This window comes from Aedes albopictus, chromosome 3 (assembly GCF_035046485.1).
Source record: "Aedes albopictus strain Foshan chromosome 3, AalbF5, whole genome shotgun sequence".
NCBI lineage: Eukaryota > Metazoa > Arthropoda > Insecta > Diptera > Culicidae > Aedes > Aedes albopictus.
Window position 1 is genome coordinate 299713125 of NC_085138.1, and position 232229 is coordinate 299945353.

The 232229-nt window shown below is 40.4% G+C and overlaps 5 protein-coding genes and 2 long non-coding RNA genes across 17 annotated transcripts; 2 read left to right on the top strand and 5 right to left on the bottom strand.

The window, feature by feature from the left end:
* The first annotated feature begins 908 nt into the window (after positions 1 to 908).
* On the top strand, positions 909 to 116036 carry LOC109418595 (E3 ubiquitin-protein ligase RBBP6). 9 transcript variants are annotated; one of them, XM_062842241.1, is made up of 13 exons: positions 909 to 1066; positions 10262 to 10457; positions 10536 to 10794; positions 31222 to 31333; positions 31402 to 31777; positions 31843 to 32082; positions 32454 to 33156; positions 33217 to 33633; positions 33689 to 33799; positions 33877 to 33987; positions 60689 to 61024; positions 105096 to 106713; positions 114587 to 116036. In XM_062842241.1, exons 2-13 carry the CDS (start codon positions 10292 to 10294, stop codon positions 115757 to 115759), a joined length of 5622 nt encoding a protein of 1873 aa, XP_062698225.1. In that variant the 5' UTR covers positions 909 to 1066; positions 10262 to 10291; the 3' UTR covers positions 115760 to 116036. The 9 variants fall into 9 exon arrangements, with proteins under 9 accessions (XP_062698225.1, XP_062698229.1, XP_062698230.1 ...); XM_062842245.1 differs by having other exon boundaries at positions 60692 to 61024; XM_062842246.1 differs by having other exon boundaries at positions 33701 to 33799.
* A 123-nt stretch (positions 116037 to 116159) lies between these two features.
* On the bottom strand, positions 116160 to 153059 carry LOC109410096 (TBC1 domain family member 16). Its single transcript, XM_019683631.3, has 7 exons — positions 152483 to 153059; positions 128953 to 129994; positions 128191 to 128889; positions 127983 to 128127; positions 121158 to 121264; positions 120910 to 121091; positions 116160 to 120843 (listed from the first exon to the last, which is right to left on the bottom strand). The coding sequence occupies exons 2-7, from the start codon at positions 129978 to 129980 to the stop codon at positions 120644 to 120646; spliced, it is 2361 nt and encodes a 786-aa protein (XP_019539176.3). The 5' UTR covers positions 129981 to 129994; positions 152483 to 153059; the 3' UTR covers positions 116160 to 120643.
* A 9939-nt stretch (positions 153060 to 162998) lies between these two features.
* On the bottom strand, positions 162999 to 164020 carry LOC109410112 (uncharacterized). Its single transcript, XR_002130125.3, has 2 exons — positions 163352 to 164020; positions 162999 to 163273 (listed from the first exon to the last, which is right to left on the bottom strand). It is a non-coding gene; the product is annotated as an uncharacterized LOC109410112 (long non-coding RNA).
* A 10164-nt stretch (positions 164021 to 174184) lies between these two features.
* Positions 174185 to 176751, bottom strand: LOC109418615 (borealin). Of its 2 annotated transcripts, none has more exons than XM_019692821.3 (6): positions 176436 to 176751; positions 175593 to 175726; positions 175408 to 175519; positions 174975 to 175191; positions 174591 to 174761; positions 174185 to 174532 (listed from the first exon to the last, which is right to left on the bottom strand). In XM_019692821.3, exons 1-6 carry the CDS (start codon positions 176533 to 176535, stop codon positions 174352 to 174354), a joined length of 915 nt encoding a protein of 304 aa, XP_019548366.2. In that variant the 5' UTR covers positions 176536 to 176751; the 3' UTR covers positions 174185 to 174351. The 2 variants fall into 2 exon arrangements, with proteins under 2 accessions (XP_019548366.2, XP_019548365.2); XM_019692820.3 differs by having other exon boundaries at positions 174975 to 175203; positions 176436 to 176749.
* A 3242-nt stretch (positions 176752 to 179993) lies between these two features.
* Positions 179994 to 180785, bottom strand: LOC115270248 (uncharacterized). The gene is made up of 2 exons (XR_003899112.2): positions 180480 to 180785; positions 179994 to 180420 (listed from the first exon to the last, which is right to left on the bottom strand). It is a non-coding gene; the product is annotated as an uncharacterized LOC115270248 (long non-coding RNA).
* A 6684-nt stretch (positions 180786 to 187469) lies between these two features.
* Positions 187470 to 199076, top strand: LOC115257908 (zinc finger protein 91-like). Its single transcript, XM_062842250.1, has 4 exons — positions 187470 to 189144; positions 196317 to 197695; positions 197807 to 197886; positions 198028 to 199076. The coding sequence occupies exons 1-4, from the start codon at positions 187965 to 187967 to the stop codon at positions 198434 to 198436; spliced, it is 3048 nt and encodes a 1015-aa protein (XP_062698234.1). The 5' UTR covers positions 187470 to 187964; the 3' UTR covers positions 198437 to 199076.
* Positions 199077 to 203737: 4661 nt separating this feature from the next.
* LOC109410100 (borealin) lies at positions 203738 to 223994 on the bottom strand. Of its 2 annotated transcripts, none has more exons than XM_062842252.1 (4): positions 223836 to 223994; positions 223585 to 223758; positions 223232 to 223516; positions 203738 to 204465 (listed from the first exon to the last, which is right to left on the bottom strand). In XM_062842252.1, exons 2-4 carry the CDS (start codon positions 223685 to 223687, stop codon positions 203867 to 203869), a joined length of 987 nt encoding a protein of 328 aa, XP_062698236.1. In that variant the 5' UTR covers positions 223688 to 223758; positions 223836 to 223994; the 3' UTR covers positions 203738 to 203866. The 2 variants fall into 2 exon arrangements, with proteins under 2 accessions (XP_062698236.1, XP_062698235.1); XM_062842251.1 differs by having other exon boundaries at positions 203738 to 204477.
* Positions 223995 to 232229: the final 8235 nt, after the last annotated feature.

Here is a 232229-nt window from a genome sequence, read left to right on the forward strand (position 1 = left end):
GGATATACGTTTTGCATCACGCATACGTAATAGGTAGTTTGACAAATTAAATTTCCCATGGAAAAAAATAAATTGAAAATTTGAATGAATGCGATTTGATGCATCAGCCCGAATTTTATACTGCCACACAACACAGGAAAACCGCTGAGCACTAGGCTGAGCACTAAAATGTGTAAGCCCTACTCATAAGTGCATAATTTCCAGACCACACAAAAATGTGTTACAGTTACACATTCTCAAAAACAGCTCGTACACTCGTCTAGATGCGAAATGTCGATATTTTTTTTGTTTTCCAAGGTCACTAGTAAACCTAGCTGGATTGCTGTACAAAAATTTTTGCGCATTCAACGATTTTGCGAACTAGGAGCTGATTTTGTGAATGTGCAAGGGTTACACATTTTTGGTGTAGTCTGGAAATTATGCACTTTAGTGTTGAGCGGCGTTAGCATGAATCAATTTGAAACTTATTGCTTCAGAAATAAATTCAGAATTAAAAGAATTAACTAAGTTTGAAACCTTGAAAATATATGCAGAATTTTACTGCCTTTTTTATTATAGACACTATAGATTTCATAGACTCGCGGAGACATGGTTGAGCAATACGATTTTAGTGTGTTTTACCTTGAATTTAGAGTGTACCAAGCAAATATGACGTCACGCAATTCATTGTTGCTATTGAAATCGTGACGTCATGCTCGTTTGGCTACACGAACTGACAGTTCGTTTGGCTACAGTTGTCTACGTCTCCGCGAGTCTATGGAATCTATAGTGTCTATATTTTTTATCAGTATCCGGATGGAAGGGATAGGAATCTGATTCTGTTTTGTTGTTATGAAAAATCCGAAAAATCCCTACCATCGGCAACACTGCCACGCCAAAACGTCAGTCCCCCGCCAGCGCGTTGCCGTCTGCCTCTGTCATCATCAACCATCATCGTTTTTCGTAAAAGAAACGCGAAAGTGAAAAGATTGCGGTCGGTTTCGGGTCGTGAAAAATGCATCCCAAAAGTGCATAAAAGTCGCGTAATTCCGTTCGAAAAGTAGTTCTTTCCGTTGCCCGTATGCAAGTGAGTAATGGGGAAGTGAAGTTGGGTGGTTTACGTTGGGATTACGCCAGAAAAATGCATTTCAAAAGTGGTGGGGCCAAGCCTATGATGCGTCGTGAGAAGTGAAAATTTTCGTCTGCTTCAAACATGGAGGATGTCGACCCGATACGGTTTCCGAATGCGAATGTATTTTTTTTTGTGCAAATCGATCGAGTTAAAAGTGGTTGAATGCGAGTGATCAAATCGAAATCTGTGATTCTTGTAGCGTTTAACGAATTGATACCGATTTCAACAAAATTGAAAAGTGAATGGTGGTGCATTTAATCCCGTTTATCGAATTATGTGAAAGGGGGCTTCGATGAAGACGTGAAACATAACCTCAATATGCAGATAATCATCATTGTAATTGTAATTGAATTTATTAATCATACGTGAACCATCTTGTACATTTATCGGGTCAAGGAAACTCATTGGCTGTGATCATCCTTGAGATGACGAAAATCTTTGTTTTCTGTGTGTCTGACTCGCATACAAAATAATTGCTTGTGGTAGAAAATATACTGCTTTACATTGATTGAGCTACTGGAGCAATAAATTATTGAACAATTACAGGGTTTATGGAAGGCTAGGTGAGTATTATCTTTATATTCTTCTGACAGTTTGCGATTGGTAATATCCTTGACAGACACACGATTTTTGATTCACAAAACCATCTTATCCTTTCAAATTCCATCTGTTATAAACGTTTTGGTTTATTTCTTTACTTATTGCGCGATATTCATAGTTTTTCTAACAAAATCATTGGTATCAGTAGGTTGACTCACTTTATTGTTATTGTTATTGGAGAAATATCTTTCCATTCCTTCAATATTGCTGACTATTAAATAGAACTTCAGAACCTCTTGAGTAAATTTTTATACCAGTTTCTTTTATCCCATATAGTTCAGCTAATCACTGAGAAGCAAGCCAAGTTGCAGTTGCCAGTAGAACTTTGTAAGGATTTTTTTCTTGTAAATGAATTTTGAAGTGGAATCTTTGGTAAACTTTCTAATGGGATGAATAGTGCATTTGCTGGATATCTAGTGCATTAATTGTACCGGCCTTTGGTATTACAAGGGAAAATGAAGCGTGGATCTCTAAATGAATTAGCATATTTATAGAAACCTAGCTGTCCCGGCATACTTTGTCTTGCCCGGTTGTGGTAGTTTGATAACTGTTGAGGTCATTGCAGATTGGTTTATTGGTTTATTGTTTTGTTGTCTAGATTGGTTTTATTGCGATCGGGTTAATTTCTTCCCAACTCATAAAAAAATCAGTAATTTCACAATTTTCCTGATTTTTCTTAACTTTTACTACTTATAAACACAGTCACCATAAATACAAATGATAAACAGATAAGAATAACGAGACTTCACACGCTATGTCCAAAAGGAAGTATTATGAAAAGTGAATGTACCTCAAAATTAATTCGCTAGAACCATATATTTGGACCTCTAGATTCAGAAGATGTGTGGTTAAAAATCATCCATCTTGGGTTTTTTTCCCATACATTTTTATATGGGACGAAATTAACCTTAAAATGACTTTTTTCGATATTTGTATGGGAAAATAGGAAAAAAAAAATCAAAAATGTCAAAAAACCCAAGATGAAATATTTTAAACCGCACAGATTCTGAAACAACAGGTCCAAAGCTACGATCCTAGGAAATAACATTTGAGGTACTTTCGATTTTCAAAATACTTCCCTTTGGACATAGCGTGCTTCAACAGGATGTTTTGAATTCGATTTTGCTATAATATACGAGTTAAATTTTAAAATAAAACGTTTACTAGCACAAAACTTTCTTGTCAAAGTTAGCTTTCCCAACCCACTGACAGGCATTGTTGTCAACATGTCTTTTGTTAGAACGGCCCCAAAATATGCTGATCAAACGAAATTGGACCCCTAATGTCTCTACTGTCACTCCATGCTATAGGTATAGGCGTGTCAATGGCGTGGCTTTCAGTGGCGTCTCGTAACCTCACTTTTTACCTGTTCAACGACCCTAAAACTTGCAATTGCGGAGGATTTAGGATCAGAATCAAATTGCAAATGGACGGAAACGGCTATTCTCGTCATTTTCTACAAATTATAAGCCAATTTGTTGAGAAAATTCAAGAATTTACATTCGTTGAACAGGTACATTTGGGGTTAGGGAATCGCCACTGCTATTGATACATTACATATTGATCTTACATCCCAAAGATCTTCATCATGGAAGCTTTTGAAGAAGCTTGACCTCTACCAAATATAATAAACTAGCTGTCCTTCTTCTTTTTTCTGGCCAACTAGCACCGTTCGGCGCCAGTTGTGTTTTACGTCGGCTGGGTCTAGGAGCTAAGCCTTAAATTCCGACGCCCCAGGGAGACACCTGAGGACCCTACATATCGAACCCATCAACACATGGGCCGGGACCTACGGCTTTACTTCCTATCCGAGGGAAGACGTGATCACGGATTTTATGTCTCAGAAAATCCCATCGGCGTCGACGGGAATTGAACCCCGACCGACTGGGGTGAGAGGCAACCACGCTTACCACTACACCACCGACGCCGACAACTAGCTGTCCCGGCAAACTTTGTCTTGCCAAGCTGTGGTGGTTTGACAACTGTTGAAGGCATAACGTCACCGCACTCTAGATTGGTTTCAATTCGATGGTGCTGATTTCCTTCCCAGCTCATAAAAAACAGCATTTTGTCTACTTTCTTACATTTTTAGTTCACTTTCCTAACTTTTCTTACATATAAACACAGCCACCATGAATACGAATCTAACTATGCAAGATTCATTCTGATCGGTTCAGCCGTTCGTGACTTTTGTTGCCTCAAAGGGAAGTCAAACTCATTTTTATATATATAGATATTAAGTATTTAAACATCTTTGCCTCTACGGTCTGTGAAGACTTGATGGAACTCTGATCTGGCGAATCTCAGGAAACAATGTAGAAAGAGTTGGAACAGACGACGTTCGGCTGGTTTGGAGGCTTTCAGGTCGGCTCGCAAGGCCTACAAGAAGCTGAACGATCCGGCTAGAAAACCCTTTGTACAAATGTTTCCAATTTGAGTGAATTCAGTCGGTTAAACAAAATTCTTGCAAAGTCTAAGGATTTCCGAGCGAACGAACTTCGTTTGCCAAGTGACGACCTAATCCAAGTTAAACATCTATTGGTCTTTTCACGGAAAGGCGATACCGTAATGGCGTTCGACCTCTGTGTCTCTTTGATTCTGAAATCGATGTGGCTCTACAGGTAAAATTTGTTGGAGTTGTTCTTGATTCCAAGCTCTCCTGGACACGTCACATTGTATTCAGAATCAAGAAAGTTTGTATCAGTGGGGTGACACGGCTGTCAAACTCGGTACATCGCCGCTCCACCCAACATCATTTTTGGTACGGCGCGTTTTGGTACCCACTTTCTGGTCGGTTTACCCTAACTTGCTCCTGATTTTCGGGTGTGTGGCTCGTGTGTTGCTAGTGCTTATTCCAGAAATTTCACATTTCAAACGAAATCGTTGTTTATGATGATTGTTTCTCTTTCCTTATCACTTTGCACGATATTATATGTAGCAGCGATGCAGTGTCGATGTTTCCAGCGCATTTTTTCTATGAGTTAAGCAATCAAAACAAAAACATTGGACGCCATGTTGAATTGAATGCTGGGTAGATGATTCTGGCCCTTCGTCATCCCCCTGGTTTGTATGGCCTCCCGAGCAAAGTCTGACAGCAAATCGAAAACTTATTTTGATGTTGTGATATTGCAAATTATGATTACTCAGGTTGATGTCGTTTTGGTCGTTTTAACGGTTAAAACATCAAAAATGAGAGCAGAAAAACGTTCCTGTTACAGCAAGTTGAAAACAATTCCTGCTATCAGTGATGGCAAATTGATTACTGTTTTTGCTATCAGTGCGAAAAAATGGAAAAATCGTTAAATTTAGAGTTTTTTCGAATAATATGGAAACCTAAATGCAATACGCTAATTGCACTGATGGTATATCATTAGATGCTTTATACAAGGTCGCCTAGAAGTTTTGAAATGACTTAAAAACTTAAACATTTGTAATTATTTTAAATGACAGCAAAACGATATCAAAATTTGAAATCGAAATTAATCAAGTCAATCTGATATCAAAATATGATATCAATTTGCTGCTGATTACAAATCGTGTTTTCGATTTGCTATCATTTTGTTGTTAGACTTTGCTCGGGCTACGAGCAATGCTGGCGAACCATTGGTACAATTTGGGGTCTAAAACCCAAGTATATCAAATGCTTTGGCACAACTGTTGTTCGACCAATTTTGGCTTATGGATGTCTTGTGGGCGTGGTAAATGGGCGAACAAAGAACGATCCAATCAAAATTAGGCCATCTCCAAAGGATGTGCCTAATGCCGATGTCTAGAGCTTTCTCTTCAACTCCCACGGCGGCGCTCGAAATTCTCTTTGACGTTGCCCCACTACACATTCAGTTTAAACAACAAACACTTTCTTACACTTACCGCCTATCGGTACTCGGTTTACTAGAGAAAACTTCTATGAACCGCAGATCAACACACACTTCGTTGTTTCCACTTCCGATGAATTGGGACAAAGTTGTCCTTGTTTCAAGTGATATTGCAAATGCTTGTAATTTTCCATATAGGACATTTTCCCACGTAATTCCCTTCCCGGGAAGAGTGGACATCTGGTTGTCTGGAGAAAAGTATTTCAGACAGCATCGTATGTTTGACTGATAGATTCCTTCTCGAGCTGGTGCTGGTATCTATAGATACTATACCTACTCTAGCAGAGGCGCCTCGTCCACATGTTCGACCTGTTCTTGGAACGGGTATAGGCTGAGAATAAAACTCGCAAAATATTCTTTAAGTAGATATACCAAAAGAATAAACTAAAGGGTGATACGGTCAAAATTTGGTCACACAATTTTTTTCATAACTTTAGATTGCGTACACCAAAACAGCTGATTTTTGGACCAGTAATGCTACATTATATGTAGCTTATACCATAAAATTTTCATCAAAATCGGTTTAGTATTTGCGGAGATATTGTGAATCCTAAAAACTGCAATTTTAAAATTTTGTACAAAGTGGATTAAAAAATAAGAACACATTTTTACTCTTTTTTTTATAGAGCCAGAAATACTGAACCAATTTCAATGAAAATTTTTCTGTGTGTAAAGTATACATATCAAAATGTTATGTAAAAATTTCATTCAATTTGGTTCAGCCGTTACAAAGTTATATTTGTTTAGGTGGTCAAATTTTGTCAAATTTTGTCGAGTCAAGTCAAATTTTGGTCACACAATTTTTTTCATTACTTTAGATTGCGTACACCAAAACAGCTGATTTTTGGATCAGTAATGGTACATTATATGTAGCTTGTACCATAAAATTTTCATCAAAATCGGTCTAGTATTTGCGGAGATATTGTTGAACCCTGAGATCCGCAATTTTAAAATTTTGTGCAAAGAGGATTCATACATTTTTACTGTTTTATTTATAGAGCCAGAGATACTTAACCGATTTCAATGAAAATTTTTCTGTATGTGTAGTATGCATATCAAAATGTTGTGTAAAAATTTCATTCAATTTGATCCAGCCGTTACAAAGTTATATTTGCTTAAGTGGCACCCGATCAGGTTTTTTCATATTCAAACTGCTACAACTTTGAAAGTATTCATACAAAATGGCTCAAAATTTTACTAAGAACGTATTTTCATAATAGTACTATACTGTAAAATTTTGATAAAAATCGGAGCAGTATTGGTAGTTCTATAATCAAAATTGTGCTTTATTGACCTTAAATTTCCGAAAATTTACTATGGAGCGCCTTTGTACAAAATTTTAAAAAGGTAGGTCGATGGTTTTGTCTATATATCAACCAATACTCAATCGATTTTGATAAAAATTTTATGGTATAAACTACATATAATGTAGCATTACTGGTCCAAAATTCAGCTGTTTTGGTGTACGCAGTCTAAAGTTATGGAAAAAATTGTGTGACCAAATTTTGACCGTATCACCCTTTAAATTTAAAACTCCCACCGCACATATCCCATAACAACTTGCACACAAGGCGCTAACATCGTTCCCGGTTTATGAAGAACGAAAGACGACTCCAAGCCATCCACCGGCAGAAACCATATAACAAGAGCATGCGAGAGCCAGCCTTGCGCAGCTCTCTCTTGCTCGACTCTTCGAAACTACATGCCACCGGTTCCCCGATTCATGCGAACGATGGATGCTGTTCCCAAACCAATCGTTTCCTCCCTTTTTTGCCACCGAATGGCAGTGTTCATTCGAATTCATTTCACTTTACTCTGTCGCTCATACGTTCCCTACTCGTCTAGAACCACACTGAACGAAACCCCCCGCCCAAGATCGACTGAGAGGCGATACGATCACGCCCCTTAACGACATTTGGTCGGAAAACGTATGGTCCTCTGACCGAATGATGTCATCTTAAAATCGGATGACAGCGATATGGAAATAGAATGTCGACCATATGGTCGAGCAACTTTGTTTTTTAGCGATTGATAACAATAATGTCACCGCTATCTTTTTCAAAAAATTATGTGCTTGGCCAGGGTACCCTTGCGGGCGGGCACCCTCTTCAAAAAATATGACATGTCCAAGATAGGACATGCGAAGAATAATTGTCAATGTCCCGGGTGTCACGATCAAGGAACTTGTTACGCTATCGATGAATAAATTTGGTGCATCTGTGTTGCCCTCGCCCTGCAACTAATATTCATTCACATAGCGTGCGTCGGCTCATACGCGAATAAGACTATCGTCATCCGCTTTTTGGGATGATTGCCGTATGACTGATTCGTCATTCGAAAACACGATTTTGGTAATTTGGACTGGATGGTCGGACAAATCAGTCGATTTCGGGATGGGGTTTTCGTTCAGTGCAGCAGCAACGTTGTCAACGTTTCTTTCCATTTTTCACTTCCCGCCTGCTTCTCACGCGTACACGCACGCTAAGCGCAATCGACTAAAGTCTTTAAAATCATGTTGAAAATTTACAGTTTTAGAATGCTAAAAAATGTATGTTGTATCGTTGTTAAAAATTAAAGCATTATTAAACAATATCTAAAAAAATGGAATAAGGAACATTCATTGCACAGTATTTAAATCAATTTAAATAAATACTTTGCCAGCTATGCTTACCGATCAGGTTCTCAAATATGTGTAAATGATTGTTAGCATGCTGCTCGGTATACTCTTCAGAGAAAAAAGCGATGGATACCAGAGGCACACAGCTAAACGCAAAGAGCTTCTTCAGTGGAAAGTTTACATGTGTGTAGCAAAACCAGAAATGAATGAAAGCTTGGATTGTGGCTTCTCGGCTTGTCGTTCTACGTAGGCTGAGAACAACTTGCGCAGCTAGAGCACATTTTGGCACACCCAATGTCGTGCGCGCTTGTTATGCATTAGGCACCCTACACACTACTCAAACCGTTTGACCAACATTGCCACCGCCCCCTGGTTGGTCGAACCAGCGAATGTTTCTGCAACCGTATGACGAACTGCCAAATCGTGTTGCACCAACATGTCACTTTGGTTGCACCAACATCATCCCCCATTTGAAATCGCACTATGTTTGTGCAACAACACTACACACGGTACGATCGGTTCGTCAAACATTGGCTCCGCCCACCATTGGTTTGAGTAAAATCAAACTGGTTTGATTTTTGCCAACCAAACCATCAACCGTCAAATCGGTTTGACGAACTGCCAAATCGGTTCGTCAAACAGCATCACACACGGTCAAACACAGCACCAACTCAACCACCAACCTGGGGGCGGAGTCAATGTTGGTCAAACCGTTTGAGTAGTGTGTAGGGTGCCTAAGGTACATCCAGCGTGGATGAAGCTGGGGGTGCCGAATGTGCTCTAACTCGTTGGCAACGGTTTCCAAATTTTAAATTCGAGGTCATGATACGAACTAAAACAATTTATGGAGGTGGAAATTTCGTACATTTGCGGAAAAGAGAGCATGTTGGACATGATTGAAAAAAAAAAACAAGTATCGTCGGTGTGTGAAGAACGTTAAAAAATGACGTCCACCGAAAATTGATTTTTCTAAAAGTATGTGAGATACCAAACTTCGGAAGTCGCTCAAAGGCGCCTCTGAATGCGAATCGCATCATTATTTGCGATGAAAATGCGGAAGATATTTTTCAGAAAATGGTTAACAAACAAGAAGATAAAAATCAGCTTATGTTAAAAATCACAATATGTACTAAAACAAAAAAAAAACAGCAAGCATAGTATAATATAACTCTAATGTGTTTTCATTTAGTAAAATAGTAATCTGTAGAACAGGTCAGTCTGCTAGTCACGAGACGCCTCTGTACTCTAGTGAGCAATAAATAATGAACAGGTGGTGAATCTGCAAGTTGTACTTCCGGAATTCATCTAGGATTAGTCTCAGAGTAAAAAAGACACGGACATCGTCTTCAGCCAGAGGCTATACAGACTGAACGAAATACTAGACAACGGACACGACACACATTGCGAGCACCAGTTGATACGAGGAAGAAACATTTCTTCCAAAAAGCCTCATCACTCGGAGTGGGAATCGCACCCTCACCCCATGATATATATGGTACGCTTGGTGACGCTAACCGCACGGCCACGATCGGTCTTCACTAAATCCAGCTAGGTATTCGCCGACGAAAAACCTCTCCAACGGTCTGAATCTGTTAAAAAAAATACGGGACAATTTTTTGTACGCCGAGAAAGACTCACTCATCCGGGTTTATTTTTATGCCTATAAGAATTCATACGCTTATTTGTTTTTATGTACAGAGAAGTACATTCTCAACAAGTTTGCTAAAAACAGTTTTAAATTGTATTTAGTGAAGGTTATACATCTCGAAGTCACTTTGGTATGTACTAATTTTTGTTAGGTACTTCTTTACATTTATCGGGAAAAGTATCTAGGTATATCACTTATTGGTTTCGTGTTTCTGTCAAGAATATACCATATTGTACCTGTTTGAAGGATATAAAAATAATACCATTTATCTTATCGATTTAGTTCTAGAGTTTCGGCATATGTATGTTTGCTTTAGTTTCGCATCATTATAAGCAGTTTAGGTGGTGTTTACAAAACAAAACTACGATATTTTCCGTTCATTTTAAAACGTGGAATTTATAAACTTTCAGGGTTCCCCCAGCGTAGGGTAATTGGTGAAAATGTCGGTTCATTACAAATTTAAAAGCGCACTAGATTTCGATACCATCACCTTCGATGGGTTGCACATTTCGGTGGCGGACCTCAAGAAGGCCATCATCCACCAGAAGCGACTCGGAAAAACGATGGATTTTGATCTCCAGATTACCAATGCGCAAACCAAGGAAGGTAAATAGTCTTTTTTGGGTGGGAAGGAATGCAGTGTTTGTACGGTACATAACGAGACGTCTAATTGTGAATCGACAGAATTCAGCGAAGAAGCTGCACTAATTCCGAAGAATACCTCACTGATAATTGCGAGAATTCCGTTGAAGAATGCCCCGAAGAAGAATTGGGTTCCGAAGGACGACAGCAACCAGCAGCAAACGGTAACCTCGCGGAAGGGACATGACAGCGCCTCGGCTGCCGTTCAGTCCAATGTGGATCTTTCGACGATGAGCGGAACGGAGGAGGACAAGATTCGTGAGATGATGTTCCAGAGTACGGCCGAGTACGATCCTACCAAGTGAGTGATGATAGCCTAAGGATACCTAATGGAAATCTAGACTTAGAATTTGGAACAAGGCTGCAGTGTTGTCCTGGTGCGGGTGCATTTGTATGTTGCTACCTTTCTGTGTCATGCGGGTCATCATGATACTCAAATAAACGATAAACCAGCCCATAACATGCAGTTGTTCATGTACGTACTGACATTCACATTACACTTACACATTTTCAGAAGCTTTTTTACGAAATAACAAAAAATGCGAGAACATTGTATGAAGAAAGCGGCTCAGTGTTCGCTCAATCATCAAAATGGAACGCTTTTCAGTTAATACTACAATGTAGTAACTACGTGTCACCACAATAGATCAAATAAATGGTCGCAGTGGTATCATGTCCCCAACACAGGAAAAAAAACTACGTGTCATATCCCTATCTGAAGAAATTAAATCTATTTCATAGTGAGCAACTCTCGCTGAGACCGGCCCACTATTTATACCCTGTAGTTAATAGTTATTTATCCCTTTCGTGACAAACCAGCACAATTGTACTGTTAAGCAATAACAGATTTGCATATTTTTTCATCTGTTTAGTTTTTGTTTTATGTGATGTAAACTGTTTTAGAAATCGATATATTACTTATACTTGTATGTGTGCAAACAAACTTTTGATTACGTTGCACGTGAGATTTACCACAAAAAGTGGACAAAAACCGTAAAACATGAAAAAGTTTTATCTGTCACATATTTTATATTTTCGATTTTTCTAAGTAGTCAAAGCTAGAAATCGAAAAATGAAGAGTAGTTCTTCCAAATGAGGGACAACAATTGTTGTTTGTTTTGGGAAACCTAAGAGTTCTGAAGAGCTAAAGTTGAGCAATTTGTATGGAGATATCACTTTTTTGTGCAATGGGATGCAAAATGATGTTTTTACAGAACGAGTCGAACATTTCTGGCATTCGATTTGAATGAGTCGTAAGTTTGCTGTGGATTCCTATGTAGATTCGGCCTATTCTAATCGAGTTTCAGATTTATCCTACGAGACTGGACGCAACATGACGATGATGCTGCCGAGCAATGCCTTTAAAGCGCGTTTGACAGATCTCCTGCTCGATTCGAATGACATTGACAGTAAATTTAAAATTGCAATTGGAACATTTCGTGTTTTTGCGAACAATATGAAAATCGGTGGTTGTGAACATTGTGAAACTAGTTTTTCTTCATAAATTTAAGATGGTGGCCGAAATCAATATGGCCGAACCTGTAACAATAAATATTAGCTCTTCTTTTCAACAACATTTTGTTTGGAGAGACTTGTTGGAGAAACTTTCAAGATATAACAATTTGAATAAGCCAACAAACAGTCTATTTTACGGGCTGATTTTATGGATGAAAATTTGACAAGAGGTAGTGTCACTACCACGTAAAAATCAATATCATCATCAAGATTGTTGTCGGTTCGTAAAATGGCTCATTACAAAAATCGAGGCGTCCGCAAACATTGTTGTAGCTTTAACTACGTAATAATTTCCCTTTCTTTTTTGGCAAGGACTTTCAGAAAATCCCAGGGGGAGCGACACTAGTTTTGCCAAGCCAAAAAACCTCAAAAAAGCTGAAAAAAGTAGCTAAAACCCGCAATTTTTTTTGCGGGTTTTTTCGTTTTTTTCGGCCTATTTTTTGGGGGTTTTCGGCTTGGCAAAACTAGTGTCGCCCCCCCCCCCCCCGGAAAATCCCCACTTATTTTTCTTAAAACAAGATGTAAATAGTGGGCCGGTCTCAACAAGAGTCCATACTTATATTTATCCTAAATCTGTTGTTTTCGACTTTCAGAAGCTATGAGGAAAATTTTAGCGAAATCGTTTTAGTCTAATGGGGGTGCTCAACGAACTTGAAATTAGTAGGAGGAAAACTTAATTAAACGCACGAAGAAATAACAAATTTCAGATTTTTGCTGCTAGGTAGCGTTGCAATTGAACGCTTAATAACTTTATACATAGCATAACTGACACTGAGGAAGACTACAATTGATAGTGTAAATATGCGGATAAGCATTGAAGGACGGAATAACCTTTACCTTGTGGCAAAAATCTAAAACGTGTCATTTTTGCATACAACTGATCAAGTTTCAAATTAAATACAAATTATGTATTCTTGAAGTTTTTTTCTACGACGGTAATGGTACTGCGTTATTTCAAAAATCGTCGTAAAAAGTCAAGTCACGGTAGATGTAAAAAAATTTCAGGAGTTTCATGGGGGTTTCAGGATGTTTCAGGGGAGCTTCTACGGACGTTTTAAGCGGTTCCAGGATGTTTCAGGGGTTTTACATGGGGTTCGAGGGAGTTTTAGGGGGATTTCGGAGGCATTTTTGAAAGTTTTACAGAGGATTTTCGGTGGGTTTTAGAGACGTTACACAGGCGTTTCATATGCGTTTTCGGGGAACTCGTAGAGTTTTAAGTGCGTTGCATGCGGTTCGAAAAGGTTTTAGGGGGATTCCGGAGGCATTTCATGAATCTTCAGAGGATTATCGGCGGGTTTCCGAGTCGTTACAGAGGCGTTTCATAGACGTGTCGGAAGGTTTCAGGTGCGTTACATGGGGTCCAAGAAGAGTTTAAGATATATCAAGAAGCTCCAGAGGCGTTTTCGGGGGTCTTGGGTACGTTGTAATGGGTCCGAAGGGATTTCAGGGAGTTTCGGACGATTTTCAACGGGTTTAACCCGTATGTGGCCAGCAGGGTACCCGGGTACCTTTTTCGATTTCAAATCTCGATATTTTTATGATTATTGAGAGTAGCAAGTTGAAACTCTGCTAGATCTTAGAACTCGTGAATATATATCTATTAATGGGGTTGACCGAATTCCCAAGTGAAGAGGGGCAGGGGGGGGAGGTTTCTGATTTTTTTTTTATTACGTGGAATGCCGGCAGGGTACCCGGGTATCCACAAAACTGAAATAATCATATTTCCGTCAATTTTTCACCGATTTTTTAAATTTTTGGCTCATTTAACTCAGAAACTCATTATCTATCTGGAAAATATGTGTTTGCGCCGATCTGATGACTGTAGGTTTCGGAAAATTTGGATTTTTGGGAGCATGTCCTTATACTATATTGACCCCCACATTGCTGAGTCTAGGATACCGTATTGTGGCTATTGCCAGCCATGGCCCCACGGGAAGCCTGATCCGAAATCGCAGCTACAAAGTCAACACGTTTTATGATCCCAGGCTGGTCAGATACTATATGCTGAAGCAATTTTAGGATTATCCAGCTTTCCACGCTCGCCATAATGGCGGATGCTATAAATTAATTTGACAGTATCTGTGCCCCAGTTGAACTGAAATAATTAAACAATATTCTTAGCAACCCTTGACTACCATGGAAAATGTTCTGTTGACCGGTAACTACCGAGAAAAATGGCAAGAAATCAAAAAGTGTCCAACAAATAAAATTTCTGATTTTATTGTCCTTATTAAACTATTTTCTATTTTAGGTTTTGTAATATAAGAAAATGACTGAGGTAAATCTTCCGATCGACCACCAAGGATACCACTTCAATAATTGAGTTAACCCAAGATCCAGACTGATGACCCCGGAGTAGTTGTACGGTCCTAGATTTGGACTGGCCTTCCTGGGTGGTACTCAAGACCTTCTACCTCCCGGGTCCAAGGGCGTGTTAGTAGAGGAGAGCTTCAGATGCGGGCGTAGGCACCGGTTTTGAACCAGTGTTGAGTGTGGGAGTCCGTAGAGGACATAGTGGGGAATTTCTTGAATAATTTTGCAGTTACGGAAGGAGCATACCAAAAATCCTCGTTTTTGCTGACTTTAAATAATCGAGTTCTTGCAGCAAATTGTATCCGCTTTAAACTACAGCTTTGAATATAATCCCTTATTGTCTCGTGGGGGAATTCTGGCGCTCAATTCCGTCAAGGAGTAGAAATGTTCTTTCATTGTTCATCACAATAAACTAGAAAAAATAATAGTTATAAGTGGCATTCCTCTCATTCTTTCGCATTTTTTTTATGAGTTCCAATTGGCACTACGTGAGAATCCCTTTGAAATTGCGAGTTTATTCTGGTAATATTCCGTGGGATAGTGATGTTGGTGAAGATATGACGGAACCACACCTCAAATTTTCAAAAGCTCAAACCTGGGGAACCGATAGTTGGATTGCGCTGGAAAGTTGATCGTTTGGTTACCCGCTGATGGTGACCAATCGATCAACTTTTGAGCGCAAACCGACACTCGGTTCTTCAGATTTCGACTTCTAAATAAAGAAATATGTTTGGTGTTACGGGAGATTTCCTTTCGGGATTATGAAGAAAAATCAAGCGACATCTGTCGGAGATTCCGTAAAAACTAAAGAATAATTAACATTAGAGACATCAAAGAATTTAAGCGTTTTTTTTTCCTACAGGGAGATACAAAGAATATTTTGACGAAAATCAATGGGTATCCTACACGGGTTTTCAGACGAAATCTTTAAATTCTAAGTAGATTTTGAAGATAGCGTTGGTGTCGTACGCAGGCATGAGAATGAGACTTTTTTCTGTTTACCGTTCAACGATACTGGCAGTAAAATAAAAACAAAACACCGGCAGCACCAATACCATCAGACGCCGCGCCGACGGCAGTCAAGCAGACGCTTGATGGTTTTCGCTTCCCCACGAAAATATTTATGAGCAATCATGCTGTGGCGGGTGATTGCGAAAAATGTCAAATATTTTTAACTGCTAATAACTCACTTGTTTTAATAAATAATTTAAATCTATTTGCACAAATAGCTAGAGCACTCTCCTAGCTTTGTGATGCATGTAAAGAAGTTTGTCTAAAAGCGGTTTGAAACGCAGAAAAATGCGAAAATGGGAGAGACAGAAATTTTTGTCGTCGTTGTGCTCGAGTACTGGCGCTCTCGCGCTTGAAAACCGTTTCGAGGAAGAAGGCTGCAGGAAAAAAAATGTTATGACATTTATTTTTCGAACAGTTTGAGTTTGGCTGGGCTTGTGATGTTCGTGTGGAAAAATGTCAAATGTACAGTCGGTAACCGTTTTTTCCAGTACATTTCTCATCCCTGGTCGTACGGTTACATTTTGTTTTATTCTCGTACGATGTGAGACGGTAAATTTGTTAGAGACAGCAACGTCCAAATGAAATCGGTGGGCAAAAAAGTGTCGAGCCAAGTCTTACGTTTTTTTTGGAAAGTGTTGGAGGTTTCAGGCTAGTTTAGTCCACCATGACTCTGATAAGTCCCAGGGTGAGACTGGCAGATCAGCGAAGCTTTGCTCCACCAATCCTGCTGGATTTTTTATCAATTTTCTCAACGCGGTCCTACCCCACGTCGACCACATCGCGAGCATACAACTGAGCGGGACCCTGTGGCTGCTCGCCATCTCTGTGAACTTCAAGATGACCGGGGCTGCCCGCCAAGTACGAAAGCATCAAGCCAAGCTCTTCGGTGGTCTTCTACGACTTCTACAGCCATCCGTGTCAGCAAGCACCGGAGAACCCTTCAGTGGGCCTACCCGACTGTTACTGTGGACAGTCGTTGTCACGTCGCTACGCATTCACGCCTTCTCTCCGCCTCCGGTAAGGCCGTCGATCCGTGACGCCTGAAGCCGTCTTGCGAGTCATCGTCAAGCTCTCGTCTACCTGCACGTTTATCAAGTGTGGTGAACTGTTGCTCCACTGTGTCGCCCGGCCCATCCATCTATGCACTCCTCTACGGACTTCCACATTCGATACTGGTTCAAAACCGGTGCCTACCGGTGTTTCCGGCCCATTCGTCGGCACCATCCTCTACCGATAATAATATTTGTTTTTAGGACTCCCACATCTAAAGCTCTCCCCTACTAACACGCCCTGGGACCCGGGAGGTAGAAGGTCTTGAATACCCACTCCGGAAGGTCAGTCCTCGTTTAGGACTGCGCAACTCCTCCGAGGTCGCCAATCAGGATCTGGGTTAATTATGATTGAAGTGGGATCCTTGGTGGCCGATCGGAATCACGGTAGAAAAAAAAGAAGATTTTACTCCTAGTTTTACTCAGTCATGTATTCATCTTTCTTAAATTACAAATCCTAAAATAGAAAATAGTTTAATTAGGACAATGAAATCAAAAATTTTATTTGTTGGACACTTTTTGATTTCTTGCCATTTTTCTCGGTAGTTACCGGTCAACAAAACATTTTCCATGGTAGTCAAGGGTTGCTAAGAATATTGTTTAATTATTTCAGTTCAACTGGGGCACAGCTACTGTCAAATTAATTTATAGCATCCGCCATTATGGCGAGCGTGGAAAGCTGGATTGATACCGATATTGTCACGAACCTACCGAAAATGTTGTATAAAAACATAAACCCGGAAATCCGGATTTCCCGGCACCCACGGTGATCGGAGCGGTCTAACCAAATAGAATATCGATAGATAATGAGTTTGTGAGTTGAATGAGCCAAAAAAAATAAAATCGGTGAAAAATTGACGGAGATATTATCATTTCAGTTTCGTGGGTACCCGGGTACCCTGCCGGCATTCTACGGGTGTTTTTATTTTGCTGGCCACACTACGGTTAAGAAGCATTATTTATTTATTTATTTAAAAAATTACATCATCTGACGACAAAGGTCTACATGACTAAACTAACGCAACTAAACAACAAAACAAAATGTTACAAAACTAACAAGAACATTTAGAACATTATACAAGACTACGTAGACGAGTTTTAAAAGTTTCACAACTAACATTAAAATCAAAAAGATTATACACAGAATTAAAAATTTCACACATTGCACGTATAGGTTCCTTTTGTCCATATGTTGTCGGATGGAAAGGAAGCCTAAAAAAGGGCCTGTTTCGCAGAGCTACCGAAGTTGCATTTATGTTCAATTTTGCCATGATATTTGGAGCATCAGTTTTCCCTAAGAGCAGCTTCGCAACGAATAAAGCGTGAATGTTTCTTCGTCTTCTGGCTAGCGATTCCATGCCCAGTAGCAAGCATCGGCTTTCATATGAAGGAAGATGAACCGGGTCCGTCCAAGGAAGGTGTCGTAGCGCGTACCTGATGAACTTCTTCTGTATTACTTAAGGGCAAAGTCTTCGGTATACCAATCCGTGTGGTCAATTAATGATTTTTAATGAAACTCAACGTACATATGTACAGATGGAAATATTATTAGTAAAATTGCGAAAAAATCCACAGCTCAGGTGAGATTTGAACTCACGACCCTTATACGCTAGACAAGTGCTTTTCCAACTAAGCTACCGAGCCAATTAATGACACGGCATTTTGGTTGGTACAAGGTAATTCCAATCTCATCGATCATGCTTCATCTTTCCCTTAAATTTCACCGCAAATATATCCATCTCTTATGTACACATGCATGAAGAGCGATGCGATTTATTTACTGTTGAAACTGTTTGCCTAACTTTCAGGCGTCTCTTCATCACCGACTGTGGTGAGGAAGAACAATTGAAACCTGGTAGGCGACCAACGTGTCGTTCGCACTCTTTCATATACGACAGATTACTAAAGGGTGAGTCGATAATTATTGTGCCATTTTCAAACTAGCGTAACTTTTTTCCTACTTCACCAAAATCAACCAAATTTTGTACACTTTCTCCTTAGAGTCTATTGTTTACATAAAATGAACTGAGCAGTTATCAGTGAGATTCCGCTGGATATAGAATAAATTTAGTTCACAGTTCTAAAAAAGATGTTGTACAATCACATGCTAAAATCTAAAATCATGGTATAGTGCCTTGGAACAATTGATGATTATACATTATCGGATCATCTTAATGTTCGTCAATAGGTTTCAGGAACGGTTGTCAGTGAAACATAAGCTTGGAGCTGGGTGAAAACCAGGCACGATGCGCATAAACAAACCAGAGAGCTTTAATTATTTGTTGCAAGTGGAGCCTGAACATGTCCACATGGAGGGCGTTAATTGAAAATGTCGTGAATTTCACTAAAACGCATCCTAAATCTAAACCTATACCAGAAAGTTGAAATACATACATATACGAAACTACAGTAAAAATTTGGTTTCATTTCGTTAACTGTAGACAATTTGCGAATCACTTGAAGGTAGGGTGGCACAATAATTAACGACTCACCCTTTACAGAAGAGGTACGACATATACGACAGATTACTACAGAAGAGGCAAACAGTTTCAACAGTAAATAAATCGCATCGCTCTTCATGCATGTGTACATAAGAGATGGATATATTTGCGGTGAAATTTAAGGGAAAGATGAAGCATGATCGATGAGATTGGAATTACCTTGTACCAACCAAAATGCCGTGTCATTAATTGGCTCGGTAGCTTAGTTGGAAAAGCACTTGTCTAGCGTATAAGGGTCGTGAGTTCAAATCTCACCTGAGCTGTGGATTTTTTCGCAATTTTACTAATAATATTTCCATCTGTACATATGTACGTTGAGTTTCATTAAAAATCATTAATTGACCACACGGATTGGTATACCGAAGACTTTGCCCTTAAGGTGAAACATCAAGAAATCCCTTTCCAATATTGCATACAAACTTTAGAGGCACAAATCTGACGAAAGAAGCATCAAACTAAGCCGCACTTGTTAATCCTGGCTTTGCTCACTTGCAAAAAGAGGCAGCTTTTCCAAATCGAGCGCATTTGTTTACGAATTTTCAAGATTGGTGCTCTTGAAAACGCGAGTAGGGGACCAAGTCGGCCATTGTGGAAGCCATGTTTGTGTTCTTTGAAGTTTCTCCTTAAGTCATATTCGAGCTTCTACCTCTTCTGTAGTAATCTGTCGTATATGAAAGAGTGCGAACGACACGTTGGTCGCCTACCAGGTTTCAATTGTTCTTCCTCACCACAGTCGGTGATGAAGAGACGCCTGAAAGTTAGGCAAACAGTTTCAACAGTAAATAAATCGCATCGCTCTTCATGCATGTGTACATAAGAGATGGATATATTTGCGGTGAAATTTAAGGGAAAGATGAAGCATGATCGATGAGATTGGAATTACCTTGTACCAACCAAAATGCCGTGTCATTAATTGGCTCGGTAGCTTAGTTGGAAAAGCACTTGTCTAGCGTATAAGGGTCGTGAGTTCAAATCTCACCTGAGCTGTGGATTTTTTCGCAATTTTACTAATAATATTTCCATCTGTACATATGTACGTTGAGTTTCATTAAAAATCATTAATTGACCACACGGATTGGTATACCGAAGACTTTGCCCTTAAGTCATATTCGAGCTTCTACAGGGTGGCCACCCAGTCGGGAATTTCGGGAAAACCGGGAAAAGCTCGGGAATTCTACACCACCGGGAAAAAGTCGGGAAAACCTCGGGAATTGTTGCTAGCCACCGGGAATTGCCAAAATTCTTAAATATTTGTAAAGTCTCCAGAAGCATGAGTACGAGAATCTGTGGGAAATGCAGTCAACAACTGTTGAACTTAATAACATAGTGGATGAGCTGGCGTAAAAACCATTCTTGAAAATTAATATCTTGTCGTCGAGTCATGACAATTAAAGTTAATCATAATGATGTTACCTTACATCACAATTTGAACAGTTATTCTAAAGATATTCTAAAGAACATTCTGGTGGAAATACTGGTTGAGACACATACAAATATTTATAGATTCATATGACACTTATGCATTTCAGGATGTACAAGTTCCAGAAAACATCAAGCGTCCTATAAAAGTTTTATAAAACATAACAAAAATTATAACTTCTTTCTAAAAAAATATCCTTGTACAATCTCTAGGAGAATACTTGATATAGCCTTTGTCCTTTGAGCGAAAAGTCTGAGAAATTTGGATAGGATGCTGGTAAAATTTTGAATGAATGAATGAATTGCTGCAAGAAGACATTCAAATTAAAAATTCTGAAAATCTGGATGATTTATTCTGGTGAAAACATTCTTAAAATTAAAAATAGTTAGTGAAAAATATTTGAAAGAATATTCAAAGGGATTTTTATTATCTGATGAAATTCCTCAAAGCACGCCTAGTGTAGTTTATAAAAATATTTCTAATGTTTTGCTTGAAAGATTTCTGATGTTTTTTTTATGAAGTTCTTTGATGTGCTCATTTGTTAAACTGGTGAAAAAAAAATAATCGGAGAAAGCCGGAGTAAGTTATCGGGAAAATCTCTTTTTGGCGAAGCTTTTGCATAAGTCCCTGGTAAAACTCCTGGTTCAGCAAATTCTCGAGAATTTTGAGTATTCGTAGTTTCTAGTGAACCTACCAATTGAAATTCTCGCGGGAGTTCCAGTGAGTATTCAAAAGCATCTGGAGGAATATAGTTTAAATGGTTTGAGAAAATAATTAATTCCCAAATCTAGAATCTGCCTCTACATTTTGGGAGAAATACTTTCTCAAAAACTAATCTTTCAAGAATTCTTGAAAAAATTCCTGACATATCTAAAAATGTAATCAGAAAGTAAATCTCTGAGAACTTCATATTGGAATCGCTGATGAAATAACTGAATGCTAGACGATTATCAGACAAAATCTTAGATTTCTTTGTTCTCTCAAATTTCTCCTAGAATTTACGATTTCAGCCAAAGTAACCTGCCTGACTTTCTGCAGTAGCCATAGTTCGCCACTGGTTTTCTATTAAACTACAGACTATAGAGGTCTTAAAAATGACCATCAAAAATACTACTTGGCAGATTGAGTGGAAGTTTTAATTAGAAAATGCTTTCACGAGTAATCTTTCCAGATATTCCACCAGAAGTTTATTCAGAAAGTTTTTTTTTCTTGGCGTTCTGTTATTGCCTATTAGTTTCCCAAACGAACTAATCAAAACATTTTCAGAAGTGACTTTTGGAATATTACTAAAAAATCCACTTATTATTAGATTCGTAAATCCTATAATCATAGTGTATTCTCTGAGAATTTTGACCCCCAGGATTATCCTTTTTATTTTTATTTACTTAAACAACTGCATAATTTGTACTAGTCATCTTAAAATTTAAATTTAAATGAAGATGTAACGATGTAACTACAATGCCCATCATTGGATACGAGACAAACAACACATGAGTTTAGCTAAATATTAAGTAAATCTATATATATATAAATGCAGTGGCATACGTGGGACCGCGCATAACTTGCGAACGGATGGTCCGATTTGGGTCGTCTAAGTTTTGTTCTGTTTGCTTTCACCCAAGGAAGGTTTATGAGGCATAAAACATGGGAAAATTGAGAGTTTTTGAAAATCGGGTTTCCATACACTTTGAACGGGCTTGGCTAGGGACTTGAAACGTCAAAAAACGCAGTAGGCAAGACAAAGTTTGCCGGGTACAGCTAGTTAGTTATAAACTTATTTTCAAGTTCATATGAATACTATGTTAAGTCCAAGGATTTGAAAATATTCAATTTTAATTTTCTTAAATTTTTCTTAGTAAGTTACGTTTAATTTTCACTCTAAATCATTCTATTTTAGAATCCGGGAAATTTTCAAAAAACTATCGGGAAAACCGGGAAAAACTCGGGAATTTTACTTGCCGCTCTGAGTGGCCACCCTGTTCTACCTCTTCTGTAGTAATCTGTCGTATATGAAAGAGTGCGAACGACACGTTGGTCGCCTACCAGGTTTCAATTGTTCTTCCTCACCACAGTCGGTGATGAAGAGACGCCTGAAAGTTAGGCAAACAGTTTCAACAGTAAATAAATCGCATCGCTCTTCATGCATGTGTACATAAGAGATGGATATATTTGCGGTGAAATTTAAGGGAAAGATGAAGCATGATTGATGAGATTGGAATTACCTTGTACCAACCAAAATGCCGTGTCATTAATTGGCTCGGTAGCTTAGTTGGAAAAGCACTTGTCTAGCGTATAAGGGTCGTGAGTTCAAATCTCACCTGAGCTGTGGATTTTTTCGCAATTTTACTAATAATATTTCCATCTGTACATATGTACGTTGAGTTTCATTAAAAAAAATTCTTCTGTATTGCTTCAATTCTTGTTGTCCAAACATCAGTGTATGGACTCCATACAACAGCTGCTGTTTCCAGAATTGATCGCACAAGAGAACAGTAGAGCGCCCTAAGGCAGTAGGGATCACGAAACTCTCTTGATGACTTCATGATAAATCCCAGATTTTTATTAGCTTTTGCAATAATACTGTTGTAATGGTTGTGGAAGGTCAGCTTGTAGTCCAGAAGGACTCCAAGGTCCTTGACAACCAGTTCTCGCTTGATCAGTTCACCTTCAAGGGTGTATCCATGTAGTATTGGTGATTTCTTCCGGTTGAAACTGATAACAGAACATTTCGAAACGCTGATGTCAAGTCGATTCGCACAACACCATTCGGAGAATTTGTCAACTAGTTTCTGCAGGTTGCAACAGTCTTCAGTCGTACGTATAACAACATAAATTTTGACATCATCAGCATACACGATTTTACATCCTTTCGGAAGCACTAAGCATATATCGTTGAAGAAGATCGAGAAAAGAAGCGGTCCGACGTTGCTTCCTTGTGGAACACCTGACGTGCTATGAAAGATCCACGACTCAGCGTTTCCTAGTTTTACTGAGAGTAAACGGTTGGTAAGATATGATTCTAGCCAGCGAACGAGGTTATCGGAAGCTCCAATACGTTTAAGCTTAGCTAGCAAAATGGTGTGATTAACTCGATCAAATGCAGCCTTAATGTCTGTATAAACTGTGTCGATTTGTGAGCCATTCTCTATGTGCTGCAAACAAAAGGAGCTGAATTCGACTAAGTTTGTTTCAATCGAGCGACCGGGGTAGAATCCATGTTGATCTATCGAAATATACTGCGCAACGGAACGCTGTATGGATTGGCTCACAAGAATCTCAAAAAGTTTCGAGGCAGCGCAAAGGGAAGTAATCCCACGGTAGTTGGTGACTAGATTGCGGTTTCCTTTTTTGTATACCGGGAATATGACAGATCTTTTCCAGCAGCTTGGGAAGATGCCTTGAAGAAGTGACTGATTGATAATCATCCCCAGTGGCTTCACTAGCGAGTTGGCGCAGTTACGAATAACATTGGAAGGTATTCCGTCAGGACCAGGAGAGTTAGATGGTTTTAGTTGTCTGATGGCTGACTCTATTTCAGGCAGCGAGAAGCTAGTTATATTGATGTCACAGACGTCAGCAGGAACATGCTCAAGTGCCTCATCAATTTGCTGTTTGGTAATCTCGCCAGTCATGAATACACTAGAAAAGTGCTGGGCAAACAGATTGCAAGTTTCATCTAGGGAGGACGATGTAGATTCGCCATACACCATTTGCGCGGGAAGTCCAGATTCCTTGCGTTTCTCGTTGACAAACGACCAGAACCGTTTCGGATTAGTTTTCAAATCTCTCTGCTTTCGTAGCACATAACCTGAATAAAGGTAGCGATTGTAGCTCCGGTAACGATTACTGGCTCTCGAGAAATTTTGTTTCGTAAATTCGTTACGATTGCGGCAATATATCTTTAATGCAGAGGCTCTTTTACGTTTCAGCGTTCGAAGTCGAGAGTTAGACCAAATCGGCTTTGGCTTCGTGCGTGATTTAGGCACAAACTGCGTTAGGAGATCATTTAAGCGACGGTTGAAAACTTCAACGATACTATCAACATCAGGCGCTTCCATAGTAGACCAGTCAATAGCTAGTAGAGCTGCATTAAGACCCGCATAATCAGCACGGCAAAAATCAAGCTTCCTTTCATCCAGAACTTCCTCAAAGCGCACCAATGGAGGGCAAGTCAAAGTGATCAAGAGAGGAGGGTGAAGCTGATCAATATCGACCAGCGCGTCGGGAGCCAGCATAATATCGCACTGATTAAGTGCAATACTGTTGACAAACGTCAAATCTAATGTACGATTCAAATGGTTTGTAATATGGTTGATCTGGTTCATATCCACAATCGTCATACCATCAATAAGCGCTGTGTTTGCTGAGTTGAATGTAGAATTGTCCGTATCAATGCAAGCCGGTCCGGATCCAGTAGCTTTCCAAAGCAAACCGGATTGGTTATAATCGCCGAACACAAGAAAGAAATCCTGAGGCTTAAGCTTTTCGGAAATTTCTGAGATACTATCAACATGACGTTCAATAAGTGTAGCGGAGCTAGAGACATCTGGGGGAATGTACACGACACCCAGATAAATTTTCCTAGATCCACCGTTCAGACAAACCCAAACCTGTTCTAAGCCGCAGTTATTCTCGACGATCAATTCAGACGAACTGAAACGATTTGAAACTGCAATCAACACTCCGCCGCCTCGAGTCTTGCCCGTAGCTCTACGATCACGATCAAAACGAAAAACTGTGTATCCGTTTCCAAACAGTTGACAGGAATTGAAGTTATCGTTCAGCCACGTCTCGGTGAGGACCACGATGTCGAGTTCTGAATCGCAGACAGCAGTATAAAGCAGGTCAATCTTCGTACGTAGACCCCTAACGTTCTGGTAGTAGATGCTGATGCTGTCGTTATTCACGTTGTTCTGGGAAGAGTTGTCAATTGATTGTGGTGCAATATCTAAGGCTTCGGCGGGACATATACTCTTAGCTTTACCTGACGAAACAGGGTTCCCAACTGTTTCAAAATTGGCATCATCGCTGGGGGGATGGGCTGGCATCTTACGAGAGGGGTTGTTCTTGTAGTAGAAGCTGATGCTGTCGATATTCACGAAGTCCTGGGAAGAGTTGTCATTTGACTGTGGTGCAGTATCTAAGGCCTCGGCGGGACATATACTCTTAGCTTTACCTGACGAAACAGGGTTCCCAACTGTTTCAAAATTGGCATCATCGCAAGGGGGATAGGCCGGCGTCTTACGAGAGGTGTTCTGAAAGGCATTTCCGTTTAAGTGTTGTGCAGCATCTACTGCTTCGGAAGGACATATAGGGTGGGGCGGGGCAAGATGGGTCACCTAAGGATGGATCACCATAACTTTGTAAGTGCAAATCGTATTGGTTTGTATTCGTCCGCTACTCTTTAATACACTAGTTAGCTATGCTAAAAGTCGATAAAAAGTTCTTTAAATACAAAATATGATGTTAAACAAGCAGTTTTAAAAATTGATCGATTTTGCGCCGTGAAAAAAGTGCGGGGCAAGATGGGTCACCTTTTAAGTAATTCACATTTTCTCAACGAAAAACGTCAAAATATAAGATTTGTTCCGCATTCATATATGCCCCATATCCATACTGAGTAAACAAGAGCTACTAGTAAACATTTTATAAATTTATTTGGAATATAAAAAACTTTACGATTTGAGTGGTCCTAAGGCGACTTGTAAATCGATGTTTTCACTAAATAATTATCATAATTTTATGTTATAATTTTGATCGTTCATTTCACTTGATTGAAGTCATTTATGAGATAGTCTTGTAATAAAAAATAAATAACTTTTGAATGCTCCAAAAATACGTTCAAAATTGAAGGTGACCCATCTTGCCCCGCGGCTGTTTATATGGAGATTATATGGAATGTATCGCATAAGAAAAATGGCTGAAAACCATTTTATTTTTTATTTCCAATGAGAGTGAATAATGTTTCAATCAATGCCCCAAACTTTTGTATATTCATGCTGGTCATCTAACAAAATTATTAACATAATCAAAACATGAGTAATGCGCCCCAAAATGGCACTGACCCATCTTGCCCCGCGACCCATCTTGCCCCGCCCCACCCTACTATTCTTTATGTTACCTGACAAAGCAGGGTTCACCACTGCTGTTGAATAGTACTCCTCATCCAGCGAATCATCTATTGTAGCTCGTCCACCGTTGATCAATTTTGATTGCTATATGGAATAGTCGATCCGTTGGCGCGATCGCTGTAGTCGTTTCTGGTATATCGGACAATCAACACTCCATGCCGAATGACACACATCTAGTTGTTCTTCTGGCGCTGCCTTCATTTGACGATTCTTCAAATCACAGTTAACACATTTACAAAAGTCGGACGTACACTCATGTGCCTCATGCGGTTCAGCACATTTTGGACAGCATTGCGGTTTGCTGCAGGAAGAGGCTATGTGCCCGTACTCAGAACAGTTGAAGCATCGGTTAACATTGATTGCCTCAGTAACTTGACATTTATCCCAATCAATCATGACTCGGCGCATTTTAATCAGCGTGTCGAATGTACAAGCATCGACTTCGAGAACTGCAGACATGGTGTTGTTCTTTGCTCTCACGTTCTTAGTAATCCGTATCACCTTTAACTTGGCGGATTCAAGGACTCCGTTCTGTTTCTTTAAGGAATCTAGCACGTCATCTTCGTTGAGTTCTGCTGAAAGACCAGAAATTTTCACTCTGGGGCGAAGCGCTTCCTGCAAACAGATATCGTATGTGCCAGATAGCTTGTCATTAGCGACCCGTTGCATTTTCAACGCGATATCACTATTCTCACAGCGGACCTCGACTTCTCCGTTTTCACGACATCGGATGTCTTTTACAGCAAACTGCGATGGATCCAGGTTCACACGAATATCTTTTTTAGACACTTCAGCACTTTGTTGACTTTTCGGTTTGAAGAGTACAGTTTCCTCGAGCCGTCTGATAGCACTTGATTTAGGAGTGGGAGTTACCACTGTCGTTGACGAAGATTGATCCTGTCTGCGCTCCGGGTTCAGGATTCGTCTCTTTCCCGATCTTAACACGCCAGCGTCGGACACAACAGCAGCGATAGGAGTTGTTTGCTTAGTGGCTCTGGCTATCGGGTTTCTCGGTATGTTAAGGCAAATATATTAAATTAAAATTAAATTAATTTAAAATCTTTGGTTAAGGCGACGACGGGTAACGGCAGCGTAAGAGTTCATCGTTTCGTTCGTCCCGGATGCCTCCCGGGGAGAATCCGCGGGCCCAGCAGTCGGATATGCTGGCGAGGACATGTTCATCGTAGCACAGTGAGATGCACCACAACCCGTTGACAGAAGAGATTTCCGAAAATCGTCAAGCTGACTAGCTATCATTTGTTTTGTCCGCTCTTCGGAAGCAGTAATTACATCATACAGCTGTGAAATTTTTGTTAGCATTTCAGAACATGTTTTCTGCATTTCGTTTAGGCTTAGCTGATTTTTTCGGCACTCAAAGCACATATATCTGAGCGAAACATTCCCCTTTAACGCCGTAATAGCAGCTGGATTCAAATCGGTACATTTGGCATGACAAATATGCGCACATCCACCATAGCAGTAAACACGATCGAGCTCGGAAGCGATACGTAGAGAGCAGACACTGCACAAAACCGATGTCATTGTAGTAGCGAGCAGCTACACACGCAGCCCAAGAGGGCTTCTCGAGGAAGACAAACAATGTGTTGTTTGTGTACAGTGCAGTAGAATCAGTAAAATAAAAACGGATGTAGTTATTCTAGGCGCCAGAATTTCAGCGATCCTCGAATATATGCTAAAAAAGCAGGCTTAGGCGAATCCAACGGTATGTATCGTGAAACGAAATAGTGACTTTAACACGAGTGACAAACAGTTTACACCGCGACGAGATCACTAGCATCGCAATACCGCACAGTGGTATTGGTATTATAGAGGGCTTCAGGGACGTTTTCGGGAGTTCCCGAGAGTCTTTTTGGGGGCGTTACCCTTTGAAACCCACAGTACCCCTCCGAAACTTATGAAGCTTCCTGAAATGCCTCCGGAATCCCCCTACAACCCCTTCGGACCCCATGTAACAAACTTGAAACTCTTTGAAACCCCCAAAAACTCCAATGTAACGCAGCTGTAATGTCTCTGAAACCCGAAGAAAATCCTCTGAAGCTTCTTGAAATGCCTCTGGTATCTAAAGCCCCCCTCGGACTCCATGTAACGCACTTGAAACCCCCGTAAACCCCTATGTAACGCCTCTGTAACATCTCTGAAATCCACTGACAGAATTTGGAATTTCATCGCGAGCCACTGAGTGGTCTATACTCAGCTTGTGCTACACTCAACGTGTAGGGTGGGGCGGGGCAAGATGGGTCACCTAAGGATGCATCACCATAACTTTGTAAATACAAATCGTATTGATTTGTATTCGTCCACTACTCTTCAATACACTAGTTAGCTGTGCTAAAAGTCGATAAAAAGATCTTCAAATAAAAAATATGATGTTAAACAAGCAGTTTTAAAAAGTGATCGATTTTGCGCCGTGAAAAAAGGGCGGGGCAAGATGGGTCACCTTTTAAATAATTCACATTTTCTCAACGAAAAACGTCAAAATATAATATTTGTTCCGCATTCATATATGCTCCACCATACTGAGTAAACAAGAGCTACTAGTAAAAATTTTATAAATTTATTTGGAATATAAAAAACTTTACGATTCGAGTGGTCCTTAGGCGACTTGAAAATCGATGTTTTCACTAAAAAATTATCATAATTTCATGTTATGATTTTAAGAGTTCATTCCGCTTGATTGAAGTCAGTTATAAAATAGTCTTGTAATAAAAAATAAATAACTTTTGAATGCTCCAAAAATACGTTCAAAATTGAAGGTGACCCATCTTGCCCCGCGGCCGTTTATATGGAGATTATATGGGATGTATCGCATAAGAAAAATGGCTAAAAACCATTTTATTTATTATTTCAATGAGAGTGAATAATTTTTCAATCAATGCCCCAAACTTTTGTATATTCATGCTGGTCATCTAACAAAATTATTAAGATAATCAAAACATGAGTAATGCGCCCGAAAATGGCACTGACCCATCTTGCCCCGCGACCCATCTTGCCCCGCCCCACCCTATATTTAACACATCGTGAAACGACATGCTCTGGAACGCTTCCCGAAATGTGATATTCATTCTTTTACGCTTAGCGATGCCCGCTCATCGCTGCAGCTTTTCTATATTGGAGTATCTTCTTTGTATTCGTTCGTGAACCATACGACTCGACGAGAGAACATAGACACGCTTGGTTATTGAAACAGAACCAACGAAAGGGAAGAAAAACTGCTGAGTGATTCACTTATCACTTCGGCTGCCAAACACTGCCCACTGAAAACCTCCGAAATACCCTTAAAACCCCATGTAACGCACTTAAAACCTTCCGAAACTCCCGAAAATGCCTATGTAACGCCTCTGTAAGGTCTCGGAAACCCGCCGAAAATCCTATGAAGCTTGTTGCCTCCGGAATCCCCCTTAAACCCCCTCGAACCCCATGTAACGCCCCTAAAACATCCTGGAACCCCCTGAAACCATCTAAAACGCCTCTGAACCCCCTGAAACTTCTGAAATATTTTAACATCTATACTAAATTCTGAGCAAATTAGGATTGCAAATTTTGACAGGGTATGAAAGATAAAATCTCTCTTATGGTAGAAATTTGAGCTCCGCCGGGAAGCAATAGCGACCAGAATTTTTGGGATTTATATTTATTTTATTGTAAAAAGTAATTCAACAACCCGATGTGGAAATAAACATTGTTTGCAGTATGCTTTGCTTATGCCTATGCTTATGCTGAACCTGGCCTGTAACTCCTGAGCGATGGCTCAGTATTAAAAGCAGACCCTTTTGAATCCAAAGCGGTAGCTATAAGCCTTCGTTGGTTAACAGAAGCAAGTGAAAGCATCAGCAATCAAATTATGGCTGAGAGTGAGCAACGATGGTTTAAGGTGGGTTGTCCTCTTCGCCGGTATTCCATACAACGACCCGTGCATGTGAACGGTGTAATTTATTCAAACAGTATCTTACAAGTCTTTTCAGTCATTTCATATCACTCATTTTTGCTCCCAAACATGTTTTTTAAACGCTTTCAGGGCTTTCAGTCAATCAGAGCGCCTGTCAAATGAAATGCTATTCCTTGTCCACTGAAAAAAATATCTCTCAAATAACTAGCAGGACACGGAATGCAGGGTGGATTTTGAATTTATGTGTGATGATGGGTCCTTGTCGAGTTGATGTCCGGTTCGATTTCTTCTATGCCGATCAAAGCTTTAAACCTGGAACGCCTATAAAATGTTTTGATTTTGAAACTCCTCAACGCTGCCGTCAACTTTATATTGGCTCCGACTCAACCAGCAAAGTCAAAGGAATAACTTATGTTTGACTACTTTCGATTTCCGACCACTGTTTAGTCTTTATTTTTCAATTTTCCTAACCGTTGGCGGGTACACCACGACCTTGATTATCGGTACTAGGCATCTCGTTATGCATAAACAACTTGTTGTTGATTCACCTACCTCTCATGTTGGTATTCATGCCTCTTTATTTTACCCGCATAATGTCAGCTTTATCTCAACGATTTCCATCGAATCAAGGCTAGTTTGGTTCATACTGTTTTTTCGTACAAGCGTTACCTTGTTATTGTGATACGCATATCATTCACTTACTTCACGAAACTAAGTCTAGTTATTTTCTATGTTTCATCTACCCATATTTGCACTAACACGGAATAAGGTTTAAACACAGGTAAACTTATGTAACAGAATTATTTAATGTTATGCAGAAATGATAAAATTATTGTATTCTTTCCTAAAAAAATACTATTTCCTTATGTGTTTACCAGCTACCAAAAAATTCGAGGAGCATCCCAATCTGGAGAGGTCCCCGTTAATTACAAGTGCTATCGGTGTAATAAACCAGGTCACTGGATTAAAAATTGCCCCCTCGGTCCACTGGTAAGTGATTACTGTTCTCCTTCGTTCAGATTGAGTTTGCTATTAATTTTGATTCGATTTCCCAACAGCCAAAAGAGGCGATGGAGGTCAAACGCACTTCGGGAATTCCTCGCTCGTTCATCGAGCGGGACAAGGATCCGGAAAACAATCCAATCATTCAACCGTCGCAAGTTCCGCCGGAGGAAAAGCAAGTCATCCCGGAGGACCTGATCTGCAGCATATGTAAGGATCTGTTCACCGACGCGGTCATGATACCCTGCTGTGGCAGCTCCTTTTGCGACGAGTGCGTTCGGACAGCTCTACTCGAATCGGAAGATAACGAATGTCCCGACTGCAAGGAGAAGGGGTCCTCCCCGGGATCGCTTATCCCGAATCGGTTTCTGCGAAACTCGGTGAATGCCTTCCGGAACGAAACCGGCTACACGAAAACCGTGGTGCAGAAAGGTGGGTTTCAGTAGCGTAACAATCTTCTGTTTAGGGTGCAAACTTATGTTTTTTTTTTCTTTCAGTTGCTTCAAACAAGCAAACCAAACCGGCCGAGGACCCTTCAAACGCATCGGTAGAAACGACGAATTCGTCTACCAATATTGCGTCCGTAACAGGAACATCCAGTGGAGATGTTGATGCTGAACAACAACCTGTGGAAAACGCAGATGACGAAAAACGTGACGCGGGTGATCAGCTACAGGAAAGCTATGAGGATGTATCTCAACATGGAGATATTGATTCCCCACCAGCGGATGATAAAGGTAGGTTACAGACAAATCAATTAGCTAACTAACTATGATACTGGGTAACTTTGACCTATGTGGTTTTTTTGTGTTCTCAACACCAATTCAGGTGTTCGTCATAACGATTCAATCCAATAAATTTATTATGTACGCATCTCGGATCGCGTAGGACACATTGAGTTTCTACTACAATTTTATTAGCTGCATCATTGCAGCCCGTGATATATTCAAATTATTTGAGTTTTCCTAGTCAATCAAATCATTTTTACTTTTCAATGTTATGGGAAGGAGTGCGCGCTGATAGCTCACAGTAATAAAGTTGTCAAAGTTATTCGCTTTATTTGAAATATCTCGCCCTACGTTTACTATATCTCAAGCATATTCTACAGTATTCGACAACGAATCGGATTACGAGGATAATATTACAGTAACGGTACCGCCAGCCCATCTTCAAAGCAGGGGAGCTTTTCGCGGACATTACAACGGACGGCAGGCCCATCATCGTCACGACACGCCACCCGTTGGCCGTGATTATCCTCCGCCGTATAGCAGAGGTAACAGCGATAGCGGTGCAAGCCGGACAACGGAACCAATTGCAACTGAAGAAGCCGGCTCCCGTACCCCGATCGTGGAAGAAAAGGAGAACAGTTATAATGCCGCTCCCGCAGCCGCTTCCAAACATGAATATGAATCACGGTCTCCAGAATATCATCAGCCAGCAGCCAGGGGCCCCATACAAATGCCGCCTCACAATCATCCTCCGCACCAACAAGCTCCACTCTTGGGCAATCATCCACCGTCCCACCCAAATTATATGGCTCCACAACCGCATCCAGTTCCGGCCGGTCCATACCCGGGTCCTCCTCCACATGGAGCACCGCATCCTTACCCCGGAGGATACGGAATGCCAGGCGGATATCCACCGCAACGTCCGTATGATCACCACGGCGGAGGAATGTACCACGGAGAGCGGCCTCGAATGATGTATCCACCTCGAGGCGGCTATCCCCCACATCCACCACACATGAGACCACGCCATATGGGTCCCATGGGGCCAGGAGGATATCCCGGCATGCCCAACGTTGGACCAGGGTAAGTGTTTATCAAGATTCCACCATTTCAGTTTAATCATTAAAATTTTTCCATACACAGCATAATCGACGATCCATTGGAAGCATTTAACCGTATCATGAGGGAAAAGGAACGTCGCAAAGAGCAGGAGGCCAAACAGGCTAGCCGGCATCGTTCACCTCACGGAGACCGAAACCGTCGGTCTCGATCGTTCGACAACAGCGGTAGTGGCAATCGACGAGGACGATCCGCGGAACGGGAACGGCGAAGATCGCCGCGCGGGGGACGGTCTCCGGATCGGCGCCGATCGCCCGAGGAAAAGCACGGTGACAAACGGGAACGTGAGCAGGGTCGGGACCGGGAACGTGAACGGGACAGGGATCGCGACCGGGATCGAGAACACGATCGAGATCGAGATCGCGAGCGCGATCGCAATGGTGGAAGACGTAGAAATCGTTCCAGTTCGTACAGTTCAAGCGGATCGAGATCCTATTCGAGGTGATTCAAAAAAATGACCTTTTTGTGCTCGGTGGTAATCTTAGCTAATATTTAGATCCGATTGCAGATCTCCCGGGAAACGTGGCAAGTCTCCGAAACGGCGTTCAAGAAGCCCCTACCGAGAACGTCGATCGAAGAGCCGTTCTAAGTCGTTCGACGATAGAAGGTAATTGGAAACGATTTCTTCGGAAATGTAAGACTATAACTGTAAATTGTAAACTGTTTGTTTTGTTCGATTTACAGACACGGTAAGCACGGCAAGGACAGACGAGAAGAACGTCGTGGAGATGAACATCGTGGCGAGTATCGTGATAACAGAGAAAGATCTCCGGGATACCGGGATCATTATCAAAGGTAAGTAATAATTAAATTGTATTTTAAGATACATCTGATTTCATAGAAATCGTCAAATCATATCGGTACGCAAGACAATGTAAATTGATTGTTTTTCATTTGCTAAGATTATAATTTATACGACTTTCCATAGTTTTTATCCTATATTGTAAAACAGTTGTATTTATTAGCAATCAATCCTCATAGTGAACGGATTGTTATAATATTAAAATTTTCTTATGTGCGACCAATGATTCTACATAATCATGAAAATATTAGAAAATACAAAGTGCATTAATTATAATACTAAGTGGCAAGTTAGAGACACGGTCATTTTTTGATATGTTACGCCCAAGACCATGTAAACGTGGAGAACTATACTACGAAGATATATTTACACATTTATTGCACCTAAACACAATTTGGCCCTTTCTACGTTTTTTTTGAACACTACAATCCAATATCTTTCAATAAAAAAAAAAGAAATTCCGCATCTACCAACTGATTCAAAAGTGATTCGGAAGCTATAACAGAATAACATAGTTTTGGGTGGTGATAAATCTTGATTTTACAACCCATCAAGTATTACGGCATTGAGAGATCCACTATATATTCGATTTCTATGGCATTTGCTACCATTTGGGCAGAGGTCCTGTTTTGGCCACTAGCTACTAAAACTCAGTCAATTTTAAACCAATTTACTTGATTTTGGGACACGGTGAAATACGTATGGATTCTAGGAGTGTCCAAAATTAGTTCCCCTCTCCAAACGGTCTAAAATCCTATCCACTTTTTTATATGGCTATTAAAGCTCAAGCATCCGTCATCATTTTTCGGAAAATGAAAAGTACGCTGTAAATCAAAACAATGACCATGAAAATGTATTCACTGTATTCCCTTCCTCATGAGGAATACAGTGAATACATTTTCGTTGTAAAAATGTAGTTCTCAGTGAAAAAACTGCTTTAAAATATTTGATGATGACGATGATTTCAATGACGAATTGTTCCACGTTAAGCGTGATAACTACGATCTCTTGAAAAAACTTGGAAGTTTTTGGGTGTTGTTGGTGAATTGAAATCCTCTTCGGAGCCACCATCCAGAATTACATCGCGGACCACCAGTTCTGACAGGTCTGGTCAGTACTCCGCTTAATGTCTCTACGTCTGCGATTCGTGCAACTCCATCTTTGTCTGAGCGACATCCTGGATCCACATACTTCGCCGAGAAATCACCGGTATAGATACTCGAGGATCCGTGGCGGACATATGTTGAATCGAAATCTCTCCATCTGACAGAAACTTTTTTACGCCTTCTGGTACCTTTACTGCTTGGCGAACTCCGCTTAAGCTAAGCATCGAAAAATGGTTCGAAGCTGTAGACTTCTGCTGCTCGTTGTTCAGTGGTAAAAAGTTAACGGATTGTCACTCTTAAATCGCCAACAGACTAAGGATCTCATTGACGCGGATTCAAAATATAATCAAATTAAAAAAGTGTCCTGTATGGACAAATTTGACTTTTTATTTAAAACATAGCACATCTCAAAAACTAAAAACAAAACATACATCTCTGATTTTTTGATATGTCACGCCAACTTTCCTGAGTTTTCTGATATAAATACAAAACCAGAGTACCCCTTTGGTCCCGAGACCATAAAAACGTAAAAAAAAACTAATATATTTGCATATGTTTTGCACAAAAACACAATTTGGCCCCCTCAACGTATTTTTTTAACTAGAATTCAATAACTGTCAAACAAAAAAAAAATCTGTCAACTGGTTCAAAATTTATGATTTTTTGAAAAAAATGGTTTGGAAAAATCTTGAATTTTTGACCACCCTATTGTATTAGGTTGTGCAGGATACTAAATCTACAATATTGTTGTTGGTGAATTGATCTTCGTGAGATCAATGTAGCAATCTCGTCCAAGTGGCCAACCAAGTTAGGGAAATTCCAACTTTTGGGCTATGCAAAATGGCACTAAGGCAAGCAAGCGGCATTATACCAAATGCTGCCCCTATTGGGGACCACAAAGGTGATGATTTTGTTTGCGATATTCCGTGAGAAAGTGAAGGGAGAAGATTTTTGGCTTTCACTCTTACGCCCATAAGAAACCCCAACAGTGTTTCTCGGCTCATAACCAACCGCCGTAGTCGCGAGTTCATAGATTCCGCTTATCTAAGGCTAGTTTAGCGTTAGCTTGGATACTAACAATGAATGCATTGTTACTTGCATGAATGCAACATGTTCCTTCTGATAATCGTGTCCAGCCTGCTTTTAGGAACAAAGCTGGGGAGTTAACATTGGTTCAAAAGCTTTAACAAGAACACCAAGAGTATAAATGTTATTATTCTTGGTCGCGCCTTTTTTACCGTAACTTGGGATAGGGAAGGAAAGCAAGCAACGTTGACGTAACACTTACTTAATGAGAGGCCTCCGATTCAGTGACATCCTCATAAGTACTACGGACTGGGATATTAGGAGATGTATTTTGTCAAGGAATCGTCTGAAAAGCTGGCGATGGGTCCATGGCATTTGTTGTTCAATTGGTTGATATCAAATATTTGAAATGCTGGTAATCAAAATAGAGTGTGCTTAATTCACGTACAAATTTATGGCATCTTATTGGTCGACTTTTTCGGATTATTTTGTGATTTTGCAATTATTTTTTGCTGTTCAGTGTAAGTTTACAACAGTGATTTGAATTATACTAAGTTCAACATGTTTTCCATGCTGACATCTGATCTAATTTACCGTGCGGTACCCATATTCTGAACGGTTAAGGGAATCTCACAACAAACACTAAAATAAATGGAAGTTCTTGTTGCTAGAGATAATGCTTCACATTCCCATCAAGTGTATTTGTTGTCTAGTTAAATGTATAAAATAAATTAAATCTCATAATAACTTCCAGTCTCTGATCTAGACATATTTTTGTTTGTGGACGACGTGTTCCTAATTATGAACACCATAAGAAGCCGTGGACCTAATTCTGAACACATAGTGTTACTTACTATGCACAAACAGATTCTCTACGTTCGCAGTTCAGTCAAAAACGATATGTTTTGTAACGATTGGATAATAGAGGGGCTTAATAAAATTAACACCTCAACTCTCGATTCAATATATGCTTCACATTGGCGTAGCTAGGGGGGTCCCAGGGGTGCCTGGCACCCCCTAGAATAAATTTGGCACCCCCTAGATTTTTTCCTTCACAATCACCTAAAAGTTAAACATTCATATGATTATTCCAATGTTTATTAATGGCGTATTTGAATAAAACATTAGCTACGCCTGCAGTTACTTTATTATCTGTTTTATTTTTAGAGATGGTAAGATTTGGTAAGAACAATCGTCAGACTTACTTTCTGGAAATTAAGCACCAAAATAGTGTATAATCAATCCTAGCTGAGTAGTTTGTTTAGAAATCTCTAAAATTTTCCTGAGACATTGTATAACACATGTGTATCTATGCTGGAGGTATTCAGGCTCAATTCGCGGATTTTTTTTGTGACTTCTCTGGGCAAATTCTCACGGTATCGGTTATTTGATTAAATTTTGTTTAGTTGGTTTCATTGGAATGCATTCTTGTAAACTCCAGCGAATTCGTTTGAATAAAGCTTATAGTAATAAAATATTAAGTGCGTGACATCTCTAGTAAAATTTTTCGGTCAAATAGACTAGAAGACCATGATGTAACTAAAATAAAACGTTTTAGGTTTTATGAGCGGTTTTGAAAGCCACGCTACAAGTTTAGTTGGTCTCCAAAATGTTGGTTGGGATGTGGGTTTCTTACGGTTGACCTATGCAATAGAAAATATGTAGACACTCTGTCAAACATAATTTCAATATTTTTAAACTTGATAAATTTTCAAAATATGGTTCATCTCCATACAAACGAAAGCATTTTCGGATCGATCACAACGATCATAGGGACAATTCCTTTTTCATAGCTTGCGCATGAAAATTATTTGCTAGAACAATTGTGAGAAGTATGAATCACAGGAACTTAAAAAAACAACGAAAAATATATGTAGTACAGGAATATTGTGTTTTCGGTTCGAACTAGACATTATTTGGAAAGCTACTATTAAATATTATTGCCCGTAAATAATTACATGAACAATTGAATGATTTCCAAGAGTTTTTTTTTGAAAAACAGTAATTTTAAAAGATATATAATTGACTATTATATGCTATTTTCCATTTTTTTTCTATTCGATTCGAACTTTCTATTAAACATGATTGTTGCAATTGCAGGAGGGGATTTAAGATCGACTCTTCCAGCAGAATGAGAGACAAAGCTATATAATGACTCTCCTACTTTGCAACGTCTATTCGTATGAACATCAGGGTATTTCTACAGGGATGCCTATTTTATATTGCGATACATATTTAAATTAGAAATCGCTATTGTGCGCAACAACGAACCCTTTAATTTTACTGGTACATGAAGAACGTTTAATTGAAAATTTTGTTTTACAAATCGAACACGAAATCGAAATAAAGTAGGTAATTATTTCAATCATTGTGATTTTCTTTGGAAATTTCATTGGGAATTCCATCGGTATTTTCATCAGTATTACCGTCAAAATGTTTGCCAACAAAATTTTATATTTGGAAGTTGATTTGGTATTTTTTTTTATCAGTTCGTTTATTTTAAAGGCTCAGGCGTGCGTAGCACTTAACGGAGCCGACTTCAGTAAAGTAAAATTTATAATAAAAAAAATGAATTTAGTTTTATGATTTACAATAGAATAAAATTGAAAACATAAAACACACAAAAAGATTAATCATGATAAAATGTCATCTGATTCAACGGAGTACCGGTGGCTTCAGCTATTCTTCGTTTATCCTCCTCAATTAGAAGTTGTCGTTCATTCTCGTCCTCAATCCATTCGTACGTTGCAATCCGGGTCCTAATCTTGTTGGGAGTCGCATCAGAAATGGTGGATAAACTGTTGTCGCTGTCGCTCAAGGACGGGTCGGCTTTGTTCTGCTTTTTGTGTGCCTGGTTTAACGCCGTGTCAGAATCTGGATCAGAGCGTTGACGCTTAGCTTCTGTTTTTTTTCGTTTTCGATTGTTTCTTTTTATTCGCTTTATTGTTCGATACTGATCCATCTACACTATCAGCATCGCTGGATATCTCCTCTACTTTCTCCTCCATTTTATCAACTTCGGACGCTATTGTTGCCGATCGTTGTTCGTTCCCCTTTTGTTGCTCGTGAAGAAGCGGACATGACTTCTTCAAATGAGTGTCTGAATTACACTTGAAGCACTTTTGGATCAACCCGTCATAGTACAACCTATCCTTTCGATTGCAGAAACACAGAACCTCCGGGATTTCCTGCTCCAGGTCTATGTAGATACCGCAAACACCGGTAAACATGTTGAGCTGGTACTCTGCCGGAAAGCGCTCGCGAACGGTACGTTTAACCGTCCCGTACTTTGCCATCACTGAGACCAGATCGGCATCTGATATTTCTGGCAGCAAGTCAAAAATACGCACATATCGAGTGTTACCTGCTACTGACATTTGAACCTTCACCTCCTTTCCATCGGTGTAATGGAAAGACAACGATTTTCTGTTGTTCGCGTACACATAATTCATTGCTTCTTGGCTTTTAAAACGAATGAAAACTGACTTCTCTTCGGTGATCTTGTAGGCCGTTTCCATCGAAGATGGATCTCCTTTCAGCGCTTTTATAAAACGGGCCATATCAGCCACAGTTGGTTGTGCAGCATTTCTTGGAAAGAGAAATGCCATCGTGTTTTCCACTACTACTGTGCTCGAAATATTGTATCACGTATGACAACACAAAAACCGAAAACAATTCGACGACTGAACAAAAGCGTCTGTTCACCTCGAGATGCAAACTTGAACTGACCAATTGATTTGGTAATTTCTGTAAAATTCCTCGATTATTGCTTTATAAATTACTTAAGTAATGCTATTGAAAAAACTGCGTCAATTCCTTTGGGATTTTTTTCGGATATATGGTTGGAAATATATTAGTAAATTCCTTCAATACTTTTCCATTATTTTCTTTGAGAATTTTGGTGGTAATTGCTTTTGAACTTGTTTCGGCAATTTTTTGAGGATTTCTTCGGCATGTTTGTTTATTTTTTTTTTTTTTTGAGAATTTCTGCGGTTGTTCTATTAGAAGTTGATCAGCAATATCTTTCTTCTTCTTCTTTCTTCTGTTTGCTCTTTGCAGGAGCAAAAGAGCGAAAAATGGCGCAGCGATCTAGCGCTATATTGCCAGTTAATTTTCGTTTATACTCCGGTGGAGTTTACTTTCTGTGAGCACGCCGCGAAACACGACCGCACGTGTCGTGCGTTGCAGTCGTACTCAGCAATATCTTTGAAATTTTATTCTTTTTTTGAGGATTTCTTCGGCATGTTTGTTTATTTTTTTTTTGAGAATTTCTGCGGTTGTTCTATTAGAAGTTGATCAGCAATATCTTTGAAATTTTATTCTGAAATTTCAACGGCAATACGTCTGAAATTCCTTTTGCAGTTCCTTTGCAAATTTCTTCGTTAATTCAACTGTGGCTTGGAGGCCGTGTGGCTAGTGTCACCAAGCATTAAGTTGCAATCTGCTGAGGAGCGCGGGTTCGATTTCCGCCGCAGCTGTCATGAAAAGTTTTCGGCTGTGCCACTAGGCGTTGCATGCTAGTCCGCTGTCTAGTGTCGTGCTTCGTTCAAAGAGCGAATAGCTTACTGGAACCTGTTGCGACCCCTCGGTCGACGCGCCTTATCAGGACGATCTTCATTGAGGTACCATGATCCCGACAGAACTCGATAGATGTAGGTAGAACACTCAATATGACAGAGCAACTTGTCAAATGCTGGGACGTCAAACATGAGATGGTCAGGAGAATGATTAGGCAAAATTGCGGTGTGGTTCTCGAATTGTTATTATAGAATTTTTGCAGTTACTCATTATAGTTATAATTGTTTTGCAAGTAATTAGTGAAACGAGGTAATCTAACAGCTAACACTTCAAGTTATCATCTTTAACAATAAATGAATTTCTTTAAAGATAAGCTGTACTAGACTTCGGCATATTCGCTAACCGTAACTGAACTGCGTTGGAGATCGTTTATAGAAACATATTATCGTAAGTTTGATCAGATAATCATAGTTGAATTAAGACCCTAATTTATCTACATGCAGTAGAAACAGATTTGCCGCTAGAAGTTTGGAACCATACACCATAAAGGGACGAAGATAGGAGGAATTAGAGCACGAAAGAACTAAACGTAAGTTGAGTGTGGCCCCAATTGAATTGTGACTAATGAGGTTGAATTTCAGGAATTTTTTAATGTGCCTAATAAATATTAAGAAATCGGAATCTCGTGCCCTCCTTTCACTACTCTTGATAGTTGACCGGTGAGTCAACAATTTAAAAAATTCGTTTATTCCCATTCCGAGCGGACGATGCTTGGGCGAACGCCAATGAAGACGAGAAGCACCGCTGCGTCTCGTGATAGTAGGACCGCTCCGGGGTCTACCCGAAACGAAATCGATGGCAGTCAACACTGCAAAGCTTGCAAAGACGACGACAACACTCGAATGGTCCAGTGCGACAAGTGTGATGACTGGTACCACTTCGAGTGCGTGGAAGTAAGCCAAGGTGTCGCAGACCGTGATTGGCATTGCCCTAGCTGCTTGCAAGCCGCCAAGGGAGCCAAGAAGAAAAGTACAGCGAAGGAAGCTACTGTAGTACCATCCGTGAGTACGTTAGCTTCTATAAATCCTTCTATACGAGTAACATCGGTGCCATTGAATGTCGTTCCTCAAATCTCTTCAAGTTTACCCGCCTTGCCCAGCGATGTTAATGATTCTATGCTAACACACGTTCCATCCAATGTGATGTTTCCGCCTATGTCCGCCAATAAAGTAAGCAACACAATACCCCCTTCTAATACCCCAGTAACTAGTACGTTTTCCGCGTCAAATATACTGATTCCACCAAGCATATTCACCCTCGCCGGTGGTACAGCGCCCCTCAATCCGCCTCCCCCGCCATCGAATCAATTTATACAGTCGACTGCGTGTTCGCTCAACACATTCCCGGAGATGAGGAGTCTCAGACAGTGTCTCCCAGTCTCATCCGGTCATCCGCCTATACTAGCAGCTGCAAGCATCCCCTTGGCATCCAGCACCATCATTCCAACTACTGGAGTCTTAGTTGGACAACTTCCGAACGAGCCGCTGAAATCAACGTCGGATATACCCCAAAACAACGCGAAGCAAGGTTTTCGGGAGACATCGAGTCAGCATTCGGGAACTTCGAGGAGATCTACCAAGCAAAGACAGTTGGAGTTGGAGTTAAAAATGCTCGACGAAGAGAGGAAATTGCAAGAGGAAGAAAATGCGAAGAAGCGTGAATACCTTCAAAGGCGGTACGCTCTACTGTTGGAGATGGCCAGCGAATCGTCTTCGATAGTTGAAGCTGAAGATGCAAGAGTTGAGGATCGAGTGGAAGAATGGGTCAACAATGGTATTATTGAAGGACAACAGCCAGATCAGCCGGGACCAACTAGGGAGCTACTGGAGCTCAATACAGCAGTTCAGCAGCCATCCAGGAATGTACGACAGCATGACAACCACGACGATATTCCCAGCCTCGTCAACAACAGCCGTCAAGCTACATCATTGCATCGACCTAGAGTGATCGCGACATCGGTTGGGCGACGAAACTACGACATTCCCTCGAATCAACCTTCGCATGGCTTCTCGAATCAACGTATGTCGAATATCCTGCCACACCGTCCTAATATAAACGTTCAGCAAGATCAGCGATCGAGATACGTCCATTCACCAGCACCTGGTCGATCCTTGAGACCCGACGCGTTCGACGACGACGAAGGAAATAATCTAACTCGTAGTCAAGTTGCTGCCCGACAAGCAGTTTCAAGAGAGCTGCCAACTTTCAGTGGGGTTCCCGAAGAATGGCCGCTGTTTTTCTCTTCGTTCACTACTACAACCAACATGTGTGGATATACAGCGGATGAAAATCTCGTACGTCTTCAGAAATGTCTCACTGGGAAAGCCTTCGAAGCCGTCAAGTGTATGCTAATGCACCCGATGAACGTCACTCAAATAATCTCGACGTTGAAGATGCGCTTCGGAAACCCAGAGATTATCGTGCACAATTTGATGGCCAAAATCAGCTCAACCCCGGCTCCAAAGGCAGACAAACTAGATACGATAATTGAATTTGCTCTTGCCGTCCAGAATTTATGTGCAACGATCGAAGCGTGTCAGCTGGAAGAATACTCTTACAACGTAGCACTTCTTCGCGAACTTGTTGATAAGCTACCAGCGGCTATCAAACTAGATTGGGCCAGATATAGACGTAATTTCTCCACTGTAAATCTGTCCATCTTTTCTAGCTGGTTGTATGAGCTTGCAGAAGACATTTGCCCGCTCGCTGGATTACCCGCCGATACGAAAGGTCAGCGAGCAGCTAAGAACAATCAAGTGTTCCTCAATGCACATGCCGAGAACGTAGATAGCGAACCGAGGAAGCAAAACCCAGGCATACAAGTCCAGCCTAAACCCACAGACGAAACATGCATCGTATGCAAAAGCAATTGCCCTAGTGTCGACAAATGCCAGCGGTTTGACGAATTGGGATATAACGCAAAATGGGCGGTTGTAAAGGAGTTTGGGCTGTGTCGAAAATGTCTTAAGAATCACAAGGGAACCTGCAAATCACAGAAAGTCTGTGGCAAGAACGGATGCGAATATAAACATCATCAGTTACTCCACAACAACCAACGAGATGCAGCCGCTACTGTTACATTCGAGGCCAAATCTAACGCGTCTGGCGATCTTCACAAGCCTGATAACCAAAAACCCTCAGCTAGTGAATGCAACATCCATCATCAGATCAGCAACAAGACCTTGTTCAGAGTCATCCCTGTTATTCTGTATGGTCCTCAGAAAAGCATAAGAACGTTTGCCTTCCTGGACGACGGATCCTCTTACACCTTGATGGATGCGACGCTTGCAAACGATTTGGAGATCGAAGGAAAGCGTGAACCACTTTGTCTCAAGTGGACAGGAAACATGGGTCGTCTAGAAAACGAGTCAACCAAACTGAACGTGCAAATCTCCGGAACTTGGACAAATCAGAGGAAGTATTGGCTCCAAGGGGTTCATACGGTTTCCGCTTTAGATCTCTTCCATCAATCTGTTGACGCCCGAGAACTAGCTAATCAGTATGAACATTTACGTGGAATTCCAATCGAATCTTATCAGAACGCGCAACCTCGTTTACTGATAGGAATTAAGAATGCCAATCTCAGTTATCCTTTGAAAGGACGAGAGGGGAAGATAAATGAACCCATTGCAACAAAAACTCGGTTGGGATGGGTTCTCCATGGAGGGTCTGACGAGGATGATCTGCTTCTTGCTTATCACGGTATTCAGGTCTGCCCTTGCCGCGAAAAGGAAGATATTTTCTTGGAGCATGCGCTGAAAGACTATCTTTCGCTAGAAGGACTTGGTGTCACGAAACCTGATAAACCATTGCTATCCCGAGAAGACCAGAGAGCTCTAGAAATTTTGAACAAAGTAGTTCAGACAGACGACGGACATTATGAAACCCGTTTGCTATGGAAATACGACGATTTTCGGCTACCAAACAGTAAACCTGTAGCTTTGCGTCGATTTCATTGCTTGGAATCTAGAATGAACAAAGATCCCACACTAGCGACAGCACTGAGAGAAAGAATCGAAGATTACAAAGCCAAGGGTTACGTACGAAAACTATCAGAAGCAGAACTTCCGGAGCAGACACATCGTTTCTGGTATATTCCAATATTCCCAGTGTTTAACGCAAATAAACCAGGAAAGTTGCGTATTGTCTGGGATTGCGCGGCAAAGACCGGGAGCGTATCGCTGAATTCAATGCTGATCAAGGGTCCCGATCAGCTAGTCCCCCTCAACAATGTTCTGTACAGGTTTCGGGAAAATAGGATCGGAATCAGCGGGGACATTAGGGAAATGTTTCTCCAGGTTAGAGTCGCAAAAGAAGATCAGAATTGTCAACTGTTTTTGTGGAAAGATGATCCTGAAGATGATATGCCGTCTACATACGTGTCGCAGGTTATGACGTTCGGCGCAAGCTGTTCTCCAAGCTGTGCACAGTTTATAAAAAATTTGAATGCAAGCAAATACGTTGAACAATTCCCGAGGGCAGCCGAAGCGATCACCAAACAACATTATGTGGACGACATGCTGCTCAGCGTAGAAAGCGAAGAAGAAGCCATTCAGGTAGCACAAGAGGTCCGATACGTTCATGCTCAAGCTGGCTTCGAAATTCGGAATTGGACTTCAAATTCCGTCTCTGTTCTTCAAGCTCTTCATCAGGAAAAGACAGACCTCAAAAGTCTTCACGTTGGATCGGAATCTACTGTGGAAAAAGTCCTCGGCATGTGGTGGTGCACGGGCACAGACAGTTTCACCTACAAACTTTCGCCAAAGTACGATTATGAACTTTTGAGTGGAGAACAAAAGCCAACCAAACGGCAGGTTTTGCGGACGCTTATGTCCGTTTTTGATCCTTTGGGCCTACTCTCCAGCGTACTTGTGTTCCTCAAAATACTTTTCCAGGAGATTTGGCGTTCCGGCATAGATTGGGATGATCAAATACCAGACAGTCTGCATACCAAATGGAAGCAATGGTTGCGCATTATTCCAAAACTACAAGATATCAGCATTCCCCGTTGTTACCGTGCCTTGACAACAATCAGTTCCGATACGAAGATTCAGCTACATACATTTGTAGATGCTAGCGAGTTAGGATACGCGGCGGTTGTATACCTTCGATTTCAACAAGGTAATACGGTGGAGTGCGCGATCGCCGGTGCTAAATCACGAGTAGCACCCTTGAAATTCATCTCTATCCCAAGACTGGAGCTACAGAGCGCAGTTCTTGGCACCAGGCTCGCCAACACAATTTCTGAGGCACTGTCTTTCGATATCAGCGAGAGATTTTTTTGGACCGATGCGCGAGACGTCCTTTGTTGGTTGCGCTCAGACCACCGCCAATATACGCCATACGTGGCCTGGCGAGTGAGCGAAATATTGGATACGACGGCTATCGACGACTGGAAGTGGGTTAGTACTAAAGACAATGTAGCTGATGAAGCAACCAAGCTGAAACGAGCCCTAGATATTAGCTGCCATAGCCGGTGGTTCAGGGGGCCTGAATTCTTATGGCAATCAACAGATACATGGCCGTGTGAACCTTTCAGCTCCAACACAACCAAGGAAGAGCTCCGTGCAAATCTTCTTTATCATAGGGCAGTCCCACAGCCGCTGTTCCAAGTAGAAAAATTTTCGGGTTGGAATCGCTTATTACGCACAGCAGCGACAGCAATCAGATTCATCACCAATATCCGACGAAAAACAGCAGGTGACGAGCGCCTTACAGGACCATTTTCAAAAGACGAACTCTTGCATGCTGCAGCTGTACTTTACCGCCAAGCTCAAAGTACGTCATTCGCAGAAGAAGTTGGTGTTCTATCCAACCCAGAAACACACAAAGAGATACCAAAATCAAGTCCAGTTTTCACCATGAATCCATTCTTGGACGGAATGCAAGTAATGCGAATGCATGGCCGCATCAGTGCATGTGAATATGCTAGCACCGATGCCATGAATCCCGTGATACTTCCCAAGGACCATTACTTATCGAAGCTCATCGTACAGGACTACCACCAGCGATATCATCACCGCAATCAGGAGACTGTTTTGAACGAGCTGCGGCAAGTATTTCGAATTCCAAAATTACGAAGATTGCTGGGAAAAGTAAAAGCTGAATGTCAAACGTGTAAGAACCAACGAGCAGTACCCAAGCCTCCTCCTATGGCAGATCTTCCAAGTGCCAGATTGGCTGTTTACACTAGACCTTTTTCGTTTGTCGGGGTCGATTATTTTGGACCAATGACTGTGGCGGTGGGGCGTAGGAACGAGAAACGTTGGGGAGTCCTAATAACCTGTTTGACCATTAGGGCGGTGCATTTAGAAGTTGCTCATTCGTTAAGTGCAGATTCTTGCATTATGGCATTGCGGACGTTTATGGCAAGGCGGGGGGTTCCAATACAAATATACAGTGATCGAGGAACTAATTTTATTGCGACCAGTAAAGAATTGAGCGAATCACTGAGAGAGATGGATCAACAGAAGGTGATTCAGGAAATTGTCAGCCTCAGCGAGTCGCGTGGATGGTTCGGATTAATTGACATGCACAAGTCACGCAACTTCGCGGTTGATCAAAACTGATTGCCTTTTGTTTATTTTTCCAAATACTTATAGCTACCTTACATGCTTACATTCTACTACTTCAATTGAACATTCACATAAGTGCGTCACTCACGCTCTCACTCTCTTAAGCCTATACGGTCAGCTGTTGAGAGCACGCTCGCAACTCGACCATGCCTATGTTTTATTATACTATGACCTGGTTCTGGTGTGGCGTGAATAAGGAAGTTTGATTGTTTGCTACTCAGCGCTTTAAGGTTGCTACTGGTAGGTTTGGTGTTATGCTTTACTTTCGGTTGGAATGTAGGAAATGTATAGAAATGGAAAGCTATGTAGGTCATGTAGAAAAGGTCACCACACCTCCCCCTTTTAAAAAGAAGAATGGTATCACCATTCTGATTAACGAGTTAATAATTAACAACGATTAACGATTAACAATAATAAACCATTTTTTTGTTTTGCTTTATTTTACATTTTGATTAACCTATTTTTATGAACTGTAGATTGTTTTTTAGATTGAGGGTGAATTATAACACAGTTTGGATCTTCATTTTTATGAACAATATACGGTCCTAGATAGAAAGGATCTAGTTTTTTCCTGTTATGGTTAGAAAGATATACTCTATCTCCAGGGCAAATGATGATTGGATTAGTCTCTTCATTATTTTTCATTTGTCTCTTTTCTTTATTTTGAATGAGATTTTTTCTTGCAATTTGATTGGTATACTGCAATTTGAATTTAAGTTCGTTATGATATTGTTCGATATTATAAATTGGCTCAATTTTGTGTACATCATGTTGAATATTTTGTGGTAATTTAGCCTTTTGGCCAAAAACAAGCTCATATGGGGTATAACCATGTTCAGTGTGTGGAGTCGTGTTAAAAGTAAATTCGTAATATTTAACCCAATCGTCCCAATCTGTTTGGTGAGCGTTAGTGAAGGATCTCAGATATTCATTTAAACATCTGTGATTTCTCTCTAACGCTCCTATAGATTGTGGGTGATAGGCAGTTGATAATGTATGCTTGATTTCTAAATGTTTACATATTTTTTCGATTACTTCGTTATTGTATTCAGACCCTTGGTCTGTTCGAAGTTGAAGAAATGATCCAAAAGTTAAGATGAAGTTATCAACAATTGCTTTAGCTAAAACGTTTGCTTCTTTTGTTGGTACAGGGATCAATATCACGTACTTCGATAAGTTACATTGCAATGTTAGTATAAATCTATTCCCGTTGTTCGTTTTTGTAAGTGGTCCTACAGTGTCTGCGGAGATAATTTCAAACGGTTTGGAAGGAGTCGTAGTAATAACTTCTGCTTCCTTTGTGTGTCTATAGACCTTATTTATTTTACATTGGACACATTTTCCGACAAAATTCATTATGTCATTTTTCATGTTTTTCCACACGAAATATTCTCTTACCTTTAGGTATAATCTATGTCTACCTACATGTCCACCGGTGGGTATTATATGAAATTGTTTGAGGATATCCTGAATTTCTTTAATATTCTTCAATATTCGTGGAGGTGTAAAAAGGATAATTTGATAATTGGATATGGCAATATTTGCGATTTCCTTAAATGTTTCAATCGACATGTTCTTGAACATGTTATCCTCCTTTGAAATTGCTAGCATGTTTCTGTTATATTTACTCATGAGTGTTGATAATTGTAGAAATGCAAACTCTAATGCTTGACTTCCATTGTTGTTTAATACGGGGACAATAATTTGTCCTAAAATTTTCCGATAGTTATGATTTAAAAGTTTCAAGGAAAGTTTGTTGTGGTGCACTTCACAACTAACTTTAAGAAATTTTCTTACTTCCGAAGAGCTGTCGGTTTCCCAAATTGCAAGGTGATCAATCTTGTTCAGTGGTTTCGACACATCCTTGGATTGTTTACTAGTTTGTAAAGATCGAGTCATCGATCTTGTGTTCACTTTAAGGATACTTAATGTTTTCAAATCTTCTGAATTATGTGGTATTCTCGACAATGCATCAGCACATACATTATCTTTACCTGGAATAAATTCAATATCGAAATCAAACTCTTCTAGTTCAAGACGCATTTTGGTCAACTTTGAGGTTGGATTTCGCATGCCAAATAAATAGACTAGGGGTCTATGGTCAGTTCGAACTTTGAACCTTCGCCCGTACAGATATGACTTGAAATAGTTGATCGCCCAGTGTATTGCAGTCAACTCTTTCTCAATTACGGGTTTATTCTTCTCTCCTTTGGTGAATGCTCTGCTGGCGAATGCAATAGGTAAATCGCCATTTGCATGATTTTGAGACAACACAGCTCCGCATGCAATATTTGAAGCATCTGTTGTCAAAATGAAATCTTTTGAAAAGTCTGGATAGCTTAGAATTTGTGGGGTAAGTAAACAACTTTTTAGTTCATTGAATCGTTCTTGATGAAGAATTGTCCATTTAAAGCTAACTCCCTTTTTTAACAAATCATTGAGTGGTTTGGTAATTTCCGCAAAATTAGGAATAAATTTTCTGTAATAATTACAGAAAGCTACAAAGCGACGTACTTCGTCTGCATTCGTAGGTACGGGATATTCACGTATAACTTTATATTTGGAGTCATCGGGCAAAATTCCACAATCAGTTATTTTATGGCCTAAGTACGTAACTTGGGTCTTAAAAAATTTGCATTTCATAGGGTTCAGTTTAAGATTATAATATCTCAATCTTTCGAAAACTATTGCTAAATTATTCAGATGATGTTTGACAGAGCAGCCAATAACAACAATATCGTCTATGTAAACAAAAGCACATTCTGGATTTAATCCAGCCATTGCTATGCTCATCATTCGTTGAAAGCTATTTGGACTAACATTAAGCCCAAATGGCAATCTCTTGAAATTAAAATGTCCAGATGGAGAGGAAAACGCTGTATATTTTTTTGATGTTTCGTCAAGAGGGATTTGATGGAATCCGGCCATCAAATCTAATGTACTAAAATATTTAGCACGACCCAATTCATCCAAAATAACATCAATACGTGGTAAAGGGAATTTATCCGCAATTACCTTTTTGTTGAGCTGACGAAAGTCAACTACCAATCTCCATTTTTTCTCATTATTATTAGACTTTTTTGGAACCAATAATATTGGCGAATTAAATGGCGAAATTGAGGGTTCGATTATGTCATCTTCTAGCATTTTGTTTACTTGCCGGTTGATTTCATCCTTCTGTGCATGAATAATTTTATAATTTGGAATGTAAACCGCTTTGTGGTCTGTCAGTTCTATGTTTTGGGTATAAAAATTATTTGTTGTTAGTTTTTCGTCTGGGAGCGAAAAAACGTCTTCGTATTTTTCTATCAAATTCTTAAGAGGATTTTTGATGTATGGAGGAAACTCATCAACTCCAGTTAATTTAAAAATTTCTTGTACTCTTTGCTGTTGGGTTTTACTACAACGTGTACTTTCAACCAATTCGTAGTTATCTAAACTTTCAATTTTTGGAATAAAATCTGAAATTACGACAGATGAACCAGTAGTGTTAATGAATTTTACTAAGTGACTTTGGCTTGATACAATGGTATTACCACAAAAGACACCTGGTTGTATCTCTTGAGATATTATCAAACAATCTTTTGAAACATTTAAATTTGGAATTTTTCGCACTACTTCACATCGTGCTGGAATGCATATGCTATTCTGGTAAGTGTCTTCAATTGGTATTGAAACTTCTTGATCGAAATTTCTGAACGTTAATAACCAATGGTCATAATCTATATTGCATTTAAATTTAGTTAGAAAATCACGACCTAATATACCGTCGGTGTGAATAGGAAATTGTGCATCGACGATTTGAAAATTGTGACATAATGTTATTTCGTTCTCAAAATGTAAAGTTTCTATCGTTTCAGCTAAGGACTCCTGAATTCCTTGCGTAATACCTTTAATTTGAAATCGTTTATTTTTATTGACTATTTGTTGAGGCGGTACTCGATTTAATTTAATTATTGAAATATCCGCACCACTGTCAACTATGAAAGAACATCTACGATTATCCTCTAAATAAAGATTGACATAATTCGCTGCCTTTAGATTTATGGTATAAATGGACCTCGAGTTGTTGAATGGGGCAGCTGATCCACTTGACCTAAAAAATCTCGATTTGTATTTCTTTGTTGGATGTTTCCAAAAGGTTGCATTAGCCTTTCTGATTCAGTATTCAGGTTTGGAACGGTGTCAACACCGGTCACATAGACATTTCTAGCATTATTGTTCCGGTTATTATTTCGTCGATAACCGTTAAAGTATCGTGGCTGTGGACGATTCTGCAAATTGTTTGTGTTATTCCTAATAGAATAGTTATTGTTACCGTTTAAATTACGATAATTGAAATGCCCATGGTTATTACGATTCTCATATTGTTTGTTGCTGCTATTCTGATGATAACGGTTTTGGTAATTATTGTACTTTCGTTGGTCATTACGGTTTCTGTTGAATGTAAGTAGCTGTGCAGAATTATCAGTTTCTGGAAGATTTTCATTCACTTTCTGGATCGCATCCTTGAGATCCGTAAATGTCCCCGCTTTAAGTATCAGTTTTACTTCTGGGTTGCCAACACCATTTATTAGGGCATCTACGCCAACTTTCGTAGACATTTTTGAAGCAACATCTGTTGGAATCTTATTTTCGATGTATACGTTTTTCAGTTGAATAGTAAGATTTTCAACTTCTTCGCAAAATTTTTGATTCGATTGTTTCGATTTTATTGCCTTAAGTTTTGCTATGATACTCTCAGGCGTTGTTTTATCTTGACACCTGTTTTTAACATCTTGGGTTATTAGAGGGATTGTTATAGCTTCATTTGGCAATCCAATACGAGCCTTTCCTGTAAGTCTAGTTCTGAGGAATTTTGCGGCTATTTCTTCCTCACCAGCTTGAATAATTTCCAATAAAAGATTGGATGCATCTATAAATGCATCTAACCCCGCAACTGAACCATCGTATGGTTGTACCAAAGAAGTAGCCGTTTTATAATCGAACATGTTTGTTTGTATATGTTTTTTTCGAAGTTTAAAAAATGCAACTATTATATTCGCAAGTGCTTTAAATTTAATCAAATGCTTACCATAGTCTAATCTGATATCAATGAATATTTTTATTTCACTAAATAAAGAACGAGCATCTCTTAATAATGCTTTTTGATGATATTGATCATAGTCTTCTAAGATATATAAAATATTTTCGTATAATTCTTTTGCTTTCCTTAGTTTATCTAACAGGGTCGTTTTTAAATACTTCCTGTTTGGGGATTTTCTTAGGGTTTTCAGCTCTTGCTGGAGATTTGATAATAGTTCATCTACTTGTTTTTGGTTGTACATACCGATCACATATCAATTATCTTTATGGTGCACTGTATTCCTCTGCTGCCAGGGCTCCGACGACGGTGGTGAAGAGGACGAATGCGGCGATGATCTTCATTTTGACGATTTGTTGATTGGTTATTGGTGGAACCACTGTGCTGATTCATGCTTGAACTACGATGGATCTTCTTCGGGACATTTTACTTCTTCAATTTATTTTTCTCTAATCATTAGTCACACCACATTGTTTATACATTTGTTATACGCGAACTCTTGTTACTTTTCGCTATTCGCAAATCAATTTCTCTCTTAAAACAGCGCCACGCGAAATATGCACATATGGCTAAGATAGCCAGAACAAAGCATGCTGCGATAATGTCGTTCGATTCTAAACTGTTTTTTGTTACTGCAGGAGCAATTTGTTGGGCTTGCTGGGCCACAATGATATTTTCTTCTTTAGATTCGGTTGCGCCCATTTTTGCACTTTTACTTCACTTTTGTTTCACTTTAGTTTGTAAGGGTGATGTATTTCGCTTGCTTCATTGTTTCACACAAGCTGTCAAATTCTTCTTTTAAAATTTTCACCACAATCACTGTTGCAATAATTAAAATCGATATGGAAATCGCGATTAATACGGTTCGCTTTAGTCCGGTCGCCATCAGCGAGTCGCGTGGATGGTTCGGATTAATTGACATGCACAAGTCACGCAACTTCGCGGTTGATCAAAACTGATTGCCTTTTGTTTATTTTTCCAAATACTTATAGCTACCTTACATGCTTACATTCTACTACTTCAATTGAACATTCACATAAGTGCGTCACTCACGCTCTCACTCTCTTAAGCCTATACGGTCAGCTGTTGAGAGCACGCTCGCAACTCGACCATGCCTATGTTTTATTATACTATGACCTGGTTCTGGTGTGGCGTGAATAAGGAAGTTTGATTGTTTGCTACTCAGCGCTTTAAGGTTGCTACTGGTAGGTTTGGTGTTATGCTTTACTTTCGGTTGGAATGTAGGAAATGTATAGAAATGGAAAGCTATGTAGGTCATGTAGAAAAGGTCACCACAAGCCACAACACTCAATGGACATTCCTTCCACCCGCTTCCCCGCACATGGGCGGTGCGTGGGAGCGCCTCGTCCAGACGGTCAAGGTCAACCTACAAGCAATGCTTCCAACACGACATCCGACGGATGAAGTCCTGCGGAATACCCTAGCTGAAATTGAAAACCTTGTAAACTCACGTCCGTTAACTCATGTTCCGGTAGACGATCCTGAAGCTCCGGTGTTAACACCGAATCATTTCATTCTGGGTTCATCTAGTGGACTTAAACCCGCTACACGTTTGGACGATAGGGCCTTAGTTTTGCGACGATCTTGGCGTGCGTCACAAAGAGAAGCGGATTTATTTTGGAAACGTTGGCTTCGTGATTATATGCCAGAGCTGACTAAACGCACGAAATGGTACTCTAACGTCAAACCTATAGAAGTGAACGACATCGTACTAGTCGTCGACCCAGATCTTCCCAGAAATTGCTGGCCTAAAGGTAGGGTGATTTCTGTCAATCGTGCAAAGGACGGACAAGTGAGATCAGCCACGGTACAAACTGTGACTGGAATATACGAGCGACCCGCAACGAAGATCGCCGTACTGGATGTTCGCCGCGAAGAATTGGTAAACCAGGACCCTGGCGTACCTGGGGGGGAGTGTTGCGACCCCTCGGTCGACGCGCCTTATCAGGACGATCTTCATTGAGGTACCATGATCCCGACAGAACTCGATAGATGTAGGTAGAACACTCAATATGACAGAGCAACTTGTCAAATGCTGGGACGTCAAACATGAGATGGTCAGGAGAATGATTAGGCAAAATTGCGGTGTGGTTCTCGAATTGTTATTATAGAATTTTTGCAGTTACTCATTATAGTTATAATTGTTTTGCAAGTAATTAGTGAAACGAGGTAATCTAACAGCTAACACTTCAAGTTATCATCTTTAACAATAAATGAATTTCTTTAAAGATAAGCTGTACTAGACTTCGGCATATTCGCTAACCGTAACTGAACTGCGTTGGAGATCGTTTATAGAAACATATTATCGTAAGTTTGATCAGATAATCATAGTTGAATTAAGACCCTAATTTATCTACATGCAGTAGAAACAGATTTGCCGCTAGAAGTTTGGAACCATACACCATAAAGGGACGAAGATAGGAGGAATTAGAGCACGAAAGAACTAAACGTAAGTTGAGTGTGGCCCCAATTGAATTGTGACTAATGAGGTTGAATTTCAGGAATTTTTTAATGTGCCTAATAAATATTAAGAAATCGGAATCTCGTGCCCTCCTTTCACTACTCTTGATAGTTGACCGGTGAGTCAACAGGAACCATTGAACGAATTTTTTGTAATTCTTCATGATTTCATTAACTTTATATTCACTGCATTTGAAAATTGCTTCGGCAATTTGTTTCAAATTTTGTTGGCATATTTTTGAAAATTTATTCCGAAATTTCTTTGACAATTCCTTTCACTATTTCATCGATAATTTTTTCGGCGGTCCTTTTGTGAGTATTGTGTTGTTCTTGGCTGTGCATGCATCACTCCTGTAGGGGTGAGTATGGCAGCATAATCGATCGCGTTCGCTATTGTCTCGAGTGAAAATCAAAACAATAGATGCGCGGGTGTTAAGTGTTCAGTATTGTGTTATTCTTTGCGGAGTATTGTGTTGTTCTTTACAGAGAAGAACATTTATCAAGCCAATTACACCTAAACCTTGATTTACGTCCACTATTGGCTTAGCGAAAAAAAATTCTACCGACAAAATAATGATCAAAATACACATTTTTATATTTTTGTACACTTCTCCTAATCACGAAGATGTTTTAAAAAATATAAAACTGTTGAGTTTGCTCATTCTCCTAGCGGTAGATTTTTTTGTCGCTCAGCCAAGCATGGACGTAAAAAAAGGACAAGGTGTAGATGATCGGCAAACCCCACAACAATTGGTGAGATCTTTCCAATATTATTTATTTATAACTAATTCTACTTCAGTATATTTACTTTATATCTGCATATAAGTTGAAAATTCGCTATTTTCAACATCCTTTCATCTATTGGAAGATGCTTCAGTTCTGGGCTCTTTCTAAGTTGATGAAGGGATTTATAAATGCTTGCAAGGACTTGGCCAGGTGTGTGGAGCTGAGTGAATCTATGACATTGTAGATAGTAGCGACATCAGCAATGTCAATGGAAATATTCAACTTTGCAACTCCATCCAAGATTTGTGCAAGTATTCATGCTATGCTAATTTTTTCGGCGGTCCTTTTGTGAGTTTCTTCAGTATTTAACACTTTCCTTGAGAATTCCTTTGGCAATTTGTTTGGAAAATCCTTCAGTAAATCTTTTCGAAATTTTCATAGGAAGCTTTTTTGTCAATTTCTCTGGAAATTCCTTAGGACCAAAATTTGGAAATTTCTCAAATAATATTTTTAGGGATTTATTTCCTAATTTCTTAGGTATGTTCTTTGGAAATTCTTTTGGTATTTCTTCAGGCATTTCTGTGGAAATTCTTAGACTATTCTTTTTGAAATTCAAAAATTCTCAATTGGACTTGCTCAAAGAATTCACAAGGGAATTGCGATTTCCAAAAGAATAGCCGAAGAAATATGAAAATGAAATTGTCGGATGAATTGCAAAGGAGTTCTTGAAAGGATCCTCAACTAGAAGAAATATCAGTTAAGTTTTCCAAAGGGATTGCCGAAAAAATTTCCAATAAAATTACCGAAGAAATTTTTAAAGCAGTTGTTCTAGAATGTCTTTAAGAATTGCCTAAGGAATTCCGGAAGAAAATATGAATGGTTTTCAAAGTAAATTGACCAAATCCAAATATATTGCCGGCATGTAGGAATTGCCAAAAAAATTTCCATTAAAAATTTTGAATGCATTTAAAACGAAATTTTCAAAGAAACTCTCGAAGAATACGCCGAAGAAATTCCTAAGGAATTGCCAAATAATTTTCCATAAAAAAAGGTCGGAGAAAAGAGAAATTATCAAAGGAATTTTTGAAGGAATTTTAGAAAGAATTCCAAAAGGAATTGCTGTAAGAATTTGCATGCAAATTTTGAATTATGACTGTAAGCGCTCTAAAAAAACCGATTTAAAAAAAAAAAAAAAAAACAAAAATTACAAGTTCCCAGATTTATAATCGGAGAGTTCTCCAAAATATTTGCCCAAGAACTTTCCAAACCAATTGCTGATGAAATTCCCAAAGAAACTTTCGAAGCAAGTTATTTTCGGGATTGCTGAAGGTATTCTGAAAGAATCTGATGCAGGAATTCTCTAAATCATTACAGAAAAAATCTCGAAGAAATTGGATAAAGAATTCTCATTAGAATTATAAAAGGAATTTATACAACAATTTTCGAAAGAGCTTTTATTGAAATTACCGAAGGAATACCTACTCGGCATATACAGGGTGTTAGGTTCCTGAGTGCAAACTTTTTAAAGGGTGATAGAGGACCATAAATGGAGAAAAAAATTGTTCTATGCATATGGTCAAATCTCAACCGTTACGTAGTTATTGAACTTCCCATGTTTTTGACTCTTATTGCCTTAACTGGAAATAACTTGAAAATGGTCAAACTTATCGAAGTTTTTTTACTCTTATTCGAAGGATTATTGAATTTTCTAACAAATGGCATCTTTGAATCGATTGGTTTAGTTAAATAACTAAGTTTTCTAGAGCAAAATAGCTTAAAATAGTGTATTTTTATTGGTTTTTGTCAATTATCTTCGAAACATGCGTAATAAATTAAAATTCTTTCTTTGGCAAAGTTATGGCCTCTGTTACACTCTACAATTCGTTCTTTGACATCAAACTTCTAACTCTTATCGTTTTCTTGCAATTTTGATTTAAATGTGCGGCACAATGCGCAAAAAAGTGCTTTCCATGACAGTTGCAAATTTATGATCTGAAATGCGATGTTAAAATCAAAATTGCAACAAAACGATAAGAGATAGAAGTTTAGTGTCAAAAAACGAATTGTAGAGTGTAACAAGGGCCACAACTTTGCCAAAGAAAGAATTTTAACTTATTACGCATGTTTCAAAGATAATTGACAAACCCCAATAAAAATACACAATTTTTAGCCATTTTGCTCTAGAAAACTTAGTTATTTAACTAAACCAATCGATTCAAAGATGCCATTTGTTAGAAAACTCAATAATCTTTCGAATAAGGGTAAAAAAACTTCGATAAGTTTGACCATTTTCAAGTTATTGCCAGTTAAGGCAATAAGAGTCATAAACATGGGAAGTTCAATAACTACGTAACGGTTGAGATTTGACCATATGCGTAGAACAATTTTTTTCTCCATTCATGGTCCTCTATCACCCTTTAAAAAGTTATTCTCAGGCTGTTCGGGCTCGTTCGGAAGTTAGCCATCAATGTTAACTTCTTTTCCCGATCAGCCTAGATAGCTGTGTAGTGTCGGTAGCGGTTGTCTCAATTGGCTAAGAATAACACTACGGACCGCCTGATCCAGTGGTAAGAGTCCACTAAACAGGTGACCCCAAATTCATGGTGTTATGCGGCTTTATGCTTACCGTGCCAAGGAATGAATGGTTAGGGGGGTCTAATAAAAACCTAACCACAAACGGAGCCTGTGGAGAATTGGGGCGTCCTCCACAGTATTACGCCCTTAGTGCGCTAACCGGAGCAATAGTGCAGTGGACCTTGTGTTTCTCCGAGATAATCAGTTGCCCTTCTTAAGTCTCAAATTTGAGGCTAAATAAAGGCGGGATTATTCAAATGTTGTAAATAAGCTTACATTACTACCTATATGGTTTCGCTTAATGCGTTTTCGCCATTGGCGTTTTATCAATTGACACCGATTTGGTTTGTCGTTGATGTTTCCTTTTGGTGCTGTGATTGTGAAGAGTGTAATTCAGTCTAGTTTGGGTAGTGGCTACGGCTAGGAAACCTCAGATCAATTTTCACCGTTAAAAGCGTGCGTGGCCCAAGTGGCTCTACTTCAAAAAGTTCATTTTCGTAGGGTAACTTCTGTATAGATTACCTTGTGAACCCAGTTTTGCTTCTTTCATTATAAATGAAGTGTCGTGCCTCGAGCATGCTATATCTTAGAATACCTGTTTGTTTCAACCTTTCCTTATGGATGCCTTCAAGCAAGCTCTTGTATTCAGCATTTTTTCGTTGATATTTGGCAGTATTGCTACGATGATTACATCATTTGAAGTAGCTCAAACATTAATTTGAGATGCTTCAGTTTGATGGTTTACTTAGGTAGTACAGTTCATGGATAACTTAACATAGAATTGCACCTAACCAATCTCTGCATGAGCAGAATTTGTCATGAGTTGACTGGTTGGCATGTGTCAGATGAGGAGTCTCCATTTGACCTTCTTTGCACTTTCGAGTGTTCCTTCGCAAAATTTGCGTATTCAGGCGTCCCTGCTCAACGAACTAGGAAACCTGTACTAATTGGTTGCGACCACATTTTGTGGATAACTCGCTTCCATTGCTACTCCAAGAGAGTTTCATTGTGGTTTTGTACCTATAACGCCCTTTATTGTGGTGTACCATAACTATTGCTTTGAAAGAAGCTTGTCCTCTGTGGTCTGTGCGGACTGCAAGAGGTATTCCTGAATGGAACTCTGATCTGTTCGAGTTCAAAATATCTTCGGATAAACCATTCTTTTGTATGGTTACGAATCTCTAGCTTCCGCTTGAGAATTATAGCTATATAATCGACTTAGTAGGCCCTAAAAAGCTCTGCTTAATTCAAATCTCCAGGAGCAAATGGGGTTTTGTCCTATTTTCTGCAGAGGGATTTGAGTATTTCAAACATGTTTTGAACTCTTGTAGTTTTCTATGGGGTATTTTCATGGCGTGAAATTACTCTGTAGTTTTATCCCGAAAGGGTGCTTGCGTTGAATAAAGATGGAATGAGTTTCAGATTGAAACGCATTGTCGCTTATCACATCAGTGATGTTCGTCTGGCTGACGTACCTACTCATGTGAACTCACATGCGTCCCAATTTGGGATGTCCATAGTGACTCTTTTACAAAAAGTTGTATATGTTTTCAAGAAAGTACTCGCTCAAACGCAGGTTTTGCGGTAATTTCTTGAATATTGAGGATGCTTTGGATGACGTGCCTTTCAATGTCGTATTGAAAGTCGCATGACGTCACAAGCTACCTCCATTGAGCTATAGGCTCTCTTTACGCTTATGCGTTTTACAGCGTCCTTTTCAGGGCACTGAATAAACCCATTGTGGTATGGGCTATGAGCTCCCATTGCGCTTATGCGTTCATTCCCTCTTCTAGGGTACCCCTTCCTATTTCATCACCTTTCCCTTTCCTAATCCTATTCCATCCCTTGTCCCATTCTCCCTCAGGTAAATGATGAAATAGGCTTATATGTATGGCGATGGCACAAATGTCCCAAATGGAGGATAACGTGCCTCTGGAGCCGGCCTTCTGATACCTGATACTGGAAGCCACTGGAACTGGCACCCCCCAGGCACCCCCTAGGAAAAAATCCTAGATACGCCAATGATGCTTCATAAAAGGAAAATCTATTTTGCGTTAGCCGACTGTTCAAAATATGGAGCTGTCTATAATATGGTGCTCGCACGGTATGCGTGTAAACTTGATGTTACAATAGTAAGCGGGTACTGGTGTGGTACATAGACGGTACCCTATGCCTGAAGAAGTCAAAGAAATTTATGTTATGGAAACTTTGTGTACCGACCGGGAATCGAACCTGTCACCCTCATCATGTTCTTTCTATCCACGCGTTTACCGCTGAGCCAATGTGGATCCTGTGGCGTTGTTGTGCTTAAAACTTCAATGGAAAACAATTGAAAGAATAGCTTTTGGCCAAAATAACCGTATTTAACAGATTTGAGATGCTAAGTATAATTTGACTATGCCACAAAAGCTCAGCTTATTGGACGCAGTGGCTTAATTTTCCCAACTCAAAATATCCGAAATGCATGCCAATAGTTTTTAGAAGTCCTAGAATTAGAATTACCCAAATTTCGATCACGTTAAAATGTTATATATCTTTTGCCCAGCAGCTACCGCGGCCGCGGAGGAAACTACAGAGGTGGTCCACGTGGTCGTGGCAGCAGCCGGGACAGTGGCTATCAGTCTCACTTTCCCCGGGGCTATGATCGTGGCCATCCGCAAGGGCCACCGGTGCAGGCACCCCAGCACGATCAGTACGGCCACCCGATGGGACCGGGAGTACCGAATGAGTACCATCACCATGATCCGACACATCACGGTCACGGCGTGCCACCGGGAGTGGTCGGAGCAGCCACTATGCCCCCACACGGTGTACCCCCGGCTGGACACTATGCGCCACCGCCACAGCAAGCGATGCCCCCGAGTTCGGCGGTCCCAAGCAGGTACTGTGCCTTATTTGTCTTTCATTTGTCTAGTACATACGTTATTGTTTTGTTTGCGTTTGCGTACCGTTTTTGGTACGTTTCGATGACATTAAGTTATTTGAGCGCGAAGCGATTGCTTCCGCGCGTGATGACAACTAGTAAAATTGAGTTAAAGTGTGTCAAATAATACTATATGGGGCAGAGGCGATGAATAATCGCTGTGGGGTTTAGGTGGACATTGTAAATGTGGTCTGATTTGGTGCCAAACAAATTCTAAACATTGTATGCGGGTCATAAGAGTTCTTAGCACATGTTTAGGCCTTGCTTGAGAATTTACAACTTCCACTGTTCAATACCCTTGTAAGTGAAATGTTTACTGCTTGATATATTGTTGCAGTACTGTACAATGGATAATAGTATGTAACAAGATTTCTCAGCTTTGTCTGATAACACTAAGACTGAACTGTATTAGTTTTTAAATATTTGTTTTCAATAGATTTAAGTATAACATACTACTAGGGAAACTTTTGTGATCGGAAAATTGTTAATACGGTGCAAGGTTGGAGCGTGTTCCCTTTTTTATCGGAAGTAGTAGTTTTTTTATCTATTCATTTTCGTCAATCAAGACTAAGATTCATTCAAATCAGTGTTTTTTAGAAGTTTCATTTTTTCTTCTTGTTTTTCTCTTTGGATTTATTAATGTTTTAAATTTCCAAATTGTTTTACTCCTTGTTTATGTAAATTCAACTAAAAGTTGATTCTCCTTCACGCTATCTTTAAAACTTCAATTGAACCGTGGTTCAAATTGCACATCCTTTTTGTGACGAATCCTTTCGCCCATAAATGTAGCTGATTTTTTTTTTTCTTTGGAACCCCCACGTCCCATACAAAAAAAACTTGTTCTGTATAATAATTCTTTTATTTCAGCTTCAACATTCAAATATCAGTAAGTTACAGCATTGTGTTGTACGTTCCCATTATCATTCCCGTATTTGTCCAAACTGCTTTTACTGCTATGGTATATGCCGTCCAACCGATGCACTGATTAATAGTTGACCGAAAAATATTTTATTTAAGTACAACGTTGTTATTTCCACACATTTATGTTCCCATTGGATTTTATTATATTGACTATTTTCATTGTAAATCGTATAAAGTATCCTGTCAAAATGGTATTGTTGTTGATTTAATCTTATATCGTACTATAGTGTTCACGTGGCTCATCTTTTAGAAAGATAGAACGATGTAAAGGCAATACGGTTAAGTTAGACAAAATTACTTGCATTCTTTATTTCTTATAACCAGTTAACCAGCACATATCAAAAAGAGAATTAATCCCAGCACGATGAGATCTATGATAAAAGTCATAACAATGTTGAATAAACTTCTAAAAGCATTCTTCTTGATGTTTTTTTTTGGTTCTTATGCCATTAAAATGTTAAATTTTGAGAAATATCGCTAGAAGTCAGGAGGAGACAGTTGATTTGGTCGCTTACACAGTTATTCTTGATTTACGGGTTCGGTAAATATTTTAACTGATTTCAAACTTTAAATCGCAAAATTAGCGACAGTTCAGTACTTTTTCCGGAAAGATAACATTCTTCGGTAAATAAATCTGCTTTTTACTGGCTTCGGTAATTCCGATTACTATTTTTCCAGTAATATTGATATAATACCGAAAAGAGAAAAATGTCAGCAGAAAAAAGTACCGACCTCCAGTAATAATTGTTTTTATTTACTGAGAGTTCAGTAATATAACATGTAAACACAGCTGCTTTCGTAAGCAGCTGTCAAAAATACGATTTCTTTATTAACAGCCGTAGCACTAGCAGCAGCAGCAACGGGCGTGCAAATTTTTCCCAAATCTACGTTTTCAACAGGCAGGAAGGTCGAAATGTTCCTTGATTCTGCCAATTCCAAGGGAAGCAATACAGATTTGATCAAAAGTTGGCGAAATATGTGAGTAATTACACGGAACCAGATCGGAAACGGCGCTGACTACGAGGTTCATCACGCCGGATGTTTGCAACAGTTCCAGTCATCTCCAGTACCGATCGAACTCCGTGTTATTTCTCGTAAGCTCATTTCTGTACTGCTTATCCCGGAATTGGCAGTCGTAAAAGAGACCAAGCCTCCGTTCCACCCGTATTAAAGGAAATGAGTGGAAATCGCAATGAAATAAATGCAAAATTATTGGAGTAGCGGGGTGCCGCTCGGGTAACTGAAAAACTCGGTAATCATAAGTAATCAAACAATTTACTGAAAGTCAGTAATATTTATTCTTCCAGAAATTACTGACTAGGGTAGGGCGGGGCAAGATGAGCACCCTAAGGATCACGTTGAGGTTATTGAAAGTTAACACAGTTTTTCAAAGTACCTCTCAGTAGTTCTTTTCTATATCATGTTTTCTATCACCCATAAACATGGGAGGGTTTAAAATTCACAATAGGGATGATTTATTTGACTAAACAAAAAAGATGTTTTATGGTCAGTTCGAACATGCTACGGGGCAAAACGAGCACCCTTACGGGGCAAGAAGAGCACTTCATTAAAATCCCAATATTTTAACACTAAATTTGCTGTACAGTGATTGATATAGTGAACCTTGTTTATAGCTATGGTATCACGTTCTAAAATTATCATTTTTTTTCGATTATTGAAAAAAGTGCGGTTTTATAATATTTTATACAAAATGACCCGAAAAACAATAAACGATTATTAAGTTGCTTATTTTTAGGAATTTACGCAATCAAATAGTTGTAGAGGTTACGGCAACCTATGTTCGGCACTATTGAGTGGATTATAATAATTTCAAAATATTTTCTATATTCCCCTGATGGGGAATAATGGGTGCTCATCTTGCCCCACTATAAGTAAAAAACTAAAATTGAATAAATTTTAATGTTTGTTTTTAGAAAATATTTTCTAATGTAAATTAAAATGCTTTGCTGTAAGCTAGTAATGTTGGCTGATAACCAGAATTATGGTAAAAATTTGATTCTGACATAAAAACCTTATTTTATTCTGATGATTTCTTATAAGAAAATGATAAAAATCCATGCTTTTGACTATTTTGACGATATTTTTTAATTCGTTCATTATGAAGTACTTTTTATCAGGTTTACAAGTAGGATGAACATTATTCTAACGGATTATGAAGTTGTTTGGGCAAAATTCATCATAAAAGTAGTAAAACGGAGGGGTGCTCATCTTGCCCCGGCTGGCCATCTTGCCCCGTCCTACCCTAATTCAGTTATTTTTTGACAGAAGACCGATTATCGAATTTACTGTCTCTTCGGTAATGGAAAACATTACCGAGTAGTCAGCAGTTCAAAAACCCAGTAAAAAATTACCGAAGTCGGTAATCAAAACATGCTGTGTATGTGTAGGTGTTTGAGACTGTTTGAGCTTAAAAATTGAAACTATCGCTCCAAAGACTAATAGGTAAATGACGAGAAATATGTGTGACACTGCTTGTAGGGAAGTGAAACCATATCGGCAGGGCTTGTATTTTGGTCACCTTTCCGATATAACTCAGTTAGGTTTTAACCTAATGACCTTTTTTTTGTATGTGGTGAGATACGTATAGTAGCTAACCGTGAACAACAATTTAATTCAATTGGTAATAGCAAAAAATAGCCCAAAATACCAGTCATTGTCCAAGTGACTCGGTACCCTAATTATGACATATTGTAACACTTCAAATTTGCCTTTCTTGTAACTGGAAATTACATTGTACTGGGGAGACTGTCCTCGATACTGAAATGATTGTGTTTTATTTCTTAATATCGTGCGAGATCCATATTCTTAGCAGTTGCAAATAAAGTGTAAAACTAAATCATTCTCAAGTACCTACCAAACATTTTTAGTCAAATGAACTAGAAGAGATTCTGAGGACAATCATAATACCAATATAAAAGGTATAAGATTTTCTGACGGCTCTCAAAACATATACAACACTAATTGGTCATCGAAATGTTACTTGGGTTATTTACAGACAAGATTTTCCCAACTAACGTTTCTTATTATCAACAACTACTGACTGCATTTTCAGAATTTACTCAAAAACAAACTTGTCCGTAACGATTAGGTTATAAAACGAATGATGTTTATCAACTGTTCAGTATATGAAGCTGCTTATAATAAGGATCTCGCACGGCATATAATTTCAAGTCTATCCAAATATGCTACTAAAATAGCCATGTTTGCGAGTTTTGCCTATTAAAAAAACATTACAATTGAGTATGTGTGACCTTTCCTTCCAATTGTGTACCATTATAGTGAAATAGTCGTAATTCGCCAAGTAACATTTTGTTGATCGAGATGTCTTGTAGCTGTTTTGAAAACCATTATAAAACAAAATACCTTTTACGTTGGTCTTATGGTGGTTCTAAGAACTTCTTTTAGTCTATTTGTCTAAAAAATGTTACTTGGGCCTGTTTCCAGAAACCATGATTTTGAACATTTAAGAAAATCTCACTATAAAAGTTCATATATTTATATAGACATCTCTAACTCTAGGGATACTACACTGAACACCATTAAGTATGTTCATTTTTTAGCTAAACGTACAAATTTAACTATATCGAAATATAACTTTTAGTCCGTAATCTATAGATATGTTTTTCAGTGTTCGTAATAGACACTATAAACGTAATAGACACCATAAACGCTTTGGTCCTAATTGTGCACATTTATTATTCATAATTATGAACACGATCATAAATAAATCAATATAACATTGCTCATAATGATTGGTTTACAGACCGGTGCAAATCGTCGGTGTCCATCAAATAAGTAATCAAAGTCTCGGTACAATATTTTGCTCCGAAAAAACGAAAATCTTTTTTGAATTCGCCAACTGTTCAGAATATGGGTTGATGGGTTAAAAATATGTTCACAATTAATTATTTTAAACAGGATACTGTATATGATATGTTCAAAAGACTGATAACAAAAATCTTATATTATAATGTTAACTGTTGTTCAATAGAAACTAAAAATACAAACACAGAGTATATTTAAAAAAAATAATGAAAATATTTCCATTTATTCCTTTTACAAGATATTTCCTTTTATGTATGTAATACATACAAAATAGTCTGTGATATTTTACCTAAAACATATACGTTTTAATGATTATGTGTCATTGTATAATTTGTTTGAGAAACCACGTAAGTTCGTCATCCTTAATATGTGAAAAAAACGTTTGTTGACATACAAAACTACTCAAACTTCCTACTTTTCGCTCCTACAAAATGGCTCAAATGATAAAGAGCCAACACAAAACAGCATATAAAGTTGCCAGAAGATAATCATAGGGTTGGGATACCATATGTTCAACGTGGTTCACCTCAAATATTAACCCATTTGATTTGCATGAGGAGTCATTCATATCAAAAAGGATACTCGGTAGTTTTATTAAGTTCGGAACAAAAAATAAAAAAAATCGCAATACACAACGACTTGAGTTTTATTCAATACTGTGGTTTCTCAAGCAAAAAAAATCAATTTGTTGATATTATATTTGATCAAAAGAAAACAGAGAAAAGCAATTATAAAAGAGAGTACTTACTATGTAAGCCTAAAAAATATATATTTACATATCGTGAAACACGAGAAGTTTAGAGTATTGTTAAATAAGTTACATTGAGTTCAGTAAATGTGAAGAAAAACCATGCAACCTGTGATTATCTGTGATACCGACATTATATGATTAAGATTCGCCATAAACTAAAACCACAGAAGATTGCTGATACCTACGAGGTTGGTGCTCCGAACGGATTGAGCAAGAAATCTATCACATGGAAATGATATTACATTGAACCGACATGCTGTATTAAACCAGCTAGACATCCACGAACCAGCTTGCTGCAAGATCCAGTAAATAACAGAGAGCAAACGAAGAAAGCTCTATCTTCGACTCTCGTTTAGAGACACAAAAATCAAGAAGCATAAAACACACTTTTGTTAATCAAAGCACTGTAACACACTGTTAATGATCAGCAATAAAGTCATTCGTGTGAGCAACCACCACCCAGAGATGTGTATCAAATGAATCTAATCTCAACGTTTACCTACTAAAGATCGGCAGCTGAAAACTGGCCACGTTGCAACCGACGAGATGGAACCGATGGATCGTCCAGAAAACGTGGAATCAACAAGGCATAAATTGTTTCGGCGTTCGTTTTTCGTTTCTTGAACGTTTCCCAAATTTCATTCGATTAACACACAACTTTTCGAATGAACGCTAGAGACAATTTATGTCAGGAACCGCATCAGACGCAGCTACCCCTATCAACGCCCGTTGATCCGAAATAAATCCCTTTGCAATGCTGTTCGTCAAATAGTTGTGCCCTTTTCCTAGAATCTTCGCGTTTTCGTTTCTGCCATGAGTCAACTTTTGTATACAAAATGACTATCGATAATTAAATCTCGCGTTTAGTATCATACAGGCGTATCTACAATGATCGATTTCTCTTCATCGATTTTCTCTTCGGATTATTCCGGGAAATATGACCAATATTCGGATGAACTCTCGGTGTGTTTCATTAAAGGACGACTAGGACTAACATCTAAAACAACGAAAACAACCAAAAATGATTTGCCGGCCAAGTTATTAACCAAAGAGAAAATCGACGAAGAGAAATCGATCATTGTAGTTACGCCCGTATGATACTAAGCGCGAGAAATGTTATAGACATATTCTACCGTGACGTTAGAACGTTTTGACGCCTTGATGGTCAGATTTTCCACTATAACTAATACATATGACCGTAAACCTCAAATATTTTTTTCTCATATGGATTCATTGTATAATTTGCAATCAATCTGATCTGTTGAACATATACATAGTTTTCATTGGAAAAGCTTGTTCAAAATTGAACTTTTTACCGGCTGCAGATCAAAAATGGTTTGTTTAAAAACAATATATAGAAATATATACCATGTGGTGCATAATTGATCAGACAAACGTTGATTTTCATACTTAATGGCCAAGTTATAGATGCTGTAACCATGTTTTGCTCAGTGTAGGTGAAAACTCAAATTCTCAAATCTCATGGTTGCGTTGTTTCACGCGCAGTTTTTGACTCGCCAAACACACCGCCGAAAAAAACATGCATGAGTTGACTCGTAATTTCACTCATTGCTTTATTTCTTGGTGTTCTTATTATTTACATGAAGTTTTAAGGATTATATGATAGTACATAAGCAAATCTAGCATACACCAACATTAAATGCCGTTAAAATTGATTTTGATTCGTTTTACATGCAAACGAGATTTCGGCGCTTGACTCGTGAGAGCGAGATTTTGCATGAAAATCTCGCGCGTGAGAAAATGATTTAGAATCGCGCGCGAGTTTGCTCACGCAGGAGAAAAGATATTATAGTACAAGATACAGATTGTCGCTCTCGTCGCTGTCCGCAACATCCCGGGGCCACGTCTGTCAAACGGTTTGTTCACACGATCAGCTGCTGGCGATGGAAGGCTAACATGTGAAAGCGTCTGAAATAGAATATTTCAATCTCCGTACTAAGTGACAAAATTTTATGAATTTTCAATACTAAAATTGATGCTGGAAGTGATCTAGACATGGGTAACTCACTCGCGAATCGACTCAAAGAATCGATTCGCGAAACCGAGTGAGTGAACCGTGATTCTTTTCAAAAGAGTCACGATTCACTTATTTTCATTACGATTACAACGAGTGCCGAAAAGAGTTAGCTTGACATCGCTCTTAATGATGATTCGACGCAAAACATCGCAATCCTTACCAATTGATCATTTTTTTCATTTTTATATTGTGCGGCCGGCTCGCACAAATGATTCGACTCGTTAATGGTATGAAGGAAAATCTGTGTATCCTGCATTTTAATAACGTTATGCTCAGGCGTTTGTGTATACCGTCAACGTACGTGCCATGAAACCAGATTTCCTTGAAAACTTAGCAGGAATATACGAAAAGGAGTCGGCTCACATCGAAAATCGACATTTTTCTTCAAATCTCGAAAATGAGTTACTGAATCGATCAAAAAAGTCGACTCTTTTTTGAGAGTGAATCGGAGGCGATTCACTCTCAAAATTGAATCAGTTTTCCCATCAACCGAGTATTAATTATGTTTTTTTTTTTTATTTGATTGTTTAACAACTATTAGTAAAAAAATAGACCTCAGAACCCCTCGTAGGCTTTTGTCAGATCTTTATAGACATTTCCAGAATTGGGTATTTGAAACGTCCGGCTTTATGAAACATTATGAAACAATCTTGCAAAATGGTGTTTTCCCAATTAAATTTCATGTTCCCATGCTATCATCTTTATTTTGAGAGAACAACCAAGCACATCACAAAATGGTTCTGGTCCTATAATCGATAAGAAATCCAAGTCTTGCTAACATGTCGCCTTGCTCGTTTCCTTCAAGTCACCAGACCAGTGACGCATAGGCAACTCTGGGTCTCAGGATCCAGTGGGTCATTTTCGGGTTGAATCCCCATTTTTTGATTGCTTACTGATCCTTGCCTGGCTCGGAACGTCGTTGGATGAAAACATAAGAATCCGTTTTTGAATATAATATGAAGCTGTTACCCCGAACCAACAAAGGATTGTCTTCTACTTTTCCGCCGTATCGAACAGGCATATCACCAGGCGCTACCACTTATAGGTTGCCACTACATTTCTGGCAAGATGTAGGTAGACACAACAGTTTGGAACTGCGTCCGAACCTGTGGCCTTTCCTAAACTAACAGATTTTCTCATCGGTGATCCTCCTCTCATCAACCCTAGTCCCAGTGGTCCTACGGAAGGAGATCAAGGACTCGGATCATGTCGCGGAAAGAGCACCACTATGCGTTTCAAGCGTCTCTGGAGACTGCTCGGTTGAAGCTATTACACCTCTTGTCTTGGCCTAACGGGTTCGTATTGGCACTCTGACATAGACCCTTTATAGAAGACCTTTTACAAAGCAGGCCTTAGCGACTTCTCGGCGAACACTCAAGAGGTCGAGATGAATTTACAACAATTAAAGTATCTGGAGAGATTGATTAGATCATTCCACTGGATCATATCGGACAAACTTCCGCTGGACCCTTTCTAATCGTAGAATTTCATTTTGGTAAAATGGAGCCCAAACTACAGCTGAGTACTCCAAGGTCGAACGTACTAAGGCGCAATATAGTGCCTTCAGGCAGTAGATGTCGTGAAAATGTTTCCCGAAGCGAAAAATGAACCCCAATCACGTTGAGGCCTTTGATGTAGGGGTAGGCGGGGCAATATGGACACCCTAAGGTTTTTGCCAACTTTACCTGGCAAGATGTAAAAAAAGTTTAGTTTTTTGATACATGTATCCTTTTAAAGTCTATTTTGCATCTATTGCATAAGAATGCTCACGAAGAAAAATGATTTATCCACTTCAAAAAATGTTTTGAAAAATGTTAGTTTTTCATGACCGTCTTCAAGCATACGAGGCAGAATGGACACCCTCATGGGGCACAGGCTTGTCCGCACTGAGCGCACGAAAATTCTGCTCTTTTGATTTACACCATCAAAACCATCGTATTTATGCAATCTTCCTATCTTACCTGATAGAAGGATGTTTGAATATCCTTAATGTCATTTCGAACTGTCAAAAACGTGCACCGCAGTGCCACACTGAGCGTGCAAAGAGAAATTCACTGGGGTGAATTCACCCGGGTGAAATTCTCTTTGCGCGCACAGTGTGGCACTGCGGTGCGATTTTTTGACAGTTCGAAATGACATTAAGGATATTTCAACATCCATCTATCAGGTAAGATAGGAAGATTGCATAAATACGATGGTTTATGGGATGTAAATCAAAAGAGCAAAATTTTCATGCGCTGAGTGCGGACAAGCCTGATGGGGCAATATGGACACCATGAGAGTTTTACGAATTTCGTACATTATCTACACCTATAAAGTCATTTCATTACAAAACAACTATTATGGCTGAATGATACGCCAAAGTAGTTCATTTTTGTTCAGTTAATTTAAATTCAGGCTGTTTTGGATAAACCCTGATAAAAAATATCATAAAAATACGATAAATTTTATTGTTACAACACCATTTTTTCGAAAAATATTCACCATTAAACGTATTGTAATTTACACGGTACACTCACCATCACCCTTATTGTTCTATACCATTTGGCGAATAGTAAATGGCACTTTTACAATAAAAAATGGTGGTCGTTATGTATCTTAACCATAAAATTTTGAGAAAATTTTCATACACTTTTTCGCGAAAAACAATAGAATGTATTGTGTTTTTATGAGACATTTTTAGGGCAATTTTCAAAAGAAAACAATACAGGGTATTAGGTTCCTGAGTGCAAACTTTTTAAAGGGCGATAGAGGACCATAAATGGTGAAAAAAAATGTTCTACGCATATGGTCACGTTACGTAGTTATTGAACTCCCCATGTTTTTGACTCTTATTGCCTTAACTGGCTATAACTTTAAAATGGTCAAACTTATCGCTGGTTTTTTTACCCTTATTCGAAAGATTATTGAATTTTCTAACAAATGGCATCTTTCAACCGATTGGTTAAGTTAAATAACTAAGTTTTCTGAAACTTTCTGATGTCTGTCTGGTATGTGTTGCTTGGCAGCTGTTGATAAGATCTATCATCAATCTTTTCAAATAACTGCCAAATATCACAAGTCAGACCTCAGGTCGTATGATCCATACCATAAATCGTTCACAATTCATGTGGCCATTAGTATCTGTAAATGCTGAAGAAAAATGTTACCGAGAAATATGAATGCTTTGGTTTTTCAAAGGCGAAATCTGTTAACATAACAACAAATATTATTGCATGTTTATTTTAACATCGGTTTCATTGACCCCATTAAACAAATTGTATTTGTATTGTTATCAATGGTAGTTTATTATTTACTAGATTCCTTTAATTTATTGGAAAACAGTAGAAAAATCATTGTTCATCTTTTTCTTGTCGTAACGTCCTCATTTGGCTAAAACCTGCTTTTCAGCTAGTTTTCTATAAGTACTTCCTCAATTATTTATTGAGAGCTTCCTCTGCCAACACGGCTTGACGCCTGTCAGTCGTTGAAGTTTTAGCGAATAACATTCAATAACCGAAACATCTACTGTACTCAAATTTAAAACAAAAACTATAAAAAAAATATGTCAAGTGATTTTGTATTTGATTATACAAACATGATCCAAGCAACAATAATATTTATTGTTATTTATTTGTTACGAATTGTTTTAAGTGTAATTGAGAAATAATCTCTTTTTTAATAAAAAGTCCATGAGAACTTTGCAGGCACTTTTGCAACTATATAAAAACAACTTAAATTGGTTTTTACTGATAGTAACTTTTAATTATTGTAGAACTATTGAAAAACAATCGAATCAATTAGTCACTAATAAAGCTAATGTTCATTTATTGTACGAACTATATGGGCTTGATTTCTATTGTAAAAAGTAACAATATATCTACTATGTGTTTTATTGTGAACAATCAAACCAGTCATACGTTAATAATATTTACCATGTAATGAATGGTAATTTTTTATCCGGGAAGCTTCGTTTTTGTCGGCATGTACAGCTGTGCCTAGAACAACTATTTTCCACTGCTGTCGTTTTTTGACCAATTTGTTTCACCCTATGTCTACTATAGTGAACATTCAACCGAAAATATACTGAAATCGAAGAATTTGGTTGGTTTGTAATTTAGGTTATATTTTTCCCTTGCCGCTTCTTTCAAAAAGGTGAGTGTCCATTTTGCCCCGGTAGCAAAAGATATTTCCAAACTTGATTTTTGATATAATAAAGAAGAAAATATAAACATGTTAAGCATGTAGATACAGCAAAACTACTTGCATGTGTTCTAGATATATCAGGTTTTAATCGACCTGCAATAAATTAATCACTAAATCTTATTTTAGATGTTGTGAAAATTATAATTTCCATGCACAAAAAACGAAGGACGCAACTTTTTCGTGTAAAATCAAGTATAATTTTAATTTCGAATGTTTCTTTCCTGCACGCAGAAAAATGGCGCTTGTTTAAAACAATAAAACGCATGGTTGATTTTCAAACTGATAATTTACTTATTCCAAAGTTATATTTAATTGTTTTCATTTAGAGTTTATCGATAAAAACAACCGACTACCATCATTTCATATAATGTCAAAAATTTCATTTGTTTCAACAAAATAAAAACCATAAACATGGTCCGAAAGCACTCACACATCTATAAAATGCTTACCCCATCATCGCCACAACGAAGAAGGTGCAGCAAATCCTACACGCCAACTTCCAAGTGCAGCTTTGGCCGTGATGGATAACGCGCAGATACTCACGACAGCATCCACAAAAAGTTTATCGGTTTCGCCTTTTTTGTCTTTTTTCTAGTCGTTCTCCTCCCCATCCGCTTACCGACGGTCTAAAAATAGATTTCCGAGCTGCCGCAGTTGCTGCCGTCACCAACACAATCACATTCCGGGTTTGTTAGTGGCAAAAGTGCAGTCGTTTGAATCAATCAATTATTCCATGTTGAAAATACAATATCTCTGTTTGTTTTAACAAACTGTCAAAAATTTCGACAAATGAAAATAATTGTATTATCAAAAAAATAGAACAGTTCAGTTTGAACTAGAAATCAGTTTGTCGCTATAGTAAACTGAAAAATCGGTTGATTTGAACTAGAATTTAATCGTGTTTACAATTTATTTTTCTGCGTGTGAAACTACGTTTTAGATAAATGGAATATGTTCTCCATTCATTAAAAGTTCAAAAAAGCTCGCATATTTCAAAATATTGAGGGTGTCCATTCTGCCCCCATTCTGTCCATATTGAGGGTGTCCATTCTGCATATTGCCCCGCCTACCCCTAGTGTATATATATTTCACCTATAGGGCATCTTTCAAATTTATTTCGAAACCGAAATGAAGACTTGTCATGATAACGCTTTAAAATATAGTACATACAAAATAACAATTAGAGCAGAAGCTTCATTGTTGGCCAGTCATCTATTGTGACCATAGTGTGTTATACAGAATTGGTAGAAAAAAAGTTTTTTCTTAGAAATCAGCTCTCATATGGGCCTCAACAATGCGGAACCGTCAGTGGAGTATTGCGGTAAAATAGAAAAAATCCAACGGGGTTCACGCTAAAAAGCACTCACTTACTTGGTTGCCATAAAATTCAAAAATATTGCAAATTGTTCCATTTATGGTTTATGTAATCATAATTGATGCCACAATATATAACATATTTTCAAACTATGTTATGGGTAGTATGCAGATCGTAAGAAATTTCTTGGCCTATTTCGATGCGTGGAAAATTCAGGCAAGGAATCGCTTTAGAAATAATAAAGCGTCGCTTTATTCCGGATCCTAGTACGGAGCTGAAACGAAACGTCAAATCAAATGGGGCTTGCTATGTTAAATTTCTTGACCATTCCGGTTACGGAAAAATAATGCGCTGAACGAAAATTACTTGAGCGATTGAAGTGCATACCTCGCATTAGGTGTAGTTTCAGCACTTTTGTCGACTGACCAAAACTGATGCTTCTACCCTACATGATTGGCCAAAATAGAAACAATAGTTGAGAACAGGTATGTGGCGCTGTTCATAAACTATATAGACTAAAATAAGGCAACCTCAGAATCCCCCGCTTCTCCTCCTCGTAGATTTTCGACCATACCAAATTTTAGAAATTTGTATGGCCCGTAGCCCGTAGGCTTTTGCCAGATCTTTTTAGACATTTCCAGAATTGGGTATTTGAAACGTCCGGCTTTATGAAACATTGGGGGGATTCACTTAACGGCGTAAACTGCTTAAACTGATTAAACGTCACGATCACCAAGGCAATCTTCGATTATTTCATTCGCAAAATCATGAAACATTTCAAATAAGCAGAAAATCATGGCTTACGCAGCAATTTAATCTGTTTAGTGAGTACCCCTATTATGAAACATTAACAACCAAACACATCACAAAATGGTTCTGGTCCTATGATCGATGAAAAATCCAAGTCCTGCTAACATGTCGCCTTGCTCGATTCCTTCAATTTCAAAGTGCCATGGAGCCCAAAATCACTTCATCAGATTTTGGCCAGCTAATTGTTGAAGCGTCTGAATGTACTCTCAAACATGTGCATGCTACTGATTTCAAAGCAATAATAGCTGCTTGGCTATCATACATCAGACAAGTCAAAAGATGCATAGGCAACTCTGAGTCTCATGATCCAATGGGTCATTTTCGGGTTGAATCCCCATTTTTTGTCATAAGTTTGCTTACTGATCCTTGCCTGGCTCGGAACGTCGTTAGATGAAAACATAAGAATCCGTTTTTGAACATAATATGAAGCTATTACCCCGAACCAACAAAGGATTGTCTTCTACTTTTCCGCCGTATCGAACAGGCATATTACCAGGCGCTACCACTTATAGGTAGCTACTACATTTCTTGCAAGATGTAGGTAGACACAACAGTTTGGAACTGCGTCCGAACCTGTGGCCTTCCCTAAACTAAAAGATTTTCTCATCGGTGATCCTCCTCTCATCAACCCTAGTCCCAGTGGTCCTACGAAAGGAGATCAAGGACTCGGATCATGACGAGGAAAGAGCACCACTATGACCCTTTCAAGCGTCTCTGGAGACTGCTCGGCTGGAGCCATTATACCTCTTGTCTTGGCCTAACGGGTTCGTATTGGCACTCTGACAGAGACCCTTTATAGAAGACCTTTTACAAAGCAGGCCTTAGCGACTTCTCGGCGAACACTCAAGAGGTCGAGATGAATTTACAACAATTTACGTATCTGGAGAGATTGATTAGATCATTCCACTGGATCATATCGGACAAACTTCCACTGGACCCTTTCTAATCGTAGAATTTCATTTTGGTAAAATGGAGCCCAAACTGCAGCTGAGTACTCCAAGGTCGAAGGTACCAAGACGCAATATAGTGCCTTCAGGCAGTAGATGTGGCGAAAATGTTTCCCGAAGCGAAAAATGAACCCCAATTACGATGAGGCCTTTAATGTAATATAATATAATATGTCAATTTCGAATCTAAGATTACTCCTAGATCTTTGACTGAACTTTCACGCTTAACGGAGGCGCCAGTTAAAATATAGTCATGAATATGCATAACCCGTTTCCGACCAAGCGAGATGACAGAACATTTCGTGGGATTCAAAAACATTCGATTGCGTTCACAACACGTTGCAAACATTTCCAGTTGCTGTTGCAGAAACTCAGCATCTTTTGGATTTTTATGACTCAGAATAGTTTTTCTCACATTTTAAAAAAATTTCAAATCAAATCCGTGCTAATCAGGTGAGAGGTAGTTCGAGCATTTTTACGATGGAAGTCCAAGATAATCAATTCAAAACGTTTCGAACAAGCACACAAAGCGGCAATTCCTCGATAATTAGCTACGGTGCATTTACAGCCTTTCTTGTGTACACCAGGAAAACGAACGATTCTTTCCAACACCTGGAAAATACTCCAGTTGCCAACGTAAGGTTGAAAACCAGCATCAAAGGAAAAGCAATTGAATGGATTCTGTCGATGATTTCTTCCAGATTCTATCGGTCATCGAACAAGGGATTCCGGTTAATTTGTGATGATTACCAACATACCGCCAAATACTTCTTGGGTGCGACTTCAGACGACGCTGCAAACGAATTTGATGGGCTTAAAGACAAACGTCTTGAAATCCCGCTTCAAAGTGCATCAGAACTTCAAACGCACAAATCTCAAGAAGCAAGCTTCAAACAAAAGTGCACTTTATTTTTTCTGTTTTTGCTCATTTGAAATAAGCTTAAAATCAGGGTTCGTAATTTTCGTTTCAGCGATACGAAATATGGCTGTTCTCACGGCGGCGGGAGAGCTTATTTTCACTATTTTGCTTGAGGAACACTTTTCCCCTCCAGCACTTCTTTCGAGAGTAGCGATTCATGATAACTGAAAATCGCTTCAACCTTCAGATAATTTCTTTTCGTTCTGTTAAATTTTTCTCTCACCCAATTTTCACGAGAATCTTTTCAAAGCAGATTAACAAAAATTGTGCCCGCGACGGGATTCGAACCTCAAACATTACTAAAAACATACGCGACACGCGCACTCTATCCACACCACCACGCCAACCACACGAGGGTGTAGAAAATATAATGCATAAAACCAATCATCGTCGGCGTCATATGAGTCAAGGAAAGACAACATAATCGGCCGACAAAGGGCAAACGAAATTCTCGCACCTTTGGGAGTGAGTGAAAAAATGTTTTCGCTCTGCTCTTTGTGCGGGAGATTTCTCAAGGCAGATTTTCGCTGAAAATTGGCGTGAGGGAGAATTCTATTTTCGTGAGAATGAGCGAAAATTCCGACCGCTGCTTAAAATAAGAAGCTCAGGTGCACTGGTTACGTTTACGAAGAGATTTGTGCGCTCGAAATCGTGAATAGGTGCCAAAGTCGGCCATTATGGCGGCCATCAATCTCTCGTTTGGTCGCTTATAACGTTGATTAGCTCGTAGCTACTTATGGCGCCCTCCAGGATTCCTCCAGGGATTTAACCTGGAATTTCTCCTCCAGAGATTTTTCCAGGGATTTTGCCTGGGATTCCTCCAGAAATTTCTCTAGAAATTCCACCAGGAATTCCTCCAGAGATTTCCCCAGAAATTGTTTCAGCAATTCCTCCAAAAATTCCTTCTGGGATTTCTCCACAAATTTTCCCAGGGAGTCCCTTTGGCATTCCTTCAGGATTTTTTCAAAGAATCCCATCAAAAAGCCCTCCAAGGATTGCTTCAGGGATTATTCAAGCAATTTGTCAAGCGATTTTTTCAGAATTTTCTCTGGATTTCTCCCAGAATTCCTCTAGACATTCCTCCAGGGATTCATCCAGGATTTTTTTCTAGAGATTGCTCCAGATATTTATCCAGGTATTTCTCCAGATATTCCACAAGAAATCCTCCAGGGATTTTCCACAAGAATTCCCCAAGGGATTCCTCCAGTGTCCACTGCAGGGATTCCACCAGGAATTTGTCCAGAAGTTCCTCCAGGCACTACTCCAGGAATTCTACCAGTTTTCCTTCTAGAATTTCATCCAGGAATTTCCCCAGGGACTCCTCTAGGAATTCTGCCAAAAAATCCTCCAAGAATTACTCCAGAAATACCCTCAGGAACTCTTCAAAGTATTGCTTCAAGAATGGATCCAGGAATTCCTACAGCAATTTCTCCAGGAAATCCAGGGATTCTTTCAGAAATTCTTCCAGGAATTTCTCAAAGTTATTCATCCAGAGATTGCTTAAACAATTTATCCTGGAATTTCTCCTCCAGGGATACCTCCAAGTACTTTCCCCAGGAATTCTTCTAGGCATTCCAATAGGATTTAATCGAGGAATTTATCTAGGGATTCCTCCAGATATTCCTCCAAGAATTCCTCCAGTATTTACACTATGAATTTCTTTCAAGTGTTTTTTCAGGAATTGATCCAGAGATTCCTCTAGAAATTTCCTCAGAACGATTTCTTTCCAAAAAATTTCCAAGGATTTCCACAGGAATTTCTCCAGGGATACCTCCAAGTATTCCTACAGAAATTCCTTCAGCGATTCCTCCAAGAATTATTTTGGGAATTCTTCCAGCGTCTCCTCCAAAAGTTCCTCCAGGCATTCCTCTAGGATCACGTCCAGAAATTCCTTAAGGGATATTTCCACGCATTCCTGCAGAAACTCCTTCAGGAATTACTCCAGGGACTCGTCCAGGAATTCCTCAAAAGATTTTTCCAGGTATTCCTCTAGGAATTGCTCCAGAAATTCTTCCATTCTCCAAGAATGCCTGTAGAGATTCTTCAGGAATGCATTCAGGGACTCCATTAATTCCTTCAGGGATTGTTTCAAGAATCCATCCAGGATTTTCCTCGAGGATTCTTTCAAAAATTGCTCAGAGGATACCTCCAGAAATTCCTACAGTTATTCTTCCAGAAATTTCTCTAGGATTGTCTTAAAAAATTTCCATAGAATTTTCTCGAGAGATTTCTCCCAGAATTCCTCTGAAGATTTCTCCAAGAATTTAACCATGAATTCCTCCAGAAATTCTTCCAGGGATTGCTCCAGAAATTCATTCAAGAATTTCCCCAGGGATTCCTCCTGATATTCCTTCAGAAAATTTTCTGGCGATTTCTCCAAGAATTCCTTCAGGGATTTCCCCAGGAATTCCTCTAGGTAGGGTGGGGCGGGGCAAGATGGGTCGCATAAGGATGGATCACCATAACTTCGTAAATACAAATCGGATTGGTTTGCATTCGTCCGCTACTCTTTAATACACTAGTTAGCTATGCTAAAAGTCGATAAAAAGTACATCAAATACAAAATATGATGTTAAACAAGCAGTTTTAAAAAGTGTTCGATTTTGTGCCGTGAAAAAAGTGCGGGGCAAGATGGGTCACCTTTTAAGTAATTAACATTTTCTCAACGAAAAACGTCAAAATATAAGATTTGTTCCGCATTCAAATATGCTCCATATCCATACTGAGTAAACAAGAGCTACTAGTAAACATTTTATAAATTTATTTGGAATATAAAAAACTTTACGATTTGAGTAGTCCTGAGGCGACTTGAAAATCGATGTTTTTACTAAAAAAATATCATAATTTTATGTTATAATTTTGAGCGTTTATTCCGCTTGATTGAAGTCATTTATGAGATAGTCTTGTAATAAAAAATAAATAACTTTTGAATGTTCCAAAACTACGTTCAAAATTGAAGGTGACCCATCTTGCCCCGCGGCCGTTTATATGGAGAATATATGGAATGTATCGCATAAGAAAAATGGCAAAAAACCCTTTTATTTTGTATTTCCAATGAGAGTGAATAATTTTTCAATCAATGCCCCAAACTTTTGTATATTCATGCTGGTCATCTAACAAAATTATTGACATAATCAAAACATGAGTAATGCGCCCGAAAATGGCACTGACCCATCTTGCCCCGCGACCCATCTTGCCCCGCCCCACCCTATTCCTGTAAGATTTCAACCAAGAATTTCTCCAGGGACTCCTCCAGGATTTTCTCCAAGAATTCCTCTGGTAGTTACACCAAGAATTTCTTCAGGAACTCCTCCAAGTATTTCTCCAAAAGTTCCTTCAAAAACTCCTGCAGGAATTCAGTTATTGCTTCAGAGATATCTCAAAATTATCCTCCAGGGATTCCTTAACCCGGGAGCGGTCGCGTCGTGTACTGAGTACATGCACCATGAAAAATGCACGCTTGTGGTACACAGCGTGAGCGCGGCGTCGCTGCAGGTAGTCAAAGACGCGACTGCTCTAGGGTCAAAAAATTCCTCCAGGAATAGGAAGAAATCGGTGAAGTACTAGATTGAAAGTAGTGAGCTGGATTTTTGAGAGTTTTGAGAAAAAGTTTGGGTAACTGTGTATTTTTTATTTCTTGCAACTTCAACAACACAGCTATCCGAACTTTTGCTCAAACAGCATCTAATTAGTCAACAAATCATAATGCTAGGGACAATGGAAATCTGCGATTTCGCGGAAGCCGCGAAATCCGCAAAATTGGGCAATGGTTGCGAAATTTAAGAAATCCCGCGAAATGACACGAAATCTGAGAAAATTCAGAAAATAACTTCAAAGTTTCGCTAATTTTAAAATTTAAAAAATAAATTGGCTGATAAATTTTACCAATGTAAAATAATTTAATAGTTTAATACATTTTACATCAACTTCTTTTCCAATTTTTCATCAAATTTGTTACTTTCCCTGTAAATTTATGATTACGCCTCATAAAATCCAAGTGAATTATTCGTTTCGCATGCAAAATTAATGTTTTCTTTAACAATACGATCAAAAATATGCTGCCGCGAAATCATCGCGAAACTCGCAATGTTGGTCCGCAAAATTTGAGAAATTTTGCCGCAAATTTCCATTGTCCCTACATAATACCCACGCTGCTTGCACCATTTTATTGCAGAAATGAAGAATTGATCATCTCACCATATAAAAATTAAGCTAGCTACTTTTATTCTAGTACTTCACTGATTGCGCCCTATTCATCCTGGAAGTACTTCTCCAGGCATACCTCAACAAATTCCTCCAGAAATTCCTCTAGAGATTCATCCAGGAATTCATCCAAGCAATTCTCCAAACATTCCGTCAGAAATTCCTCTACACAATTCTCCAGGAATAGGACACAACCGGTGAAGTAATGAGCTGAATTTTTGTATGGTGAAAAGGCCAATTCTCCGTTTCTGCAATGAAATGGATTAAAAAGCGATGGTATTATGATTTCTTGCTTAATTTGATGATGTTGGAGCATAATTAACCATGTTGTTGTTTTCTCCATTTCTGGCAACGTAAACAACACAGTTACTCAAAGTTTTGCTCAAACAGCATCAAATTAGACAAGGAATCATAATACTCAGGCCTTTTGAACCATTTCATTGCAGAAACGGAGAATCGACCTTCTCACCATACAAAAATTCAGCTCATTACTTCAATTCGAGTACTTCACCGATCGTGTCCTATTCCTCCAGAGATTACTTCAGGGAAAGCTTCAGGGATTCCTCCTGGAATTCCTCCACGGGCTTTCCACAGGGATTTCTTCAAGAATTCCTCCAAAAGCTCTTCAAGGATTGCTCCAAGAATTCTTCCAGAAATTTCTCTAGTTAATTCTCCAGATTTTTTTTTCGAGAGTTTTCTCCCAAAATTTTTCTTAAGATTCCTCCAGGATTTTTCCAGGAAGTCAAAAATTCCTCCAGTGATTCCTCAGTGTATCCTCCAAGCGTTCCTCTAGGCATTCCTCCAGGATTTGCTCATTTGCTCTCCAGGATTTCCTCCAGAAATTACTTCTGGGATTCCTCCAGGCATTTCTGCAGAAATTCTTCCATGAATTGCTCAAAAGATTTTTCCAGGTATTCCTCTAGGAATTGCTTCAGAAATTCTTCCTCTTCCTCCTAGAATGCCTGTAGACTAGTGATTATTCAGGAATGCATTCAGGGATTTCTCTATAAATTCTTCCAGGGTTTGGTTCAAGAATTCACTCAGTATTTTTTTTGAATGTTTCTCCTGGAAATCCTCCAGGTATTCCTACAAAAATTTCTCCAGGGATTCCTCCAAGAATTCTTCAAGAGATTTCTCCTGGAATGCCTCTAGTATCCAGGCTTTCCAAATGTACATCCTTCTCGCAACAGCCCGCGCAAAGCTGAATCGACACTCTCTTATGTGTGCAGACTAGAGGGTCTTGTTTCCCGGACTGAAAAAAATCCCGGGATTCGGGATTTTTATTTTTGAAATCCCGGGATTTCCCGGGATCCCGGGAAAAATCAAAATTTCCCATAACCGATAAAAAAAGTTAAGGAATGAATCTTGAAACCGTTTTTAACCAAATTTTAGCGACTAATAAAGACGTTCAACTATTCTGATTTTTTTTTCATTTCTCATTTCTATAGATAGGATTTACATTTCTGGGAAAATGATAAAAAATAATATGTATGTATAAATCCATAAAGTCTTTTCATGCTATTTCTGAGAGCAATTAGACAACTTCTCTGACAAAGCATGAGTGATAAAGGTTGGAAGATTGATTTGAAAATTTCTTATGGCAACTTTTTGTCAACATTTTGGGTTCTATTGAAAAAGATTGAAGAAATTGGAATTATTTCAAACAAATTCAAGCGAAAACGCTTCCATTAGATATTGTGAAATATAATACAGAACAACTGGCAGAGTGGAATTGCTATTAAAAACTCATTGAAAAATCTTACGACTTCGATAATTCCTTCCAAAAAATTCTATTTCGATATATTGGGTTTCACTTTAATTAATGTTTTTACTTCTGCGATAATTTAAAAGTCCGCTGTAATATCATTTCAGTAGTATGCAAGATTATATTTTAAACTCTGGGACGTTGATAGCCCAATAAGATCAGGTTCTATTGCTGGCTGTGTTTTTACCTCGGTCATGTAATACATTTCGCTCTGTTTTTCGTTTTGTTGACATACAACTTAGAAAAAAATCTGCAGAAAGTCCAAACAAGAAGTACCTTTTATGCTGGAAACTAATTAAAAAATTATCATAAAAATTGCTCCAAAATTTCTATTACAATTTTCTCTATAACATGTTGTCCATTTTTTTTTTCCATGAGTTTCGTATGACATTTTGGCTGAACTTCAAAAGAAAATGTCTCAAGAAATTTCATCGGAAAAAAATTCCAGAGATAGTATAGTCCCGTCAGAAATTGATTAACAAATATTTCCATCAAAATTTATGTGAGCGAAATTTCACCAAAATGATGTTGAAAATGCTTCAAGCCATTGCTCAGACCATGAAAAAATATCAATTTATTACTTTCAGGATATTGCTCCAGAAACATCTGAAGTATGTCTGGTATCTAACTTCCTATAGCACATAATTTTCTAAGAAGTTTTGCGCAGAAGTTCCACCTGGAAATATTCCACACGTTTCGTACAAATATTGACAAATTTTGCTTCTTAAAATGCTGCAAGAAATATTGCCATACGAAAACAACCTTGTAATAGCTTAAAATCAATCCACCAAATCCACATTTTAACCATTTCTGCTGAAAATTATGGCCTTTGTTGTCATTATTAGAATTTTCGGGAAATCCCGGGAATTCCGAAAAAATATCCCGGGATTCGGGATTTTTTAGATCCCGGGATTTCCCGGGATTTTTGTCCCGGGAAATCCCGGGCAAGACCCTCTAGTGCAGACCATCTCTCTTTACCGTGTGCAACACCATCAGTGAGAAATGTATCGCCAACAGCACGCACATGCATGAGCGAAAGATGTATTGAAACAGCCGCTGCTTCGGCTGCTTGCCTGACAGTTGCATACTCGAGTCGTATCGAGCCGAGTGGGAAACGTCGTCAGTATTGTTGGCCGCATGGCGATGACAATCTTCGGCTAACTAAGCCAGCTGTCGCGTAAAGGGTGTCATAGGCTGTCACGGGAGCACATGGCTTAACGCTAAAAGTTATTCACAAAATATGTGCTCAATAAATATTTTTTTACAAACATGATATGCCTTTCACAAGATACCCCAGGGGCGAAAAGAAGTTTGTGCCAGCGTTTGTCAAAATTGTAATCTGGCTAAAATATACCACTGATGTGAGATTCAACTCTCTTTTATATTGAAAACATGGCAGTGCATTTCACATGCCAATAAAAAATAATGCTATGCAAAATACTCTACTAGAATAAGACTTACAGGTGCATATTCTGTATTTGAAAAAATACATAATACATGAAACGCGTCGATAATTTTGAGCGTGCGATATACCATGATACTCGACACGTTCAACAGAAGTAAAATGCACGGGCCGAGCGCAGCGATTTTCGTCACTTCGTGTCCAGCCAACGAGAGACGGTTTGGGCTAGAGCCGAGGTTGTCATCGGCGAACGAACGCACAGCGAAAGCAGACTATGCGAGCAGTTCCCGACAGTGATGTTGTAGGTCGCATGAGTTTTATTCTGTGGGCTGTCATGAACCATGCATTCACAAGGCTGTCATGGGAATAAGAGTGTGACAGCCATCAAAATGCTATCATGATGCGGTACTTTTGGGAAGCCTGCTAGTATCTCTTCCAGGAATTCCCCCATGGATTCCGCCAGGTTTTTTTTTTTCAGAAGTTTCTCCAGGCATTCGCTATGTGAAGAATTAGCTTAAGTTGAAATTCACAAATAATTAATAGGACAGATCGGTGAAGTACTAGATTTGTAGTAATGAGCTGAATTTTAGTATGGTGAGAAGGTCAATTCTCCGTTTCTGCAATGAAATGGTGCAAAAAGCGTGGGTATTATGATTCCTTGCCTAATTTGATGCTGTTTGAGTAAAACTTTGGGCACCAATGTTGTTGTTTCATTCATTTCTTGCAACATAAACAACCAAGTTATCCAAAGTTTTGCTCAAACAGCATCAAATTAGGCAACGAATCATAATATTCACACTTTTTGTACCATTTCATTGCAGAAACAGAGAACTGACCTTCTCACCATACTAAAATTCAGCTCATTACTACAATTCTAGCACTACACCGAACGTGCCCCATTAAATGAAAAATCTAGGCATTCTTCCAGGATTTCCTTCAGAGATTCTTCTAGGAAATTATCCAGGATTGTCTCCAAGAATTCTTTAAGAGATGCCTCCAAGAATTCTTCCAAGGATTCGTCTAAAAGATTCTCTAGAAATTCCTGCAAGAATTACTCTAGAGATTTGTTCAAAAATTTCTCCAGGGATTCCTTCCAGATTTCCTCTAGGAATTCCTCGAGGAAGTCTTACAGAGATTGCTCCAGAAGTTCATCCAAGAATTTCTCCAGAGATACCTCCAGGTATACTTTCAGAAATTCTCCCAGGAATTCCCCCAAAAATGTTTCCAGAGATTGCTCTAGTGATTCCTTCAGAAATTCCTCTCGAGATCTCTTCAAAAATTTATTCAGGCAGGAGTTCCCTCAAACATTCAGAAATCCTTCCATAATCTTTTCCAGGGATGCATCCAAGAATTTCTTGTGGATTGTCTGAAGTTGTTTTTGAATTACTTCAAGGATTTCTAGAGGAATTTCTCCATCGAATTGTATTGGAATTCTTTAAGATAATTTTAGAGGGATGCATATAGGAGACAGGAAACTCTTGAGGGAGTCATCCAGGAATAGGACAGATCGGTGAAGAACTAGATTTATAGTAATGAGCTGAACGTTAGTATGGTGAGAAGGTTAATTCTCCGTTTCTGCAGTGAAATGGTGCAAAAGCGTGGGTATTATGATTCCTTTCCTAATTTGATGCTGTTTGAGCAAAACTTTGGGCAACAGTGTTGTTGTTTTCTTCATTTCTTGCAACATAAACAACATAGTTATCCAAAGTTTTGCTCAAACAGCATCAAATCAGGCAAGGAATCTTAATATTCACGCTTTTTGTACCATTTCATTGCAGAAACAGAGAACTGACCTTCTCACCATACTAAAATTCAGCTCATTACTACAAATCTAGTACTACACCGAACGTGCCCCATTCTACAATTATCTCCAATAAATTAGGAGTTGTGGAGCGGACCTGGTGTGATGGTTAGAACACTTGACTATCACGCCGAGGACCTGGGATCGAATCCCACTCCCGACAAACTCGCAAAATGTAAGTTCTTCGGAAGGGAAGTAAATCGTGGGTCCCGAGATGAACTAGCCTAAGGCTAAAAATCTCGTTAACCTTCCGTAACTCGCGCGGTTGACTACCTGCGTCAGCACCACGCTAATGCTGAGTACAAAAAGCGAGATTTTTTCAACGTGTTGTACAAAATACAATAGCGCGCTCGTTCGAGGGTTAATACAGATAAAAAAAAATAGTAGTTCATCAACGAATTTATTCAGGAATCCATCCATAAATTAATTCAAGAATATCCCTTGCAGCTCGGAACAATACAATCAAAGGTTTATTCTTAGAGGAATAAAGAACCAAGCTATTCCAAGATTGCTAATAATCATAGACCAACTGGATGATTAGTTACTGAAAAATATCATCAGTCATCAAAGAAATACTGCAGATATTTTCAAAAAAAAAAATCTTCGGACGATTTTCCGTTATGTTCTACTGGAGAAAATGTTGAAGGAGAATTTATGGAGAAAATTCTGAGTTAATCCTAAAAAGAGATCGTAATTTCCAAAGAATTCAGCACACGACTGAAGAAAAATCCTTGATCTTCCAGAAATTGGCCGCAACCAGCACCAAGCTGATTTGTGTAGAAAAGGCAAGCTATTTCTGCGTATATAACAGCGTGACTGCTGAAGGATTAAATTATGCTTTAGAATGTTATGTTCTTCTTCTTCTTCTTCTTTATGGCTCTACGTCCCTACTGGGACTTGGCCTGCCTCGCTTCAACTTAGTGTTCGTTGAGCACTTCCACAGTTATTAATTGAAGGGCTTTCTTTGCCTGTCATTGCATGAATTTGTATATTGTGAAGCAAGTACAATGATACATTATGCCCAGGGAGTCGAGATTTTTTTTCCGACCGGGACGGGAATCGAACCCGCCGTCTCCGGATTGGCGATCCATAGCCTTAACCACTAGGCTAACTGGAGACCCCAGAATGTTATGTTATTGTATTCAATTTCATTGTGTTGCGTTAAGTTATATGTAAAAGCAAAGATTTTTAAGTACAAGATAACCCACTTTTGCATTTCCCATACTATCGGAAGGCGAACAGATTTGTTAGACGACAGTGCCACTTGCATCGGGAAATCGAATCATTTCAACAAAAAATATCGAATTAGCTCTGATTTTTTGCTGCGTAGTAGACGTCATTTGAGAGAGTCGTAGGTTGACGTTGCCCAGCAAAGATTCAAAGTCCAATTTTCATGTAAAAGAGCTTAAAACTCGATTATTTCTGGAGTCTATGGGAATTATGTTAAGGCTCTTTTTTATAAATCTCCATTTCATATCGGTTGATGCACGGGGTAAGGTCCGGACAACTCCGCACTGTGATCATCAGAACGCTCACTGAATCAGAAGTACCGTATAAACTGTCGATCCGCGTTATAGCGAGGACCGTGCTATTGTTAATGCTATACCAACCAAATCTAATCAGTAGGGCCTTTACGGATCTCGGTTGAGATGTGAGTTTTTGCTATGCCAGAGAATTGTTCTGGTTACGCCAAAGCTTGGTGTCTCTAGATGTATGCATTCACATAAAACGAATCGGAGAGTAACGCATTTAAATCTGGACGCACTCATCACAACTTGATGTAACTGGAATATCCCATGAGGAAGTTATCATAAGACGGAACCCTTGTGGAACATGGGCTGGAGTAGCTATGAAAGCGATGTCCCCACGAAAAACCCTGGGTTATGTCCGGACTTTAAGTAAGCGATCTCCGATTCTTATCGTAAATCGTAAATGTAATCTAACGTAACTAACTTGCACAAAAATTGCATTCATATATACCACATAGTTGGACGCGGTACTTTGGAGCACCAAAAATATGACGTCTGGAGTTTGTCCAAAGTTGTGTTTATCTTTTTCTTATGCAATCAAAGACACCCGTTGGTTAGCTGCAGTAAATTAGTTCGACCGCGAGTCAACCGTGTCGCTGCCGTCGGTAAAATGCGTTCGCCAGTTCAGCACCAGAGTGGGCCATATTCTTAATTTATTATATTTGATTACATTTACGATTTACGATAAGAATCGGAGATCGCTTACTTAAAGTCCGGACATAACCCAGGGTTTTTCGTGGGGACATCGCTTTCATAGCTACTCCAGCCCATGTTCCACAAGGGTTCCGTCTTATGATAACTTCCTCATGGGATATTCCAGTTACATCAAGTTGTGATGAGTGCGTCCAGATTTAAATGCGTTACTCTCCGATTCGTTTTATGTGAATGCATACATCTAGAGACACCAAGCTTTGGCGTAACCAGAACAATTCAGGCCAAACATTTCAATAGGTCCTATCTGCATTTGAGAGGCTCTCTTTGTTCACTTTCTCTTTCAATTATTGCAAAGTAATGGTACACTTTTCAATTATTTTTGCAGTACAAATCAAAAGACGATTGTTTTGACCATCGTTCAATGCAAGGAGACAATCATAATACAAATAAACAGCTGAGATATTAACGAAAGAGAGGGAAACCAAAGAGAGCCTCTCTTCTGCAGATTGGACCTTTAGACATGTTTGGCCTGAATTCTCTGGCATAGCAAAAACTCACATCTCAACCGAGATCCGTAAAGGCCCTACTGATTAGATTTGGTTGGTATAGCATTAACAATAGCACGGTCCTCGCTATAACGCGGATCGACAGTTTATACGGTACTGCTGATTCAGTGAGCGTTCTGATGATCACAGTGCGGAGTTGTCCGGACCTTACCCCGTGCATCAACCGATATGAAATGGAGATTTATAAAAAAGAGCCTTAACATAATTCCCATAGACTCCAGAAATAATCGAGTTTTAAGCTCTTTAAGCTAACTCGATATTTTTTGTTGAAATGATTCGATTTCCCGATGCAAGTGGCGCTGTCGTCTAACAAATCTGTTCGCCTTCCGATAGTATGGGAAATGCAAAAGTGGGTTATCTTGTACTTAAAAATCTTTGATTTATTGGAACAGGCTAGCTTGTAGTCGGGAAACGAAACTGTTGATATCAACAAGATTTTGGTAGTACATCAATACGTCTAAAATAGCCAAATTATCAACTGCCGTCGAAGCGCTGTGAACGGGAGATTCGTGAGCTGAGGGACAATCATTCAGCATTGAATACTTGCAGGAGTATCAATTTGCGCTTGCCCACCGTTGTCCATCACACAGATACAAGTCGAAATGAAGTCGCAAAGGTTGCTTTTATTCGAACGCTTTGATAGAATCCGTGTTGAGCAGGACTAATATAGGAGCAACATGAAGCGAACATGAGATTGTTCATAATAATCTCAAAGCATTTGGAGCCAGCTGAAAGGGAGGTTATTCCGCAGCAAAGCTGCCACATTATCTGTATTTCGTACACGAAAAAAGTTGGCACCCTCTCGTTTATTTTACTATCTCAAATCTCGGCTTGAAAAATAGTTTAAAAAATATACTATTTTTTAGTTAACCTTGGAGTTAACAAACTAGTTCCATTGCCTTGCGGTTTTAAAATAAACTAAGGGGTGTCAAATGAGGGGGTTAGAAGCAAAGGGGTGTAAGTGACAAAACCCCACTTTCGAGTAAATGAGGTTTAAAGTTTTTAACCAATTTTTATTCCCATACAAAATGTATGGAGTTTCAAAATCAACCCAATTTTCTCTGATTTATTGCAATTTTTCCAATCATCGTAGAGATTGTTTGAAAGTTCCTGAAAGCTTGAAATCTGAAGAATTTCATGATATGCTCAGCTCAAAATCGACAAAATGGTCACTTACACCCCTTTGATTCTGGGCCCCTCAAATGGTTTTTTCGTATTATAACCAGTCTTGTGCATTATCACCATCATAACACAAAAAAGCCGCAACATCAACATTGCCCTTCTTCCTCCATCAACGCTACAGCCGACCGTCTCTATGTTGCTATCGAACACATTTGAGACGAACGCATTGATACGGTGGCTGCCGCCGCCACGCTCTTTCTCTTCAAATCTCTTGAGTAGCCGAACGCTTCTTAACCGTCGTTCCGACGCAGAGCTATGTCACTCACTGCTGGGTGACTCTCGTCTGAAAATGCCAGGATGAGGGTCAATTTGTTAAGTAGTATTGCATGGCGCAGCAAACACAAACATAGCACGCCCTATGAATAGAATGCAAAGCGTAGAACAAAAACTCGCTTCGGTGTTTCATCGTGTGGTTCGAAAACAAGAGACGATCGCTGCTGTTGGATGTGGTTGACTCTGCATTGAACGAGGGTTGGCTCGAGTGGCTTTTGCGTGAATCGATTATGTTTTGATGGACTGCGTTTGTCGTATGAAGTGATGGTTAGAGCGAGTGTCATTCGACATTGACCATCCTGAAACTGCACAACCCTGATTATAACCCAGTAATGCGGCAACTCTGTTCCGCGGTAGTTGTCTATGTCCGTCATGTCGCCCTTTTTGTAGACCGGCAGCAAGTGAGACGTTTTTCAGATGGTGGGGAACTTTTGTTGCTGCAGCGATTGGTTGAGTAATGCGCCTAATTTTTTGAAGATGCATGACGGAATACCATAGCCGACAGGACATCTTAAGCTTATGGAGTGCACCATCAACCAACGATAAATTAACTTGGAAAACATCGAGATCAACTACACTGACCCCACACGTATGAATCATCTAAGGGTTTTTACATCATAAAAATAATAATACAGAAGAAAATAAACCATATATTTCAATGTAGGGGTAGGCGGGGCAATATGGACACCCGGGGCAGAATGGACACCCTCAATATTTTGAAATATGCGAAATTTTTTGAACTTTTAATGAATAGAGAATATAGTCCATTTGTCTAAAACGTAGTTTCAGGAAAGAAACATTCTAAATTAAAATTATACTTGATTTTACACGAAAAAGTTGCGTCCTCCGTTTTTTGTGCATGGAAATTATAATTTTCACACCATCTAAAATAAGATTTAATGATTATTTATTGCAGGTCGATTAAAACCTGATATTCCTAAAACACATGCAAGTAGTATTGCTGTAGCTACATGCTTAACATGTTTATATTTTCTTCTTTATTATATCAAAAATCATGTTTGGAAATATCTTCTGCTGCCGGGGCAAAATGGACACTCACCTTTTTGAAAGAAGCGGCAAGGGAAAAATATAACCTAAATCACAAACCAACCAAATTCTTCGATTTCAGTATATTTTCGGTTAAATGTTCACTATAGTAGACATAGGGTAAAACAAATTGGTTAAAAAACGACAGCAGTGGAAAATAGTTGTTCTAGGCACAGCTATACAGCCGACAAAAACGAAGCTTCATCCAAAACAGCCTGAATTTAAATTAACTGAACAAAAATGAACTACTTCGGCGTATTATTCATCCATAATAGTTGTTTTGTAATGAAATGACTTTATAGGTGTAAATAATGTACGAAATTCGCAAAAGTCTCATGGTGTCCATATTGCCCCATGGGGATGTCCATTCTGCCCCGTATGCTTGAAGACGGCCATGAAAAACTAACATTTTTCAAAACATTTTTTGAAGTGGATAAATAATTTTTCTTCGTGAGCATTTTTATGCAATAGATGATAAATAGACTTTAAAAGGATACATGTATCAAAAAACTAAACTTTTTTGACATCTTGCCAGGTAAAGTTGGCAAAAACCTTAGGGTGTCCATATTGCCCCGCCTACCCCTAGTCAAAACCAAACAGTAGGAGTATGCATGTCTATACTTCTAATTCGTGAACATTTTTCTCGTTGAATTTAATTAAAAATGTTAAAATTTTGACTTTCTAGAAAAATGCTAGAAACCACAGTTTATGAATCAGCAGAATACTTGCTCACACATATGAATCAGTTTAGATACTATTTATAAATCATCGATTTTTTGGCAAATCTTGTAAAGCTCATGACACCGTACGCCTCAAAGGCTGTAGAACCATCATCCCAGAACACATTATAGACATCTGCCAAAAATCTGAATCAATTTCAGGCAGGTGTGTCTACTTTTAAGTTGAATAAATCTTCAACATGGTATTCTCACATTCAATTGGCATTGGCCTGAATACTTTACATGCGCTAAAAGGTATCGCAAAACTGGTATCGAAGAGGTTTAAAGCAGACATGGGCAAAACACCAAACCGTGCCGCACCGGTGGCGTGTTTACCCGTAAACACACCACCGTGTGTGTTCATATCCAGCGGTCGGAATTTTCGCTCATTCTCACGAAAACAGAATTCTCCCTCACGCCAATTTTCAGCGAAAATCTGGCTTGAGAAATCTCCCGCACAAAGAGCAGAGCGAAAACATTTTTTCACTCAATCCCAAAGGTGCGAGAATTTCGTTTGCCCTTTGTCTGCCGATTATGTTGTCTTTCCTTGATTCATATGACGCCGGCGATGATTGGTTTTATGCATTATATTTTCTTCACCCTCTGTGTGGTTGGCGTGGTGGTGTGGATAGAGTGCGCGTGTCACGTATGTTTTTAGTAATGTTCCAGGTTCGAATCCCGTCGCGGGCACAATTTTTGTTAATCTGCTTTGAAAAGATTTTCGTGAAAATTGGGTGAGAGAAAATTTAACAGAACGAAAAGAAATTATCTGCAGGTTGAAGCGATTTTCAGTTATCATGAATCGCTACTCTCGAAAGAAGTGCCGGAGGGGAAAAGTGTTCCTCAAGCAAAATAGTGAAAATAAGCTCTCCCGCCGCCGTGAGAATAGCCATATTTCGTAACGCTGAAACGAAAATTACGAACCCTGTTCATATCACCACCTTCGTACAGCTTCTACTAATGAACACGCAGTGCGACTGGCGAAACACTCGTGTCGGTGGTATAACTCGAGCCTCAGTTTCGGCTCCGTGTTTCAGTTTTGGTTGGGCACGGAGGCCGAGTGTTTCCGATTGAATGAAACACCAAAGCAGTGAGCTCGGCCACAGTGCGTGGTAGCTTGGCTGCATCAGAGCCACTGAGTCAGAAGGGACGAGAAAGACACAAAAGGAGCCGCCAAGTACTTCACTCTCGTCGTCGATCAACAGCATTTGCAACTGGTGCTGGAGAATGAACGGCACCGAGCGCTTGAACTCGCACGAGTGTTTTGCATAATCGGAAACACTCGGGCTCCGTGTTACCCGAAGCGTCAAACACCGTGCCCAGTGCCTGAGCACCGCCACCGACACCGGTGTTGAGCCAGACACGGTGCGTATTCGTTCTGAAACACGGAGAGCTAGGTGGTGGCTTGGCACCCACGGTGGTGTGTTTGAGCATCGACTCCTCGTGCAGTGCAGTGTTTGGACAAGTCTGGTTTAAAGGCTATGTATAGTCAATTATTGAAGATAGGGATCCAGAAATGTTATTAATCGTTGCTTGCTATTATCTTGTGGTGTTATGTATCGTTACATAAGGTTCAAATGAATAAGACGGTGATTTCATCGAAAATCTCATTTAGACCCAAATTGAGGCCACTACCCAACTAACATTGTGAATGTAAACGTCAACAAAGCGTCCTCAATACGGCTTGATGCTGAGTTACTGTGTTGTATATATGGACGGAAGCTTCTATGCAAGCCATATACCAATGAATCTGGCGAACTTAATCCACTTGCACATGCTGTGCGAACAGCTTCTATGCCACCAAGTCATAGCTCTTTTCTCGACTCCTATGTAACCACTAACTGAATAACATCTTGAGAAGACGCCTTTTCACAGTTGTTAAATAATAGTTATACGGCATCCCCAAATTAATCGAATAAATATAATTAGGTTATGGATACCGTGACGCAATACATGAGGAACTGGAATTCTCGCTTTTAAAATTGAATAATTAAAGTACTTGCCGCTACCCAACTAACATTTATTGTGAATGTAAACGTCAACAAAGCGTCCTTAATACGGCTTTATACTGAGTTACTGTGTTGTACATATGGACGGAAGCTTCTATGCAAGCCCTATACCAATGAATCTGGCGAACTTAATCCACATGTATATGCTGTGCGAGCAGCTTCTATGCCACGAAGTCATAGCTCTTTTCTCGGCTCCTATGTAACCACTAATTGAATAACATCTTGAGAAGGCGCTTTTTCAGCCTTTTCGCAGTTATTAAATAATAGTTATAGGGCATCCCCAAATTAAACAATTAAATATAATTGGGTTATGGATACCGTGACGCAATACAAGTGGAACTGGAATTATCACTTTTAAAATTGAATAATTAAAGTACTTGCCGCTACTTGGAATCGAACTCCCGATCTCCGTATCCACTGGTCCCGGTGATGTCCTCGCTGCCACACTGCTATATATTAAAGTGACCAGACGTCCCGCGTTTCGCGGGACAGTCCCGCATTTTGACCAAATGTCCCGCGACAAATTATGTCCCGCGAAATGTCCCGCGTTCGTCTCAAATTGTAAAAATATCCCGCGTTTGAAAAAAAAATCAACAAGCATTCAAAATATTGTAGTAACTTCAAAGCCAAAATAGTCAAACCGGTTTTGTACAATGCATCAAGCACATCAAACATATTAACGGAACTTTCAACATCAGAGTTCAAAAACTGAAAGATTTTTGCGAGAAAGTACATGAAGATTCTGGGTTACAGTAAAGTTTGAACTGTTGAAAGCTTTTTTTTATCGAGCGATAGCAGTCCCAGCTTTTTTTTTTTTTTTGAAGAAAAAAAATCGAATTTGGTTGATTTTTATGCACAGTCAGGCAGCATCATTTTACAGTTCGGTAAAGAAAATAGAGAGTGACAAGAGTACAATTACAAAAGTAGTAGACGAAACTGTCTCAAGTTTAAACTTCAGGGTAGAAAAGTGCTTTTATTACTATGTTAGTGCCCACTGCGCACAGTCAGATGAAAAATCTGGAGGAAAATCTTTGCCCGAAGTTGAAATCTCGCCAAGCCCAGTATAGTAAAATTTTATCGGAAATTTTAAGGAAATAGTACGCAAATGACAAAATTGGCCAAGCAGAAGGCAGGGTAATAATAACCTCAAAAAATTGTAGAGTTCACGTCATGCTTATCAGGCAAAAATAATGTAATAAACGATTTTTGTTTCAGTTGTGTACGAAGTTTGAACCACCTTAATTTTAATTTTGAAAGTAATTGAGAGTTGAAATATTAACCCTCAGCACTAGCGTGGTGCTGACGGTGGTGGCCAACCACGCGAGATACGGAAGGTTAAAACCATTTTTGACAGCTAGATTAAATAATGAAATAATAGATTAAATTAATTATCTTTTGACGACTGTAGAAAAAACGTTTATGAGTTTGTTCCACTTCTGCGAAGTTCACAACGCAGAAAGATATGCTTGGTAGATTAAATGAGTGCTTCGTATTCTACGAACAAAAAAAAAATACGTCACGTTAACAAAAAAAAGATCATGATTTCACCTTACTATGCATTTTTCCAAATTAATGTCCCGCGTTGGAGCTCTGATCATCTGGTCACTTTATATACTATATATAAATAGCACAAAAAAATATCCCGTTTTGTTTTACTCCAGACAAGGCTTCATAATTGTGCTACAAGAAACCTTACCCAACTTCATCTTGCTGCAAAAGCTTGTGAAACGTCAAACGCAATAATGTTTACATTGAACAAGCTGTGTGGTTGCGCCAGCAGGTTCTTCGTTACAGCTTTTAGCTGAAAGAGTGTTCTTTAAACGGCTACAAAGCGCTGCTGTTGTGTGTATTTGGAAACATTACAAAGCGTACTGTATAAAAGCAGCTGTTGTATTGGCTGGGACTCTTAATCGATTTGCACATCTTTCGGCAAATCTTCCGGCATTGAATTAAAGTGCAATAAAAGCAACCCAAATAATATCACAGCACATAGACGGATAGCTGTTAAGAAATTGGTGTAGTAGCAATATATCCCGCTTAAAGTTTGTTTTGACAATAATGTTTACATTTGACAAGCTGTGTTGGTATGCCAACAATTTCTTTATTACAGCTTCTAGCTGTAATGAAATCGCATAACGGCTTTCAAAGCGCTGCGGGTTTTGGGATTTGTCAGTATAACGAATTGACTGTATAGTAGCAGCTGTTTTGTTAGTGGGAACTCCTATTCGATTTGCTCAAGTTTTCACATCTTCCGGGAAATCTCCTGGAGTTGGAATAGAGTGGAGTAAAGGCAACCCCAGTGACAAGCGATGGATTTCTGAAAACTGAGTTTGGTAGCTGTATGGTGCTTGTTTTGCAGTCGTGTATTAGCTTATTTATATTTGACTAGCTTCCTTTTATTCAGCGTTGACTGCTTTTATTCGATAGTTACACAACAGAAAGCAAATGACTGAAGCTTATAGCGCTGAACATGTTAGTTGGGTAGCCACGAATGCTTTCACTCACCTGGCAATCATTTAACTCAAGCGTCTATAACTCAGTTCAAAAGCTTGTTACTATAATGTGATGTACGGCAAACTTGTGAGGTAGTGTTTTTCCTACAATTATCACCAAGGACGCCATATTATAACTTTTATATTTACGGCGTGAAGGTGTTGGTACCAGCTACTGTTACTAAACGATTGAATTTTTTTGATCATTTAGTATGAATAGGGAATACTAGCATTCTCACGCCGTAGATATGTGAGTTAGAACATGCTACCCTATACAATTTCTCAGAACATCACATTGTAGTAACAAGCTTCTTTTTTTATCTGTATTAACGAGATTTTTAGCCCTAGGCTAGTTCATCTCGGGACCCACACTTTACTTCCCTTCCGAAGAAAGAACTTACATTTTGCGAGTTGGTCGGGAGTGGGATTCTATCCCAGGTCCTCGGCGTGATAGTCTAATGTTGTAACCATCACACCAGGTCCGCTCCACAACAAGCTTCTGAATTGAGTTATAGACTAATGAATTTAATGATTGTCAGGTAAGTGAAAGCATCCTTGCTACCAACATGTTTCCAAATTATGTTTTGTACTATCTCATCACATATATTTTAATCAGCGTAGCCCCAAAATATACAAAATCCTGTACTTTGGACCAACAATCGTTTCTGATACGCTCTCCATCAAGTGTTCGGGAGCGATAACATCATACAAAATGGCATCGAATCTGTAGAAAGTTATCCAGGGTCTATAAGATGCTGAGGATTTCTTACAAAAATAGAAAACCTGGTGAAATATATTTAAAACTTGCAAAATTTCAGCCGATTTCCACCTGATTCATAAATTGTGCCATACCCGTTTTTTCCGCAATTTATGAATCAGGTGTTTCGCTCCATCTTTATGTGAAGTCGCTATTCTACAGCACTTTGCATTCATAAACATGCTGATTCAACACGTTACAGTAGGTTTCTGCTCGATTTTTCCTCAAAAAGCTATACAGAAACGTCTAAATTGTCATTTTTTTCTAATCGTCAACAGGAGTACGTCTTGCAAAAGCGACCAAAAAATGGCAACAACGACAATATAAAAACCACACCGACAATTTTCGTTGATTTCGGAAACAAAATCGGATTCCACGCTGTAACAACTGTTGTAATGTTCGATATACACAAGGATTTGTCCAACAAAAATACTTTTTAGATGTTTTGTGACAAGTTACCTTTTGATTTTGTTAAATTAGCTTCTACATCAGTGGTGCTCATCCTGCGCCCGCGGGCCGCATGCGGCCCTCCAAGCCTTAAGATGCGAGCCGCGGAGTACTTTAAGACGAATCGAAATTTTTGAACGATTATTTGAAATAACTCGTTAAATTCATTAAAAAATCAAATAAAAACAAAAATTGCTGATCAATTTCACAGTGTTGAACACAAATTAAATGATAAATAAACAAAAAGAACAATCCGTTCTGGTAAGATTCGAAATCGCAACTCCGAAATATTTCGGTATTTCAGCTAAGTCACGAAGCCAGCTCATAGTTATTTATAAGTGGTACGAATCAAATGAAAGTTTGTTAAAAATGTAATCTTGAATCATTTAAAAATTAGTTGCAGTTTTTAAGCGCAGTCAATGCAACTCTTAGCAAATATTTCACATTTCGCCTTTCCGAAGAACATACAAACACAAAGCACGAAGTTTTTGACAAAATTCTCAACAAATCTGAACCTGGTTGCCAATATTGTTTTATTTTCACTGTTTGTTTAAATTTCTATTGTAAGACTCACACATTTTTCGAAACAAAACTTACGAATCCAATTCGAATTGTCCAAGCGAAACTCCTGAACGAACTTAAAGAAAAAAATCTCAGGCGAGATTCATAGAGCGTCTCCTGTGCCCTTTTGGAGAAACTTTTGGGTACATTTTTGGAGAAACTCCAGGAAACATTATTGGAGAAAAATTTTAAGCAATTCTAAGCGGAATAGGGTAGAAGCTTCAGTTTTGGCCAGTCCGGAGTTTTGGCCATAGTGCGGTATTAAGCCTGTTGCGATCTAAATCGGCGTATACTTATTTTTTACTAGTAGATCCTAATACAATATGATGATTACAGCAGTGAAAACCACACGTTTTGATTAAAAACTAGAAGAAAAAAAATTATTTCCTTAAAAAATCAGCTCCCATATATCTATTTTGGCCAGGGTGCTTCTAATTTGGCCACTCCCATAAGAAATACACGTGATTGGCCAAAATAGAAACCAAACTTAAAAATATGGCCAAAACTGCGGCAGTGCTTCTATTTTGGCCAGTGCCACTTTTATTACAAAAATCAAGTATTAGCTTGATTTCTGTATTTTTCCTTCAAAATATAGATTGAAGCCTTTCATTTGACACATTGGTTGTTTTCGTAGGATTATTGGTTATTTTTATAAAAATGATTTCCCTTAGACTGGCCAAAACCGGTGCCCGCACCCTATATGAAGAAACTCAACGAAATATATGGAGAAACTCAATGAGAAAGTTATGGCGATACTGCATGGAAATTATAGGAGCATCTCCTAGAAAAATGTTTTGGTGCCACTCCCGACATACTCACAAAATGTGAGTTCTTCCTTCGGAAGGGAAGTAAAGCGTGGGTCCCGAGATGAACTAGCCCAGGGCTAAAAATCTCGTTAATAAAGATAAATAAAAAAAAAAAAACTTTAGAATAAATTCCTCGAGCAACAAAAAGAGAATTTTCAGGAGTAACTTCGGGAGTAACTACAAACAAGATTCCAGGACCAACTGCATCAAGACACAAAAGATGCCTAGAACGCCTGAGGAAAATTTGAACAATAAATTTGAAGCAACTTTAGAAGATAATGTTGAAGAAACTTCCGGAAACAATTGTTAAAAATCAAATTTTTGAAGAAATTTAATGATGAAGTATTGCATCAACTTTAGAAGAGACTTATGGAAAGAGTTTACTAAACTCTTCAATAAACTCCTGGAAAATTTTCGGAAAAATCCGGAAGCTATTCTAGGAGAAATTCTTGGAAACGGTTAATGAGGAATTCCTGAAGTAACTTCAAGGCAGTTCCAAAGGCAAATCTAAGAGAAGTTCTTGGAGACTTTTCTAAAGAATTATAGAAAAACTAAAAGAAACTTCAAGAAATTTTACGAAAACCTTCTGGAGCAACTCCACAATAAATTTCAGGAGAAAATCCAGCAAACCTTTTTGGAGCGATTCAAAAGAAATTCTTGTAAAAGCTGCTTGACAAGTTCTTGAAGTGGCTTCAAGGCAATTCTAGGGGCAACTTCTAAATTGTTTGATTAAATTTCAATTTGAAGGTCAAACGTTTTTCTCAACCGAACCTATGAATCTAAATTTAACAGTTCAGATTTTTAATAAATATGCTTTAGAATTGTTCTTTTTGTTGTTTTTGTGCATCGATGTTTTATGCGGCTCGCAGGTCGATCCCGAATTGCAAATTTGGCCCACGGTATCCTCAAGCCTGAGCACCACTGTTCTACATAATACACCGTGTCCAATAAGTTCTCATACAAAATCAAATTGAGTTCACCTTTATCCTTCTTTACTAATCGTGTCGTAAGTCCATTCCAGCTGGCACGCACGCGATTTCTTTCGTATTTCGTCTCATTTTAACGTGTAATGGTTTCATGTTGAAGCAAATTAGGTTCCTGTCCTCACCATCACCATCAAGAAAAGAAGAAATATGATATTCTGTATTGGTGAAGAACGAAGCCGTTTTATGTTGTAAATTAAACAAAAATGTCCATTTACCTGTTTTAATGAAATTTGTTGTGTCAAAGAAGCATACCTGCACGTTATCTTGTTGACCCACACCATTTTCACTTCTAAAACATGTTTGTGGTAAAGTTTGTCCAAAATTTACGTTTTATAATGTTCATCTATAAAACAACGATCATTTTAAAGGAAAACAACCCAAGTTGAGCTTAGTTGCAAATTTCTTACTATATCAACACTAAAATTGTATCGTTTTTAAGTCTTAGTATGTCCATTTGGTACAATACTTGGGATAAAAACACAAAAGGTTAAATTTTGAACTCTATTTAGCTACTGTGGAATTTAAAACTTTTCGAACATTTATCTTGCGTGCCGGAGCAAACGGATTTCAGAAAACGGAAGTGTACTGCTAGGCTTATAAAAACAAATAGAAAATAACGTTATTCTGAACCGTATGCTTTATTTAATCAGTCTTATGTGGCCCTTCAATACATACATTCATTTTAAAAATATGAATCATAGATGTGAAATAAAATCATATTTTCTGCATAAGTTGTGGAATAATTTTGTTCACTGGTTCTATTAGTTACATAAGAATTTAAATTACCGTTGTTGCGAAAAATTCTTATCACTTTTTCATGTTTTAAATTTTTTTTGTCTATTTAACTTTTTGTCCCATTCGATTTTTTGTCCATTCGACCTTTTGTTCTATTCGACGTTTTGTTAGAGATTTGCGTGGGAAAGTGTGCTGATCTATGACTTGATGGTGTCCTCTCCAGGAGCTCCTACTGTAATTCCACAGGAATTCCATCCGAAATTTCTCCAGGAATGCCTTACGCGCTTTTTTCCACAAACTTTTTACACGAGTTCTCTGAGATTCCCAGAGAGTTTCTCATGGCAGGCGTGCACGACATTGGTGAAGAGGGGGGGGGGGGGTCAACTTTGTATTAAGGATTCCATCAGAAGTTCCCTTTGGGACTCTTCCAGAATTTCTTCCGAGATATATAAACAGGTTCATTCTAGTATTCTTACCGAAAAATCCTTCTAGGATTTCTCTAAAGATTCCTACTGAGATTTTTTAAGTATTTTATTCTTGAATTCCTTCAAAAGTTAATCCTTGGATTCCCCCAGGTGTTCTTTTGCAGGGTCCTTCCATTATTCTTTTTGGGATTTCTCACTGAGATTATACTGGAAGTTCCTTCTGGGATCCTTCCAGGGTTGGGTTTTACCAGAGATTTCTTCCAGGAATGCTCCAGAAATTCTTACCTAGATTGCATCAGGAATTCATTCCGGGAACCTTCAAGAATTTCTTCCAGAATTTCTCCAAAAACTGGTTTAAAAACAGCTTCAGGGATTTCCTTCCAAATTCCTGCAGGACTCCTTCCGGGATGCTTTGCAAAAGCCTTCCTCCGGGAACTTCTCCCGAGATTCCTCTGGGATTCTTTCAGTAACTGCTTCCGGAATATAATCATGAACTCCTTCCTGGATTCCTCTAGGAACTCGTTCCGGGAATCCGCCACAAACTTCTCTCTGTATTTTTCTAAGAACTTCTTCCGAGATTCCTCCAGGAACTCCTTTAGGGATTCTCCGCGAACTCTTTGGGATTTCTCCGGAAACTCCATCCGGTATTTTCTGGTTATTTTCAGCAGGAACTCCATCCAGTATTCTTGTAGGAGCCAATTACTGGATTTCTCCAGAAGTCCATTTTAGAATTCTCTCAGATCGACTTCTGGAACGAGTTAACAACGGAATTCCTCCAGTTTTTGTGACATTTTCATGTAATTACTCAAGGAGTTCTTTAAGAAGTTCATACAAGAACTCCTCTTTTCAGCTTTGTAACGATCTCCCCCTGGAGTTCCTTCTGAGTGTCATCCAATAGCTCCCTGTGGAGTTTCACTTATGCAGGAGTTCGTTCTTGAAATCCCAGAAAAAAAACTTCAAAGGAACAATCAGAAGGAGTTTTGGAAACAAATCGCGGAGGATTCACAAAACTCCTTCGGAAGGAATTTCAGAAGGAATCCTGGAAGAATCCCAAAGAACATCTAGATAAATCTCAGATGCAGGGATTTCTGTAGGAATCTGCTAAAATTGTGGTTGTGTTTCTAACAGCAAGTTTTGAAATTAAAACTATTTTAAGAAGAATTTTACGTAAAACTTGAGGGTCTATTAGACATAGCTGTAAGGGCGTGGGTATCTACTATCCAGCATATGACCATAGTGGAGGTGACGGATACGTTTCCCGGGTTTTCTTAGGCATCTAGTATCTTCGTGCTTGTCACAGTTAATAGCTGTAAAAGTGTTCATAGAACAGTAAGCTGAGAAGCAGACTTTGTCCCAGTGGGAACGCTACCCCAAGAAGAAGAAGAAGAAGAACGTAAAACTTCTGGAAGTATATCGAGCAGAGCTCGTGGAAAGCTCAGAGCTTCCTGACATGAAAACTAAAAAAACTTTTGGATGAAATTCCACTAATAAAATAGAAATTTCTATTCTAGAGGTGGTGGGGTAAAGTGGATAGGTGGGGTAAAATGGACAGGGTACATTTTCATGGCTTTTATTGTTTTTCAAGATGTTTTAAAGAGCTTATGCCTAAGCATAAATCATTATACTTTTGCTGATCTTGAACATTAAAATCAAACAAACCTCTTCAAAATGACAAAAACTTTAAAGATCACGTGAAAAATCGGAAATGATGTAAAATCTGCTTATCATTGCTAAGGTTTTTTTCGTAAGTTATTTTATAATTATTACAAGTTTTACACCCTAAACAACTAATAAAGTCCACATAGATGAATATATTTGAACGGAAAAAAAATTTAAGTTTAGTAAAAAAAAAAGTGGAAATGATTTTAACATAATCAGACGGTGGGGGTAAAATGGACAATCGGTTCAAATTCCATCAAAATTTCATATTTTTTTTTGCAAACTCCAGAATCATCAACCGTCATACACACCGTGAGATAGTTGCAGTTAAAATTTATAAAAAAATATGTTACCTATATCTACAAAATATCATTTTCATCCAAAACAGTACTTGTTTTTTACACTAATTTAACAATAATTGTTTAAGTGTGTGTTTAAAGCTTGTATTAAAAGTTTGAAAACAACAAAATAAAGGTTTCGTGTGATAGTTTGCCATTAAAAACATAGAAATAATATGCTGTTATATAACTTTTAATGACTCGTTCATTTTACTCCTTCGATTGTCCTGTCCATTTTACCTCCACCGATTTTTTTCACGCTATTTTTATGCACGTTTTGGTGAAGGAAATAATCAAAGAAAACAATATTTTTTAAAATGTAATCCATTACAAGATTTCTAGAGTACCATCAGGGTACCAGATTCCGCTCATCTAAGGCCAGTTTTGCAGAAAAACATCATCTGTTAAATGACTGGTAATCCAATTGGTAATGTTTTTGCATTTTATGTTAGTTTAATCTAAGTACAATCAGATAGAAAACAAGACTTATGTGGAACTTTTCAAAAAGGTATGATTTTATTACAATTTGTATGAGACCAAAGTGGTCCTAATTCCGCTCACGGACAAATGTATGCCATCTTTTAAATAGACTTTTGCGGAAAAGTGAATTATTTTTGCAACTCTATGTTTTTACAATTATTTTTTTCTGTTCAGTGAGAATGTATAATAGTGATTAAATACACTGTGCACTAAAATCGACAGATTTTACGATTTTCACGTATTTTTTGCGTGAGCGGTTATTGGAACACATAAAATTTCCTACAGCTTTTTTGGGTCCAATAGCCGCTCAAAAAATTCTACTGTTTTGTTTTTAAAATTTATGTTATTCGGTAGATATTGCATAAAATGGCTTTGCTCTCATATGATTTATATTGTCCAAGAATATCAGCGACGAAAAGAGTGTATTTATGCGTGAAAACTTGATATTTGCAATAGTGAGCGGCTATTGGGTCATGAGCGGCTACTGGTACACTGACGGTATATCATTACCTTCCATGTTACTCGGAAAAGCAGATGGATTTTGCCGCATTTTCACTGGAAACAACCACAATGCTTAGATTATCCACTTTACCCCCACTACCCCTAACATAATGTATTGAAAATCTCAAATTTAGACATAAATTTCATCTACAGATTGAAACTGCATTAACTAGCCCGCTTTGTATGTCAGGCCCATGTTGTTTTTTAATACGAATCACATTTTTTGTCATTCATGAGGTCATTTAAAAAAAAATTGATATCTTTCCCATCTCATTTCATAGCTCAATATGCCACGAAAAGCGTATGCATGAACTTAACGCGTTTATTGAAAAAAAAAAATGGAGTTATAGTATTAAACGTAGGCTCTTTGAAAAACTACATGCGCAGAAAGGCAGATTAAAACTTATAAATCCATTTTTCCATAAGTTCAGTCTAAAATTGCTTTAGTAATGATTAGAAATTTCGCAAGAAGTTCGTTTGTCTTTTCTCTTCTCCTGGGTTTCAAAAACCCATAAAAAACATGGAACAAAAATATCTGGGAACTATTTTTGTACACGGAGTAGACACTAGGTGAAACTGCCTACTTAAAGTCTACTGGTAATTTAAAGGCACCCTTAATCGACTTAAAACAACATTGCAAATGGGATAATTGTGAAAATCGTTTTAGAAATTTCCCAAATCGTCGATATATGCTTATTGCCGTGCCAATTAGGTGATGATGGATTCGTATCGACGATGCAAGGTAATGATGATGTATTTTAGCTATAAGAAAACTAGAACAAAAACACAACAGTTTAGGTTCTGACGAGTATTGCGTAAGATTTGAAACACTACGAGATTTCAGTTGACCTCACACTTTTTACCTTTTGCCGACAATTCTTCTTCCCATGAACCTCTCTCAATATAATCTGATGTTTTCTCTTTTATTTTCTTCTTATCTCTTTCTTTCTACTCGATTAGGTATCCGCCACGTGAAGCCCCTCGGCCATACATGGGCCATCCCGTCAAAGCGGATGCTATGGGCTATTACGAGCAGCCACCTCAACCGGTCCCAGTTCAACAGCCGGCTCCTCTGGTTAGCTCAGAACCTCCGCCACCCGGATTCGAAGAGCAAGATAGTTGGTCCGGTAAGCAGGACACGGAGTACCGAGCACCAATCGCCGCCCCAGCTCCAGCTGCTTCAGCGCCGGAGGAAACTACCTATGATTACCATAACACGCCAAAAAGCCATGACCACGAAAGGGCTCATACTCCGGTCATTCGTGACGATAGGCACGAACACACTACTCGATCACATTCTAAGGATAAAGAGAGCAAGAAGAAGACTCGTGACGAAAGCACTGATCATCACCGTAGCCGGGAGGAAAGGCGAGCTAGGTCGAAAACGCCGGAACGGCATGAGAAGGAAAAATCATCCAAACGTGGTGACCACGACAAAGAAAAGGATAGGGACAAGAAACGCAACGAGGCGAAGCGGCTGCTAGAAAAAGAGCGAGAGCGTGAACGAGAAAGGGAAAAGGAACGAGAGAAAGAGCGTGAAAAGGAAGCGAAACGAAAGCAAAGAGATTCCAGTGAGGAGGAAAAGAAAGAAAAGAAAAAAGATAAGGAGAAGAAAAAGAAGAAAAAGGAAAAGGAAGCCGAGAAAAAGAAACACAAAAAGGAAAGAAAGGAGAAGGAAAAGGAGAGCCGCTCGAAAGAGAAAAAGAAGGAGAGAAAGACGGTTGAAAAGGAGGAAGCAGATAGTTCCCAGCAACCAGCAACCCCGAAACATGCTCCGAAGCATCACTCTGTTGAGGAGGCGGCGGCTGCTCTACTGGACAGGCAACAACCGGAGGTTGACACAACTCAGGAATATATTGGTCAGGAATTCGACGATACTTTTGTTGAAACTGACCGATCTCTCAACATTAGTAAAACGGCATCCGAAGGGGAAGATGCTGCCTATCGTGAAGAGCCTTCCAGTAGTCACAATCAACCCGATGAATTGCCTCCTGCACAGCTTGATAACAGCCACGACCACAGTGATCTGTACTCGGATATTCCAGACAAGTACGAAGAAGATCAGCTGGAGAAATTAGTTCTCGAGGGTCACCATGGCGAAGAGGACATTGATCTGGTGAACAGTACTGGTGTGGTCAGTACGGAGGATCATCTGCCGGAAGACATCAAACGATCAGATTCCATTTTGGATCTCCACGCAAATGTGGACTTTGAAGCAGAGCTGGAGGAGGGTGAGCACATGTCTCCACCGAAGTTCATCGGAATCCCGGAACTTTCCAAGTGGGAAATGGAAGAGGACGGTGCCGTTATTTCGAGTTCGGAAAGGAAACCATCTTTGGAGGAGCCCGCTGTGAGCGTGAAATCCGAAGAATCATCCGGTAAGGTGACCAACGAGGTGCTGAAGCGAGCTGAGAATGCCATTTTCACGCGGGCCATTGCCGCGATTCGACCGATCGAGATCAAGAAGATCAGCGTGGATCGACAGAAGCTGTACTCGAACGAGATAGTGCTGGACGATGAGAAGCCGACGCTGGAAGTGAAGGTCGAAAAGCAGCAGGATGAACTTAAACGGTTCCAGGTGAGTGATGTGCGAACTTTTTATTACCTACAATACAACAGTGATTAACCGATTTTTGTCAGCTCCTGGTTATATTTTACGATGAAAAGATTAATACATTTTCAAATCAATTTTTAACTCTAAAACTGAAAGGATGACCAGACTACTATGATTTGGCAATTTTTGCCACGTATTTTTAAATCTGGACCACTGTGTGTCGCGAATGTTCGTGTGACCAACATCTACTTTGCCACGCCCTTATGGGTTACTGCACGAATTTATACTGGCCTGCTTACTCTCATACGAAATTTGACGTTTGAGCGGTTTCGACACCGCTCAAACGTCAAATTTTCTGTGAGAGTAAGCAGGCCAGCATAAATTCGTGCAGTGGACCATAGCGTCAGTGCTGGTCCTACAAGTGTCAAACCATTTTTTATAGCAAAAACAAAACAACCGCAATAACATGCGTATTTAAAAATAATGGATAAATACATCTGAGGTTTGAAATAAAATTCGATCTAGTTTCTCATACATCTACTGTCTGGAGGTATTCCAGAAGGGGTCCTGTCACGGTCGCCATATCATATCTTTGTCGTTCACTAATGACCTCATATTTTTTTGTTCGACTTAAACACAACGACTGTCGGAATAACTCTAACATTATTGTTCAAAATATCTTACCAGCTAACTTAACAAATCTTTACTAATGGTGGAACCTGGACTGCTATATTGAACATATATGAATATGAAAGATACGGCACAAGCTCAACACATACCAACATTTTTCAAGAAATATGCCATCACCGGTCAACAATTGCCACACGCGTTGTTGAACAGTGATGTTGAATTTCTTGTCACGTATATTTTAAAACATCGGTGCATATTTGAAAAGGCTTGAAATTCGACCAACAACACGGAATCATTCTGGGTCTGCTTTGGAAACATGTGGCAAAGAAATGCATAGGTAGGTACATAAGTGTGTAATGTACAAAGGAAAATTTATTGGCTTTTTGCCTTACGAGCAACGTCGGTTGACTCTTGAGAAATGAAACTTTCTAACCTTACGAGAAACGTCGGTTTTCCAGGAAGGTTATATGACATGATTTTTAGGTACAGTACATATTCCATTTGGCATAAAGTCGCTTGCACAATGCTTATTTGGCCTAACATTGAGATAAGTGCAGTAGCAGCATTCATTTTTTTATGTCTTTATTAGAGAGACTTTCAGCCCTTGGCTGGTTCGTCAAAACATTCATCATTTTCATGAGTAGTTTTTCTCTGTTATTTTCAAAACAATATCTAATTTCATAAACACTTCACTGCCCTCGAACGTATAAATGTCACATGTTCCATTTCGACATTTTTGAGGTTTTTATGCCAAACGTCATATTTAGATACGCATTTTTTCAAATAGGGTTTTTGACCCCATTCCCGGCACAAAATTGTGAATTACCTAAATTCACAACGAAAAGATCGTTTCCGTCCACTTCACTTCTTCCATTTGAATCAGATACCTTATAGCGTGAGCTTGTTGCTAACAGTGATTGTTATGTAGATTTTCGGCCAGAAAGTTCATTTTGAACGAGTTTACTGCACCTGGTCCAGCGCCAATTCTCGGCACCAGTGCCGAATTTCCAGCAATATCAAATGGGGAAATCTCTTCGGCACCCATCTTTGTGCTGCCGAAGTGCACTCGTCTGCGTGTAATATTTGTTTTGAGAACTTTTGCGGCTTTAGAATGAAAGTGTAGCTTATTGACTGTGACGGAGGATCCTCCGGATGTAATCCTTGGAGACATGTGTGGAAAGAAGACACAATAAAGAAGACAGGAAATTGGGGAAATGCGGGAAAAAGTCGGAAATTGAAAGTCATCGGGAAATAGGGGGATTAGGGGCATAATGGACACCCGGGGCGAAATGGACACCCCTGTTTTTGCCGAAACCGTTGACTTTTATGTAAAACTTTTAATGCATAAGTGTAAAGGAATAAGTCATGGTTCTATTTTTCAAATTTACCATTTATATTGCTCCAAAATAACTAAAATATCATTGAAATTGAAATATGTTTTTCATATGGTGAAATTCTTATAATTTCGAAGCAGCAGCAAATAAGGTATTGCGAGTGTTGGAGTGTGTCCACAATAAAACCAAGTAAATTGTTACCTTATCTACATATATACAAAGATTAAGCAATGGATGAAGTATTTTATTTTTGATCAGAATTTACTTAAAATAGCACTTTACTATTACTTTAGAGCTTTTAGTAGAACTTGTTACTTCAGACTCTAGTTTAATTTAAAAACACTTCACTAATACTTTACTTTTGCAAAAGAAAATAAAAAATGAATAACTCTTTTAAAGAAAAACTAGAAAGGACGAGCAAATTCCTTTTAATTCTACTACTGTGCTTATCTTCGGACAGATAGGCCTATTTCGTCTGTGACTTACAGACTTCTTCAGTGTCAGTCGAGCACTTGACACTGAAGAAGTCTGTAAGTCACAGACGAAATAGGCCTATCTGTCCGAAGATAAGCACAGTAGTAGAATTAAAAGGAATTTGCTCGTCCTTTCTAGTTTTTCTTTAAAAGAGTTATTCATTTTTTATTTTCTTTTGCAAAAGTAAAGTATTAGTGAAGTGTTTTTAAAATAGCAATTTTATTGTTGCAGTCGATTCGGGGCGAAATGAACACTGGCAATTACAAATGGATGTACGCGCATTGCATACTGTTAGGCGTTTTAAAGAATTTGGAAAAAATCAATCCGATTATTTTAGCCTAAAGTTTATTTAATTAACTTTGATGTTATGTAAACTCGTCTAAGATGGAGTAATATATCTGTGCTATTGATCTCCGTTGGCAAATTACTTAACTGGTCGATGTTACCAAAGAATTAGCATAAAATATGCAGGGGTGTCCATTATGCCCCGATGGGTGTCCATTTCGCCCCGTACCTTTCCTGTCAGCCCTGAACAACACACGGTTTACAATTCATTATTTCTTCACAATAAATACATTCTACCTGCTGTAAATGATTGAAAGACGTAGAAAACAAGTTAAAGTTGTAAATCAACTGATAATATGTTAAGTTTTACTCTGTTATACAGGCCTAACGTACTCATTTGCTTAGGGTGTCCATTATGCCCCTAATACCCCTATGCGGGAATAAGTCGGGAATTTCGTTTATGATCGGGAATTTTCAAAATGATGTGTAGCGCCTGCAGAATGTGAACTCAAACCTAGATTTAGCATTTGACTTACTCTAAATCCAGATTCTTACACAGTTTCAGAAGTTTCACCCAGGAATCTCAAAAACCAAATGATGTAGATGAGCATTGGATTCAGAACTACGAGTGATTTCATGTTTGATAGAGTTTATCCGGGTGACATGTTTTAACCCTCTACTTCCCATGGTTGCTCTAGAGCACCATCGATTTTCGACGAACTCCGGACAAACGGAATTAGATGAATATGATGCAATAATTTTTAGAATATGGTTATAACCTCATAAGGTTAACCCAACTACTACCTACTTGTTTCAATAGTTGAACTATTGATAAACAATCAAAAACCTATTGATTTACAACCAAAATTTTTTTCATTGATTTCGAAAATTTTAGCCAATTTGCAATAACTTTTGTTCTACCACCACTTTTTTCGGAAACGCTTTTTTGGCATAGATATAGCCGTTCAAAGTCGTGGGAAGGAAAGGGTTAATTGTCCAGATGCTTGAGTCAATGATTAGACCTTAAATTTAGGCTAAATATATTTTGAATCACAATTTTTACGAATAAAGTTTTAAACAACTTAAAAACCTAATCTACAAAACGTGAAAAAAGTATCGCAAAAATTAATTTTGGTATGTAATCAAATTTTGATTGATTTTATCAAAATTGTCATGAAATACTTCTCCAACATTTTCTTAGAAAATGTTTAGCCTGTTAAGCAGAAATCATCAAAATCATGCCCAAAAAAAAAACTATTATTTTAACTAGAAGAGTATGAAATTCTTTCAATGATTTTCTACACAATTTCATAAAGCTATTTGTCGAGAAATACAGTTCGAGTATAATCGAGGAATCACGTAGTTTGCAAAGTTTCGACTGTCTACTGCCAGCAAAAAATAAACAAATTTATTCTTGCTGAAAACTCCTGAATCTCTGGTGGTTATCAGAGAATTCTTGTTGATGAGATTTTGTATGTTGACGAACTTTGAAAAGGATTTTCTGAGACCATGGAGAAATTATTGACATAATTTTGAAGATTCTATCTAGATTTTTTCTGTAGTAGTGCCTTGTAATAGTTAGATTTTTTGCCGAGATATCTGGCTGAGCTTTGGGACAAGTTTTAATGAATGTTTTCATTGAAACTTTAAAACTATTTCTTAATTTGCTAGTGAAGGACTTCATGAAATGGAGTATATAACGGTATTTCTAGAAATTTCAGAATGAGTTCATAGAAAAGCTTTCTGCAATCACCAAAGTCATCATACTAACAATTTCGTTTAGTGGATTTTTTTTTATTTTTTATTTTTTGAATGATTCTTAAAAACATTAAAAATTCAGTCATCGCGGAAGAATTTCTGATGAATTTTTCATGGAATTGTGAATTGATGGCGAAATTCTGGAAGGAACTCCCATGATTTCTGCGTATCGATTTGTAGAATTACCTACTGGATTAATTTACAAATAAATACCTAGAATCCTTGCAATTCATGACATTAAAACGGAAGCAAAATTGCAAGTTGATAACCAGAAGACATTCTCTAGATTTTTGTTTATGATTTTGTTTATGTATGGTCTGCCTACTGAAGGAATTCCTGGTGTTACCAATGGAAAACATGAAAAGCTCCTTGCACGAATTCCTTAGGACAAACATATGAACATTGTAGAAGTTTAGTTTTTAACTATAATTCCTAATACAAATCTGAAGAATTTCTTTATGTGCTTCTTGGGGTTCTTCAGGGTTTGCATTATTCTGAAATCTTGAATGTCAAAAGATTTTTTCCTGGAATGTCTAAAAAGAGTCTTACAAATTTCGTCAGAAATGTCATAGTTTTGTTTTTCAGGGTTTGAGAATTTCTCTTCAAATTCAGCTAGAAATTGTTTATAAATAGAGAACCTTTTACGGCAATCTCCAGGTATATTCAAAATTTGAGAAAAAATCAGCTAAGGAATTCATCGCTAGTGCTCTTATAGCTAAACTCATTATTTATTTTTTGTTCATTCAGTATTGTTGCAATAAGTTTCTTCCAGGATTTTTTTTAGCAAATTCGTCGAAGAATTTCACCAGAAAACACTCCCATAATTCGGGCTATAGGAATCAAAACAGAATTGTCAATCATGCCGTCCTTCCAGGGCCGGATCTTAGGGGATTTTAGGGGCCCCCACAAAAACCATTTTGCTTGCAAAACATTAACAAAAACAATGAAAAGCTTATTTACTCATGACATTTCAGGCCAAACATGTCTAAAGGTCCTATCTGCAGAAGAGAGGCTCTCTTTGGTATCTTTCTCTTTCGTTAATATCTCAGCTGTTTATTTGTATTATGATTGTCTCCTTGCATCGAACGATGGTCAAAACAATCGTCTTTTGATTTGTCCAGCGAGAGTAGTTGAAAAGTGTACCATTACATTGCAATAATTGAAAGAGAAAGTGAACAAAAAGAGCCTCTCAAATGCAGATAGGACCTATTGAAATGTTTGGCCTGATTTGTACCTCCAAGAGGCCTCCATATCCGCTCTGGCACACCCCCCCACCCCCCCCCCCCCACAATCCTTAATCCGGGCCTGCGTCCTTCATTCCTTCACTAACCAACTAGATTTTTTTATTGGAACTTCATCAAGGATTTCTTACAGAGTTTACAAAAATCTTTTGGTGATTCCGATACAAATATTTTCAAGTTACAAATCATCCAGAATTAGACGCAAATTTCAAGCAGATGTGACATGTAAATTTCTTTCGATGTTAACGTATCCAAAAACTGTCACAGCATCACAATGACATTGTAAATATTTCAGTATGTTTTGCAGATCCACCTAGAAGCTTGGATTCTTGGATGTTTTACATGCTCCACAGGTATAAAAAAAAGTCGGGAAATTTCAAAATCAATGCGGAAAAAGGCGGGAAAAATGCGGGAATTTCAATTTTGATTCTGTGTGGCCACCCTGCAATTTGTATTTACAAAGTTATGGTGATCCATCCTTAGGTGACCCATCTTGCCCGCCCCACCCTAATTATTGAAAGGGATGTGAGTGACAAACAATTTTTTCTTGTTCAAAAATGGCTGACGAGATCGAAGGTAGACAAAACCGGGTCACCACTGTATTAAATCATATAAAATATAAGTATGTATTTAGTATGTACTATCATTCTTCATGCTGGACTATGCTTATCCGCTCCATTTCCGCATTGGGAGTCTGATTTATGGTTACATACAGTTTCATGGTCGTCCTGGATGATATGATAACACCAATTATTAAAACGGATCATTAAATAATTGGATCAATACTTACGGTTGAGTTTGATTTGTACGATTATAACGGGCTACGTCAAGTATGCAGAACGCCATAAGCAAAATTACCATACTCGCGAGGGTGTTGTAGATCACAGTTAGGGGATAGATTTTGTTTTCGCAGAAAATCACAAAGACAGCGTCCAGAACATACCGAACCACAACTGTAAATATCACTGTGGTGAACGTTGAGGGAAAGTTTGCCTTCATGACTCTTCAGTACAAAATATATATTTAACACAAACAGTTAATGTACGCTTCTGCACTGACAGATGGCTGCGGCAATGAATACTTGATGTGATCCAGCGTAGAAATGTGAATGCACAATAGTCCGAATCCGAGAGTCTAAAACAAAAAAAAAACTTCTTACTCTGTACTGGCAGCAACAGTATTCTATCTATGCTAGTAGTACCTACTTCTAAGTTGTGCAATCGTTGTTAAGAATGCTAATAAAAACACATGATGTGTTCATGAGGAACATGATGAGGGACTCAAATTTAAATAATGGAACTTTCTTAAGGAGAAACTTCAAAGAACACAAACATGGCTGCCACAATGGCCGACTTGGTCCCCTACTCGCGTTTTCAAGAGCACCAATCTTGAAAATTCGTAAACAAATGCGCTCGATTTGGAAAAGCTGCCTCTTTTTGCAAGTGTGCAAAGCCAGGATAAAGAAGTGCGGCTTGGTTTGATGCTTCTTTCGTCAGATTTGTGCCTCTAAAGTTTGTATGCAAAATTGCAAAGGGATTTCTTGATGTTTCACCTTAAGGGAATTTTTAAAAACTTAGCTGAGTTTCACACTTACGTTTCTGTTTTTGTTTTGCAAACTATAACGTTAGCAAAGATAATGACAGAGCAATGTTGACAGAATGTGCAATGTGCAATAGTTATTTATGTAACAAGTTGCAAAAAGTTGATTTTTTCAGCACGAGTCGTACATTTATCCAACGAGGCTTGCCGAGTTGGATAAATACGAAGAGTGCTGAAAAAATCGAGTTTTGCAACGAGTTCCATACAAAATTTTATGCAATGATTTTTCCATAATGCAACTCATTTGAGTTGCATAATGTTCATAATGCAACTCAAATGAGTTGCATTATGAACATTATGCAACCATTTTTCATTATGCAACTCATTTCAATTGCATTATGAACCAGTTCGAAAAAGTTGGCCATTATGATACCAAAATGAGTTAAGTAAAATAGAAATTATGATACTGAATTGCATAAAATTAATATGGACCTAGTTTACCAGTTGATCAATAAACTTAGAGAGAAAAGTTAAAACGTATAACAGTGACACGCATGCTACCATTTTTGATATCTCATGAAAAAATTCATTCAAATATATTTGTTTCTCAAAATGTTCTTTCTTGTTTTACCCTAGGTTACGGTTCCTACGAACGATGATCATGCGGAGCGATCCGTTGAAATCAAACCGGATATTAGCAAACTGGAGGGTCGTGCTTCTCCGATACGAGCTTCCATCAAGGAGCGTCTCGGGAGCAAAATTACCGAAATTCGTGGAAGCAGTTCGAGTACGTATTCCCGATCGCGCACACCGCCTCCTTCCCGAAAGGTGAAGGCTTCATCGTCGTCTTCTGCAGCAGCCACCACCACTCTGACTAAGGTGGAACAGTCGAAGAAACGTACTCGAAGCCGATCAGCGGATCGCGATGGAAGTGACAGCAGAAAGGCTCGTGGCGAACGAGGAGAGGACCGTCATCGAGAGGAAATCCGCATCAGTAGCCGACGTCAGGATACCGGAAGACGGGTGGTGGTTGCTGTACGGGAACCAAGCGCTGAAAAGCGACGGGAGCATGAACGTAAGGATCGAAACGAACGGAGTGACCAAAGGACCAAGGAGAGAACAGTTAAGGAATCAGGCGAAAAGACACGCGAAAAGGTTGTGCGACGAAGTCGCGAGCGAAGTCGAGACAGGCGGCGCGAAAGGTCCAAAACGCCACCGAAGCGAGAACGCGAAAAAGATAATGAGCGGGATCGCGAAAAGGATCGCAGAAGGGACCACAAGGAAGACGAAGAACGGCATAAGAGAATCGAAAGCCGATCGGATAAAACAGGCGGCCACAGTCACAAAGAAGATAGGAAGCCACACACGGATCGCAAGCGGTCTGATATGGAATCGGAACGGCGGCATCACGATGCTGCTTCAGCTGATAAGGTCCGCCGAGAGGAGAGTTCCTCTCGAAGGGAAGAACCACGGAAACGCGTGCCCGAGGAATCGACCGAGAAAGCCGCGGAGGTCGTTCCGATCAAGAAGGTAAAGTCGGACAAGGTGCCGAAGAGTTCACGGGATGCGGCCAGTTCGAGTGACAGCACCAGCTCAGATTCGGAATCGTCCTCATCGGACTCGAGTAGCGAATCGGAAGGTGAAATCACCAAGAAACGGAAGAAGAGAAAGCACAAGAAGGAACGCAAGCGTGCCAAGCGATCGGGTTCGACCGATTCGGATGAGTCCGGCGGTAAGAAGAAGAAAAAGAGCAAAAAATCCAAGTCAAGCAAGAAGAAGAAGAAGGATCGCAAACACCGGAAGGAATAGAGGTGTCAGTATTTCATTTGAGCGTGAATTGTACAGAAGAGAAGGAACGCCTTGGTTTGTGGTTCTGGGTTGGCCGGAAAGTCCATTGTTATGAACAACCTTGTGGACTTACATTTAGGGTAACATGTAAGTCGTCTGCTTTAATAATGATCGTAAGTGTCCATGAATTTGTGGAAATCAATGAGATAGAAAAAAAACTGAATTCGATTTCATGTACATGTTAGCATTCTGTAAAAGCAGTTTCGTTGAGTAAGGAATAAAAATTCTAGAACTGAAATGGAGCCGGTTTCTTTCTTTAAGATGAAGAACTCCCCTTTCTTACATGTTTGTGTAAGTGTCGGTTAGACTTTTATTTGAAGCGATTATTTCTTTTTACAATAGATAATAGTTCGGTTTAGTTAAGCCTACATATATGTAAAGATATTCACATTTCTGCTATTTAACACAATGTATCGTTATTTCAAACACGATTCGATTTACCCCATCATATGCTGCGATTACTGCCCTAATTGGCATAATAGTCCCATGTGAATAGGAAACCCAGCAAACATGGGACTGTTATGCGAATAGGGGCAGAATTACCTGTGTAATATTTTGAATTGATGTCAATCAGCATTATACTATTATCATCTTGTTTTGTAGTAATCATAAGTAATTTTGCGATCTTATTACATATTTCGTTCTAGCTATATTTCATCTTTGCTTCTCTGTAGATATAATCCCGCACATTTTTTCAGACAAGCAATCGAATACACCAAGAATACAGTGGAGAGTATCTAACGGTAGAGTGCTACAAGGAAAAACTCTGCAAAAACTTCTCGATAATCGCACTTCAGAACCACAGTGCAGATATTTTTTATAAAGGTAAATCACGTGGGGCATCTGTGGTAATACGCCCTATCGAGACAAAATACATCACCCTCGTTTGTCAGGCATGATCGGTTTTGGAGCTTTTCAATCAGTATGAAACAAATCAAAAAGAACGTAAAGAATTATACCGTGTGCGCACCTAAATTTGCGCAGGTCCAAACTTTGCGCATTCTTGTGAAATAACGAAAAAAATAACTAAATGTCAACATTTTCAACAGTTTAATCATTGCACTAGCATTGTGTAAACATAAACATTATTTGACGAACGTTTAATTGTCATAAAATCTTTGTTTATGTTGAATAATAAACAAAAAATACACAAAAACGTAAAAATTGGCCTCGCCTTAACACGGTTGCCAAGAAGTAACTCTACAGAAAATCGACATTTATTCGATAAAACTGTGCAACGATGGTTAATTTTGGAGTTAATTGACAAAAAAGATGATATTCTAGTAACATCAATCACAATTCGTAATATTTTTTTTCAATTTAATTAGTAAATAGTAGTGCGCAATGTTTGAAACCATTATTTGCACTGTGTTCCTAATTTTTGCGCACTTTCAGTAAATGCATGTTGAACGTGTATACATGACACTAGCACTGACAATTTCAGGCCTACCTCTCCACCATGTAGCAGATTTTGTATAGAAATTAGTAGAAAATTGTATGAACCGTAGCACTACGGCAGGCACTCTCCGTCTGTTTACAATGTGACGTGATTTGTGAACAGTCCTTCATTTGGCTTTCGCGGCGGTCAATGTTAGGGACGATTCAAATATGACGTCCATCATGTTTTTAGAATTTTAGAACCCCCTCCTCCCCCGGGTCACCCCGTCACGCCTCATAGTATACACTCTGAAAAATTTTCACGTCCGATTTACGTGAAAAGATAGGTAGTTTTCGTCCACCATATTTTTCACGTAACCTTCACCGGAATGTCAGGTAGCTGGATAAATTTGAGCTTCGTTGATCGACGTGATAAATCAGGTAAACTTGACAAGTATTTGCGTGAAATGTGGGTAAGTGCTACTGAAATTTCCGGTAACTTTTACGGGAGAACATGATTAGTTCTACGTGAATTTCACGTAATTCATACACGATTTTTAAATGAAAATAAAGCTGTCGTATCAGCTTGCAACGTATTTGAAGGGACAAGAGATTTTAAATTATTAAAAAATGCAATGAAAAAAGCATAATTATGCAATCGTAAAATTAATATATCAATGCATTTTACAGAGATAAAGACTCTTGCCTCCTCAAATACGCTACAAGCTGGTACTAATATTTAAAAATGTAAGAAAAATCTTTATCAGTCTTTTATTTTGGAGTAATTCATAAATCTACACTTTCATTCATAATTAATAAATGTATATACGCTTCGGATCTTCTAAGATTGGATAATTTAATACAAATAATCTTTGGATTTTGACGCAATAACTTTGTAGGACTTCCGTCACCGTCAGTGATTAATAACACCTTCTTCCAGCTTCTGAAATTAATGAAAATATAAAAAAGTCATAACTCCTTTCAAATAATAAATAACTATCAATTGTCTTACACAATTAAATTATTTCAATACTTGCTGCAACTTGCACGGAAACTCAAATCAGCAAGCAGTTTGTGCACCAAACTACTCAACGCCATATTGAATATTTTTTCACACCTGAAATTCACGTAACTTTCGATTAGCGGAAACTTCGAAGTCAGAAATTCACCAACACAAACGCATTCAAACGATTTACGTGAAAATTAGGTGGACTTTACCAAACAGGGCGGTGCATACACCGTGATTATCGGGTGATAGTTACTAACGTCAGGTAACTTTTGAGATTTTGTGAATAAGGATGAGCTACGTGATATTTCACGTAAATCGGACGTGAAAATTCTTTAGAGTGACCTAATACATGGCATATCACACTTTTTAGACAACCCCAACCCCCTCCCCCCCCAAAAGATGGGCGTCATATTTAAATGACCCCTTATTGTTCCTATCCGTAACTGTCACTTCATTTATCAGGAAGCTTTTACCTTTGATCTCTAGCCACTGGAAAACCCCTCATGAAGTTTGGATTGTTCACACGGTAGGTGCCTAGTACGAACCGCAGACGAATTCAAGAACTCCGGCGGCCTCCGTTCCCCCTGCCACGTAGGACAAAGTATTTCAACAAAGATCAGTTAAGGGCACACTACTTGAATAACTTTAGTTTAATGGAAAAACATTAAATAATAGTATTTTTGGTGATTTTTTTGGACAATTCATAGCATGCGCAAAGTTAGGCACACCATGCGCAAAGTTAGGAACAATCGAAGTTTTTGTGCGCAAAGTTAGGAACAAATCAATGAAATAGTTTTTCTATTTTAAGTATTTTTTGGTCAATATTATGTTTTTTTTTTATATTGCAGACTCAAAGAAGGATCATTAGTCTATCGTATGAGCATGTTGTTCATGATATATTTTGTTTGTTTGTATTTTTTATAACGATTATAAATTTGATTTTTCTTAACTGCGCAAAGTTTGGTGCATACACGGTACGCGATTGAGCCTTCAATAAGTGAACTAGATAAATTGGAGGCCCAACGTGCAGACGGCCTACAAGGCCTAGAGTTTGTATGGAATAACTGCATGCAGCAAAGTTCCGATGCTTGCATTTCACATGGTGAGCATTGGCGCAGTCTTGTGTCACGCATCATTGACAATTCCATAAAACCTCCGCATATAGTTTCGCCCATGCTTTCCTTCTATTTCCTGTACCCCACTGACTTCCTTGGGTACAGAGTATACTCATGCATGCCACACAATTCTTTCATTCATTTTCCTGTGGAAAAGTTCATAAAATACTGAGAATCAGGCTTCGTCCCCGTGGGGACGTTACTTCAGGAAGCGGAGACAGGCAGGTACTGCTATAAGTAGAGCTTTTCCAAGAACCAGCACATTTACCACTGGATACCGCACAATATTTCGATTATGACCTTCCGATTGCTGAAACGACACTACTATCATAAAGCAGTTCCTAATAAAATTTGTGTAAACACTTCTGAACATCACCTATATAGTATCTGTGCAAAAACTTGCTAATTATTTCACTGCCGTTTATGGTTTGAAAGAGGTTATTTTAGTTTACTCATTCATTTCAAATCATATTGCACTCAATTCTGTTTTTACATGATTTTTTTTTACGCGATTTTATTTTGCACGACTTTTTAAGCGATTTTCTCGAAGTTATTTTAGTCATTTGCTGAGGGCAAATCACGTAAAAAAATTCCTTTGGATTTTTTTGCGCAATTTCTCGAAGTTACGCGATTTTTTTTACACGAACTTTTTTACGCGGACGCATTTATCGCGTAAAACAGAATTGAGTGTAGTTGTGTTTTTTTTTTCATACTGAATTGGAACTCTAATGCTTCTAGTTTTATGAAATCAAGATGTTTTATTAAAATTTAAATCGCTCGGTATGAATTGTAAGTAGAACTGATGATAACAAAAAGCAAAGCTCCATAACTAGATAGTTATTGTTCTATGTTAATTCAAGCGTTTTAGGGGGCCTCTGTGTTTGTATGTGTATTATGATTGTATTCTCTAGTATATATTTGTTTGCTGCCGTTCACTTGCGATATCTACTTGTTGAAATGTGTGTACTAATATAGTAACTTAAATAGCATCAGTTTTAAAAAGGGAAATCCTGTTCCACTTAACAATAAAATAACAGCGTTAATAGCTAAAAGGTTTTGCAATAAATATGCTTAGGTGTTAAATTGTCCACGCGTGACAAGGCCAATCAGCATCAATGCTATACGACCTAGTACAGACTGGAAAACCGTCGATCTAAGCGTTTAGCCTACATTATATAGATTCTCTTCTCTGTATGTGATGCCTAAACTAAACTAAAATAAAGCTTGATTTGATTCAGTGTCATGCTAATCGTAAAGTTTGTGAAACTGTTTCTTATCACTGGAATGTACCATTCATTCTTTTGTTTTGTTTCGAAGCGTTTATCTTCTAGGTACGCATACCGTTCAATCCACAGCCAGTGCACACTTTTCATGGTCCAGATGGCCGATACATTCGATCGAGGGATGGTGCCCGGAGTCCCACATTCCCGGTCCACACCGTTTACACAGTCCGGACAGTGTGCACGGAATCTTCGGAAACTGTCGGAACTGGTGCAGCAAACCGCGGGCCTTACGTAGGATCAGCTGGCCGTCCATGTACATAGCTGGAAATAAATTATAATGATCTTTTAAGAATCTGCTGTTATCTATAATCCCAGATCAACACTCACCCAAAGAACTGAAATGCAATAGCATCTCGTCGGTTCGCAAATCTTGAGCAATTACGTCGTCGGCATAAACCGCGATGATGGCCAGACAGAGAAACAGGTGGAAATAGTCGGTCAAATAGTTGGACCAACAGGCTTCCCACATGCGGATCGCCACGGCCTCCGTGAACTCGCGTTTGAAGCACCTGTGAATCAAAATATTAGTGTCATTTTATTGGTTTATGATGCTCACATTTCCTATATTGACTTACAATAGGATCCAACGATGGCAAAATAATAATTCCGTGGCATCGGTGTGCTTCTGAAGGTGTTTGTAGAAACTAGGAACCATAAGTCGTATCAATTCCCGCAAGTAACACTGAAAGTAAAATTGAAATCACAACTAAGTTTAAATTATTTAAACATGTTGCAAGTGGTGACGGCAAAGTTCAAGATATAACCGCACGATAAGTTACAATATCCAACGCTTCTCAATCAGCACAGTACTTTGATGTTGTCGTGGAAGGAGCTGCGTAGCCTGTCAGATCGCCTGATTTAAGGGTCATTTCCCCATTCTGCACTCGACCCTGTCGTGGAACTGTTATTCACTCTCGCTACAGTAGAAGTTTCAAATTCTGCACTCCTGTCAGGTACCTAAGAATGCGTTTCTTTGTGACCCAGTGACGCCGGGTTCTCCCGGACTACTGCTGAAAGGGCTGACTGCATTGACCGCGAGTGCGACATTTGATCTGGTACATTGGACGACAAACTGTAGTCCACTTGACATTCTTTCGACTTTACCGAAACTCTTGGAACATATTTCCTTGCTTAGTTTCTCTTAGTTCTGGCATACATCAAGCGGTGTGGAAACGGGATTGCAGTTCGACCATTCCAAGCCGTCCTAAAAGCTGTCCGATGTGCTTCTGGTCCAGGGAGATCCTTCCGTTAGCCCTTCATTTGACATCTCGCTGTTGTGGTAGTGTAATACTACCTTTCTATTATGTATGAAGTACAGAGAATGAGTTCGATCAGATAGCGAGAGCTCAAGTATCTCTCGAGTAATAATGTATACCATATGAGAAATACAATCAGAAATGTTTTGACTGTTAACCGAACTAGGTACTCGTGTTTTATTTAGATGCCGTTTGATGTATTTTTTTATAAATGTAACAGTAGCGGACGAGGATAAAATTTTTCCATCATAATGATGGCTTGGCCACCAAATCCTCATTTTACTTTGTTTGACGCGTGCAATAAGCGTTGTTTGTGCAATAAGTTTGAATAGCGGTTTGTGCATTTTTTTAAATTGTTTGTGATGTACCTTGTGTTTGGTGTTTTTTTTACTCACTGTGCTGCAATATTTTTTCAAACACAATGGTTTTTTTTGTGCATTGTAGTGCGTAAATTGTTTCGTGATTTTAGTGTGCATTTTTTTATTGATTGCGCGTGATTTTGTGTAAAAGATTTGCAACGTTTTGTTCGTATTTTTTCCGCGTAATTTTTGTACTATGTATGGTACATTTTTGTATACGGTATACTTTGCACAGCGGCATCTCTTTGTGTTTTTTTTTTCGTTCAGGAGGTTGATATAGAAACGCTTTTTTTCCCTCATGAAATTTTTAACGCATTTTTTTACACTGACTCATTTTATCAGAACAAACTCCGTTCATTATAGAACATTGATTTTTTAATAGGCCATTTTGAATCGCATATGATTCGTCTTTGTCCAGCAAGTCTGCTGTTGACTTTTATTTGCCTTTTTTGTTTGTTCCTTTTACTAATGATGAGCATGAGTACCTCAGACTATATCATCATCGGTGAGCTTTGGGCGCCTTTATCTTTGAGTAACATTTCGTTGAGTCTGAGCTTTATTGAGCATGAGTACCCGAGCCGAGATGTTTCTCAGCACCAGCGCAACGCCGACGTCGCCGACCCGAACGTGATCGTCGCATTTTCAGCTTCATAATCGGCGGTGAGCAATGGGTGTGAGAATTCGACAAGCATGTTGACATTGAATGGTGAGCAGATCCAGGACACGATAGATATGTACATAGAATTACCAATGTAGCAAATGGTTTCTTGTTGGGTGTGTAAAGAACATCCAGTAAGGCCGGAGATCGTTCTCCATGCTGCAACCGACTTGTTTCGACGCTGAAGGAAGGTGGAGAGCGATAGTGCTATATTATTATTCTTCGGATGTGCAGTTTGTGTTGATGAGATACATACTTCAATAAGGCATTTTATGAGACGTTTCAAATCAGCTGTTTTTTGAATGTTTACCAGCTTTGAAGTCCAACCGGTGGGCCCATTTATTTACATTTTTGCTAGCATAACATGTGGTACAGGCCCATTCAATAAATGGGGTTCATTTCAGAACTGCAAAAATGCGTCAATCCGCCCACTATAATTAATATCCGTAGACTGAGGTGATGTTTTTTCATCTGCTAGTGACATCATGCAGCTCGGGGGATTGATACATGCCACATCAGGAATCGAAACATCTCTGCCAACAAAAATCTGATTGGCGCTCACCACATGTTAATCTACTTTTCGCGAAAACAAAAACATCAAATATAAACAATAACAATGAGCGGCCCACCGGTAGAACGTCTCGTAAAATAGCTTATGGACGACCAGTTTTCTTGTCTTATGTTATCACGGTAGGGTGGCTGCACCAAACACGGACCATGTCAAGATTGGAATATCGTTGTATACATTGTATTGTGATAGTTTAACGGTTTAAAGTTTTAATGAACTTGTTATTATGCTTTAGCTTTTGTAATATGTCATTTTATTTTATTTAGACTCTGAATATCTAATTTAAATAAAATGTTTAAATGTTCGTCAGAATTGATTAGTAGATTATTTATAAATCAGGATTTTGCCATAAATTAGCTTTCAGAACAAACATACGTTAGCTTCTTAAGGGAAGAGGTGTTGTGGTAGTGTAATACTACCTTTCGTATGAAGTACAGAGAATGAGTTCGATCAGATAGCGAGAGCTCAAGTTTCTCTCGAGTAATAATGTATACCATATGAGAAATACAATCAGAAATGTTTTGACTGTTAACCGAACTACTCGTGTTTTATTTAGATGCCGTTTGATGTATTTTTTATAAAATTTATTTATTTATTTATTTATTTTAAATAGGTCAACGATAGTTGATGGCGAGTGTTACATTTAATGTAACACTCGCCATCAACTATCGTTGACCTATTTTGACCTGCCCAAATGGTACAAATATTATGTTTCCAGTTCAAAACCGAATTAGCGACATTTTTTCTGTGACTTCCGCTGCTTTTGCCTTGCGTTAAACATAATGTCGGAAGTGGGGCGCTGTATTGTACACCTGGTGCTCTATACAGCGCCCCACTTCCGACATTGTGTTTAACGCAAGGCAAAAGCAGCGGAAGTCAAAGAAAAAATGTCGCTAATTCGGTTTTGAACTGGAAACATAATAAAACCCTTCTTTTCTTTCGGTTTGGCGAAGACGTTAGAATCCTCCCTGCTGATCACCAACAGCCACAATCCGACCGGTCTGGTCAACAATTTGCACGCATCCATGGAAAATACCATCCGATGGCCACGACTGCATATTTTGTGCACGAAAAAGAGATTAATTGACATTTTTTAATACACAGCACTGCCTATGATCGCATAACTGTCCCATACGAATAGGAAACCCAGCATACATCGAGCACTTCATTGCAACACCATATTCGGCTCTAATAGTCACGTCGCCCTTGGCACGGTAAAGGTTGGGTAATTCGCCCAATACAGATCACTAGCCTTTGCCCAGCAGCTCCTATCCGCGTGGCACCGGTCGGGCTGCAAGCAACCTTAGGGAAGATCGGGTAACCAACCCCGGTGGGAACTTTGGTCGTAGGCTAACAGGGAAGGGGGGAGGGGGTTTGGGTCTGCAAACCTGAGCGTCTGTTCTGCAGGAGGAGCGGCTCACAACAGCGTTTGATCAATATGTTAGAGGCGGCTAATCAACGTCCGAGTGCCAGGGAAGGACTCACAGCTCAGCTGTGCACTATGGTGTTCCGGAAAGTACGGGGTTGGTGTCAGGCCCTACGAGCCAGCCGTAAGAAAACACATTGTAACGGAAAATCAGCATCAGAATAATACGAACCGAGACCAACTGGAAACTCGGTACGGGGAACTGCCGATCTATCAAATTCATTGGGAGTATCCGTACTACCAAAGTTGCGATAACACACACGTGAGCTTAGGACAGCATTTATAGTGATGGGCTACATGCAGATGCGGATGATCGGTTGGTGGCCGATCGACGAAAGAATGTGCAGGTTGAGGATCAAGGGCCGATTCTTCAACTTCAGCATAATTGGCTTGAGAAAAGACAAAATTTCAGCTTGATAGAGCATTCCGTTTCTCAGATATATGTTTGAAAAGCATGAGAACCCGACTCCGGATAATCAAGTCCAACCTGTAAGGTGACCTAAACGCTCAGAAAGGGCAGGAGGAGGAATTCAGACCGACAATTGAAAAGTTTAGCATCCAATAGCTGACGAACAAAAACGGCCAACAACTCATTGATTTCGCCGCTTGCAAAAACATAGCCATACATAGCACCTTTTTCCAACACAGCCTCACTTATCCTAACACCTGGAGATCACCACAGCAGACGGAATCGCAATTCGACCACGTTCTGATTGACGGACGGAACTTCTCCGACATTATCGACATCAGGATCTATCGTGGCGCTAACATAGACTCCGACCACTATCTGGTGATGGTCAAACTGCGCCCAAAACTTTTCGTCATCAATAATGTACGGTACCGGCGTCGCGACCGCCATGGTACAATCTAGAGCGAGCTCGATGTGGCCTCTTTGTAGGACTGCTGGAGAACAGTAGAAGCAGCCGAGAGCACCATCGGATACGTGGAAAGAAGTCGAGTAAACGAATGGTTCGACGAGCGATTTGGGGGAGAAGAACGCAGCACGGACGGTATAAGGAACCCGGCAGAACGTGGAACGTTACAAACAAGCGGAAGCAGCAGCCCGCCTCTTTCGGGGGAAAAAGCGCCGCCTTGAAGAAGCGGAGTACGAGGAAATGGAACTGCTGTGCCGTTTCCATGATACACGGAAGTTCTACGAAAAGCTCAACGCATCCCGCAACGGCTTCGTGCCGCGAGCCGAAATATGCAGGGATAAGGACGGAGCCCTCTTGACGGACGGACGTGGACGGGAGACCATGATAACGGAAAGAACAAATACGTCAACGCAGTTAACGTATGGAAATGAGCCAACTCACACGCTGAGGGAAGTTAAGGATGCCGTTCACCAGTTCAAAACCGACAAAGCAGCTGGTAAGGATAGTATCGCAGCTGAACTCATCAAGATGGACCAAGAAAAGTTGGCCACCTGTCTGCACCGGTTGATAGTCAGGATCTGGGAGACCGCTACCGGAGGAGAGGAAGGAAGGGTTTTTTTTTATTCTTAACCGCACTTAACCTAATTAACAGCTCTTTTGTCCACTAGGGTACTACTTGAGCGATTCCAATTGACAACTGCATTTACACTTATGTGCAGCGCCCAAATGTATTCTATTCTAATTTTACTATATCTAACTGCCATGGCAGCCTATGTGCTGCTGTCACTTTCCTACCCTGTCCATGGTAGAATGATGAGCACGAGGGTGTTGATGTGTGGCTGCTGTTCCTTATACCAGTCCAACTGAAGGTCCATTATGAGTTGACATTTCGCCGATATCCAATTATCCGGGTCCATTAGAGCTATGAGAGTTCAAAAGAGGATCAGGTCCAGCCGCTCTCGGGGGGGAAGAGCAATGTACAAAGTACCAGGGCTGAGATCGAACCCATGACCATCCGCTTATGAAGCGAACGTGTGGACCACTACGCCACGGGCCCAGGCAAAAGGAAGGGGTTATCTGTCCCATACACAAGAAAGGCGATCATTTGGAATGTGAGAACTGCAGAGCGATCACTATTTTGAATGCTGCCTACAAAGTGCTATCCCAGATGATCTTCCGTTGTCTGTCACTTAAAACGACAACGGACCAGTTCTTCACCGTACGACAAACCCTTCAGAAATGCCGTGAATACGAGGTCCCAACGCATCACCTAGTGTTCATCGACTTTGAAGCGGTTTGCGACAGTCCATGGAAAATCATGGACGAAAACGACTTTCCTGGAAAGCTGACTAGACTAATTAAAGCAACGATGGAAACGGTTCACGAGTGAGCTTTCAGTGTGAGTTTACCAACACTGGCCCAAACTCCCGCTGTCCTGGGATGCAGCATGCTAACTGGCCCATGCTTTCTTGACCGTTGCAGCATTCTGGATAGGACTGTAGAATGTTGGATCGATGTTCAGGCAAATGGTTGCGAGCGTACGCTCCGAATGTTCCTCCGCCTTGATGGCCACCCACGTAAATAGTGTAGTGCTTCGCCATCGCAGCTGTCGCAGAGTCATGAATCCATCGCCAACGGTGCTGCTCCAGCCAAATCCGCTTGCTGGCTTCCCGCTCCTGCTGTTGCGGCCAGCCCTCCGAGTGACATCCGATTCTTTAATCTTGCACGCTAAACGTGCCAGCACGACTAGGATTAAAGATTTAAATTTTCTGAGTGGGTGAAAAAAAAACTTCAACTTTTTGACCATCCTATGGTGCCTAAAGGCCCAAAACGTGAAGGAAAACATGAGTGGTTGCAACGGAATGACAAACTAGTACGAGAAGAATTACACCAGGAAGGAGCCAGTTGAATGGAGAACGGTACAGATAACAAAAGCTGAAGAGAAACAAATCTACCGCTGCATGAAGAGCATGTGATTGCGTGGAAATCGTGGATTGGAACGATATGCAAAGGTTTTATGCATACAAGATGCAGTAATAAGAAATAATTGTTTTGTGCTAAACGGCTCAAACAGGCAGTGTAGAAAGGTTTTGAGAGTGCCACTGGTAGAGCGGTCATGCTGCAGCATAGCACCCGGCAGAACCTTGCTAAGGATGATTTGTGATGGTATGTACGGCGAACCACGCATCCTGAAGATAGCTAATGCTTCAAGAAAGTGGTGGGCAGGTTATTTTGCGACAATTATTCATGAAACTTACCAAATTCCGATCGATGTCGTTGTCAGTAGGTGTGCAAACAAAGATAGCTCGTTGCATAAGTCCCACGAAGCACCAGAAGGTCTCCGATTCATTTTTAATCTCGCACAGAACGGGAGCCAATAGATCGCTCATTCCCTGGGTATACCTGAAGAGACAATTGATATAGTGATAATGAATCTAGAATAAATTCGAACCAATGCACACTTACGACATTCCGGGATTGTAGAAAGCATAATTCAGCAGGATATTCTTCATGGTATCGATATTGGGATTATCATCGCCGGCAAAGAAGGGATTTCCACGGTCTGTTCGAACTACGTCCTTTTCGATAACGCACTGCACCGTGCGCCAGAACTGAGCCTGTGCTTCCGGCGACATCGAGTACAATCGTCGTCTGGTGATTTCCTCATACTCCTGGCGTCGAATCTCCGCCAACGCAGCCCGATCCTCAAATGTCGAATTGGTACTGTAGCAGTGCAACAGGAAAGGCCAGACCGTTTTGCGTAGACTCTTCTCCAGTCCACCGAAGAATACGCACTTCCGTAACTGCAGATCGTCCTCAATCTGACCTTTCTCGTTCAGCAGCGTTCCGTAGAAGTAGTCTGTGGTGATCTTGTTGACCTTGCCTTCCTCGGGGTGCAGCTCGGCTTTTCGTACTTCCGGTCGACACACCATGAACTGTCGATACGGAAGGTTCGGTTCATCCTGGCCCGGGGCCAGCTTGATGTTGTGCAAAAGGCAGTGCCACTGGTGCAGGACTTGTGCTAGGTGATCCAACCCACCGTGGTGGAAGTGGAGGATCTTGTACTGGGACTCTCTTGATGCGATCACCAACTGTCCGGATGTACAGTTTTCATCGTTGAAGAACAAACGGAGAGCACGCATCTGGCTCAGGTCAACGGAAAATCTGAAAGGAGGAAGTAATGAGTGAGTACGTGTTGTTCAAATGTTTGGTTTATCATTAGCATACCTTCTACACTTCACCGGCGCCTTTCGGCTCACGATCGGTGAAGCCGATGCACTCTCCGGAAAGGCCAGATTGTGCTTGTACGCCAACAACTCCGGGGACATCCAGTTGGGGTTGTTTTCATCGTTCGAAGATATCGATAGGGAGCGCATGAACCGCTCGTTGTGGGGCATGGCCGATTCCGGTGGCGAAATGTCTACGTTCTGTATGTGTGGGCTCGCGATCGTTATGTTCACCGAGGTGACCGAGGCTTGCGAGGCCAGTACCTTCACGACGTTGGTTGTTTTCGATTCTTCTGACTCTATCAATGGTTGAAGTTCGGTTTTCAATTCCTGCTCTTCGGCCGTCTCTTCCACAACGCTGGTATGCGTCTCCGAGGTAATGATTCCTTCGTCTTCGTCGTCATCGTGTACATCCTCACGGCTGTATTCGTTGCTGTTACAGAGACTGGCCTTGTCTGAGTTCGAACTAATACTGATGGTTTCGGAGTAATCCGAACAGTTCATAGACTTGGTATCACTTGAAGTATGCGCCAAAGTTTCATTGTACGGTTCGAGAAATGGATTTGTGTTGGCGATTTTTATTGTAGTTGTGAAAGGATTATTATCAGATTTTTCTGGTTGTTGCTGAACTGTTTCAGGTTTTTGTAGCTGAGTGTCTTTCTGTGATTGCAGTTGTTGATGTTGCTTCAGTTTGTTCTCACATAAACTGCTCGTTCGAAAGAACCCGCAATTCTCTACAGTTGAAGGACATTTTCGCAAGGTGGAATTGGGAATCCAGGTCAGAAAAAGTGTCGGTCTTTTGGCATTATTATACTGATCAATAAAGGTTTTGGTAGTAACAGTTAAATATCCAGGGTAATGAAGAATGTCAGACTCCTGGCGAACGACGGCTGGAGGATGGACGCAAATGTTGTTCTTACAGAACAGAACTTCGTTATCTTCATAAACGAGTTCGTTGCCTTCTTCGCCATCATCATCACTACCCATAATGTAGCTCGACGCACGCTTCAATATGTTAACGATCGGCATGTTGGAAGGATATTCTGGAATTAGATGATAAGAAGCTCATGGAAATAGTGTTTGATGACCTAATACATAATTGGATATGGTGCGTGTTGAGAGTTAATGGCCGTTTCTTCAACTACAGCATAATCAACATAAGCGCTCTACGCGCAGTTAGAGCAAGCATATATGTACAATGGTTGCTCGCCGCGTGAAGTGAAAATCGTTGTCGGCGACATGAACGCGCAGGTAGGGAGGAAATGCACAGACCGGTAATCGGGAAAAACAGCCTGCACGCCGGATCGAATGATTACGGCCAGCGATGCGTAAAATTTGCAGCCTCCCGTGGAATTCATTCCCCCGCAAAGATATCCATAAAGCCACTTGGATATCACCCGATTATCAAACAAACAAAAAAACAATTTGACCACGTTCTAATCGATGGTAAAATCTTCTCGGATATAACCAATGTCCGCACATACCGCAGTGCGAATATATGTAGATTCGGTTCACTACCAGTCGCTCATCCGTGTTACGCCGCGGCTCAACATCGATTGGCTGCGTGACGTAGAAGTGGCTCAAGTCTACGCGCAGTAGACTTCGCGACTTCGAATCACAGAAATGACTGGTACGGTGGTACGACGGCGAATGTGAACAGTTGAAAAACGATAAAAATGCAACACCGAATGAGGCACGTTATAGACAGGCGCGAATCAGGCAGAACTTAGTCTTCCGGAGGAAGAAGCGCCAGCAGAAAGAACGAGATCGCAATGCGATCGAAGAGCTGTACCTCGCTACGGACACACGGAAGTTCTACGATAAGCTGAACCGCTCGCGCAGAGGCTTCGTGCCACAAGCCGACATGTGTCGAGATAATCACAGGAATATTCACAATTCACAAGCGAGGGTAAGGTGGTCTACAGGTGGCGGCAGCATTACGAAGAGCACCTCAATCGGGACGTTGCAAGCACCGAGATGGCGTGGTAACAGATCTAGGAGATTTCCAGCTCCTAACCTCCAAGAGAAGGATATTGGCCGGTTGAAAACCAACAAAGCCGCTGGAGCAGATCAACTACCAAGTGAGCTTCTAAGATACGGTGGAGAAGCACTGGAGCGCTACGCTGGCTCATTATAAAGATTTGGAAGGAGGAAGTATTACCGTAGGAATGGATAGTAGGTATCGTGTGTCCCATCTACAAAAATGGCGACAAGTTGGATTGCGGGAACTATCGCACGATTACACTGCTGATCCATGCCTACAAGATACTCTCTCAAATTTTATGCCGCCGTCTATCACCGATTGCAAGAGAGTTCGTGGGACAATGCCAGGCTGGATTTATGGATGAACGTGCTACAACGGACCAGATGTTCGCCATCCGCCAGTTGTTGCAGAAATGCCGCGAATACAACGTGCCCACACATCACTTGTTCATCGATTTCAAATCGGCGTATGATACAATCGATCGAGAACAGCTATGGCAGATTATGCACGAATACGGATTCCCGGATAAACTGATACGGTTGATCAAGGCGACGATGGATCGAGTGATGTGCGTAGTTCGAGTATCAGGGACACTCTCGAGTCCCTTCGAATCTCGCAGAGGGTTACGGCAAGATGATGGTCTTTCGTGCTTGCTGTTCAACATTGCTTTGGAGGGTGTAATAAGAAGAGCGGGGATAAACACGAGTGGGACGATTTTCACAAAGTCCGTTCAGCTGCTTGGTTTCGCCGATGATATTGATATTATTGCTCGTAAATTTGAGACGATGGCGGAAACGTACATACGACTAAAGAGTGAAGCCAGTCGAATCGGATTAGTCATTAATGCGTCAAAGACAAAGTACCATCAGGGTACCAGATTCCGCTCATCTAAGGCCAGTTTTCCAGAAAAACATCATCTGTTAAATGACTGGTCAGCCAATTTGTAATGTTATTGCATTTACAGTTAGTTTAATCTAAGTACAATCAGATACAAAACAAGACTTATGTAGAACTTTTCATAAAAGTATGATTTTTTTACAATTTGTGTGAGACCAAAGTGGTCCTAATTCCGCTCACGGACAAATGTATGCCATCTTTTAAAAAGACTTTTGCGGAAAAGTGAATAATTTTTGCAACTCTTATGTTTTTACAATTATTTTTCCTGTTCAACGGGAGTGTATAATAGTGATTGAATACACTGTGTACTAAAATCGACAGTTTTTACAATTTTCACGCATTTTTTTGCGTGAGCGGTTATTGGAACACATAAAATTTCCTACAGCTTTTTTGGATCCAATAGCCGCTCAAAAAATTCTACTGTTTTGTTTTTAAAATTTATGTTATTTGGTAAATATTGCATAAAATGGCTTTGCTCTCATTTAATTTATATTGTCCAAGAATATCAACGACGAAAAGAGGGTATTTATGCGTGAAAACTTGATTTTTGCAACAGTGAGCGGCTATTGGGTCATGAGCGGCTACTGGTACACTGACGGTACATGATGGCAACGGGCTCATGCAGGGAGAAATCACCGCGCCCGCCACCCCGAATTTATATCGACGGTGATGAAATCGAGGCGGTTGAAGAATTTGTGTAAGGACTGTTCATTAAAGAAAGTGGACACCTGTTTTTCAATAGTAAATATGTATTTTCGAACAAATTCATAAGTTTATTTTTTATAAATGACAATTAACATACATGTGGCCGAATTCACTTCGCTTTTCGGAAGAACGCTCGGACTCCCATAAGATTCTGCACAACTTTCTCGGTAACTTTTCGTTGTGCCGCAGACCAAATTTTTTTGAAGCAATCAACAGAGCTTGCTTCTCTTCCATCTTTCTTGAGATGCTGCTAAATTATTGTCCGGTATCTTTCCACATGACGCTGTTCAGGGAAGTTTTGTGGATTTTGCCATTTTTCGTCAAAATCAACTTTTTCTGTCTTGAGCATCTCTAGTGTAGAAGAAGCGTAATATGCGGATGCCAGATCCGTCTAAAACAAAAAAGGATCCGTATGTTTTCGGTAGATGGGTAGAAGTCGTTTTTTGATGCATTCCTTTCTGTTATTTTCACCGTTGCTTGTTCCCGTTGTGAAATACGAAGAACTCTTTAAGCCACATGAACAATCGGCTTGCCACACCAAAAACTTTTTCCCAAATTTTTCAGTTCTGATGTACCCTACATCATCCGGCACATCTGTCCCCTGCTTAGCGTTAAAAAATTGCGGTCCCGGAAGTGTATTATTAAGCCAATTCTCGAAACGACAGCTTTTTGGAACACCATTTGTGCAGAATTAATCTGCTAGTCGCAAAGCTAATACGACCTATCGTTCGAAATTTCTTACTTTTTCCGTTTTCTTTGAGTGTGTTGCCGAAGTGAACAATGATTTTACACACTGAGCAAAAATTCACATTTTTTTGTTTAGTTTTAACTCTAAACTATTGGTAAACAGATGTCCACTTTCTTTAATGAACAGTCCTTACTTGGGCTCACTGGTGAGCGCCGACAACGACACCAGCAGAGAAATTCAGAGGTGCAGGAAATCGTGCTCACTTCGGACTCCGTGGAACTTTACGATCAAATAAAGTTCGCCGTAACACAAAGTTAACTATCTACAAAACGCTGATTAGACCGGTCGTCCTCTATGGGCACGAAATATGGACCCTACGTGCAGAGGACCAACGCGTCCTTGAAGTTTTCGAGCGGAAGGTGTTGCGTACCACCTACGGCGGAGTGCAGATGGAAAATGGGACATGGAGAAGGCGAATGAAGCACGAACTGTATCAGCTGCTGAGAGAACCAACTATCATTCACACCGCGAAAATTGCCAGGAGGTTACAGTGGGCGGGTCACGTCATCGGGATGTCGGATAGCAACCAGACTAAAATGGTTCTCGAGAGTCATCCGACCGGTACAAGAAGACATGGAGCGAAGCGAGCTAGGTGGGTCGACCAAGTGCAGGACGATCTGCGGACCCTACGCAGAGTGCGGAACTGGAGACAATCAGCCATGGACCGAGAAGACTGGAGGCGACTCCTACGTACCTCTACGTACAGCAGAGGTCACCCAGGCTTTAGTCTGACCAGTAAGGTAAGTATGTAAAGGAGACTAATAAGACCGGTGGTCCTCTACTACAACGACAGATGTACCATGAACTCGGAGTTTTTAGGCGACGCGTGCTATGGAGGATTTTTGGCGTCGTGCAGGAGAACAGTGTATGGCGATGAAAAATTAACTACGAGCTCGCTGCAATCTACGGCAAGCCCATTTAGAAGGTTTCCAAAGCCTGTGGCTTCCTGGCCGCGCGGCTAGTGCCACCAAGCATTTAATCGCATTGTGCTAAGGAGTACGGGTTCGATTCCCGTCACAGCTGTCAGAAAAAAGTTTTCGGTTGAAATAACTCTTTAGCTTATCCCGAAAGGGCATGTGCATCGTATGAATTAGGAAACCATTTCAGGTTGACCTCGTTTGTCATATCATCCCATCCCATCACCATCAGACTAGCATCCCTTTTCAAGTAAACTAATATGCCTGCCTATAGCCTAGTTTCAAGTTCAAAAGAAATCGCCCAAGAAACTTCTTGATCGACTTCTGGTAGAAATTGTCTACAGTAGGGGGATTAGGGGCATAATGGACACCCGGGGCGAAATGGACACCCCTGTTTTTGCCGAAACCGTTGACTTCTATGTAAAACTTTCAATGCAAAAGTGTAAAGGAACTAGTCATGCTTCTATTTTTCAAAAGTACCATTTATATTGCTCCAAAATAACCAAAATATCATTGAAATTGAAATATGTTTTTCATATGGTGAAATTCTTATAATTTCGAAGCAGCAGCAAATAAGGTATTACGAGTGTTGGAGTGTGTCCACCATAAAAACAAAAGAATTGATACCTTATCTACATGTATACGGAGATTTAGCAATGGATAAAGTATTTTATTTTTGATCAAAACTTACTTAAAAAAGCAATTTCAATGTTGTAGTCAATTCGGGGCAAAATGAACACTGGCAATTATGAATGGATGTACGCGCATTGCATACTGTTAGGCGTTAAAATTTTTTGGAAAAAATCAATCCGATTATTTAAGCCTAAAGTTTAATTATTTAACTTTGATGTTATGTAAACTCGTCTAAAATGGAGTATTATATCTGTGGTATTGATCTCCGTAAGCAAATTACTTAATTTGTTGGTGTAAACAAAGAATTAGCATAAAATATGCAGGGGTGTCCATTATGCCCCGATGGGTGTCCATTTCGCCCCGTACCTTTCCTGCCAGCCCTCAAAAACACACGGTTTACAATTCATTATTTCTTCACAATAAAGACATTCTACAAGCTGTAAATATTTGAAATACGTAGGAAATAAGTTAAGGTTGTAAGCCAACTGATAATATGTTAAGTTTTTCTCTGTTATACAGGCCTAACGTACTCATTTGCTTAGGGTGTCCATTATGCCCCTAATACCCCTAGCTGTCATTTGAATCATCACTTCTTCGCAACTTAGTACTACGATCGAAGAAAAACGGTTTCTTGGGCGATTCAGGCAAGGAATTTCTCATGCATCAAGCAGGGATGGGATGGGAACACTCACTTGCAAAGAGTTACACTCACTTGCTAGCTCAGAAGCATGCAATCAAGTAACGATGTATGGACGACTTTTGCCTTGTGACGTGGCCTAAAAGTTTGCCGAATAGAGTAGGAGCCGCACACGCATACCAAAGTGGCGAGGGAGCTGCGAAGGCAACTCTCCACGAGGTGAATGTAAATTACACTCACCTCGTGGAGAGCAGGGATAGGGTGCGACTCAAAACTCTTTGCGTGCCGCACACGCTGCTACGAGACAGCACAACAAACCAGAAGGAGACGAGTACGTGCAATCGGTTGTGTGTTGCTCGCTTACTTTGCCGCGCGCTGGAGCTCTTCTGTCTCTCACGCTCTGTCGTATGCACTCTCTCGGTGCTTGTCTCCGTGCATTGCACTTGGCTTGATACTACGCATGATTTGGAAAATTTCTAATCAAACGACCCATCACTTGTCAACTCTTGACAAATTTAACAACTTCAATTAATTTATTAAGTGATTTTTTTTCTGTTTGGTGACAAGCACAGTCCCAAGCACCGTGCATTACTCCCTGCGCCGTAGAGCTAGAGATGCGATTTGTCTCTCACACAATTACGAAAGCTCTCACTCATACGTCTCTGTCTCTCGGCAAAACGGGAGACAAGCACTTGAGATTGTGTGAAGCACACGCTTTTTTCGCATCGCACATTGTATGCCGCCAATCCCTGGTGGAGAGTCGCTTTCACAGCTCTGTTACGACTTTGGTATGCGTGTGCGACCCTTACTCTATTTGGCAAACTTTTAGACCAAATTACAAAGCAAAAGTCGTCCATACATCGTTACTTGATTGCACGCTTCTGAGCTGAGAAAATAGCAAGTGAGTGTAGCTCTTTGCAAATGAGTGTTCCCATCCTTGGCATCAAGATAGGCTGAGAAATTCTTTCTGAACTGCAAACAGCACTTACAGTTGCATAATTAATCAACTAAATATTTAGCTGACTGGGAGCGACCATAATCATTCTTACTGTGCAAACTTCAGAGATTCTCTTTAACGATACAATGAAGGCGCCGGTCACGTCCTAGCATTCAGGGTGGTAGAGGGGAGACTTTTTCAAAAATTATAAATACACCAACGATTGACTGCCATTGCAATTTGAGCACAATATCCAAAAAAGTTTCTTCTAGCTCTTATACTGCCCCCACTCGCATAACAGTCCCATATGAATAGGAAACCCAGCAAACATGGGACTGTTATGCGAGTGGGGCAGTATAGTGAACATACTAACGAAGCAAATAATGATAAAGTACACAATTTCATATTAGTGTGTAATCGATATCTTTATTTGTATCGCCCAATGTTATTTTCCTTTGCTTGCGCGCCAAGCGCTGTTCTTTCGTCATTAGTAAATTGGACTCAATAAGAGAAAGTTAACAATAAATGTTCGCGGTTTTATTAAGTTAAATTCCGGTATTTTTATTGTCCGAAAGTAGTCCGCCCAATAGGTTATGGGCACAGCAACGTTTTCGGATCGCGGATCGGTAAAGTTCAGTGTTTTTCGGTCGTAAAAGTGCGTGAAAATGGAAAGCCACGATCGGGAGGAGACTCTTCGCGTCGCCATATTTGATGGTACGAATTTCGCCGCATGGAAGTTCCGGATGCTCACCTTGCTGGAAGAGCATGAGTTGGTGGACTGCATCGAGACGGAACTGGATGATGTGGCGGGACTCAAGGTCGAACCGGGCGACTCGGCGGAAGTGAAACTCCAGAAAGCGAAGGCTTTGGAAAAGCGCCAGAAGCAGAACCGAAAATGCAAATCGATGCTGGTGGCCCGCATCCACGACGATCAGCTGGAGCACCTTCAAGGTCGTGAAACTCCCAAACAAATGTGGGACGCGTTGGTGAGGATTTTCGAGAGGAAGAGCGTGGCGAAACGGCTTCATTTGAATCGACAAATGCACGAGCTAAGATACACGGAGGGCTCGCTGCAGGATCATTTTGTCAGATTCGATCGTCTGATCCGTATGTATCGCAACGCCGGCGGTCAGATGGATGACATAGATGTCGTTTGCCGATTGCTGTTATCGCTGGGTTCCGAGTACGATGCGGTGGTGACCTCCATCGAGTCGCAGCCGGAGGAGCAGCTTACGATGGACTTCGTCAAGTGCCGGCTGCTCGACGAGGAAATTAAACGGAAGAGTACTTTGGTCAGCAGTAGCGGTAGCGTGAAAAGTGAAGCAGCTTTTTCCGGAGGTGGGCCACGAGGTGCGTCGCGGAAGCTACCGAAGCAGAAGAAACCCTTTACGTGTTTCGGTTGCCAGAAGGAAGGCCACAAGCTATCGGAGTGTCCCGACAAGAAGAAGGCCGAGAAGAAGTATTCCGGGAAGGCGCATGTGGCAGAAAAGGATGACGACGACGGTGTAATGTTCCTGACGAGTGACCAGATGCCAAGCAAGCAAAACAAGATCCAGTGGTTCATCGACTCCGGGGCCACGGAGCATATTTGCAACGACAAGCGGCTGTTTTCAAAACTTGTTCCGTTGGAGCGGCCGATGCGAATCGCTGTCGCGAAGAGTGGAGAGTGGGTAACTGCAAAGTTTGCTGGTGATGTTCCGGTACTGGCGGTGGTTGGTGGAAAAACCATCGAAGCGACGGTGGCAGGAGCGGTTTTCATCCCGGAAGCCCGTTGCAACCTGTTTTCCATCAGCAAAATCGAAGCTGCAGGTATGAGAGTGGTGTTCGAGGATGGTAGTGTAGAAATTCAGCGAGGCTCAAAGGTGGTGGCCACCGGGCAACGGCGTGATAAGCTCTACGAGCTCAACTTCTACGCAGCAAAAGGTGAGTGCAGTTCCTTGTATTTCTCCGGGCAAATAAATAAAGCAACAGAGTTGTGGCATCGTCGTTATGGGCATCTTGGGGAGCGCAATTTGTCGTGTCTCATCAAGAACGGAATGGTGAAGGGCCTGAAAGAGAATGGAGGTGAGAAATCGACGATTGTTTGTGAGGCGTGTGTAGCAGCTAAACAAACGAGGAATCCGTTCACGCTGCAAGAGGAGCGGCGTTCGAGTCGGGTACTGGAGCTCGTACATTCTGATGTCTGCGGGCCAGTGACACCGGCAGGATGGAATGGCCAGAAATATTTCGTCACCTTCATCGACGACTGGTCCAGGTTCACGGTGGTTTATCTACTCCATTCGAAGGACGAGGTGGTTCAGCGTTTTCAGGAGTACGAAGCGCAAATGACTGCGAAGTTTGGGGTGAAAATTTCTCGCTTCCGTTCTGACAACGGCGGGGAATATACCTGCAACCAGATGCGGTCTTTTTGTTAGCAGAAGGGTATCAAGATGGAGTTTACGGTACCTTATTGTCCGGAGCAGAACGGCACCAGTGAACGGATGAATCGAACACTGGTCGAGAAGGCTCGATCGATGGTCTTCGATTCCGGAATCAGTCGGGAGTTCTGGGGCGAAGCGGTGCAGACCGCGGCGTTCCTGGCCAATAGGAGTCCGGCTAGCGCCATCGGCCAGAAGCTGACACCGTACGAAATGTTCGAAGGGAGAAAACCTGATGTGTCAAAATTGCGAGTGTTTGGATCCATGGCCTACTGCCACATTCCAAAAGAGAAGCGACGAAAACTTGATGAGAAAAGTTGGAAAGGAGTCTTCGTGGGATATGGAACGAACGGTTATCGAGTGTGGAAGCCCGAGGAGCGGAAAATTGTGACTGTTCGAGATGTGATTATCGACGAAGCTTCGAAAGTGAGTGCAAATGAAAAGAAAGACAATAAGTGGAGTGAAAGTGTGGTCGGCCCCCCAATTACTGACATTGAAAACGGTGGGGAATCCGATAAAGACGAAAAAGAATATGAAGAAGAACAGGAAATAGAACATGAAGAAGAACATGAAGAACAAGAAGTGCCTGAACGTGAAGTGTCCGAAATTTTCGATTCTTGTGACGATACTCTGGAAGATGAGACTGTTGAAGAAGCAAGTGGTGGTGAGACGATCAGTGCAACGTCATCGGTTCGAGTGAGAAAGCCACCAGTGTGGGCAAAGGACTATGATATGACTTTTGCGGGAGTTGCTTTGGGCGCAATGGAATATGTGGAGAATCTTCCAGACAGTATCGCGGAATTGAAGAAGAGGGCGGATTGGCCGAAGTGGCAAGCAGCAATACAGGACGAAATGGATTCCTTGCGGCGAAACCAAACCTGGACATTGGAGAAACTACCGAAGGGTCGGGTGCCGATTTCGTGTAAGTGGGTGTTCCGGGTGAAGCCAAGCGAAGGTGGAAATCCAGACCGTTACAAAGCCCGGCTTGTCGCGAGAGGTTTTAGCCAACGTTTCGGATTTGATTACACGGAAACCTACTCACCGGTTGTAAAATTGGATACGCTGCGTACCATGCTGGCTGTGGCAAACCAGGAACGGATGTTTGTACACCAGATGGACGTTCGGACGGCCTTTCTCAACGGTGACCTGAGTGAGGAGATCTACATGTCACAACCTGAAGGTTTCGTGGAAGGACAGGACCTGGTATGTCGGCTGCATAAGTCGCTGTACGGCCTAAAGCAGGCGTCTAAGGCTTGGAATGATCGGTTCCACCGATTCATTGCCAGACTCGGTTTCAAGCGGAGCACCAGCGACCAATGCCTGTATTGGCGAGGCGAGAAGGACAAGAGGGTCTACCTGATCCTATACGTGGATGACATTCTGATCATCGGACATAACCAGAAGGAGATAAAGATTGTCAAGGGCTGTCTGTCGAGAGAATTCGATATGACCGACATCGGCGAAGTTACCAGTTTTCTTGGGATGTGCATCGAAAGGGATATGGAGAAACGAGTCATGCGCATCAGCCAGCGACGGTACCTTGAGGGCTTGTTGAACCGCTTTAACATGTCCGACTGCAAACCGACTAAAGTACCAATGGAGTGTCGTCTGAAACTTGAAAAAGGAGATGAGTCGAAGCGTACATCGAAGCCATACAGAGAGTTAATAGGGTGTTTGATGTACGTGACCTTGACAACTCGGCCGGATCTTTGTGCATCGGTAAACTATTACAGTCAGTTCCAAAGTTGTCCGACTGAGGAACACTGGACGCATCTCAAACGTCTTCTTCGGTACATCAAGGGCACTGTGGACCTAGGACTAGAGTACAGAGGAGATGACAAGGCGGAAGTAATAGCGGCTTACTGCGATGCGGATTGGGCGAACAGCATCATCGACAGACGTTCGGTGACAGGTTATGTATTCAGAGTCTTTGGATGCGTAACAACTTGGCTTACTCGAAAACAGCAAACTGTGTCATTGTCATCGACAGAAGCTGAGTTGGTCGCACTCAGTACAGCGGTCTGCGAGGGAGTATGGCTGATTCGGTTGTTGGAGGAAATTGGTTACAAGCTGAGTGCCCCCGTAACGTATTTTGAAGATAACCAGTCAACCATAAGAGTTGTGAATGATCCGAAGGACCACGGCAGGCTGAAACATGTTGACGTGAAGCTGCACTACATCCGAAGCTTGATTCAGCAGGGGCGTATTCGACTGGAGTACATTCCATCAGAGCGACAAGTGGCAGACATCATGATGAAATCTCTACCTGGTGGGCCATTTTGTCGACTTCGGGAGGAGCTGAACCTCTCAACGATCTGAAATTGAGCAGGGGTGATAAAGTACACAATTTCATATTAGTGTGTAATCGATACAAGGGGTGGATCACTCTTTGAACATCTGATGCATCATCAACATTGCTTGCATTCAAATGCATTTGAATGCATTCATTCTTTAATTTATAAATTGTCAACCCATGGCTTACTACTATGATTGACTGTTGACAGTTGCCTGGGCAGTTGTCAGTTTCGATCAACAAGTTTAACAAGTTTCAAATAGTTCTAACTGACTTCGATACAATTTACTTTTGCCATCCGAAGATCTGATAATATCCTTTATGCCCTCGATAATACTATTGGCAGGAGGCAGGACGGTAAGGGAACGTCCATAAATTACGTTACGCTTTGAGGGGGGAGGGGGGGGGGGGTTCAGCAAAGTGTGACGTCCCAATTTTAGAGGTCTCATACAAAAAGTGTGACATACGGGAGAGGGGGGTTGAAAATGGACAATTTTTGCGTGACGTAATTTATGGACGCTCCCTAATGTACTGACAGCAATGCGAAAATTGAATCAAACACCCAGGCAAAAACCTCCGGATTTGTTTAGCCCGGCCGGTTCCTCGAGGGAGAAGAGATATCAATGAGGTACAGATACAGGTGGCGCAGATAAACATTGCAAACCACTGATTGTCTCTTTTGTTCTCCCGCTGATCAAATGCAACTCAATTAGTGACGTCACTAATTGAGTTGCATTTGATCAGCGGGAGAACAAAAGAGACAACCAGTGGTTTGCAATGTTTATCTGCGCCACCTGTATCTGTACCTCATTGAAGAGATATGGGGCATATTTTATTCCTTCATCGTGTGCTCGGCATGTATGCTAGTTTAGATAAAGAATTCTAATTATCAAAGGCCAATTGACTGGCAAGCAAACTGCCGCAGTGACATTGACTTTTCCGAAGCAATAAAACAATATTTCCTCACTGCGTGAAGAACCAGCCTGATGTTCACTTAATATTGAAAGATTCTATTTTACTATTTTTTATTTTTTTGTTCAGTATTGCTTCTCATTCTATATATGGTTCCCCAGTTTAACTGTAGATTCTCTGAGGAAGTTGCCGCAGCCAGACCCTCCCTGGACGTCTGTTGTGGGTAAACCAGTTGAACGGTCGTTTCCATCCGAAGCCAAAACTACTCCTGAAAAGATTTTCGCGATTAGATTTTAGCCGACCTAGTTAATAGCACTATACTCACGATTTCGATCCAAACTTTCTGTTTAAACTGTAAAAAAAATTAATTGCCAAATATAGATCCTATGATACTATCCATCACAACGGAGTTTTTATGTTTTGAAAACTTTTGGATTGACATTCGAGTATTTCAATGCTAAGTTGATGAAAAAACATAAAAATGCATTTTCATACATCAGATGCAAATCAAATGCATATGCAAAGAGTGATCTGCCCCTTGAATCGATATCTTTATTTGTATCGCCCAATGTTATTTTCCTTTGCTTGCGCGCCAAGCGCTGTTCTTTCGTCATTAGTAAATTGGACTCAATAAGAGAAAGTTAACAATAAATGTTCGCGGTTTTATTAAGTTAAATTCCGGTATTTTTATTGTCCGAAAGTAGTCCGCCCAATAAATAATACTAACTTTGTTGATGAACATCAACAAAAAATGTAAAAGTTCAAAAAATAGGGCTCTGTAAACTAGATGATTAAAATTTGAAGTTGCACAAAAAATGTAGCATAGTGGAAACGGAAAAAAACTTACAATACAATAGGTATTTAATTCCCAAACACAATAAAAACTACTGTATCGATAAGAAAAGATGTTTCTCGCTTGGTAAGAGTAAATTTTACTGGAATATTTGATCAAGAACCATCATTACGGGCCTTAACACCGCTAGCCATGATGGTCTCCCATAGCGGAAGGTCCGAAAGAGCTTGAAACTATTGAGAAATCATCATGTCTACAGGTCGTAAGCCCTGATAAAGTGTGGAACGTTTTGATGGCTGTGATCCCTGACCATCATGTCAAAAACCCAGGGATACCCAAGTGATCATACTGTTAGGGTGTAGGGGTCGCATGTGTGAGGCGCATATATTGACAGGCATTACTATGGACCATTAGGGTTGAGTAGGGTCGGGGAATGGATCTACGATTGCTGAATTATACTGAAAGAGTCGTGATTCAGCAGTGGTGGCACCGCTTTTCGCTTTTGTTCGGCCTTGGTGGTTTGTGTGGGGTGGTGCGTGTCGGTGTGTGTGTGCTTTGTGCGTGCGGTGCATACACGGAACCGCCAAACTACCCAAAATTGAGTTCTTTTGACGCAATCCCATAGTTCGGCCCAATAAGCCAAATTTGAGTAAATCGATTAAACTCACACTAGGTAAATTGCCTTCACCTCTAGCAAAAACATTTACTTAAGAGTAGGTAAATTCAACCCAAGACCCCCCCTCATTCAACCCAAATTTGAGTAAACCTGCATTTACCCAAAATTGGCTTATTGGGCTCAAGGACCCCCGTTGGGTAGATGCATCTCTGTTTGTTTTTGACAACATCGGTGAGGGAAAGAGGGAAAACAACCTAATTTTGGGTAACTAGTTTATTCGATATACTCAGCTTTGAGTAAAATCGACCCAAAAATTAGGTAATTTGATTTCTCCGTGTACGGCTTCAGCAGGGTGGTTACTTGGGTAGTGTGGGATTATTGGTTTTGGGACTGAGGGGGTCGTCGTTGATAAGGCCGACATCATTGAGTGCTCATTGTTGGCGGTTGTGTTGGTGACGATTTCTTCAACTTTATAAACTCATTTATACCACGCACAAATTTTGGGAAGAGGGACTGCTTTGTAATGCAAGAGAGGGATTTAAACTCTGCGTTACGGGTTGGGTGAGGTCATGCAGATAGAAGCAACCCAGGTGACCGTGCGGCTCGGGTCGTGATGGATGCATGAGTGCAGTGTGTGTGGGGTACGCTACCCTGTGGGTGCAGTTGAGTCTGGGTTGGAGTGGAAAGAGACCCTTCTCTATACCCTAGATCGGTTTCGGTTGTACGAGCGGGGTAGTGTTTGTCTTATTTGTGACGTTTTGTGCGTGATTTGCGGTCCGAGCTGAGTGGTTACTTGGGAAGTATTGTGCTCTGCAATCTACATTTTGGTTTTAGGGTGAAACTATGGCTGGACTGTGCCTCGGATTTGTTGGGCGCAGGACGGGAGAGCTGGTGGCGGTTTGTGCTGGAGGGTTTGCTCGATTGGTTATTCACTGGTGGTGGCCAGTCGATCGACTGTTCGCGCAGCCTGTCATTTGGTTCTTGGAGTTTGTGCTCTCGAGGTTCGGGGCGTTGCTTCATTGTATCTTCGCTTTAATACTAATTTTCCTTGTTTGATTAATTGACTATTATGTACAGGCGCTTAACTCATTCTATTTCATAGATTGCCAGATTTAAGGGTAATGGTTCAATACGGTGTTAGCAATCAGAGTGGATTAGAACGAGTTGGCGCCTACAATACACCAACACTAACACACATACACCAATACTTACACGCACACATGCACCTACAACTAGCTGTAAAAGACCAGTGGGCGGGACAATGGTGCCTACCTAACAGTTGTAGGTGGGGTGTTTGGCTTAGCTACATGACTTGGTCCGGCAAGCCCATAAACATCAATTGGTAGACGTATTGCCTAGTGAAAAGACAACGCAGATGGGCGAAAGCCAGGGGATGCGTTGATAATACCAGATAATAGCAGCAGCAGCAGAATAGCAGAAGAACCATCATTACGGGCCTTCTCAATGCATTTTTTTTTTTCAAATATCTCAACAAAACCAGTAGCAACAAACGTTGAGCAAACGATTGTCTTAATTACTGTTTACTGCATTCGATTTTATGGTATGGCAAGCTTTGCCATATGAAGGATCGAATGACCTGAAAAAATAAATTAGTTTAAATTAAATGAGGGGCCCAGATGCAAAAGGGTGTAAGTGACCATTTTGTCGATTTTGAGCTGAGCGTATCAAAAAATTCTTCAGATTTCAAGCTTTCAGGAACTTTTTTACGTTTGTTTTTACGATAATTAGAAAAAATACAATAAATCGGAGGAAATATAGTCGATTTTGTAACTCCATACATTTTGTATGGGATGAAAAATTGGTGGAAAACTTCAAACCTCATTTCATGAGTTTTTTGTCACTTACACCCCTTTGCTTCTAACCCCCTCAAATGTGTTCAGAAAAGCTTATAATATGCTATATTATGAAAGAAGTTGGTAAACATCATTAGAACAGTTGATTTTATTTGATACACAAAATGTATTTATAATTTCTGAAACAGTCTATATTGTACCAACCTTTGTTATATAAACGCCCGCGTTTACCGCTGCGATACCACCAAAGGCTACAGGAAGGAACGCTGCCCAAGTAACATTTTTTTAGCCATGTAGCCTAGAAGAGGTTTTTACAACCAACCAAAACCAAAATAAAAGAGATTAGGTTTTATGACGATTCTCAAGGAAGTCTAGTTCTGTGCTCCAGTTCCAATACGAAAAGTTACTGGACCGATCGAGAATCGCATTCGTTACCCTCAACATGGTCATGCTGTTTATTGCTTTAATATTTGTTAAATAAAAGAAACTAATGCAAAATGTGGGCTTCGTGGCCGAGCGGTTAGCGGCGTCAGTCGTCTAGGCGTTTCGTAAGCCTCGGAGTGCGGGTTCGATTCCCGCTCCAGTCGGGGAAAACTTTTCGTCAAACGAAAAACTCTCCATTGGGCCACTGGGTGTTATGTGTGTTGTCCGTTGTCTCGTGTTTGTAATGTTCAGTCTGTGCAGCCTTGTGGGCGGACAATCGACCGGCGGAACCAGACTAGGGGAAAATACGGGAAAATCCGGAGCAAATAAAAACGTGCCACGATCGCGTACAGTTACAACGTGTTTTTTTTTATTATCTGTCTCAGCGCAACTACAACTGTCAAAGGTACAATGTATTTATGTTGTTTCTCTCAGGGGTGGATTCGCGTATGCGCCTAGCGTAACATCCGAAAAGGGCGCAACACTCCTCCTCGCGAATTCAACTCTTTCTCTCCTCGTCCTTGATCGGCAGGGTTGCCAATCCCATCGCGGTTGCGAACTTCTTGACCTTGGTTGACCCAAGCGGCTTGGTCAAGATATCCGCAATCATGCTCTCCGAAGCACAATACTGCAGCTCGATGTCACCAGATGTGCAGCGGCTCCTGGTGTAGTGGAACCGCGTGTCTATATGTTTAGACCTCTTTTTCTGCTGGTCCAACGCAACGAAATCCAGGCAGCTCCTGTTGTCTTCAAAGATGATTGTCGGTTGTCGTTGGATCTCGTTCAGCTCCGTCAGTAAGCGGCGTAGCCAAACAGCCTCTTGCGTAGCCTCTGAGAGGGCTACATATTCGGCCTCCATGGTCGACATGGCCACACAACTCTGCTTCCGGCTGACCCAAGTCACTGTTGCTCCTCCAAGACTAAACATGTAGCCGGTACACGACTTGCGATCACTACTATCCCCCGCCCAATCGGCATCGGAGTATGCTGACAGCAGTAGATCACAATCTCTCCTCCCAAGCGTCAATCCGTAGTCAATCGTATTGATCAAATAGCGAACAATCCGTCGCGCCTCGGTCCAGTCGGTCACCGACGGGCAACTGACTTTCCGGCTTAGGATTCCAACCGCCGCTGCGATGTCCGGACGGCTATGGACGGACAGGTACAGCAGGCAACCGATTAACTTGTGGTACTCTTCGTTGTTCTCCAGTTTCGGGCTATTCTCAGTCACTTTGTAGTACCCCGGGTCCATGGGATACTTGGACCCCTTTGAGTTCTCCAGGCCAAATCGGGTCACTACTCGTTTGGTGTAGGCACTTTGGGAAATCACGAAGAATCCATCCTCGTTCTTCCGTACACGAATACCTAGGAAACTCCTGATATCTCCAAGCCTTGTTATCTGCAGTCGCTCCTGCAAAGCCTGCTCGACGTACTCAATTTCCTCCTCCTGTGCGCAAACCAGCAGCAAATCGTCCACGTAGACGAGCAGAAACATCCACCCATTCTTCGCATCACGCTTCCGGTACAGGCACGAATCGGAACTACACTGCTCGAATCCCAGCTGTTTCAAGATGTCCGTGAGCGTCCTGTGCCACACACGTGCGGCTTGCTTCAAGCCGTAAATGCTCCGCTTTAATCTGCACACTTTCTTCTCATTTCCGGGCGACGCGTACCCCGGCGGTTGGCGCATATACACCACCTCGTCCAGCTTGCCGTACAGGTACGCGGATTTTATATCCAGGTGTTTTATGAACATCCGCCGATGGCCCGCGACTGTCAACGACACTCGGAAGGTAGAGCACATCGCCACTGGAGCAAACACTTCTTCAAAGTCAGACCCGAATCGCTGGCTGCAGCCTTGCGCCACGAGTCTCGCCTTCATCCGTTCAACCTTCCCGTCTGCATCCAGTTTCCGTTTGTACACCCACTTGCTTCCGACGATGTTCGTAGCAGGCGGTGGGTCCACAAGCTCCCAAGTATCATTCGACACCAATGAATCGTACTCGGCATCCATGGCTGCTTGCCACTCGTCTTTCTCCGCACAACTGATCGCTTGCTCGTACGAAGTTGGCTCGTCATCCACCATTGCCATGCCAACGAAATAGTCACTGAACCGCGCTGGTAGTACACCTCTCGTGGAGCGATGTGCAACCTCTCGCCGGGTTCCATCCTCCGGAACAGGAACATTCTCTTCATCGTAGTACAGTTCCTCAGCTGATTCATATCCGTTTAGCTCTTCTTCTTCGTCAGCTTCTTCCGGATCAACTGCAGGCGCTACCGGAACTGGCAGTGGCTCCAACTCGACGATCGATTCTGTTGCTTCCAGCTCCTGCTCGGTTACCCGTTCACTGTCCATTCGCCAGTCTTCGAGGAACTTCACATCGCGACTGATGGTGATCCGTCCCGAGGCCGTATCCAACAGCCGATAGGCCTTGTGCTCGTTGGAGTAGCCTACGAACACCAACTTACGTGCCTTGGGCTCCATCTTCCTACGCGTCTCAGCTGGAATGCGCACCCACGCGTCACAGCCAAAAATTCGGAAGTGCTCATACGACGGAAGTTTTCCATACCACTTCTCATATGGGCTCATTCCGACGGATCTGGATGGTACTCGATTCTGGATGTAGGTTGCGGTCAGAATCGCCTCACCCCAATACTTTTGGTCCAGCTTCGCCTCTAACAGCATACAGAGCGCCATCTCCTTCAAATACCGGTTTCGCCTCTCTACAACACCATTCTGCTGTGGTGAGTAGGGCGCGCTGAATTGACTCACTATGCCTTCTGCCCGCAAGTAGTTCTGCAAATCCTTACCGATGAATTCTCCGCCGCCGTCTGACTGCAGCACCTTGGGTGTTTTTCCAATCTGCGTCCGACAGAAGCTGATGAAGTCCTTAATCTTCGCTGCGGCCTCCGACTTCTTCCTCAGAAGGTACACGAACGCCATCCGTGTATGGTCATCAACCAAACAAAGGAAGTACTGATTTCCGCTCGGCGTGCGTGTCATCGGGCCACTGAGGTCGGCGTGTACGATGTCCAACTTCTCCTTCGAACCTCTATCCACACTCTTCGGAAAGGGCGCGCGTGCCATTTTCCCCTCCAGGCAACATTGGCACACGGTACGCACACCGCAGTCCACTAGCTTCATCCCGTCTGCCTGCTTACCTGTGTGGATCGCTCGAACCACGTCCGGATCTCGGTGCCCTAGCCGCCGGTGCCACGTATGTAGGCAATGAGACGTGTGCGCCGTCTGGACACTAATCATCGCTTGTTCCGGAACGCACAGTCGATAAAGGCTACCGTGCCGTTCGCCTACCGCACATACTCCCCCGTTGCGCTTTCGAATCTCGCATCGATCCCCACTGAACACAACGTCAAAGTTTTTCTTGGCAAGGATACTCACCGAAACCAGTCCACTGGTAAGACTCGGGACATACAGCACCTCGCTCAGCTCGATGGAGACCGCATCACCACAATCGTTCACGCCAACGATGGTTCCGTGGCCGGTTCCGGCCACTTCGGCCCGCTCGCCGTCGGCCAACATCACGCTCGTCCCTCCGGTCTTGTCCAGTTCGGTGAAAAACTTTCGGTTCCCCGTCATATGCCGAGAAGCGCCACTATCGATGAACCAACTCGATGGCTCAGCTTGTCCCACCATCCACGCCAGCGGTCCCTCGGAAACTGCTTGCGCTTGCTTGGCTTTCGGTTCATCCGGTTTCTTCTTCGTCGGCTTCGATGCTGATTCGGCAGCTGCAACATTTGGACAATCTTTCTTCAAGTGTCCCGGCTGTTTACACTGGAAGCACGAGCGCGTCTCTGTTGGTTTACTTCCAGCACCGGTGGATTTGCCGCCTCCGCGGCGACGACGGTGGTCCACTCGCAACGCATGTCCGCTACTCGAAGTGCTTCCTCCACTGCGCTCCCGGCGTTTTTCTGCCTCCGCCAACAGCTTCGACTTGACCAGTTGAATCGTCAACTCATTCCGTGGCCGCTGTTCCAACGCCGTCGCCAGGTAGTCGTAGGAGTCTGACAAGGAACACAACAGCATTGCCACTTGTAGTTTTTCCGGGATTGGGTCGCCGACATCCGCGATCCGTTGCACCAGATCCGAAAACGATTGCAAGTGGTGCTCCATATCGTCGCTCTCCTTCAGCTCCAGGTGCGTCAACTTTTTCAAGAGGTATACCTCCGACCCCTTGTCGTGGTAATTTTTCAAGGCGTCCCAAGCCTCCTTCGCCGTCGCACAATTCCGCACCATGCTGGTCTGGTCGTCCTCGATGCAGAGCCCGATTGTCGCCCGAGCTTTGGCATCCGCTTTCGACCACGCATCCGTTACTGGGTTCACCGGGGGCTGGGAGATCACATGCCAAGTCTCCTCTCGGATCAGGAGCATCTCCATTTTAAACCGCCACGATTGATAGTTGTGGTTGTTTAATTTCTGCAAGGCAAATCTCTGGGAATCCGCCATTTTGCTTCTTGCGAGAATCTGCCGGCCGCTGCTCGACGCCACAAACGACCGACCGAAAACGAACCGTACCGTAACTTTTTCGCGTAACCGAACCGATTTCCACTACCGCGGACTAGCTGGTGCCCATAACCTGTGGGCGGACAATCGACCGGCGGAACCAGACTAGGGGAAAATACGGGAAAATCCGGAGCAAATAAAAACGTGCCACGATCGCGTACAGTTACAACGTGTTTTTTTTATTATCTGTCTCAGCGCAACTACAACTGTCAAAGGTACAATGTATTTATGTTGTTTCTCTCAGGGGTGGATTCGCGTATGCGCCTAGCGTAACATCCGAAAAGGGCGCAACAAGCCTCTGGCTGAAGACGGTGTAGTGTCTTTTTTTTAAATCACGAAAAGTATATTCGGCAGTACCCAAGTAACCACTAAGCCGTAAAAATTGGCACCAAGTTGGTTCTATATTCATATGAAGAACAGTGCCAACAGAGCTTTTCAGAACTACATCCTATAATAGATCTACTAAAAAGCCACTTTTGGCGAAATATTCGGCTGATATACGGCCAGCTTCAATCTGCGTACCGAGTCTCTGGTGAAAGAGCTGTCAAAAGTGGGTTAAGGAAAAAGAAAAAAAAAAGTTATTTATCTTCTTTATGTTTTGCTCCGGATGCCTTTCCATCGAAGTCTTTTTTTTTCTTAGATTTTTACGGCCTGCTGATCCAGATTCGAACTGATAATCTTCGGGCTTGCTGTTTTCAAGTTTATTTCGTCACGTTTTCCATCTGATCCATTGATGCAGCGTGAGATCGGTTAGCTCAGTACCGTATTTGAGGAAAAGGAGGCAACAAGTTGGGACAGCATTGATGTTCCGAACCGAAATGTTTAGAATGATCCGATGGTCGGATGTGGAATCGGGCACAAAGTGGCCGCATACGAAATGTATGAAATGGTCGGGGAAATGGTTTTATGGATGGCGGTTCTGCGGGAGATGCAGCTAGGGAAGTTTGGAAGGTTGACGAGGTTTTATAACAGGAGGAATCAAAATGCGGCTCGTCGACTACTTTTGGTATTCATCTGTAGGTAAAAGTTCGGGTAAACCGATTACAGCTGCACAGGTAAATATCTGATGCATTCGTAATAGATGATCGAGGAAGCAGCTGTACATTAATTTGTTGTTTATAGTGGCGAGATGACGATAATCATCCAACACCCAATCTATCGTACAAAAGTTCCGATGATATTTCATTGTTCTCTGACGGTTCAGTTTTGTTTTGCTTCAAATCAGCTCTGATTGATATAAACGTCATGTACGCCAAGCCTTTTAACAGCACTGTCAGGCTTCTAATTCGGCTCACAGGCTCTGGATTTGCAAGCACTACAGTGCAGCGTAATATACTAATATACGGCTTATTTTAGTGCTTACAATTTATAATGCCTGTGAGCGTTTGAAAATCACATACAGAGCCTAATGACACGGAGAAGCTGCTGAATGACCATTAGACCGCTTACGACAGTGCTTAGTGGTTACCTGGGTAAGGTCATATCTAAATCGGAAAATAACAAACATGAAACGAGCTCACCAGTTACTAATCCATTTCTGCACTCATCTGCAGTACATGCATTAAAGAACACTAATGAAGAATTTGCGCAATCCATAGCTACTCAATAAATTTCCCTACAGACATTTCCTTCGTATTACATACAACTCGATATATTCGACATAGCAGCTTGATTGAACCAAAACAATCAGCAACGAGCCGTGTGAATAGCAAAACAAATGCCAACAGCATGCCGATGCGCGTAAAATCGATACGATAAATACGACACGATGACATCGAACGGTTCCAAGGAAAAGACTTTTCCCACCAATCAACCCTCAAGCCAAGGTCGGTAGAGTGGGAGAAATTTTCAAGATTATGAACTGATAGGTTGCTTATGACATTCTTCGAAGTTTTTCGCTATTGATGTAATGGATAGCATGAACATTGACTTTTTCAAGTCAATCAACTTTAATCATTTCTGGAATCATTCTTCTCAGAAATTGGTAAGAAGCGAAAACTTTTTTGTGTGGGTGGAGAGAAGAAATTTTGCACTTGCATATAACGTATACTGTTGACAACATTTGAGTACCAGGAAAAGAAAAAAAATAATCCTATATGTTTAATCATATATGTAAATTTCCTCAAAAATGCTTAGGTAGTTTCAACTCAATTTAGTCGAGGATACTTGGATAAAGAATCAAGTAGACTACCGGTACTACACTTAAAGAAAATCATCAGTTTTACTTAGCAAAAGTATTACTATTGCTAAAGATTTCTACACACTTTTTCTCGCTTCACTTACCTTATGGTCAGGTGTTCCGTTGATTAATCCAAACGTTTTGGCAAATATATAGAAAATTTACAACTTGTAGGATGATTGTTGCTTGCAAATTTACAGTTTTAAGCTCTGCAATTCACCACAATTTTCACACTGGTAAGTTGGTTATAGTAGAAACAACAATAATGGCTGGTAGGTATGAAAACTACACTCAGGACTTATGTGGCCTTTGCTCGCTGAAATAATTTCAATCTCGTTTGCATTTCCTCTTTTTCACATTCTTGTAGCACTTGGTGGTCTTTGCTGCGTAATCAACCTTCAAATACACCTCTTTGAAACACAATACAGATGATCAATCTCCAATTGGCAAGTTATCAAAACTACAGTCCGTTTTCGCTCACGCGATTATTGATTAATTTTTCATGTTCACTTTCGTCACTTTGCATCCTCCTAGAATAGGTATCGTCACGACGGAGGCTGATGCGAACGGCAGCGAGTGGGACATCAAATTGTGCAGATGATTACTCTATTCAGTCTGCCACTGCCAAATGTATCCCGGACCTGCTTATGACATTTGACCGCAACAAATGGTACCGCGCATGCTTCGAAACTTGCCGATGAAAATGTCAAAGGATGATGATAGGTATGTTCTGATTTTCAAATGATTTCATTGTTTTGGATACCTCAGTTGTCGCTACGATTCCATGACCTTCACAGATGAAAATCAAAAGATCTTGAATATCTCCAAAATATGCACATATTTTACAGTACATTTTGTTATGAAACAGGACAGTGTCAGTTAAAAATTGAAACAGAAATTGTTCAAGGAATTGAAATGAAATACTTCATTCATCCAACGCTACAAGAATTGTAGAGTTTTCTGATACATATCTCCAGAGAACCTTACAATGCTCGCCAGCTCACCCGTCGCGTCGCATGACACCTCCCAGAGCGATGTTGAAGTGTAGGCATGAAAATTCGTCACCTTATCACAGTCCCCAGATTGATCTGAATGAACTAGAAAGTCCACCCGAAACCCCCGAAACCCTTACGCAGTTTTGCACACCATCCATCGTTGCTTTAATTAGTCTAGTCAGCTTCCCAGGAAAGCCGTTTTCGTCCATGATTCTCCATAGCCTTGAGCGGTCGATACTACCGCTTTGAAGTCGATGAACAGGTGATGCATTGGGACCTGGTGTTCACGGCATTTCTGGAGCATTTGCCGTAGGGTGAAGATCTGGTCCGTTGTCGATCGGCCGTCGATGAAGCCGGCTTGATAACTTCCCACGAACTCATTCGTTTTAGGTGACAGACGACAGATGTTGCAGCAGCATTCAAAATAGTAATCGCTCTGAAGTTCTCATATTTCAAATGGTCGCCTTTTTTTTGTGAATGGGACAGATTACCCCTTCATTTCTGACTATCATCCGGTGCAGACTTTGCTGGGCCCATCTTGATGAGTACAGCTGCGATACCATTCTTACCAGCTGCTTTGTTGATTTAGAGCTGATGAATGGCATCCTTAACTTCCCTCAGCGTTCATTTCCATCCTCCGCGGCACTAGCAACGTCGCTTCCTCCGTTGTCGTGGTCTCCCGTGCCTACGTTCTCCACGTCATTCAGGTGCTGATCGAAGTGCTGCTTACACCTTTCGATCACCTCCGTCCGTCCGGCAAAAGTCCTCCGTCCTTATCCCTTCACATTTCGGATCGCGGCACGAAGCCGTTGCGGAATGCGTTGAGTTTCTGATAGAACTTCCGTGTTTCTTGGGAACGGCACCGCAGTTCCATTTCTTCGCACTTCACTTCTTCCAGACTGCACCTTTTCTCCTGAAAGAGGAAACAGCAACGCTTTTTTTTTGTAACGTTCCACGTTCTGTCGAGTCCCTTCCTGTAGCCGCCCGCACTGCGTTCTTCTCCAAACACGTTCTGCACTCTTCGTCGAACCATTCGTTCCATAGATTCCGTTCCACGTACCCGATGGTGCTCTTAGCTGCGTCGTTGATGGCTGCTCTCACTGTATTCCAGCAGTCCTCTAGAGGGGCCTCATCGAGCTCGCCCTAGTCTGGCAATGCGGGCTTGAAATTCTGCGCGACAACTGGTTGTTTTAGTCGCATTAGATTGTACCGTGGTGGTTGCCGGTACCGTACATTGTTGATGACGGAGAGTTTTGGGCACAGTTTGACCATCACTAGATAGTGGTCGGAGTCGACGTTGGCGCCACGATAAGTCCTGACGTCGATAATGTCGGAGAAGTACCGTCCGTCAATCAGGTGTAACGATAAAGGAAGCTGTGTTGGAAAAAAGTGCTACGTATGGCCATATTTTTGGAGGCGGCGAAATCAATCAGTCGTAGGCTATTCTCGTTCATCTGCTGGTGGGCGCTGAACTTTCCAATCGTTCGTTGGTCTGAGTTCCTCCTTCTGGCTTCCATTTTCCATTTTTTATGGCTGGCTCTTAGGGCCTGATACCAACGCCCTTTTCAGGACGACCATAGTGCACAGTAGAGCATAGAGTCCTTCTCTGGCACTCGGACGTTGATCAGCCGCCTCTAACATGAGGATCAGACGCTTTTGTGAGCCGCTCCTCCTGGAGAACAGACGTTAGGGTTTGTAGAAGCAAACCCCCCTGCCCTGTCAGCCTACGACTAAAGTTCCCACCGGGGTTGGTTACCCGATCTTCCCTAAGGTTGCTCGTAGTTTCCAGTCAGTACAACGCGGAATCAGAGATAGGAGTTGCTAGGCAGAGGCTAGTGAATCATAATGGGATTTGAATTGCGCAACATACCCAGCATTTACCGTGCCCTGATAGATGATATGACTCGACTACCTACAAACGTTCGTACCATGGATCTTGCCCAATAGATACCCTGCGATTTTACGATGCCGAACCTGCATCGCATTCCAGTATATACAATTCACTATAACTTTCATTTACAACATTATATTACCTCTGCCAGTATTGCGGAGATTCCACCTGTTTAGACTCCTGCGCGAAAATTAGTTGCGTGGATTTTTCTTGCGTGGGTCCACAGATATAAAACCAGACCGCGTCCTGGTGAATATTTTACGCTGTGTTGTTAGGTACACATTTGGTGATAGTTTTGCATTGTAAACAAACATTCATAACGCACCTACGCTGAAAATGAGCCTAATCTTTTATTTGCGTCGGAATCTATAAATCTTCACAACGGGCAATAATTCTACCTAGCTACCATTGCCGCCACCTATACTCCAACACTCTTGCTTAGCGTCGCGACGTTTATATTACGATCATCTTTTTTGGCTCCTAGCACTCTTCTGCTTCTAGGCGAAGGCGAGTTCCGTATTCCTCCTAGCTCTCTAGTTCCTCTTGACTACTGAGCTCCTCTTGCCAGCAAGCTTCTTCGCAACAGAACTACTTGATGCTACCATGATGCTGCTGACTCTACACTTTTTTCGTCACCAAATATCTTCAGCCATCCAGCTTCTATCGTCCGTTGATCAGCCAACAATTGGGTTGTTTAATGAATAAAATATTGCTATTTTCTATAGCCTAATCGAAAGAGCTCATTTTTCTGAGTAATACGTGATTTTATTTGATTCCAATACCTTTGTTTTGATGGTCAAATTAACAAAACAGTTTCAATTTTCGTGGATAGAATGACAGTTCAATCGATAAAATGACAGTTCGACCCGAACAAAAAAATTTCCCCATACAAACTTTAAATGCACTTTAAAAATAGTTCCCGGACTCCAAAAATTATGAAATTTTGGATTTAGACTAATTTTGGGGCGGAAAATTCGGTTATTAAATATATAATAATGCGGGTACCCCTAAAGAACCATATTATCCAGTTGACCCATGTCGCCTGTCGTTCCAGCGTATACTATTTTCCAAAAATATTGCAAAAAAACTAGGAATGTGTAATGTCTGAGACATAACCGCAATGTTGACGTAGGACTAATTTTTAACGCATAATAAAGAATTTGGGGCTCACAGATGAAGTAAACGTGTATCTATTCAGCAAAAATAACGGCCAGAGTAAAATAACTATATGCTAAAGACTCGAAATCTGGCGATTGTTGCTGGTAATGATGATTCCCGTATCATGACGATGATGCTGCCGAGCAATGCCTTTAAAGTTGAAGGATTCGTCATTGAAATAATCGTCATCATTGAAAATTCGAAAGCAGTTTTCTCGTACAAAGCTGAAATTTCCGCAGTGAAAATGTATTCACTGTATTGCGGCTGAAGATTGGAGTACAGTGAACTTATTTTCACTGCAGAAATTTCAGTTTAGAATGAGAAAACTGCTTTCGAACTTTCAATGATGACGATTATGTCAATGACGAATCCTTCAACCTTAAAGCGCATTTGACAGGTATCCTACTCGATTGGAATGACATTGACAGTAAATTTGGAATTTCAAATGCCAAATATACAGCGGTGTATATTTAGTATAAAAATTAAACTTTATCGATAAACTAAACTATAAAAATTAGAATTAGTTGAATTTTTAGAAATAATTGAATAATGCTCCAAATAACTCTTTCGGAAGCTTTGGGGCCCTTAAAAGAACCATTTTGATATAATTCATTGCCACCCATGCCGCCACCACCGATTGATCCGAAAAGAATCGAGGCTTCATTGGACAGAGGGCGGTGCCACCCGCTTGCTCATCCGTTGAAGCGGATCTTTTTTGGGATCTTGCTGCTGCTGCCGCTTACAATCCATGAAAGAATCGGGGCCCCGGCAAACGAAAAGTGACGTCAATCGAATTTTTGTTTGCCGAGGCGGATTTTTCTTTGGATGTTGCTTCCGCTGCTGCCTCCACTGCCGATGGATCCGAAAAGAATCGAGGCTTCATTGGACAGAGGGCGGTGCCACCCGCTTGCTCATCCGTTGAAGCGGATCTTTTTTGGGATCTTGCTGCTGCTGCCACCGACAATCCATGAAAGAATCGGGGCCCCGGCAAACAAAAAGTGACGCCAATCGAATTTTCGTTTGCCGAGGCGGATTTTTCTTTGGATCTTGCTTCCGCTGCTGCCTCCACTGCCGATGGATCCGAAAAGAATCGAGGCTTCATTGGACAGAGGGCGGTGCCACCCGCTTGCTCATCCGTTGAAGCGGATCTTTTTTGGGATCTTGCTGCTGCTGCCGCTTACAATCCATGAAAGAATCGGGGCCCCGGCAAACGAAAAGTGACGTCAATCGAATTTTCGTTTGCCGAGGCGGATTTTTCGTTGGATGTTGCTTCCGCTGCTGCCTCCACTGCCGATGGATCCGAAAAGAATCGAGGCTTCATTGGACAGAGGGCGGTGCCACCCGCTTGCTCATCCGTTGAAGCGGATCTTTTTTGGGATCTTGCTGCTGCTGCCACCGACAATCCATGAAAGAATCGGGGCCCCGGCAAACAAAAAGTGACGCCAATCGAATTTTCGTTTGCCGAGGCGGATTTTTCTTTGGATCTTGCTTCCGCTGCTGCCTCCACTGCCGATGGATCCGAAAAGAATCGAGGCTTCATTGGACAGAGGGCGGTGCCACCCGCTTGCTCATCCGTTGAAGCGGATCTTTTTTGGGATCTTGCTGCTGCTGCCACCGACAATCCATGAAAGAATCGGGGCCCCGGCAAACAAAAAGTGACGCCAATCGAATTTTCGTTTGCCGAGGCGGATTTTTCTTTGGATGTTGCTTCCGCTACTGCCTCCACTGCCGATGGATCCGAAAAGAATCGAGGCTTCATTGGACAGAGGGCGGTGCCACCCGCTTGCTCATCCGTTGAAGCGGATCTTTTTTGGGATCTTGCTGCTGCTGCCACCGACAATCCATGAAAGAATCGGGGCCCCGGCAAACAAAAAGTGACGCCAATCGAATTTTCGTTTGCCGAGGCGGATTTTTCTTTGGATCTTGCTTCCGCTGCTGCCTCCACTGCCGATGGATCCGAAAAGAATCGAGGCTTCATTGGACAGAGGGCGGTGCCACCCGCTTGCTCATCCGTTGAAGCGGATCTTTTTTGGGATCTTGCTGCCGCTCGGTGATGTCCGTCCGCTGCTGTGTGTGCCGATGAAATGATCGAAATGAGTGTGTGCACCACTTATATAAGTTTCGTCGTGTCGCCTCACAGAACTATGCTTGATTGTGATTGGTTGGGTTAAGACTGATCTCGAGCTTTTACTAATTTTCAGCTCCAGCCTCAGTCAAGGCACATCATTCAATTGAGCCCCAGCTAGGAAGCATAAATTTGTGGTGTTGTAGGTTTAAAGCTTTTACCATAGTTGATGACGTCAAACCCGACATCAACCTATCATTCACCTATTTTGATTTTAGCCACCAAACCTAACATAGACCCAATAGTTGATCGATGTTGGTCCAACAGTGGCCCAACATTCGATAAAAATTGACCCGACTTTAACCCGACATTCGACATTTTTTCAGTCTGGCGGAATCCAGAAAGAAATCAGAGGGAACAGCTTTTATACCCCTAGATTAGCAGATGCAGCTCCTCCCATTCGGCTGGCTTTCCAGAATATTTCATTTGCATGGCCCGCCCCGCCTGCTTCAGACGCTTCAAACGATTAATCAACCCAGAAATGAAAAAAATAATCATTAAGCGTTAAAGTAAACAAAATATTGGATGATTTAGATCATTTTAATTCGAAAATTGTTAGAGTTAAACAATGTTTTACGGAAAATGATTCTGATAGGGTAATGCGTTGCTGAATTCTGGGTGGAACCATTAGTGGCCGGAATTCAATCATTCATTTTTCGGGTGAACCACACTTTTCTCGATTGATGGAGTAAAATTATCTGATTTACAACTCTTGAAGAATCATTTTTTGGTGATCCTGATAAGGACCGTTTGATAAAGTAACGATTTCAGGAAGAAAATGGCATGAAACCGCCTTGCCACGCAATGCGTGTTGGTTTTCTCCGTGCTAATCCTGCAGGATGCCACCGAAAATTGGTAGGCCGCTTTCTGCCGTGGATAAGATTCATGACGCTATCAGCACGATAGCCGAGAGTCGCTGATGGGTAGTGCTCAGGTGTGGAGGTGACATCCACCCTGCTTGACTGATCCAACGAAAATGACGAAAGAAATCAGAGGGAGCAGCTTTTATGCCCTAGATTAGCAGATGAAGCTCCTCCCATTCGGCTGGCTTTTCAGTATATTTTATTTGCATGACCCGCCCCGCATGCACCAGACGCTTGAAACGGTTAATCAACCGAGAAATGAGAAAATTTCCATTTAACGAATAAAGTAATCAAAATATTGTAAGGTTAAGATCATTTTAACTCGAACAACGTTATAATTTATCGATGTTTCACGAAAAATGGTTCGGATAGGGTTGATAAATTCCGGATGGAACCATTAGTGGCCGGCATCATCATTCTTGCGGGGCCACCAAGCATTCAATCTTTCACTTTTCGGTTGCACCACACTTTTACCGATCCATGATGGAATGAAATAATTATCTGATTCACAACTCTTGATGAATAATTTTCTATGGTCCTGAAAAGAACCGATTGAATATTGAAAGATTTTAGACAAAAAATGACATGAATTTATCATGCCACGCAATGCGTGTTGGATTCCTCCGTGCTGAATGCTGAACGCCGTCGAAAATTGGCCCGCCGCTTGTTGCCCTGGATGTTCCTGATGCTATCATCAATGCGCCACCGCCAATCAATCGGCGAAAGGACCGAGCCCCGAAGACAGCGACGCAACTCGCAAATTCGTATGTCGCTGATCTTTCTGTGGATTTTGCTGCCTCTGCCACCACCGCCGAGCAATCGATGAAACGTATTCTTTCCTTCGTCTGCCGCGTTAGACGGTTAGAAGGCGAATGTGCAACAGCACCCTTGCCGACAACCACCGACGCCGAGCCAACACGGCCGTCAAAGAATAATGAGCGAAAACGCAAACGAAAAAAGTGGGCAGCTCTCGTTCGATGCGTTCACCTCGAGACGACAAAGGCAAATGAGGGAAGATGCGAAGAAGCAGTAGCTTTTATATTCGACGGGAGCATCCAAAATGTGCTCCAAAATGTGCTCGATCGTGATTGGCTGGAATAAACATGGGTTCACTTTTCCCAATTTTTCAATAGTTTGTTATTGAAAAACAGCAAATATTATTATTGGACATAATTGGTGTAAAGATTTGCAATCTATTGGTGCCAAAATTTTGAAAATTCAACAAGAAATGGCTGAGCTATTAACGCTCAAAATCTCCACTTTAAACGTAACGCGGCTGATTTCTGAAAATTTAGAATGACACCCGGTATAGAAAAGAGAGACGTAGTCCTACGTCAAAAATCGTTTGTTCATTATTTCTGTACTGTAACTACGTGACTTATGCAGTTGATCCTTCTCCAAGTCGATACGTGACCGACACCTCTCGTACCAGAAGGTCTGAAGCTATTTGAACTTTCAGCGCTACTGTCGTGCGGGGTGTCATTGGGCCAAAGTGGGGTGACATTGGGCCACTATTACGTACATTTAGCATACGACGGGAATGCATATTATGTGCTAGACTACTAGAATACATAATTCTAAGATACTTTGCATCTACAGTTGGATTCTTTGACTTATATTGAATTTGTGGGTTCGATGGACCAATGTTACCCCCTAGGCCCAATGTCACCCCGAACGACGGTACCTATATTCCAGCAGTTTTACGACAGGCTCAGGGATATTCATAGAACATGGGACTACTAAGCTACACATGGCTGCACAGAACCAACCCACTTCTTGGCATGGCACAATGGCACTAATGGCACTAATGCCAATGACCTTGTTGCATTTGTATATCCGTGTGATAGGTACGAAGATACTTTATGCCCAAGGAAGTCATGGAAATTTCCATTACCAAAAGTTCCTGGCGTCAGTTGCAGCCAATCTATCCGCTTAAGGACCCCGTTTTGTGACACCGCGGTCGTTACCTGCAGTGGAAAATGCTGCTGGCCTCATAGCCTGTTGAACTGGCCGTCGATGACCGTTTCATATCCACAAGGGGGTAAGGACGCAGTAGCCATCTTTCATAAACCGATTTTTTTAGCTAGTTCGTTTATTTATTTATTTACGCGTTCAACGCTTTACGGAGCCGAGATTCATTTTTTTTGTATTCAATTGCTTTCTTATATCAAGGTTAGGGGCTGCTCATAAACCACGTAGACCAAAATTTGGCCATCTCAGACCCCCCCCTCCCCCCTCGTAGAATTTTGTCCATACAAAAATTTTGAAATTTGTATGGAGCGTAGACTTCGGCCAGACCGCCCCCCCCCCCCCTCCCCCCATAAAGTCTACGTGGTTTATGAACGGCCCCTTAATACTGGTCACATAATTTTTAAGGAAAGGCATGGTCAGGATAAGGTTTCAGGGTTTGCTGTAGCACATCCGGGAGGTATTTCATAAACCTATAGACCACTACTGATTCCTCAATCAGCTTGAACTTTCAACGTACCTATATTCCAACGTTGAAAATAAACTTTACACACTTAGAATAAATTACAGTATTCGGTGAAAAAATCACCGAAACTGATCTGTAAACAAGCAAACTACAGTATTACGGCGAAATCGTTGAAATTGCAGGAGAAAATCGGTGAAATCTAAGAAATCACCGAAGAACCAGTGGAATCAGACAAATTTACAGGAGACCTGAGAATATTTTACCGAATCGTGATGGGACTATTTTACTGTACTACTGTAAAATGCGTTTGACAGCCACGCTGGCAGCTTTGAGCATCAGTTCTATTAGAATTTGTGCATCATCTTCAAGGAAGACTCTCTTGTATAGTGCCAGCAAGTGTGGTTCCTGATCAGAAGGTCATGTATTCAATCCCATCATCGACGTTTTTTTATGAAAATATTCTTTTTTTGTGCTCGCATAAAATCGCCGTAAATTTGTCAAATTTACCGTACGTTCAGTGATATTGAGAACTCATTTGTAAACAAAAAAAACCGAACGTTCTGCGATTTTTACGGTAAATTTGTAAAAAGTACCGAACGTTCTGGTAATTTTGACAGATGCATTTTCCTGAGATTTACAGTACGTTCGGTGGTTTGAAAAATCACCGAACTTTTTACCGTACGTTTAGCTGTTGAGATTACGGTAAAATTTTACCGTATTCCGTCATTTTTTCTAAGTGTGTACCTATTCCAACAGCTGTTAACAGATTTACGACACCCACAAGTGGTAATAATTATTTTGCATGTATATAGAGGTAGGCGTGAGTATACTGTCTATGCCGACTATGCCCAAGAAAATCAAGGATATTTCCATGACGAAAAGATCCTGGACCGACCGAGAATAGAACCAGTCACTCTCAAAATGGTCTCGCTGAATACCCTCGCGTTAACCGCTACAGCTGTATGGGCCTTGTAACTTATTTTAATATTATATAGATTTCTTCATCCTTGATTCTCGGTGCTATTTTTGCACACCCCTATAGATTAGATAATGAATACAAAATGACAACAAGCTCCACCCTACTTCCGTCAACATAACACTGATTTCTCAGCACAAGGACATATTTCGACTTTCAAATATTATGAGCTAAATCATATGTTTTAGTTAAAATTTATTTTTTCACATCTTCAACATATTCTAATTATAAAATAAGCTCTGGCACATCTTGTTAGGAAGCAATAAAAATACCATTTTAGCATTAATCGCAAGTATCACTTAATTTCTATCCATGGATGACATCGTATATAATCTAACACGAAATGTATTATAAACTGACTCCGGTCCGGTCCGGTACGACCGACCACTTTGTGCTGCATTTGCACCGAAACCTTGGTCATGGTGTATCACTGGCTAATCATCCGACCAAACTCTGCGAATGTATAAAGTATAAAATTATCACAGTTTTGCACTAAAAGTCCGCCGATGCAACCGAGATAAGCACACTCACTTGTTATCGTATTCATTATTAGGAAAACACCTTTGACGATAATGTAGACTGTGGCCGCCGGAAGTTTCACCAAAATTGTAAGCTGGTCGACCAGGGATCGGACTGGACGGGTCACCACTTCCATCATGGTTGGCTTTCACGTGTGCGTTAGCGTCTCAGTATAGAACTAAACAACTACGATATCCCGGCTTCGGATGCGGGACTGTGTTTGAACTTGAACGATACGCGAGGCAGTGGCAATTGACTAACTATGTCATACCTACTGTGAGCAGCGAGCTAGTCAGCGAGCAGTCTTATTTGACACTGGATAAAATGGAATCAATCAGGCGAACGGTGATTGCCCTCACCGTAAAAGGTTTTTTGATAGGCGAGATAAGCGATAATGCGAGAGCTGAGCTCAACCTGGAAGGAAGCTGATATCGAACTAAACGGTAATCTTACTTTTTCGAGATTTGGCAGTAATGTATTGCGCTGCAAAATTATTGCTATGTTCGTTGAAGGTAATGGATTGGTAATCAACTAAAAGCATGCGATATATTTTTGGAATGTCATGACTTATATTCATTTTTTTTGACTTTATCGATAACGACAGGTTGAATTGCTTTATTACTTTTATTCTGAGAATTCTGGCCGTTTTTTTTTTCGACAGTTATTTTTATTTTCTTTTATCAATACAATTTTTATTACGATTTTAATTGGATTGCTTAAGGATCCAATTAAACTGATGCAAATTTAAAAAGAAAACCCCAGATATTGCTTTTGTTTTAGGTTCACAATTTTTTTTTTGTTTGTTCACAAATTTTGAAACGTCAAAACCAGGCAATTTCATTAGCCCATAGAAACACGCTGATGATTTTTCAAGATCGAATATTAAAGTTTATGCCAGGGTATATTCAGGTGCGTTACCCTCGGTAACCCACAGTAATCTTCCGAAACTCCTGAAAACCCCTATGTAACTCCTTTATAACGTCTTTGAAATCCACCGAGAATCCTCTGAAACTTCCTGAAATGCATCCGAAATCCCCTCAAAATCCTCTCGAACCCCATCTAATGCCCCTGAAACCCCCTAAAACGCCTATGAAACCTTCCTGAAATGCCCTTAGAGGCCCTTTTGAAACCTTTCCACATTTACCATGGCTTGATTTTTTATGCGGCTTTTTTCTCTAAAGTGTCCAAAATTCGATACCCATTCGTTATGCATCCCACATCAAATGTTTGAAGTCTTTGAAACCAATTTGTCTATCTTTAAGCATGTGTATATGCTAAGGTACACCGGGGCAAGTTGAAACAGGTGGAGCAAGATGAAACGCGAAGTTTTGACACAGATTTCAATACTATTTGGAAATTTATTCTTCGCTAAAAGATTGTTTGATTAAAAAACTATTTGTTAAATATGGCAATCAAATTATTTACCCTCATTAGAAAACATCATGTTAACCCGCTGTTTCATCTTACCCACCCGTTTCAACTTGCCCCGGTGTACCTTACTGATTACAAAACATGATTTTTGCCCACGTTTGGTTTTCGACCGTACCATTTCCATATGGAGTAGGGAAGTGGAAGGGCTGCAAAACGGTGAGTCGATAAGGAGAGCGTCCAATATAGCTCTGGTCCTCACAAGTTCCTACCTCATGCTTCCAAAGGTCAAGCGATGACAAAGACCGCCAGCTAAGAGTTGTGTGCTTAGCTGGTAGTGCAGCCTGGGCACTGTTGTCCTTCTGACTTCAGCTAGATTGAGGAGGTACGATCCGAGTGTCTGTTCACCAAGGAGGTGCGGCTCAAACAGCGTCTGCTCTGACATACAGCGGCTGAGTAAGAAACGCTGCACCACGCCCAGCTAGATCCAAGGTGGTAGCCCCATCAGCGTGGTCGTCCCAGTGTTGGTTGGGACGTTAAACAGAACTGGCACGATGGCCCTTCGGCGAGACAGGAGTGTTGGCGTAGGCCCAATAAGCCACCCGTAAAAATCCCCATTGCGAATAACATAGGAGAAAATACGACTCGATACAATCGGCAAAGACCCACTCGACGAAATAAGTACTACGATTGAAAACACAAGTCACTAGGTTTCGCAGGATGTGACAGGATAATCTACGACGAACTACATCCCCGCAACTTCGACATCGTGGCGTTGCAGGATCTTTGTTGGACTGGACAGAAAGTGTGGAAAAGCGGGCATCGAGCGGCTACCTTCTACCAAAGCTGTGGCATCACCAATGAACTGGGAACAGGATTTATAGTGTTGGACAAGATATGCGACAACGTGTGATCGGGTGGCAGCCGATCAACGCAAGGATGTGCATGTTGAGAGTTAAGGGCCGTTTCTTCAAATAGCATCATCAACGTCCACTGCCCACACGAAGGGAGACCCGATGACGAGAAAGAAGCGTTCTACGCGCAGTTAGAGCAAACATACGATGGTTGCTCGCCACGTGACGTGAAAATCGTTGTCGGCGACATGAACGCGCAGGTTGGAAGGGAGGAAATGTACAGGACCGGTAATCGGGCGAAACAGCCTGCACGCCGTATCGAATGATAACGGCCAGCGGTGCGTAAACTTTGCAGCCTCCCGTGGTATGGTAGTCCGAAGCACCTTCTTCCCCCGCAAAGATATCCACAAAGTCACCTGGAGATCACCCGACCACCAAACAAAAAACCAAATCGACCACGTTCTAATCGACGATAAATTCTTCTCGGATATAACCAATGTCCGCACATACCGCAGTGCAAATATAGATTCGGATTACTACTTAGTCGCTGTATGCATGCGCTCAAAATTTTCGACAGTTATCACCACGCGTCGAAGTCGAACGCCGCGGCTCAATATCGATCAACTTCGTAACGTAGAAGTGGCTCAAGACTACGCGCAGCAGTTAGCAGTGGCCCTACCAACGGAAGAGCAGCTTGGCGGAGCTACACTTGAAGATTGCTGGAGGGAAATCCGATCCGCCATAGGTAGTACCTCGACTACAGCACTAGGCTTCGTGACTCCGAATCACAGAAACGACTGGTACGACGGCGAAGGTGAACAGTTGAAAAAAGAGAAGAATGCAACATGGGCGCGAATGCTGCAACACCGTACGAGAGCGAATGAGGCACGTTACAGACAGGCGCGGAACAGGCAGAACTCAGTCTTCTGTATGAAGAAGCGCCAGCAGGAAATACGAGATCGCGAAGCGATGGAAGAGCTGTACCGCGCTAAGGACACACGAGAGTTCTACGAGAAGCTGAACCGCTCGCGCAGAGGCTTTGTGCCACAAGCCGACAAGTGCCGAGATAATCGCGGGAATATTCTCACGAGCGAGCGTGAGGTGGTCGAGAGGTGGCGACAGCATTACGATGAGCACCTCAATGGCGACGTTGCAAGTACCGAAGGTGGCGTGGTAACAGATCTTGGAGTATGTGTACAGGACGAAAGACTTCCGGCACCTGACCTCCAAGAGATTGAGGAGGAGGTTAGCCGGTTGAAAAACAACAAAGCCGGTAGAGCAGATCAACTACCAAGCGAGCTTCTAAAATACGGCGGAGAAGCATTGGTGAGAGCACTACACTGGGTCATTACCAAGATTTGGGAGGAGGAAGTATTACCGGAGGAATGGATGGAAGGTATCGTGTGTCCTATCTACAAAAAGGGCGACAAGTTGGATTTCGGGAACTACCGCGCGATCACACTACTGAGCGCTGCCTGCAAGATACTCTCTCAAATGTTATGTCGCCGTCTATCACTGATTGCAAGAGAATTCGTGTGGCAATATCAGGCTGGATGCATGGGTGAACGCGCTACAACGGACCAGATGTTCGCCATCCGCCAGGTGTTGCAGAAATGCCGTGAATACAACGTGCCCACACATCACTTGTTCATCGATTTCAAATCAGCGTATGATACAATCGATCGAGAACAGCTATGGCAGATTATGCACGAATACGGATTCCCGGATAAACTGATACGATTGATCAAGGCGACGATGGATCGAGTGATGTGCGTAGTTCGAGTATCAGGGACACTCTCGAGTCCCTTCGAATCTCGCAGAGGGTTACGGCAAGGTGATGGTCTTTCGTGCTTGCTGTTCAACATTGCTTTAGATGGTGTAATAGGGAGAGCGGGGATAAACACGAGTGGGACAATTTTCACGAAGTATGTTCAGCTGCTTGATTTCGCTGATGATATTGATATTATAGCTCGTAAATTTGAGACGATGGCGGAAACGTACATCCGACTAAAGAGTGAAGCCAGGCGAATCGGATTAGTCATTAATGTGTCGAAGACAAAGTACATGATGGCAAAGGGCTCCAGGGAGGAATCACCGCGCCCGCCACCCCGAATTTCTATCGACGGTGATGAAATCGAGGCGGTTGAAGAATTCGTGTACTTGAGCGCACTGGTGACCGCCGATAACGACACCAGCAGAGAAATTCAGAGGCGCATTGTGGCAGGAAATCGTGCTTACTTTGGACTCCGCAGAACTCTACGATCGAATAAAGTTCGCCGTAACACGAAGTTAACTGTCTACAAAACGCTGACCGGTAGTCCTCTATGGGCACGAAACATGGACCCTACGTGTAGAGGACCAACGCGCTCTTGGAGTTTTCGAACGGAAGGTGTTGCGTACCATCTACGGCGGAGTGCAGATGGAAGACGGGATTTGAAGAAGGCGAATGAACCACGAGCTGCATCAGCTGCTAAGAGAACCAACCATCGTCCACACCGCGAAAATCGGGAGTCTACGGTGGACGGGTCACGTCATCAGGATGTCGGATAGCAACCCGACTAAAATAGTTCTCGAGAGTCATCCGACCGATACAAGAAGATGTGGTGCGGAGCGAGCCAGGTGGGTCAACCAAGTGGAGGACGATCTGCGGACCCTACGCAGAGTGCGGAACTGTAGACACGCAGCCATGGACCGAGTAGACTGGAGACGACTCCTACGTACAGCAGAGGGCACTTGGGCCTTAGTCTGACCGAAGCTTTTATCCCTCCTTTGGCATTAGGATCATTTTTACCCAAACCGTACACTGCGTCAGCGAGCTGCTTCTAACATAATGCAAAGGGAATGTTAAATGAATGTCTTTATTATGCAGAGATTGATAATGGAATAAAAAATCAGTAACGGTTGCACGGTTTGCTATTCCAACATCTTTTACCTCTGGGACTTGAATGACTCCCTTGCCTATAGACGCATATAACTGAACCTGATTCCACTATAGTAGCATATGGTTTGATTCTTTTCGATATTGTTTGTGTTCTGTAAAGTCAAAGCATTTCCACAAAACAGAAACCTGTAGGCAAAGCGCACCAGATATTTTTACTATTTTTCATCATCAATGAGTACCGCGCCGATCAATTCAGCAATCTGCACATGTTGAATGCAATAATACTTTGTGGATGTTAATTAGAACTAGGCAAATATGTTCAGTAGCCGGGGCCCGTGGCGTAGTTGGTCACACGTTCGCTTCATATGCGGATGGTCATGGGTTTGATTCCCAGCCCCGGCACTTGCAATTTTTCGTCAGTTGCTTTTCCCCCGAGAGCAACTGACACTGACCCTCTTCTGAGCCCCATGGCTCAAACGAACCCGGATACCTGGACATCGGCGAACTGCTACTCATAATGGACCCCCAATCGGACTGGAAAGGAACAACTGCCATCCATCATCAACCTTGTGCTCATCATTCTACTAGGTATAAAGTAGAAAAAGTGAAAGCAGCAGAAAGGCAACCAGTTCGATAAAGTAGAATAGAATCTAGGCACTGTTCAAAAAATGTAAGTGCAGCTGTCAATTGAAATTGCTCACGTAGTGCCCCAGTGGACAATAGAGCTGTAAATTAGGTTAAGTGATTAAGAATAAAAAAAAAATATGTTCAGTAAAAAAAATCAATTCAAACCCCTTGTAGAAATTATGGGGTCTCCAGTTAGCCTCCAGTGGTTAAGGCTATGGATCGCCAATTCGGAGACAACGGGTTCGATTCCCGTTCCGGTCGGGAAAATTTTCTCGACTCCCTGGGCATAGTGTATCATTGTACATGCCACACAATGTACAAATTCATGCAATGGCAGGCAAAGAAAGCCCTTCAATTAATAACTGTAGAAGTGCTCAAAGAACACTAAGTTGAAGAGAGGCAGCCCAAGTTCCAATGCGAACGTCAAGCCATAAAAAAGAAGAGAAGAAGTAGATATTATTTGATGGCTTATACTTACACCAACTTTCCCATCCAATATGCATGAACTAAATATTAGAATTTGTAAACTGATAAAATATTTCTGAGTTGTGTACATACCATCTTGTCGTCTGCTTCGCATTTTTCCAATGATAGTCCTCGGTATTTGACATTGTGAGCCATCACTTCTGGTAATTGTCCTGTCTCCGATGAGCCGCCAGTACCGAAAAGGTCCCCTTGATTTGCAAACATTGTTGGCTGGGTTCGGTTGTGTATACTCGGAGTGATGGTGGTGTAAAATAGACAAAGAGAAAAGGTATTATTAATACGTTATGGTGATACTTTCACAACGATTTCTAGCAATAGTTATTTAGAAAGTTATAGACTAGGTGAAATTTTGTGTGTTCAAACGAAATGAACTTTTTTTTTCGAAATTAGGATTTTTCGATATTTAATGCAATCTAGAGCAACGGCACACAATAAACTTTTATAAAACACTTTTTGCTCTGTTCATAAACACAACATATCTGAATATATTCACAGAAAACAACACAAACTCGAGAGGTAACTTCTCTAGCCACTCGACCATATATTATTCTCTTACAGTATGACCCATAAAAAATGCGGCAGTTTTCGAAGTCATCGTTCCCCTACTTCGAACTGATTAACCTAGCATGTATCTATTGGATAGTATAGTAGAGCCACTAATCTGATAATGGCAAAGGAACATTGACTGATTTCATGCACATACCTTTGGGAATATAACGTTGAACATATGGATGTCGAAATCGTCCACGCGCCAGAGGCCGTTTTTAAGGATATAATTTTCTTTCAATTGCTTTCAATCACATTCAATCAAATTTTATTTTCAAAATATTGCAGACTACATCTCAAATTGGACTATCACACTTTTTTGGTACGCCTAAAAAGTGTGATAAAAGTGCACATTTGCCTCGGATCGTCTCGACGTCTTCGGTGCACTTATTCCTTCATTTACAAGGAATAAGTGCACCGAATACCTCAATTCGATCCGACGTATCCCTGCGCTGTAATCACACTTTGAAGGTGTGTGCACACTATTGTGTCAGTCCAATTTGGGGTGCAGTCAGCAATAGTATTTTTATGGCTGGATAAGGTCTTCAGGAGTTCGTTGATTCGTCGGACAAGAACGAAAAAAATATTAACTTATAAATTAAGAGACATTTTCTGAAAATTAAATTATGTGACGAATGATAATTTTTAGAAAATATTATGTTTTAAGCATGAACTTGTTTTTAAGTGCTTAGTATTTGTATTACCTATCATAAAGGTAGGTTTATATGCCTTCATCGACATAAAAATGTTTTGAAAAATGCTCAAATAGTGTTAGGTTTTTTATTATTTTATCTTAAATACGGTTTTTAAGGTTGTGCTACTTTTCCCCGAATGTCGGTTCCCCGAATGTCGTTTCCCCGAATGCCGTTTCCTCGAATAGTACTTTTCCCCGAATGACCCATTTCCCCGAATCACACCCTTCTTTATTTTAACCGCACACCCTTCTTTAAAGAACCGCCTTTCAAGTTGTAGGGGATTGTGGGGCAAGATGGCCATATGGGACAAGATGGCCACCCTGTCTTTTAAGCATTAATTCGCAACACAAAGTATTTTCTGCATGGGTTGTGATTATAAACAATGCTTTACGTTTATAATGTGCGAAAAAGTTACTATTAGTTTGAAAAATCTGCTATAAAACAGTGTTTGAAGTTTGAGTGTTCAAAAACAGTGTTTTCTTATAGTATAAGGTCATCTGATTTTAAGGATTAGTAATGAAATAACATCGTTTTAAAAATTATTTTTAATTTTAAATGGTGTCTATATGTGACTGTTGTTCAGCCTCAACAATAAAATTTCAATGTTTTAAATTAATTATGTCATATAAAAATGATAAACATATCGTAATCATTCGGGGCAAGATGGCCACCTGTGGTAAGGCCTATGTCGCCATCCAAAAATCAATCTAAAGCAGCCTTAAACTGTTATTGATGTTTAGAGATATTGCAAAACCACAGAAAATTGCTTTTCATATTAGTTGAAGCTGTTAAAATTAATTACGATGGAGATGATACCTCAGAAATACTTTGAAATTATTTGCTGTTGAACGGTAATTGGTTTCATTGAATATTTTGGCACAAGGATGGAAAATCGTTGCTAAAACCGCTTTAAGGGTTCGTTACAAGACGTTGAATTACAGTATAGTACATGAAAAGAGTAGTAATGTATCTAAATCGTTTCGAGAAAAACAAGTTTGCTGAAAAAATAGACCAAATCATAGAACATTTCCAAATAAATTTCTATCAATTTTATTTCAAACATTATCATAAAGAAAATGGTGGCAAATACTACACCATCTGTAGGCAAAGCGTTGCGGATGATTCGACCTTGGTTTATTGAACGTTGCTTAGGGATTAAAACATACTAATTGTAAAAAAATAGCTCTGTGGCCGTCTTGCCCCGATGGGGTGGCCATCTTGCCCCATATGGCAAAAATTCTATGTCGAAAGTAACATTTTTAAAATGAATTTATTTTGCAATGGTAGTGCAAAATAAATTGCTTTTTTGTGTTAATTTGCAATGGTAGTGCAAAATAAATTGCTTTTTTGTGTTAATAAGATAGAAAAGACATGAAACAAAGGGAATGAGTGTTAAATAGCGATATTCTAATGAAAGTATATGCTCCCAAGGCGCCTAAGCTTAGGATGGCCATCTTGCCACACAACCCCCTATTGCTCTTCAGACCTGGTGAAATACTGCTGAATGAAGAATGGTAATATGACTCCTTCTTTCCATTGCTGCTCGTTCTTTCTAGACCCAAATTGATTCCAACGACCTGTCTAACTATGGTAGGATATCTTTTTGAATAACCGAGTCCCTAGGACACGAACATTTTGTGGCAAACGATCATTTCGAACAAGAAAGTAATAAATAGTCTTTTCGGGGAAACGGGTCATTCGGGGAACTGACTTTCGGGGAAACGGACCATTCGGGGAACTGGCGTTCGGGGAAACGACATTCGGGGAACCGGCATTCGGGGAAAAGTAGCACAATTGGTTTTTAATATGTGGCACCTTTTTTAGTTTTTGTTTCCTGAACATTTGAAATAATTTTTAAAATATTTTTCAAACATTGGCGTATTAAAGAGTACATATTTCTTCATGGTTTCCATGTGTTTTAAAGTTTTTATCTTAGTTCATTTTGCTTTGAAAATTAGAAGAAAACTTGATTTTATTTAGAAATTGTTAACAATTATAAGGTATCCCATACACGTAACCAATGAATATTTTGACAAAAATTTTAGAGATCCTGTATGACAATGACCTCTTTATTATATCCTAATCCAAAAAAGTTTAATTCATTAGGATTATTTCATTAAAAATAATCAAATACCGCAAAAAAATGGAATGTCGCATTTTTATGGGTCATACTGTATGTATTCGAATTGTAAGGTATACACTGTTTCAGAAATTATAAATACAGTTTGTTTTTTAAATAAAATCAACTATGCTGATGATTTCTACCAACTTCTTTCAGAATATGGCATATTGTGCTCCACATTTTAGCATTTCCTTCCAATGGTCATGATATTTTAAATTAACTTAATCCTCCAAATTAAAATTTGCACAAAGGTGTTTTTCAATGATTTCAACTAAATACCAAAATAAATCTTACTTTTTATCATTCTCAGTAAGTTGCCTAAGAAATGCATTCATCAATACCTGGGAAAAAATGATAAAGGCATTTGCACATCTTTTCTCTTGAGATCAAGTTTCGTATTTTTTAAGGTTTTCTACGAAACATAAGAACTACCACATACTGGGACCATTTGGGCAGGAGCACCTATTTTGGGCACTTGCTGCTACAACTCAGTCAATTTCAAACCGATTGACTTGAATTTTTGTACATGGCTAGATACTGTGCCTAGCTGATCGTGTCTCAAAAATTAAGTCAATCGGTTAAAAATCGACTGAGTTATAGCAGCAAGTGCCCAAAATAGGTGCTCCTGCCCAAATGGTCCCAGACCCTAGTTTTTTTAGCTTTTCTGAAAATATTTAAAAATTACTTTTAACAATATTTTATTCACGACATTTTTTTCTTTTACATTATACTACAATTTTTGACCTCTTTGTGTTCAAATTTTAATCAACTAGTTTATAGAGCTCTATTTTTTAAACTTTGGTACTTAACTTAAGTTGGTATTATTTGCTCCGTTAGAATGTTTACTATAAGAGCTAGAAGAAACTTTTTTGGATATTGTGGTACTCAAATTAAAATGACAGTCACTCGTTAGTGTATTTATAATTTCTGAAACAGTCTATAGTATTGCATTACCATAAGAGTTCTAATAAAATAAAAACTAAATTTATCAAAAGTTGTCGTTGTCGATTTGCAATGTGTATTAGCAGCTAAGTATTTAAAATAGTTCCAAACTTAAGCATTTTGTATTAATTTATACTTTGTTTTGACCAATGCTATGTCGAAGGCGGTTTAATTCTTGTTTTGTAGTAGTTAGGCCAATGCAAATATTTAATTTATTTTATGTCACCCCAACTCCCACCCCCCTCTCCTTTGAAAATCCCAAATTATTGGATGTCATCTTGGACATTTAAAAGGTTCACATCGAATGAGTTTAATTCAGAGGAGTGTTATGAAATGGTTACGAATTATTTATTATATTGTATAACAAAATGCGTTATATAGTGAAATAAATCATACAAATCAAGTAGAGAAATATATAGAAATAAATCACCTTACCGTTGTCCACTAAACTAGTACCAATATTACAGTAACTACTGTTAATTGGCATATAGCTACAATTTAAGAGATCGCATGATAACGTTGAGATTGTCCTGCAGTTGCTTCAATTCGGCCAGCACGTTAGGGTCAATCTTCCGCACCAGCGAGGCATCAACCGAATCCATTTCCGTCGGTCGAATCGAAAGCATTCCATTCTCGATCGGAATGTTAACGTTGGCGGTTGCTTCCAGGATGCTAGAAAAGAAAACCTTTATAGAAACCTGAAATAAAGTATGATAGTTTATGGAAATACTTTGTTGTGATAACGGGGCTTCCGGTAATTGAATACACTGGTTCACCCAGGCGAGCGTGGCGGATGAGAGCAAGTGGTGCATTTGGTTGTACTTTCGGTGTGATGGCGCCGTAAATTCTATCAACGCTGATTGCTTTTCGAGAATTCGTCATCGGAGTGCGAATCTTAGCTCTGAAATGAAACTTGTGAGTAAGCACTGGGCGGGCAGCGTGAGTACGTCTTTGACCAGCTCCTAGTTTTCCTTGTCCGAGTCAGTTTAAATACCTGTACATTTTTAAAACTATCAACCTATGTTTTTGTGATCAGAGGGAGTTTTTTTTCTTGTAACAATGAACAATTAAGAGCTGACTAAAACAAATATGTTGAACCCCTGTCATATAATACCTTGAAGTGCGATCTTTAGCGACAAGACTTGATCCCAACGTCTTTCCCAAAATGGATCGATCCACCGTTGATGTGCTGTGGAACAGATTTTTGCTGACGGTGGAGTTATTGATGGCACCCGTGGACTTGCTGCGACGACGATATTTGGCGGACATCAGCGGTCCCATGCGCTTGGATGTGGACGATATCGTCGATAGGCGGTCCTGTTCGCTTTCTTCTGTAAGGTAACCTGTAGGATAATGACCACATCCGGAAAAGGGACAACCCAACCACCGTAGTTGTGCATTAATTACAAATAGCAAAGAACAAGAGATAGGATTATTTGCAGAAACCCAGTTAGATAAGCAAAATTACACGTGCGAGAAAAATAGGAAAGATAACATTGATTGCGTCCAAGCTTTTAGACCCCATCGGCAACATCTATCACACTTACCGTCATCTTTGGACTTCTTACGAACGGACTTTTCCAACATGATACTCAAATTGGCCAAAGCTGCGGTGCGATCTCCATAGAATGACGCATCAATCTTTTCGGCTTCTTCATTCTGAAAGGAAGTATCACTTTAATTGCTGTTCTTTCTTTTCACCATACATAGCTAAACGACAAACAAAACTTACATATTCTCTAATCTGATCGATTGTCATACACAGAAACTTCTTCGGGATTCGTGTTTTGAGAGCATCCACCAACCGTTGGACTCGATCCATTTCGTCGCGAAACTTCAGCTCTAAATTTGCCAGCTCACATTCGACTGTAAGAAATTGGTATTGATAGTTGATCTAGCATATTGAATTGCAGTCAATGTTAATCTCAATAGGATAATAAACAATGATCAAAAGTTTGGAACCATGCATTACTACCATGAAAATTTGAAAAAAAAAGCTCCTCCAGCGATTTAATTGCAAGTTATTCTTGCGTTTCCACAATGAATAGCCTAAGGAATTCAATAAAAAAAAATCACAATAATCTTATTTATCGAACTCTCCTAGCTAAGGATTGAGCGAAGATGTTCCAGAGATGACATAATGAACCTTTCCAAGGTTTTCAATAGCTTTTCCTTCAAGAATTCTATTCTGAAATATTCCTAGGAATTTTACCATTATTTACTGCAGAAATTCAAGAGTGTTGCGAGAAGATTGTTCAAGAAACATCTGCAATCGAAAAGAATGAGTTCCTTGAAGATTTCTCAAGGAGCTACCAGGGAGTCCACCAGGAATTGGTAAACAATTCCAAAATAAATTGTTAAGGACTTCACCAGAAATTCTTCCGAAGATGTTTATTCATTAAAATCCTATCCACTTGCAAGGCCGGACGCAAAAACTGATAAGGATTTGGAATGACAAATTCGAAGATCCATACAAAACAATGTTACCCCATACAACGGTATTATGTATTTTTTTGATTTTGATTCATGCTACTAATATTTGTTGTATTTTTTTTATAAGTTTGAGCTTACTCACCATTGACTTCGAAGTCGCGCATTTTGTTCTCAATCCGGGTTCGTTCATCTGCGGATCCCCGCTTTTGGCTGACCAAACGACGGGCCTTGGTTCGTGTCATTATCGTTGAACGTGATTTTTCAATTCACAAACAGTTACAGAACACCGACCGAACTAAATCCTGCTCAAAAATGCACGGAATCCTGTAAAAAATTGATCAAAACTTGTGCAGATGCAGCTGGCTTTTAGGCACTCGGAGAATTTCCGTTGCAAATGCGAATGAAAGGATGTGCGAGAACCGCGGCAACGAAAGGGAAGTTTGAAAACAAACCAGCAAACGGGATCCCTCACTGACGTTTGATTTTGTTTTGTGTGTGTGTTGCTACCAAACCAACCGCTACCAATCCAGACGCGTGCGCTGCCGACGATTTTTTCACGCCGCCGCCGCCAGTTAATAATTGGCTTCTTTAGCGGTGTTGAGATAATTCCATATTCTGAATCTGCATGCGAAACGGAGCCGAAATCCAAATTTTCATGAATTTTGGTGCCTGGGAACCTATTTAAAAATCAATTTGAAGTTTGTATGGGAGCGATTTGTCGAATCACCCCTCGTCGCATATTGTACTGGGTGGAGCTGTCAAACAGTTGCCCAGCTGTCAAAAGGTGATTTCAAAAAATCTCTTTGAAATTGATTTTATGTACCAAAATAAAGTTCTAAAAATATGAAAAAAATTATAGTGGCTCAGAAAAAGGTGCTCTTTCGTATAAAATCAAAAAATCGATAAATTTTTCTTAATTTAAAAACCCAATTGACCCGGCGCGCCGCTGTTAATGAATATTTTTCAAAGCCGCCGAGCAAAATTTCCCACGCTGATGATAGAACGGCCAACATTTTTTTTTCTCGCCAACACTTTACGAACCACCTGTATAAACCTGATAGCAGTAAAAGATGTAATTTTCAAACAGTTTCTATTTTTTTTTTCTTGAGCATATTGCTTTTTTTGCACCGTATTCGACCCCCTGCAGAATTTTTTTGTCACATGTTCCCACCAGTTTCAGCATACATTGGTTTGTTTCACTGCTAGAAATTTTAAGCGTCTGTTATACTTTTTGGGTGGTGCATGGAATAATCGGTTTGTTTACTTGCTATTTTCTTTGATGTTTGACGTGTGAACAAATATTGTCGTCGCGGTTGAAACCCGAAGTTTCCTCACACCCGACAATCGAATTTTCTCAAAATCCATACGTGAAACCTAACGTCGGACGTAGTGCGCTGGACAGCGGACCTGGCCCTCTATCCAGCGCACTGTGTCCGACGTACGTCCGACACACGGTTTAGGAGAAAAATCAATTTTCGCGTGTCAAAAATTCCGATTTTCAACTGCACGAACAATATTTCAGACGATTGAACATTTGCACGGTAATCTATAAAGCAAAGCAAGACGCAATATTACACTGGGAAAAAAATCTTCATTCCTTCTATGTGTCCGAGACATGGATTTTTGCAATGGGGTTAAACAAATGTTTTCCATTAGTGCGACTCATACTTTTGATGAGGCACCATACAGCAGCGACTCATACAATTTAGAGCACATACTATTCATGTGCTAATTTGCCTGCGTAATCGGGTATTGGTTGTATATACTTTGGATGTGGTTTGGCACATGGATATTTGCCATTAAGTATGAGGCAATTTTCCTGAGTGTAGCTACTCAGCGACATTCATTTTTTGACAATCAAGTTGATTTTTATATGAAAACGACTACTTTGTAACGGCTACTTAAGGCGAAACTGGAAGCATTTTCTCATTTTTTCGGTTTTTGATTTTTTAGTAAATAACGACGCAATATTTTCAAAATCGGTTTTCGTGCACATGTAGAGTATTGATCAAGGTATCTTCTGAATTTTTTTGAGATGAAAAATTTTTTTCATTTTTGCAGAAACCATTTTTTTTTAAATTTTGTTCAAAAATGGTTTCTGCAAAAACGAAAAACATTTTCCGCTACAAAAAAAATCAGAAGATACCTTGATCCATACTCTACATGTGCACGAAAACCGATTTTGAAAATATTGCTTCGTTATTTAATGAAAAATCAAAAACCAAAAAGAGAGAAAATGCTTCCAGTTTCGCCTTAAGTAACCGGTAGAATACAAGTAGCCGGTAAATCCACAATATTAAAACTCCAAAAATTCGTCATGCATTCCTGTGCATTTTTCAACGCATTGGATATTTTGGCGCATTTTTCAACGCATTACATTTTCAAACGCATTTTTCAACGCATTGGAGCATTTTGTAACGCATTTTCAACAAAACGCATTTTCGATTCAGTTGTTTTGGAAGTGATCCGCCCCTCGGTTCTGATATAAACATGAACAAACGAACGTAAATTGTGCTCATTCTGCGAATGGAGTGACGTGAGAAAAGTCGGAGTCGTATATCGAGGTGAGAAATCTCGACTCGAATGAGGTGACTCTCCATTTGATTTACACGGCGAGTCACTTCATTCGAGAGTGGATTCCTCATCTCGATATACGACTCCGACTTCCCTCACGTCACTCCATTCGCAGAATGAGCACAAATATGAGAACAAGCAAATATACACCGTGAGATTACCTCAATCATTTTTCCATGGATTTTTTTTTGATTTTCAGAATTTTCAAAGAATCATCAGCGATTGCTTAGGAAATTTTTCCAAGAGTCCTTCAGGAGTCCATTAGAATATTTCATCGGGGAGTAATATCGATAAAATTTTCAGCAAGATTTGATGTTTGATTTTTCCCATTTGTGTTCTTGAAAATGCAAGGTTCGGCTTCAATGAGCCTTTGCCTGAAAAGTCGCTGTCGCGGACAAAAGTTGCGTTGGTTTGGGGGAGCCCTAAAACATTTACATCAAAATACTCGGTTCGATATGTTAAATATTGTCGCACCGCCACCAAACCGGACGTCGCATAACTGAGTCACGACGTGACCTAAATCGTGACGTTTATTGAATTAATGCGCATCTAGTGCGCATCTTTCTCCTTTGTCATCAGCGAGATCTTAAGTTTATTTGGCTGAGTGAAGATTTTCTTGCTGGGTGAGCAATGAAAGAAAATTTCTTCTCGAAGAAATTTCGCGCTGGAATTCGACCACTATGTTATTAATTGTATAACGAAAGGATCGATGAGGACCCGCATAATCATGAACCATATCACTACTGTTCACCATACTGTTCGCTACTGTAAATTACAGTATCTTAAGAGTGTGGTATAACATCCGGAGCAACAATAAACCAACAGTACCAGGAATGGATTCAACAGTGTGACAGACGGTTATCGAGCAAATTACAATATGGGGAATAGGCGGTTAAGTTATGTTACCATAAAAAAATGCCGATTTTCTCGAACAAAATTTTTCGTTTACAGTTTGACAAAAGGTCAACATACTATCCATTTTTTGCTCAGTTCACTATCTAGCAAACAGTTAAAGAACGGTTAACCTATAAATCGGAATGAAAATACGCAATGTATGTGTAATAGTTGCTTTATAGTGCATTAAGGTTCCATAGAATGTAGTTCTCATATAATTGTAATAAAAGAGTTGTATTTTCTATAACATAACTTTTATTTAGTCATTTTGTTTCCACAACGCTGGTTCTTGTCTTTTACACTATAATTTCGAAATCACACTGAAATATAAAATTGAATGTTTACAACAAGGTTTACAATGTTCTGTAATTACTTCTTCCGCCTAACATATTCTTAACACCTTTTTCATTTTATGCCACTGTGCACTATATGCAATGGAATATATTAAAAACTCTTTTCCGCATTTAAAGTCGCAAATCTATGATCCATTCATCTTTACACTTTCGAAGCCAATCTCTCGCCGAAAGGAAGTCTAACCTTGAAAGGGGTCGGTTTAAATCCGGCGGCTTCGCGGCTTCCATGATGATCTCCAGATTAACTTATCCTGCAACTGCGATTCTTCCGGATGGACCATTCGAATGCATGAAATACAAAAAGAACTGAAATAAATAACACCTAAATCAAACTCTTCCTGTTTGTAAGGTATATCGCAGCTTACCTATTTGTTGTTGCTTGTGGATGCAGTCAGCTAGCCGCTGCGGATTCAATTCCGCATTCTCCTCGGGCGTTGTATGCGCTGATCTCAGTCGATAGTATCCACTCCGGATAATAATTGTTTTGAAGATCCCGAACAATTAAACAGGCTCAAGCACAGAATAATGAAAAAAAAACAGGCAAGTATGACGAACAAAACCAGTACAAACTTGCGAAACCGATTTATTTCATTTTTTTATTTTGCATACTCTGACAGACAACGCAGCAGGAGCGCACAAAAATATCGGTTACAAATACTAATGTGCGCCACCATCTGACGAATTGTTAAGCATTAGTTTTATACAGCGAAATGCGTATGAGTTAGTGTGTTGTGTGTTGTGGGAGCGTGAACTGTTTGGCATGAGGTGATCCTATTGAACTCATTCAACTCAAGTTTTGTATCCATATCGTTTGACAGTGTGTGAACACTTTAACATACTGTTACTGATTGATATGAACTGTTGAAAACGTTTTTTATTGTGTACACACTTAATCTCCAAATTTGATCTCGGTAATAGCAAATAACGAACTCAATCGGTAAAGGTTATTTTGACTGAAATGTCGTTAAAATTTGACAGTTTATCAAAAATAACTTGTCAAAAATAACGAAATTCGGTAATTTACGATCATTGCTGATTATCGGCAAACTTTTTTGCCACAGCAATCGGCAATTCTATCATGTTGCTGAATTTCGGTAAAGTGCATCTGTCAAAAGTGAAAACGAAACGCGTTGCCGGCTGCCATATTAGAAAAAGGAAAGGAGCAAGGATTTTTGAAGCTAAAATGATTCTCGTAAGTAAAGCAATTAAACTCGCTTTTAATCAATGCTGTTTATGCTTCTGCTATTAATATTCATTTATTTATTAACGCCTCTTATAATTTTCTTTCCAGTTCGTTGTTTTGGAGATGGATCGCTGCAGGAGGAGTTCCGGATTCTCGCTCCAAAAAGGTGCCAGTTTGTTTGCTGCCTGACTTAACCAACAGAAGCTAGCAGCCCAGAAGCAAAATAGTCAATCAAATACAAACCACCGGAATAAAGGCCGCCCGCAAAAGTGCTCCCCCGACCGGCAGAGCCGCATTTTTACCGGTCGGGAGTGGTCTACGAAAAATCCGTCGCTACCAAAGGTCCGTTGTCGTTCCAGCGCTCGGTGCGTGTTTTTAAGATGGATCTGCGCTTCGAATGTACCGCTGTTGGTGCTCTGCAGGAAGCAAGCGAAGCGTACCTGGTCAGAGTGTTCGAGGACACCGTCTGTACGCGATTCACACCGAGAACTTCACCATCACGCCGAAAGGCACAAGGAGTAGGAGGAAGTGATCCCGGGGGATGTGTGAAATTGTGTTTTTACCATTGCGGTTAGTTAAAGAAACCATTTCGAATTAAAAAAAAACATTTGAGAAATTGTATATTTTCCGTTATTTGCTTGCGTTAATAAAAATTTTAACGTAATTATAATTTTTGTTTTATTTTACTTGTTTTAACAATAAGCATGAAAGAAAATAAACATTTACTGAATTTCGGTAATAATGTATGCCGAAGTTTTCGGCAATGCATTACCGAAGCACTCGTCAAAATTTGACAGTTGATCTTTGTCAAGTTTGCAGGCTAGTCGGTAATTTGAACTTTTACCGAGATTTTTACCGAGCTCTCAGCTGTTGGATTCTCGGCGATTTATTTTGCCGGCCTCGGCAAATTAAATTAAGTGTGTATAGCACTAAATTCCATATTGGCTTCTCTAACGGTGTTGAGATAATTCGATATTCTGAATCTGCATGTCAAACTGAGCCGAAATCCAAATTTTCATGAATTTTGGAGCCCAGGAACCTATTTAAAAATCAATTTGAAGTTTGTATGGGAGCGATTTGTCGAATCACCCCTCGTCGCAGTTTGTACTGGGCGGAGCTGTCAAACAGTTGCCCAGCTGTCAAAAGGTGATTTCAAAAAATTTCTTTGGAATAGATTTTAGGTACCAAAATAAGGTTCTAAAAATCTGAAAAAATATCATAGTGGCTCAGAAAAAGGTGCTCTTTCGTATAAAATCAAAAAATCAACATATTTTTCAAAATTTAAAAACCCAATTGTTCAACATGAAAACAAATGTCTGCGGTAATGTCACATCATCAGTTAAAACAAACTTACTGTTTGGAATGTATAGCGCATTTAGTTCACCACTGGACTATCGCACTAGTTTTCATGAGTGCGAAAACGCTAATAAAAGTGCGCGATTGCATCAAATCAACTCGGTGTCTTCAGAGCACTTGTTCACCATAGATTGAAGAAATAGTGCGCCGAAGACATCAACCTGATTTGATGCAAACGCGCACTTTTATTTACGTTTTTGCACTTATGAAGTCGCAGTTCGCAGTCCAGTGGTGAACTAAATGCGGTATATGACAAGTTGTATTTCTCTATGCGGGGAGAAATCGATAAAATCAGTTAGGCCATAATAAAAATCGTTTCTAGATTGAGTTTAAATAAGGGCGAAAGTAACATAAGAGAGTTCTCTTCATCGACTCTCTCTTCTTCAAATTAAAGTGACAAGATTCGGACAAGATGCAAGTATTGTTGAACTTTTTGGTCATAAATCGCTAGGTTGCGATGCAATCTAGCGTCTAAGTGTAAAAAAGTTCGATTGAATTTGCATCTTGCCACTTTAGTTGCAAAAGAGAGAGTCGATGAAGAGAACTCTCTCATGTTACTTTCGCTCTTATTTAAACTCAATCTAGGTTTGTTGAATTACCCAAGTAACCACTAAGCCGTAAAAATTGGCACCAAGTTGATTCTATATTCATATGAAGAACAGTGCCAACAGAGCTTTTCAGAACTACATCCTATAATAGATCTGCTAAAAAGCCACTTTTGGCGAAATATTCGGCTGATATACGGCCAGCTTCAGTCTGCGTACCGAGTCTCTGGTGCAAGAGCTGTCAAAAGTGGGTTAAGGAAAAAGAAAAAAAAAAGTTATTTATCTTCTTTATGTTTTGCTCCGGATGCCTTTCCATCGAAGTCTATTTTTTCTTCGATTTTTACGTCCTGCTGATCCAGATTCGAACTTCGAATCTTCGGGCTTGCTATTTTCAAGTTTATTTCGTCACGTTTTCCATCTGATCCATTGATGCAGCGTGAGATCGGTTAGCTCAGTACCGTATTTGAGGAAAAGGAGGCAACAAGTTGGGACAGCATTGATGTTCCAAACCGAAATGTTTAGAATGATCCGATGGTCGGATGTGGAATCGGGCACAAAGTGGCCGCATACGAAATGTATGAAATGGTCGGGGAAATGGTTTTATGGATGGCGGTTCTGCGGGAGATGCAGCTAGGGAAGTTTGGAAGGTTGACGAGGTTTCATAACAGGAGGAATCAAAATGCGGCTCGTCGACTACTTTTGGTATTCATCTGTAGGTAAAAGCTCGGGTAAACCGATTACAGCTGCACAGGTAAATATCTGATGCATTCGTAATAGATGATCGAGGAAGTAGCTGTACATTAATTTGTTTTTTATAGTGGCGAGATGACGATAATCATCCAACACCCAATCTATCGTACAAAAGTTCCGATGATATTTCATTGTTCTCCGACGGTTCAGTTTTGTTTTGCTTCAAATCAGCTCTGATTGATATAAACGTCATGTACGCCAAGCCTTTTAACAGCACTGTCAGGCTTCTAATTCGGCTCACAGGCTCTGGGTTTGCAAGCACTACAGTGTAGCGTAATATACTAATATACGGCTTATTTTAGTGCTTACAATTTATGATGCCTGTGAGCATTTGAAAATCGCATACAGAGCCTAATGACACGGAGAAGCTGCTGAATGACCTTTAGACCGCTTACGACAGTGCTTAGTGGTTACCTGGGTAGGTTTTTAAATTTTGAAAAATGTGTTGATTTTTTGGTTTTATACGAAAGAGCACCTTTTTCTGAGTCACTATGATTTTTTTCAGATTTTTAGAACTCTGTTTTGGTACCTAAAATCAATTTCAAAGAGATTTTTTGAAATCACCTTCTGACAGCTGGGCAACTGTTTGACAGCTCCGCCCAGTACAAACTGCGACGAGGGGTGATTCGACAAATCGCTCCCATACAATCTTCAAATTGATTTTTAAATAGGTTCCCGGACTCCAAAATTCATGAAAATTTGGATTTCGGCTTAGTTTGACATGCAAATTCAGAATATCGAATTATCTCAACACCGTTAAAGAAGCCAATTGGGTTTTTAAATTAAGAAAAATGTATTGATTTTTTGATTTTATACAAAAGATCACCTTTTTCTGAGCCACCATGATTTTTTTCAGATTTTTAGAACTTTATTTTGGTACCTAAAAATGATTTCGAAGAGATTTTCCAAAATCATCTTTTGACAGCTGGCCAACTGCTTGACAGCTCCGCCCAGTACAAAATACGACGAGGGGTGATTCGACAAATCACTCTCATACAAACTTCAAATTGATTTTTAAATAGGTTCCCGAGCACGAAAATACATGAAAATTTGGATTTCGGCTCAGTTTTGCATGCAGATTCAGAATATGGAATTACCCTGATAAAAAGTATTGTCGCGCTTATCTTTTATTAGAGTCCTGCGGCGATCGTACGCTCGCAAAGCATACCGCCGCATGACAGTCGCAAGGCAAAACAAAAGAAAAAGTGTTCCCGCCAAAAACAAAAGCACGTGGGTTTCGCGAAGTGACAGATGTTTTTGAATGTATTTGTGACGAACGGCAAGAGTAGCTCAGTGGAATGAGTGTTCTTGCTGTCAAACCCCATATAGTGGAACTATATACTTTTAAATCTGGTGACGCTGTTATGATTAGTGACTGTCGCGCTGATATCAGAAGCCAGAGGCAGATAATCGCCATATTCTGATTTTTCTTGAGAGGCATAATATCATAAAAATACGATAAATTTTATTGTTACAACACCATTTTTTCGAAAAATATTCACCATTAAACATATTGTAATTTACACAACACACTCACCATCACCCCTATTGTTCTATACCATTCGGCGAATGGTAAATGGCACTTTTACAATAAAAAATGGTGATCGTTATGTATCTTAACCATAAAATTTTGAGAAAATTTTCATACACTTTTTCGCGAAAAACAATAGAATGTATTGTGTTTTTATGAGACATTTTTAGGGCAATTTTCAAAAGACAACAATATATCTTAATGTTTTTTCATTGTTCTTACAATACAAATACAATTAATTGAATGGCGTCAAATGAATCGTTGTTACAAAAAAAATACAATAATATTTGTTGTTATTTGTAAGCAGTTTTCGCTTTTGAAAATCCATAGAATTTATATTTCCCGCTAACATTTATATCCAGCATTTACGAGCACTAACGTCCGCCAGAATGATATGCACATTTTATGATAAGAATCAAACACTCTGATGTCTGTCTGGTATGTATTGCTTGGCAGCTGTTGATCAGATCTATCTTCAATCGTTTCAAATAACTGCCAAATATCACAAGTCAGACCTCAGGTCGTATGATCCATACCATAAATCGTTCACAATTCATGTGGCCATTAGTATCTGTAAATGCTGGAGAAAAATGTTACCAAGAAATATGAATTCTTTGGTTTTCAAAGGCGAAATCTGTTTAATATAACAACAAATATTATTGCATGTTTATTTTAACATCGGTTCAATTGACCCCATTAAACTAATTGTATTTGTATTGTTATCAATGGTAGTTTACTATTTACTAGATTCCATTAATTTATTGGAAAACATTAGAAAAATCATTGTTCATCTTTTTCTTGTCTTAACATCCTCACTTGGCTAAACCTGCTTTTCAGCCAGTTTTCTATAAGTACTTCCTCAGTTATTCATTGAGAGCTTCCTCTGCCAACACGGCTTGACGTCTGTCAGTTTTAGCGAATAACATTCGATAACCGAAACATCTACTGTACTCAAATTTAAAACAAAAACTATAAAAAATATGTCAAGTGATTTTGTATTTGATTATACAAACATGATCCAAGCAACAATAATACTTATTGTTATTTATTTGTTACAAATTGTTTTTAAGTGTCATTGAGAAATAAACTCTTTTTTAATAAAAAGTCCATGAGAACTTTGCAGACACTTTTGCAACTATTTAAAAACAACTTAAATTAATTTTTACTGATAGTAACTTTAAATTATTATAGAACTATTGAAAAACAGTCGAATCAATCAGTCACTAATAAAGCTAATGTTCACTTATTGTACGAACTATATGGGCTTGATTTCTATTGTAAAAAGTAACAATATATCTACTATGTGTTTTATTGTGAACAATAAAACCAGTCATTTGTTAATAATATTTACCATGTAATGAATGGTAATTTTTTATCCGGGTATTTATTTATCTCAACACCGCTAAAGAGGCCAATAGTCTATTTTATGAGGCTAGTCAAACGACAGAAGTACGCGCTCTGATGTTTACGTTTTCAATCATCATCCGGTTGATGATGGTTAATGACTGCACGCAATAATCAAGCGTAGTTTTTGAAACTGGCTAAAACCATAATTAGAAATTTTTATTTATTTTTTTTTCGCAAGATAACGAGTGAATCGCAACGAAAAAAATACCTGATTAATTATTGAGTTTTGTATTGCTTCTACGACAGCGTTTGAGCCTTTTTTGGCTCAAATTTCTCATATCTCCAATTTGTCGAACAAGTACCTTTTCAAAAATTACACGATATTCCAGCAAAACAAACGTACGTGGAATTCTGTCAGTTGACGCCGCTGCTGCGATCAGCTGTTCTGAAACGTCTCGTAAAATGGCTTATTTTAAATTTTCTCCGAAAAAGTTTCGACGTGCTCGTTGTTCTTTCCGTGATAAACCACGGTGTAAACGCTACCAACTCAAGAGCACCCCGAACTCTCGGTCTATCCGCTGTCAAAACAAAAAACCTGCTTTTTGACGTTTCCCCTTTCGCCGTCAGAGTGGTTGTGTTGTGTTGTTTTTTTTTTTCTGCACGGCTTTATGTGTGCGAGATTCGCCTTCAGCGGGTGAAGATGTTGACGAGATTACCACGACGGGTTTCTGTTACGACGACGACGACGATGACGGACGGACGGAACACATTTCGGGGCAGTACAGCGTAGCGTGCAGCAGGAGGAATCGCAGTAACCTTAGATCTGCCTCTTGTAATCGGGCGTGTTCGGATGAAAAGGACGGATTTTTTCTCTGTTGAAAATTTGCGAGTTGGCTTTGGACCGGAAGTGTTGTAGAAAGTGGATTTTCAGTGGTTTGGATGCGAAAGAATGTTTTGATTTGCTACGGTGTTACGGATTTTTTCAGTGGAAGAGAGACAGCGATTGAGCAACTTTTTTCTCGCAGAGGAAGTTGTTGGAAGGGGAGAAAACAAAGAAGAAGTGAAAGAAGGTTTAGCACGGCGGTGACGACGGAATTTTTTCGAGTTGATTGTGGTTCGATCTGGTGCAGGCTACGTAATGGACGAAGGAAATGTGAAACAAGAACAAGACGTAGACCTGGGGGCCTCTGCTGCTGGCGATGAAAATGGCGGTGGTTCCGATCAGGAAATTGTGGTTGGAATCGACGAGGACCATATCAATTTTCTAACCAGTATGGCGTCCGGTGGTGATGATTCACTGGATGGTCCACCGGAAGTAGATGGTGCTGAGGGAGCTCGAAGTGTCTATCGGAAGCATTTGGTTGAGGAGGAAGACGAAGAAGATGAAGACGTGATGGCTGCCGCAGAATCGATTTTATCCAAAACGGCGGAACGAACGCAGCAGCAGGTTTATCACTGCCAGTATTGTAATAAGGCCTTCACTTGGCTCAAGTCCCTTACGGTGCATCTTCGCACGCACACCAACGTAAAACCGTACAAGTGCGATCTCTGCGACAGGTCATTTGTGCGGTCCGATTATCTCAAATACCACATAATGAAATCCCACGAAACGACGGAACAGGTTTTCACCTGCACTGCTTGTTCCGGGGTGTTCGCCACTAATCGAGGTTTGCTTAGACACATTCGCACCGAGCACGATGGAAATGCCGATCGAAAAATATACTTCTCCGCAAATAATGAACAATCGGACAGCGAATCCCACGGCGATGTCGAAGAAAGCAGGAAATTTGCGTGCACCTATTGTGACGAATATTACGAATCCGCTGATCCGCTCGTCAACCACATGAAACGCCATCTGGGCATAAAGCCGTTCAAGTGTGACCTCTGCCCAAAGTCCTTCATTCGGATAGATTTCCTGCAGTGTCACCGCTCCAACCACCTGAAATCCCTCGATTACAAACAAAACGGTTTCCCAGAGGAACCGGCGTCCAAACGACCACGAATAAGCTTGAAAAAGTTGGAAGATCTTGTCGGCCAGTCGAACGCTGCTTCGCGGGCAGCGTCTTCCGATGACGACGAAGATGACGAGGAAGAAGAAAACGAAAGAAGAAGAACAGCTGGAGTCAGTTTGTCCGAGCAGAGTGAAGATGAGATACCGCAGAACTTGCCCGAGGAAACCGAAGAGCAGAAGAGTATGATAGCGGCGCTGCTAACGGAGGTGATCAAGACGGAGGGCAGCGACCGGTTGCAGTGCCCACGGTGCGAGAAAACATTCAGACAGGAGACGGCCTTGAGGGTGCATCTGCGGTTGCATACAGGTATGTTGGGATTTAATATTAGAAATCCGGTATGTTCCACTTTAGCATAAGTGAGATCTTTCGCGTTGTTGAAATAGGTAATTCTATCCATTTTTGATTTGATCCATTACGCTGATCGATAAGGCAAAGCATTGCTAAAATGACGAGAACGCTAGAAAGTTGAGCATTGGATCGTACAATTTGATTTCGGTTCGTTAATGATTTGTATAACAGATAAGGTACACCGGGGCAAGTTGAAACGGGTGGGGCAAGATGAAACACGAAGTTTTGAAATAGATTTTAATATAATTTGGAAACTTATCCTTCGCTAAAAGATTGTTTGAATCAAAAACTATGTGCTATGGCGATCAAACTGTTTATCATCATTAGAAAACAGCATGTTAACCCGCTGTTTCATCTTGCCCCACCCGTTTCAACTTGCCCCGGTGTACCTTAATCTTAAATCTTTGCCTAACAGTGAATTAAATTGTCGCACAAGAGCAGCACAAAAGAATCATGCACGCAGAAAAATGACACGTATTAGAACCTGAGACATAGAACCAAATTCAAAGAGACTTCATTTCTGAGACGCGGGGTTTATAGAATCGAAAAAATATTTCTTTGATTTTAATATCGGAGAATGCACATCTATCTATCTATCTATATCTATATCTATATATCTATATATAAATATATATGTATATATATATATATATATATATATATATATATATATATATATATATATATATATATATATATATATATATATATATATATATATATATATATATATATATATATATATATATATCTATATAAAAAATGAGTTTGAAGTTTCTTTGAGGCAACAAAACTCAAGAACGGGTGGACCGATCAGCATGAGTCTTGCATGGTTCGATTCGTATTCGTGGTGGCTGTGTTTATATGTACAAAAAGTTACGAAAATCCCCTAGAAAAGTAAAAAAAAAATGATTAAGTACTGATTTTTTATGAGAAGGGAACAAATTAAGCGTGATCAAAATTAATTCAATCTAGAGTGCGTTGCTGCAATGACCTCAACAGTTGTCAAACAACCACAGCTTGGCAAGACAAAGTTTGCCGGGACAGCTAGTCTATCTATATATATAAAAATGAGTTTGAAATCCCTTTGAGGCATCAAAAGTCACGAACGGCTGAACTGATCAGCATGACTCTTGCACGGTTCGATTCGTATTCGTGGTGGCTGTGTTTATATGTAATAAAAAGTTACGACAATCAACTCCAAAAGTTAGAAAATTGATAAAGTACTGATTTTCCATGAGCTGGGAAGGAAATCAACACGATCGAAATGAAACCAATCTAGATTGCGGTGCTGTTTTGAGCCCTACAGTTGTCAAACCAACACAGCTTGGCAAAACAAAGTTTGCCGGGACAGCTAGTATATATATAATGAGTTTGAAGTTCCTTTGAGGCAACAAAACACACGAACGGATGAACCGATCAACATGTTCTTAGTACGGTTCGATTCGTATTCATGGTGGCTGTGTTTACATGTAGAAAAAGTTACCAACATCATCTAGAAAAGTATGAAAATAGTGAAGTTAAAGTTTTTTATGAGCTGGGATGAAATTTAACACGATCGAAACAAAACCAATCTAGAGGGCGGTGCTGCAACGACAAATAGTGTGACAAGGGGAGAAGGGGGTTGAAAAAGGCCAATTTTTGCATGACGTAATTTATGGACGCTTCCTAATGAGCAAGATGATTCAGTTTTACTCTGAGATTTTCAAGAGCAGATCTGGCAGTGAACGATAACTCGCTATCAGTGATGCATATTACAACAGTATCCGTGTTCGATTCTCGCGTTTTTTTTTAATTCGTTACCACTTTTCAACGTACCACCGGTCCCGCCTTATGGCTAGTTTCCACTTTGTACGTACTGGGTAAAGCCGAGTTTGGTGTTTGAAAGGAATCGCTCAAGAAAATTCTTGACCGATTCCTGGCAGAAACTTTTCACAGTGACTACCATTTGAACTGTCATTTCTTCGCAACTGCGTACTGTGATCGAAGAAAAACGGTTTCTTGGGCGATTCAGGCAAGGAATTTCCCATGCATCAAGATAGGCCGAAAAATTCCTTCTGAACTGCAAACAGCGCTTAAAAGATAGGACAAGTAATGGTCAAGTAATGATTTCGCTTTAAAATTACTTTGTGCAGTTCGCAGATGGCAAGTAAGGAAAAAAGTGTAACACTCGTAACGCCTCCCGTGCGAATCAAATGGAGCTGTCACTTTTCCTTGCGGAAAAATAGTCCGCGCTATTATTCCGCAAGGAAAAGTAACGTTTCTCCCCATACTGGATCAGTTATCAAAATTACTTGCGGAAAAAGGTGGAATTTTACTTGAGCGCTCTACTGCCCCCACTCGCATAACAGTCCCATCTTTGCTGGGATTCATATTCATATGGGACAGTTATGCGAGTGGGGGCAGTCTACTTGGCAACAAGAAACTCTGGAGCTCGATTTGAATAGGTCGTATGTACATTTGTCGATATAAAATTCGATCAGTTTATTTTAGTTATTGTAGCAATAGAGAAGATATTTTGGAGACTTTTAATGATGGAACGGATAGCCTGTTTTGTGATGATTCTACTGTATGTATCAACTTTGTTCAATTTCAACGGTTTATGCTATAATAAGCGAATCCAACTGATCGAATTTTTAATCGACAAAAGCACATACGACCTTTTCAACTCGAGCTCCAGAACTAAGCTTTAGTGTTTTATGCATTATGGTGGCCAGGTGTTGTTCTAGTTTTTCCAGCTGTATTGTAAAGCACTAACCATAGTCTCGAAATATCTATCGATGACCGGTTATTGCTGGCAGATGCAGTAGAAAGTTTGTCTTAATACGTATCAATCGTCTTTGACAAACGAGAAAAAACTGACCTCACCGATTACCTGTCTCTGAGCCAAATTTGGTATAGAGTCTTCAGTCTCCGATTAGTCGCTTCATGTTTGGTGGAGGCTTTTAATACAATGGGTTACACAGTCGCTATCCGAATGAAGAGAATGATATTCCGTGTAATATATCACAATTCAAAAGGGTTGCGATATATTGCATGGAATGGAGAGGCTGAATTGGCAGACAATAGAATCGTCAATGTCGTAGGGCATAGTATGTGACTATTGTCGAAACCAAAAAAAAAAATAATGCCCAACCAAATCATTAGCAATATCAATTTGCTTCAAACGCGTTCCAGTGATAGGGTTAAGATTATGATCAATTATTACAATACAATTTCACGTCTCTATATGTGTTTGTTTAGTAGTTTTAGAGGTAACATCTTAATAAGAAATTTTCTGTAGGTTCATAACTTGCACTCAACGAGTTGAATGTTATATTGCCTCACAACTGTAAGCAACATCATTACTCATTCATAAAAGGTTGTATCAGCAGAACGCCATTGATTTAGAAACAGCAGTGCGCAACGGATCTATTGTCATACCAAAATGAAACACACACCGTCCCTTAAGGATCGGACACTTGTGCCGTAGGTAGACCAACGGTATTAGAAACTCACTTTTTATTAAGTCCCGAGTTTGTAACATCGTCGTGTTTCATCTAGTAGACGTATATCGCTCAGCGGAGGGGAAAGCACAGATAGGCAAAGAGGCCAGAGGATGCGTTGAGATTACAGAATTACAGAATTACACTTACCACTTTTTAACAAAAATATTTTGTTTTTGAATCTAAGTCGATGGATATTTGTTTCTAAAAAAAATATAGACTTTACAAAATTCCTAATTTCTTTTTTTTTTTTTTTTTCATAGTGATTACGGCGGTAGCACACTGTGCTTATGTTCTAACACCGCACCCTTTCCCTACGTTTGCTTCTATGAGCCTCTATTTTTGTTTCAACACACAGAAGTACGTAGGCATATCGTGGCCCAAGTCGACACTGTTTTGGCCTGCGTTGAACAAAAGTAGTTTTAATAAAAGTTTCCCCTTTTTTCTTTTGTCAATTGTTTTTTTTTTTGTTTTTTTTTTTGTAGTATGGTCCATGTATTTAGTTAGGTTCTTGTCAATTTGTCAGTTATTCGAAGTAGATCTCCAATATGTAGTCAATAAGTCAATTAAGTCATTCTGATCTGTTCTATAATAGCAGCTTTAGTCTTTGCTTTATTGAAGTGTAGTTTTATTGGAAATATGCTTAATATCGTTATTAAAAAGAGACGTCTGGAACTGTGTCCTGCTAGTTGTTCCGTCATGCACTAATAATGCCTAGGATATTAACGAAAACACGTGTGTTCGATCAGATGTCCATTGCGTAGAAAGTCAAGGAAAATAGGTTTCTTTATTGTCAGTTGTTATGTAAGCCTCGCTTGAAGCACTTCCCGTGAGAACCCTGTCATCTGTACACCAACTAATCCGTATCTTCGTACACAGCTAAATACTATACTGCCAACCGGCGAAAAGCCTATGGGTAAATATTTAAAAAAAAATGAATAATAATGCTGTCTAGCGCGTTGTTTTCTATCGGCCACTATTTTAGTCTAGTTCCCAACTGCAAACTTTTTTCCAATCTTATCGTCAATTGTCTTCTAGATACCCCACGGAATTGATGAGTAGTGAGTTCAATGCAGAGATCCCCCCCCCCCCCTCACACTCCCAAATTGTGGTAGGCCCCCGCTAAACCTGCAAACCAGACCCACTCCCAGCCAAAATCTCTAGCAGATGTGGACAAACCGGTGCTCAACGTGCTCTCCCATAGTGGCAACATCAAATATGTGGACTGTACAACAATAGTAGTTTTAATGAAATGAATACTATGAATTTAGGCCGACACTCGAAGTGACGAACTTTACAGTTCTAGTTGAGTAAATACACGAAAGATAAGTAACAACAAATGTGCACAAACAGATGCATAACAATATGCATGCAAAAAAAGGCCGCAACTATCCATGGTGAATTTAAAATAATGACAGCGTAAATATAATGGAACAGACTCACCGAAATTAGCTCCAAAATGTCCCCTAGACGATGCTATTGTTCACTCTTTGTAGCCACGCGTTGTAGAAAATGAACCTGAAATGACAAGAAGACAGTGGGCCGCCAAACTCCACAACATGGCGGCCCGGAAATTTTAGTATTCTGTTTATAGCATTGTTGAGCATCATAGAGAGCATAATTTATATTCAGTTTTAAATATAGTTTCTTGTTACTATGCTAAGAAATAGAGAGATTCAAAAGTTTTTTTTTCTACCTGCACCAGTGAACTTCTTGAGTGAACAGCATTCAACATCTAAAATTTAGATTCTAAATTGTTCATTCACTAATGCGATTTTATTATCACCCTGCCCTGTCTTAATTAGAAGATATAAGTAATGCAGAGACATCCCATATGCACTCTTGCATTACATAATAAGGTTGGACCCTGCTGCAATCAATGTCGTTATGCTATCCACTCCTGAGTTTATAGTTGCTATAAAAATAACTTCGAAGAAGTGAAAAAGAATAGTACGAATCAACTTGTTAATAAAATGCTGCTACTATTACTATTACTACTACTCTTACTACTACTACTAACTACTACTACTAATGCTACTATCAAAAGTGCAATGAGTGATCGTTGGCTTCCCAGTCTTGTTAGTATTTAAAGAGTTAGTATAGACTGGTAATAAGCCCTGTCGGTCCCCCCAGCACTGCGCGTAATCAACTGTTGTTAGATCATGCGACAGCGATTAAGCGTATGCTGGAGGCATGACAAATCAAGCGTTTAAATTAAAGTCAATAAAGCAATGGTATGATTATTCAGATTCTATTTTAGTTTAATTTTGTAAAGAAATGCTTAAATTCAAAACCTAGCTACTTTCAAATACTATTCCATTTACTATTTCACTAATTTTCGTTACTATATTTAATTTAGCTAATCTATAATTATAAAAGACTAAAATTGAAATTATTTAAACACATTTTCACTATATGACGACGCTTGATAAGCCATCGTCAAACCCATCACTTTTGGACAGGGAAAAATATAGACTTTACAAAATTCCTAATTTCAAAACAATAATGTTATTGATTCAAAGTGAAGAAGTATTTGAAACTAAAATCAACGTCGCAAGGCTTGATTTTAGAAACAATGAAATGAATGCGCTTCGCTTCAACTTAGTGTTCTTTGAGCACTTCCACAGTTATTAATTGAAGGGCTTTCTTTGCCTGCCATTGCATGAATTTGTATATTGTGAGGCAAGTACAATGATACACTATGCCCACGGAATCGAGAAAATTTTCCTGACCGGAGCGGGAATCGAACCCGCCGTCTTCGGATTGGCGATCCATAGCCTTAACAGGCTAACTGGAGACCCACTGACAATTCTATCGGTAAGAACTTGGTTACAGAGTGTTGGATTAAGTAATTCATGTCGCCTTTACCTAAGTAACTATACATTGGTTTCTCCTTCATATTACATATATCGATGTTATCAACAGAAATATATTCTAAAAGGGACTCACCTCGTTTGTAGATGTCACTATTTCCCCATGTAGTGTGATGGGCATTGGCATCGCAACCGATGGTAAGTGCTAGCTTAATTTGTTGTCGGCAGCTTGTGACAAATTCGCAGATTGAAGAAATTGGAGTTTCTGTTTTATAACCTCAATCCTGATGCCTACGATAGCTTGTTTGTTGAATTCTGTAAGGAGAATAAAATTAAACCTTCCTTTCATTAAGATAGCTATTTTTGGGGAAAGAATGGTTATCTTCATACTGGCGTTACCGCCTTATTGTTGACCCTGACCTATCGTCATAAGACGGTCTTCTTTGGCAAGTCATTGAAACAGTACGCTCGGTGCCTCTCTTGGGTGGGTCTGGCTAAACATTTTTTTACTAGCTGCTCGTCAGTTTTGCGTTTTTGCTTTTTGTGGTATATTTTTTTGAGATTTCTGGAATCTTTCTCTGTATTTCCAATGATTAACTGTCGTTCACACCACGGTTGTTTTCCATTTTCTGGTTTGCTTTACCTTTCGTATTTGGAATTCTGAATCAGCTTTAGGCGAATTTTCCCATATTCGCAAGTAATATTTGCTAGTCTTTGCTGAAAACCAGAGCGGGGTCTGGACCCTAATTTAGTAAATTCAATTCAATAAAAGTATGCCAATTACACAAGTTTCAATAATACTTCAACTACTTTTTACCATCCCACCTACTAGGTATAACACCGTTCAAGTGTCCGCTGTGCAGCCTGGCATTTATGCGACAGGATTTCCTGAAGAACCATCTAAAGAAGCACATCGAGGACAACGGCGAAGATCCTGGTGCCCCCGGGGCCATCGATACGTCCAACCTGTCGTTCAACACACCAGCCTTCGCCAGCACGGCAAGTACCTCTACAACGGCTCCCATATCACTACTGAAACCGCTCAGCGCGCGTCCCCAATCCACTGGAATCTCACTTCTCAAACCACCGGAAGAGCGCAAACCTGCGGACCAACTGGAGTACTGCATCCGGACTGACGACGGAAAATTCATGTGCACGGCCTGCGAACGAGTATTCTCCCATCAGCAAACGGTACGGATTCACTATCGGATACACACCAACGAGAAACCCTACAAATGTCCCAGTTGTCCGGAATCGTTCATACGGTCGGATTATCTGGAACGGCACATGAAGATCCATTGGAAGGATGGAGTGCCTCCGATGGCAATCATGCCACCGGTCGTAATGAAAGGTTCCTTCTCCGGCATTGGGATGTCCGATAGCAGCGACTCTACCAGTCCCCAGAAGCCAACGATTGGCCGGGCTGGACTGACCCCAGAAAACTACCACTTCGTGGACGCTGGCGATGGCCAGTATGCATGTAAGATATGTGATCAAGTGTTCAGTCATAGTGATTCCCTGCGGAAGCATGCCCTTACCCACACGGAGGAAAAGCCGTTCTTCTGTGACATTTGCGATCGGTCATTCAACAGGGTGGACTACCTAAAGGAGCACTTCAAATCGAAACGCCACCGGCAGGCACTAGCCGAGGTCAATGGGGAAGTTCTGGATGACGATGACGACTCTACTACTGATATGAGCTACACCAGTAGAATGGCGAAGACAAAGTCGCCCATCAGCCCCATGACGAATGCCCTAGCGGAAAGATTGGAATTCCAGCGAACCGATGATGGACGGTACAAATGCACTGAGTGCGACAAGACCTTCGTTACTGCTGTGACCTTGAAGATGCACCTCCGGTTGCACACCGGCGAAAAACCTTACAAATGCAATTTATGTGGCGCTGCATTTATCCGTTCGGATTACCTGAAAACGCACGAAAAGATCCACCGACAAGATGCGTTCATGAGGCAACGGCTGGTAACAGGCGATGGCCACTTCTCGTCGGAGGATGGATCAAACGACGGTTCACTGATGCAACAGGTGGAACCGACGGCCAGTTTTAAAGGGCTGTTGAACCTAAAGAACGAAGCGAACGTGGATATCGGAGGAACTGTGATGCAAGATGGCGAAGCCGATGATGATGCGGAGGAACCCCAGCAAGGCGAAGACGAGGAGGAAGAGGAAGATGAAGAGAGCGAGGATGAACAGGTGAGCGGTGGTAACGATCGGAGTCCAAGTGTGGGGGGTATTCTGAAAACAAAATCGTAGGTTTTAAATGAATGGATGGACTAACTTGAACGTATTTTTTGTTAATTTTAGGTCATTGAAGTGATGGTGAAAGAAGAATACTCCGATGATGATGACGAAGAAGGTGAAAGGGAAGAGGACGGACAGGAAGGGTAAGATCGCATTGATCATTTTCCCTATAATCTCTCTTTTTGAGAGTTTTACACATAAAGAAATACTCTTTTAACTAGATACCTATCAACGAACACAGTAAATTGTAACTAACTTGTATCTTATTTTTTTTTTTACTATAGCGAAGAGGAACCAGGTGGCCCCGGTGAGAACGAAGACGGCGAAGAACACGAGAACAACAACGGCTACGATCATCATGGGGAGAGCATATCGCGAGCGACTGGAGCAGCCATGGGTAACGAAGCATCGGATTCCAAATCGAAACATCGATGTCACATTTGCAAGAAGGAGTTTGCGTGGCCCAAGTCGTTGAAAATCCATCTCCGAACGCATACGGGAGAGCGGCCGTACGAGTGTGAAGTATGTGGCAAAAGCTTTACCCGGTCGGATAGTTTGAAGGCGCACAGGAACACCCACGGTGATGTCCGCGTGCTGCAGTGTCACTTGTGTGAGGCGTCCTTTCTTAGCGATGGCGGGCTAATACGACACCAACAGGAAGAACATGGCATAGAACCTTTGGATGGTTATTGAATCGGTTGTGCTTAATGATCCGTCGAAATACTTTTTATCACTCCACACTACACTGTCAAAAATTGAGACAATATGTTTGTAGGTTTTGGCGTTGAATCCACTTCTGAAGGATTGTCAATGTCCACCTAGAATGGGGTTTGATCACTTGCACTCACACTGAATTACAAGCACATGTATAAATTGAGTAATCGTTTTTAATGAGGATGTGTATTGTAACATACAAAACTTAAGTTTATTGAATTTGTACGGTTTTAAAGTTCGCGTAGTGTCACTACAAACAATTTCCATGCCATCGTGAGCTAGAATACGAATCATGCAACATAAAACACATGCTGTGCTTTGAAACCGTCTTATTGATTGTTGTTTTTTTTTGTTATTAAAAGGGAGACTGAACAGAGCACCTGGCAATATTCCTTTTGTCGTTTTTCTTTCTTTTAGATTTTAATGTAACTTGTGTTCAACACAACAAAATGGATAGCAAACGCGAGTGCTGCATTAGATTTTAATGTACAATTTAAAGTTATCAAGAGTACACACTAATCGCAAGATGTTAGTTATTTTTTCACATGAACTATGTATATTTGTATCGATTGTATAAAGGTATCCTGTTCAACAAAGTGATTGAATCTACTTATCTCAATGGTTCGGGCTTGTTTGAAGAATTATAAATTATCCGAAATTCCATTAACAATATTTTTTAAACTTTTATCAATCTTTTCGGAATGTATATAGGGGAAATTACCTATTTTCGGCCGTTTTGTTCTCTTCGTCTTTGGGGTTTTTTTTTGAAACCTATTGAACTCAGAGTTGGTCTCAAATCCTTCCCAACTAAGCTTAATTATATAGCCAAGTTTCAGGCAATTCGGCTGACATATACCCTCCATGACGAAGAGAACAAACCTGCCGATAATACCCATTGTCACTTTATGACATTCTCTTGCTTCAAGTCAGATTCTAGAAATCATTGTTGAAAATGCTTTGATATTCATGTATCTACACAACAGAAACACACAACTTAAGGGATAGGTTGGCCTCTTCAGCAAAGTTGTAGCATTTTCGATTCCAAACCATTTTGCTTAACACGTTTAGGTGAAACACCAAGAAAGCCCATTGCAATTTTGCATACAAACTTTAGAGGCACAAATCTGACGAACAAATCATCGAACCAAGTCGCACTTGATTATCCTGGCTTTGCTCACTTGCAAAAAGAGGCAGCTTTTCAAAATCGACCGCATTTGTTTACGAATTTTTAATATTTGTGCTTTTGAAAACGTGAGTAGGGGTGCAAGTCGGCCATTGTGGCAGCCATATTGGTACTCTCTGAAGTTTCTCCTTAATGTGGTAATTTTCATGCCAACGGAGATAATGTCCTGTGTTTGAAAGTTAATTCCAAAAAACACGTTTTTCATGCACGGTAAAGCCTGGGTAATTCTGTTCTGTTCTGTTTTGTTATAATCAACGCACCTCCGGGCCGTGGCCAATCTGCATTGAATCACTGGGAGATACGTCTACCAGTAGACTTGTATCTGGCCTATGCTAAACCGATTAGCATAGCAAGTCCTTTCCACTGATGAGTAGGCTCGAATGTCCCGCTCCTCCCTATAACCTATAGAGGGAAATAAGGAGTTTTCAGTTTCAAGTTTTGCATGGATCATGACACCAACTCTTTCTACCATAATGCTTTAAAAATTCTGAAATAAATGAAAACTAATATGATAAAAATAATTGAGATACAAGTTTTTACGCAAAATTTAAAGATCAGTTATTTAAGCAGGCCGCGGAGGCTGAAACATGCCGCATTTCGTCTTTACCGCGTTTTTGCATTTTTCTTTGTGTTTTTAGTTCGTACTTGAGTGGAACGCTAATGGAAGAGTGAAAGGTCGACGGTCGTCAGTGACAAGCAGGGCGCGGATGCTGAAACTTACCGCATTTCGTCGTTCCCGCGTTTTCGTATTTTTCTTTGTGTTTTTTGTTCGCTTTTTGTGTAAACGATCGACGATGGCTCGGTGGCAAGAAACCACATTGCCCGCATCGTGGTGCTCGTGTTCGTCGTTATTCCGAGTTCGGAAATGCTAGTATCCAAGAGATTGTTTTTCAGTGCGTCGGGTATTCTCGCTTATGTATTTTTTTCGGATTCTTCGATGGACGATCGGAGAATCAGCGAGTGGTGTGTGCATATTTAATATGGTTGGACCGGTTGCATGCTGAGACCAAAGCCAAACATAGAAAACCAGCTTGTCAGGATTACCCGGTGAGTTCGTTCCTTATTATTACTTTTTATATTTGAACATGACATATATGGGGATTTTGGAGGGGTAGCCTAAGGAAGTTAAATGAACTGGTTTCCGGGCAAATGTTCGTGGGGTGGCCAGACTTTGTCACGAGATAACAATTATCATGTTGTTTTCCGAAGGTCTCCAGTGAATTTAGCTTACCCTGCTACAACAAACCATCAGGTAGATCATTCCGTTCCGGCATGACTCTGCAGCCATAGGTAATCCAGTTGGAGATGAACCAGCCTCGGGCTGAAAATCTCCCTAATAAAGCTAATAATAATAATAATAATAGGTAATCCTTGCGCTGATAGCACAGCGCAACATTTTTTTTGTCTCAAGAGCAAACTTATGTGTCTCCGAAGGATTTTGGGCCGCTGAATCCGAATCCGGGCTCAGATTTGCTCCAACACGTCACAATTTTGAGCTATACTTCAATTTATAGGGCAAAATATGCGATTTTTGGCTTTTTTGACTGCAAGTTATTAAGCATGGAAATATTTTTTTAGGCTATCAAACGGTTAATTGGTCAATTAACATCTAAATTAACGACTCATGCAAAATATTTCGTTTTACCTAATCAAATTTGTAAGATTTAGGCATTTAATGTTAGTATGAAAACTTGCATGCAACTTTTGGAGGGTGACTTGTATGGAAAATATCGTACCTAACATAAATCGCTTAAAACTATCAAATTTGATTTGGTAAAACGAAATATTTTGCATGAGTCGTTAATTTAGATGTTAATTGACCAATTTATCCTTTGATTAGTTAAAAAAATATTTCCATGCTTAATAACTTGCAGTCAAAAAAGCCCAAAATCGCATATTTTGCCCTATACATTAAGGTATAGCTCAAAATTGTGACGTGTTGGAGCAAATCTGAGCCCGGATTCAGATTCAGCGGCCCAAAATCTGTCAGAGACACATAAGTTTGCTCTTGATACAGACCAAAAGTTATTTTTTGTTACGCTGTGTAGTGGGTACACAATCATCATCATCATCATCATCAAAATTTAAAGATCAGTTATTTAACGTTGAACTTTTCGTCATTGAAATCATCGTCATCATCAAACATTTGAAAGCAGTTTTTTCGTTCAAAACAAAAGTTTTTTCTATGAAAATATATTCACTGTACTCCACATGAGAAATATCATGCAGTGAATATATTTTCTTGATCCTTATTTTGATTTGCAGCGAGAAAACTGCTTTTTATTTTCCGAAAAATGATGACGAATGCTTGAGCCTTAAAGGTGAATTGAAGAAATGTTAAGTACGGTACCTATATTATAAAATGTTCCGCATCGCCACGAATGTCATGAATAAGCAAACACATAAATATTCTATTTGCCCAGTAGTAGAAAGAGTTGCGTGCCTGTTTATAAAAGTTTTTACTTATCTTGATTGCTCCGGACAATTTCCGTTTGTGTTGGGGAACTTCGTGAGTGTACCAGGATAGGTTTACTTCAAAACTATGGCGTTTTCTGGAATTAAAAAATAAAAGAAAATACTGGGCCGCACAGCTCCGCGACCCACTTATATTAGTATAAATATACTAGCTGCCCCAGCAAGCACTATTAAATGCTACACTTTCACACTATTGGTTTCGGTTTCTTAGTTATTTTAAATTGATATGGCAAGAAAACATTATTAAGCATTAGACATTCAAAACATATTAGGGTGTACTCACAAAACAACTATCACATATAAAAATACTGATATTGAAAGTTAAAATTAATATTAATCACAAGTAAATACAATGTCAGCACTGTGAATGAGCAATTAGAATACACGATATAGGGTGACATTGGGTATTATCTGCAGGTTTGTTCTCTTCGTCAGGAGGGGTTTTTGTCAACCAAATTGCCTGAAACTTGGCCATATCATTTAGCTTTGTTGGGAAGGATTTGAGGCCAACTTTGAGTTCAATAGGGTTCAAAAAATCCCCCAAGACGAAGAGAACAAAACGGCCGAGAATAGGTAATTTCCCCTACTACTATTTGTTGCATATTGATTGTTAAAATTAACCAAATAGTGGAAAGCCCAGACAACAATTCCAAGTCTGCTGACTCCAGAAAGATCCCAAGATTCGTCACAAAGCACAAATGTTTTCATTATGATTCACAACGACTCTCGCAACCCTTCCCGACTCAACCGACTGGAACTGTTTTTTGAGTATAGAAACTACTAATCCCTAGCAGGTTCCTCCTGTTTATCGAGCATTTCTGATAAATCAGCTATACTCCATCTGTAGCAGCCGGTTCGCAATGAACCGTTGGAGGCGCATTAAAGTGTTAAAGGTGATATTTTCATTACAAGAATTATAATTTACTTCCTTCACTTTAATACCGTCAAACCCTGTGATATTGGCTAGGGTAAAGCCTGGCTAATTCACGCAATATTGAGATCACTAGCCTCTGCTCAGTAATTCCGTTCCCTACCTCCGTGTGGCACCGCCGGATTGCGAGCAACTTTAGGGAAGATCGGGTAACCAACCCCGGAACCTGAGCGTCTGTTTTGGGGCTGTCCATAAACTACGTAGACTTATTTTTGACCAGCTCAGACCTCCTCTCCCCCTCTGTAGACTTGACAATTTTAATGGAGCGTAGACTTTGGCCAGGCATGGAGCGCAGGGAGCACGATGGGCAAACTAGATGGAGCGTGACTTGGCAAGCATTGGTCGATAAATTAGGTGAAATACGATAAAAATAGTTTTTGTTAAAGTAGTTTTTGTCATCCTCTCAGCCCAATGACAAACGAGGGGCCCATCCAAAGTGTTTGTCAACCTTTTTATCATACTCTCGCGAAAAAACAAGAAAAAATTGAAATGCTAGACTTTATGTAAATGGCGGCTTGATTTCAACGAGAACTACACAATGGTAGAACTTTTCTGCGCGAGATATATTTTAAAAGCTTTTTCAAAGGACGTACCACTTTGCTAGATTACAGCAGAGCAGCGAATAATGAATTCCCGTAAGTAATTCTCGATACCTATGCATGATGTCATCATGTAGTCAGAACGCCAGCTGTACAAATTTAATTTATTTTAATAAACCACAATTGGAATTACATTTATTACATGAAGAGGAACAAGTACATAAAAAAGAACAGTCTACTGATTCAAAATTATAAAGCTAATAAATAAGAATAAAACAAACTTACTTCTTCTGGAAGTTATTACCTTCAGCCATCTGCATGATCTTGTTCAGATTCATCTGCAGCTTTTTCAGGTGCTCCAAGGTGTCCGAATCGATTTTCTGCACCAGACCCGTATCAATCGAGTCCATCTCAGTCGGCCGAAGCGACAGTATACCGTTTTGGATCGGAATGTTCACGTTGGCCATCTCTTCCACCATGGCCGCCGTTATGACCGGACTTCCGGTTATGGAGTAGATGCTCTCGCCGAGCCGGGCATGGCGCATCATGGCCATCGGCGTATTCGGTTGCACCTTGGGAGTGATCAGGGTCATACCTCGGTCGGCACTGACGGTTTGCTTCAGCCTGCTGCCCGGGACGGGTGTACGGAATTTAGATCGAGATAGGCGATTGCTATCGGCGTACAGGGATTGAGAACCGCCGAAGGTTTTCTTCGATTTGATGCTGAACAGGAGCGACGATTGCTGCTTGGAGGGAGTGGAATTCGAAGAAACAGATTTACTCCGTCGTCTATTTTTCATGGCGGAAGCTAGGGGGCCGTAGGGGCGTGCTTTGGCGGACGATAGTAGGTCTGAGTTTCGGTTGCTCGTTGCACTGTCCTCTGTAAGATATCCTTTGGGTTAAGGAAATGCGAGAAAATGCATGTTAATCGATGATTATCCCCAGATGTGTGATGGATGATGGTAGTGTTAGTTTCACCATGATGTAACGATACATGGAATTATGATGTGAATTTGATAATGTTTAACATAGGGGAACTTACGTATTCTCGGCAGTTTTGTTCTCTACGTCGTTTTTTTTTAAACCTGTAGGACTCAGAGTTGGCCTCAAATCCTCAAATCCTTCCCAACCAAGCTGAGTTATATGCCCAAATTTCAGGCAATTCGGCTCACAAAAATCCCCCATGACGAAGAGAACAAGCCTACCGATAACACACAGCGTCATCCTATTTGCTCAGCAACAATTTCATTTCATTTTCATTTTCATTTTGCAGCATTTGGTGGGGCAATGAGAGCGCAAGTCAGTCCAAAGCCGATGATAAGGAGGGGTAATGGCTGAATAGTCTTTGCTGAGCACACAAACGCCATGGGATAGCAAAAGGATATTTCGGGAGTAATTCGCGAATAGGGCGTAACTAACAAAGCAATAACAATGCGAAAACAACAACCGAATTTTGTTGATCAAATTTTAATTCCTATTTAGAAGTAATACAAAACGGTGAGTCGATAAGGAGAGCGTCCAATATAGCTCTGGTCCTCACAAGTTCCTACCTCATGCTTCCACGGGTCAAACGATGACAAAGACCGCCAGCTAAGAGTTGTGTGCTTAGCTGGTAGCGCAGCCTGGGCACTGTTGTCCTTCTGACTTCAGCTAGATTGAGGAGGTACGATCCGAGTGTCTGTTCACCAAGGAGGTGCGGCTCAAACAGCGTCTGTTCTGGCATCCAGCGGCTGAGTAAGAAACGCTGCACTACGCCCAGCTAGATCCAAGGTGGTAGCCCCATCAGCGTGGTCGTCCCAGTGTTGGTTGGGACGTTAAACAGAACTGGCACGATGGCCCTCCGGCGAGACAGGAGTGTTGGCGTAGGCCCAATAAGCCACCCGTAAAAATCCCCATTGCGAATAACATAGGAGAAAATACGACTCGATACAATCGGCAAAGACCCACGCGACGAAATAAGGACTACGATTGGAAACTTGGAACATGGAATTGCAAGTCACTAGGTTTCGCAGGATGTGACAGGATAATCTACGACGAACTACATCCCCGCAACTTCGACATCGTGGCGTTGCAGGAACTTTGTTGGACTGGACAGAAAGTGTGGAAAAGCGGGCATCGAGCGGCTACCTTCTACCAAAGCTGTGGCACCACCAATGAACTGGGAACAGGATTTATAGTGTTGGGCAAGATGCGACAACGTGTGATCGGGTGGCAGCCGATCAACGCAAGGATGTGCATGTTGAGAGTTAAGGGCCGTTTCTTCAACTACAGCATCATCAACGTCCACTGCCCACACGAAGGGAGACCCGATGACGAGAAAGAAGCGTTCTACGCGCATACGATGGTTGCTCGCCGCGTGACGTGAAAATCGTTGTCGGCGACATGAACGCGCAGGTAGGAAGGGAGGAAATGTACAGACCGGTAATCGGGCGAAACAGCCTGCACGCCGTATCGAATGATAACGGCCAGCGATGCGTAAACTTTGCAGCCTCCCGTGGTATGGTAGTCCGAAGCACCTTCTTTCCCCGCAAAGATATCCACAAAGCCACCTGGAGATCACCCGACCACCAAACAGAAAACCAAATCGACCACGTTCTAATCGACGGTAAATTCTTCTCGGATATAACCAACGTCCGCACATACCGCAGTGCGAATATAGATTCGGATCACTACTTAGTCGCTGTATGCATGCGCTCAAAACTTTCGACAGTTATCACCACGCGTCGAAGTCGAACGCCGCGGCTCAACATCGAGCAACTTCGTAACGTAGAAGTGGCTCAAGACTACGCGCAGCAGTTAGCAGTGGCCCTACCAACGGAAGAGCAGCTTGGCGCAGCTACACTTGAAGATGGCTGGAGGGACATCCGATCCGCCATAGGCAGTACCTCGGCTACAGCACTAGGCTTCGCGACTCCGAATCACAGAAACGACTGGTACGACGGCGAATGTGAACAGTTGAAAAACGAGAAGAATGCAGCATGGGCGAGAATGCTGCAACACCGTACGAGAGCGAATGAGGCACGTTACAAACAGGCGCGGAACAGGCAGAACTCAGTCTTCCGGATGAAGAAGCGCCAGCAGGAAGAACGAGATCGCGAAGCGATGGAAGAGCTGTACCGCGCTAAGGACACACGAAAGTTCTACGAGAAGCTGAACCGCTCGCGCAGAGGCTTTGTGCCACAAGCCGACATGTGCCGAGATAATCACGGGAATATTCTCACGAGCGAGCGTGAGGTGGTCGAGAGGTGGCGGCAGCATTACGATGAGCACCTCAATGGCGACGTTGCAAGTACCGAAGGTGGCGTGGTAACAGATCTAGGAGTATGTGCACAGGACGAAAGACTTCCGGCCCCTGACCTTCAAGAGATTGAGGAGGAGGTTAGCCGGTTGAAAAACAACAAAGCCGCTGGAGCAGATCAACTACCAAGCGAGCTTCTAAAATACGGTGGAGAAGCACTGGTGAGAGCACTACACTGGGTCATTACCAAGATTTGGGAGGAGGAAGTATTACCGGAGGAATGGATGGAAGGTATCGTGTGTCCCATCTACAAAAAGGGCGACAAGTTGGATTGCGGAAACTACCGCGCGATCACACTACTGAGCGCTGCCTACAAGATACTCTCTCAAATTTTATGCCGCCGTCTATCACCGATTGCAAGAGAGTTCGTGGGGCAATATCAGGCTGGATTCATGGGTGAACGCGCTACAACGGACCAGATGTTCGCCATCCGCCAGGTGTTGCAGAAATGCCGCGAATACAACGTGCCCACACATCACTTGTTCATCGATTTCAAATCGGCGTATGATACAATCGATCGAGAACAGCTATGGCAGATTATGGACGAATACGGATTCCCGGATAAACTGATACGGTTGATCAAGGCGACGATGGATCGAGTGATGTGCGTAGTTCGAGTATCAGGGACACTCTCGAGTCCCTTCGAATCTCGCAGAGGGTTACGGCAAGGTGATGGTCTTTCGTGCTTGCTGTTCAACATTGCTTTGGAGGGTGTAATAAGAAGAGCGGGGATAAACACGAGTGGGACGATTTTCACGAAGTCCGTTCAGCTGCTTGGTTTCGCCGATGATATTGATATTATTGCTCGTAAATTTGAGACGATGGCGGAAACGTACATCCGACTAAAGAGGGAAGCCAGGCGAATCGGATTAGTCATTAATGTGTCGAAGACAAAGTACATGATGGCAAAGGGCTCCAGGGAGGAATCACCGCGCCCGCCACCCCGAATTCATATCGACGGTGATGAAATCGAGGCGGTTGAAGAATTCGTGTACTTGGGCTCACTGGTGACCGACGACAACGACACCAGCAGAGAAATTCAGAGGCGCATTGTGGCAGGAAATCGTGCCTACTTTGGACTCCGCAGAACTCTACGATCGAATAAAGTTCGCCGTAACACGAAGTTAACCATCTACAAAACGTTGATTAGACCGGTCGTCCTCTATGGGCACGAAACATGGACCCTACGTGCAGAGGACCAACGCGCCCTTGGAGTTTTCGAACGGAAGGTGTTGCGTACCATCTACGGCGGAGTGCAGATGGAAGACGGGACTTGGAGAAGGCGAATGAACCACGAGCTGCATCAGCTGCTGAGAGAACCAACCATCGTCCATACCGCGAAAATCGGGAGGCTACGGTGGGCGGGTCACGTCATCAGGATGTCGGATAGCAACCCGACTAAAATGGTTCTCGAGAGTCATCCGACCGGTACAAGAAGACGTGGAGCGCAGCGAGCTAGGTGGGTCGACCAAGTGGAGGACGATCTGCGGACCCTACGCAGAGTGCGGAACTGGAGACAAACAGCCATGGACCGAGTGGAATGGAGGCGACTACTATGTACAGCAGAGGCCACCCCGGCCTTAGCCTGACCGGTAAGGTAAGTACATAATAATTCAACTTAAATAAGGTTGATTGTTATAGTTCTGACATAGTTTCTTGTTTTTCTAAGAACACTGCACGAATTTGATATTTTTTGCACTAAAAATTGCATTTATTAAATTACGCCTGAATTGATACCTGAGAATGCTAATTTCGCCCAATACTATGCGCCTCGAATCGATATTATTTTCAGAATCGCCTTTTACTATTCGCCAAGCTTGCTATTTGATGAAAACATTCGCGAAATGATGCCATTTGCTTTCGACAACGAATACGTTTTCACCCATCCTCGCTTTATTCAATCAACCTCCCATACGAGAAGCACACGAACGGACTCAACACTAATCAGCATAGTTGACTCTTCCTTTTCGCCGTTGAGCCGTTGCGTTCTAGCCAAGCATCTCTTTTCATCGCTTTCGATGCTTTTCGACAGCTTATCGCGAAGCATCGTTGGCTGGAAGCTTTATTAGTATGGTATCGGTACATGCGAATGTTGCTTCTGTGTGCGTGTCGAGCGTTCATGCCGTAGTTTCGCAAACCAACCTATTCGGTATGGTTCGGCTGTTCGGGCGAGCGTGTGACGGCCCAGTCAGATGTGTGCAAAATCGTTTGTGATTTACATCATGTTTGTTTTGCCACCTCTTTGCTGCTGGTCATCGCTGATCAGTGCACAGTTCAATCGCACGCGATAAATATACAGTTCTAGATTGAGTTTAAATAAGGGCGAAAGTAACACGAGAGAGTTCTCTTCATCGACTCTCTCTTCTTCAAATTAAAGTGACAAGATGCAAGTAAGGTTGCACTTTTTGGTCATAAATCGCTAGGTTGCGATGTAATCTAGCGTCTAAGTGTAAAAAAGTTCGATTGAATTTGCATCTTGTCACTTTAATTTGCAGAAGAGAGAGTCGATGAAGAGAACTCGCTCATGTTACTTTCGCCCTTATTTAAACTCAATCTAGAGTTGATGAGTTGTGATGAGCACTAGTGAGGCGATCATTTGCATCATAGCTATTCGCCTTGTTTATGATTTTGACAGAATTTCGCCATTTGCTTTCGCCGTGTTTACGTTTTGATTTCAGTTTCGCCTTCTACTATCGCCGTGTTTACGTGTTGATTTCGGTTTCGCCTTTCACTTTCGTAAACAAAACACCAAACAAAACAAAGGAGTAGAAGGCGTAATTCTTGTTTTTGTTCGTTTGGAATAGAATGGGATTACGCCTTTCACTCAATCAGTGATTTTCAATAGTTAGAAAAGTGATATCAAGGAAACTTTGTGAGCATTTAGAAGACAAATCTAGCTTCTTTTCACTCCTGCAATTACTCAAATTGTGTACATTTTGTTGGTTACGGCTATTTCGCTAATTATTACGGATTTTGGTGTGGGATTAGGATATTGGTACGGACTTGATATCAGTGCTTTTCTGATGCAAAATAATGTTAAGGCTCAATTGTGAATTGCATACCTTCCAAAACAAAAATAAAACATCCAAGAAACTACAAGCAAGTTATAGATAGAGCGTCCGATTGATTATTTTATCTGTTATAACAAACGGATACTCCTACCCTCTCCGACTCGCCAGCCATCCCGAAGAAAATGTCCCTTCAGTACCGGAAAATAGATTATTCTCAATTTATCCTTTAATCTAATTGTCCGCGTGGTCTTGTAGTACCCCTAATAGGTAAGAATCAGTGATTGCCATACATACCAAACGTTAGACATGGTCCCATGGATAACATTTGCGTATGTAAAAGATTTGCTGATGTGACTTTCCTATTAGGTAATTCTCTCATCTCATGTTAGCTTAGAAAATTAAAGTTACATTATAATCAATGCATTATGAGGTTCGAATACCCATAGAATGAGATCAATACCATAGCAGATAATATCACATTGGCTGATTGCAGTACATACAAATGGGAGAAATCTCCCTTTTCCTCCTATCCGCAACCCGGGAACACACCCTGTTGGGTTTCGAAAGCCTCGGAGAATATTACAAACCTTCAATGGTATCCCCACACACTAACCCACATTGCCCATACACATTACCCTACCTCAATTTGTAATATTCTCACCAACTTGGAACTATATTTTCCCGTCACATAAATGACTTCGACAAATTCGCCATAGTTGATTTTCATCCTTTAAAGATGCAAACCAACAAGAAAAATTTCGAGAACAACAGATCACGTTCACAAAAGATGATTGCAATTATTCACAAAACTTCACAATTTGCTCAAATTTTGATAGAAATAAATAATTTTCCTTAACTTTTCGGCTTCCTTGCACCCTATTTCGCCATAGTGTACCAGTTATGGCAAACCCCGTAAGGAATGCATGTACATAAATAGTGTGAATTGGAACCCAAATTAACAAATATGTTCATAACTGGTACAGGGTTCCTATCATTGGCACATGCTGTAATAAATACTTAAAGTAGTTTTGGCTCCGTTTCTATATTTTTCTTGTAAAGTATGAAAACTAATCAATCATTTGACATATCGATGACATTCGTCGGTATTCTTCTTATTTTTGTCGAAATAGTTTGTCGTAGGTAGTGCGATAACTGGTACAGGCACCCTACTATGTAGCAGCATGATCAGTATAACTATATCAGATGACTTGAAGATCTGATTTTTACAGAACTGTATGCCATTGCTTATACGTTCAGCTATTCCAATCACTACTGCAAACACATCGGCCTCATGAGCATGAGCATGAGCATAGATGACCGCACAATTCGTAGTTGCTACTCCGTGATTGACCAGAGCAATCGAAATTGCACAAGGAACCAACGAATAGGGCTTGGGACTAGCTTACTATTCTCAATGTACACAGGTCGAGAGCTCTCAACTTTAATAAGGTCAATAACGGCGCCGGCCACGTCCTTACGGTCATCGAGGATGGAAGGGAATGTTAGTAAGACAAACGTTGTTATAAAGACCGCGACTCGCTGCATCTCCACGTTTGTCTCAGGAAGGAATTTTTTGTTAGTAGGGTAAGGTACATTGTCAGTCCGGGAGTCACCTATGGTTGGTGATATGATTTGACAATGGATCAATATACACAAACCGCCGTTAACAACCGACCACTTTTCGACGCAAGAACTAGCCAAAAAGAAAATTCTATCGCGCGTCTCCACTCCACTAGGGAGCAGAAACCTTTAGTCTATTCCACACAGAAATACACTGAACGCGACTCACTTGTCGGCGCCCGGATTTTTTCTCGACCGGCGAACCCGAAGTAACATTTTTCACTCTTTTGTGTAAATGCAAAAAATGTATTATCAACTAAAAGTGTATTGGAAACTAGCGCCGAAGGAAAGCGAAAAATTCGGAACCGACTCGAACCACGGCGCGCGCACACTCGTCCCGTCGTCGGAGCCCCGCAGAGAGAAGAGGAAAAAAAATCGCAAAAATCTAGCAAAGCGAACGCGCGAAACTTTGCTGCTGCCGAACTACCGCACACTACGCAAACACATCGGCCTCATGCCTAAAATCAAAGCTTACTGGAAGATATAATCCAAGCCCTGGGAGCATATTATCCAACAACAACAGTTGTCAGTACTCATAGATAAATCTCTGCAAGAACTCATGGAGTTTCTTCTGGAATTCCACAAGAATTCCATCCGGGACTCCCCTCGTGGTTTGCCCACAAATTTGTTCCAGAGCTTTCTTCTGGGATTCCGTAAGCTCTTAATGAAATTCTTCCGGAAGTTTATTTAGGATCCCTTTAGAAATCTCAGGAGTTTTTTTTTCTCCTGAGATTCCTTAAGATATGGTTTCCCAAACTGTGGGTCGCGATCCCCCAGGAGGGTTCGCCGGCCTTCATCCAGGGGGTCATGAGGGTCGTGAAAACTATGTCTGCTGGCTAAAGGGGGTCGCGCGACCGAAAGATTGGGAAACTATGCCTTAAGAGGTTCCGCCTGGGGTTCCGTCAAAAGCTCTTGCCAGGATTGTTCCAGGAAGTTCCCCGAGATTTTTCCTGACATTCCTCGATTTCTGTAGAAATGTATTTCGAGATTTCTTCAGCATTACTCCTTCTAGGATTATCTTAGTAATTTTTCCTGAAACTATTCCAGGTATTCCTTCCGTGGTTTCTTCACAAACTTATTCTAGAATTCCTGTAGGATTTATGTGATTCTTCAGGGAGCTATAAATTAGTAGCTTTTTCCTGTTTTTATTTAAGAACATCCTACAGAAACTACATGAGGAATTCCATAAAGAAAACACTCCAAAATAATTTATAATGAACTCCAGGAGGATTTCCATTACAAAGATCTGAAAGAATTCCAGAAGAGTCTGCAGGAAATCATCACGGAGCTCTTGGTAGAAACCAAAAAAGAGTCCCTAGATGACTCCTGGAAAAAGTTCTCGAAGAAATCCCGGAATCAGTTTCTGAAAGAATTCCTAGAAGAAGCTCTAAGAGGAATCCCGGAAGAAGCTCCTGAAAAGTAATTCCTGACAGTCACCCAGAAGAAATTCCCGGAGGAATCCCGGAAGGAATTTCCGAAAGAATACTGGAAAAATCCCAGAAAGATTACCTGGTGGTATTATTGTAGGAGTCCCAGAAGTGTGAATTTCTGCACTGTAGTTTTAGCCGACTGCTGCAACTTACCGAGGAGCCTGTTGTTGTGACGCGTGCTCACTGTTCGATTGCTGCCATGCGAAAGAGGACGGTCGTCGGCAGCGTGGTCTCTCGTGCCAAACTGGTTTGCGCCTTTGTGACGCCGACGACCGTTCGCGGTCGCGCGTCGCGACGTCGCTGAGTCGCGATGTCTAATGGTGCCCGAATAGAATTGTCGCGATCGGGTCGCGGTGTTCGATGATGCTCGAATGTTGGCGACCTGCATCTCTGCACGTAGGGTGTTCAACTGGTATGCCACATCTTCCTTCTTCTCTCGACAAAAAGGAAAAAAGGTTACCATCTCCCCATGTATTAATTTTAGTACGGCCTTTGAACTAAGATAAATAATTTCATCAACTTTTTGATATACCTGTGTTTAAGTATCCAGTTAAACTATTTAATTCGAACCTCATTTCAAAGGGAAAGTGTCCTAATATCAATCGATTGATTCTAGGAAAACTTCTACATCCGTTAGAAGTAATAATATTATCAGAGTTTCAGAGTTTCTAACAATCGTTAGAGTCGTGTGCCCATCACGTCGAAATTTGCTACTTGTAAGCCGGCAGAATTTGCTTCGTCGAAGTCCTGTACGTAGTTTTACGAATGAACCGGAACTTATTTCTCACTTGCAGAACGCCGTGAAGCTCTGTTCGCATGATTGGAACCACTAGCATCTGTAAAGCTTGGAGCCTTGTCTCGCCATTTGAACACTTGAAAGTTTTGAACAAATTTACCAATGAGAACCTGGTTTCCATTATCCTCCTCCATTACTGCATAACGTTATAGGTCAAATCTTCACTCCTCCTTTGTTGTAGATTGGTACTCGATCATAGCGGTATATTCGGCCGTTACTTTGGATGCTCGTGCCCTCTTCTCTTGTCTTTTTAATCCTTAGTTGTTAATTTAACTTTCTTCGCTTTTGTAAATATGCAATTATTTCATGGATGATTGTCAATATTCCAATCATTTCCCTGATAGATGATACATCCAGGATAAGATTTTGAATAACATAATCTATTAATTGATTCTAATTCGCAAGTTATTTTTTTTATTTCAACTTATTGGACACTCCAAACATAGGCTAACTCTAAGACCTCGATGTACCGAAAAAAGAAATCCATTCATTTTGTATACCCAATCGGGTGTTCGATCATATTCATTACGTTTATTTTTTTGCGTAATTTGTCCTATGTACACGGTAAAAAATCTGCACTGTGATATAAACTGATTGGCACTTGAATTCGCACTACTGTTCAATCAGTTTGTTATCAATTATTTATCATTTGACAAAGAACATCCAATGCCTCTTCAATTTTAATGTAACTTCACATCAATTCGTTGTTGACAATGTTTTGATTTCAAAACTAAAATTAAAAAAAAATCTGTACAGCCGCACCCAGATTCGATACCAGGACCTTTAGAGTCACGATCAACTATTTTACCACTACACTGCTTCACATCTGTTAGAGAGGTGCGAATCGAAGCGAAGCACTTTCTACCGCCTGTCATCTATATTTACTTTCATGCCCAAAACAGTCATTACCAAATCAACAACTTTTCACTTTGGATCGTATTGCTTTTTACAGTAGTGCAAATCGAAGGGATTTTCTGTTGATTTCTCTGGTGGGTTTGTTTTGGCCCTCAAATCAACACTGACAGCATTGCGATCTCAAAGGAAAAGCACTTCTGATCATGTTGATTACGACATTGAATAGTTAAGGGATTTTTCCCTTACATCTAGCGTGTAGAATTTTTACCGTGTATGAATTGAATTAAGCGTTTTAAACCAATCTGACAGTAAATGGCATAATGATAAATTATGTACTAGGTACCGCGGTACATTCACCCCTTGCGAAATTGACTGCCGAAAAATAAATGCTATCATTTGTTGTCACGTCAGGAAAGGTCAGGTACCTTTTTTTTTCATCATTAAACAAAGCTAGCCATAAAGCAAAGAACACGCATGGATATGAACCATTTTTTTTTCATTCAGGTACCGTCAAGGCACCATTCACCGTGGATTTAAGAGGATTCGGGGCAAATAAGGGCTGTCATTTGACACCAGTCTTATAAACATTGTCGGTGCCGCTTTTAATTGCCTTCATTATAGGTTAAAATTAAAGCAATATCCACAGAAGTAGAAAATTTTTCACAAAATTTGGTGATATAGTATGATTAGTAAAGGGTAGTAGGGTCGCCTAATTCCGTGGTAGGTCACCATTCACCGTGGTAGTAGGGACCCATTCACCGTGTATGAGAAATTTTATTCTACTTTGTTTAAAAATGATCAAAACAACCCAGCCAAGGGAATTTTCTTCGTTTAAATTCATTTCAAGTGATAACTTGCAAGATTTTATTAGAAAAACGAATTTACAAATTTTCGATTTTTTCTAGATATATGGGACAATATGGGGCACGGTGAATGGAGACCATTGATTTTTAGGGTACCCATTTACCGTGCCTTTTTGGTTTCAATTAAAAAGTACGAGTAATCGTACTTTCTTGTTAAACTTACTTCGGTAATGCAAAATACATACCTGATATGTGAATTTAATTGCTTCTTGGTGGAATAAAAACGTTACTACATTTAGTTTATCGCTTAAATCACCTTAGCGCAGTTTTCGTTTTTTCACCATGAATGCAGTGAACGAGCAGAAACCCGCTTCATGTAAACACACTTTAGTGTCAAAATGATACTTTTAAATGTTTTTAATGAGCGTTTTGACATGGTAACAATACATTAATGTTGTATTGGTGAAATTGAAGGGAAATTGTCATATCATTCAATCATAATATGGAAATAATGAAAAAATATTCGAAGGCACACGGTGAATGAAGCCCCAACGGTGAAAGGCGCCTTGACGGTAGTTATCCAATCCTTCCACAATAACGCTTTATAAAATAAAGTCACGGATACATAACTTTTAATTTTTTTGTACAATTCGTAGGAAAACTCGTAAACGTTAGCCTTAACTGTACACTTTACGTGTAACATAAATTCTAGAGTTTTTCACGATCAAAATGTCAAAAATAAATGCCATTCGACCCAGTGATTTACAGCTTTATAAGCATTGTACAATTGAACCTTGAATTTATCTTTGTTTCTGAAGCCGAGATTCTTTATATTTCGATGTCTGTTCAGGCACATCCGGAACTTCAGTACACGCACACAATCGAACGCATAACCATGTGCGTTGATTTTTTTTTTCTAAGGAGCCGTTACAACTACTATTTGCTGTAGCCTTCACAACACGTATGGAAAGGCCTTTATATGCTCCCCCGCTGCTTCTTCTCAAATCAAAGAACTATACTTCCTTACAATATTCATGGTAGTCTTACGCCGTCTGAAGCTGCGTACACGTGTCCATGTGTGAATTTAATATTTGGTTTTCATTTATCTCTTGTGAGTCGAAACTGCTCAACCGAAAAGACATCCACGTGCATAACTTCTTCAAGATAATAAGTGTATTTTTTTAACCCATGCATTTCCGAAGGTTTGCTCCAGTAGCACGTGTGATTTTGTCGGTTGTCCTCAAGTCCTCTCTGGAGCTTCACAAAAATCTATGTGTGCATTTTTCACTTTCCGACGGTGCTCCAAACTTGTCCGGAACTTCACACAAGTCCATGTGTGGATTTTCCACTTTTCAACGGTACTTCAAACTCGTCCGGATCTTCACACAAGTCCATCTGTGGATTTTTTTACTTTCCGACGGTACTCCAAACTCGTACGGAACTGCACACAAGTCCATATGTGGATTTTTCACTTTCCAACGGTACTTCAAACTCGTCCGGAACTTCACACAAGTCCATGTGTGGATTTTCACTTTCCGACGGTACTTCAAACTCGTCCGGAACTTCACACAAGTCCATCTGTGGATTTTTTTTTACTTTCCGATGGTACTCTAAACTCGTACGGAACAGCACACAAGTCCATGTGTGGATTTTTCACTTTCCAACGGTACTTCAAACTCGTCCGGAACTTCACACAAGTCCATCTGTGGATTTTTTTACTTTCCGACGGTGCTCCAAACTCGTCCGGAACTTCACACAAGTCCATGTGTGGATTTTTCACTTTCCAACGGTACTTCAAATTCGTCCGGAACTTCACACAAGTCCATGTGTGCATTTTTCACTTTCCTACGGTGCTCCATACTCGTCCGGAACTTCACACAAGTCCATGTGTGGATTTTTCACTTTCCAACGGTATTTCAAATTCGTCCGGATCTTCACACAAGTCCATGTATGGATTTTTTTCACTTTCCGACGGTACTTCAAACTCGTCCGGAACTTCACACAAGTCCATGTGTGCAATTTTCACTTTCCGACGCTGCTCCAAACTCGTCCGGAACTTCACACAAGTCCATGTGTGGATTTTGCACTTTCCGACGGTACTCCAAACTCGTCCGGAACATCACACAAGTCCATGTGTGTTTTTTTTTTCTTTCCGACGGTACTCCAAACTCGTACGGAACTTCACACAAGTCCATGTGTGGATTTTTTCACTTTCCGACTGTACTTCAAACTCGTCCGGATCTTCACACAAGTCCATGTGTGGATTTTTTTCACTTTCCGACGGTACTTCAAACTCGTCCGGAACTTCACACAAGTCCATGTGTGGATTTTGCACTTTCCGACGGTACTCCTAACTCGTCCGGAACTTCACACAAGTCCATGTGTGGATTTTGCACTTTAAGACGGTACTACAAACTCGTCCGGAACTTCACACAAGTCCATGTGTGGATTTTTTTTTTTACTTTCTGACGGTACTCCAAACTCGTCCGGAACATCACACAAGTCCATGTGTGGATTTTGACTTTCCGACGGTACTACAAACTTCTCCGGATCTTCACACAAGTCCATATGTGGTTTTTTTTTTCTTTCCGACGGTACTCCAGACTCGTACGGAACTTCACACAAGTCCATGTGTGGATTTTTTCACTTTCCGACTGTACTTCAAACTCCGGAACTGAACACAATTCCATGTCCAATGAAAAAAAATATTTTTAAACCACCCGTTTTAGAATGGTTTTCCACGGTTTTACGCTTGATTTCAACCATGGTCCGTACGCTTCAAAAATTTTCCAGCACACGCGCTCAAGCAAAAGCACAAAGCACGTGCGCAACTGGTGCTTTTTCTCCATTTCAGCCGCTTCATGGATTTTACACACGTCCATGTGGAATAATTCTTCCGATTCAACACTCCTAACCTCACTTGTTCACCGGCGTCACCAGCGTTATTAGCACATTCATACTGCATAACTTTGAACCAGAAAAAAATACTGCCGTGTCCACCATTTCGCTTATGTTTGAAAATGTTTTCAACTTTCACATGTTTATTTGCTGCTTAAAACTTTAAGCAGCAAACCTGGCAAGGAACGCCAATGTGAATTTCTGCACTGTAGTTTTAGCCGACTGCTGCAACTTACCGAGGAGCCTGTTGTTGTGACGCGTGCTCACTGTTCGATTGCTGCCATGCGAAAGAGGACGGTCGTCGGCAGCGTGGTCTCTCGTGCCAAACTGGTTTGCGCCTTTGTGACGCCGACGACCGTTCGCGGTCGCGCGTCGCGACGTCGCTGAGTCGCGATGTCTAATGGTGCCCGAATAGAATTGTCGCGATCGGGTCGCGGTGTTCGATGATGCTCGAATGTTGGCGACCTGCATCTCTGCACGTAGGGTGTTCAACTGGTATGCCACAAGAAGGAATACTTGAATCAGAAGTAGCTCCCGGAAATAAAACGGAAGAAGTTCCTGGAGGGATCTCGGAGAAGCTTTTAGAGGTATACTGAATGAAGTCCTTGTCAGGGATCTTGTAGGATTTCTGCAAGGGTTTCAGAAGGATTCCTGAAGAATTCCCAGAAGATACTCCAGGAAGAATCTCGTATGAAATACCAGGAACAAATCCTTACGGATTTTTGCAAGGAGTTTTTGAATGAATCTCGGTAAGAATTTCTGATACAATTTCCGAAAGATCTCCTAGAGAAATTCTGAGTGAAGTTGCTAGAATTTCCAGGAATACCATCTGGAAGCCCAAAAAAATAAATCCAGAGACATCCTACAAGAAACTATTCGGAGAATCTCGGATGAAATTCTTGGAGGATTCCGGGGACTTCTTGAGAAATTCTGGAAGAAATCTCTTGAAGTGCGAACGTAAACAAAAAGGTCACAAAACATTAGAAAAAAAAATCTTTAGCAATCGTGGTTTGCATTGTCCTATAGGCTGTACCAATTCAATTGGCTTCTTTAGCGGTGTTGAGATAATCTCATATTCTAAATCTGCATGTCAAACTGAGCCGAAATCCAAATTTTCATGAATTTTGGTGCCCGGGAACCTATTTAAAAATCAATTTGAAGTTTGTATGGGAGCGATTGGTCGAATCACCCCTCGTCACATTTTGTACTGGGCGGAGCTGTCAAGCAGTTGCCTAGCTGTCAAAAGGTGATTTCAAAAAATCTCTTTGAAATTCATTTTGAGTATCAAAATAAAGTTCTAAAAATATGAAAAAAATCATAGTGGCTCAGAAAAAGGTGCTCTTTCGTATAAAAATGAAAAATCGATACATTTTTGAAAATTTAAAAACCCAATTGTTTTTGGGTGAATCCGAATTGTGGGATTCGGAGAAAGACATTTCGCCGCTTGTTTTAGGGATTTCTTCAAGTTTCAAGTTTCTTTCAGTTCCGACATTTCTCTAGGTGTTGGTTCCGAGATTTCTCCAGGAGTTCTTTCTGGGATTTCTTAGGGATTCTTCCAGGAGTTTCTTCTGCGATTTTTATGAGATTCCAGGGTCTCTTTCAGAGTTTTCTCCAGAGATTCCTTCCGAAACTTCACCAGGAATTTCTTCTGTAATACTTTCGGGACTTCCAGGATTTCTCCAGGAATTTCTTCCTGAATACCTACAGGAATTTCGTTCCGGGATTTCTCCATGAATTCATTCCAAGATTCCTCCAGAAATGGTTTCTAAGATTCATCAAATAATTTTTCCTTGAATCCCTCCAAGAATTCCGGGATTCCTCCAAGAGCTCCGGGATACCTCTAGAAATACCTTCTTGTAAAATTTTAAACTCTTGGAGGTGTCCTAGATGGAGCAATGTTCAGAAAATTTTGAAAGTATCACGGCAATGTATATTGCAAGGGAACATATTTCTAGAATGTTTCTATAACAAGATATAACTGATCTAGATCGATTTAATTATATCTAGACCAGTTTGGATGGTTCTAAAAGATAATTCAAATAAAATCAATATAAGTTTTCAGAGACGAGATGCCTCTACGAAGCATCCCCAGAGCAAAAGAAGATTTTTCCAACAAAGATAGGATCTTATAAACAAGCAGAAATAACGTAATCAATAAACGGACCCGTAGGCCACATCAGGGTGGCCAGTGAATTTCAGATTTTGATTTCCCGGTTTTCTCCCGGTTTTTTCCCGAAATTTTCAATTTTTTCCCGGTTTTACTTGTTTGTTTACTTGTGTTGAATAAAATAATCCCTATCGGTTCAGGAGCTGTTCCAGGATAAATTTCAGAACTAACATATGTTTGAATTTTCAATTAAACTCCTGGATGAACTTCAAGAGATTCTTTTGGGTAAAATTCAGAAATAATCTCTTAAGAATTTTAATTCCTGATGACATTTTTTTGCAATGCCAATGAAACATAGGTTTCTGTAAAAACTGTACATGTACATTTTTGCAACTGTGAAGTACTTTCACATTTCTTCTCATTTTTAGTTTGAACGTCAAAACATCATTTCCACTAGAATTGATACAGTATGCCTGATACTTGTATTGAAATTTTGAAGATGTTTCATATCAACTTAATATAAACAACATGTTCAGATTCAGCCATTTTTGGCACACAGGCTTCTTTGAAAAATATTCAAACTTTTGATGGAAAGCAATTATATTACAGAAATTCTTGCATGAATCGCCCAAGAAACCGTTTTTCTTCGCAGTACGCAGTTGCGAAGGAATGACAATTCAAATGGCTGTCACTGTGGAATTTTTATTCCAGGAATTGGTCTAAAACTTTCTTGAGCGATTTCTTTTGAACACGAAACTGGCCTTATTGCTGAATTCCTTTGAGCAATCGTTAATTCCTTTTAACAATTTTATGTTATTTTGTGTTCGTCTCTCATGTTCCATATAGTAACATTATTTGTTTTAGTAACACTTGCCAAAAAAACTGCTTAGAATTACGTTTGACCAAGTAAAAATACTGATTCTAGGTTTCAGTTTAGTTGTACATAACTGTTGTTAAAATTTAGCCAACGACAACGTCCTATTTAGTCCATTTAGTCTGTCTTTTATCAATTCCTTGTTGCTGTTGTTAAGGTTGAAGGATTCGTCATTGATATCACCATCATCATTAAAATTTCGAAAGCAGTTTTCTCGATCAGAACACAAATGTTCGTTATGAAAATGTATTCACTGGATTCCAAATGGAGAATAGAATACAGTGAATACATTTTCATTGTAAACATTGATGCTTTGAAAGAGAAAACTGCTTTTTTAAATTTCAATGATTACGGTGATATCAATGACGAATCCTTCAACCTTAAGGTGTCTTACTGCATCACTAAGTTTTCAAACGAATCATTGACTTTTTGCTTTTCAATGATTGTTTGCCTCGCATTTTTTAAGTGATAAAAAACTGTCAATTCTGCAGCAACGCAGCAGAAAAAGTATCATCGCAATCACTGCGAGTGAGCATATAGGATGATACTTTTTCATACGAATATTCGCTTTGGTGGCAGAGAATTATCACTTTGAAATTTTGAGGCTCATATCCAACATGGCTGCCGATGCTGATGATGCCGTAAAAAGCCTTAAAATACATTTCCCACAATTTCAATTTGATGTAGACAAGTGAAAAGAAACATGCGAGTGCCCTTGTTAGTTTTTGTAGCATTATTGTATTTTGGTGACATCGATACAAGACTAATTCAGAGGAAGATTGCCCTTTACTAAAGTTTACTGAAACTCTTTACATTATTACGCTGCAATTATAAATTATTGTTTTTTCTTGATTTGCTGACAACTAAGAATAAAAACAGTTATAACTTTTAAAATGACTTAACAGATCGACTTCAGCAACCGATATTATGATTTTAAAATTCTCAACATCTAAATATAACGCAAGTCGTATTTTCAATAAAATATATCGAAATATTGCAACTTCTGTTAAACCAGCAACAATCTTGGCATTACAGATTATTTTCATGAATGATAAAAAAAGTGATTAATAATTAGAAATAATAGAGCAGTATGGAATTATTCCTGGAAATGCAAAATTTTCCCGGTGGCAATCTGAATTCCCGAATATTTCCCGGTTTTTTTCCCGGTGATTCCAAATTCCCGGCTTTTTCCCGGTTCGCTGGCCACCCTGCCACATGTAATTTTTTGGCAATCCTGGCGTTCTAGAAATAACATTCTTTGATTTGAAAATGTAATTTGAAATAAAAAGTGTGATTCGATAGTACGTACACTAAACGAAGCGGTGGTGTACGTACTATCGAGGTATGCCTGTACTCTCGTAGTGGCCAGACTTCAAACAGCTCTTTCAAAAGACCACTCCAATGGTGTGGGTAGCATCCGAAAGAAGGACGGTTCGCTCACAATAAAGTCTAGCGATACATTGAGCGAATCGTTGAACATCCACTTCCAAGATTCAATATCTGAGTCGATCATCGGCAACCAAGACACTACAGTTGCTGTCTCAGATCCACAAGAGATCCAATCATGGGTTTCAGGATCTAAAATACGACGCAAAAAAAAGGTACAAAGGAATGTTGCAAAAACATTTTTATGAAGCTTATTTAGAATGCTCTGTAGGCGAATCTAGGAATACTGTCAAAAAATCTTCATACCGTGCGTGACATCACCTGATTCCAATCACATTTCTTCGGTTCCTAATTCCGTTCACTTCACACCATACAAAACAAATGGTATGAACTGAACGGAATTAGGAACAGAAAAAGTGATTGGAATTAGGTGATGTCACGGTAGATTGAACTGCAATAGTAAAACTTGGAATCAATTCATAAATGATTATGAAGTTATGAATATTATTTATGAGCGATATTATATGTACTTGAATTTCGATTCCATTTAAACAAACTTCTCTCTTACCTTCATCGGCACGCGATTGCTTCTTCTCGCCCTTGGATCCCGTATTATTATTGTAGCTATGCGACAGCTGGCTGCTGGATCCTAACGAGCTCATGGTGTCACTCGGCGGCTCCACCGTAACTTTATCTAGATCGGCAAATGTGCTGGCTCCGATCAGCCTCAGATCACCCATTCGCATCTGCAGGACATGTTTGGGCAGGCGGGTTTTCTCCATTTTGAACGCCCGGGACATCTCTTCGATTTTATCGTTAAAAATTGCTTCCAGATTTGCTACTAAACTATCGGCTGTAAAATACAAAGATAATAAACATTAGAACGTAAAGCGAGCAACTTTGGGAAACGACTGTCCTTACCTAAAATGTCATAATCTCTCAATTTGGCGTTGACTTTTTCCTCCTGGTAGCTGGTGCGGTTCCGTTTGGAATTGCCATTGCGGGATGTCTTCGGACGGACCATTCTGTGGCCGGATTCCTATACTACTGGCGATTGTGAGCACAAGCACAACAAAAAAGGCACCTAAAAGATCACTGGAATGGACGGAAACAGGCAAGAAGACGACGTAAATATTGATGTGCAATGTTCACAAAAAAAAACTCAAACTTACCAGCTGGAAGCTTCGAAGGTTACGCTTTTTGTTAACTACTCTTGATTCTAGTAAAATGCTGCCATTAAAACATAAAAATGATACTTTTTTGCCGAAACAAAACCGAAAAAAAACGAGCAGAAAAATGCGCTTCAATAAAATGACAGACCAGCCAGCTGTGTGTAGAGAATTTAAATCGCTGAGTGGAGATTTCCCAAAGACACACACGCCACACATTTGCTACTCGCAGTTTGCATTAGCCTTGTTTTAATGCGATTGTTAACATTTTTTCTCAATTAAAACATGTTTTGAATAAAAACATTAAACAACTAGGTAACTGCTTTGATTATTTGGACAATTTTTCAATTCAAAGGAAATAACATGAAACCAACAACTCTGGCATTTGAATAACATCATCCACATAGAGCTTGCTGACGTTTATTCACCTCTCTCTTTCAAGCATGCAGGCGGGATAGGATTTGTTTTCATCGGGAAACCTTTCCTGATGACAACAAATCCTATTCCGCCTGCATGTTTGAAAGAGAAAGGTGAATAAACGTCAGCAAGCTCTATTATCAGATGCTATTGACGGATGAGTAACACAGAGTCTGAGTGAGTTTTTTTAGTGTGCGTGTCTTAACTAATGCACGTCTGTTACATCGAACACAGGAATGTTACCCCGGGGAGGGATGTGAAACTAGGGTGGTCCAAATGGTTCTCAAGATCACAATATGTTAACTACTCAGTCCAAACATGTCAAAAGGTCCTATCTGCACAAGAGAGGCTCTCTTTGGTTTCCCTATCTTCCGCAAGATCTTCCGTTAATATCTCTGCTGTTTATTTGTATCATGATTGTCTCCTTGCATTGAACGATGGTCTAAACAATTGTCTTTTGATTTGTATTTACTGCAAAAATATGTATTAAGCCTGGAACACATAGCGTCCGTTCCGTCGAGGTTTGCGTTTTTTTGACAGTTTTCCCATGGGAAATGTGTCAAACTACTGTCACGCACACGCAAACGTATGCATTGTGTGGGGCACTTTATTATTTTAAAGAAAAAATAGGGTGACACAAAAAAGGTTTCTTTCCATAACAAACTGTTTTTACATTGATTTTTCACAAAAACTTTGTTCCAAGCAGTTTTGGTACATTTCATATGCAACATTTTGCAAAGTTCTACATCCATGTTTTCTTATAAAAACGGTTTATTTTTGACACTCAATATGTCAGAATGGCACAAACCGGTTTCAAATCCTTTTGTCTTGTTCAAAAGGTCTTATTCTCATCATTCAATGGTAAAACACGAATAAAGTGTTTTTCGTTTAAAACGTTTAAATTTATTTTGAAAAGGGGCTTTAGGTACGAAAATATTGTCGTCGCGGTTGAAACCCGAAGTTTCCTCACACCCGACAATCGAATTTTCTCAAAATCCATACGTGAAACCTAACGTCGGACGTAGTGCGCTGGACAGCGGACCTGGCCCTCTATCCAGCGCACTGTGTCCGACGTACGTCCGACACACGGTTTAGGAGAAAAATCAATTTTCGCGTGTCAAAAATTCCGATTTTCAACTGCACGAACAATATAAGAGATACAAGTTTGTCGTCTTCGACAAAAATGTGTGATCCCTCCTAAATTTACCTGGAAATTTCTTAATAATTTGACTAGGAATGACTACACAACCAGTAACGTGGGTAGATCACTTTGGAATGGTGCGTTACGGCGTAAGATCTAGCACATTGAATTTTGATCTTGCTTTTTTTATAAACAAATGTTGCCAGGCTTCTGTACTGTAGGAACATTCCAGGATCAAGATTTGATGTAGTTTTTTTTTCTGTGTACCGTCTACCCCCGTTGGTTTGAACGACACCTCATGCAAACCAACGGGATTTATTTTTAGTTTGAACTTCTAGTAACCCTGTGGGCATCAAAAACACACTGATGGTAACCCTTTTTTCTGTTTTGTTTTGATTCTGCGTTCCGTTTCACGTCATTTCATGAGCAGAATGACGTTTGAACCATTTTTAAGCTTAGTTTCTTGTTGCCAAGTATAGCGCTCAAGCACAGACAAACAGACGTCTCACTCTACTCACTTCCCATCGTTTCACTTTTTAACGGATTATTTAAATATTCCGTAGTTCGCAAATCGCTCGCTAATGGCGCTCGCATCGTTTTTGCTCCTGTTTGACGTTTGCTCACTACCGCCATCTACTCAGTGGATTTGCGTACCACAGCATAATTAGCATTGGGCGATTATGTTTGCGTGACGATGATTTTTATCGCATTTTCTTCCAAGTGACACGTCTGTTTGTCTGTGGCTCAAGTAAAATTTCACCTTTTTCCGCAAGTAATTTTGACAACTGATCCAGTATGGGGAGAAACGTCACTAGCGCGGACTATTTTTCCGCAAGGAAAAGTGACAGCTCCATTTGATTCGCACGAGAGGCGTTACGAGTGTTACACTTTTTTCCTTACTTGCCATCTGCGAACTGCACAAGTAATTTTGAAGCGGAATCATTACTTGACCATTACTTGTCCTATCTTTTTGCACAGTACGTACGAAGTGGAAACTAGCCATTAGTTTGAACCATAAATATGCAGATTAGCGGAGGTCAAATTAAAAAGTGTTCAGATTAGATGCGGTCAAACCAACGGGGGTAGACGGTAACTGTATGTTAAGTGATTACTACCCCGTAACGTGGGTAGATCTCCTTAGAATGGTGCGTTGCGGTGTAAGATCTACCAAATCAAATTTTGATCTTGATATTTACCGTATTTTTCAATATTCCAAGATCAAAGTTTGATGCTCTTTTCCTTGTGTTTTGTAGTATTTGTGTTTCAATGTACTGATAATTAACATTTTATTTCAGCAGGATTCAGGTAAATGTATCGTACGATATCAATAATATTTTGAAAATATGTAACTGTGGCGAGCGCATCACTAATATGTAGCTTATTTGACGATGTTAATATTATTTTATATTTCAGATTATCAATCGAAGAATCTAGTAATTCAACCAAATGCCAACAAGATGACGAGGAAACCAGGATGAATTGGGCAGACAACTGATTCGAAGCAGTCTAACAATGGCGTGCCTGAACGTTGACTAAGCGAATGCTTTGGAGTTTACCCTCCCACTAACAACACCCAAATTCCCGTGACACCTAGGCCTGAGAGATCGTAGAGTTGTCTACATTTTTCATAGGTGTCCAAAACTAACCATCCTTTCCCATTCCTCAGCAGTCGCAAGGACGTGGCCAGGACAGTGCTCAACCATTGGAGGATTGCGTCAGTCTTGTCTAAGAGTCAGAGATTAGTCCCAAATCTTTGTGCTTTGGTTCGGACGGGAAGGAGGCAACCCTCATAACAGCGGTCTAGGACTGTACCACCTACGAATTTGTGCGACTCGCTTAATGCTAATGCTAATGCAATTTGACTAGGAATGACTACATCAATTATCCGAAAATTCGATCTAGAATTTACACAAAATTAATTTCTGGAGTTCACCAAAAAGTCCTGCAGCAATAATGCATGTTTTTCTCAGGGTTTTCCTGGGATTGTTCCAGGTTTTCCCCGAAAAATCATTAAGAAGTTTCTCAGATTTATTTCCAAGAGTTTCACGAAAATTCCGGGAATCCCTCAAGGAATTCCTCGGGATTTTTTTCCAGGAGAGCATCGGGAATTCTTCCAGGAGTTCCTCGATAATAGGGTCCTAAAATTAAAGACGAAATCTCGCTTATATTGAATAATACGATCAAGCATGGTATTCTAATCGGAATTGTACTTTACTCGAACTTGAAAAACAAAGGAATAATGAGAAAATTCGAAATAAGAAAAATGGTAAATAGTTCTACTTTGACATTTGAGGTCAACCTTGTGTGACTGAGCTCGACATTTTTCGCACTGGGATTTCAAAAATGTTCCTATCTGACATACACGGTGAAAAAAAACACTCAAAGTATGTGTTATAAGCTAGGGACGAGACAAAATGCTAAAAAAATAAAAATCATATATTTTCAACTACGGTTAATAAAAACGTCAAAAAATGAGTAAATATGTACTCTTGAACCATATATTGTGGTTTAAAACAAGAATCCCGATAGGACTTTAGGAGCCTATTCTCCTATGAATTTCTCTAGAATTACTCCAGGAGTACTTTGGGAATTTCTACAGAAGATACACAGAAGTTTCTCCTAGTGATCTTTGGGAGTTCCTGCAATAGATCCTTGGAAATTCTTCCAGGAGTTCTTCGGGCATTTCTCCAGGAGTTTCTCGGCAATTCTTTTATGAGTTCCTCGGGACTTTGTCCAGAAGATCCATGAAAAATCCTCCAGAACTTCATCGGGAATTTCTCCAGGAGATCCTCGGGATTTTTCTGGGAGTTCCTCGGGAATTCTTCTAGGAATTCCTCGGGAACACGTCCAGGAGTTCCTCGAGAATTCCTTCAGAAGATTCTCAGGAAATCCTCCTAGAGATCCTCGGGAATTCCTCCTGAAGTTCCTCGGGAATTCATCTAGGAGATCCCCGAAAACTCCTGAAGAATATCTTCAAAAAATCTTCTAGCTAGGACCTCTTCGGGAATTTCTCCAGAAGATCCTCCAGAAAATCTACGTGAATTCCTCTATAAGACCCACGGCAACTCCGAAAGAAGTTCCTCGGCAATTCATCCAAGAGATCCTCGGGAATTCCTCCAGTAGTTTTTTCGGGAATTTCTGCAGGAGTTTCTCGGGAATTTCTCCAGAATTTCTTCAGAAAATCTACGAAACATCCTCTAGGACTTCATAGGGAATTCCTCCAGAAAATCCAAAAGAAGTTCCATCATAAAATCCGCGAGAATTCCTCCAGGAGATTTTCGGAAATTCTTCCAAGAGTTGCTCGGGAGTTCCTAGGAAATTTCTCCAGAAGTTCCTTAGGAATTACGCCAGGAGTTCTTCGGGAATTCCTCATGAAGTTTGTCAGAAATTCCCCCAGGAATTCTTTGGGAATTCCTCCAGGAGTTCCTCCAGAATTCCTCCAGGAGATCCAGGAGAAAATTTGCGAGAATTCCTTCGGAAATTCCTCGGGAATTTACAGGAATTTTCCGTGCATTCCTGTCAGAGTTCCTTGGGCATTTCTGCCGCAGTTCCTCGGGAATTCCTCCAGAAGATCATCGGGAGTTCCTCCAGTTGTTCATAAGGAATTCCTCCAGGAATTCCCCATAGAGTTTCTCGAGAATACCTCTAGGAGTTCCTCGGGAATTCCTTCAGCAGTTCCGCGGTAGATCCTCCAGGATTTAAGTGTTTCTTGGGAATCCCTCCAATAGTAACACGAGAATTCCTTCGGAGTTCATCGAGGATTTTTTTTCATCAGTTCTGGAGTATTCATAGGAATATCTAGGTACATCCAGATGAATTTCTGATAAATTACTGATAGATTTCCCGAGTATCTCCGGAAAAAATCCTGAGAAAATGGTAGAAGGAATTCCCAGGAACTCCTTAAGAAATTCTCGAGGTATACCCAACAATCTTTAAGCGGAATTCTCGGGAAATTTCTTGATGAATTTACGAGAAACTTTTGGAGAGTTTAGCAAGAAATTTATGGAACAAATCCCAAGGAACTCCTGAAGAATCCCGAGGAACTTCTAAAGGATTCTTCCAGAAACTCGTGGAGTAATGCCAACACGTGCTACCCTGGAACTCCAGGAGAAATTTCCAAGGAAATCCTAGATAATTTCCTATGCAACTCCTGAAGGAATTCAGAGGAATACATGGAGGAATACCTAGGAACTTCTGTATTCTCGATGAGCTCCTGAAGGAATACCCGAGAGTCTCATGACGAGATTTCCGAGGAACTCCAGGAAAAATTGCCGAGAAACTCCTGGAGGAATTCCAAAAGAACATCTGAAGGGATTCTCGAGGATCTCCCGAAGAACTCCTTGTGGAATTCCAAAGGATTTCTTAGAAGTATATCCAAGGAATATCTGAAGGACTTCCCGAGGAATCCCTGAAGAAATTCTCGGAAAACTACTGGAGGAATTCCCGAACCCAACTAACAATCACTCATTTATCAGGCACCATTATGACGAATTAATTCAGCATCTTGTTGAATAACATTTGAATTATTTTCACGTACAACCTATGTTCGGGTTTTGTTCACACAAATTTGGAGAAGTTATAAAGCATCATGTTGTGCACCAACTTAATTTTTTGTTGTTCAAAGCGTTCTACAAATGAACAAGAAAGTTGTTATTAAGCTTTGGCAAAAATGACTGAAAATTAAAAAAATGCAAAAATTTTGAACTCTCACGAGGGTAATCATTTGCTCTCATGTTGAGAACACCTATTATGAAATAAGAATTACATATAAAATTACTTAAATCAGGATTAGAACTCGAGACCTGTTGATTGCCATCCGCTTGCCTTCCTATCTGCGCCATCCTAGAGATGGTGAGATGCAGCACCCAAAGCAAAACATAATCTTCCCACGGCTCAATAATGATCACTCCTGAACTTGTGTTCAGCAGTGGTGAATTAGCACAGCACGTGGTAATCAACTGAACAATGTCTTAGACTTCAACAGCTGTTCAGCCCAAAACACGTTTTTTCCATTCTGATTTCGCTGTCAGTATTTTTATCGCACGGTGAGAAAACTTGTATCGAATGCGGCCAAAAAGTGTTGGTCCTTATTGAAGATATTGTTTCCAGACGAACTAATTGCGATATGAATATGTTTTTATTTTTTATTATTAAACTAGCTGTCCCGGCAAACTTCGTCTTGCCTGTCTACTATGTTTTTCGACATGCAACTCTGTAGAAAAATGCCCCGCAAAATGGAATTTCCAACTTTTTCGTTTTCGGTGCGTTCCCGGTTTATTTTCCCAATTATTTTTTTGTACGAACACCTCGGAGCCCTGCTCGAATGAAACACTGAAAGAATGGTTCAGATCCGTTGGCCCGTTCCCGAGCCTATTCGTGACATACAAACACCATTCCATTTTTATTTATATAGATAGATGTTGATCTTTAAAAATGTATGAAAATATGTGGTGCGGTATGGTCTTGGACATGGTGCATTCACAGCATTTGTTTAGGTAATCTACTCATGCTCAGTCGAAGATTCGTTAAGCAATTCTTTTATTTATGCTTTTGTCATGGAATCTTGATATTATGTTCAATAAATAGTGCATAAGGATGTTTAGGGATTTTTTTTTATTCCTTGTTGGGTATCTAAGTCACTGCGACTAGTTTAGGGATACTTGAAATGTGTCGATTTCTGAATGCTGCTTGGTTATCTAGGTGACTGTGGCAACAATATTCAGTAAACACGACAGCACTGAAATGCCTAATGCATCGATCCAAGCGTCTCGTACAATCGAACTGCTGCAGAAGATAAAAAATATAATAATCAAGGAACAAGACATCTTGTTACAGACTAATAATAATAAATAAATGCCTCATTGGCAATCAATGTTAAAGTACATAATTCTATTTTGTTTTATTTTATGTGATTCGTTATAAATTTTGGTTCTTTAAGAACTTGGTTGTCTAAACAGTTTTAGCCATGATTTATCCCATAATCCGAACAAAGTTCCGAGTCAAACTATGACGGGCTGAAGGCGTTTATTTGACAAGTGAAAAGCACATTGTTCAGGAGCATATGCTTATCGATACATCAGCTTAATAAGATGCAGACAAATGTTTTGTTAAACTCTTTTGTTAAGGAATCAATGCTTGTCGAATAAACTTCTTGTTAAACTTTTGAAAAGTGTTTTAATTTATCATTGTTGATACCGATGAGGAAAGTCGAACATTGACTATTTTCTCAATTGAAAAATCATTTAAACAGTAATGTGTAGAGCATAATTTTAGTTCAGCTGTCATTACCATTATTAAGCAACAATTCAGCAAACTTGCTTGTTTGTGACTTGCAATTGTTAGTTGGGAAGACCTCTTGGAGAATTTCCGAGGAAGCCTTGGAGCATTTCCTGAGGAACTCTCGGAAGAATTCCCGTGGAGATCCTAGAGGATTTCCAAGGAACCCCTGAAGGAAGTCTCGAGAACTCCTGGAGGAAGGAGTTTCCGAGGAACTCCTTTAGGGATTCTCGAGGAACTCCTGGACGAATTTCCGAGGATCACTTGGAAGAATTCTCAAGAAACTCATGAAGGAATTCCTGATGAAATCCTAAGGAATTCTCTTGAAACATCTGGAGGGATTTCCCAAGGAACTACTGGAGAACCGGCAGAGGGGATATATTCGGCCTTGGCAGTCTTTAACGGCAGCAAAAACGGCTATTACTTTGTAACCCGATGGTTTCAGTTATGTATTTTGTTGGAAGTTAGGTAGCGTTAAACGCTCGGGTAGCGGCGAACCTTCAGGTATGAGTTAAAAGTATTGGAGCGAGATAGATTTGATGGCAGCTTGGATAGGTATAACG

Excerpts from the sequence above, each read along its gene's own strand:
- LOC109418615 (XM_019692820.3), bottom strand. The coding sequence starts at position 176,535 with ATGACACGAACCAAGGCCCGTCGTTTGGTCAGCCAAAAGCGGGGATCC. Across the intron at positions 175,520-175,592 it reads TCGATCAGATTAGAGAATAT|AATGAAGAAGCCGAAAAGAT; the intron begins GTAAGTTTTGTT and ends ACTTCCTTTCAG. Across the intron at positions 174,533-174,590 it reads AGCCCCGTTATCACAACAAA|CATCCTGGAAGCAACCGCCA; the intron begins GTATTTCCATAA and ends TTTCTTTTCTAG.
- LOC109410100 (XM_062842251.1), bottom strand. The coding sequence starts at position 223,687 with ATGGTCCGTCCGAAGACATCCCGCAATGGCAATTCCAAACGGAACCGC. Across the intron at positions 223,517-223,584 it reads GAGAGATTATGACATTTTAG|CCGATAGTTTAGTAGCAAAT; the intron begins GTAAGGACAGTC and ends TGTATTTTACAG. Across the intron at positions 204,478-223,231 it reads GCAATCGCGTGCCGATGAAG|GATATCTTACAGAGGACAGT; the intron begins GTAAGAGAGAAG and ends CTTAACCCAAAG.
- LOC115257908 (XM_062842250.1), top strand. The coding sequence starts at position 187,965 with ATGGACGAAGGAAATGTGAAACAAGAACAAGACGTAGACCTGGGGGCC. Across the intron at positions 197,696-197,806 it reads AAGAGAGCGAGGATGAACAG|GTCATTGAAGTGATGGTGAA; the intron begins GTGAGCGGTGGT and ends TGTTAATTTTAG. Across the intron at positions 197,887-198,027 it reads GAAGAGGACGGACAGGAAGG|CGAAGAGGAACCAGGTGGCC; the intron begins GTAAGATCGCAT and ends TTTTTACTATAG.
- LOC109418595 (XM_062842241.1), top strand. The coding sequence starts at position 10,292 with ATGTCGGTTCATTACAAATTTAAAAGCGCACTAGATTTCGATACCATC. Across the intron at positions 10,458-10,535 it reads CAATGCGCAAACCAAGGAAG|AATTCAGCGAAGAAGCTGCA; the intron begins GTAAATAGTCTT and ends GTGAATCGACAG. Across the intron at positions 106,714-114,586 it reads ATGAACTTAAACGGTTCCAG|GTTACGGTTCCTACGAACGA; the intron begins GTGAGTGATGTG and ends GTTTTACCCTAG.
- LOC109410096 (XM_019683631.3), bottom strand. The coding sequence starts at position 129,980 with ATGCCGATCGTTAACATATTGAAGCGTGCGTCGAGCTACATTATGGGT. Across the intron at positions 128,890-128,952 it reads GCGCCGGTGAAGTGTAGAAG|ATTTTCCGTTGACCTGAGCC; the intron begins GTATGCTAATGA and ends TCCTCCTTTCAG. Across the intron at positions 128,128-128,190 it reads TTCTACAATCCCGGAATGTC|GTATACCCAGGGAATGAGCG; the intron begins GTAAGTGTGCAT and ends TTGTCTCTTCAG.